Consider the following 214,542-nt stretch of genomic DNA (forward strand, 5'->3'; position numbering starts at 1 on the left):
CACTGTGTGCTTAGCTGATCCCCAAGTCAAAACAGAGCAGGTCAGTCGCCCAGTCGTGTCCGACTCTTTGCGACCCCATGAATCGCAGCACGCCAGGCCTCCCTGTCCATCACCAACTCCCGGAGTTCACTCAGACTCACGTCCATCGAGTCAGTGATGCCATCCAGCCATCTCATCCTCTGTCGTCCCCTCCTGCTCCTGCCCCCAATCCCTCCCAGCATCAGAGTCTTTTCCAATGAGTCAACTCTTCGCATGAGGTGGCCAAAGTACTGGAGTTTCAGCTTTAGCATCATTCCTTCCAAAGAAATCCCAGGGCTGATCTCCTTCAGAATGGACCGGTTGGATCTCCTTGCAGTCCAAGGGACTCTCAAGAGTCTTCTCCAACACCACAGTTCAAAAGCATCAATCCTACGGCGCTCAGCCTTCTTCACAGTCCAACTCTCACATCCATACATGACCACAGGAAAAACCATAGCCTTGACTAAATGAACCTTTGTTGGCAAAGTAATGTCTCTGCTTTTGAATATGCTATCTAGGTTGGTCATAACTTTTCTTCCAAGGAGGAAGCATCTTTTAATTTCATGGCTGCAGTCTCCATCTGTAGTGATTTAAAAACCTTGGAGAGATGCATAAGAGTAAGGAACAAAAGGTAAACTTTTCATTGATCATACCAAGTGTTACAGATAAATACTAAAATGTCAATGTTCTTACACAACTTGTGATATGCATGTATATATCATGTATATATGTATATATCAAATATACATGTGTATATAATATTTACCATGCACTTTGCACGTCACGATGGTATTATATATGGAAGATTTCTGGAGAATTTCTCCAGAAATTCTCTAGAAAGCAGTATTATGTAACCTTCCTTTTTTACAATTTACTATATCTAGAAGCTCTTTTCCTTTTTTCATCACCTACAACATGATTTTAATGACTTTATTATTGTAGTCTCTGATAAGGATATGTCATCATTCGTTATTAAGCCCCTACTTTGGACATCTAAATGATTTGCAAAGTCTGACTATTATATGCTGAAATGAACATCCTTGGATATAAGTCTTGTTGTAGGTCTCTGATGGTTGCCTTAAGATCAGTTCCTAACGGTAGAATTACTGGGCAGAAGTTCAATTATTCATTCGTTAAGTGTATATCAAACACCTTATTATGTGCCAGTGCTGTCCTAAGTCCTTGGGACAGACCAGTAAGCCATGTCTCTGTCACTAAGATGTGTATTGACTGGGAGGGGGAGGTGGTGAGGGGGCAATATATAGTAAATGAATACAGTGGTGCTGATAAAAGCTATCAAGAAAAGCATTTACCATGGCCCCCAGAAACATGCCACCAGCAGAATGGGGCCTGTGGCTTCACGTCCTCACTGACACTATGCAGTTTTGACATTTGCCACTTCAAGATGCAAAAAGTTGCATATTTATTGCATGGCCAGTGACATTGAACACATTACTGTGAGTTTATGTTTTTAGGTTGTCGGTTCAGATTCTTTATCTGTCTTCCTCTGATATTCTGCTTTAGGATATTCATCCTTTGTCTCTCATACATGTAACCAAACTTTCCCCAACTTACTACTTGCTTTTAATTTTGTTTTTGATGTTTCTTGGGGCCATGGAGCTTTTAAATTTTATGTAATCAAATCTGTAAATCCTTCCCTTTATATAATCTACGTTTTCTGTAATGCTGAAGGAAATCTTCCTAATCTAATACGTTAGGTCATCCATATTTTTGTCTATTTTTCTAAATTTTCTTTTGAAGTTTTCTTTCATTAAATTCATATGGAATTTGTTTTTCAGGAGGAATCTCAAGTACTTTTTTCTGAAGTTTTTTGGAAAATGATTGGGAAAGACCCTCTTAAGCGAGCTGAAGGGAGGCGTGGGGGTGGGGCTGTGGTTTGGGGCCACCCCTGAGCTGAGACTCTGGGGCAGCCCTGAGGCTGAAGTGTGGGAGCCCTTCCAGCCTCCAGTCATGCCAGAAGCTGCCTTGGAGAAGTAGAACCCACTGTGCTCTGCTGCCTAGGGGCTCCCCAGTCTTCACCTTGACTTTGCTGGTGTGGGCCCTGCCATATAGGGAAGGCAGACTCTCACAGGGTCATGGAGGAAGTGGGAGAGCTGTGGGCAGGGGTCGAGTTTACTGAGGAACACGTAGGTAGTGGTTGCTGACTGTCCCCGATGCCTAGGCCTCCCAAGGGATGCACTGGAAAGCCATCAGCTCCTTTGATGCAGAGCTCAGGGGAATAGCATCCAGGATCAGAAACTATTAGCCACATTGATTGGACCAATAAATGGCAACCACTTGAGCCTCCTCTGTGGATAGAAGGGGAGGGGAGTGATGGTCTGGTGGGATAAACAGAGCAGAATGTCCTGGTTGGTGCTCTAACTTTGCAACTAATTGCTGTGTATCCTTGACCAAGTTACAATACCTCTCTGGTTCAAGTTTTATCAGATCAGATGTTCGATTATACTATGTCTAGCAACATTAATTGGTTGGGAAGAATATCCACAGTAGACTTCTTGGTTTGGAGTGCTTGGTACAGTTGTACAGATAAGTTTGGGGAATGTGTACAGTACACTAGCTTGATGCTTTGGAAAGAGTGTGTGTGTGTGTATGTGAGTGAGAGAGAGAGATAATTAGAGGAAGAGAAGGGAGGTGGGAAAGAAGAACGAAAGTAAGAAGGAAATTGAAAATAAGTTGGCCCTGTGAAAAAATTGAGCCAAGGTTTGTTGTGAGTTGGAATTTCTGCCAATCATCCTAACCTGCATAAAGGTAAGTGGGAGGAGTAGGGATTACTCATAAAGGTGCAATAGCAAACTTTCAACCCACCAACTGCCTCAGAGGGGGAGAGTCCTGTTCGCCTTCAAAATTAACATTTAAAACCACCCTTGTCCAGAATTGTCACTCACAGCTACTTGCTGCCCTCTGCTGGTTAAAATAAATAATGTCTGCATTACAAAATAAGTTTTTTGTTTCTTGTTTTAGGTTTAAGAGAATAGTTGCTTTGCCAATGGCTCAGATGGTAAAGAATCCGCCTGCAATGCAGTAAACCCAGGTTCAATCCCTGGGTCAGGAGGATCCCCTGGAGAAGAGAATGGCTACCCACTCCAATACTCTTGCCTGGAGAATTGCATGGACAGAGGAGCCTGGTGGGCTATAGGCCATGGGGTCACAAAAAGTTAGGCACAACTAAGCAATTAACACTTTCACTTCATAGTTGCTTTACAAAGTTGTGTTAGTTTCTACTGTACAGCAAAGTGAATCAGCTATATATACATGCTAAGTCACTTTAGTCGTGTCCGATTCTGTGTTACCCCATAGACGGCAGCCCACCAGGCTCCCCGTCCCTGGGATTCTCCAGGCAAGAACACTGGAGTGGGTTTCCATTTCCTTCTCCAGTGCATGAAAGTGAAAAGTCAAAGTGAAGTCACTCAGTTGTGTCCGACTCTTTTCGACCCCATGGACTTCAGCCCACCAGGCTCCTCCATCCGTGGGATTTTCCAGGCAAGAGTACTGGAGTGGGGTGCCATTGCCTTCTCCGTATATATACATATATCCCTTCTTTTTGGATTTTCTTCCCATTTAGGTTACCACAAAGTATGAGTTGAGTTCCATGTGCTATACGGTAGGTTCTTATTAGTGATCTATTTTATACATGAAAGTGAAAGTGAAGTAGCTCAGTTGTGTCTGACTCTTTGCGACCCCGTGGATTGTAGCCTACCAGGCTCCTCCCTCCATGGGATTCTCCAGGCAAGAATACTGGAGTGGGTTGCCATTTCCTTTTCCAGGGGATCTTCCCAACTCAGGGATCGAACCTGGGTCTCCTGCATTGCAGGCAGACACTTTAACCTCTGAGCCACCAGGGAAGCCCTGCTATTTTATACATAGCAGTGTATATATGTCAATCCCAATCTCCCACTTCATCCCACCCTGTATTGCCCCCTTGGTATCCATGCGCTTCTTCCCTACATCTGTGTGTCTATTTCTGCTTTGCAAATAAATTCATCTATATCATTTTTCTAGATGCCACATATAACAATATATAATATTTATTTTTCTCTTTGAGTTTTTCACTCTCTCTGAGTCTCTAGGTCCATCCACGACTCTGTAAATGGCACTGTTTTATTCCTTTTTATGACTGAGTAGTATTCCATTGTATATATGTATTATACATCTTCTTTCTCCATTACTCTGTCACTGGACATTTAGGTTGCTTCCATGTCCTGGCTATTGTAAATAATGCTGGTGCTTCAGTGAACACTTGGGTACATGTATGTTTCTGAATTATGGTTTTCTCTGAATTTGTGCCCAGGAGTGAAATTGCTGGGTCATATGGTAGTTCTATTTTTGGTCTTTTAAGGAACCTCCATAATGTTCTCCATAGTGGCTGTCTCAATTTACACTCCCACCAACAGTGTAAGAAGCTTCCCTTTTCTCCACACCCTCTCCAGCATTTATTGTTTTTAGATTTCTTGATGATGGCCATTTAACTGATTGTAGTAATGATATTTATTCTCCCCGCCCCAAATATTTATGGAGCACCTAAGTACCAGCCACAGTTGATGTTCAGTCGCTAAGTTGTATCTAACTCTTTTGTGACCCCATGGACTGTAGCCTGCCAGGCTCCTCTGTCTGTGGGATTTCCCAGGCAAGCATGCTAAAGTGGGTTGCCTTTTCCTTCTCCAGGACATCTTCCCAACCCAGGGATTGAACCTGCATTTGCTTCATTGCAGGTGAATTCTTTACCAATGAGCCACCTGGGAAGCCTGTTCTAAAGCAGACCAGTGACCAAAATGTACAGGTATTCCTACCTTCGTGGAATTTAATTCAATAACAACAATGATAACATCTAACATTTATAGAGTTCTTGCTATGTATGTGAGAGGTAGTATTTTAATTCTTTGATATTTATCAATTCTTTTTAATCCTAAAATCAATCCTAAGAAATAAGTATGTATTTCAGTCATTTTAAAGCTGAATAAATTGATACGCAAGAGAGGTTAACGATTTCCCTGAGGTTAGACAGCTGAGACCCTGGAGAAGGGTATGGCAACCAACTTCAGTATTCTTGCCTAGAGAATCCCCTTGGACAGAGGAGCCTGGCAGGCTGCAGTCCATGGGGTCGCAAAGAGCCGAACATGACTGAGCAATTAAGTACAAACAGCTGGGAAATAACTGAATCAGGTTTAATTCCTTTTTTCTCTAGAGTCTGTTCTTAACCAAGTCCCTTCACTGCCTTTACTGTCATTTCTAGCAGATTCATTTCTCTCCCTGTCCCAAATACTGTGCAGACACTGACATGAAATGGAAAGGCAAACTCTGACCTACTTGTTTGGTTCAGCCACTCATCTATCTTAGCCTCTGTGTGGCCCTAAGCCAGTCTCTTATCCCACATAGTTATAGGCAGATTAATACATGGTGGGTGCATGCTCACAGCAGGCCATGACAAATGTTGTTCTTGTTCTCCTTCTCCTAAGCTGATCTTCAGATGAGAGGAAGCCACTGGAGGTGCGGAATCTCTGACCTGTTGCTCCAGGCTTCTGTCTCAAGGTCCTTGTGAGTCCTGCATCTCCAGTTCAGCACGAAGGGCAGGAGGCAACCTGGAGCTTAATGATGAAACTGAAAGTTCTTCCCTGCTCAGCCTGGATCTCTGGGGCACAGGGACAGCTTATAGCAAGAAGGCTTCAGATCAGCTCCAGGGAAGAGCTGGCATCTCTTGACTGGAAGGTGGAGAGCCTGCCAGGCTCCAGGGAAAGCAGCAGTCAGATGCTGGAGGGAGGGTGGAGAGCAGCGGGGCCCGGAACAAGTGAGGGAGTCTTCACATTTTATAAGCCCTAGATTTCTACTTGCTAATTTTCTTTTTATCATGTGTGCCCAACCTCATAAAATGTCAGCTTTATAGAGAAAGGACATATTGCTAAATTTCATTTTTTAAAAATATCTTCAGAAATTTGATGTTTTTAAAAGCAAATTTTAAAAGTATCTGATATTGTATACCCTAGAATCCCCTCTTATAACCATCTAGTTAACAGCATTATACTAGCTACTCTTTAGGAAGCACTTCTGTGCCAGCACCTCACAGCAGCCCCATGACACATCTTCATTCACATCACTTAGAGAGCAACATGCTGAAGCTCAGAGAAGTTAAGTCATTTGTCCTGGGTCACACAGCCAACTCTCACAGCTGTGCCTGGATGGCTCCATTACCACCACCCTATTCTGTGTCCCAAAGGGAGGAGAACATCATAAACTGACTGACTGACCTCTAGGTCCCAGTGTCATCCCAAAAAGCAAAGACAGTTCATCACTGGGTTTTGTCTGAACACAGAACAGAGGTTTCATCCTCATCTCTGGGCTTCTGTCACATGATCTGAAAGCAGCAGATCTGCATGTCCCTGAGAGAGGAGTGATGGGGCCAGCTCTCACATGATCCAGATCCACCAGCTTGGAGCAGCCAAAGGCTCAAGGGAGCCCCAGAAAGGACCTCATGAGAAGCAGTCAGTGAGTTGAAACAGGAGCTGCCAGGAACTGTCATACATACTTGGTGAGAAATTCTCAGTAGCTTTATGTGGGGGTGGGAGGGGAGGGTATCACTATTCTGAACACTAAAGAGAAGGGACTGAGGTCCAGGGGAAGAGGCCCGCCAGAGGCCAGGTGGTGGCTGGACGCCAGAGCCTTACAGAAGGAAGCTCAGTCCTACCTGTGGTCTACCCCCATGGCCCTGCCCTCCAGATCGGCCGCAGCAGCATCGACACTGCCTGGGGCATGACAGAAATGCAGAATCAGGCAAACCAGCATCCTCTCCCAGCCCCGGCCCACCGGTGAGGCTGCTGCAGCCTGCACCTGCCCGCTGAGGGCTAACTCACACCTGAAGGGGCACCCCCAAATTGCAGATAGGAGAGACATTTTCCCAAAGGACATGCAACTTTCTTGGTTGATACTATTCCAGTAGGAAGACCATAGCATGGTAACTGGAAGTTTTACTGAGGCACGAATTTGAGTCATGGCCACTGCCTGGCTGGTGGTCTGGGGAAGGAGCTCTGCTCTTGGGAGCTGACTGGGAGGATGGAGGGGACCCAAGGGCCACTTCATCCTCTAGCTGGTTTGTTCCTGTCACCTAGATCTCAGACAGTGCACCCAGCATAAAAGGGATTGAAGTGAGGAACCCAGCTCCATGCCACTGTTTCCTCACATGTAAAATGATCATACTGTATATCTCACTGTGTTGTAGGGAAAGGTGAGTTAGGTCAGGCTTGGCATGTCAGAAACGCTCCATAAATGTTAGCTGTGATAATCAACATCATGGATTCTTGACATCTGTGGGTATAATGCACCCCAGACCCTCTTCCAGTTTCCTAAATGACAAACAAAGAATGCATATGTTGGCTCCTGAGTTTCTCCAAACTACATGTTCCATGTTGAATGCAGTGTTTTCTGTGTACCTCATCACATTTCAAGTCAACCAACTATTCAGCTTCTCTCTCACCATGATGGTGAGTATGTGGTGGCCAGAATTCACTGAGATGCAGTATTTTTATTACCTCATGAGTTTGTCACTGACTCAGTCGTAAGCAGAGACCAACCCAACCACATGAATGAGCAGTCCCTGGGTCCCCTCCACCCCTGCAAAAGCCCCGCAGAGCTGAGACTTTTGCCCAGAGCCCCAGCAGTGGACATGATTCAAATTTGTGGCCCAGCAAAGCTGTCAATTATTATTCTCTGGGCTCATTCCATCTGGAACTGTTTAAACCAAGAGAGTTGGCACCATGACTGTCAAGAGAGCCATTATGATTTTTCCCAAGGTGCGTTTCAGAGGATGCTAGTTCCAGTGAATGTTTACAGGTGCTGAGTCTTCGCTGGGCTCTCAAGGAAGTTTGAGGAACCTTGGCATTTTAAGCAAGTTCCTTTTCCGAAGACATCTGCATTTTTCACATGCCAGCTTTGAGTTTGCAAGGGAGGATAAGGTAGGCTCTTCCTCATGCTTCTTTGACCACGTACTCTTGTCTGTGTGGGACATGTTCTACTGCAGTACTTTCCAGACCTTCCTCTGCACATGGTTCGCCTGGGAGCTTATGTGCTGTTTCTGACTCAGAAGATCTCGGAGCAGCCTGAAAGTCTACATTTCTATTAGGCTCCCGGGTCCTGTGGATGCTACTGGTTCCACGGACTTGGAACAGTTGGGGTTTGAGGAGATACTTCTGAAAGGTGTGTGCTGCGTTCACTACCCCAGAAGGCTTCCGTGACCTCCCTTTCATAGCTTTAACACTTGCTGAAGTGCTTGGAGTGTGTGAAAAGTGAGCCGAGCACTGGGCTGGAGAGGAAGCTCAGGAGAGCAAAGAGTTCCATCTGTTTTGTTCCCAGCAATATCTCCAGAACTGGGAGCTGAGCCTGGATCACACAGGGGCTCAGTCACACCTGTGGAATGATGTCATTACTAGGGAAACTCAGCCAAGATGCTGTTTTCCAGGCATCTTCTGAAACATGTACTGTGCTGAACTGTGATGGATTTGAGTTTTTCAGTGGGCTGAGATTGCTGCAGACTCACCAAAAATTTTGAAAAGCATCCAAAGCATCTCTTTCTTAAGCTTATAAGTCTGACTCAGCATCTAGGTGAGGCCCCCACCTGCGAGGCATGGCTGCTTTTCTTGTTATGGGAGCTTCAGCTCACATGGTCTTTGAGCATGAGCTCCATGGTCTTCATGGAGAGAGAGGGCATCCCGCTCTGGCACTCGGGGGTATGGGCTACAGGTGGCCCATTATCTCCAGAATGAAGCATTTTCTTTGAGATAGGACCAAAGTAGCCCAGGCAAAGTTCATGGGCAAATTATTAAACCAAGATCAAGGATTCGGCCTCAATCTTGTCCTGATGTTCTCATTACCAATCCGGGCAGGAAGCCAAATTCCTTGTTCTTCAAGTGTGTGTGTATTTGTTTGTTTGTTTTGATCCGAGAGAACAGGAGAAGCTATTTGTTACCATGGCAAGTACTCAGATTCTTATTTTTTTGTATAGAAGTATATTTGACTCATGATATTATATTAGTTTCAAGTATACAATAGTGATTTAGTATTTTTATGGATTATACTCCTCTTTAAAGTGAAAGTGAAGTTGCTCAGTCATGTCAGACTCTTTGCAACCCCATGGACGGTAGCCTACCAGGCTCCTCCCTCCATGGGATTCTCCAGGCAAGAATATTGGAGTGAGTTGCCATTTCCTTTTCCAGGGGATCTTCCCAACCCAGGGATTGAACCTGGGTCTCCCACATTGCAGGCAGATGATTAACCTCTGAGCCACCAGGGAAGCCCCATACTCCACTTTAAGTTATCATAAAATATTGGTTACATTTCCTGTGCTGTACAATATATCCTTGAAGCTTATTTTATACATAGTAGTCTGTGCTTCTTAATCCCCTACTCCCATCTCACTCCCTTCCTTCATCCCACTTCCTACTGGTGATCACTAGTTTGTTCTATCTGTGAGTCTATTTCTGTTTTGTTGTATTTGCTCATTTGTTTTATTATTATTTTTAGATTCCACATATAAGTGGAAATATGCAGCCTTTGTCTTTCCTTGTTTGCTTATTTCACAAAGAATAATACCTTCCAGCGAGGTTCTTAAATAGGGGAGCACGGGGGTTCTCAGATAGGGGTTTAGTGTCTTCAACAGCTTCTCACCTTTGAGAAACTTAATCTTCTTAGGAAGCCCCAGCTCTCAGTACATGAGCTGTGTAGCCAGCAACCAATGGGAAGTACACGAGGTGCTCCTCAGTGATTCCTGAGCTGAGGCCATCCCAGAGGGCCTCTCAGAGAAGTGGGAATGAGCTGAGTCTTCAAGTGGGTGGTTAATAGGGCAGGATAAAGGAAGAGTGTGTGAGTGTGATGATGAACTTCCACAAGCATTATTTGGAAAGCTGTGACTAGAGTAGCCTGCCTAGAAGATGGTCTGATATGCAGTGGATAGAAAAGCAGACTGGAAGCGGAGTGTAAAAAGCCTTAAATGTCAGGCCATGGGGGCTGGACACCTGGACCCATCTCTTTAGAACTGGAGTCTGGTTCCGGCAACCACTAGGCAGTCACAGAAAGGCTCCTCTTGAGTGAGGCCAAGGGTGGGTCACCAGATTTATAAGGAGCCACTGGGTTCAGCCACTAGGTACGGTTGTACAGCTTGTGCACTGCGCCAGAGTGCCCGACCAAGGGAACAGTTCCCACTCCCCATCAAGCTGCCTTCTCCTAGAGGGCCTCCTCCTTCCGGTGTTCACAAAGACACCCTCGTGAGCTGGCGGTGGTCAGATCCTCTCAAGTGACAGCCGTGGGTGTTGACATTTTCTCAGAGCAGCCGCTGTGTATGTTCCCAGGGTGTCCCGGGGAGGGCGCTGCTCAGCTTAGCACAGGCCGACAGAGCCCTGAACGCAGAGCTGTTCTAAGAATGCAGCCAGAACTGGAGCAAGCCGGTTTTCAGCCTCTGGGCTCACGGACCAGCGAGCAAGTGGTCCGTACCTGTCCTCGCAGCCGAATTCAACGAAATCTTAACTGCGAGGAGCACTCAATTTCTAGCACGAAAGAAGTGAGAACAGAGCGTCTGCAGCCCTAAAGCTCCTAAAGTTAGGACCCGCAGCCCTCGGTCCAGAGGGGTTTGGGCGGAGACTTGTCCCGCAGTTTCCGGGCCGGGCAGGAGCGGAGACACAAGCAAAGGGATACAGAGAGACGCGAGGGCTCCAAGGATGGGGCAGCAGGTGTGTCTCAGCAGGGCCACCGCTAGCCTTTGGGTTCTCCTGTCACTGTGACAACCAGAAACTTTCCCCCGCGTGTTTCAAAGCCCCCCTCAGAAGGGTTGAATCATTCCCAAATGACAACTGAGCCAGCATCCTGGCGTTAGAAGCAAGGGTCCCAGCCTCATTCAAAGGCTGCTGAGCACAGCGCCACGGTCTCCCGCCAGGTTCTTGGTTGGGCTCCTCTGAAGAGTGAGTGTAGGCTACTGACTGTGGCACAGCACCCCCACCCCGCCCAGCAAGGAGCGCCCAGGGTTCCCCCCGACCCCTATTATTGTCAGGGAGGTGAACCCAGCATCAGGTCCACCACTTAGCCTGAGAAGACCATGCGTGACTTGGGGTGTTTACTGCTCCTTTGCCTTATTTTCATATTTTATCACATTCTTACGAATATTTAAACAATGTATTGTTTCATCTTGCTCGTTTTGGAATGTTACGAAAAGATCATACCTTAGGTGAGTTACATTTTTAAAAATTAAAAGCTATGTTTGTGAGATTTATTTGAGTTGATGCAAATAGCTGTAGTTCATTCATTTTCACGTTCTCACACAAGTCTCCCAGTGCACGTGGGCAAATGTCTTGAGGTATAGGAATGAAGTGGATAGGTCATAGAGTCAGATTTTCAACTTCTATGCGGCACCAAATTGTTTTGCAAAGTGTTTGTATAAATTTCAGTGCTACTGGCAGTATGTGAAAGTTCCTATTAAACCACATTCTCATAAACACCAGCTATTATCTTAATTTTCTCAATCTAGTGTGTGTAATATAGTATCTTCTTGGTCTTGGTTTTCATTACCCTGATTACTAATGAGATTAAACATAATTTCATGTTTATTTGTCATTTGTGCTTCCTCTTCTGTGAAATGCTTATTTGTTCCTGTTCTGTTCCCACTTTCATTAGGTTGTCCTAATTTGTAGAATTAAAAAACATGCAATCTGAATATTAATTCCTTGTTAGTTATATCTCTTACAATTATTTTAGTATTTTCACTTTATGGTGTCTTTTGATAGTATTAATGTAGATGTATTATCAGTGTTTTCTTTTTTTTTTAATTTACTTCTTATATTTATTTGGTTATGCCAGGTCTTAGCTGTAGTATATGGGATCTAGTTCCCTGACCAGAAATCGAACCCAGGCCTCCTTCACTGGAAGCACAGAGTCTAACCACTAGACAACCAGGGAAGTCCAGTCAGTATTTTCATTTTTTGTTGGTAGTTTTTGTGTCTTTTTAAAGAAATCATTTTAATAAATTGCAAGGTTACAAAGGTATTTGAAATTTCTTCTAAAAACTTTTTGCATGTTTAAAATTTTAATCTGTTGGAAATTAACTTTTGTATATGAGAATTAGGATTACCTTTCAAGTTTTCTTTTATGGATAACCAGTCACCTCCGGGAGGAGCTACCCCACGTCCGATGTCAGGGGCGGCAGCAGAGAGGAGCTAACACAGCCTGAGGACAGGGGCGGCGGCTGGGAGGATCAACCCCACATCCAAGGAGCCGTGGCTGCGCAGGCGCAGGAGGGCCTAGAGAAGCTATCCCACGTTGAAGGTCAGGAAGGGCGGCGGTGAGGAGATACCTCTAGTCCAAGATAAGGAGCAGTGGCTGTGCTTTGCTGGAGCAGCCGTGAAGAGATACCCCACGCCCAAGGTAAGAGAAACCTAAGTAAGATGGTAGGTGTTGCAAGAGGGCATCAGAGAGCAGACACTACTGAAAGCATACTCACAGAAAACTAGTCAATCTAATCACACTAGGACCACAGCCTTGTCTAACTCAATGAAACTAAGCCATGCCCGTGGAGCAACCCAAGACGGGCAGGTCATGGTGGAGAGATCTGACAGAATGTGGTCCACTGGAGAAGGGAATGGCAAACCACTTCAGTATTCTTGCCTTGAGAACCCCATGAACAGTATGAAAAGGCAAAATGATAGGTTACTGAAAGAGAAACTCCCCAGGTCAGTAGGTGCCCAATATGCTACTGGAGATCAGTGGAGAAATAACTCCAGAAAGAATGAAGGGATGGAGCCAAAGCAAAAACAATACTCAGCTGTGGATGTGACTGGTGATAGAAACAAGGTCCGATGCTGTAAAGAGCAATATTGCATAGGAACCTGGAATGTCAGGTCCATGAATCAAGGCAAATTGGAAGCGGTCAAACAAGAGATGGCAAGAATGAATGTTGACATTCTAGGAATCAGCGACTGGAATGGACTGGAATGGGTGAATTTAACTCAGATGACCATTATATCTACTGCTGTGGGCAGGAATCCCTCAGAAGAAATGGAGTAGCCATCATGGTCAACAGAAGAGTCCGAAATGCAGTACTTGGATGCAATCTCAAAAACGACAGAATGATCTCTGTTCGTTTCCAAGACAAACCATTCAATATCACAGTAATCCAAGTCTATTCCCCAACCAGTAACGCTGAAGAAGCTGAAGTTGAATGGTTCTGTGAAGACCTACAAGACCTTTTAGAACTAACACCCAAAAAAGATGTCCTTTTCATTATTGGGGACTGGGATTTCTTTGCCAGTACTTTGGCCACCTCATGCGAAGAGTTGACTCATTGGAAAAGACTCTGATGCTGGGAGGGATTGGGGGCAGGAGGAGAAGGGGACGACAGAGGATGAGATGGCTGGATGGCATCACTGACTTGATGTACATGAGTCTGAGTGAACTCCGGGAGTTGGTGATGGACAGGGAGGCCTGGCGTGCTGCGATTCATGGGGTCACAAAGCGCTGGACACGACTGAGTGAGTGAACTGAACTGAACTGAACTGAAAACTCCTTTTAAAAGATGAGGAAACTGAGACTCTGACAGTAAGGTGAGTTAACCAAAGATGCACAACTGAGGTGGAAAAGCCACACACACGTACTCACAGTTTATAGAAGGATCCTTTCCCTCTTCCTACTGAATGTCTGTGCATTCCTCTGACTTCCTATGTGTACTGCTGATAGGTTTCCCATAGATGTAGCCTCGGAACCCAGTCCTGTTTTCCCACCCCTGCTTCCTAAATCAGACATATTGCAACTCCTTGCTCTTAAGTCTGAGGTTACCTACACCCTCCACATTCTAATAAGTATAATTTCCCAGTTTTACATTGTAGCTAGTTTCTTAGTAATTCTTGAACAGAATTCTGAGAGAAAACTAGGATTCTTTCTTATCTGGGATTTGGACTTCCTAGAGAGCCCAGGGCTCCTTTGACAGTGATATCTGCCATCATGCCATAGTCTGAAATTTGCAAAGGTGCCATTCATGACCAGTTACTTCTACCTGGGTTCTTTCTCTCCAGTGAGGCAAACCTTGTTTATGAATTTGTGGCACAGAAAACTAGATTTTCCATAGGACTGAATAAGAATTTAACATGTGTCCTTTTTTAACATGTGTCCTTTTTTACAGACCCAGAAGTTGTTAAAACAATTAGCAGCAGTACTAAATAATGTGAAAGGGCTATGCAAAATACAAAACACTCATGTTGGAAGTCTTTTTCCAAAATCCTAAACTATTATCTCTCACATGGGTAAGATAAATATCAGATAAAGTATGATGCTTCAGTAGATCAGAGAAGAAGCAGGACCCCTCAGCCTCTCCAACTTTTCGGTCAAGGAATTAGACTAGACACTGATAAAGGGCAGATTAGACATTTAATTTCATTAAACACACTGGTCTGGATAAATTAGAGCTGAGGAGAATAGGAACATGCTGATGAGATCAATTATCCACAGGCAGTGATCTCCTGGGAACTAGAAAACCAGGAGAGGTGCCAAAGAGCCAGGAGACTGTGATCCCTGTGATCCTGAATTTTAAAATGCTGAAGGTGAACTCATAAACTTGACAACAGGTGCAGACAAGGATCTAGAAGCCCTGGACATCCACGGTCCCAAGAGAGCTGGGGTGGGGGCCGCATAATGTTGCACCAACAAAGGAGATGCAGCTGGGGGGTTCTCAGTGACTGCAGACTCCAGCATGAGTCACCACTGGGATACAGCAGCCACGAGCTAATGTCACAGTCAGCCATGTTCACAGAACTATAGTGTTTCCAGAAGACAGCACGATGATCCATCCAGACTTAGTGACATGTGAAGCACTGAGTCATCCTCTGTTGATCCTGCTATTGTATAGAGAAGAGTTTCATGACATTTACGCTGGCAACAGGGTCTGTGCTTTGATTTTGGTTTTTTATCACGATGAGATAAACATCGCTAGGCCCTGGAGAGAGTGGCTGTTCGCTTTGTTCTTAATCAAGCACTGTATCAAGGAACATTCTGTTTTTGTCCCCGCTGCTGCTCCCCTCCATCTGAAGGTAGGAGTCCCCAGCTGTATGGATTCTCCTGGGCCCCAGCGCCAGTGTGGCTTGTTGGTGATGAGCATCTGTGACAGAGGAAGGATGCTTCTGAGCTTATAAACAAGCCTCTGGGAGCTTAGCCAGTCAACTGCATCAATCAGGGAGTGTGCCACCCATCCCGCACCCCTTTTTTGACTCAGTATAAGGCAGATTTCCTAACAATCAGGGCTGTTTAAAAACTGAACTGGCTGCCTTGGCAAGGAGTGAGTGCCTCATCAACTGGAAGTGTTCAAGAGCAAAGTGTGGGTGACTCTCTGAATACAGATGTGGATCAAGAAAAGGCTGGGCAGGGAGAATGCCAGGACCTCTTCCAAATCTTAACACCAGGGTCTTTCATTTAGACCACCCTGCTTTTGCTGAAGATAAAACTTTCCTAGTAGTTTGATTCTCTTTACTTGGAGTTAGCAGCCCCCTTTGAACGACAGTGTTAGGCCTCCGAATCCATTTTAAAGTAAGTCTTTGCAGATGTTCTCTTATCTCTCTCCATTGCTACCAGTGTTGCCCCCAGTCCCTCTGCTATGACCACCTGAATTCATAAGGAGGGAGAGACCCCTTCTTGGATTTTCTAGTTTTCTGAGTCCGCTGGAAGGACACCTGCTGGCCTCCTCTCTAATCTCTGTACCTTTTTCAGCAAAGAGGAGGAAAAAGCAGTATATAAGGAGTATGAACAGATTGCCATGGGAGCTCACCTGTGAGCATTCTCTCTTCCTCACCTGCTTCCTAGCTGGCTCAGTCCAAATGCATTTGAAGCAAGAGCACGAATTACTCTAATTTAGGGCAATTATAGGATTTACAAATTAAACATATTCCCAGTGGTTTCCCTAGCAACCATCTCTGAATCACACGATGAGATAAAACTATTGTTCAACTTAATAGATTCCGCTATTAAGAGAAGTCCAACTATAATTCACAGCAAGCACTCACCTGGTGTGGGCAGAAAGTGCACTGGATAGCAGGGCAGGAGACCTTCATGCAGGTTCCAATTCACAGGGGTCAGATCCAGAGCAGGGTCATACCCTGAGACCCTGGTGACAGTTTCACAGCAGTGCAAAGGGGTCTGAGCAGGGCCGAGAGAAGGAAGACTCCGGTGCTTCTGAGTGAGTGAAAACAATAAGCACAGAACAATTTCGTGAAGGATGCTGAGACATAGTGAGGTCCTATGCAGGATAGGCTCACCCAGCTGTGCAGGGCTAAGGCAGTGCTTCAGGTGGCAGGGCCAAGCCAGGGACTGAGCACACATCTTTATGCTGCCAGCCTCAGTGGAGTCTGGGAGGGCAAGCTGACAGGAGGACTTTCAGTTCTAGAGTTTTTTTACATGGACAATAGAGTCTTGAGCCATATCATTTTGAGGCTCCTTCCAGCTCTTTTGGGTAGGAGGACTTACCTGGTTATGGAACAATTTAAAAATAGTCATATTTATAGTCAATCAGCTGGTAAAGAATCCACCTGCAATGCAGGAGATCCCAGCTCAGTTCCTGAGTTGGGAAGTTCTCCTAGAGAAGGGATAGGCTACCCAATCCAGAATTCTTGGGCTTCTCTGGTGGCTCAGACAGTTAAAGAACCCTCCTGAAATGTGGAAGACCTGGGTTCGATCCTTGGGTTGGGAAGATCTGGAGAAAGGAACAGCTACCCACTCTATTATTCTTGCTTGGAGAATCCCCAATGGGCAGAGGAGCCTGATGGGCTACCTTCCATGGGGTCTCAAAGAGCTGGACACGACTGAGGGACTAAGCACAGCACAGAGATGAAAAGAGCAACTTTATTGGTACTCATGTTGGAGCACTTCAGCTGGACCTACAACCAAGTGACCTTCAAAATGACACGACTCTGACCGAGTCTGGACCTGCACGTGGGTAGAAATGGGAATATAGCTCAGACACACGAGAGTGGGGAACTTACCTTGAACCAATGAATTCTGGAGAAGGATGCATCCTCCTCAACTGTGGACTGGGATCCAACTGTTCTTCCTTCCTACAGGAAAGCAGAAGTAAAAAAAATAGTCTGCATCTAACATGCAGCCAGCCTAACAGTGAGTCCAGCCTCACCAAAAAGAGAGGTCCTCCCCCAGCCCCCTGCCCTGGGAAGAAGTGAAGGAGGGGGAGGAAGATGGGCGCAAGCTAACTCCTGTCGACTAAAAAAGATGCACAACGTGAGGGTTGCAAGGTAAATTTTATTGGGGCAAAATAAGGACTGCAGCCCGGGAGACAGCACCTCAGATAGCTCTGAGAGACTGCTCCAAAGAGTGGGGGAAGGTCAGTATATAGGATTTTGGTGAAGGGGGAGTTCAGTGCAATCAAGCACTTACTTCACAGGTTTTCTACTAGTCTCATGGAGCTGATGTCACCATGAAGGGATTTAGTGCTTTTCTAGATATGAACGAGAGAAGGCAATGGCACCCCACTCCAGTACTCTTGCCTGGAAAATCGCATAGATGGAGGAGCCTGGTAGGCTGCAGTCCATGGGGTCCTGAAGAGTCGGACATGACTGAGTGACTTAACTTCACTTTAGATGTGAAGAGATGTAAGGATTAGGATTATGAAATCAGTTCCTGAAAATATCTAACTATCTAAAGACCTGTTCCACCAGATTCCCTGGAGCACAGAGTGCTTCACTCCACCCTGAACTCCCTCAGGGGATGTTGAAGGTCAACAGCTGCAGGAGCACGGGGTTCAGTCTCTGCAGCGGCATATGGCAAAGGCCCTTGTTGTTCTGCTGCTGCTGCTGCTAAGTCACTTCAGTTGTGTCCGACTCTCCTCGACCCCATGGACTGCAGCCTACCAGGCTCCTCCGCCCATGGGATTTTCCAGGCAAGAGGACTGGAGTGGGGTGCCATTGCCTTCTCCTTGTTGTTGTTCAGTTACCAGCAGATGCTCTTGGCAAGTGCCAATTTGTAGTTGACACTTCCAATACCCCAAAGAGGGCAGAGATTCCTGTTTTGTGGAGTGGCAAGAATGCAGGAGGGGGGAAAAGGGTTCCCTAACACAGGCCAGGGGGTGTTGAATGACATATTAGAGGCACTGGCTGGCTCATGGTCGATGCCCCTCGTCTCGTCTTGCTTCTCAGACAATAGCCATCTGGCAACCCACAACCCTGTGTGTGTTCAGAGAGCCTGCAACTCTCAGCAGCTGCCACCCACACATATACAGGTCACAGTACCTTTGAAAATTAAAATCTGCAATTAGACAAGCCTTTTCTGTCCCAAGACAGGTTTGAGTAGAGTGGAGCTATTGAGTTATTGAATTTTTAAGGGTATAATTTTTTTTTTTTTTTTAGTTTTCCAATATTTCTTATTATGACTGAACTGTATAGACTTTTATAATGTTCCTTGTAAAAGGAGAATGTGTTTATAAGCATGCATCTTGCAAAGTCCTTTGCTGCCAGTCTTTCTGAACTATCACCAGTGGGGGATTTATGCTGTCTTTCTATATTTCTTGTTCAGTTTTTCAGAGTTTCTTATTCAGTAATCAGCACTCTAGCAATAGCAAACCCTGATGGGTATTACATTCTGGACAGTGAACAGATATTTGTCTAAGGGTCAGAGAGGGAAGAGAAAACGCTCAAGAACTCACTACAGTGAGTGACTGAGTTGGGTTCAATGCCACATCCAAGCTGCCTTGTGCTGCTTCTCATGGGCCTAGAGTGACAGTGACTGGCTTTCAAATCCTTTCTTTCCAAGATCCGCGCCCGTCTCCCCCACCCCACCCCCCCCATTCCCCTCCACTAGATAATTGGATTCGTGGAGGAGAAAGACACCAAAATAACATCTTTCTAGGGTAGAATAACACATGGCCTCCTGTTTTCGGAGAGTAAAGGAAAAATCTCTCTCTTTTGGTAGGTTGCTGATACCCGATCATGTTTATTGGCTTCTGACTCTGTGCCAGGCAGGGTGCTGGACACTTTCTGTTGTTTCATTTAGTCTTCACAGCAATCCCATGAGCAATGATTATCATCCTTGTGGTACAGATGAGGGAAAAAAAGAGGCATGGAGGCTCTTTAGCTTTCTGTGCAGTCTCACCAGAAAGTGGTGGAACTTTTCCAGCTCAGACAATTGCATTTTTTTTTTTTAATTTTTTTTATTATTATTTTTTATTCTTCCAATTTTATTTTATTTTTAAACTTTACATAATTGTATTAGTTTTGCCAAATATCAAAATGAATCCGCCACAGGTATACATGTGTTCCCCATCCCGAACCCTCCTCCCTCCTCCCTCCCCATACCATTTTAAATCCTTCCCAAAGCCTTTATCCTCTACCTAGCCATTCCTCCTCCTACCCAAAGTTAGAGATGTATTTAAAGGAAATCCATTTTGAATTTGCATGTTCCTTGAGTGTTTGAGTTTATGAATCACTTTCACTTGATTTCCTTCATTCTTTGCTTTCTGTACTTACAGAGAAACAGGTGTTTGGAAAGTAAGAAGACCGTTGGGGGAAGGCAGGATCTTGGAACCTGGAGACATGCTGGATGCAGAGACTGTAGGCCCATCCTTTGCATCTCCTCCCTAGGCCAGCTCTAGTCGTGGAGTGTTGGTAAGAACAGCAGACAGGAGCCAGTGACTTGGCTTAGCTATGCAAATTTGGCCACTAGATTTCCACTCTCTGGTTACAGTCTCCTGCACTGTAGTACAAGCAGGTTGGGGTTAATGAATGCTGAATTTCCCCTGAGCCTCTAACCTAGGTAACTCAATCCCACACCACTGAGAGACACTGCTAGGAAAAGCAGTGTTTTCTCTGAGCAACTGTTTCAGCCTGTCTGTTTGGCAAATACTCATATAATATATATGGCTAGCTACTGTATACTGTTTTAGGCGCTTTATAAACATCAGCTTTTCTAATCCTCCCAAATACCATGTGGTAGGTATTCTAGAATATTATTGTTATTATCCTGTTTATAGGCAAGAGGGCTGAAGCACACGGTGATTTACTCAAGGTCCCAAAGCCAGTAAGACCAGAGTCAAGGTGAATCTGAGAAGTCCAGCTCCAGAGCCCACGTTCTTACTTTGTTTTTATCTCACGGAGAATGGAATTGATTGTGTAACTGATCAAGTGTCTCTCTTTACATTAACAACCCAGCTTCCATGCTACCTCTCACATGTAGAAAGTGTGCAGACCTTGGAAGTGTGTGCTTTAGGTATTAGCTTCACCCCAAGCTTCACTCTGCCTGCTTGTTTTCATCTCACTCTTCACCACACCAGATTTTTACCCCCTGTTTATGAGCATACCTCTTTTTGTTGTTCAGTCACAAAGTCATGTCTGACTCTCTGTGACCCCATGAACTGCAGCATACCAGGCCTCCCTGTCCTTCATTATCTCCCTGAGTTTGCCCAAACTCATGTCCACTGAGTCAGTGATGCCATCCAACTATCTCATCCTCTCTCACCCCCTTCTTCTTTTGCCCTCAGTCTTTCGCAGCATCAGGGTCTTTTCCAGTAAGTTGGCTCTTCACATCGGGTGGTCACACCACTCGCCAAAACATCCTTTTGGGAAGATGGTAAGTAATTTTAAGAATAATAATAAAAATAAATGTACAGGTGATTCAATCATAAAATAAATATAAAGGTGGTGTAAGTTTAGAATCCTAAGAGGCTAACTGTATCCTTCAGGGTCTGTGTGGTGCTTCCACAGAGTTTGGGAGAGACAGTGGGCTAAGAGGCAGCTCTACCTGAGAGGAACAGACTGCAGGTTCTCAGAAAGGACGTGTGCTTCCTGCTGGAGGTGGGGGCTATTGGAAATGCTGTTGGATGTCGGGGGATTGATTACTGCAATAATTGGGGGGTGCTATTGAGATAAACTGGTCAAAGGGAGACAGTCCCACACAAATTACAAATGTCCCATTAGAACTATATGGATATAAAAATCTCTATGGTTACAAGAGCCTAGCACCTAACTCTATTTCACATACATTTAAAAGAAGGTTTTACAAGGTTTTGACATATACTGAATTTCCTAGGAATGCAACTCCCATATAAAGTAAGAGAAGATTGCACATCATTTGTTTCAGAACTTTACCAAGAATTGTCCCCCACTTTGGAATATTCTGGGCTTCTTTGGTGGTTCAGACAGTAAGGACTCTACAATACAAGAGACCTGGGTTTGATCCCCAGTGGGGGAAGATCCCCTGGAGAAGGGAATGGTTACCCATTGCAGTATTCTTGCATGGAGTAATCTATGACAGAGGAGCCTGGCAGGCTACAGTCTATAGGGTCGTAAAGAGTTGGACATGACTGAGCGACTAACACTTTCACTTTTTAGACTATTCCATTATGAACAACAGTACTTCTGGTATCTGAGCTAGCAATGTAATACACCTGTATCAGTCTGCATTTGCAGCTGTTGCATTCATATTGATGCTACTTATACACACACACACACACACACACACACACACACACGTATGCTCATTTAGTCTTAATCTCAAAATGTTAAATATACATAATAGTAATCATTATTTGAGTGTTGTCGTCTCACAGATACAGATTTGCTCATTATAACTAGGACCTAGCATCTGCCAACTTTATTGTGTTTCTAGTGTAGCCATGCCTGAGCATCTCTAGGTAAAAATGCATATGCTTTTATTATAAATTACTTTTCATTTGTTGATTTTCTATTCAAGGGGATATTGTATTATTTTCTAAAACTTTAGACTATTTGTGAATTTCTTTCAAGATAGCGAAGGGGGAGTTAACAAATGTGTACTTAAGATGATGGTGTTATGTCTGATAGGTTTGACATATCCTATGTCTTTTGAGGCCTTAGCCTCAAAGACAGGCTCCCTGCATGTACAAGGGTCTCCTTCAACTGTGTGCTTCCCAGCTTAACATGACAGTAAGTAGCAATCTCAAAAATGACAGAATGATCTCATTTGTTTCCAAGGCAAACCATTCAATATCACAGTAATCCAAGTCTATGCCCCGACCAGTAATGCTGAAGAAGTTGAAGATGAATGGTTCTGTGAAGACGTACAAGACCTTCTAGAACTAACACCCAAAAAAGATGTCCTTTTCATTACATGGGACTGGAATGCAAAAGTAGGAAGTCAAGAAACACCTGGAGTAACAGGCAAATTTGGCCTTGGAGTACAGAATGAAGCAGGGCAAAGGCTAATAGAGTTTTGCCAAGAAAACGCACTGGTCATAGCAAACACCCTCTTCCAACAACACAAGAGAAGACTCTACACATGGACATCACCAGATGGTCAACACCGAAATCAGACTGATTATATTCTTTGCAGCCAAAGATGGAGAAGCTCTATACAGTCAGCAAAAACAAGACTGAGAGCTGACTGTGGCTCAGATCATGAACTCCTTATTGCAAAATTCAGACTTAAATTGAAGAAAGTGTGGAAAACTACTAGATCATTCAAGTATGAGCTAAGTCAAATCCCTTATGATTATACAGTGGAAGTGAAAAATAGGTTCAAGGGATTAGATCTGATAGACAGAGTTCCTGAAGAACTATGGATGGAGGTTCATGACATTGTACAGGAGGCAGGGATCGAGGCCATCCCCAAGAAAAAGAAATGGAAAAAGGCAAAATAGTTGTCTGAGGAGGCCTTAAAAATAGCTGTGAAAAGAAGAGAATAGAAAGGCAAAGGAGAAAAGGAAAAATATACCCATTTGAATGCAGAGTTCCAAAGAATAGCAAGGAGAGATAAGAAAGTCTTCCTCAGCTATCAATGCAAAGAAACAGAGGAAAATAATAGAATGGGAAAGACTAGAGATCTTTTCAAGAAAATTAAGAGATACCAAGGGAACATTTCATGCAAAGATGGGCACAATGAAGGACAGAAATGGTATGGACCTAACAGAGGCAGAAGATATTAAGAAGAGGTGGCAAGAATACACAGAACTATACTAAAAAGATCTTCATGACCCAGATAACCATGATGGTTATCTCTCATCTAGAGCAAGACATCCTGAATTGTGAAGTCAAGTAGGCCTTAGGAAGCATCACTATGAACAAAGCTAGTGGAGGTGATGGAATTCCAGTTGAGCTGTTTCAAATCCTAAAAGATGATGCTGTGAAAGTGCTGTACTCAATATACCAGCAAATGTGGAAAACTCAGCAGTGGCCACAGGACTGGAAAAGGTCAGTTTTCATTCCAATCCCCCAAAAAAGGCAATGCCAAAGAATGCTCAAACTACTACACAATTGCACTTCTCTCACACACTAGCAAAGTAATGCTCAAAATTCTCCAAGCCAGGCTTCAATAGTACATGAACTATGAACTTCAGATGTTCAAGCTGGATTTAGAAAAGGCAAAGGAACCAGAGATCAAATTGCCAACATCTTTTGTATCATAGAAAAAGCAAGAGAGTTCCAGAAAAACATCTGCTTTATTGACTATGCCAAAACCTTTGACTGTGTGGATCACAGCAAACTGTGGAAGATTCTTCAAGAGACGGGAATACCAGACCACCTGATCTGCCTTCTGAGAAATCTGTATGCAGATCAAGAAGCAACATTTAGAACTGGACATGGAACAACAGACTGGTTCTAAATAAGGAAAGGAGTACATCAAGGCTGAATATTGTCATCCTGCTTATTTAACTTATATTCAGATTACATCATGTGAAGTACTGGGCTGGACAAAGCACAAGCTGGAATCAAGATTGCCAGGAGAAATATCAATAACCTCAGATATGCAGATGACACCACCCTTATGGCAGAAAGTGAAGAACTAAAGAGCCTCTTGATGAAAGTGAAAGAGGAGAGTGAAAAAGTTGGCTTAAAACTGAACATTCAGAAAACTAAGATCATGGCATCTGGTCCCATCACTTCATGGCAAAAAAATGGGGAAACAATGGAAACAGTGAAAGACTTTATTTTCTTGGGCTCCAAAATCACTGAGAATTGTGACTGTAGCCATGAAATGAAAAGATGCTTGCTCCTTGAAAGAAAGCTATGACCACCCTAGACAGCATATTAAAAACCAGAGACATTACTTTGCCAACAGAGGTCCATCTAGTCAAGGCTATGGTTTTTCCAGTGGTCATGTATGGATGTGAGAGTTGGACTATAAAGAAAGCTGGGCAGCGAAGAATTGATGCTTTTAAACTGTGGCATTGGAGAAGACTCTTGAGAGTCCCTTGGACTGCAAGGAGACCCAACCAGTCAATCCTAAAGGAAATCAGTCCTGAATATTTGTTGCAAGGACTGATGCTGAAGCTGAAACTCCAATACTTCGGCCACCTGATGTAAAGAACTGATTCCTTGGAAAAGACCCTGACACTGGGATGAATTGAAGGCAGGAGGAGAAGGGAACAACTGAGGATGAGATGGTTGGATGGCATCACTGACTCAATGGACATGAGTCTGAGTAAGCTCTGGGAGTTGGTGATGGATAGGGAAGCCTGGCATACTGCAGTCCATGTGATTGCAAAGAGTCGGACACTACTGAGCGACTGAACTGACTGAAGTAGCATTTGGTCAATGTGTCATTGTGTTTCTCCATCATTCCTCAAGTAATTTATTGAATGCTAACAGCTAATAGACACTGTGCTAGGTGCTACAAAGGCAGTTTGCTTAAACTCAACTAATGCTACAAAATTAACAAGAGGAAAATATAAACAATTTTCGCCAATCAGTTTGAAATTTTATGACATGTGGTGTTGGAGAAGACTCTCAAGAGTCCCTTGGACTGCAAGGAGATCCAACCTGTTCATTCTAAAGGAGATCAGTCCTAGGTGTTCTTTGGAAGGACTGATGCTAAAGCTGAAACTCCAATACTTTGGCCACCTCATGTGAAGAGTTGACTCATTGGAAAAGACTCTGATGCTGGGAGGAATTGGGGGCAGGAGGAGAAGGGGACTAGAGAGGATAAGATGGCTGGATGGCATCACCGACTCAATGGACGTGAGTTTGAGTGAACTCTGGAAGTTGGTGATGGACAGGGAGGCCTGGCGTGCCGCAGTTCGTGGGGTTGCAGAGTCAGACATGACTGAGCGACTAAACTGAACTGACAAATTCCTTAAAATCATTACTTACTGAAATTGACCCAAGAAGATATAGAATATATGAATTTTCCTATAGATATTTTTTAAAAATCTAATTCCACATGTCTTTCCCAGAAAGAACAGTTTGGCTTCACTAGTGAATTACACCAAACATGTAAGAAAGAATAATCCTAATTCCATGAAAACTATTACAGAGAGTAAAGAGGAAAAACTTCTCAATTTGTTTTATGAGATCATATAACCTTGATACCATAAACTTGATGTCAAAAATCATAGGCAAATATTACTCATGAACATAGGTGTGAGTATTCCAAAGAAAATATTAGCAAACTCAATCCAGCAATATATAAAAAGTACAATTCATCAAAATCAAGTTGCATATTTTGTAGAAATGCAAGAGTAGTTTAACATTTAAAAAAACAGGCAGTGTAATTCACTGTATTAAGAGTAAGAAAGCTATAAATCTTTTGGACATTTCAATAGATGAAATATTTAATTAAATTCAACATCTATTCATGAGAAAAAAACTTATAAACTAGAAATAGAAAAGAATTTCCTTAGTTTCATAAGGGTTAGTTAAAAAAAAAAAAAAACATATAGTGAAATGTTGAAAGCTTTCTCTTTGAGACTAGAGATAAGACTAGTGTGCCCAATATCACCACTTCTGTGAAGCATTTTACAGAAATCCTAGCAAGTGCAACAAGAACAGAAAATAAAAGATACAATGAATGTAGAGTAAGAAGTAAAACTGTTATTACTTACAAATATTGTTGTATGAAGTAAACATCAATTTACAATTAAATTACCAGAAATAATAAGTGAGTTTAGCATAGTTTGTGAATACAAAGTCAAGGTACAAAATCAATTACAGCAGTAAAAATTAGAAAATAAAATTTTTAAACACATACCATTACAGTAGCAACAAAAGCACCAAATACCTATGAATAAATCTTACAGAATACATGTAAGAACTCTGCTCAGACAATAATACAATATTGAGAGAAATTAATGAGGACCTAGATAAGTAGAGAAATAGCCAATGTTTATACATTGAAAAGGGAGAAGGCAGTGGCACCCCACTCCAGTACTTTGCCTGGAAAATCCCATGGATGGAGGAGCCTGGTAGGCTGCAGTCCATGGGGTCACTAAGAGTCAGACACGACTGAGCGACTTCACTTTCACTTTTCACTTTCATGCATTAGAGAAGGAAATGGAAACCCACTCCAGTGTTCTTGCCTGGAGAATCCTAGGGACGAGGGAGCCTGGTAGGCTGCCATCTCTGGGGTCACACAGAGTTGGACATGACTGAAGTGACTTAGCAGCAGCATACATTGAAAAACCCTATGAGACATTAACTCCATGATTTACAGTCCTGATCAAAATCACAGTAACATTTTTTATAAAAAACTCACGAGCTGCTCCTGAAATATATATGGAAATAAAAAGGGCTACTATGAAAGAATAAGGTGACAGAAGTTGCACTCTAGATGTCAATACTAAGTGTGATATGGGTGTAAATGTAGACAAATAGACTGAGTCCTGAAATAGATCCACACATACTTGGACATGTGATCTTACAAGTCTACACTAAAAAAGCAGTGGGGAGAGGATAGTTCAATCAGTGTTGTCTTTTGGATAACTGTGTGGGAAAAAGAAACTTTATTATTATGTCACAACATACATAAAAATCAATTTTCAATTGATGGTAGCTCTAAATGTGACATTTCTATAAGATAAAATTAAAAAAATCTTCATGATGTGAAGGTAGAGAAAAGTACTTATTAAATGAAATATACTCATCAACAATAAAGGGAATATTGATAAATTGGACTACATTCAAATTAAGAACTTTTGTTTATCAAATGACATCACTAAAAGAGTGAAAAAGTAAGCCACAGAGTAGAAGATACATGTGACATATTTTACAAAGGACTTGTATTCAGAATATGTGAAAAACTTTTTCCAAATCAGTAAGTAAAGTATATAATTCAGTATATCTTGTCTACGAAAGAAGATATCCAAATAGCTGATATACCTATCAAAGGTGCTCAACCTTATCAGTAATCAAGGAAATACACACTGAAACAGACACCTATCCTGTAACCAGCAGCTCTCCTCCTAGGCATGTACACAACAGAAGTGCAAGCATAGGTGTACAAAGCCATTTATGAGAGTGTTGAGTGCAGCATTATTTGAAACTGCCCCAAGTTGGAAGCAACCCAAAAGCCCATTCATAATAGAAATTATGGTATACTCATTCAGTGAAATCGTCTTCAGCAATTATGATGAAAAAAACCATGGAAACATACAACATGAACAAATCTCACAAACATTATTTTGAGCACAGAAATCCAATGCAAAAGAATATATATACTGCATGATTTCATTGATATAAGGTCAAAAACAAAACTATAGCTTTGGAAGTCTGTGTAGTAGTTAAATAGGGAGAAAGCAGTTTTGGAAAACAGGCCTGTGCTTGGCTTTGGGAGATGCTAAAAATGTCCTATTGATTATGGTGATAGATTATATAAAGTTAAAAGCACTGCAGATGGTGACTGCAGCATGAAATTAAAAGATGCTTACTCCTTGGAAGGAAAGTTATGACCAACCTAGATAGCATATTCAAAAGCAGAGACATTACTTTGCCAACAAAGGTCCGTCTAGTCAAGGCTATGGTTTTTCCTGTGGTCATGTATGGATGTGAGAGTTGGACTGTGAAGAAAGCTGAGCGCCGAAGAATTGATGCTTTTGAACTATGGTGTTGGAGAAGACTCTTGAGAGTCCCTTGGACTGCAAGGAGTTCCAACCAGTCCATTCTGAAGGAGATCAGCCCTGGGATTTCTTTGGAAGGAATGATGCTAAAGCTGAAACTCCAGTACTTTGGCCACCTCATGCGAAGTGTTGACTCATTGGAAAAGACTCTGATGCTGGGAGGGGTTGGGGGCAGGAGGAGAAGGGGACGACAGAGGATGAGATGGCTGGATGGCATCACTGACTCGATGGACGTGAGTCTGAGTGAACTCCGGGAGTTGGTGATGGACAGGGAGGCCTGGCGTGCTGCAATTCATGGGGTCGAAAAGAGTCAGACACAACTGAGCGACTGAACTGAACTGAACTGATGCTTATGATTTGTACATTTTTTTTAGTGAGATATATTTCAACTTAAAAAATCACCTGTGGAGGGAGGCGCCAAGACGGCGGAGGAGTAGGACGGGGAAAACACTTTCTCCCCCACAAATTCATCAAAAGAGCATTTAAACGTCAAGTAAATTCCACAAAACAACTTCTGAATGCCGGCAGGGGACATCAGGCACCCAGAAAAGCAACCCAACTCTTTGAAAGGAGGTAGGAAAAAATATTAAAGACAATAAAAGAGACAAAAGAGGAGTTCCATCCCGGGAAGGGAGTCTTAAAAAGAGAGAAGTTTCCAAACACCAGGAAACCTTCTCACTGCCGAATCCGTGCTGAGCTTTGGAAGCACAGAGGGTAACATAACAGGGAGAAAAAATAAATAAACAATTAAAACTCGCAGATTGCGAGCCCTACGGTAACTCCCCCAGCGGAGAAGCAGCGCAGACGCCTGCATCCGCCATTAGCAAGCGGGGGCTGGGCAGGGAGGCGCGGCGTGGGCTGCATCGCTGAGAGTGGGAGTCTGGCCTGAATACCCTGAGCACTATCTGAGCGAAATAATTTGGGCTAGCAAACCAGACTGTGGGATATCTACCATGCGAAAAGCCGGCCCTAACCTAGGACACCGCCAGCCCTCGCACGGAGCAAAGAACTGAACAGAGATAGCCGGCTGCGGACCTTCCCCCTCCGGTGACAGGCAGCCAGAGCCGGAGGGGGGCAATCGCAGCCCCAGAGAGACATTATCTATAAAACTGGCTTCTTTGCTAACTAAAATTTATTGGGGGTCTGGACGGTCAACATCTGCCTGAGAAGGTGCGCCGGTTTTACACCCAGATAACCGAGTGGCGGGGAGGCGATAAGTCGCAGCATTGGCGCTCGCCAAACACCTCATCACCTGAGCTGCTCGGACCTGGGAAGAACACAAAATGCAGGCCCAACTGAGTCTGCGCCTCTGAGGACTACCTGAGTGCCTGAACCTGAGCGGCTTGGACCTGGGAGGTGCATGCAACCCAGGGCCAGCCTCGGATTGTTCCCGGCGGAACAACCTAGAGCCCGAGCAGTGTGGGCAGGGAGGCTACACGCGCCGTGAGCGGGGGCAGACCCAGTGTGGCTGAGGCACTGCGGGCGCACGCCAGTGTCATTTGTTTGCAGCATCCCTCCCTCCCTCCCCACAGCGCGACTGAACAAAGAGAAGAAACACAGCTCCACCCACCAGAACACCAACACAAGCTTCCCTAACCAGGAAACCTTGACAAGCCACCTGTACAAACCCACACACAGCGAGGAAACGCCACAATAAACAGAACTCCACAAACTGCCAGAATACAGAAAGGACTCCCAAACTCAGCAATTTAAACAAGATGAAGAGACAGAGGAATACCCAGCAGATAAAGGAACAGGATAAATGCCCACCAAACCAAACAAAAGAGGAAGAGATAGGGAATCTACCTGATAAAGAATTCCAAATAATGATAGTGAAATTGATCCAAAATCTTGAAATTAAAATGGAATCACAGATAAATAGCCTGGAGACAAGGATTGAGAAGATGCAAGAAAGGTTTAACAAGGACCTAGAAGAAATAAAAGAGAGTCAATATATAATGAATAATGCAATAAATGAAATTAAAAACACTCTGGAGGCAACAAATAGTAGAATAACAGAGGTAGAAGATAGGATTAGTGAATTAGAAGATAGAATGGTAGAAATAAATGAATCAGAGAGGATAAAAGAAAAACGAATTAAAAGAAATGAGGACAATCTCAGAGACCTCCAGGACAATATTAAATGCTACAACATTCGAATCATAGGGGTTCCAGAAGAAGAAGACAAAAAGAAAGACCATGAGAAAATACTTGAGGAGATAATAGTTGAAAACTTCCCTAAAATGAGGAAGGAAATAATCACCCAAGTCCAAGAAACCCAGAGAGTCCCAAACAGGATAAACCCAAGGAGAAACACTCCAAGACACATATTAATCAAATTAACAAAGATCAAACACAAAGAACAAATATTAAAAGCAGCAAGGGAAAAACAACAAATAACACACAAGGGAATTCCCATAAGGATAACAGCTGATCTTTCAATAGAAACTCTTCAAGCCAGGAGGGAATGGCAAGACATACTTAAAATGATGAAAGAAAATAACCTACAGCCCAGATTATTGTACCCAGCAAGGATCTCATTTAAGTATGAAGGAGAAATCAAAAGCTTTTCAGACAAGCAAAAGCTGAGAGAATTCTGCACCACCAAACCAGCTCTCCAACAAATACTAAAGGATATTCTCTAGACAGGAAACACAAAAATGGTGTATAAACTCGAACCCAAAACAATAAAGTAAATGGCAGCGGGATCATACTTATCAGTAATTACCTTAAACGTAAATGGGTTGAATGTCCCAACCAAAAGACAAAGACTGGCTGAATGGATACAAAAACAAGACCCCTACATATGTTGTCTACAAGAGACCCACCTCAAAACAGGGGACACACACAGACTGAAAGTGAAGGGCTGGAAAAAGATTTTCCATGCAAATAGGGACCAAAAGAAAGCAGGAGTCACAATACTCGTATCAGATAAATTAGACTTTAAAACAAAGGCTGTGAAAAGAGACAAAGAAGGTCACTACATAATGATCAAAGGATCAATCCAAGAAGAAGATATAACAATTATAAATATATATGCACCCAACATGGGAGCACCACAGTATGTAAGACAAATGCTAACAAGTATGAAAGGAGAAATTAACAATAACACAATAATAGTGGGAGACTTTAATACCCCTCTCACACCTATGGATAGATCAACTAAACAGAAAATTAACAAGGAAACACAAACTTTAAATGATACAATAGACCAGTTAGACCTAATTGATATCTATAGGACATTTCATCCCAAAACAATGAATTTCACCTTTTTCTCAAGCGCACATGGAACCTTCTCCAGGATAGATCACATCCTGGGCCATAAATCTAGTCTTGGTAAATTCAAAAAAATAGAAATCATTCCAAGCATCTTTTCTAACCACAATGCAGTAAGATTAGATCTCAATTACAGGGAAAAAACTATTAAAAATTCCAACATATGGAGGCTGAACAACACGCTGCTGAATAACCAACAAATCACAGAAGAAATCAAAAAAGAAATCAAAATTTGCATAGAAACGAATGAAAATGAAAACACAACAACCCAAAACCTGTGGGACACGGTAAAAGCAGTCCTAAGGGGAAAGTTCATAGCAATACAGGCACACCTCAAGAAACAAGAAAAAAGTCAAATAAATAACCTAACCCTACAGCTAAAGCAACTAGAAAAGGAAGAAATGAAGAACCCCAGGGTTAGTAGAAGGAAAGAAATCTTAAAAATTAGAGCAGAAATAAATGCAAAAGAAACAAAAGAGACCATAGCAAAAATCAACACAACCAAAAGCTGGTTCTTTGAAAGGATAAATAAAATTGACAAACCATTAGCCAGACTCATCAAGAAACAAAGGGAGAAAAATAAAATAATCATAGTAATCATTGACTTTCTTTATGTACAATATATTATACATCTGAAACTTGAGTGACAATGATTAGATAAAGACCAGATTAAAAAAAAAAAAATCACCTGTGCCCTATCAGACTGATCTTATGGAATTGTTTGTTAATACTATCAATTAAAATAATAGTTACTGTGACAATTTATGCATAACACTGATGAAACAAAAGTGTGAAATTATCTATGACTAAGAATTGTTAGTAAAAGAATAAAGTTGAACTTATGGAAGAAAAGCTACACATAGAATGTAACCTTAAGATTTTGTGGAAGGAGGTTCAACAAAGATCAAACACTTTTTGGCTGTTTGCCTGACTCAAGACTTTGGGCCCTGTTGGTGTTCAAGCACACTCTTTGCTGGCCTCTGAGTCTCCGGCTGGTTTGTACCCAACCTACACCTCCTCTGGTGCCCGCAAGTCTTTTCTCTTAATCTTGGACCAAATGAAGGCAGAGTTCTTTGAGCACTGACTGGCTCATAGAACTGAAATGTCTCCAGCAACACAGAATGGCAAATTGCTGTGATTCATCCTGAGAGCGGGCAGCCCTCGGAGAGCTTTGTTGTAAGAGAAAGACACTTGCCAGAACCCGTCTGTATGGCCGCTGCCTCCTTCATCTACACATGCGATGAGGAGACCTGGGTTTTAAATTTTAATCTGAGAGCACAGATTAGTACCTGGGCTGGTTTCCTTTTGAGGTTTTAGTCTTTGCTGTTGCAACTGCTATTACTGTTGTAAGAGAAAGAGAAGGAGGGAGGGAGAAATCTCATATTCCCTTGCCTGAATTTCAAGACCCTTTTAATCATTCCCCAAGCTACCTTTTAAACATATCTCCCACTGATCCTCTGGGTGGTGCCTGTATTAACCGAACAAAAGTCACCACCACAAAATACTGTGTGCTTCATGCTCTTAAGCATTTGTCCGTACTTCAGCCATTCATTTCTACTTGGATGAACCAATTCCACCTTCAAGGCTGAATTCAATGCAACTTCTACCAGAAGGGTTTACTGACCATTTGCAGCCCCTGTGAGTGCTCTTTCCTGCTTACTCCTGTGACTATTTACTGACTATTTTCCACACCCTACATCAAAATGCATAGTCTTCAGGGGATTTATCTACCATCAATGAGTATGAACAGCCATCTGTGAGCTGTTTGAAGCTGGGAATAATAGAATTTCACATCAATAATTTTTTCCTCCTGTTAAAATACATATCATGTACCAGGCACTATATTAAATACTTCATCTACATTATTTCATTGACTCCTCATGATAATTCTGATAGGTAGATATTATTAAGAAGAAGAGAAGAAGGCAATGGCACCCCACTCTAGTACTCTTGCCTGGAAAATCCCATGGACGGAGGAGCCTGGTGGGCTGCAGTCCATGGGGTCACTAAGAGTCAGACACGACTGAGCGACTTCACTTTCACTTTTCACTTTCATGCATTGGAGAAGGAAATGGCAACCCACTCCAGTGTTCTTGCCTGGAGAATCCCAGGGACAGGGGAGCCTGGTGGGCTGCCATCTATGGGATCGCACAGAGTCGGACACGACTGAAGTGACTTGGCAGTAGCAGCAGATACTATTAAATACGTGATCAAGGTTATTCTGGAGACAACAAACTGCAGAGCCAGAACTCACAACCAACTCATGACTCTTCACGTCATGCTCCCTGCTCTGTCACAGAGCTGCTCACGGACAAGAGGTGTAGGTGAGCTAAGGCAGGTGGTATGGAGAGAAGTGAGAGATGAGGCTGGGCCTGACCACAGGGTTTCACCCGTGTCAAATCAGCACATGCTGATCTGGAACCCTGTCAAGCAGGCAGTGGAAATACACTATGTGTGAGAAAGGAGACCTCAATGAGCCTTCTGGAAATACAGATTGGTAGGTCCTACACCACCTTCAGAGTCAGCACAGTGACTGCAGGCATAGACTCGAGAGCCAGACTGCGTGGATTTGAATCCTGGCTACCTCACTTATCAGACATAATGCTTTAGGTAAGTTACTCACCTTCTCTGAAGTCATTTGTCCACTCTGTGCCTGCTTTTTTAATCTGCAAGATAGAGACGGTAGGATTTACCTCATACGCTGTTGTGAAATAAGTTAACACATGGGAAGACTTCTGCAGGGCACCAAGGACACCGTAGGTCCATGGGAGAGTGGGCTCTTCCTCTCCTTCTCTGATTGGGCCTCAATGTTCCATCTGTAAATGAGAGTGGGACCAGCTCTTCCATAGTGTAGATGCTATAACATACATTTCAGCTCTCCTCTTAGATTTTATGAGTTCCAGGCAAGTCAAGACCCTGCTTCTAATTTGCTACATCAGCTGACAAACCATTTAAATGGAGAAGCACTTATATGACCTTGAACTTTTTGTCTCCAGGCCTCAGTGTCTCCACCCATCCTTTCTGCTTCACTCTTCTAGGACCCCAAACAGAACAGTGCACACCTCTGAGATGAAAAGCATTTATGGAGCCCCCAGACCCAGAGTGGTAGGAGGAGGAGTGTATGGAGTGTTAGAAGTGGGACGATTTTCCTCTCTCAGGCCCTGGGCCCCAGATCCAGAACTGTGGCCTCCCAACTCATGGTCAAGTTGTCCTTGAAGGTAAGGTCCAGGTGAGGCATTTTTGAGGTTAGCTCTGTGAAGGGGAAGTGGGTGGGAAGCTAAGCGACTACATCCACAGGCATGTGGGCCACAGTGAATGCTTTCTCAGGTGCACGCTAGGCCCTCCTAATTCTGCCTCCTTCCCCATCCCATTCTTGGACAAAGACAACTGGCATTGTCAACATCTGATATGAAGGACTGTATGGATGTAGCTTAGGCCTTACTCCAACCTAGTTACTCCACTTTAACCCCTTAAATCAGGGGTTCAGAAGACACTGATGCATGCTGGTTGACCCCAATCCCTTTCACAGTGATTCAGGTGACAGTTTTATCAAATATTTTCCCCAGCAAAACAGGACTCGCCAGTCTGCTTGTCTCCAATATCTCTTTCTTCACACAGCCAATGTCACATGCTTTCGTTTTCTGTTATGGGAGCACCAACCTCAAAGTACCAATTTCCAGTATGGTTAGGGTAGCCTGAGCTATGCTGTGATTGCAGACAGGCCCAAGCATGTAATGGCTCAACAGGAAAACAGTGTACTTCTCCCTTGTCTCAAGGTCTAGCAGGCTGGAAGATCCCCTGGAAGCAGGGGTTCAGGAAACACAGCTCCATCTATCCTGTGGTTCTACAGCCTTCAGTGCATGGCGCCCAGAGTGAACTTGGGGGTTCTCTCCCTTCCAGTCCAGAAGAGAGAGACAGTGAGAAAGACCGGGAAGTGTCATCTCTGACTTTCATTCATGACGTTCTGCCTGGAACTCAGTCATGTAGTGCCAGCTAATATAATGGAGGCCAGGGAGTGGAGTCCAGCTGTGTGGACAGGAAGAAGAGGTCCTCTAGTCCCTGCTACTTGTTAGCTATGGTGTTGGTACAAATCCTATCTATTCTACCTTTAAAATTTTTCCTCTCTTCTCTATTTACAGTATCACCGTTTAAAATTTCTATCCTTTCATAAGCCTTTCAACTTCTTTTTTCTCTGTTTTTATCTTCCCAATTTTCTTTAAATAGTTGTCATGTCTAATATAATTTAGACGTGATCATATTACTCTCCTTACCCCAAAATATTCATATCCTCTACACCTGTGCTCATAGAATAAAGTGCAAACTCTTTAGCCTGGTACAGAAGTTCTGCCCACCATGTGCACAAATACAATTCACAGAATTCCCTGTTTCTTATGCCCTGTTCTTTCCTTTTCCATATAGTGCATCTGATGGTCCTTCTGCCTTCTCTGTCTCTTAAAACCATACTCAATCGTCCTACCCTCCATGAAACTGTCCTCAAGTTGCCTGGTTGAAATTCATTCTTTCAGTGTTCTCATGCATGCTGCATGTTCAGTCGCTTCAGTCATATCCAATTCTTTTGCAACCTTATGTTCTGTTCATGGGATTCTCCATGCAAGAATACTAGAGTGCATTGCTATGCCTTCCTCTAGGGGGCTTCCCAGCCCAGGGGTCGAACCTGCATCTCCTGTGTCTCCTGCATTGCAGGTGGATTCTTTACCCACTGAGCCACCTGGGAAGCCCAGAGTTCTTATAGCCCTTTGTTAATCTCTGCATTTGATTCTTATGTTATCGTTATGTTATGTAACAGTATTCTCACATTTTGTGGTCAAGGACATATGTGTATCAGCAAAAAGCAGAACCAATTGGAAATTTACAAATATTCACATGTCTCCATGTTATACAGCAAAACAAAAGTAGCATTCTTTGAGTCTTGTAAATTTAAAACTTTATCAAATCAGTTTCTTCTTGTGGTCTTTATGAGTCAGAAGGAAGCATCACTCTCACTGTTGGTACAAGTGAAGGGAAACCTCTTCTCACTCTTTTCTAAGAAGATTTGATTAATTGTAAAGACTTCATGTTTTAATACATGACTTAGTGACTGAACAACAATGACATGTTTTGAGGCCAGTCTCTGTAATTTCATTAATCTTAAAATGTAAAAGCAGGCTTGTAAGTATAGGATGGAAAGGGAGAAAGAGAAGAATAACTTGGTAGTGAAGAAAGCTGACAAACACCTGCACCAGGTGATCAAGGACAATATCCACAGTGGTGAGTCATGCTGATGGTGTGTCCCTTGATGTGGTATGATGAGAATGATTCTGTGCCTCTGTGGTCCTCCTCCCAAAACATTACCCAGTCTAATTAGGAGAAAAACATCAGACAAGCTCCACTTGAGAGACATTCTACAAAATATCTCACCAGTAATCTTCAAAACTGTCAAGGTCATCAGAAATAGGGAAATTCTGAGAAACTTGGTCACAACCAAGAGTAAACTAAGGAGACATGGTAACTAAATATAATGTGGTAAATGGAATAGGATCCTGAGATACAGAAAGGGCATTAGGAAAGAAAATGAGACCATCTTAATTAAAAAATGAACTTGAGTTAATAATCACATATCAATATCAGTTCTTTATTGTGACCCGTGTACCATGATAATGTAAGATGGTGATAATAGAGGCAACTGGCTGTGGAATATATGGGAACAGTTCACACTGTCTATGATGATTAATTTTATGTGTCAACCTGGCTAGACCATGGCACCCAGTTATTTGGTCAAACACAACTCTAGATGCTTCTATAAAGATTTTTTTTTAGATGTAATTAACACTAAATCAGTAGACTTTGAGTAAAGCATATTACTCTTCATCACGTGGGAAGGCCTTTCCAATCAGTTGAAGTTGTTAAAAGACTGAAGTCCTCTTAGTTGAAATCGGGATGAAGTATGGTCTTGAGTTCATAGTCATGTATTAACATTGGTTCATTAATTGTGACAAATGTACCATATAAATATGTTAATAACAGGGGAAACTGGCTGTGAGCTGTGTGAGAACTCTCTTTACTATCCTTGTGATAATTCTGTGAGCCTAAAACTGTTATAATATTTTAAAATCTTTAAAAAAAATCAGACTTGCAGAATTCAACTTAACTGGCAGAAGTATGATTTTCTTTTAAAACAGTGAAACAAGGAGCATATATCATTGTGTTCCGCAATAGCATTCTGAGTCCTGCCGAATTGACACAATGGGGTAAAAACTTATTTCTCTTTATTAACTTGTACAAAGAAATGCTTTTGTTCAGCCAATGAGTGTTTTACAGTTAAACAGTGTATGTGGAAAAAAATCAAAAGGGAATGCATTGCAAAACTAAACTCCTTTACTTAAAAGGGGCCTAAAATGTGTTTCTTGTTTTTAATGGGGATAATTATTTTCAGTCTTTAATAATCATTCCTCTTTCTAGGCAGCTCTTGCTGCCACTTTAATAGAACACAGTGGCACAGAGAGAACTGGGAACAGGGCAAGGGAGATATTGGACAGAAAGGTCTTTGCTCTGTCTGGCAGGTAATGCTCAGAACACTGGGGAAGTTGAAATGAAGCCATTCGTTCAGAAATATGTCTTGTTTGCCTACTATACACCAGAGTGTGAGGGCTTCTAAAATGAATCATTTACAGATGCTGGCCTCAGCACCTTATCACCTTATCATTGTTCAGGGTTGTAACATATACATGATTTATATAAGGATATAAAATTATATATCCTTATATAAATCACATCTGTATAATAGATATAAATTATGTGCATGTATATATGTGTATATATCTCCTGTATAGCTCACTGTCTTTCCTTGACTCCCATAGGCAGCTGTTGTAATGTGTTTAATATGTATCTTATATGCATGTATGTGTTCCTGCAAAAATGTATATTATTGTTTGGTGAGCATATATCTTTAATTATTGTAAGTAGTGAGGTGCCACATTATCTTATCCCATTTTATTACTTTTTATAGTAGGCACTATGTTTCTAACCACTATCTTTGTTGTTAGTGAATACATAATCTTTAACCTGTAATTGCTACATAATATTATAAGAAAGAAGAAAAGTCCTCGTTTGCTGGTCTCTGGAAGACCCTCTTCTCCCACCAACCCCCTCGTCAAGGAGCCTTCATTTGGTTGGTGCCTTCCCTTTGGTCTAGGGTATAAGTATTCGCTTATACAGACCTGATTGTCTGGGAAAGTTTCCAAAGAAGGATTATGGCTCATTTCATTAAGAAGACTATGCCGGCAGCTTATTCAAAGTTGTAATTAGTGAAATTGTACAGATACTCTCTCCCTCCTGAGAAAACATAATTTCTGATTCCTTTTTTTACCCTTGACCCAGAAGACTGTGTTAACTCCATCTCTGAAACCCCCATAGGGATTTGTTTTCCCGGATGTGCTCCTGTGGGAGAGTAAAAGGTGAGGGCCTGGAGACAGGGGCTAAGATCTTGTCCTGGCTGTGTCTGATTGGCTGAGCCACTTTGAGCAGGTCCTAACATCCTTCTGTAGTTTGAATAGGTGCTGAAGTCACTCTTCCTGGGTTTGAATCCCAGTTCTGCAACTTCTGAGCTACGGAACCTTGGGCAAATTATTCACCTAGGAAAGGAGGTAATTAAACCACGGATGATTTCTAGGGGGGATTTCAATTCAACTATTATTTCATCCATAGGTGATTTCTTGGCTCCGTGCCCTTTTGGCATCATTCTTCTGTCTGTCTTTTCCCAAGCAACCTCTTTTCCCTTCAAGGTTCTCTCCAGATGGCATGTTCTTTAAAGCTTTTCCTCAGATTTCAGATTTAAGTAAAGAATAAAAGAGCACTAGAGATTAAATAAATAAAGGTAAAATTAAATCTTTTATTTTTCTTATTAATTGATCTAATAGATAACTGTTCAAAGTGATAATAGTAACAATACATTAGGTGATTATAGCATATGGATGAGTGAAATGAATGACATAAATTTGTAAGGAATGAGAGGGATTAATTGGGAATACTATGTTATAAGGCACATGTGTTGCATCTGAAGTGTTACTTGAAAGTGGACTTAAATTTGTTATAAATGTATTTTGTAAATTGATAGACTAAGACTGGAGAGAAAATGGAATTATATGAATTGCTTGGTTAAAAACAGAGAAGGCAGAAAAAGGGAGAAAAAATAAAGAACAAGTACAAAATGTGAAACACCTGCAAACATGGTAGATAGTAAACCAAATACACTGATAATCACACCAAATATGATTGTCTAAATATATCAGTTAAAAGACAGAGGCTGTTAGAGTAGAAAAAGAAGTCATTCCAACTATATACATATATTTTTTCCACAATGAATCTATTTTAAATATAAAGACACAAATAGATTAAAAGTAAAGGGATAGAGAAAGATATTCTATAGTAACACTAATCAAAGAAAGCTGAAGTAGCTATATTAATTTCAGACAAATTAGACTGAAGAACAAGGGAAATTATCAGGGATAAAGAGGGTCATTACATAGTGATAACAGAGTCAATTCTCCAAGAAGACATAGAAGTCCTTAATGTGTATGTACTTAATGACAGAACATCAAAACACATGAGGCAAAACTAATAGAACTGAAAAGGAGAAATAGACAAATCCATTAATATGGATTTGGAGACTTGAATACCCCTTCAGTAATTAATAGATCCAGCAGGCAGAAAATGAGTAATAACATAGTTCAACTGACACAGCACAATTAATCAACTAGACCTAATTGACATTTATAAAATACTTCACCCAACAATAGCAGAATACACAGGAACCATGCTATGTTGATCACTGTAGCTTTAGAGTAAGTCTTGAAGTTGGGTAATTGCAGTCCTTCAACTTTGTTTTTCTTTGTATTGTGTTGGCTATTTTTTTTTTTTTTTTTTTTGCTTTCCATATAAACTTGCTAATATCCACAAAACAGCTGCTTAGATTTTGATTCAGATCATATTGCATCTACAAATCAAGTTTGGAAGAATTGACAACAATATTGAGTTTTCTAATCCATGAACATAGACTGTCTCTTTTTAGATGTTTCTTGACTTTTTTCATTAAACTTTATTTTTATGCATAGACCTTGTATATATTTGGAAAGTTTATAACTTAAATGTTTCAAGTTCTTTTGGTGCTATGGTTCTGTGTTAATAATTTCAAATTCCAATGTCCATTGTTGGTATGAAGAAAAGTAATTGATTTTGTACATTTACCTTGCATCTTGTAACCTTGCTGTAGTCATTTACTCATTTCAGGTGGGTTTTTTTATTTTGTCAGTCCTTTGGGATTTTGTACATAGACAATCATGCAACTTTCAAACAAAGACAGTTTTATTTCTTCCTTTCTAATCTGTATATCTTTTATTTTAAAAAAGTATTTAGCCCTATTGTTTACATAAGTAGGAATAGCTAACATTTACTGAGTGATTACTATCTCCAAGCAATGCCCCAAGCATTTGTTATTTGTTTACTCGTGAAATACTTGTTATTTAGTCACAGGAACTTTCTAGAGTAGGTACCACTATTATCCCAGTGTTACAGAGGAGGAGACTGAGGGTAGAGAAGAAGCAAATTGCTTAAAACTTTGAAACATTGTCAACATTTTGGTATTAAAATTTTCTCTCTTCCCTGGAAGAAGCATAAAAATCCATGCAAACCATGGTTTCCAGTTGTTGTTTCAGGAAATACAGTCATCAAATCTATCTAACCAGCCCCAAGCTTTCCCTGGAGCTTTATTCCTATAATCCAACTGAGTACTAGAATTGGTCTCCTGCCTGTCCCACAGGCACCTCCAACTCACTATACTCAAAATCATATTCACAATTTTCTTCTCCAGTCTTGCTTTTCCTCTTGTGTTTCTTTTTTTCTTATGATCTCTTCTTCCTTTTTATCTTTTATGCTATGCTATGCTAAGTCGCTTCAGTCGTGTCCGACTCTGTGTGACCCCATGGACTGCAGCCTACCAGGCTTCTCCGTCCAAGGGATTCTCCAGGCAAGAACACTGGAGTGGGTTGCCATTTCCTTCTCCAATGCATGAAAGTGGAAAGTGAAAGTGAAGTCGCTCAGTCGTGTCCGACTCTGTGGGACCGCATGGACTGGAGCCTACCAGGCTCCTCCGTAGGGATTTTCCAGGCAACAGTACTGGAGTGGGTGCCATTGACTTCTTCTTTATCTTTTAACCCCCACTTTATTCATTCTGTTAGTTTAGAGATAGGATGATTGATTAAGCAAGATTCTAAAGTGGTTTCAAGCTTTCTTCTGTATTAGAATCACCTGAGTCAGTTCAGTTCGGTCTCTCAGTTATGTCCGACTCTTTGCGACCCCATGAATCGCAGCACGCCAGGCCTCCCTGTCCATCACCAACTCCTGGAGTTCACTGAGACTCATGTCCATCGAGTCAGTGATGCCATCCAGCCATCTCATCCTATGTCCCCTTCTCCTCCTGCCCCCAAATCCCTCCCAGAATCAGTCTTTTCCAATGAGTCAACTCTTTGCATGAGGTGGCCAAAGTACTGGAGTTTCAGCTTTAGCATCATTCCTTCCAAAGAAATCCCAGGGCTGATCTCCTTCAGATTGGACTGGTTGGATCTCCTTGCAGTCCAAGGGACTCTCAAGAGTCTTCTCCGACATGACAGTTCAAAAGCATCAATTCTTTGGTGCTCAGCTTTCTTCACAGTCCAACTCTCACATCCGTACATGACCACAGGAAAAACCACAGCCTTGACTAGACGAACCTTTGTTGGCAAAGTAATGTCTCTGCTTTTGAATATGCTATCTAGATTGGTCATAACTTTCCTTCCAAGGAGTAAGCGTCTTTTAATTTCATGGCTGCAGTCACCATCTGCAGTGATTTGGGAGCCCCAAAAAATAAAGTCTGACACTGTTTCCACTGTTTCCCCATCTATTTCCCATGAAGTGATGGGACCAGATGCCATGATCTTAGTTTTCTGAATGTTGAGCTTTAAGCCAACTTTTTCACTCTCCACTTGCACTTTCTTCAAGAGGCTTTCTAGTTCCTCTTCACTTTCTGCCATAAGGGTGGTGTCATCTGCATATCTAAGGTTACTGATATTTCTCCCGGCAATCTTGATTCCAGCTTGTGCTTCTTCCAGCCCAGCATTTCTCATGATGTTCTCTGCATAAAGTTAAATAAGCAGGGTGACAATATACAGCCTTGATGTACTCCTTTTTCTATTTGGAACCAGTCTGTTGTTCCATGTCCAGTTCTAACTGTTGCTTCCTGACCTGCATACAGATTTCTCAAGAGGCAGGTCAGGTGGTCTGGGATTCCCATCTCTTTCAGAATTTTCCACAGTTTATTGTGATCCACACAGTCAAAGGCTTTGGCGTAGTCAATAAAGCAGAAATAGATGTTTTTCTGGAACTCTCTTGCTTTTTCCATGATCCAGAGGATGTTGGCAATTTGATCTCTGGTTCCTCTGCCTTTTCTAAAACCAACTTGAACATCAGGAAGTTCACGGTTCACATATTGCTGAAGCCTGGCTTGGAGAATTTTGAGCATTACTTTACTAGCATGTGAGATGAGTGCAATTGTGCGGTAGTTTGAGCATTCTTTGGAATTGCCTTTCTTTGGGATTGGAATGAAAACTGACCTTTTCCAGTCCTGTGGCCACTGCTGAGTTTTCCAAATTTGCTGGCATATTGAGTGCAGCACTTTCACAGCATCATCTTTCAGGATTTGGAATAGCTCAACTGGAATTACATCACCTCCACTAGCTTTGTTCATAGTGATACTTTCTAAGGCCCACTTGACTTCACATTCCAGGATGTCTGGCTCTAGGTCAGTGATCACACCATTGTGATTATCTGGGTCGTGAAGATCTTTTTTGTACAGTTCTTCTGTGTATTCTTGCCATCTCTTCTTAATATCTTCTGCTTCTGTTAGGTCCATACCATTTCTGTCCTTTATCAAGCTCATCTTTGCATGAAATATTCCTTTGGTATCTCTGATTTTCTTGAAGAGATCCCTAGTCTTCCCCATTCTGTTGTTTTCCTCTATTTCTTTGCATTGATCGCTGAGGAAGGCTTTCTTATCTCTTTTTGCTATTCTTTGGAACTCTGCATTCAGATGTTTATATCTTTCCTTTTCTCCTTTGCTTTTTGCTTCTCTTCTTTTCACAGCTATTTGTAGGGCCTCCCCAGACAGCCATTTTGCTTCTTTACATTTCTTTTCTATGGGAATGGTCTTGATCCCTGTCTCCTGTAAGAAGGATTCTTTTCACTGTACTCCTTTTCAAGAGTCTTTTAGCTATACTAGATACTATGCCTTCCCATATAAATTTTAGGATAAACTTATTTATGCTTATAAAATCTTGGCTGAGATTTTGACAAGAATTGCATTAAAACCATAGATCAACTTGGAGAGATCTTTACTAAGTTGAATGTCCTAATTCATGAACACATTATGTCTTTCCATCAACTTAAGTCTTCTTTGATTTCTTTTATGAGCATTTTGTAATTTTCAGCATTCAGACTATTTATGTGTTTTGTATATGTACAAAGTACTTTCTTTTTTGTAGTGACTGTAAATAATACTGTTTTTAATTTTGGTTTCTATGTATTCTTTTTTATTATAAAAAATATTCTTTTATTTTCAACCTACCTATGTCATTTAATATGAAGTGAATTTCTTCTTACTTCAAACATCATATAGTTGGCTTGTGTTTCTTTTTTGATTTGATTATTTTATCCACCCTGCCAATCTGCCTTTTTATGTGGTGTATTTACACCATTTACATTTAAGATGATTCTTGATATATATGAACTTAAGTACACAATTTTATTGTTTCCTGGTTTTCCTCTGCTTTGCTTTATCACCTTTATGTGGGTTACTGGAATGTTTTTTTAATAGGATTCTCTCTTGATTTATTTTTAGTGTGTTTGAGTATATCACTTTGTATAAAAAGTTATTCCTTTGGATATTACAATATGCATATATGACATTATAATCTATTATTGCATGAGTGAAGTATGGAAACCTTGCTTCTATTCAGGTCCCTTTGCCTTTCCCAACTTTTAGCACCGTTGCCTTGAGTATCAGATATTATAATTTTTCTTTCAATCATCATGATGATTGTAAAAGTTTATGAGAATGATAAGCAGGTAAGTGTAAGTAAGTGTTAGTTGCTCATGGACTGCAGCCTGTTAGGCTCCTCTGTCCATGGAGTTCTCTAGGCAAGAAGACTGGAGTGGGTAGCTGTCCCCTTCTCCAGGGGAATCTTCCCAACCCAGGTATCAAATCTGGGTCTCCTGCATTGCAGGCAGATTCCTTACCATCTGAGCCACCAGGGAAACCCATGAGAAGAATAGTCTATCATAATTACCCCTATTTTTAAAATCTATCTTGATATTATGCTTTCCCTATGAAGTTCCTAATTATCTTTTCCTTTCTGTTTATGAAACTTTCTTTGTTATTTGTTGTTCAGTTGTTCAGTCATGTACGACTGTGATCCCATGGACTGCAGCATGCCAGGCTTCCCTGTTCTTTACCATCTCCTGGAGCTTGCTCAAACTCATGTCCATGTTGGTGATGCCATCCAACCATCTCATCCTCTGTCACCCACTTCTCCTCCTGCCTTCGATCTCTCCCAGCATCAGGGTCTTTTCCAGTGAGTTGGCTCTTCGCATCAGGTGGCCAAAGCACTGGAGCTTCAGCTTCAGCATCAGTCCTTTCAATGAATATTCAGAGTTGATTTCCTTTAGGATTGACTGGTTGGATCTCCTTGCAGTCCAAAGGACTCTCAAGAGTCTTCTCCAACACCACAGTTAGAAAGCATCAATTCTTCGGTGCTCAGCCTTCTTTACAGTCCAACTCTCACATCCATCCATAACTACTGGTAAAACTATAGCTTTGACTATGTGGACCTTTGTTGGAAAAATAATGTCTCTGCTTTTTAATACTCTGGCTATGTTTGTCATAGCTTTTCTTCCAAGGAGCAAATGTCTTTTAATTTCATGGCTGCAGTCACCATACACAGTGATTTTGGAGCCCAAGAAAATAATGTCTTTCACTGTTTCCATTGTTTCTCCATCTATATGCCATGAGGTGACGGGACCAGATGCCATGATTGTAGTTTTCTGAATGTTGAGTTTTAAGCCAGCTTTTTTATTCTCCTCTTTCACCTTCATCAAGAGGCTCTTTTTCACTCTGCTCTTTCACTTTCATCAAGAAACTTCCTTCAGTCACTCTTTGAGGATAGGTTTGTTAGCAAAAAATCCTCTTTGCTTTTCTTCATCTGGACATGGTGTTTGTTCTTGAAGGTATATTTTGCTGGATATAGAATTTGCAGTTGACAGTTCTTTGAAAAGACTTTCAGCACTTGAAAAATGCCATGCCATTTCCTTTGGTATCTGTGGTTTCAAATGAGATATCTGCCATCATCTGAATTAATGTTCCTCTGACAGGTAATATATTCCTTCTTTCTATCTACTTTCAAGAATTTATCATTGTTTTCAGAATTCAGTTATGTGTCTTGGCATTTATTCCCTTGGAATTCTCCTGGTGGGGTTTGTTCAGCTTCTTGGAACTGTAAGTTTGTGTCTTTCAACAAATTTGGGAGATTCTCAGGCATAATTTCTTGCCATACTCATTTAGACTGTTTCTTCTCTCCTTCTGGGGCTCTGATACAAATGTTGGGATTTTGGTTATTGCACCACAGACCCTAGAGACTCTCCTCATTTTTTTTCCCAGTCTGTTTTATCTCTATTGTTTATATTGAGTAAATTTTATTTCTTTATCCTCAAGTTCACTGATTCTATCCAATGTCATCTCCATTATAATATTAAGCCCATTAAGAAAGTTTAAAAATTTTCTATTATTGTATTTTTCAGTTCCATAATTTCCATTTAAATCCTTTTTATATGTTTTATTTGCTGAACTTTTTTAAAAAATTATTTTATATCAGAATTCAGTTGATTAACAACCAATGTTGTGGTAGTTTTAGGTGTATAGCAAAGTGACTCAGTTCAGTTCAGTTCAGTTGCTCAGTCATGTCCGACTCTTTGCGACCTCATGAATCACTGCATGCCAGGCCTCCCTGTCCATCACCAACTCCCGGAGCTCACCCAAACTCATGTGCATTGAGTCGGTGATGCCATCAAGCCATCTCATTCTCTGTTGTCCCCTTCTGCCCCCAATCCCTCCCAGCATCAGGTTCTTTTCCAATGAGTCAACTCTTCACATGAGGTGGCCAAAGTATTAGAGTTTCAGCCTCAGCATCAGTCCTTCCAATGAACAGCCAAGACTGATCTGCTTTACGATAGACGGGTTGGATCTCTTTGCAGTCCAAGGGAATCACAAGAGTCTTCTCCAACACCACAGTTCAAAAGCATCAATTCTTCGGTACTCAGCTTTCTTCACCGTCCAACTCTCACATCCATACATGACCACAGGAAAAACCATAGCCTTGACTAGATGGACCTTTGTTGGCAAAGTAATATCTCTGCTTTTCAGTATGCTATCTAGGTTGGTCATAACTTTCCTTCCAAGGAGTAAGTGTCTTTTAATTTCATGGCTGCAATCATTATCTGAAGTTATTTTGGAACCCCCCAAAATAAGGTCTGACACTGTTTCCTCTGATTTCCCATCTATTTCCCCTGAAGTGATGGGACCAGATGCCATGATCTTCGTTTTCTGAATGTTGAGCTTTAAGCCAACTTTTTCACTCTCCACTTGCACTTTCATCAAGAGGCTTTTTAGTTCCTCTTCACTTTCTGCCATAAGGGTGGTATCATCTGCATATCTGAGGTTACTGATATTTCTCCCGGCAATCTTGATTCCAGCTTGTGCTTCTTCCAGCCCAGCGTTTCTCATGATGTCCTCTGCATAAAGTTAAATAAGCAGGGTGACAATATACAGCCTTGATGTACTCCTTTTCCTATTTGGAACCAGTCTGTTGTTCCATGTCCAGTTCTAACTGTTGCTTCCTGACCTGCATACAGGTTTCTCAAGAGGCAGGTCAGGTGGTCTGGGATTCCCATCTCTTTCAGAATTTTCCACAGTTTATTGTGATCCACACAGTCAAAGGCTTTGGCATAGTCAATAAAGCAGAAATAGATGTTTTTCTGGAACTCTCTTGCTTTTTCCATGATCCAGCAGATGTTGGCAATTTGATCTCTGGTTCCTCTGCCTTTTCTAAAACCAGCTTGAAAATCAGGAAGTTCATGTATCTGTTCTTTTTCAAATTCTTTTCCTATTTAGGTTATTACAGAGTGTTGAACAGAGTTCCCTGTGCTATACAGCAGGTCCTTGTTGGTTGTCTGTTTTAAATATATCAGTGTGTACATTGTCAATTCCAAACTCCCAATGTATCCTTCCCGCTTTCTCCCCTGCTAACCATAAGTTCATTCTCTAAGTCTTTGTGTCTGCTTCTCTTTTGTAAATAAGTTCATTTGTATCATTAAAAAAAAAGATTCTGAATATAAGCAATATTATATTGATATTTGTCTTTCTCTGCCTGACTACTTAACTTAGTATGATAATCCATGTTGCTACAAATGGCAGTATTTCATTCTTTTTTATGGTTTGGTAGTCAGTTGTATACATATACCACATCTTCTTTATCTGTTCATCTGTCAGTGGACATTTAGGTTGCTTCCATGTCTTGGCTATTATAAATAGCATTGCAATGAACACTGGGGTGCATGTATCCTTTCAAATTTTGTTTTTCTCCAGATATAATCCCAAGCGTGCTTCCCTGATAGCTCAGTTGGTGAAGAATCCACCTGCAATGTAGGAGACCCCAGTTAGATTCCTGGATCAGGAAGATCCACTGGAGAAGGGATAGGCTACCCACTCTAGTATTCTTGGGTTTCCCTTGTAGCTCAGCTGGTAAAGAATCTGCCTGCAATGCGGGAGACATGGGTTTGATCCCTGGGTTGGAAGGATGCCCTGGAGAAGGGAAAGGTTACCCACTCCAGTATGGAGAGTTCCATGGACTGTACAGTCCATAGGGTCTCAAAGAGTCAGACGTAACTGATTGACTTTCTATATTCTATAATCCCAAGAGTTGGATTGCTGTATTATATGGTAGCTCTATTTTTAGCTTCTTAAGGAGCCTCCATACTGTTTTCCATAGCTGCCGAACCAATTTACATTCCCACTGACAGTGCAAAAGGGTTCCCTTTTCTCCATACCCTCTCCAGCATTTGTTGTTTGTAGATTTTTTGATAATCTCAAATATGCAGATGACACCACCCTTATGGCAGAAAGTGAAGAGGAACTCAAAAGCCTCTTGATGAAAGTGAAAGTGGAGAGTGACAAAGTTGGCTTAAAGCTCAACATTCAGAAAACTAAGATCATGGCATCCAGTCCCATCACTTCATGGGAAATAGATGGGGAAACAGTGTCAGACTTTATTTTTGGGGGCTCCAAAATCACTGCAGATGGTGATTACAGCCATGAAATTAAAAGACACTTACTCCTTGGAAGGAAAGTTATGACCAACCTAGATAGCATAGTCAAAAGCAGAGACATTACTTTGCCAACAAAGGTCCGTCTAGTCAAGGCTATGGTTTTTCCTGTGGTCATGTACGGATGTGAGAGTTGGACTGTGAAGAAGGCTGAGTGTCGAAGAATTGATGCTTTTGAACTGTGGTGTTGGAGAAGACTCTTGCGAGTCCCTTGGACTGCAAGGAGATCCAACCAGTCCATTCTGAAGGAGATCAGCCCTGGGATTTCTTTGGAAGGAATGATGCTAAAGCTGAAACTCCAGTACTTTGGCCACCTCATGCAAAGAGTTGACTCATTGGAAAAGACCCTGATGCTGGGAGGGATTGGGGGCAGGAGGAGAAGGGGACAACAGAGGATGAGATGGCTGGATGGCATCACTGACTCGATGGACGTGAGTCTGAGTGAACTCCGGGAGTTGGTGATGGACAGGGAGGCCTGGCGTGCTGTGATTCATGGGGTCGCAAAGAGTCGGACACGACTGAGCAACTGAACTGAACTGAACTGATCCTGACTAGTGTGAGGTGTCATCTCATTATAGTTTTGATTTGCATTTCTCTATTAATTAGCAATGTTAAGCATCTTTTCATGTGCCTCAGCCATCTGTATGGATAACTAAAGAAAACTCCTGTTCATTTATAACTACTGTATAGTAGTATATAGTTTTATTTTTCAGGGAACCCATTCCTTTGACTCTCTGGCCTACTGCAATGCTGGATCCCTGGGCTAGGGCTCCTCTTAAAGTGAAATATTTTATATTGACTTTTGAAGTGCAAGACCTGGTTTGGATGGAGGAGCTATGGTTTTTTATTTTTATCATTTCTTCTGATTTCTATGTATAACCTCATAATTTGATTTCTCTGGCATTTAAAGGCTTTACTTTGGGATATATATTTCCACACCCTCTTGCTTTCCTCCTCCTTTCTCTTCTTCCTCCTCCTCTTCCTCCTCCTCCTTTGTCTTCTTCCTCCTCCTATTTTTCACTTCCCCTTCTTTTTTGTTGTTTCTTTGTTTTAAATGTTTTTCCTCCAAAGGCATCTCATTCATCTTCCATATATCAGGACCCCATTTTTTTGTGTATTTGAAACGTGTATTCTTAGTTTGTTTACTGTAAAGAAACAAATATGCGTTATAACAATGGGAAAAAAATAAAAAGCAGTGGAACAAAAGACATCCATACACCCCAAGGAACCGTTGTTTTCAAACAAAAGGCGAGGCTACAGGAGAGAAGAGTAAGCTTGGTCTTAGGTCAGAGCATGGCCCCTGAGGTTCAGTTTCCTCATCACCAAAATGAAGGGTTTGACTTGATGGTCCTCAGGCCACTTCCAGCATTATAAATGACTTAGTGATTAGACATAATTGTCTTCAAATAGCTGAAAGGCTGTAAGGGCATCCAAGGGAGCAGACTGATCAATGCATTTCCAGACTCCAGACGATGAAACCGGAATCAGTGGCTGGAGTGACAGGTAACTATGAAAACTTCACTAATAATCAGAACTACCCCCAAACAGAGAGGACAACCTGTCAAGTGCCAAGGTGTCTGCTCTGGGGTAAACTGATGCCCATCAGTTTCAGTTTCAGGACCCTCTTTTCTAGTCTTTCTCATTCCTAAAGACTTTTTGTTGTTGTTCAGTCACTAGGTCATGTCTGACTTTGCAACCCCAGAGACTACAGCACACCAGGCTTCCCTGTCCTTCGCTATCTCCCTGAGTTTGTTCCAACTCATGTCCATTGAGTCAGTGATGCCATCCAACCATCTCATCCTCTGTCACTCCCTTCTCCTCCTGCCCTCAATCTTTCCCTGCATCAGGGTCTTTTCCAGTGAATTGTCTCTTTGTATCAGGTGGCCAAAACATTGGAGCTTCAGCTTCAGCATCAGTCCTTTCAATGAATATTCAGGGTTGATTTCCTTTAGGATTGACTGGTTTGATCTCCTTGCCATGCACGGGACTCTAAAGAGTCTTCTTCAGCACCACAATCTGAAAGCATCGATTCTTAGGTGCTCAGCCTTCTTTATGGTCCAACTCTCATATCTGTACATGACTACTGGGAAAAACCATAGTTTGACTATGTGGACCTTTGTCAGCAAAGTGATGCCTCTGCTTTTTAATACACTATCTAGGTTTGTCATAGCTTTTCTTCCAAGGAGCAAGCGTCTTTTAATTTCGTAGCTGCATTACCATCTGCAGCTCAAGAAAATAAAATCTGTTACTGCTTCCACTGTTTCTCCTTCTATTTGCCATGAAGTGACATTTTAGGTGCCCTAGTTTCAATAGGCAGTGTTATTTGTGGTTTAGGAGGAATATGCAAAGATTTCGTTCTTGCTCAGAATTCTCACTGCTCTTCTTCCCTGCCCCAAGTTCTTCTGTCCTCAATTTATTTTCCCCAAGCCTGCTGTGTTTTCCTGGTGGAAATCTGCTCTTATTTGGTTTAAATAAAAAGGTCATTGGCACTTCCAAAAATGCTCAAAGACTACACGATTATGTGTATACAGATTTCTATATTATTATGTGAAGGCCAATAGCTGTCTTTTATGAATTACCTATTGTATTCTAAATGCCTTCTAACTAGTGCATCAGGGAGTAGCTCCTTGAATCCTCCCCACAATTCTTTCTTATAGGTATCAGTTCCCCTCTACAGAAAAGTAATTTCTCCAGGATCGCACAGCTCAAAGGCATATTATCATTTCAGTTGCTCAGTCATGTCTGACTCTTTGTGACCCTGTGGACTGCAGCATGCCAGGCCTCCCTGTCTATCACCAACTCCCAGAGTTTACCCAAACTCACGTCCATTGAATTGATGATGCCATCCAACCATCTCATCCTCTGTCGTCCCTTCTCCTCCCGTGTTCAATCTTTCCCAGCATCAGTCTTTTCAAATGAGTCAGCTCTTTGCATCAGGTGGCCAAAGTATTGGAGTTTCAGCTTCAACATCAGTCCTTCCAGTGAACACCCAGGACTGATCTCCTTTAGGATGGACTAGTTGGATCTCCTTGCAGTCCAAGGGACTCTCAAGAGTCTTCTCCAACATTACAGTTCAAAAGCATCAATTCTTCAGCTCTCAGCCCTCTTTCTAGTCCAATTCTCATATCCATACATGACTACTGGAAAAACAATAGCTTTGACTAGATGGACCTTTGTTGGCAAAGTAATGTCTCTGCTTTTGAATATGCTGTATAGGTTGGTCATAACTTTTCTTCCAGTATTAACATGTATTCCAAAGAAGGAAAAGGGAAAAAACCCATTAACATTCTAAAGCTAGTTTTCTGCCTCTAAAGCATGTGTTCTTGATCTCTGCCTAACATGCATGAGTCTTTGGGTAAGAAAGAAAAATTATAAAAATGTTTTCACTAATGAGTAAAATATACTGTATCAGCTTAATGACACAGGAGGATAAAATCAGAACAAGAACAAGAGTTGGAGTTAGGAGTACTGGGTTTGGGCCAGCTGCTGCTGCTGCTGCTGCTGCTGCTGCTGCTAAGTCGCTTCAGTCGTGTTCGACTCTTAGCGACCCCATGGTCTGCAGCCTACCAGGCTCCTCCGTCCATGGGATTTTCCAGGCAAGAGTACTGGAGTGGGGTGCCATTGCTTTCTCCAGGTTTGGGCCTACGTCCATCATTTATGAGCCCTTTAAACTTGAACAAGTAATTTTACCTGCTGAATTAGTTTTATTTTGCTGTGTAAAAAACTGCCACAGATGTTGTAGCTTAATAGGATACCCAACTGCAAAATCTAGAACTCTCTGAAATCAGAAGTCTGGATAAGCTCAACTGGATTCTCTGCTTAATAAGGCTAAAATCAAAGTGTTGATGGTCTGATCTTACGTGCAGTTTCTAGAGAAGAATCTGCTTTCAAGATCATTCAGGTTGTTGGAAAAATCCAGTTGTTAGCTCTGCGGCTCATGTTTTCTTACTGGCTGTCAGCCAGGGGTCGCTCTCTACTCCTAGGAGGCTGCCCACATTTCCAGTCTGGATTTTCCTACGAGGTTTTTGTGACGACGACTAAATGAGAAGTATTGTACACAGAGTGGTGATGGATATGATCACTGCTTAATGTTGTTGGGTGTAGAGGATACCCCTCAACCTCTAAACACAGAACATGTCTACACCACAGGAAATCCTACCAAGAAGCAGGTTCCAAAGTCTCTTATAACAGAAGTGTCCGTTGGTCTTCCTCAGCAAAGACAGAAACTGGGTTTTGTGCTGGACAAATGTTTATTGGAGTGAAGTGGATGAGATGCGGTGAGGTGTGTGTCACCAGTAATGAGAAGGGTGCTAACTGGCCTTCCTGCAGGGAAGAGAAGGTGGCGAGGGTTGGGAAAGGCTACCCCACAGGGGGCAAAAAGCGAAGAAGTGGTTTAGATCGCAGTAGGTGAGAAATGCCTGCATCTGCAGCCCCGTAAGCGGACCCCACTCAATGGGCGGGCACTTGTGAACACAGGGCCACCTCCCACCCCCGCCCCTGCCCGGGCTGTGGGTACCTGTGTGGGGGACGCCGGGGAGACTGCCGGGGGCGCGTCTGACTCGGTCAGCCCCTCACAACCCAATCCCCCCTCTGTGAGCAGTGCAAGTGGAGTCTCCCAGTCTGCGCCCCCTGGCTCTAGCTAACCAATCTCAGTCCCACTGTTGGTTGGAGCATTTCGCCCGGAGCCTCCGAGCGAACTGGTTGCCGGCTGCGGCTGGGAGCTTGGTTGCGCAATTCCTTGCCGCCACTGCGGCCGCGGCCAAAGCCACCTGGGCAAGGAGAGAATTTGCCGCGAGGTTCCCGCCTCGGAAAGAGGTAAAAGCTATCGTTCGCCTTTTTTCGGGCACTCAAATGCAAGGTGTAGCGAGTGAACCAGCCTGGATTATCGCGGGGCGAGGCGGGGGTGGGGGGGGGGGGAGCAATGGGCACGTTATCAGGGAAGCGGGTACTTGAGGACAGTTGCTGCAGGTTAGGGGTCTCTGTGAGCGTTACGAATCCTGGTCCCTGTGGGCTTCCTGGGCCCCCCCCCACTGCCCCCCGTGACCACACCCTGGATCGCGATGTCTGCGGCAACCTACCCTTGCCCGCAGTGATCGATCCTTGTCAGAGATACGCATAATTTTTAATATTGCAGGAGAGAAGACAGCAAGGGCTTATTTAGGGTGAAAATGTTTGCTAACATCGTTCGGATGTGCATGTTTTAAGGGTTGGCAAGCTGTCCATTATTGCAGCATTCTGTAGTGTGGCATGATAAAATAAAAACAGGTGCGTAGCCACCGCGAAAGTAACAAACAGGTATCATTGGAAGAAGAGGCTCGGGGCGCTCCTGCCCTCCTCCCCACCCGCATTGCCTTTGGTGGGTTCCTGGGGTGGGCAGAGAGACAGCTCACCGCAGAGAATGGAGGAGGGAGGAGGGAAGTGGGAGGAGGGAGGAGGGTGGGGTTAGCGTGCGGGACGAGACAGACACCACCCCCCGCCCCCCCCCCGCCCCCCCCCATCCCATGTCCCCAGGGAGCAGCGGGCCAGGCAGGCGCTGCGACAAGACATCATTCCGAGTTAGACTCCCACCCCTCACACATCCTCTCTTCTCTCCTCCGTAGGCATCCCTCACTGCTGGCCAAGTGCCAGAGAAGCGGTGCACGCACCTCTCAGCTAATACCTGACCATGGGCAACTCCTGCTTCGGCCTCAAGGAACGGCTGATGAAGCGGCTGCGGCCTCTGCCGACCGTGATCGTCATCCGCACCTGCCTGCCCCAGAGAAGGAGCAGAGATTTCCGCGTGGTGGTGCTCGGCTCGGCCGGCGTGGGCAAGAGCGCTCTGGTGCAAAGGTGGGTGCGCGGCAACTTCCGTGAGGCGTACCTGCCGACCATCGAAGATACCTACCGCCAGGCACTAGGCTGCAGCCACAAGGCGGGTGCGCTGCACATCACCGACACCACCGGTGGCCGCCGCTACCGGGGCCTGCAGCGCCTTGCCATTGCCAGGGGTCACGCCTTCATCCTGGTTTATTCTATCACCAGGAAGCAAACCCTGGAGGAGCTGAAGCCGCTCTATGAGCTGATCCGTCAACTCAAAGGTAACAACCCGCAAAAGTGCCCCGTCATCCTGGTGGGCAACAAGTGCGATGAGAGCCGTCGGGAGGTGAGTGAGAAGGAAGGTGCTGCCTATGCGTGCGAGTGGAATTGCGCCTTCTTGGAGACCTCGGCCAAGATGAATATCAACGTCCAGGAGCTGTTCCAGTTGCTGATAAATTTCGAGAAGAAGCCCGCCGCCGCCGCAGCCCCCGCCGGCGCCCAGCCTCCGCAGAAGAAATCCCAGATCCCCAAGACCGCCGAGAAGCTGCTGGGCAAGTGCATCGTCATGTGAATCCTGAGCCTTAAAGATCGCGACCCTCTTCTCCTTTAGTGTGCTGTGTCACCTGTACATGACTGACTTTTGTGCTGTGGTTTGGGTTGTAACAATTAGATGTCAATAAATGTCCCTTGTGAGTTAATAACTTTCCTTTTTCCCAGGCGAGAGAACTCGAATTGTTAAAATAATGGACATTGGAGGAGGAGAGGAAAAAAGGAACAGGATGCATTTCAAGGATGGGACTTGGACTGACTTTAGAGATTAATGTTTGAAAAAGAGACTGGAAATAGCAAAATGAATTGAAAGATACCACTGCCCTTCTTGTGATCCTATTATTGTGTATTATTCTTCAACATTTCAAGTCCTGTAAATGTCTAACCATATCTCCCCATTGTGTATTTAATTGTTAAAAAACACGTTTTTGCAGCAAAAGGTCTGACAGATGGCTGTGAGACAGAAATACTAAACATGATAAATAAATGAATGTCCTATAGTTGAGCATTGAGGGTGGGAGCAGAGAGAATTGTTAAAGTGGATCTTGCTTACTAAATATATGCCAGTTGTTTCATAGGTCATTTAAAATGTTTGAGTATTCTACATCCCTGTTTAAAAAAAATTATAATAGTTCTATGACTTAATAAAGCTTTTCCTGCATGCAGTCAGCTGTAATAATTTCTTTTTCACTAAACAACAACAAAAATTACCCATTGCCAGTCACAGCTGGTGAAGATTTCTAATAGGAGTTTTACATACAGAAGCCCATGCCCTCTTGAAATTAGCCAGTTGTGGGTGGGGGTGGTTTATGGGTCCCTGCAATGCAGAGCTAGTTTATATCCATCACCTTTCCTGGGCTGATTCAGGAAGAACTCCAGGCATCTTTGAAGAGGTTACTTGCTCATTTTGCTGCTGTCTTGGAGGTGGGTGGTGAAAAGCAAACTCTGCCTCAAGAACCACTGGATAGTGGATGAACCTAGAGTCTGTTATACACAGTGAAGTAAGTCAGAAAGAGAAAAACAAATATTGTATATTAAGGCATATATGTGAAATCTAGAAAAACGGTACTGATGAACCTATTTGCAGGGCAGGAATAGAGATGCAGACAGAGAGACCGGTCAGGTGGACATGGGGGTTGGGGAAGGGGATGGTGGGATGAATTGAAGATTGGGTTTGACATACATACACTACCATGTGTAAAATAGATAGCTAGTGGGAACCTGGTATATAGTGCAAGCAGCTCAGCTCGGTGATCTATGGTGACCTAGAGTAGGGGAATTGGGGAGGAGGGAGGTCTAAGAGGGAAGGGACATATGTATACATATGGCTGATTCACTTTTTTGTATAGCAGAACTAGCACACCATTGTAAAGCAGATATACCCCCAATTTAAGGGAAAAAGTACTGGAAATAAGAGTGGGGAGTGGGATGGAAGGTAAGGGCAGAAACAGGTGGGATTTGAAATCAGACATTTCTAAGGAAGCTTTTTTTAAAAGATTCATTTTATATTTGGACATAATTTTTTTTTTTTGAGTGAGGGAATATGTATCTATACACATCCTTGTTTTCAAGTGTTTTTCTTTTTTAGTTAAAGAGAAGCAGGGAGGCTCTAAGTCTGGTGATTTTTCTCCATAAAATATCTCTTATTGGATAAATATTTATTGAACAACTTAAATGTTTACAAAACGCCTTTTTATAACTTGATTTTTAGGGGAGAAGCACATCATTGAGAAGGAATGATAAACATCTATCACATAGTAGAGTCAAAATTTTGAGCTTAGAAAATTCATTCACTGGCTCCTTTTAGACAATTATTTAAAAATTTTCCTATTCACTTTCAAATCAATTCTCAACCACTAGAAAATACCTAAGTGGTTCTGCCATATTGCTTTTTATGTATTCTATTTTTAAAATAATATTTCTTAGGTAACATCCCTAATGGAGTAATTCCATTCCTAAAAGAAAATATCTTGGCTATTTTCCAGGTGAATCCTCCTTGAAAAAATGTGTTGCACTCATTGTTTTTCTTTGTAGAGGAGCAAAGGGATTACTAAGTGACAAATACTACACTTTAGAAAAGGAAAGGAGGAGATTTAATGTTGCAAGAAATGCTTAGTAAAAACATTTTTAAATTATAGTAAATATTTATATAGTCTATCTATATGCCATTGTTTCTATATCACATTAAAGCAAATATTTATATAATTTTTGTACATGTCAATGTTCTACATTATCCTATTTAATCCTCACGACAATCCAGTGAAGCAGATACTGTTGTGCCCATTTTGCAGGCTGATAAATGTTACAAAACCAGTAAGCAACAGAGCCAACATTTGAAGCCAGGCATTCTGCTGCATAGTTGGTGCTCTTAACCACCACAGTGTACATCCATTCTAAGACGACTAGTCCAAGGACAAGTGAGTTGACACCTCTGTTCTCTAGTTGTGCTATACAGATGTGGAAAAGGAAGCTTTCTCAGAGCCTCCCTAGAATACTGAAGGGAGAATACTGCAAAGAAGCAAAGTGACTATTACAAAACACACATGATGGTTTAGAAATAGAGAAGAAAGCATGAGGTGTTGGATAACTTTTCCCTGAAGAGTTTACATGGTTGGAAACTTTTATGCCTAGAGACTTAGTAGATCTCTCCCCCAAATAATTATAAGCTTCAAAGAAGCTTTACAGGGTTACCTTCGAGCAGGGAAGATGTAAACCAGTCTAACAGTTCTTCCAGCTAATAGTGTTATTCAAAGAAGCTGGAACCTATAGCTTCTAGTTTTTGCACCATCCAATATAGTGGCCTCTAGCTTTATGTAACTTCTGCATTTGAAATATGGCTAGTCCAAAGTGAGATGTATTGTAAATATACCATACATTATTATGAAAAGAATGGAAGTAGAATATCTCATAATTTTAATGTTTATTACATGTGGAGATAATATTTTAGATACAGTGGATGAAATGAAACCTACTAATTTTGTATTTCTTTTGGCTTTTTAAAGTGTGACTAGTGGAAAATTTTCAATCGTATTTGTGGCTTATATTTGGCTCACATTATATTCCTCTTGGGTAGTGCTGATATATAGTAAGAGTGGCTAGCAGAACTAATTTCTAATTTGAATCTTACTGCATATATTAGCTAGGATCAACAATCAAGTGTCCAAAAACGTTAGCATGTATTTAAAGTAATATCTGTTGTCAGATATCTACATAACTTCATGAAATTCAAGATTAACAGAAATGTAACAAAATCCACTGAGAGGTATGTTTGCATATAAATGAATGGGAATTGAACATCTATAAGCTACATCTATAAACCTGGACCCACAGGCCCAGAACTCAGAAAAATAAATATGTCAGCCAGTGAATTCAGGGAGTTGGTGAGGATTAAAATAAATGAAAACTGAAAATATGCCCACTGCACTGATATGATGTTTTTTCAGGCTACTGATATTGACGAACCTGCCATCCATTATGATGCTGGAAAGTGAAAAGTGGAGGAGAGAAACCTAGTATGGAGATGAATACAATTTTATAAACTGGGATTCAAAAAATTTAACTGACACCAGTATCATGGGTCTACATGGGTGCATTCGTAGATGCTCTGTCCTGTCCTTCGGGGTAATGTCCCTCAGGTAATCCCCTGTGTCTGCCTCCAAGTTTCCTTTCCAGTCTTCTCTGTGAGCATATCACACCATGTACCCTTTTCCCCAGACAGCCTGGGCAGTTTTATGTTTCCTCGAACATCCTACGTGGTTATTCCTTTGTTATTTCTTCATACAAAGAAGAAAAATTTTCTTCCATTTTCTGACCATCAAAATTTTATTCACCCTTTAAAACCCTACCCAAAAACCAACTATCATTACCTTTGAAGGCCTCCTTATTTTTTTAAATAATTATTCACACATGTTATTAAGCGTCAGGAATATCCTTCCTCAGTGCCAATCCCTGGGGTACAGCATCCCTACCTTTAAGAAGCTCATAATCTAACAAGGGAGACGGTGGGGGGCAGGGAAATGTACAGCAGAGTGTGACAGATGCCATAAGATGAGTCCATTCTCCACCCTGCTATCATATTGATCTTTCAAAAATGCAGTTTGATTACACTACTGCTGTTAAGAGCCATCATTTGCTAGCTATTCTGACAAATGCGCACAAAACTACGCAGACAAAGATGTGTTACAGCATTGTTCATTCTACCTCTGCTATTTATTGTGTGGCTGAGGGGCAAGTCCTCTGGGCATCATTGTCCTCAGATGTGAAATGGGGATGATGATAATAGCTTCTATTCAGGATGGTTATATTAAATGAGTTAATACATACAAAGTACTTAGAATAGTGCCTGGCACATTCCAAACAATCCATAAATATTAGCTATTACTATTATTAACAGAAGACTGGAAATTACCTAAATGACTATCAATATGGGCTTAGCTACATTAAAATAATAATGAGGTGATACGGGCTAACACACAATATCTCCAAGGCTTATTTTAAGTTCGCTTCCATTTGAGGGTTAGAGAGTGTGTGCGTGTGTGATTGTATATGCATAGTAGAAAACTCTTCTAGAAGGATATTCAAGTAAATGTTAATAGGCATTGCCTCCAAGAAAGGCAATGACTGTTTAATGGGGAAGAAGACCCACTTTTCATTTTATAACCTTTAATACATTTTGAATTATATTGCCATGTGTGATGTTTGTCTAATTATTGAAAAAAGCCAGATAATTTCCTTATGAGTCTTAGCAGGAAAGGACAGAGTAGGAACTAGAATCCAAATTTTCGAATACCAGCCCCAGTGCTTTTAAAATTGTATTCAATATTAGTAACCCCAGTGAGGAAACCACATAGTCTAACTGAAAGAAAAAAAAATAAAAAACTATTACTGTGTACCTAACACAGGGCATTTAACAGACGAGGACCAGATGAAGCTCAGAACCATTAAATAATTAACCTGAGGTCACACAACTGGGATCACTGGGGCTGGGATTCTCCCCCAGATCTACCTGATATCACCAAAATGAACCCAGAATCAAAAAATGTAGGTTTAATACTGTGTCTTTCCTTTCTTGCTTTTTTTCTTTTTTTTTCTGTTCACAACCTTGTGAGTTGTGCAAAGGAAATAAACAAAAACCTGTGAAAGCATCGTGCACAAACAACTAGGCACATAGTAAGTCCTCTGCCACTCAAAGGAATCGGACTGATGTTTTCTTCCCTCTTTAATGCTCCTGGATATTTACTCCATGACTGATGTGAATGTCATTCCACCCAACACCCACGGCCTCGGAGATTATGTTCACCTGATATTTGTAAGAGAAGCACATCTAAAAAATTCCATTTCTAAAAGCTCTATATTCAGGCGTGGGAGGTAACCAGCTCTCCACGTTAATGCATGTCCTCCTGTTTACTCCTTTGGCTCTGAAAGCTCATGTGGACTCTTTGTGAAGGCAATCATTAATCCAGAGTGGGAGAGAAAGAGAAGGATTCAGAGAAAAATTACTCGTAATTGCAGAGCTCTATTAGTGTGTTTTTCTCTGCAACCTGGAGCTGAACATTGTGCAATGTATTTGTTCCCAGTGTAATTTAAATGTGAATTAAGCAGTGCTATGAGGCCAAGCTGTTTGAGGACAAGGCAGTTCATCACATGTTTGGAATTATTGCTTGAAAATGTCCACCTGAGTGAAAAATGCCTCCTATCCTGCTGGTAGAAGCACTCCTTAAGATACTAACTATGATATCAGCTCTGCTGTTCTTAACCAGCTAGCCACCTCTGGAAACTTCCGTGGACTGCAGTTCATCTTTGAAACGAGAGGACCTCAAACTCAAGGTCCACAGAGGGCAAGTAGGCAGTCTAGATGATAATATGCGGGAAGTTCCATAGGCAACTGCCTCTGTCCAGTTCTACTGGGAGATATGGACCCCAGTGTTATAAATTTCTTTCCTGATTTTTGTGGTGAATCTCAAAATTTTTAAATATTGACAATTAATTAAAAATTGTTGGCACAAAACACACACATAGATCAATGAAATGGTATAGAGAGCCCAAAAATAAACTCACGCACTTATGGTCAATTAATCTATGACAAAGGAGGCAAAAATATACAAGGGAGAAAAGACAGTTTCTTTAATAAGTAGTACTGGGAAAACTGGACATCTACATGTAGGAGAATGAAATTAGAACATTTTTCTCATACCATAAACAAAAATAAACTCAAAATTGATTAAAGACCTAAATGTAAGACCAGAAACCATAACCTCCTAGAAGAAAAGATAAGCAGAACACTGTTTGACATAAATCTCAGCAATATTTTTTTTTTGGCTCTGTGTCCTCAGGCAAAGAAAACAAAAGCAAAAATAAACAAATGGGACCTAATTAAACTTAAAGGTTCTGCACAGCAAAGGAAACCATCAATAAGAAAAAGATAACCTACTGAATGGAGGAAAGTACTTACAAATGATAGGTCCAATAAGGGATTAACCTCCAAAATATATGAAGGTCCAAAACCAAGTTCACATGATGCTGTTCCCAATGCTAGAAAACATCAGGATTTCATGCAGAAGTTGGGGTAATTGTCTTGCCTCTGATTCTGTGTAGTTTGTCCCCAAAGTGGCCTGACATTCCAAGAATCTAACCAAACCTCTTATGAAAGCAGAATCTTCATCTCTAGTTCTAAACCATAGCTCAATAAAACCTCAAACTTTTTCCTCTTTGCTTGCAACCCACTCACCACATCTTTTCTTTGCCTGACTCAGTTTAACCCTTACTGCCTCAGTTAACCTTCTCTGACTGTCCTGGCTAGATTATATCCCCACTGTAGCTTCCCATCACACCATGTCCTTCCCCTTTGCATTGTTATTTGTTAAGTGGTTTTGCAACCAGAGAAAGTACAAGATTGTGAGCATGACGCCATGTGTGACTTTTGCTCACTGGCGGTACTTCTAAAGTCTAGCACAATGCTTGGAACTTAATAGGTGCTGAATAAATGCATATTAAGGGAGGAAGCAATATTTTATAAAGGAAACTGAGGCTCATAAAGGTTAAGTTATCTTCCCAGGGCACAGAGATAGTAAGGGGCAGAACCAGGATTCAAGCCTAGATTTGCCAGATTCCAAAATCTCCTAATTACTATAACCAAGAGCATAGCTCCATGTTCTATTCCTAAGTTCACTCTCTCAAGGGAGAGCACCAGTCAAACAAATCTGAAGGTAAGGTTTTGTTCTTAAGTCAAAGTCATCAACCATCTTTTCTGTACAGATTGAAAACAAGAGCTAAATATATGCTTTGAAGTGCAATTACCCCATTGTTGCTGGGAAACTTGTCAGTTTGAGGTTGGCTTCATCAGGTTTGAAGCTGAGAAACTTCTGGGATGTCAGGTTCTAGTAACAAACTGAAAAATTTCCTGGCAGAATAAGAAATAAAATTCTCAAGTAGACTTCTTGCCTCCCCAGAACACAGCGGGGAGGATGGTATCACCAAAAGGCCTTGGAACTGATGCATGATATTAGGCCAGGAGCTTGAGGAGGCCATGGCATGTGCCACAGATGAAAAATGGAAGCAGGCTCACGACACAAGCAGGTACAAGTTAGCCACCCAATGGGGCTCCTAATCCAAAGGGAAGTAATTGAAAAAATATGAAATGAATAATAACCAACATTTATTGAGCTCTCCACATGCCTATCTAACCATCCCTTCCTTTATCCAAGCATCAAATTTTATCTATCTATCCATCCATCCCTATACATCCACCTATTCATCCATCCATCAATCCACACCCATCAAATATTTACTGCGGGCCTGTTAGGTACTAAGGACTTTCTTGGTGCTGAGAATATAGAGATGAATGCAGCAGATTGAACCCTTGCCCTCATGAAACATACATTCTAGTGGGATGGAGAGTAGAGGGAGGAGACAATGAGCAAATACATAAATATTATATAATATAACCTCAGTGATAAGTGTTATGAAGAAAAAAAACCAGGATGAGGGGACTAAGACTGTCAGGGGAATTTTTAGATAGCATGGCCAGGACATTTTGCTAAGCATAGGACAAAACATAATTGTATGTAATTTTCCTCTGCAGTGTATATTAGAGGACACTGGATGGTAATAAATTAACTTGTTTCCAAGAGTTAGATTCAAATTCAAGCCCACGTAATGCCACAGTCTACGCCCTTGGCACTTCTGTTTTTCAGTCCCAGGGATCTGAACTGGTCAAAGCCGAGCCAGATAAATGCTGGTGTGTTGCTGTAATTTTTTTCTCTAGCACAAATATTTATGAAGTTCGTATGATGTATGACACACTGCACCAAACTCTGGGAAATAGACTGTCCCTGCTCTAAAAGAGCACATAGTCTGGTAGGAATGTGGACAATTTAGAATACAGCAGAGCAAACCCTGGGTCTTCTGTAAGGGTCGGTGCTGGGATAGGAGCTCTAGAGAAGGCTGGATCCCCTCAGCCTGACCGCCCCCGCCCACCTCTGTGCTCAGCCCTGCCTTCCTTGGATCTCACCTCCTTTCACTCACCTCTTGCCCCAGTGCTCCACCCAGCCTGCCCCGCTCATTGTTCCTCAAGTCCACCCTACTTGCCCTTGCCTCAGACTTTTCACTACCCACTGTGTCTGCATTGCTTTCCATTCCCTACCCAATTTTCTTCAAATAGTTATTTCCATCTTCATGTGCGGTGTATAATTTCTGCTCCTGTGTTTATGCACTGTCTCCTCCACTTGAATATCAACTCTTCAAGAGCAGAGATTTTTTTTTTAATTATTCAGTTTTATCTTCCTGGCAGCTTGAAACAGTGTCTGACACAATACAGGTCCTTAATGAAGGGAAGAATGTATAAATGACTCGCACTGGGCTTGATGATAGCTGGGGGACTCAAATGTAAAAATGCAAAAGCCTGGGCCCCACCCTGGGGAGTTAGTAATTTTGGAGTAAAGCCTGAGCATCTGAAATTGTCAAATGCTGAAAGTTAATTCTAAGGCACCAGAGCCAACTGTTAAATATTCAGGAATTTTGTGAGCTGGTTGCTAAATGCAGCCATTGTGAAAAATTAGATTATATAAAGCCACAATTATGTTTAATTATATTTAAAACAAATATACTCAAACTTGAAATACCCCAAATTCATCACTATAATTCCTAGGTATTTTACTACAGATTACTATTATCTGTGCTCGGGTTATGTTGACTGTATTTGTACAGCAGAAATACTCTACAGCATAAGCTACTGTGTGGCCCTTCCCAACACTATTTAGTGATGTCACGTTGATAGCTTGAAAATTGGTCACCACAGAAGTATTTTCCATGGATGGTAGCCTGCCAGACTCCTCTGTCCATGGAATTCTCCAGACAAGAATGTTGGAGTGGGTTGCCATTGCCTTCTTCAGCAGATCTTCCCAACCTAGGGATCGAACCCAGGTCTCCTGCATTGCAGGCAGGTTCTTTACCCTCTGAGCTATTGGGGAAGCCCATGGGAGTATTTACATCCTGGAAATTGCTAAATGCTACAGATTAGGTCTTGGTCTGTCTGAAGAATAAGTTGTTGAAGATTTACCAGCACACCACTGGGCACCCTCAAGTTCAAGAACCACTGACAGATGGAGAGAGAATGGATTCAAATCAATGGTGCCACTCGTTAGCTGACACTTTGGAATACTCTGGGTGGTTCCATTGGGCTAGTGCTGTGGTTCTCAAACTTTCAGGTGCTGGAAGCCCTTTATGGTGTTAAAAACTATTCAGGACCCTCAAAAGATTTTGTTTATGTGGGTCATATCTCTGGATATTTATTGTAAAATACTGAGTTAAAATGAAAAAAATTTTAATGTGCTTATTAATTGAAAATAATAGTTTTAGTTTAAATAAACATAAATAGTTTATCTTTTATGAATAATAAATGGATTTTCCAAAACAAAGAAAACTTTAATGAGAAGCTGACATAGTTACATTTTTGTAAACCCCTTGTCAAGCTTAACAGAAGACAGCTGGCTCCTTATACCTGCTTTTTCATTCAATCTGTTAGAATATGGCCCCTTATGAAGCTTTGGGAAAACATCACTGAATTCTCATGAGAGAGTGAAAGTGAATAAAGCAAATAATGTCTTAGCATTATTATGAAAATAGCTTTGACCTCAGGCCCCTTGAAAGGGCCTTACAGACCCCATGGGTCCTTGAATCATGTTTTGAGAACCTCTCATGTAGCATAAAAAGTCCAAAGTAAGCAGGGGAGGAACTGATGGATTGGAGATAAAGCATGAGAGAGAAGCAGGGGCCAGATGGCATCTGATGGAGTTCATGGAGAGCCGCTGAGGGCTTAAAAGCTGGAGAGTGACAAGGTCATTCTTTTATTTTGGAGAGATCATGGGTTATAGTGAGGAAACTAGACTAGAAAGACTGAGAGGGGTTTGGGGTGGGGGCCCAGCTGGGAGGTTATTACCATAAAGCAGATAAGACATGAAAGAGGCCTGAACTGAAGTCATGGCTGTAAATCTGGAGGGCAAGTGTAGCATGGTAGAGTTGAAATAATTTTGCAATCAATTATATGTGAGGGGAAAAGAAGGGAGGGAGGGTGTACCCAGATTTCTGTATTGGGCAGCTGAGTGGGTGGTGAATGGTCCAGGGTAGGAAATAATTAACTCCACTTTGCACTTGTAAGCAGAATTTTCTAGTAGGCAGTTGACAGGTAGGTCAGAGAATAGGAGAGGTATCCAGGCAGGGCAGAAGTGGCCTGGGGAAATCAGCCAAGGCTTAGAGGGACAAACTGATTTGACTATGATCACGCAGCTTCTAAGTGCCTAGAACATTTTTCAGCAGGATAATGCACAAAACTGTTATCACAGTGCCCAGTACACAGTGGTTATGTAAATAAATTGGTTATATTTTGCCTTCATTTATTTATTTTTCTCTAACTTGCAAATGGATTGTGTAGGTGGTCCCCCTGCAGTCCACTCCACAGTTCCTGAGGTTCATTTGTGATAGTATAACGTGTGGGCTAATGCAAGAGGCTTAATGCAATTTTCTTTAGGCTGTGGCCAGGAAAATTAGTAAGACTGAAAAATATTAGGTAGCTATTCTGCAACTTGCAATGGAAAAATCTGAACAGAGTAAAAACCTGGGAGCAGGGTATCAAGTATCAACCCCTCTGCCCCTAAATGCTTTAGGAGCAGAAGAAATCTGGTGCCGAGTTAAACAGCTACTGCACAGGCTCTGTGCATAATGAGCACTGATACTGACCACATGATTGATGCGGGACAATTTAGTCACAGGGTGCCCAGAAGGGTGAGGGGTATGGTCAGAAAAGGCTCATATAACTGTCATTCAGTCACACATTTACCCAACAAATATTCATTGAGTACCCAGCCAGAGACAAAGCAAGATGCTAAGTCCTGTGGGAGTTATAAAGTGGGATGAAATTAGGAATTTACAGCCTCTAATGTGAATAAGGAACATTTCTTGAACTCTTATATTATGCTAGACACTGTTCTAAGCCTTAGACATGTGTTAGGTCTTTTGATCTTGACAACCAGTAGTATAGGTTGCATGTTATTATTATCAATACATTTCTCATTATTCACATGGGAAAGCTAAAGCAAGGGGGAAATAAGGCACTTGCCTAAATCTCTAGAACACGTGCTACCAACGGGGAGACAAGTGAAAATCTCTGAGAGTGAGATCAAGGTAATCATCGGTCAGATCAACTAAACCTGTAACATGTCTTCACCAAGCAAGCTTGCTTTAACTGTTGCTACAAAAACCTTGCATGTTCTCCAAGCATCAGGTAGCTTAAACAAGTTGTTTGTCAAGAACTTGGAGCCAGCTGTGTCCAGTTTAAGTTCAAGCCAGTTAACTGGCTTAGGACCACCAGCCCTCTAATTGGGCTTGAACAAGTGTTTGCCCATGACCTTTTGACATCAGAGGGCCCAAAACTCCACCCTCAGAACATGCTAATGTCTCCATTTCTTGAATCTTCAGCCTATGAAGAAGCCTATAGCATAGTTTTGCCTGCGAGAACAATTATATCACTTTCTAATTTCCAATCACCTTTTCCCATGCTTCCCACGCCTCGGCTTTATCCCATAAATACCCCCAGCCCCTTATTTCAGGGGAGGCTGGTTTGAGAGTTCTCCATCTTTCTGTTTGGTCACCTTGTGGATGAGCCCTTTGGTGCAAAGTTTGGCATCTCAGCATTTGGTTTGCTGTATACGTCAGAAAGCAACCTGTTTAAGTAAGAAGAGGATGTTGGGCGTGCACCCAGTCTTCTGTAGTGGAGCAGGCCAAGGAGAAGAAACTTGCAAGGTAGGAGCATATGAGACTGCTCTGGGGCACAGGCAATATGTGGAGTGCAATGGGAGGTGAGGGGGAAAGCATGGCGCCAACCTGGCATTGCTAAGTCGTCTCAGTCGTGTCCGATTCTGTGCGACCCCATAGATGGCAGCCCACCAGACTCCCCCGTCCTTGGGATTCTCTAGGCAAGAACACTGGAGTGGGGTGCCATTGCCTTCTCCAACCTGGTATACCAACCTGGTATAAATATATATAAATATATATATTTACTGAATATATATATATATATATATTCAGTAAAGAGCTAGAGAATATTTTAAAGCACATGAGGTTATGTAATAAAAAGAATAGTTTAGAAAAAAATGACACAGCAGAAGAGTTGAAGGAGAGGGAGAATGAGGGCAGGGGAATAAAGGTAGGACCCCAATGATTCTTTGATCTTCCTTGAAAGAAGAGTTAGGGTTAGCTTGTTTCTGCAATGGATATTCTTTATAACTCTCTTTCACATTTAAACTCATTATGGGTTTCCCAGGTGGCACAGTGGTAAAGATTATGCCTGCCAGTGCAGGAAATGCAAGAGACTTGGGTTTGATTCCTGCCTCAGGAAGATCCCTGGAGTAGGACATGGCAACCACTCCAGTATTCTTGCCTAGAAAATTCCATGGATAGAAAAGCCTGGCGGGTTGCAGTCCCTGGGATCGCAAAGAGCAGCACTCAACTGCACATGCAGCAGACGTGTACATGGTCACTATAGAAAACTTAGAACATGCAGAAAAGTGTAAAGATGAAAAACATCCATGACACCCAATACTCCAAGGTAACTACCATTAATATATTTATTTACTGCCAGGCTTTTTTCTAGGCATTGTTCTCTAGGTGGGTTGAGAGATGACGTGTGGTGGATAAATAGAATTGATTGAACAAATTGGAATTATGTTGCTTAGAATCCTGCATTCCCCTCTCCTCCCCACCATGGTCACATTGGGAACGTTTTTCCCCTTCTATTAAACCTTTCTTTAAACAACCATGTATTTGGTTGATTGAAATATGGCATAATTTAAGTAATTTTCTATTGTTGGATATGTTCTTTGGTTCCTACTTGGCTTTTGTAGTTGCAAATAGTGCTGTAGGTAACAACCTTGTATGTTGATCTTACCCCTTATCTCTGAGTATTTCCTCAGGTTTAATTCCTATGACTGAAATTACTGGGTTAAAGGGGCTGAGCATTCTTAAGGTTCTTGATCTGTATTTCTAAATTGCTTTTTGGAAAGACTGCAACAATTTGCATATCCACCAGCCCTGGGCAAATGTTCTGCCAGTGGATTGTACATTCTGCATCAGCTTTTAAATATCTAGCCCTGAATTTTGTTGGTTATGCCAGACCACAGTTTCAAATTGGATTTCAAATTTTTTGACTTGGATCATGTGTCAGATCAGGACAGTTCTTTCTCGAAGCCAGGTTTGTGCAGTAGCCCGAGTGCTTGATAAGGAGCTGTTTCTGTCATCGGTGCAGAAATGAAATTGACGTCATCGACCATTGCTGGACAGAAAGGAATACAACTTGAAGAAAGCTCTTTATAAAGAAAGGGAAGGACTGGCTTTTCAGACACCTTATTTTTAAGTCTACTTCAGCATAGGCAATCCTGATGATTTGGGGCCTGATTACCACACATTTTTAGCCCTGTCTGTCTCTTTCTGATGAGATGGGATTTGACCAATTCATTTTTCATTAACCCCTGTGCCAGAAGACTGAAAGAAGGAACAAAAGAAAAAGAAAATCAGAGATGCCCAAGCTTTTTTGGTTTTCTTTTTTGATTGATGGATGAATAAACTCAGAATGTAAGTGAACACTCTAATAGTCCTTGCTCTTTGACACTCAAATCACAGAAAGTTGAGAGGTTGTCTTAGAAATGATTGGGAAGAATTTTTTTTTTCCAATCATAATGATGTCTGATTTTTCTAGCTTTGGATAGTACATGTCTAGTCTTTTTTAAACCTCTAACATACAGAAGTCCAAGGGACTCCCAGGGTTTTGTCCATTTCATCCTACTCATCCTCCTAGCATGTCCCAGTTTATCTGTGTGATGAAGAAGAGGGGGTGAATTAGGTTACTGTCCATTCTAACCCCAGTGAATCTTTAATCCTAACATCTTAATCCAGGACAAATGCCCTATGGGGAAGATTGAAGGGAGCAGGGAATCCTGGTGTTTTGACGTTTCCCATAGGCAAACTATAGTTCCTTCCCATTATAGCTACACTATGCTAAGTGCTCTGCAAATATTATCACATTCATTCCAAATGATGACAGGCACTATTAATAGTGCCGGGGTTTACAGGTGGGGGAACTGAGTCACATAGGCATTAAGTATTGGATTGACCAAAAAGTTCGTTTGGGTTTTTGGTGAAATGTTACAGGAAAAACCCAAAGGAACTTTTTGGCCAACCCAATTCCGTGAAGGTGTCACAGAGCTGGTGAGTTGTAGACATGTGTTTCAAACCAGGCCAGTCTGGGCCCAAAGTGAGGGCTCTCAACCACTGTACTATGCTGTCTCCACAATTACAGCTTTTTCTCAATTAGCCTCTGAGTGGTCCAAAGCCCGCTGACTCTGCTTCCCATGATTGGCTCTGTCAACAGATGCATATGTCTCGCCAGCCTCAAACCAGGGCTTCCCAGGTAGTGCTAGTGGTAAAGAACCTGTCTACAGTGCAGGAGACACAAGAGACACAAATTCAACCCCTGGGTTAGGACTTTCTCCCGGAGGAGGGCATGTCAACCCACTCCAGTATTCTTGCCTGGAGAATCCCATGGACAGAAGAGCCTGATAGGCTACAGTCCATGGGGTCTCAGAGTTGAACACAACTAGAGAGACGCAGCGTGCATGCCTGGCCTCAGACTGATGGTGGAAACACAAGCATATCTCATGGTGTTGGCTTGCAGCATGAATAAGATGTTGTTTGTAATGAATAACTCTCTTCATTTATTGGCATTTGTTAGCTGGGCAAGTTGACTCTCTGTGCCTCAGTTTACCTATCTGTCAAATGGATGTGATAGTATCCATTTCAGGGGATTGTTGTGAAAGTCAAATGAATTAATACATGTGAAGTACTCAGTATCTAGCACAGTGACACTACTCTTTAAATGTTGTTAATATCATTACATCACATTATAAGCTACAACTATTTACGAGGCACTGTGCAAAACACTGGAAAAACAAGGTTAAACAAGACAGGTGGGTCCCTCCCCTCAGGTCTAGTGGAGGAAATTTTTTTGAACTAATACTGACAAATGATAAACGTTAGGAGTGTTACAAAGAAGAACTATGGGTTGCTGTCAGAGCGACCAGTAAAAAGCTCTAACCTGATCCCTAACTGGAGATCAGCAAAGTCTTCCATAAGAAGGTAGCTTGGCATAGCAGACACTGAAATTTCTCCCCAGGTGTATTTCTCCTTACTTTCTGTATTCTCACCTGTTTTCTTCACCCCCAATATCCAATCCATGAACAAGATATACAGGCTCTTATTGTAAAATAAACCCCAGTTTTATTCAATTCCACCAGTATTACCCTTTCTTGAACCACCACATCCACCTTGCCTTCTGCAGGAGTCTCCAAAGGTTTTCCTTCCATGCTTTCTCTCTGTCATATCTGCTACCCATTCTCCATAGCATCAAGAGTAATCTTTTAAAAATGTGAACATAAATTAAAATGTCCCAGTGACTTACATTTAAACTGAAAATCTGGGGCCCTTACCCATGGTTTATAATGCCCTAGGTGATCTGCCCCACTACCTCTCTGACCAGTGGTATACCTGTCTGTCTCCATCACTGTGCCCTAGGAATAAGTCTTTTTCCTCTCGGCTTTACAAAGCTTGTCCTGCCTCAGGACCTTTGCACGTAGTGCTGCCTGTCTCTGGTGTATCCTTTTTATCAGTGTCACAGCTCCAGTAACTAAGAGGTGATCTAATCAACCTGTAGAGATCTCCCACCCAACCACTACTCTCCAGAGAGCCCCGAGTTCCCTACCCCATCTTTGTTTTTCCAACAATCACCAAAATTATCTTGTCCATTCATTGCTTACTTGTTTCCTCTTTCTCCCCAGTGCTGGAATATAAGATAAACAGGATCTAGGGCTCTGCCTTTTATTCACTACTGTCCCCATCATCTAAAACAGTGCCTGGGACTTCCCTTATGGTCCAGTGGTTAAGAATCCACCTTGCAATGCAGATGACACAGGTTCAATTCCTGGTCAGGGAACTAGGATCCCACATGCCGCAGACAAGCCCATGTGCTGCAACTAAAACCTGACCCAGACAAATAAATAAATATTAAAAAAAAAAAATCAGTGCCTGACACACAGTAGGTACTAAATAAATATTTGTGATCCAAATGACTGAAGTTCTTTTCATCTGAATCCTAGAAGGAGGATGAGAGTTAACCAAGTGAAGATGAGGAGCAAGAATCTTCCAGGCAGGGGAACAGTATGTTTAAAGACCTGGAACTTCAGGAAGAGTATGGTATTTTAAGGGAACTGAAAAGGAGTGCAACTGGAGTGCCAAGGACATGGAACAGGTTGAGGCTGGCAGACAAGTAGGGCCAGAGCATCCTGGGACCTGCAGCCATGCTGAAGATTGTGGACTTTTGTAAGGGCAATAGAAGGCTGTTTTAAAGCTTAAGCCACAGACTCAGGTTAGTGTTTCTAAAGGAACTCTCTGTAGTAAATGGATTGGCTTAGGGTAGATTTTAACACCAGGTCATAACTCCCTTTCCCTTGCCTCAATCTGAGCAAAACCTTGTAGGGTAGACAAGAAACACATGATTACTTCCAAACTGCAGGTGTAAAATTAAAAAAGCAAAGATTCCGAGAGCATAAACAAATTGCTGATGGTCAGCATGACTTGATTCTGACCTTCCCTGGCTTCAAGCAGCCATGAACAAAGGACACGGGAAGTGCGTATAGGGAGCACCCGGCTGAATGCCCTTGGTGTCTCTCCTCCTCTCTGTCCTAGGGAGGGGGGCATCAGGCACAACATACATTAGAACCCATGCTTGTAATAAATCTTCTGCTTCCCTGTGAAAAGACCATCATGAATCTTGTCTATTAAAGAGCTTCTCTGCTCTGTGAATTTTAACAACCTTCTTTAGTGTAGAAATTCGGCCTCTTGTTGTCCACGTTTGAAATTCAAATCTTGGGTGAGTAGATATATTACACCACTGAGGTACAGGAGCGGGAAGGCCATCCATCCATCCACCTCCATTTAGGTCATTCCTTTTCACCTGTAACGGATGAATCCTCTGCCCTGGTTTGCTTCTACATCCCTGTTCACCCGCCGCCCCCAACCCCTACCCCACGATGAGAGCCCAGAACACTGACTGCTGTGGTGGGAGGAAGAGAAGTAACTGCTACAGGTGAGGTGCAGTACGAGCCGGGTCCCATTTAATCCATCAGCAGCAATCCCTTCCTTGCTTTTGCTGACTGAGAGATCTAAATCGCATGTTTCAGGTAAAACGTACCAACACGTTGGAATTAAAGTCAATAGTCTCTATTCTGACTACCCCCACACCAAATCCACCCCCATCATCCCTTACATTGTCAGAACCACCTCCCCAGTGACTCAGCCTCAGATTTTTCTCCCAACTATCTCATGCTCCATTACCATCAGTCATCTGATGGAAACAAATCTGGTTAGGTTTCTGCCTGGCTCAGAAACATTCCCTGGCTCCCCACTGCCCACAGCTTACCATCTAATAAGGAACAAAACCAATCATGCTAGAAGAACAATAAGAGAAGAGGCCTGTTAGGGCAACGGGAGGTGTGGATGATTCATGATGCTTTTGCTGCAGGAGCAGCGGCTGAGGGGTGGGGGCTTGGGGGTGGGGAGCACGGAGACTCCACAGAAGGCGGCTGAGCTGGATTTGGTGATGGATAGAGGGGTCTCTTCTAAAAAGAAGGCGGCAACATGAGCAAAGGCACTGAAAGGCTGAGCCACGGCTTCGGCTGCCCCTGGGACACATAACCGGTTGTTATTGCGCCATGAAATCTTTCTCTCCGAGCTCTGAGGAGCAGCATAGCAACAAGCAATGATTTGTTACAGCTAGGTTGTCAGGCAGTTTATCTGATGTTAGCGTCCACGTGAACTGCATGATGATTTATGAAACTCAATTTCTTCACCAATACAGGCAAACAGATTCAGCTGTGCAGTTAGGAAGAGCTTGGGGAAAGGCAGCCTCTAGGGAGAGACTGAGGCTACCCTCCCCCTATGGCTCCAGCTCCAGCTCCACCTCCATGCCATGCTGGTTGGGATCAAGGCTCTGGAACACAGCTACAGGGCTTGGGCTGAGCTTGCAGGCTAGTAAGGAAAATGATTAAAAAATAAACCAAAAAACAATGCTGCAATTCAAATGCCATGGTGTTGCTGTGGTTTTTCCCTTTTTGCCTTCTGGATTTGGCTTTGGAACTCTCTCTTTTGGCTAAGGAAGGGGTATCTGTGTCCTGGGAAAGTCAAGTAGATACTGCAAGGGCACCAGTAGAGGGGTTCAGGGGAAGGGAGGCTTCCTCTGTCTCTGAGGCAGTCCCTAGCCTAGACTTAAAGCTAAAGGGGCAAAGAGTCCTGAATATTTTTCCAGTTCAGTTCATTGGGACCATAGGGCTCCACAGAGGCACTGGGTCTAAATCATAGCTAATAAGAAAGAGGATCCATTTGCCCAGGCTTGTTCTGTATGTTGCTTTCATCAAACTTGGCAGCTTAAGGTCAATGGTATTTGGAGATTGTCCTTGAGGCTAGATTGGTCCCAAAGTTTAGAATTGCCAGGCCCCAGGGTCACAAGGAAGACTGATTCATGCTCTGTGAATTTTGTGTCTGGGACTCTGGCAAGAACTCACAGTAAGAAACAAGGATATGATACAGTTAGTTCCAACTGCCTTCAGCCCAAAGCAGAATTGCTGCTGATAAAGGCACACTAACTTGTCCTAGGCTACCTGCCCCTTTGGCACTGCTTCTGCACAGCATTGCATGTCCTCTCTAGGCCTGTGTATATATTAGCCAAGTGACTATATGAGTCACCATATAACAGTCAAGTGATCTATAGACCTAATGCAGTTTCTATTAAAATCCTAGCACGGTTTGGTAGACATAGACAAGCTTATTCTAAAATTTAAGTGAAAAAGAAAATGTGCAAGAAAGGCCAAAATAATTTTCAAGAAGAAGAGTGAAGTGTGAATAAAGACTTTTCAATGTTAAGGCTTAATAGTTACAGTAATCAAGGCAGTGTGGTATTGGTAGAGAGAGAGGCACACAAATCAAGGGGGTAGAACAGAGAGCCCAGAAAGTGACCTGCAACATATGCCCAAGTGATTTTTGACAAAGGGGCACAAACAATTTAAGAATAACCTTTTTAACAAATGGTCCTGGAGTGATAGGATGTTATGAATGGTGTCTGCCCCATACTCCCACAAATTCATATGTTGAAACTCTAATCCCTAAGGTGACTATATTTGGAAGATAGGGCTTTGAGGAGGTATTTAAGGTTAAATGAGATTCTAAGGATAGAGTCCTAATGCATATTAGAAAAAGGAAGAGAGAGATCTACGTTCTCTCCCTTTCTCTCGCCCCTCCCTTCTCTATGTGAGCACACAGCAAGAAGGGAGCTCTCCGCAAGCCAGGGAGAGAGGCACCTTCACCAAGAACCCAACCCTGATCTCATGCTTCTAGAGTTCAGAATTATGAGAAAACAAATTTCTGTTGCTGAAACCTCCCAGCCTATGATAGTTTGCTATGGCAAGCTGAGCTGATTAACAGACATCTATAGACAAAAAAAGAGCCTAGACCCCACACCTTATAAAACCATATTAATGCAAAATGAATCATGGACTCAAATGGAAAGTGCAAAACTATAGAACTTTCAGAGAGAAACATAGAAAATCTTTGGAACCTAGGACCAGGTGAACAATTCTTAGACTTGAGAGTAAATGCATCATCTATAAAGGAACAATTCAAATATTTTCATCACCAAGAAAATTAAAATCATTTGCTTTGTGAACAACTCTTTTAAAAAGATGAAGAGATAAGTATGCAGACTGGAAGAAAGTATTTGTAAACCCCCTATGGGACAAAGTATTCCTATGAATAATATGTAAGGGATGCTAAAAACTCCACATGTAAAAAGTCCCAATTAGAAAATGAACAAAAGATACAAATAGATATTTATCAAAGAAGATATACAGATGGCAGATAATCACATGAAAAGATGTTCAGCATCATTAGCCAATGAGGAAATATAAAGCCATAATGAGATATCACACACTCCTATCAAAATTGCTAAAAATAAAAATGTGATAATATCAAATTTTGGGGAAGATGTGGAAAAACTAGCATACATTGCTGGTTTTTAAATGGTACAGCTACTCTAGAAAACAGTTTTTAAAAACGTTAAACATAAATTAATCATATAACCCAGCAATTCTACTTTCAGGTAAATATCCAAGAAACATGAAACACACACATACACTTGTTCATGAATATTCATAGAAGCTTTATAATAGCCAAAACGAAGAAGCAAGAAATAAACAAGATACCTGTTAGTGAATGGATAATCAAACTGTGGTTGTTGTTGCTATTGTTGTTCACTCAGTTGTGTTCGACTCTTTGTGACCCCTGGACTGCAGCACGCGAGGCTTTCCTGTCCTTCACTATCTCCCAGAACTTGCTCACACTCATGTCCATTGAGTTGGTGATGCCATGCAACCATCTCATCCTCTGTCATCCTTGTCTCCTGCCTTCTATCTTGCCCAGCATCAGGGTCTTTTCCAATGAGTCGGCTCTTTGCATCAGGTGGCCCAAGTATTGGAGCTTCAGCATCAATCCTTCCAATGAATATTCAGGGTTGATTTCCTTTAGGATTGACTGGTTTGATCTCCCTGCTGTCCAAGGGACTCTCAAGAGTCTTCTCCAACACCACAGTTTGAAAGCATCATTTCTTTGGCACTCAGTCTTCTTTATGGTCCAACTCTCATATCCATACATGACTACTGGAAAAACCATATCTTTGACTAGATGGACCTTTGTCAGCAAACTAATGTCACTGCTTTTTAATACACTGTCTAGGTTTGTCAAAGCTTTTCTTCAAACAGCAAGTGTCTTTTAATTTCATGGCTGCAGTCACCATCCATAGTGATTCTCAAGCCCAAGAAAATAGTCTCTCACTGTTTCCATTGTTTCCCCATGTATTTGCCACGAAGTGATGGGACTAGATTCCGTAATCTTAGGTTTTTGAATGTTGAGTTTTAAGCCAGCTCTTTCACTCTCTTCTTTCGCCTTCATCAAGAGGCTTTTTAGTTCCTCTTAATTTTCTGCCATTAGAGTGATGTCATCTGTATGTCTGAGATAATTGATATTTGTTTCTCCTGGCAATCTTGACTCCAGCTTGTGCTTCATCCAGCCAAGCATTTCACATGATGTACTATGCATATAAGTTAAATAATCCAGGTGACAGTATACAACCTTGACATACTCCTTTCTCAATTTTGAACCAGTCTGTTGTTTCATGTCTGGTTGTAACTGTTGCTTCTTGACATGCATACAGGTTTCTCAGGTGGCAGGTAAGGTGGTCTAGTATTTCCATCTCTTTGAGAATTTTCCATAATTTGTTGTGAGCACAACTAACACAGTAAAAGGCTTTAGTGTGGTCAGTGAAGCAGAAGGAATTCTGAAATTCCCTTGCTTTTCCTGTGATCAAACTGTGGTACATACATACAATGAAAATATAATGATACTTTTTATAACATGGATGAATCTTAAAAACATTATGCTGCTTGTCCCTGCTCCTTGCCTCTTAGAACATCCTTGATGTGCTCAGCTGAGTGTTCTGTGGGCCCAGAGTATTTACTGTTTAAAAAAAGTATTCAAAGCCATTCCAAGCCCCTTGAAGAGCACAGTTATGAATAAGGAAATAGGACCACCGTTTTGTTGGTCTTCAGAATTGAAGCTATGGTTTGAGGGATAGCTAGGGGATATTTGTATTGTGCTGCTAGAGGTGAAATTCATGAACAGACAGAAGAAATATATTTATCAAGAAATTTGAGTTTCATCCTTGATTAAGGTAGGGACAAAGCAATACAAAATTAGACTGTGATAATGTAATTCTCATGACTTTTAGGACAGCTTCTGAAAAACCAATCTTTGAGTTCTAGGGGCTGCATGGTTGCAAAGCTTAAACTTAAGGGAATTGAGGAAGGGAACCCCTAGAAGTGGTACCCTTCTAGTGGTATAACTTGACTCAACTGGGGGATCCTTGGCCAGTCTAGACAGAAAAGATACATACAGTGTACTGGCCATTCTAAGTTGGTAAAGCAATTTATTTGGTTAATTCTGATAAGGAAGGAGATTCTGGCATGCTAAGTAGTTACATGATCCTGAGCAGCCAGTGTCCCCCAGCTTCTTACAGGAACAATTTGTGTTCAGTCACTCCAGATGGAGTATTAACCAGTCTGTGATAACTTTGGATGGCCATGGATTCCTCAGCTATACTGACCAGCTCCAGGTATGCCTAACAGATGCCAGCAGATTTGGATAACTCATTGAACTCCATTCCCCTATCTGGAACTGCAGTTATTCCTCCTGAAGGGAGAGTTTCCAGTAAGTGCAGGTCATAAACTTGCATTAAGTCCCTGCCCGTCATCCATTCAGCCAGTCTCTTAACGACGGCACAGTGCAGTGAAACACTGGGATCAGCCCCTCTGCAAAGGCCACGACCCTGATGGAGCTCTGAGAAGATGGTTGAATTTAACTTTGTAAAAGAAGTCAAAGTCACCACAAGGCTTCCTTAAAAGAACATGGGAGTGTCAAGATCTGTTGTTTCTTTCTCTGTGCTGCTCAGAAGGATCTGAGGCTGTGGGGTGAGCTGATCACAGAATCAAGGTGTGCTGAAGTCCATCCTGTGCTTTGCCCCACTGGCTCCCTTGGGGAGTCCCAGAAGTGATCTGAGCCCAACTTTTAGTTGGACAGACTGACTTCCGAGGGAACACAAGAAGCCAGACATGGAAGACCATATATTGTGGAGTTCCATTTATATATCATATCCTGAAAAGGCAAATCTATGAGACAGAAAGTAGACTGGTGTTTGTTTAGGGCTGAAGTGAGAGCCAGGAGTGAAAGTGGGTAGGATGTATCTGTTAAAGGTTATGGAAATGTTCTAAATTTTCACTGTGGTTATGGGTGCAATTCAGTAAATTCACTCAAAATTATTAAATTTGTATAAGTGAATTTTATGTAGGTTGCACCTCAAGAAAGCTAATAATTTTTAAAAATTGATTTTTAGTTTGAAAATTTACAGAAAAACTAAGAAATGAATAGTATATTTAGTACACAGCTATAGCTTTAAGGTAATAGAAATTGGGAAGACCCTTTGTTCTATACCCTCAAGTTCCATTCCAGCCCCTAGATTCCTTGATACTAAGATACTGAGTTGAAATTAAAATTTAACATGTAGAATCACAAATACAGTGGGTCTGTCATTATCTCACGACATGTTGTATATTCAGATGTTCAGACCTTCCTTCACTAGAGCTATCATTATTAAAGAAATTACAGCTTTTTGGAGAAATCATTCCGCAGTAGAACTTCCATGTCCAACTTGAAACCACTTCAATAGTAAAAATCAAAATGATTCATCCCATACCCATGTTCTGATCTTGAAAGAAAAATTTTACCCAGTGCAAAATCGTAATTGTAGTTTTACAATTTTAACTTGTTCTCTGGCATCCTTAAATTCGTCTTCAGGCTTGAAAAGTGGTAGAAGTCATCACTTCTTGCAAAGAAGTTCAGCTATACTTAGAGAACAAAATAAGCCAAACTAGAGAGTTCTAGTGAGAGATCAACATGTGAGTTGCCATTATTTGTTTGCTAAAAATATGTTTACTATAGTAGAACATATTTTCAGACTGCCAAGATGTGGAATCCTCAACTCATTCTTTTAACTCTCCATCTGTTCAGTGCTCTGCCACTTTTATTTTTATAATGTGAGGATAACTTAGTCTCAGTAGAATAAGAAACTAAAATTACAATACGGTGTGTGTTTATCTATCTATATAGATATATTTAAACAAGGTATAAATATGAACACACACATATACATAGTCTAAGGAAAAATATATCATTTGTAGCTTCAGAGGTATTTTTAACAGCTAATTATTATTTTTTTTAATTCTAAGGAGGACACTCTACCTTCAGTGGTCATGGATGATATTATATTAAAATGTTTGAAAACCATTTTTGACTAAAAAGCAAGTTGATGTATAGGACCATTTGGATGAAGAAAAGAAGACTTGGGTTCTGGTCCCTCATGTGAGCCAGTTACTTGTATCTTTAGGCCCCCCTTTTCTCATGTTTGAAGGACTATTAAGAAATTTAGGGAAGATAATCTCTAAAGGGGCTTCCCTGGTGACTCAGCCGATAAAGAACCTGCCTGCAATGTGAGAGATCCAGGTTCAGTCCCTGGGTCAGGAAGATCCCCTGGAGAAGGGAGTGGCAACCCACTCCAGTATTCTTGCCTGGAGAACTACATGGTCAGAGGAGCCTATAGTCCATGGGGTTGCAAAGAGTCGCACAGGACTGAGGGACTAACACACTAATCTCTAAAATGCCTATAAACCTAAAATATGACCCAGAGACTTTTTTTTTTTAAATTTTAAATAGATCTGTTCAACAAACAATTGAACAACAGTTTTAAGATACTTTATAACATTGTAGAACTACAAAGTTTTGGAGTCAGAACTCTGTCTCTTCTACTTTCAAATTTCTTACCTTAGTCAAGTTATTTCATCATTCTGAGCCCTAATTCCATTACCATTAAACATGAGGTTAATAATGTATACTTCATAGTGATGCAGTATGGTTAAAGTAACACTAACCAATATAAAATATAAATTCCCAGGCCTTGATGGATTAAATGCTAGATATTTATTTCTTCCTCTTAAAAGATTTTAGTAGTGAAAAGGGACCGAAGCTGCTTCTATTAATACAATTTTCCAGGTATGTGTAGCAGAGAAAGGAAGAGTGAAGTAAGCATACAGACTTGCTAACCACATTCAGTTCAGTTCAGTTGCTCAGTCGTGCCCAACTCTTTGCAAAGCCATGGACTGCAGCATGCCAGGCCTCCCTGTCCATCACCAACTCCCAGAGTTTGCTCAAACTCATGTCCATTAAGTTGGTGATGCCATCCAACCATCTCATCCTCTGTCGTCCCCTTCTCCTGCCTTCTATCTTTCCCAGCATCAGGGTCTTTTCCAATGGCTTTTCTTTTGGCTCTTCACATTAAGAGGCCAAAGTATTGGAGTTTCAGCTTCAGTGTCAGTCCTTCCAATGAATATTCAGACTGATTTTCCTTTAGGATTGACTGATTTGATCTTGCAGTTCAAGAGTCTTCTCTAACACCACAGTTCAAAAGAATTGCAATTCTACGGGCATTCAGCTTTCTTTATGATCCAACTGTCACACCATACATGACAACTGGAAAAACCATAGCTTTGACTAGACGGACCTTTTTTGGCAAAGTGATATCTCTGCTTTTTAATATGCTGTCTAGCTTGGTCATAGCTTTTCTTCCAAGGAGCAAGTGTCTTTTAATTTTATGGCTGCAGTCACCATCCACAGTGATTTTGGAGCCCAAGAAAATAAAGTCTCTCACTGTTTCCACTGTTTCCCCATCTATTTGCCATGAAGTGATGGGACCGGATGCCATGATTTTTGTTTTTTGAATGTTGAATTTTAATCCTAACCACATTACCTCTGCTCAGATTTCACTAGCAAAATCTATCGTGGCCATACTAAGATGAATGAAATATTATAGGAAATATAGTCTCTTGTTGAACAACCAGTTTCTAGAAACAACTCTGCAAACATTTTGTACACAAATCTATCACTACAGCGTGTTGTTAGAAAAATTAAATGACTATTTGTAAAGTGCCTATTATAGTGCTAGTATACTATAAGCACTGGAAGAAGTTAAGATCTATTAGTATAGAGGAATTATTTTGGTATGGTGGTTTAGTCGCTAAGTCGTGTCCAACTCTTTTGCAGTTCCATGGACTGTAGCCTGCCAGGCTCCTCTGTCCATGGGCTTTCCCAAACAAGAATTACCTGGTAATATATACATATTTTTGTATACTTTACTCTCTGATACTACTATTTACCTTGTAATATATGTATATATGTGAATATTATGTATATTATGAGGTGAATAGTGATATCAGAGAGTACAGTTAAAATACAGTGGGACTTTACGTTGGTTTCCTATGGAGGCTATAACAAATACCAGAAACCTGAGAGCTTAAAGCCACACACATTTATTATTCTACAGTTCTAGAAGTCAGAAGCTAAAAGTGAGCCTACAGGGCTGAGATCAAGGTGTCAGCAGGACTGTGTCTCTTCTGGAGGCTCTAGGGCAGAATCCATTCCTTGACTTTCCCAGCCTCTAGAGGCTGCCCTTGTTCCTTGGCTCATGGTCTTATCTCTCCAACCTCTGCTTGCATAGTCATATCTTCTCTGACTGACCTTCCCTGCCTCCCTCCTATAAGGACCCTTGTGATTACATTAGGCATATCTGGATAACCCCAAAAATAATTTCCCCATTCCAAGATTCTTTCCTTGACCACATCTGCAAAATTTATTTTGCCTTGTAAGGGAATATATTCTCAGGTTCTGGAGATTGGGATGTGGACACTTTTGGCTGGGGGTAGGGAACTGAGAGGGCAGCATCATTTTGCCTATCATAAACATCTTAAAGTACATAGACAAGGGCTTCCCTGGTGGCTCAGACAGTAAAGAATCCACCTGCAATGCAGGAGACCTGAGTTCGATCCCTGGGTTGGATAGATACCCTGGAGGAGTCATGGCAACCCACTCCAGTATTCTTGCCTGGAGAATCCCCGTGGACAGTGGAGCCTGGTGGGCTACACTCCATGGGGTCTCAAAGAGTCTGACATAACAGGGACTAAGCACAGCAGCATAGCATAGACGTCTTAGGAAGAAGAGATAGTAGTTATTTTTTCACATATGGAGAGTGGCATGAACTTGAAAACTAGCTCTGTCTTTTGATAGAAAAATGACCTTGAAATGTGCCTCTTTTTCTTTTCTGTAAAATGGGGGTGGCAAAATTAACCATCTCACAGATGTAAGGATTTGTAAGAATTATGAGATAATGTATATAAGTTCTCTGGAACATAATAGATGCTCAAGATAGGAGATCCATCATTATTTTACCATTTCATGGTATGCAGTGGCCCATAACACCCCATTTATCATCTTACACTGTCTAAGATCACAGCTGAAGCAGGAAAGAGTAGAATGGTTTCTTTGTAGAGAGACTATCAATCATGTTCAGCATACTGACCTTCTCTTGGAAGAAAAGCAGGTTAATGCATCTTAGGGAATTTTGCATCAGTAGAGATTGAGCAATATGGTTCTTCTGCTAAGTCTGGTAACCCATATGTTCCAGAATATCATTATAGCCTGAGTTTTCAGAGCCTGTGGTTTTACTGTGATCACCCAAGAAATCATTGATGGGGACTAAGAGAGCTGAAGCATTTTCTTCCCTGCGATAGATGGTCACACAAATCAATCACAAAGATTTGGCCACAGTGAGCAGGAGCAGGAACTATTTCCTAAGATAAGAGCCCCAGCTCCATTCACCCTACTTCTAGGTGGCTTAGAAGCTTTCTCCTTAATTCTTGTCACAACTATATAATTTCCAGGCAGAGAAATTTCCCGGCTGGCAGCCCACCACACATCAAAATATTTGTAGGCTCAAGGAGGAGTTGGGGATGGATGGATTGGGAGCTTTGGATTAGCAGATGCAAAGTATTATAGGAAGAATAGATAAACCATAAGGTCCTATTGTATAGCACAGGCAACTATATTCAATATTCTATAATATGCCATAATGGGAAAGAATATTAAAAATATATATGTATAACTGAATCTTTGCATGAAATGTTCCTTTGGTATCTCTGATTTTCTTGAAGAGATCTCTAGTCTTTCCCATTCTGTTGTTTTCCTCTATTTCTTTGCATTGATCGCTGAAGAAGGCTTTCTTATCTCTTCTTGCTATTCTTTGGAACTCTGCATTCAGGATGCTTATATCTTTCCTTTTCTCCTTTGCTTTTTGATTCTCTTCTTTTCACAGCTATTTGTAAGGCCTCCCCAGACAGCCATTTTGCTTTTTTGCATTTCTTTTCCATGAGGATGGTCTTGATCCCTGTCTCCTGTACAATGTCACAAACCTCATTCCATAGTTCATCAAGCACTCTATCTATCAGATCTAAGCCCTTAAATCTATTTCTCACTTCCACTGTATAATCATAAGGGATTTGATTTAGGTCATACCTGAATGGTCTAGTGGTTTTCCCTACTTTCTTCAATTTAAGTCTGAATTTGGCAATAAGGAGTTCATGGTCTGAGCCAGTCAACTCCTGGTCTTGTTTTTGTTGACTGTATAGAGCTTCTCCATCTTTGGCTGCAAAGAATATAATCAATCTGATTTCGGTGTTGACCATCTGGTGATGTCCATGTATAGAGTCTTCTCTTGAGTTGTTGGAAGAGGGTGTTTGTTATGACCAGTGCATTTTCTTGGCAAAACTCTATTAGTCTTTGCCCTGCTTCATTCTGTATTCCAAGGCCAAATTTGCCTGTTACTCCAGGTATTTCTTGACTTCCTACTCTTGCATTCCAGTCCCCTATAATGAAAAGGACATCTTTTTTGGGTGTTAGTTCTAAAAGGTCTTGTAGGTCTTCACAGAACCATTCAACTTCAGCTTCTTCAGCATTACTTGTTGGGGCATAGACTTAGCTTACTGTGATATTGAATGATTTGCTTTGGAAACGAACAGAGATCATTCTGTAGTTTTTGAGATTGCATCTAAGTACTGCATTTCGGACTCTTCTGTTGACCATGATGGCTACTCCATTTCTTCTGAGGGATTACTGCCCACAGCAGTAGATATAATGGTCATCTGAGTTAAATTCACCCATTTCAGTCCATTCCAATTGCTGATTCCTAGAATGTCGATGTTCACTCTTGCCATCTTTTGTTTGACCGCTTCCAATTTGCCTTGATTCATGGACCTGACATTCCAGGTTCCTATGCAATATTGCTCTTTACAGCATCGGACCTTGCTTCTATCACCAGTCACATCCACAGCTGAGTATTGTTTTTGCTTTGGCTCCATCCCTTCATTCTTTCTGGAGTTATTTCTTCACTGATCTCCAGTAGCATATTGGGCACCTACTGACCTGGGGAGTTCCTCTTTCAGTATCCTATCATTTTGCCTTTTCATACTGTTCATGGGGTTCTCAAGGCAAGAATACTGAAGTGGTTTGCCATTCCCTTCTCCAGTGGACCACATTCTGTCAGATCTCTCCACCATGACCCGCCCATCTTGGGTTGCCCCACGGGCATTGCTTAGTTTCATTGAGTTAGACAAGTCTGTAGTCCTAGTGTGATTAGATTGACTAGTTTTCTGTGAGTATGGTTTCAGTGTGTTTGCCCTCTGATGCCCTCTTGCAACACCTACCGTCTTACTTGGGTTTCTCTTACCTTGGGCGTGGGGTATCTCTTCACGGCTGCTCCAGCAAAGCGCAGCCATTGCTCCTTACGTTAGAAGAGGGGTATCTCCTCACCGCCGCCCTTCCTGACCTTCAACGTGGGATAGCTCCTCCAGGCCCTCCTGCTCCCGCGCAGCCACGGCTCCTTGGACTTGGGGTTGGTCCTCCCAGCCACCGCCCCTGGTCTCTGGCGTGGGTTGCTCCCCCCGGCCGCGGCCTCTGGCCTTGGGCGTGGGGGCGTGGAGTAGCTCCTCCCGGCCATTCCTGCGCCGTCGCAGTCTGGTACTCTAGGCCGCTGCCCCTGACCTCGGACGTGGGGTAACTCCTCTTGGCCGCCACCCTTCAGGCATGGGGTCCTCCCGGCTTCTGCCCCTGACCTCGGACTTGGGGTGGCTCCTCTCGGCCGCACTTAGCGCACCTGTTGTCACAGCTGCCTGTGCTTAACCTTAATTTCTGAAACTCCCTATGTTATGAAAATACAAGCTAGATATCTCAGGAAGGCAATTCCTTGGACTTCACAATCGAAGGAAAAAAATAAAATCAGAACCAAAAACGTGGAGAAAGACAACTTAAAAGCCAACCACCACACCCTCAACTCCGTGAGACAACTTAAAAGCCAACCACCACACCCTCAACTCTGTGCTGCAACCCCCTTGCCGGGGGGCCTTTACCTTCATCTTCCGTCGAAACTGCACTTGGGTTGATGGCTACAAAGTCTTTAGTGTCAGCCACGGCCACACTGGGAAGAAGGAGAGGAGGAGAACAAGAGAAGCCCCCAGAATCCCAGGCCGTCACCCCCGCTCCTGGCCACGTGGCCCGTGGCTGCGCCCACCACCCCTAGCAGCAGCATCTGCAAGCTCGCGGGAGCGGCTTGCCAAGCGAGGACCTAACAGAAGCAGAAGATATTAAGAAGAGATGGCAAGAATACACAGAAGAACTGTACAAAAAAGATCTTCACGACCCAGATAATCATGATGGTGTGATCACTGACCTAGAGCCAGACATCCTGGAATGTGAAGTCAAGTGGGCCTTAGAAAGCATCACTACGAACAAAGCTAGTGGAGGTGATGGAATCCCAGTTGAACTATTCCAAATCCTGAAAGATGATGCTGTGAAAGTGCGGCATTCAATATGCCAGCAAATTTGGAAAACTCAGCAATGGCCACAGGACTGGAAAAGGTCAATTTTCATTCCAATCCCAAAGAAAGGAAATGCCAAAGAATGCTCAAACTACCACACAATTGCACTCATCTCACACGCTAGTAAAGTAATGCTCAAAATTCTCCAGGGCAGGCTTCAGCAATATGTGAACCGTGAACTTCCTGATGTTCAAGCTGGTTTTAGAAAAGGCAGAGGAACCAGAGATCAAATTGCCAACATCCGCTGGATCATGGGAAAAGCAAGAGAGTTCCAGAAAAACATCTATTTCTGCTTTATTGACTATGCCAAAGCCTTTGACTGTGTGGATCACAATAAACTGTGGGAAATTCTGAAAGAGATGGGAATCCCAGACCACCTGACCTGCCTCTTGAGAAATCTGTATGCAGGTCAGGAAGCAACAGTTAGAACTGGACATGGAACAAAAGACTGGTTCCAAATAGGAAAAGGAGTACGTCAAGGCTGTATATTGTCACCCTGTTTATTTAACTTATATGCAGAGTACATCATGAGAAACGCTGGGCTGGAAGAAACACAAGCTGGAATCAAGATTGCCGGGAGAAATATCAGTAACCTCAGATATGCAGATGACACCACCCTTATGGCAGAAAGTGAAGAGGAACTAAAAAGCCTCTTGATGAAAGTGAAAGTGGAGAGTGAAAAAGTGGGCTTAAAGCTCAACATTCAGAAAGCAAAGATCATGGCATTCGGTCCCATCACTTCATAGGAAATAGATGGGGAAACAGTGGAAACAGTGTCAGACTTTATTTTTCTGGGCTCCAAAATCACTGCAGATGGTGACTGCAGCCATGAAATTAAACGACACTTACTCCTTGGAAGGAAAGTTATGACCAACCTAGATAGCACATTCAAATGCAGAGACATTACTTTGCCAACAAAGGTCCATCTAGTCAAGACTATGGTTTTTCCGGTGGTCATGTATGGATGTGAGAATTGGACTGTGAAGAAGGCTGAGCACCGAAGAATTGATGCTTTTGAACTGTGGTGTTGGAGGAGACTCTTGAGAGTCCCTTGAACTGCAAGGAGATCCAACTAGTCCATTCTGAAGGTGATCAGCCCTGGTATTTCTTTGGAAGGAATGATGCTAAAGCTGAAACTCCAGTACTTTGGCCACCTCATGCTGAGAGGTGACTCATTGGAAAAGACTCTAATGCTGGAAGGGATTGGGGGCAAGAGGAGAAGGGGACGACAGAGGATGAGATGGGTGGATGGCGTCACTGACTCGATGGACGTGAGTCTCAGTGAACTCCGGGAGTTGGTGTTGGACTGCGAGGCCTGGCGTGCTGCGATTCATGGGGTCGCAAAGAGTCGAACACGACTAAGCGACTGATCTGATCTGATAACTGATACACTTTGCTGTACAGCAGGAACTAACACAATAAACTCTACTTCATTAAAATGAATTTAAAAAAAAGATTTGTAGGCTCTAGTTTATTGTACATAATCTGGCTTCAAAGACATAGGATCGTATTAGTGTTATTAACTCTTGGGTAGTGTCTAATCATGTAGAATGACTTCAAAGCTCCTCAGTTTGCTTATCAGCAAAATAATTGTAATAATATATGTCATAGCAACCCTATCATAAAATGAGAAAGCTCCCTTTCCAAGGTCAGCTTCAGATGTCAAAACCTAAAGAGTAGTTCTTTAATATAATCAAAGAAAGAAAGGGTTATGACTCACATAGCTAGGGAATTCCCAAGGTGATGAGCAAGGAGGAAGACTCTGATGGAATAGATCCAGAAGTGAGAGTGTAGAGAGTGTGTGAGCACTTTTTAAAAAACTTTTGTATTGGGGGGATAGCCAATTAACAAACAATGTCATTATAGTTTCAAGTGAGCAGCTCAAAGAGACTCAGCCATACATATACATGTATCCATTTTCCCCCAAACCTCCCTCCCATCCAGGCTGCCACTAACATTGAGCAGTTCCGTGTGCTATATAGTAGGTCCTTCTTGGTTATCTATTTTAAATATAGCAGTGTGTATGTGTCCATCCCCAACTCCCTAACTATCCCTTCTCCCCATCCTTCTTCCCAGTAAGCATTTTGTAGAGAGGAAAGTCCTGCCAGTGGGAGGAGAGCCAATCTACTGCCACAAAGTTTGAAAGAGGCACCAAGAGTACACACAAGCTTGAGGGATGGGAGTGGACCAGTGTGAACCTTACTGGACAAGAGTTGACAGACACAGACAGGAGATGAGACAGAGTTTACTGGCACTAAATCAAATGTCACTGGAGGACCAAGTTTCTTTTCCTATGTTCTTTGTAATTCACCTGAGATATTTGGGTTAATACAGCAACCTCCCAGTTTTCCTGTAAATAAATGTGTACTTGGAAGAAATTAAATTTACAAAGCTGATAAAAATAATAAGGCCAGCAATTGTTATGCTAGCTCTCTAAAGGATAGTGGGGAGTCAGCAAAAGGAGATAGCCAGCAGAAGAAATCAATGGCATCCAGGGAATCTCTTTGAGTATTTTAGTAGTAATATTGACTGTTTTGGTTTGCTGTTTTATTTGCTGAGCTCTTCTGGAGCTCTCTCCTGTGTTATTGACTCACGTGGAGTATGAGCATCCCTTCAAGGCACACACTCCTCCTTAAGATGCCAGCAGGTAGTCTAATGCCAATCTATTATCAGCTACCATAGCAACCAGAGAACTTTGTCCCTCATTAACAGCATTGAGAGCTGGGGCTGTTTGATGTATGTGGTCTTCCAGGAGTTGTGGTGTTTGTCTGTGTGACCTCTCTGAGTTGTGACTGATACAGAATAGAAAACACCTAAAATGTATGCCTGTTACACCAAAGATCGTGATGAGATCCAATATAATACCTAAAAAGTGGCCCTCTTTGAGGGAAATCTCCATGAGAGTAGTGAATTCTCTAGTTGGATAAAGAGTGACCTGGGTACCATATGCATACAGGACACAGGCCTGGTCACACAGGTGGAAAGGGGTGGGGTGGAGGAGCTGAGTGTAGGACCCCACGGAGGAGGAAAAGCGCTACAGGAGAACCAGTAGCCCATGGGTCTTGCAGGGTGGAGTTTCTGGTGGGTAAATCTGTATCAAAGCAGGAACTTGATGGCTAAGTAGTCCCAGCAGTGGATGGGGAGACACAGTGGTATGTAATACTGATTGACCGAGGAGGCAGAGAAAGACAAGGAGTCCGAGGAGGGAAAGTTAATATGGAAGCATCTGGTGGGCTGAAGGAGTGCTGGGCTGGAGGGTGACTGGAGAGGATGACAAGCAGCTGAGATGAATATGGCATATCTATAAAAGGGCAGAAAATTAGTTGCATGGTGGTTGTCTAGGCTGGGGCACCTAAAAGCAGGCCATATATTGATGAAGGGTTAGCTCCAGGTAACATGCTCTGTTGCTGTTATCTAGGTAGTGCCTCGGAGAAGGCAATGGCACCCCACTCCAGTACTCTTGCCTGGAAAATACCTTGGATGGAAGAGCCTGGTAGGCTGCAGTCCATGGGGTCGCTAAGAGTCAGACACGACTGAACGACTTCACTTTCACTTTTCACTTTCATTTTTCACTTTCATCCATTGGAGAAGGAAATGGCAACCCACTCCAGTATTCTTGCCTGGAGAATCCCAGGGATGGGGTAGTCTGGTGGGCTGCCACCAGAGTCGGCCACGACTGAAGCGACTTAGCAGCAGCAGCAGCTACTGTCTAGGTCTAGGAAAGTAGGGAGTGGAGATGATGACAGGGCAGTAGTAAAGATTTAAATGAGGGTAGTTGGATGAGAAGACATCAGAGCTTATATGTGGTTGTAGTTCCTATGTAACTATCATAGGAATAGTTACTGTAGCCAGGTCTGAACTAATGCCATGGTATAGAGTAGAGTTTTAGGCTTTTGTGTAGGGATAGCGGTGATGGGGATCCAAACTCAGGTGTTAAGTATCTAAAAGGAGAGATACATTGTAGGGCACCAGTGAGGTAGTCAGCTAATTTGTAGGATGTTAGCTTCCACCAAGAAGCAACCCCAGAAAGAGGGAAATGAATAGATCAAATGAAATTGAAATAACCTAGTGGGAGTTCCTTGATGCAAAAGGTTAGGTAATGTGCAAAGGTAGGTCCCTATGTTGCCATTCTAGGAAGGGAAAAGCCTGACAATAATTGTTAGCTTCTTGCAGGGTGTCCTTCCATTGCATAGGAGAGGATATGGAGTTGTAGAGATTTATTTAATTTGGGGGGATTGGATCTTTATGAAGTGGTCCACAATAGGCCTTGTGAGGTGGCATCAATTAGGTTGGGAACAGGATTAATTTAGGTAGGACTGCATAGATTGAAACTTGAGGAGTAAGTCAGAAGGCAAGAAAGAAGAAAAGGTAGTTGGGAAGTTATAGGGGTACAGGTGTGTGGCAGAGCCATGGTTAGGTATGGGAGAAGAGAGAGGATCAGGGAGAAAAGTCTTTATTTGGCAGGTTTCAGCATGGAATTGTGTTAGCAGGATACCTTGGAGTACTGGTGCTGAGGCTGGGATTGTTGGCTGTCCTGAGGTCACCATCTGGGATGCATTGTCTGCAGGGCTGAGACGGTCATTCCTGAGATGATTGTGCTGTTGACTGGAATTGACTTGTGGATAGTACCTGTAAGAACCCTAGTGTGGTTGAGGTTGGGGGCTCTTGATATAAGTCCTGGACTAACCCCAAAACCTTGAGGCAAAGTTTTGCACTTGAGAAATTATTACAAATATGATGGAGGAGCAGTATTCCTTTGCCTCTAGGAGTTACGGTGTAATTTCTTCTTAGGAAGCTGTGGGCTGATTGACCACCCCAAACAAGTAGGGGTGACGGCATGGGCAGAAAGGAGCATAAGGCATTTGGCACTGAACTGCAGTAATACAATCCCAGTCCCAGCATCTTGAATGTAAAGTCTGTTTTGAGCCTACTGACTAAACCAAAAAACAAGACCATTAACCACTGGCATAGGAATTGTTAAAAATACGAACAACGAACTTGTATTTATTGAGGGCATCTTCCAGTACCCAAAGCAATGAGCAGTTGATTCCAAAAGATCACAGACTAAAGGCCCATGGTAGCTCTGGACCAAAAAGGATCCAATAGGCCTCTAAGAGTTGTATTTCAAGAGGGGTATCTTTTGGCTGTTGAGGGGGACTATATGTTCCAGAAATCCATAGGAAGTCATGTGATATCATGTGTGGTCCAGAGACTCTAGAAGGTATAATAAAATTTATGGTTTGGTTGACTTCCTACATCTTCAAGTCCAGCAACACAGCACTGTTTTTTATCATCTTTTTCTGATTGCTATCTTCTGACTCCCTCTTCCATGTTTAAGGATCTCTGATTATATTGGCCTCACTGGAATAATTAAACTCCCTATTTTAAAGACAGCCAAATTGCTACCTTGATTACATCTGCAACAAGCAATTCCCCTTTGTCATATAACCTAATATATTCACAGGTTCTGGGGATTAGGATATGGACATCCTTGGGGACCATTATTCCACATGTCACAGACAACCTTTTAGATATCCTCAAGGGCCTATTCTTGGAGTGGCCCAATTTGAATAGAACTCATTTGCTAGTGACTGCATAAATAGGTTTTAATAAAATTTGTAGATGGGAAATACATTGTTACTAGAGGCCAACTAGGTCAAATAGGTGTTGGGTTTGAGAGTAATGAAGTAGAGAGCACCAAAAATTGTTGGGAAATATGCAGTAGACCTTCCAGGAACCTGGACTGTTAAATACATGAATCAAGGTAAATTGGATATGGTCAAGCAGGAAATGGCAAGAGTGAACATCAACATTTTAGGAATCAGTGAACTAAAATGGATGGGAATGGGTGAACTTAATTCCAATGACCATTATGTCTACTACTGTCGGCAAGAATCTCTTATTAAGAAATGAAGTAGCCCTCGCAGTCAACAAAAGAGTCTGAAATGCAATACTTGGGTGCAATCTCAAAAGTAACAGAATGATCTTGGTTTGTTTTCAAAGCAAACTATTCAGTATCACAGTAATCCAAGTTTATGACTCAACCACTAAATGCCAAAGAAGTTGAATAGTTCTATGAAGACCTACAAGACCTTTTAGAACTAACACCAAAAAAATGTCCTTTTCATCATAGGAAATTGGAATGCAATAGTAGGAAGTCAAGAGATACCTGGAGTAACAGGCAAGTTTTGGCCTTGGAGTACAAAATGAAGCAGGGCAAAGGCTAAAAGAGTTTTGCCAAGAGATCACACTAGTCATAGCAAACACCTGTCTTCCAACAACATGAGAAACAGTTCTTCACATGGACATCACCAGATGGTCAATACCAAAATCAGACTGATTATATTCTTTGCAGTCGAAGATAGAGAAGCTCTATACAGTCAGCAGAAACACGACTGGGAGCTGACTATGGCTCAGATAATGAACTCCTTATTGAAAAATTCAGACTTAAATTGAAGAAAGTAGGGAAAACCTCTAGACCCCATTCAGTATGACATAAATTCCTTATGATTATACAGTGGCAGTGACAAATAGATTCAAGGGATTAGATCTGATAGACAGAGTGCCTGAAGAACTATGGACAGAGGTTCATGACATTGTACAGGAGGCAGTGACCAAAATTATCCCCAAGAAAAAGAAATGCAAAAAGGCAAAATGGTTGTCTGAAGAGGCCTTACAAATAGCTGAGAGGAGACGTGAAAGGGAAAGATATACTAACTGAATGCAGTGTTTCAAAGAACAGCACAGAGAGACAAGAAAGCCTTCTTAAGTGAAGAGTGCAAAGAAATAGAGGAAAACAATAGAATGGAAAAGACTAGAGATCTCTTCAAGAGAATTGGAGACTCCAATGAAATATTTCATGCAATGATGGGCATAATAAAGGACAGAAGCGGCAAGGATCTAACAGAAGCAGAAGAGATTAAGAAGAGGTATCAAGAATACATAGAAGAACTATACAAAAAAAGTCTTAATGACCTGGATAACCACAGTGGTGTGATCACTCACCTAGAACCAGACATGCTGAAGTGTGAAGTCAAGTGGGCCTTAGGAAGCATTACTATGAACAAAGCTAGTGGAGGTGATGCAATTCCAGTTAAGTTATTTCAAAGCCTAAAAGATGATGCTATTAAGGTGCTGTACTCAATATGCCAGCAAATTTGGAAAACTCAGTAATGGCCACAGTACTGGAAAAGATCAGTTTTCATTTCAGTGCCAAAGAAAGGCAATGCCAAAGAATGCTCAAACTACACTACAATTGTGTTTATTTCACATGTTAGCAAAGTAATACTCAAAATCCTTCAAGCTAGGCTTCAACAGTAGGTGAACTATATGAAAGCCTTTGGCTGTGTGGATCACAACAAACTGGAAAATTCTTAAAGAGATAGGGATACCAAACCACCTTACCTGTCTCCTGAGAAACCTGTATACAGGTCAAGAAGCAACAGCTAGAACTGGACTTGGAACAACCCCGTGGACTGCAGCACGCCAGGCTTCCCTGTCCTTCACTATCTCCCTGAGTTTGCTGATTCATATCCATTGAGTCTGTGGTACCATTCAACCATCTCATCATCTGTCACCCCCTTATCCTCTTCCTGTCCTCCATCTTTCCCAGCATCAGAGTCTTTCCCAATGATCAGCTCTTTACCTTAGGTGGCCAAAGTATTGGAGCTTTAGCTTCAGCATCAATCCTTCCAGTGAATATTCAGGACTGATTTCCTTTAGGATGGACTGGTAGGATCCCCTTGCAGTCCAAGGGATTCTCAAGAGTTGTCTCCAATACCACAGTTCAAAAGCATCAGTTATTCAGTGCTCAGCTTTCTTTATGGTCCAACTCTCACATCCATACGTGACTACTGGAAAAAACATAGCTTTGACTAGATGGACCTTTATCAGCAAAGTGATGTCTCTGCTTTTTAATATGATGTCTAAGTTTGTCATAGCTTTTCTTCCAAAGAGCAAGTGTCTTAATTTTATGGCTGCAGTCACCATCTGCAGTGATTTTGGAGCCCAAGAAAATAAAGTCTCTCACTGTTTCCATTGTTTCCCCGTCTATTTGACATGAAGTGATGGGACTCAGTGCCATGATCTTCATTTTTTGAATGTTGAGTTTTAAGCCAGCTTTTTCACTCTCCTCTTTCACCCTCATCAAGAGGCTCTTTAATTCCTCTTCACTTGCTGCCATTAGAGTGGTATCATCTACATATCTGAGGTTATTGTTATTTCTCCTGGAAATCTTGATTCCAGCTTGTGCTTCATCCAACCTGGCATTTCATATGATGTATATAACCTAAATAGGCAAGATGATGATATACAGCTTTGAGATACTCCTTTCCCAGTTTTGAACCAGTCTGTTGTTCCATGTCCAGTTCTAACTGTTGATTCTTGATGTGCATACAGGTTTCTCAGGAGATGGGTAAGGTGGTCTGGTATTCCCATGTCTTTTAGAATTTTCCACAGTTTGTTGTGATCCTGTGGCTTTAGCATAGTCAATAAAGCAGAAATGGATGATTTTCTGGAATTCCCTTGCTTTTTGTATGATCCAGTGGATGTTGGCAATTTGATCTCTGGTTACTCTGCCTTTTCTTGTTACTTTTGATATTTTTTGCAATATAGCTCCTACCTGTTAGTCTCATATTCCTAATTTATCCTCCCCCTTTCTCATTTCCCTTTTGTAACCATAACCTTGTTTTCTATGTCTGTGAGTCTTTTAATTTTTTGTATATATATTGATTTGTATTATTTTTCACATTCCACATATAAGTGACAGCATAAAATATTTGTCTTCCTGTCTGACTGACTTTGGTAAGTATAATACTCTCTAGGTCCATCCATGCTGCTGCAAATGGCAGTATTTTATTTTTATGGCTGAGGGAGATCAGTCCTGGGTGTTCATTGGAAGGACTGATGCTGAAGCTCAAACTCCAATACTTTGGCCTCCTCATGCAAAGAGTTGACTCATTGGAAAAGACCCTGAGGCTGGAAGGATTGGGGGCAGGAGGAGAAGGGGACGACAGAGGATGAGATGGCTGGATGGCATCACTGACTCGATGGACATGAGTTTGGGTAAACTCCGGGAGTTGGTGATAGACGGGGAGGCCTGGCGTGCTGCGATTCATGGGGTTGCAAAGAGTTGGACATGACTGAGCGACTGAACTGAACTGAATGTTCCTGTGTGTGTGTGTGTGTGTACATATATATGTTTCTATGTCTTGGTTACTACAAATAGTGCTGCCATTAACATTGGGTTATCTTTTCAGATTAGAGTTTTCATCTATTCCACATTTACCCAGGAGGGGATTGTTGGATCATATGGTAGCTCCATTTTCAATTTTTTAAGGAACTTCCATGCTATTTTCCATAGTGGCTGCACCAATTTACATTCCCACCTGTGTGCAGGAAGGTTCCTTCTCATCCACATCCTCTCTACCATTTATTATTTGTGTACTTTTTGATGATAGCTTTTCTGACTGGTGTGAGATGGTATCTCATTGTGGTTTCAATTCACATCTCTCTAATGTTTAGCCATGTTGAGCATCTTTTCATGCATCTGTTGGCCATATGTATGTTTTCTTTGGAAAGTATTTATTATGGTCTTCTGCCCATTTTTTGATTGGTTTTGTTTGTTTGTTTGCTATTGAGTTGTATGAGCTCTTAAGGTATTTTGGATGTTAACCCCTTGTTGGTTGCATCATTTGCGAATATTTTCTCTCATTCTGTAAATTGTCTTTTTGTTTTGTTGATGGTTTCCTTTGCTGTGTAAAAGCTTTTAAGTTTGATTAGGATCCATTTGTTTATTTTTTGCTTTGGGAAACTGACCTGAGAAAATATTATTGTGATTTATGTCAGAGAATGTTTTGCCTATGTTCTATTCCAAGAGATTTATAGTGTCATATATTGTATATGTCTTTAAAATTTTGACTTTTTATTTAAATTTTGACTTTAAAATTTTGACTTTTAATTTTTTAGTAGAGAGTATTTTTTATTACTATATAGTTGATTTACAATGTTGTGTTAGTTTCAAGTGTATGACAAAGTGAGTCAGTTATATGTGTGTGTGTATACTTTTTTCAGATTCTTTTTCATTATAGGTTATTACCAGATATTGAATATAGTTCCCTGTGCTATACATTATAGTAGGTCCTTGTTGTTTATTTTATATATAGTAGTGTGTATCTGTTAATCCTGAACCTCTAATTTATCCCTCTCTGCCCCTTCCCTTTTGGCAACCATTAGTTTGTTTTCTGTATCTGTGAGTCTATTAATTTGTAAATTAATTTGTATCACTTTTTAGATTCCACATATAAGTGATATCATATGGCATTATTTTTCTCTGACTCATTTCATTTAGTATGATAATCTCTAGGTCCATTCATGTTGCTCCAAATGGCATTATTTCATGAGTTTGAGTGAACTCCAGGAATTGGTGATGGACAGAGAGGCCTGGTGTCCTGCGATTCATGGGGTCGCAAAGAGTCAGACACGACTGAGTGACTGAACTGAACTGAATATTGCATTTGATATGTAGATATATCTCACATCTTCCTAAGCCAGTCATGTGTCCATGGACATTTAGGTTGCTTCCACATTTTGACTCATAAATAGTGCTGCTGTGAACACTGGGGTGCATGTATCTTTCTGAATTACAATTTTTGTCTTTTCCATGTCCTAATACCTGCCTAGGAGTGGGATTGCTGGATCATATGGTAGCTCTAATCTGTAGTTTTTTAAAGTCCTCCATACAATTCTCCCTAACACTTGCACTAGTTTACATTTCCACCAACAGTGTAGGAGGATTCCCTTTTCTCCACACAGTGTCCAGCATTAATTATTTGTAGGCTTTCTGATGATTGCCATTCTGACTGATGTAAGGCCATATGTCATTGTGGGTTTGATTTGTATTTCTCTCGTAAGTAGTGATGTTGAGAATCTTTTCATATGCCTATTGGCCATTTATGTGTCTTCTTTGAGAAGGGTGTGTCTATAGATCTTCTGCCCATTTTTTTGATTGGATTGTTTTGTTCTTGTATTTTTCTGTTGAGTTGTATGAACTGTTTATATATTTTGGGAATTAATCCCTTGTCAGTTCCATCATTTGAAAACATTAGAAGTTTTACTTTAGGAGTTTTTAAAATTTAAGATTTTGTTTCATTTCTAGTAATGGGTCTGTTCAAATTATCTGTTTTTTCTTGACTCCGTTTTGGCAGCCTATATGTTTCTAGAAACTTGTCCATTTCTTCTAGGTTGTCGAATTTGTTAGCATGTTACCATTCATGGTATTCTATTATGATTTTTTGTTTATTTTTGTGGTATCAGTTGTTTTTCCTTTTCATTTCTTAATTTGTTAATTTGGGTTCTCTCTCTTTTCCTCTTGGTGAGCCTGGTTAGAGGTTTGTTGATTCTGTTTACCTTTTCAGAAAATAGCTCTTGGCTTTATTGATCTTTTCTAGTCTTTTTTCATCTTTATTTTCTTTTCAATATTTATTATTTCCTTACTTCAGCTGAATTTGACTTTCATTTGTTCTTTTTCTAATTCTTTCAGGTGGTAATTTAGGTTGTTTGATAATTTTCTTGTTTTTTGAGAAAGGCCTGTATCATTGTGAACTTCCCTCTTAGAACTACTTTGGCAGTTGCATAGATTTTGTCAGGTTGTGTTTTATATATTCATTTGTCTCAAAGTATTTTCTGATTTCTTCTTTGATTTTATTGTTGACCCATTGTTCTTTTAATTGCATTTTGCTGAATTTTCACATATTCATTCTTCACCCATTTTTCTTTCTGCAGCTAATTACTAGTTTCATACCACTGTGGTCATAAAATACTCTGGAAATAATTTCTGTCCTCCTAAACTTGTTGAGCCTTGTTTCATGACCTAGTATGTGGTCTCTCCTGGGCTTCCCTGGTGGCTCAGCAATAAAGAATCCACCTGCCAGTGCAGGAGATGTGGGTTCTTTCCCTGGGTTGGGAAGATTCCCTGGAAAAGGAAATGGCAACCCACTTCAATATTCTTATCTGGGAAATCCTATGGACAGAGGAATCTGGCAGGCTCTCTGGAGCCATGGAGTCACAAGAATCAGACATGATTTAGCAACTAAACAACAACAACAACAAAATGTGGTCTATCCTACAGAACGTTCCTTGCACACTCAGAAAGAATGTGTGTTTGTTTTTTTTTTTATTTAATATAGTGTTCTGTAGATATAGATATCAATTAAATTTGACTGGTTTATTGTATAATTTAGGACCTCTGTTGCCCTATTGATTTTTCTGGGTGATCTCAGGGGGGTGTTAAAGTCTCCTGCTATTATTGTGTTCCTGTTGATTTCTTCCTTTATATCTGTTAGTATTTGTTTTATATATTTAGGTGTTCCTGATTGGATGCATATATGTTAACAAGTGTGATATTCTTTTCTTGTACTGGTCTCTTTATCATTATATAATATCCATCTTTGTCTTTAGGAGCTTTAAGTCTATTTTGTCTGATATGAATATTGCTACTGTCATTTTCCTGTCAGTCCCATCTGTAGGAAATATCTTTTTTCATTCCCTCAATTTTAGTCTGTGTTTTTTGCTCTGAAGTGAGTCTCTTGGGGCAGCATATTATAGATTTTTTTTTAAATCTTATCTACCACTCTGTATCTTTTGATTGGAATGTGTTGTCCATTGACATTTAAAGTAATTATTAATAGTTACGTAATTTATTACTAAGATCATGGCATCTGGTCCCATCACTTCATGGGAAATAGATGGGGAAACAGTGGAAACAGTGTCAGACTTTATTTTTTTGGGCTCCAAAATCACTGCAGATGGTGATTGCAGCCATGAAATTAAAAGACGCTTACTCCTTGGAAGGAAAGTTATGACCAACCTAGATAGCATATTGAAAAGCAGAGATATTACTTTGCCAACAAAGGTCCGTCTAGTCAAGGCTATGGTTTTTTCAGTGGTCATGTATGGATGTGAGAGTTGGACTGTGAAGAAAGCTGAGCGCCAAAGAATTGATGCTTTTGAACTATGGTGTTGGAGAAGAGCCTTGAGAGTCCCTTGGACTGCAAGGAGATCCAACTAGTCCATTCTAAAGGAGATCAGTCCTGGGTGTTCTTTGGAAGGACTGATGCTGAAGCTGAAACTCCAATACTTTGGCCACCTGATGCGAAGAGTTGACTCATTGGAAAGACCCTGATGCTGGGAGGGATTGGGGGGCAGGAGGAGAAAGGGACAACAGAGGATGAGAGGGCTGGATGGCATCACTGACTCCATGGTCATGGGTTTGGATGAACTTCAGGAGTTGGTGATGGACAGGGAGGCCTGGTGTGCTGTGATTCATGGGGTCGCAAAGAATCAGACATGACTAAGCAACTGAAATGAACTGATGTAATTTATTGCCATTTTAAGCCTTTTTTCCAGTTGTTTCTGTAGTTCCTCTTTGTTAATTTCTTCTTTTTTAAAAATTTTTCATTTTGTGATTACCCTTCATTTCAAGTATATTGACCCATAACTACTTACTTGCTTTAAACTGTCATACAAGTTCAGACACATTCTAAAGTATCTACATATTTGTACTTCCCTCCTCTACATTTTGTGATTTTTCAAGTTCTGTTTACTTCTTGATGCATATCATTTTGCTATTAAATATAGTTATAATTGCTTTTGCAAAATGTTTTTCTCTCTTAATTTATGTACTGGCTTATTTAAGTGATCTTGAATCCTCTTAAATATTTGCTTTTCCTATTGTGATTTTTCCTTTCCTATAAATTCTTGCTTATCTATTTAGAGAAGATTTTGCATTTATTTCTTTTTTGGGTAGATTTAGTATAGGGTCTCCCCAGTGGCTCAGTGGTAAAGAATCCGCTTACAATACAGGAGACATGGGTTTAATCCCAGGGTCAGGAAGATCGCCTAATGGAGGACATGGCAACCCACTCCAGTATTCTTGCCAGGAAAATCCCATGGACCAAGGAGCTGGCTGCTGAATTCTTTTAGTTTTTGCTTGTCTTATAAATTCTTTATTTTTCCTATTCTAAATGATCTAGGAGATTACCTTATGTTGTAAGTTTTTTTCTTTCATAACTTTGAATATATCATGCCAACCATTCATTTTTATTTGGTTTATAGACAGACCAAATAGAGTTAGTAAAGGAAGAAATGGTAAGAGTGAGGACTCCTTCTGCAACCAAATTATGAACAATAGGTCTTAATTCCTTAATATGTTGTTTAATGTAAATATTGTAAGGTGTTTACAATTTTAATAGTATATAGTAGATCAGTTGGGATCCACTTAGTATAGCCAATTGTAAGGGCAATGGATTTAAGCCTAGACCAATGTGAATCTTTTTTATTTGGAGAATCTGTACCAATGGTAGGATTGGGTAATTTCACTCGTGTCATCATTCTGCCGAGTTTTCAAGTTTAATGGTGCCTGTGGTAAATGTGAGAGATATTTGAGCTGCATGGACTCAATGTCCAATGGCCCTGCTGATACTTACAGATTTCTGTCTTTAAAATTTGAAGGATTACTGAGAATTAAGATGACCTGCGATTCAGGATCAAAGAGGGCTATAAAAATTGAAAATTATGTGGAGGCCAATATAGTAAATGGGTTGTGTCCACAGAGAATGATCATAGTATCCATGGGCTGTCAGGTCCCTAATGGGGCAAAGGGCTTCCATTCATGGAGGTCAGGAAAGTGGTTTGATATAGATATGGAGTTCACTTGAAGATGAGAGAGAATGCTTTGAGTGAAGCTGTGATTGGCATGGTAGCTGGAAGAGCAGTAGCAATATTGGAAATGGCATTAGGAACAAATAATGATTTAATGATTTGGAGTAAGTCTTGCCACAGGTGGAATTTTCCCAAAATCAAAATGATTAGAGAATGCTAAATCCCTGAGTCTCCTGTACCAAACATTTGGAATAGGGTCCTAATGGGGGCTTGTTTGATAGACTTCTATTTTATTTTTATTATCATTGTAATAATTATAAATCTTAACAAGGCTACTATTTCCTTGAGTTGAGTACACTGTTATCCAGGAGAGATTTATGTGCAGTTTTTATTTCTAATTCACAGGTGGCTCAGAGGTAAAGAATCTGTCTGCCAATGCAGGAGATGAAGGAGACATACATTGGATCTTTGGGTTGGGAAGATCCCCTGGAGTAGGAAATAGCAATTCACTTCAGTATTCTTGCTGGGAAAGTCCCATGGACAGAGGAGCCTGGAGCGCTACAGTCTGTGGGGTAACAAAGAGTTGGACATGACTGAACGCGTGCATGCACACACACACACACACACACACAGACACACACAAAAAGTTCCAATATGTTTAGAGCCTGGTGGCCTGGCCTATTTAATGCAATAATGAGGCACAATGAATGCAAGAAGATCCTTATAAAAACAGCTGGAGGATGTCTAAACATAAAAGAACCTGTTGAGGAATGGTTAGAGCATCTCTTCCTTCAGGGTATTTGGCATAATAACAGATCTGTAATGAGACCAAATAGGACAATGTCTCTATTCCAAAATAATTGGCACCTCTCTTCTGAAATAGCCTGATTATTGAGGATATGTATACTAAGAACAGTGGCAGGTGGATGGGTTCTTTTCCAGATCATCAATATCCACTGGAGGAGGGAGGAGGTCAGGGTTATGTCTTCCTGCCAGGCATGGGAAGGTGTGGGCTAGCTACTTAAGGAGCTCAGTCAGAGATCTCAATAGATTTAACATAAGGATCTTGAGAAACACTGGACTTTTGTCTAATTATAAGGTGGCTGCATTCTAAATTTGTATTAAAAAGAGATAAATAGGCCTCCAGTTATAAGATAAATAAGTATTAGAATGTAATGTACAACATGATGACTATGGTTAATACTGCTGTATGATGTATATGGATAGATCGTGATGGCTCAGATCGTAAAGAAACTGCCTACAATGTAGGAGACCTGTGTTTACTCCCTGGGTCATGATGATCCTCCGGGGAAGAGAATGGCAACCCACGCCAATATTCTTGCCTGGAGAATTCCATGGACAGAGGAGCCTAGTGGGCTACAGTCCATGGGATTGCAAAGAGTCAGACACGACTGAGCGACTAACACTCACACACTCTTATGGTATATATGAAAGTTGTTAAAAGAGTAAATCTTAAAAGTTCTCATTATAAGGGAAAATTTTTTTCTCTTTCTTTTTTGTATCTATATGAGATGATAGATATTAACTTACTCTGCTAATCATTTCACAATAAATGTAAGTCAAATTTATTATGCTGCACACCTTAATCTTATATAGTACTTGCTGCATGTCAATTACATCTCAAAACTAGAAAAAATAAGACACAAGAAAACATTTAAAAAGAAAGTGATATTCCAATGCAAAATAGTCATATTATTGTATACCTTGCTTATTCAATTGAATATTCATTCATTGAACACCAATTACCAAATTATAACTATAAATACTAGTTTGTCCTGGCTGGTGTGAATGGTGAATGAATGATTCAAAAAAGGAAATTCTAGAAAATAGGAAGGTGATGCTAAAGGATACTATAGGATAAATAAGACACGGAAGACAGACATGCCTATAAGGTTAGAAGGAGAGGAGGGGGGAGGAGAGGAAAAAGAAGAGAGATTAATTCCACAAGATTGCCATGAGCAAAAGAAATAATGATTACAAAAGGGAGTGGGTGAGTCATACTGCTTCTCATAGGAGCAGAGAAGGAGCTAAAGATGGGAGGGAGTGGGCGCTTTTAACCTTTCCCATTGTACTTAACAGCTTCCTCTAATGCCTCTTGTTGAGTTTGTCACTTTTTCACATTAACATTTAGTCCTTTTTAAAATTCTTGAGATAATCACAGTAATTATTCTGAGGCTACAATTCACATAATTAATATATCACGACTGGCTGTATGAATTTTAAAGCAGAATCAAGGTTAAAAATTGAAGTTATACTTTCTTCTTCTTTCAAGCTGGAGGTAAATATCTCCCACCTCTGAACTCCCACAACATTTGTCTGTTATGCCTTGTATTCTGGCATTTGTGTGAAGTTGAATCACCTTTAAGAGACTGAATTCCTTGAGCAGAAGGAACATGCCTCTCATCTTTCATCCCTGCTGCCTAACACAATGCCTCGCACGTTGCAGGTGTCATTAAGTGTTGTGTTTTAGAATAATGATAGAAGGCTGAATTACTATTAGATAAATCATTCTAGCCTATGGCTATCTGTTCTGGACATACTTTAGTGAATGAGAATGTCTACCCGGAAGAAACTAGTAAACTGGAGAATATCAAGAAAGAATATTTGACCACATTTTGGAAGCAGGCAATTTCTGACACTGTGTGAAAAACAAACAATTTTAGTCACTAGTACTGGCAACTCACCTGCCAAGAATTCATAGAAGTTTGCAGATTGCTCAGACCTGAATGGCTTTTTAAGGCCATTCCAAGGGATTTATGGAAAGTTCATCAGTGTGACTGGGAAATGTATGAAGAGGGGAAGGGGCAAAATTTACACAAAGCAGATTCCTGTCTTAAGAGAATTTAAGTGTTGTTAGGAAAATAAGGCTTATACATTTTGAACAATAAGAGTAAACAGTAAGTCAGGATCCAAATTGAGGCCAAGAAGAGGGAGAGTCAAAATGGAAGGCCTGAGATTGGGCTTGGTTGGCATTAGTGAAAAAAGAATAAAAATCTCTGTCATAAGACCCTGAAGTCTCAGTTGATGTATGTAACTTGGATCTAAGCCTCACTTTTCTCACCTGTACAAAGGGGTTAATATACATACCCTGGTAACTTGCAAGGTAAACTCTTAAGTCAAATGAAGTCCTCTATGTAAATGCATTTTGGTAGATGTGAAAATGCTTTACATGTGGTTAATATGGATACACCTTGAAGGGTGGATTTTTCCATTAAGTGTCCCATAGGTATGAATAGCTTCATGATGACCTATGAAGTATATAGGTAAAAAGTGACATGGGAGAGTGAAAATCCTGGCCTAATTATAACATTCTATACAGTGAAAACTAAAAAAATGTATACTCATTTGATAAATCTGGCACCTCTACCCAGGCTCACTCATTTTTGCTGCCAAAGTTCAGCTCACATGTCAAGGATCAAATGACATTTTTTCCCAGAGTTTTCTATTTCTCTTGGCTAGGAGATCTTTCTCTTCACAAGATTGAGGTATTGGGGAGGAAGCTGTATCCTTTAGTGTTTAAGACCTTAGACTCTGAGGTCAGATGTCCAAGATTTATAGTGCATCTCTCTTGTTGACCATTTGTGTGATCTAGGATTTTAAGATATCTCTCTGGGCCCCAATTTCTTCTTCTATATTATGTAGGAAAAGTACTTATGCTATGGGATTGTTTTGAAGATGTGATAAACTCAGTAGTGCTTGGCATGTTTTCCTTCATAGTCTCTATCCATCCATCCACCACATTTCTGAGTACACACTATATGAAATGTACCCAATATACAGAAATGAAAAGACATGAACTTGATCCTCAAGGGACTTACAATCTAGGATTGCATAGAAGCTGATACGATTAAAATTAAAACCAAGTTCATCCAGTCTCATGTCTTTCTTGGCATCTTCTACTAAAAATCTTGTATTTCCTTCCAGCTACTCTTCTTCAACTTATATTGCACAATCTCCCTTACCACCTACATAGCCTATAGTCATATCAACCTCAACAAGTCCAAAGTGGAACCCTAGGCTTCTTTGTCCTTTGGTACCCTCATCTTTGTGAATTACACGACCCAATCACACAAACCACCTTTTCTTTTCCTTTTCCAAGTTCCCCCATACAATTAGGAACCAATTTGTATCTAGTTTTTCATGTTTTATATGATATATGGTAGGCAGAATTTAAGATGGCTCCAAGATTTCCTGCCATGCACACGTTGTGCATAATTTCTGTGCAAAATATGATGAGTTTTGCTCTTGCCATTAGGAATGGCAGTGATTAGTAATATGACACAGTTGACTAAGAAAATGAAGTTTTCTGAGTGGACCCAACCCAAACACATAAGTCCTTTGAAAACAGAATTTATCTAGGATGGTTATAGAACAGGAAGTCAGAGATGCAATCCAGATGACATGAAGAAAATAAACATCTGTGTTGTGAGCTGCATCTGGAGAATGAAGTCTTTGGGGAGCTAACAGCAGCTACTATCTCACAGCAAACAGTAAAACTAGAACCTCAGTTGTATAAATGTAAGGAAATAAATTCTGCCAACAACCCGAAGGAGGACCTTGGGCCCCAGACGAGAACTGCGGCCCTGGCTGACACTTGATTTCAGCCCCATATGACCATGTCCAGTGAATGCACCCACATCAGATCCAGACTTTTGACCTGCAGAATTGTGAGCTAATAAGGTACTTTTTTAGTAGGAAAAAGACTTAAACAGACGTTTCTCCAAAGAAGACATACAAATGGCTAACAAACGCATGAAAAGATGCTCAACATCGCTCATTACTAGAGAAAGGCAAATCCAAACTACAATGAGATATGATCTCACACCAATCAGAACTACCATCATCAAAAAATCTACAAACAATAATTTCTGGAGAGGGTGTGGAGAGAAGCGAACCCTCTTGCATTGCTGGTGAGAATGCAAATTGATACAGCCACTATGGAAGATGGTATGGAGATTCCTTAAAAAACTAGGAGTAATACAACCATCAGATCAGTTGCTAAGTCATGTCCGACTCTTTGCGACCCCATGAATCGCAGCACGCCAGGCCTCCCAGTCCAACACCAACTCCCGGAGTTCAATGAGACTCACATCCATCGAGTCAGTGATACCATCCAGCCATCTCATCCTCTGTCGTCCCCTTCTCCTCCTGCCCTCAATTCCTCCCAGCATCAGGGTCTTTTCCAATGAGTCAACACTTCGCATGAGGTGGCCAAAGTACTGGAGTTTCAGCTTTAGCATCATTCCTTCCAAAGAAATCCCAGGGCTGATCTCCTTCAGAATGGACTGGTTGGATCTCCTTGCAGTCCAAGGGACTCTCAAGAGTCTTCTCCAACACCACAGTTCAAAAGCATCAATTCTTCAGCGCTCAGCTTTCTTCACAGTCCAACTCTCACATCCATACATGACCACAGGAAAAACTATAGCCTTGACTAGACGGACCTTTGTTGGCAAAGTAATGTCTCTGCTTTTCAATATGCTATCTAGGTTGGTCATAACTTTCCTTCCAAGGAGTAAGTATCTTTTAATTTCATGGCTACAGTCACCATCTGCAGTGATTTTGGAGCCCAGAAAAATAAAGTCTGACACTGTTTCCACTGTTTCCCCATCTATTTCCTATGAAGTGGTGGGACTGGATGCCATGATCTTTGTTTTCTGAATGTTGAGCTTTAAGCCAACTTTTTCACTCTCCACTTTCACTTTCATCAAGAGGCTTTTGAGTTCCTCTTCACTTTCTGCCATAAGGGTGGTGTCATCTGCGTATCTGAGGTTATTGATATTTCTCCCGGCAATCTTGATTCCAGCTTGTGTTTCTTCCAGCCCAGCGTTTCTCATGATGTACTCTGCATATAAGTTAAATAAACAGGGTGACAATATACAGCCTTGACGAACTCCTTTTCCTATTTGGAACCAGTCTGTTTTTCCATGTCCAGTTCTAACTGTTGCTTCCTGACCTGCATACAAATTTCTCAAGAGGCAGATCAGGTGGTCTGGTATTCCCGAATTTTCCAGTTTATTGTGATCCACACAGTCAAAGGCTTTGGCATAGTCAATAAAGCAGAAATAGATGTTTTTCTGGAACTCTCTTGCTTTTTCCATGATTCAGCGGATGTTGGCAATTTGATCTCTGGTTCCTCTGCCTTTTCTAAAACCAGCTTGAACATCAGGAAGTTCACGGTTCACGTATTGCTGAAGCCTGGCTTGGAGAATTTTGAGCATTACTTTACTAGCGTGTGAGATGAGTGCAATTGTGCAGTAGCTTGAGCATTCCTTGGCATTGCCTTTCTTTGGGATTGGAATGAAAACTGACCTTTTCCAGTCCTGTGGCCATTGCTGAGTTTTCCACATTTGCTGGCATATTGAGTGCAGCACTTTCACAGCATCATCTTTCAGGATTTGGAATAGCTCAACTGGAATTCCATCACCTCCACTAGCTTTGTTCGTAGTGATGCTTTCTAAGGCCCACTTGACTTCACATTCCAGGATGTCTGGCTCTAGGTCAGTGATCACACCATCATGATTATCTGGGTCGTGAAGATCTTTTTGTACAGTTCTTCTGTGTATTCTTGCCATCTCTTCTTAATATCTTCTGCTTCTGACCCAGCAATCCCAGTCCTAGGTGTATACCCTGAGAAAACCAAAATTGAAAATGACACAGGTACCCCAGTGTTCATTGTAGCACTATTTACCATAGCTACAACATGAAAGCAACCTAGATGTCCATCGACAGATGAATGGATAAAGAAGTTGTGGTACATATATACAATGGAATACGGTACATATATACAATGGAATACTGCTGCTGCTGCTGCTAAGTCACTTCAGTCGTGTCTGACTCTGTGCGACGCCATAGATGGCAGCCCACCAGGCTCCCCCATCCCTGGGATTCTCCAGGCAAGAACACTGGAGTGAGTTGCCATTTCCTTCTCCAATGCATGGAAGTGAAAAGTGAAAGTGAAGTCGCTCAGTCATGTCTGACTCTTCGCTACCCTTTGGACTGCAGCTTACCAGGCTCCTCTGTCCATGGATTTTCCAGGCAAGAGTACTGGAGTGGGGTGCCATTGCCTTCTCTGACAATGGAATACTACTCAGCCATAGAAAGGAACACATTTGAGTCAGTTCTAATGAGGTGGATGAACCTAGAGCCTATTATACAGAGTGAAGTAAGTCAGAAAAGGAAATATAAATATTGTATACTAACATATGTATGGAATCTAGAAAGATGGTACTACTGAATATATTTTCAGGAGAGCAATGGAGGAACAGACATAGAGATCAGACCCTATGGACATGGGGGAAGGGGAGGAGGGAGAGGGTTAGATGTATGGAGAGAATAACATGGAAACTTACAATACCATATGTAGAATAGATAGCCAATGGGAATTTGCTGTATGACTCAGGGAACTCAAACAGGGGCTCTGTGACAATCTAGAAGGGTGGGATGGGGAAGGAGATGGGAGGGAGGCTCAGGAGGGAGGGGACATGGGTGTCCCTGTGGCTGATTAATGCTGATGTTTGACAGAAAACCACAAAATTCTGTAAAGCAGTTATCCTTCAATTAAAAAAAAGAAGGTGCTCTTTTTTTTTTTTTTTTTCCAGCTAAGGGCATGCTATTTGGTTCCACAGCAATAGAAAACAAATCTGCCATCTCACAGATACACCAATTTCTCCACCTTCCTGTGGTTGCTTTGACTTAGTTCTGTCCTGGACCACTGCAACTGTCTCCTGACTAGTCTCCTTGCCTCCTCTCTCAAAGCCTCTCAAATCATCCAGGTTTCACACAGATAATAGAATGAACTTTCCAAAATGTAAATCTGCCCACACCACTCCCACTGCTTTAAACCCTCCCACAGCGTTCACAACAGCGTAAATTCCAATTTATTTTTTAACATGGTTTAAAGTGCTTTTAATATTTTTCGTGTGCCTACCACCTCTGTGACCTAAATCTTGCCCCCTTCACACCAGCATTTTAGATCTGCAGCCCCTCCAGGTTGCATTAAACCCCTGTACCTCTGCTCTTGCTGTTCCCTCTGTGGGCATATTCTTCCATTTTCTGCTTTTCAATATGGAGCCAGGCTCAGTGATTCTATGCCTCTCTTGGGTATCCTTGCAAAATTAAATGTGTTCTCCCATATCCCCACAATAGCTAATTAAGATTTCGATCACAGTACCGAAATAATCCATTGCATGAGTTTTTGCTTCTAGATTACCCACCTGGAGATACAAGACTATGCCTAGATCATATACAGGTCCAGTCTAGTGTCTGGAATGCTGCATGCTGAATAAATATGTGATTGATAAATATTCATTTGGTGAATAAACAGCCGTTATTGTGTTGCTGTGATGTTCCCTGTTTCTTCTTTCAGGTTCTTTTCTTACAAGATAATAGATTTAGGTGCTTAGTCAGGATCCAATTGAATAGAACATTATCTGGGGTAAAAACAGCTGCTAATGAGAGTCTGGCATTAAATTAGATTGTTCGTGTTGCCTGAGAACGGTTGCTACCTCTGTTGTTATGTCCAGTATTTCACAATGTTCATGTCCTCAAGGATTAAATACTGAGTTTAAAGACTATGGGAAACTTGTTTCTCTGACTCTTTCTCTTGGTCCCTGCCTTTTAATGTTTCTTTCTACAGACTTAGGATAGGCAAGACCAAAGAGGAGATAAACTCTATCAGTTAATTTTTTTATTCATCAGTAGTCCCCCAGAATGTTGACACAGTAAACAAATTTAGAATGATTTGGTTCAAAGTCGTCACTTTACGGATGAGAAAATGTAGATCCAAAAAGATGATGTCTCTTGCAGGCCCTCCCCCGAGACCTGAGCCAGGCCCAGATTGATAGATTTTATTCATAATAATAGTAGCTTAAATATTTTTTAAAACACCATAATTAAAATTAGAATGATAAACAGGAAAAATATCTATTTTATGATAAATCACCATCAAATTCAATAAGTAGAAGATGACTATATAATAGAAAAAGATGTGAATGTAAATACATACCATATGTCATTATTCCTAGGATGCACATTTTCCATAGTTTTAACACCTCTAAAATCAGAAGAGCTATTTTAAATAACAAAAAATATTTGCAGTGTGGTTTAGCAGCAGAGGGTATATTTGAAAATTTTCCAGGTGGTCCCTAAAGTAATGGTATGTTTTATAATCAGTGGTGTCTCAGGGTTAGTAAGATGCCATTCTTTACAGCAGAATAAATGTACATTGTCAATAAGCATAGAAATATAATACCCTGACAATATGTAATTCAATCTGCAGGGAAGTGGAAATTGAAATTATGCACATACTTTTGGCCTATCAGATTGAGAAATATAATTTTCTTATGGTAGCACCAGTGTTGGCTCTAGTGCCAGAAAATGGGTCACCTTTTACACTGTTAGTGAGAAAACAGATTGGTACAAACTTTTTGAAGAAATAAAATTTGCAAATGTATCAAAAGTCTTTAAAATATACATTCTCTTTCACAGGGAAATAATCATATAAGAAATCAAACAGTAAAAGGCATCTTTATTTTATTTGCCACCACGAATCCTTTCCCCTTTCTTTTGTTTGTTGTTGTGTTTAGTATGTTAAATTCCTTTGAAGTCACTCTGTTTCCACGATCATTTCATAATTTAGATTGAGCTGATATCTCTCTAGCTCCAGGGCTAAGTCATTCAATGCTTTCTACACATCCAGTCACAGTCACAGATTTAGGGATGGACTCATGACTTGATACAGTCCTTATGAATCAGGTGTGTGTGTGCTCAGTCACTCAGTAGGCCCAGGATTTTTATCCAATTCTGAGAAAGAAACATTTCCCCTTTTCGCTGGACTTGAATACAGGAGGAATTGGCTTGAGGGCATTTTGTCACTGTGCAAAACCCGAGAGTAAGTCTAGGATGAAAGAGGGCAAGGTAGAGAAGTGAAAGGCTCTGTGTTCTTCTGGAAAGGATTCAGTGCCTGGATTAAGCAGCACCAGCTCTAGCTCTGGGCTTTGAAGTTACATAAAATACTGGAGAAACAGCTGCTTTGCACATTCGTGTTCGACTCTTTGCAACCCCCTGGACTGTAGCCCGTCAGGCTCTTCTGTCCATGGAATTCTCCAGGCAAGAATACTAGCGTGGGTTGCCATTTCCTACTTTAGGAGATCTTCCCTACCCAGATATTGAACCTACATCTCCTGCATTGACAGGCGAATTCTTTACCAGTGGGTCACCTAGAAAGCCATATGAGCTGATAGTTTTCTTTATTATATTATCTAACTGTCTGTTTATTATCTATGTTGCTTGAATTAGTTCAGGTTGGATTTGTTTTGTCATTTGCAGTCAAAACAGTCTTAATTGATACATATGCTGAGAATATGATTAAGGATGTACAAGAAAATTTTGATCTAAATAGAAATATTTCTGAATTATCATAGTGAAAAACTAAAAATCACTAAAATATACAACAACAGAAGAGCAGTTAATGTCTAACACATTCATGGAGATACTATATGCCAAGCACTGTGGTAGGAGCCCTATGTACACAATAACTCCTCTAATCCTCCCAAGAACCCTATAGCATCAGTACTAGTATTATCTCTACTTTGCAGATGAAGAAAGTGAGACCTAGGGAGGTAAACTAATGAGCTCACAGTCACCCACTTATAGTAGAAGAGGTAAGTATGAATATAGGCAGAATAACTCTAGAAACTATTCTTTTAACCATTAAGCTGTACCAGTTTTCAAGTAAATTTCAATCTATCCATATAATGAAATATGTATCAAACTGTTGAAAACATATTTACTGATACCAAATATATTAATATGTCATAAAGAAACAAATCAGGTTATGAAAGAACATGTAGGTTTCCAATTCAGTGTAAAAGGAGCTTAGAAATTGCCACTTCAACCCAGTGAGTAAAAGGCTAAAGAGATTGAAAAATCCACTCTTCTTGGATCCATCAGTCATGTGAGGTCACAGGGCAAACTGCTGCCCCCTAAACTGGAGAAACAGGCAGATACAGAGACTCATAATTTACTGGAGCAGAAACTTTGTGGAAAAGTCCTCTGTGGAAACCAGTACTGGGGTAGGAAAACCAAGACTATAATTGATGAATCTCTGGAGGTTTGGTGTAGACAAATCTGAGAGTGAGAACCCCCAGGGAAACCCAGTCATAGCAGGTCCCCAAACTTTGGTGAGTTTTACCTGCAGGATCTCAACCATGTTCTCACATTGAAGATCAAAGAAAAATCCCCTTGAGTTTCCAGCATGGGCAGAGGAAAAGAAATTATTTGGAAAAACACCAGAGAATTCTGTTCTTAATAAGGCTTGCCCTCGAGAGAAACTGTTTTATCAGAGCCTATTCAGTTTTTTTCAAAGCCAAACTGACCTGAAGAAAAGAAAATACCTGACTCTGGTTGGCACTAGCCATCCTGTCTCACCTACAGTTTGGGGCAGGGAGGGCTGAGAAGCAAATGCTAAGCTCACAGTCTAGAGACAGTCTCACTAGAAGACTGAGACCTTAGCATAGGACTATATAGCATTCCCCCTCCAACCACACTTGGCCATCATATTACTAAAGGCCTATTACAGCAGTTTGTTTTACCCAGTATATCATGTCCAGCTATCAAGAAAAAAAATTACAAGGCATACTAAGAGTCAGAAAGCTGAATTTGAAGAGACAAGCAAACATTGGAATCAGCTTTGGATATGGCAGGCATGTAGGAGTTATCAGACTGGGCATTTAAAACAACTATGATTTACATGGTAAGGTGTCTAATGGATAAAGTAGATAGCATATAAGAATAGATGTTTAATGTGAACAGAGATGAAAATTGTAAAATCAAAAACAGCATGTGTGGCTACATCAAGTACAGGTGCATTTTCTTTTTTCTTCAGAAAAGTATGTTTCTTATGTAATAGTATCTAAGTAGTTGTAAGAAATTATCCCTCTTCTTCTTTTGTAAGTTAGGTTGTTGATAATTGAATCTGTAACTATCTTAGATAAAACAGGTTAAAAGACTTAAATATCAGCAATTTCATATGGTTCAACATAGTAGCTAACCTTCTTTGCCCAGTGGAGACAAAGCATGGCCATCCAGTTTCTTTCATTAGGAGAAAGCTTCCTCATTCCTCAGCCTTCGCTTTCTACACTCTCACTTTATCTCCTGCTTCCAAGGATAATTTAAAACAACCACACAGTCACAAAGCTCATTTAAAAGTGTCGTATTGATTGCTTGTGTGCTTTATATTCCCATCTTGACTTACCCTGCTGTTAAGATTTAGGCTGCACATTTCTTACTGCATTGTGCCTTATAAATCCAGAGGTAAAAGAGTAGGCTAAATGCCTTCTGTTCCAAGAATTAATACACACACACACACACACACACACACACACAGAGCTAAAACTGTGTTACTGATTCAAGAATTATAACACAAAGATGATTTCAATGCAGCAAGATAGAGTAATAAAACTTTAATTTAGCCTTGAACATTGAATACATGTGTCTTCCAACCCCACAATACTATAGGAGACGATGGAATTTTATACGAGTCCCACAGATTCATCAGCCAAGAGAGCTCCCAATGAAATGAGGTAGTGCCCATGAATGCCAATTGCAGATAAAAGCAGGAGAGAAAGAAGAGGAAAGGAAAGGGTCCCATCATGGGTAAGTGACTAGCATGCCCGTTAGGAATCACTAGGAATAGAATGTCCCTAGCCTGGTAGGCTGCAGTCCATGGGGTCGCTAGAGTCGGACACGACTGAACGACTTCCCTTTCACTTTTCACTTTCATGCATTGGAGAAGGAAATGACAACCCACTCCAGTGTTCTTGTCTGGAGAATCCCAGGGATGGGGGAGCCTGGTGGGCTGCTGTCTATGGAGTCGCACAGAGTCGGACACGACTGAAGCGACTTAGCAGCAGCAGCAGGAATAGAATAAATGTTTTCAACATTAGTTGAAACAAATATAGGTTTTTTAAAAAATATAACAATGTGTTGAGTGGGTGACTACTAGTATGCATTCAGTAGCTCAGTGACATCATCATCACAATTGTTCTCATCTTTTTAGTCAGTCAGACATAGCCTGTTTGCTTTTTGTCTTCACACTTGTTCCATTGTGGGTACAGCATGGCATTTGTAGCTTCTCATGACAAAATGTCTGGCACACAGGAGGTCTCACAAGTGCTAGTGCATTTTTCATGCCCAATTTCTAGCCCTTAGTATAGAGCCTGAAAGAGTAAGAAAAGATTCACCTCCACTTTGCACACTCAGCAGGTATATTTCCAGTAAAGGAGACTTTGACGGACAGCTCTCAGGATGGCATGCTCCTGCTGGGCAGACACCCTGTCAGAACCCACAGAGGCTTTCCTGTACATGGTCACACATTGATCTGGCTCATTCATCCATGGATGAGGTATCAGGGTGAAGTTCACTGCAAGGACACTGCCTAGGCCATAGGAGTCCATACAGAGAAAGCCAAGCCTACTGGGCTTTTTCCTTTGGAGGTAGCTATTCACCTGCTGGGCTCCTAACAGCTGAGTTTGCAGAGGTTCCTCCTTCAAATCCTACCAGCAGGATGAGGCATATTCTTGGGAAAAGCATTTATGAGAAAGAAAAGAATAATTGTCTGAAGGAAGCTACCACTGTTTAGCACTACTATAGCAGATGTGAAGTTGTCCATTCTTCTGTTCATTTAACAGGTTTTACTCAAAACTGGATACACAACTTGTGAGGCCCAGTGCAAAATGAAAAATGGTGGACTGCTTATTCAAAAAGCAGAAGAAGACAGGCTGTTAAAAGTACTAAATTATACAACTTTCTCCTTTAAAAAGATTTGATTGTTTGTAAAATGTAACTCGAGTCAAGTTGCTATATGAGTAATAATATATATATTGAAAAAAGTACTTCTGGTGTCATAAGTTTATATAATATAATAAATAACTGTGGTGTTGGAGAAGACTCTTAAGAGTCCCTTGGACTGCAAGGAGATCCAACCAGTCCATTCTGAAAGATATCAGACCTGGGATTTCTTTGGAAGGAATGACACTAAAGCTGAAACTCCAGTACTTTGGCCACCTCATGCGAAGAGTTGACTCATTGGAAAAGACCCTGATGCTGGGAGGGATTGGGGGCAGGAGAAGAAGGGGACGACAGAGGATAAGATGGCTGGATGGCATCACAGACTCAATGGACGTGAGTCTGGGTGAACTCCGGGAGTCGGTGATGGACAGGGAGGCCTGGCATGCTGCGATTCATGGGGTCGCAAAGAGTCAGACACGACTGAGAGACTGAACTGAACCTTAATAGTTTGATCATAAGATTTATTCTGGATCAGTTTTCTTCAAATCAATTTATTAGGTCATCCAAATATATAATTTTAGCAACTTCATTTCAATGAATAAAATTAAAGAAGCATCAATCACTCCTGGCAAATGTAAGACTGCAAATAATGTTTGAAAAAGTTTAATTTTGCAAGGATCTTCCTACTTATGTACCTATTAATTAATAAGCTGTGATAAGTATTTCATAGGCTGTGACAAATTGTGATAAATATCTGGCAAATTATTTTAAAATATAAATTGTATTACATTTAGAGCTTATAATTGTGGGATAATTTTTCTAAAGAGATTTAACTCTTCATACAAGTGAGTTTCAGGTAAGTCTATACTTAATTTTAAATATGAATTTGCACAGTGGTATTTTAATGGTTCCTTTGACTTTCTTTAGTTTATGGATATTATTTAAGAAGCTGAAAGGGACTTCATGATTTGTATATAATTTTTAATGTCTGTTTCTGCATTATATCACTATCTTCAATTAGAAGGAAACATTCATTTAAAAATTATTTTCCTTGTTAGTAATTATCTGAAGCTTCGTAAGAATTTGGGATCCTTTTCTATTAAATGCAATGTCTTTACATTTAATCGCTATCACTAAGCTTGTGAATACTTACTTTTTAATACTGCAGCAGCTTTCACAAGTCAGGGATTCTAAACTCTGAAGAATTGTAATGACTCCCTGATATGCTTTATTGTGGTTTCAGTGTGTGTGCTCTTTGTAATTATCTGCTGACAAAGTTTACTGCCTGGCACAAGCAATTTCTGTCCAGTGTTTAGAATAAAAAGTTAATATTTGTGCAAAGCCTTAAGAACAGGCCTCAGGGATGGGATGGAAGGGCAAGCCAGCCTCCCACCAGGGATTCTGAGGGTGCTTCCTCTTGCATCTGTGCCTACTGCTGCTTTCGCCACTATTGTCACTTTGGCTATTGGTCATCTGAGCCTCATCCTGGCCCTAGACCCAAGACCCCAGATCACCCCGGGCAGTCCCACTGGTGTGTGCACATACCTCATATGGCCAGGCCAACTGTGTATGTGGGCATTGCTGCTGGACCACAACTGTGTGCGCACTGTTGTCCAGAATATCTCCTCTGCTCATTCTCTCCTCTGTGCCTACCCCATTGTAAAGTTAGACTATATATGCTACACACAAGTTCAAGGGTAAAATTGTGAAGACATTTAAGACAGCAGCAGCAGGGACCTAAACCAGGCACAGGGTCCTTCTAGGCATGGAGCCCTGTTTAACAGCACATGTCACATGCTCATGAAGCCAGCCCTGATCTAACATGTATAGTTCATGAAAATTTATCTTTAGCAGAAGACTGAAAAAGAACAGATAAACAGGGAAATACATGCTAAGATACCTGACGGTGAGAGTGAAGTATTAAAGAAAGAAAGCAGAGCAAGGGGACAGTGTTAGGAGATGTGATATATCTATTTAGTATAGTCAGGTCAGGCCTCTCTGATGAGATGACATTTGAGGAAAGACAAGAATCAAGAGAGTAAATCTCAGTAATGACTGGGGGCAGGGCATTCCCAGGAGAAGAAAGAGCGAGCACCTGATCCCTGGTAAGGGAACATGCTTTAAGAATTCAAGCAAAAGCAAGAGGGACCACCATGTACTAGGAAGCAAGAAAAGTAGTAGAAAGTAAGGTCAGGAGAGGTCAATGGGGGCTGATTAGGCTCTGGATTTATTGTTAGTGCATAGGATGCTTTGGAGAAGAGTTGAAAGCTGGCGGAGGGTAGGAATGTTGGAGTTCTTCCCTTCAACCTCACCAGTTCCTTTCTCCTTTCTCGTGACTTCATTCATTGGCACAGTCATAGCAGTTTTCTTCCAGTTCTTCAAAGACTTCTTTCCTACCCAGGGCCCTCATTCATGCTGTGCTTTCTGCCGAGATGTTCTCTGATCACTCTTCTGATGACGGACTCGCTTACCTTTCAGTCTACACTCGATACTTCACCTACTCCAGGAGCTGACACCCTGTCCCACATATCTCCCCCACAGATTCTGTCTTAGCTCTTTTTAAGTTTCCTTTGTGGCATTGATTTATATCCACATTATCAGTTTGTTTACTTACCTGACTGTAATTTACATTTTTAAAAATGTATTTACTTATTTTGGATCTTATCTCCTCAATCAAAATGTAGAATCTGTCAGGGCCAGGACTATGTCTTCTTTAAAAAAAAAATTACACAATTTTGAAAGGTTACTTTATGGTTATTACAAAATATTTACTATATTCCCTGTGGTGTACAAAACCAGGAGTTTGTTCTCTATATCCAAGTCCATCCATGTTGCACATGGCAAATTTTTCATACTTTTTATGGCTGAGTACTATTCTCTATGTGTTTGTGTATATGTGTGAGTATAAGTAATGTAAATGTATATATACATGTATATACATACACACATATAGACACCACATCTTCTTTATCCATTCATGTGTTGATGGGCACTTAGATTGCTTCCATATCTTGGCAATTGTAAATGGTGTGCTATCATCTTTGGGGAGTATGAATTTTTCCAGATTAGGATTATGTCTTTCTTGTTCCTCCTGGGAAGCAACCTTCTCACACTCCTGGTATAGAGAAATAATGAATAAACATTTGCCAAATGAAAGGATCTCTCCTCTGTACATATCGCCATAATTTCTATCTTGTGGCTTGGCAATTCTGCACCTTCTTCTGAATTACAAAATTTTATTCCCACACTTGTCATCTAGTAAGTTGTACTTATCCTTCAAGTCTAATATACATTCATACCTTCACTATGGGAAGGTTTGTATGTTGCAAACACACACATACCCATACACACTACTCTAAATCATCTATTGTTTCTTCTATTTGTTTCTAGCACCTTTATCCCTACCTTTCAAAGGACCTATCATATTGTATCATATTATATTAAAATTCTCTCTTTACATGTCTGCCCTCATGGGACTGATATCATTAAGGGGAGACAGAGGGCAAATAAATGGAGCTCAGTTTGGCAACCCTTGCTTCTAGCACTGCCCTGGCACACAGAGGTGATTCATATATGTATGGGAAAAGAATAATGCATCTTAAGAGCTTCTTTATACACAGGCTGCTTCAGTGATCAGATCAAATATTACTCAGACCCTGCAGTTAAATTGACATGCTTTTATTTATATAGTTCAATGATTTTTTCAAGAAAGACTTAAATGCAGAAATATAGACTCTCATGCGTTTAGAGTCAAATTTGAAATTTGAAATCCACCCTAAACCCAATTGTGAAGGAGCATGGTCTATTGGCAAAACCTCAGGCCCAAAGAGAGAATGCTGAGCCACAAAGGGACCATGTTGGCTCTGAAATGTCATTATTAACCAGCATTTACTTCTGGACAGAGCATACCTGTAGAGGGAACAGGAGAAGCCAGAGGTGGAATGAGACTCCTTTCCATGTCAGCTCTGAAACTAGACAACCTAGTGCTTTTCCCATTACAGGTCCACACAGTGAGCCCATCTCTCATGGGCTAGGCGATAATTATCCTTAGGCTGGCTGCCAAAACCTGGTGCTGACTCTGCCTAGCCTGGCAGATGCACCTGCTGTTGCTGGGTGGGCTTATTAGATTATTTAGAGATTAGGCTGCTGCTCAGAGTGGTCAGTTCAGAGCAGGTCTCGCAGCTTGCTTTAACCCCTCACACTCTGATTCTACTGTCACAGCACAATACTTGGTGACGCTCTGATAAAACCCTCCCCCCAGTTGCCTCTCTCTATCTCTTTTCACTTAAAAAATAATTATATATTTTATGCAAACCACTTTATAGGCATCTTTTCACTTAAACCTCAGGACAGCTCAGGGAGGCAGGCATTGCAATCCCTATCAGGCTACTGGGCCTCCATAGGTTAAATAGCTTATATAAGGAATGGGCTTAGCCAGGATCAAGCTCGTATCTGTTGATTTATGTGTGATGAGATGTATCAAAGCACTCAGAAGTGACTGAGAGTTAAAGTTTGTATCTGAATGTATATTATCTGAATATATATATATGTATGTGTATGTATGTGTGTGTGTGTGTGTGTGAAACAATTGGCAACCCACTCCAGTATTTTTGCCTGGGAAATCCCATGGACAAAGGAGCCCCATGGAGTTCATGGGGTTGCAAAGGAATCAGACATGACTTAGTGACTAAACAACAACAACAAAAAATATATATATATATGCCTTGACTTTGTAAATTAAATATTTTAGGTGTGAAATTAAAAACAGAATTGTAGATACAAAGACTTCTGGGTTTAGAAGGGTCCTTAATGATTATCTAGTTCATCAGCCTCACCCTTATTGGACAGAGAGGATGAAATGGTCGTAGATTAGTGGTCCATGTAGAATAGCCCAACATCCCCTGCTTCAGGCCTGTTGAGGCCTGATTGGGATTGTCCCCAGTGTACTACTACACTACTAGAAACCCCTTTCCCAGTTCTTAACTCTGATCATAGCCCAAGTCCTATCTGGTTGTAGTTTTTCTGTTTGTTCCCTTTCTCATTACATATCTCAGACCTGGTAGGATGACAATATACTTTCTCTTAGTCCTACCGCCTCCACCCCAACACAGATTGCTGAGAGCACTCTGCCATACCAGATTCTGAGCCAGACCTTCATGTTTGCAGGCTCCTTCCAGGTGAAAAAGTGCTGTGCCACCAAATGTGCTTGCCGCAGAAGCTTGTTTTCTGCCCCAGGGAGTCAAAGACCAGCATTCTGAAAGTTCCGTAGGAAACTAGGTCCTTATAATAAGTCCCCCAAAGCCAAGACAAACCCTTTCATTGTTTCAAGGCATATGAAAGGAGTTTGATGTACAACTACTCAGGATGAAAAAATAAGCTGCTGGCTGAAATAGAATATATTTTATGAGATCCCCAGGATTACCTCTTTGGCAGGTGGCCTGGATGCTGAGCTTCAGATTCTATGCCATCAGCCTGGCACACAGGCCCTAAATCCAGAGGCCCACTCCTAACCCCAAATGGAGAGGCCTGTGCATAACCATGAGCCGGGCTCAGGCTCCTCTCCTGGAGCACAATAGGGAGGAATCCTGGGGGGAAAAGCTCAAGTAAAAGCAGATGCCAGAACCCATTCCAGGAGTCTGTTTTCCAACAGGCAGAGAAGACTAAATGTGCTTACCAGTGTACGAGCGCAGTGATCGCCGATTCCTTCAGAATCAGCTCCTGAAGGAACTATGACTGATCAGTGGGAACACAGGATGGTGAAGAATGGGCCCGGTGGCTTCCCACAGGCAGTCAGTGTTTCCTAGCATGACCTTAATGGGATGGGACCTGGTGTCTGTCAATGTCAATTGGTTAAGCTTGTATATTTATGTTTTGTGTACCTTTCTACATATATTTGTTATGTTTAATCCCCCCAAAAAATGTCTGAAAGGAAATACAATCAGCTCAAATTCCACCTCCCCTATGGTGTATTCCCCAAACCCCTGAAGCAATATGCGTCTGCCTCCTCCACATGTCCCTCTAGGGCATTTTTTAAACATATGAGCCTATATGGTTTTATGGCTCTTTCCTTTTTTTTCCCCCATGTGTCTTTTATGACACAACTTGAATTAGTGACCAACGAGGTTCGGGAACCAGTTTTAACTCTCAGTCACTCCTAGGTGGTGTGGTATATATATCAGCATGCATCTGTTAGAAGATGAGAGCTTGAATCCTGGGTAAACCCTTTGCTTGTGAAACTCAATTAACCTAGTAGAGGCCAAATGGGGATTACAAGGCCTGCCTCCCTGAGCGGGGCTGATGTTTAAGTGGGATGATGCCTATAAAGTGATTGGCATGGGATTTGATACTCAGTAAGGTGCTCAATAAATGTTTTATTTCCACACCAGCCCCTCTCTTTATACAGGCATGTAATTCATACTTAGAGACTCTTGCAGCCAGAAGCATTTCAGAATTGAGGGTTTTCATATTCATAACCCCCCTGCTGGGTCTGAGGCAGTACCTTATAAATTAAACATTATTAATTACCTCCTGTGATATATCTGAATACATGGCATATGTTTAAATAATTGGAAAAAATGTCTATAAATGACTTCAGATCAGTCTCAACAGATCTGCTGTCAAACAAGTGTTGGAAACTTCTAAAAAATATTTGTTTTCAAAGTTCTTTGGACTTGAGAACGGTGACTAAGGGATTTTGAACCTGAGTCACGATTATTGTTAAAGACATTACATCCCCCCCAGGTATTAAAAACAGGTTTAGCTCTTGTTTTCCTTCGTGCCTGACTCATAGCAGAAATTCAATAATCCTTTCTGGTGACTAAGCAAATGAAGGAAACATGAGAGTAGCCCCTTCCCTCCATCGCTCCCAGATGGAATTAGTCTTTGTTCTTCCTCCGTATTTCACCCCCTGCACACATCCATCTCACTAAACACTGGGGAGTGGGGGTGGAGATACAAGATCAGAGTAGACAGTGCTCAAAGGCAAGGGTGCCTCTGACTTTTTCCGCATTATTGTTATGAAATTTATTCTTTCTGAGAAAGAAATATGGTTAGCTATTCTATACAAGATTTGACTTGAATAATTGTTCTGGCACCAGACAAGAAATCAGCAACTTTTAATTATGATAGAAATGATTGTAAAGATAAGTTTAAAATTTCCTTGCACCCAAAAAAGCTGCAGTATTTGTGATTCAAGTTTACTACAGTGCACTAGACATTATTCTCCTATCTATGATACCAACTAAACAAAAACCGTGATGAGAATGACACAGTGCATGTTTAATAAACACTGAGTACCTTCAAATGCTGGGAAGGTGAGGACAAGTCAAGAAATTGAAAGGTTGGGAGAGTATTAGAATGATCTCTGAAGGTGGTTCCTGAAGAAGCTGAATCCTGAGCACAATATGAGGGATGGATTGACCTTAATTAGGAAGAAGATATATTTTCCACAAATTTATGAATGAAAGAGTCTGGGATAGGTGGGAATATGGATGAGTTTACGGGTAGGGGGTGTCCAGAGAATGAGGACATGTCAACGTAGTGTTTATATTTCCTTAGTTAAATAGGGTCCAGGGTTATCTGCTGAGTATCCAGAGTAAGAGATGGAGCAGGGGACCATGAGCGTAGTGAAACTGGAGAGGGCCATGTGGGAAGTGGGACAGAAAACTCACTCCAGAAATACAAATGACTTGCTATTGAGAGTTCTGTGGACCATGGTGCCATGACTGTATTTATAACAATTCCCCAGGCTCTGTGGATTCTTCAGCAGTGTCCAGCACCTTGGGTCCAAGGGCGTAGAAAGCATACAGTTGATTGACTCAAGGGGTTGGGAGGGTGGGGGCTTGCCCTGTGAATACAGTGGAAGAAGTATCATAGGAAAAGGGACTTGCGTTTATCTTCAGGGGAGTGTTAAAGTCTTCAAGCATGTACTCTGATCTTAGAATTGAAGGTCGTGAAGATGAAGGAAGAGATTTGATCTTTCTCCCCAGGTCTGCTCTTCCAAAAGATAATATTGTGCAGTGGTTAAAACCACAGGCTCTGAAATTGGACTTTAAGCATCCAAAATCCACTTACTACTGACTGGGAGATCTTGGGCAAGTTATTTGACCTTTTTATATCTCCCCATTTTTATTGATTAAAAAAATGGATGTTACTACCACTTGCCTCACTGGGTTGTTGTGAGGATTGAATGAATTTATATACTTGGGATAAAATAGATATATAATAAGATCTGTTTTAAGTATTACCAATGATTATTCCTCTATAAGTCTCCATTTCAGTAAACTGTACCTCCATTGATCCTAAAGGTCATTATAGCAACTTGTTGAGGAAACTTTTTCTCCTATATCTTTCAAAAAAAGAATGCAGCCTGCCTACACCTAGATTTCAACCCCTTGAGACCCGTTTTGAATTTCTGAACTACATAACTGTAAAATAGTAAACCTGTGTATTTTTAAACCACCAAGTTTGTGGTAATTTGTTATAGTACCAATAAGAAATTAATACAGCTCCTTTTAAACTGTAGAACCTTAGCAATAGTCATACAAATTCTCTGAACAACAGGTTTTTCAGTATAGAATAATAAAAATAAAATAATAACAATACTTTGGCCACCTAAAGAAGAGCTGACTGATGGGAAAAGACCCTGTTGCTGGGAAAGGTTGAAGGCAGGAGGAGAAGGGGATGACAGAGGATGAGATGGTTGGATGGCATTACTGACTAGATGGACATGAGTTTGAGCAAATTCCAGGAGAAGATGAAGGACAGGGAAGTCTGGTGTGTTGCAGTCCAAGGTGTCGCAAAGCGTTGAACATGACTTAGTGACTGAACAACAACAACACATAACCCTTGGCTATTGTAAGGAATAAGTGAAGGAATAGGAATAAAGTTATTAGAGCAAGGTCTGGTATTATGGGAAGAATTATGCCCCTCCTTCCTAAAAATACATTGAAGTGAATAAGTTTCTGCCTCAGAATGTGACTATATTTGGAAATAGAGTCTTTAAAGAGGTGATTCAGATTAAACAAGTTCATACAGATTAAACAAGTTCATACAGCTGCAACTCTGATCCAATATGACTGGTGTCCTTATTAAGAGGAGGAAACAAACACATCAGGGTGAATCTACACAGAGGAAAGTTTACGTGAAGAAACAGCTAGAAGGCGGCACCTGCAAGGAAAGGAGAGAGTCTTCAAAAGAAACTGTTGATAACTGAACTTGTTGGTGCCTCAATTTTGGACTCCCAGCCTCCAGACCTCTGAGAAAATTTCTGTTGTTTAAGCCCCACAGGGCTCTGATGTTTCATTATGGCAGCCCCAACACACTTAACACATGGGATTCTACTATGTAGTCAAAAATGTTGATTCTTACTGTTACTTGTTCTTTATTAATATATTTGGATACTAGGACTGTTTGTGGAATTGCATTTAAGAAAAAGACGATGTCAGAAACCTGAATCTTTGGCAGCATCAGTTTGTCAAGAGCTACACATCCTTTGTGTTCTCCATCATTTTGTGTTGATGTTTTCTCTCACACATCTGACAGTGGTAGATTGAACACATGAGGGACCCCCTGATACCTCAGCCCCATTAAAAAATAATAAGGGGATTTTCTTTTAAAGGTATAAGAAAACAGGGAAGGAAAAAAGCAACAAAAACTTGAAGATGGAAAACAAAAGGATTGAGAAAAACTGAATGAGCCAGATGAACTCAGACATAGCCTGTCCATGGCAAGAGCGCAGAAGCAAGCTGACAGGTGTGCAGAGTTGCAAAGTGACTGGAGAATCAGCAGAACCAGGGATCAAGGAAAGTATGGGCGGTGTGTGTGTGTGTGTGTGAGAGAGAGAGAGAGAGAGAGAGAGAGAGAATGTGCATGTAGATGTGCTGAGGTGGGAAAGGAGTTGAAGAGTGGAGGGCAAGTGGTGACTGAAAACCAGAAGACTGGTTGAAAATCTCCTTAACCCAGTTAATCCTTTAGACCCCCTTTCTTACTTCTCTAAGCTGATAGCTGCCCCTGTTCTGGAAGTAGAAGACAGAAATTGACTCTCTGGAGAGACTGAACCAAAGGGACTCTGGATTGGGGGATATCTAGATGATGGGCAGGGATAACATACCAAAAACAGGATTTTGATGGAAATCCACATTTTGAATTCCAAGACCCCTGGCCTATTCCCCATTAGGTTCTCAGAAGCCTGGTAGTCAGGCTTGTATACTCCACACTAGAGTCTAGAAGAGCTTTCTTTGAGTTATCTGCCCACCCCATAGGAAAAGACATGGATATTGACATTGCTGCTTCTGACCCACCTACCATGAAGCCCATCCACCAGCCCTGTCCATGCCCCTTCAAGCTTCCATATAGTTTTCTTAATATTCCGCTCTTAAGTACTTGTTAACAGCTCCAAGTTGGCTGATGACACGTGAAGTAAGCCTCTAACATGAATATTGTAAATTCAAACTAACAAACACCAATAAAAACAGAATTTGTAGAAATGAAAAACTGTGTAGGGACAAGGAACTTAAAAGAGAAATAATTATCATGAACATCCTTATACAGAAGGAAGACTATTGCAGCCACAACATAAGAACAGGTTTTTATTATTACAAAGAATATGTGTAAAAGATCTGGACAATAAAAAAGGCTGAAGAATTGATGCCTTCAAACTGTGGTGCTGGAGAAGACTCTTGAGAGTCCCTTGGACAGCAAGGAGATCAAACCAGTCAATCCTAAAGGAAATAAACCCTGAATATTCATTGGAAGGACTGACTAATGTTGAAGCTGAAGCTCCAATACTTTGGCCACCTGATGTAAAGAGCTGACTTACTGGAAAAGACCCTGATTCTGGGAAAGACTGAAGTAGGAGGTGAAGGGGACAACAAAGGATGAGGTGGTTGGATGTCATCACTAACTCAATGGACATGAGTTTGAGCAAGCTCTGGAAGATGGTGGAGGACAGGGAAGCCTGATATGCTGCGGTCCATGGGGTCCCAAAGCGTCGGACGTGACTTGGCAACTGAAAACTGAATTCTCATATTTCATAGCAAGAAGTGAATATGCACAAGTGATAGGGGAAGCACACTGATTGAAACCGCCCACCCTGGCCAGGCACCATAGTAACCATTTGCATGAGTTGTTTTATGACAGGAGATCCTGATAAGGAATACAGAACTAATAAGCCACCACCAACTAGAAGAGTTCAGGAAAGGTCTAAAGGAGACACCGCGTGTCCGTCCACTTCCCAGGATCCCTCTCGCTAGCATCCATCTTGGCTGAGTGATGAGTGCGCCACCAGGAAAGACTCTGAATTAGAATGATTGGCCAAAGACCACCCGGAAACTAACCCCATCACCATAAAACCCGAGACTACGAACCACGTGGCAGAGCAGTTCTCCTGGGTTCCCTTACCCTACTGCTCTCCACCCGGGTGCCCTTTCCCAATAAAATCTCTTGCTTTGTCAGCACATGTGTCTCCTCAGACAATTCATTTCTGAGTGTTAGACAAGAACCTAGTTTCGGGCCCTGGAAGGGGTCCGCCTTCCTGCAACAGAAGTAGTCATGTAAGTGTGTTATTGAGAAATGCAGAGATAAATAAGCAAAATAAATCCTAAAAGGGTTCATAGCAGTTGTCTCTGAGTAGTGGAAACAATTTATTGGAGCATGATGAGTATGGGAGTTTTGCTGATTTACCTTTAATAAGCCTAATAGGAATAATTAACTTTGAAAATGATTTACATGTTTTTTATTTGAAATTAAATTGTAAAAATACTGAATAGACATAGCAGTTGGCACAGTGTCTGGCACATAGTAGATATTATATTTATCATCATCTGTTTTCTAATTTTATTATTTTATGATTCATTCTTATTATTTTGACTCATCAAATGTTGTTTATAATATTTCAGGGAGCATTCTTTTTTTCCAGAACTTTATTTTGTATAGTAATAAAGACACTTGTCAGGAAGTTTTTAATGATTGTTTTCCAGTGATAGTGGAGTAGCCATCCCACACCCATCCCTCTGCTGCTGAAATCAGGTTCAGGATATGTTCAGTTCCCTTTGCTTAGCCAATGTTTGAAATGAGCTGAGTCTGGGCAGAGATGGAGGAAAGCCACAGGTCTTATTCATATGTACCCAGTGCACCACCTGGAGCTTCTGAATTGATGGAGAAGAAGCAGAGGATGAGGATCTTAGCAACTCAGCTTTTGGTTGGGTAGAGTTGGCAATTCTGATGCTTTATGCACATATGCTTAATGTGCTTCCCTGGTCCTTCTAAGTGGCAGCTCATTAACACCTCAAGACTGATGGCTTACGTTTTACATTCTAATTGAATATACATTCGCATAATGGAATGTGTGTTGTGACTGCTTGCCTGGAAAAGCTACCCTATTTATTCAACCACCGTGGGGAAAGGAGAGAGATTTTTCTTGCAGAGGCAAGAAATAGCCACATGCTGCTATGAAACACCTTGGAGTTCTAACTTTTCAAATATTGTTTGTTTGTGCTACCTTCTAACATTATATGTTACATTAGTATGTCACATTAGGGAAAGGGAAAGTGAAGTCGCTCAGTCGTGTCCGACTCTGCGACCCCATGGACTGTAGCCTACTGGGCTCCTCCGTCCATGGGATTTTCTGGGCAAAGGTACTGGAGTGGGCTGCCATTTCCTTCTCCAGAGGATCTTCCTGACCCGGGGATTGAACCCAGGTCTACCTGCATTGCAGGCAAACGCTTTACCCTCTGAGCCACCAGGGAAGCTAGTATGTCACATTAGGTCAGAGCAAAAAGATAGATATTATTGTTCTTCTCATTTGGCAGATGAGAAAACTGAAGCATAGAGATGATTTGCCTATGGTCACATAGCTCAATAAAGATGAGTCACCAAGTCCCACCTTGATTTCAAATATGAGTCTTTCTACCACACCAGGTAATTCTATTTTATTTGCTTATTTCCATACCCATCTAACCCAGAGATCTGAGCCAGCACAGAGGAATATAAAGATAGTATGACATGTTAAGACCCCTTCTTTAAGAGACGACATTAAGGGTAAGGAAGAGGTGTGACCAATGACCTGAGATACTTAAAAAATGCCCTGGGGACTTGACTCTTGGGCAGGCTACATGTAAGAGCTGAGAGAAGGCTCTGCTCCAGTGAAATGCCCTGGAGTAGGAGCGGCATTGCAGAGGTGAGGTCTGTAGGAATAGTCACAAGCAGCAGAGTTCCTGTCATCACAGAGCAGAAATTGGGGGTGGCTGGGCAGAGGAAAAAATATAGGTTTCATTTCTCATGATAGCATTCATCACATGGTGGGAGCTGATAAGAATTCTGAGCCGGAGGCCAGGCTCAGCAGGAAGACTGCCATGATCAATTTGCAGTGTCGCCAAGGGCTCAGGAGGGTTTTGAAAGCTGTTGCTAAGTGTTTGTCATCCCTGAGCAGGAGCCTCTGTTAGACACTCCCTCCAGAATGATAGGGTTGTCCTTCAAGCCGTGTCACCAAGGGAATGACAGTCCAATCCATTAGAGAGTCAACAGGTGGCTACTGCACAGCCACTGTGGTGCTCAGTTTTGGCTAGCCACCAGATTCAGTAATGATCACTGCATGCATGCTCAGTCGTGTCTGACTCTTTGTGACCCCATGGACTGTAGCCCACCAGGCTCCTCTGTCCATGGGATTTCCCAGACAAGAATACTGGAGTGGATTGCCATTTCCTCCTCTGGGAGATCTTCCTGGCCCAGAGATCAAGGATTCAGTAATGGTGCTTTACAAAAAATGTACACCTTTGGGTCTCACCCCTATTATTCTCATTCCATGAAGTGGGACCCAGAGTCAATATTTTTTAAAACTCCACAGTATATTTTAATGCCCATTCAAGACTGAGAAAAATGTATAACCAATTTCGTGTAGGGCATGATCATACCTGCTTGGGGTATGTGTGTGTGTGTGTGTATGTGTGTATGTATGGGTGTTTTATAACCTCTTTTTCACCCCATTGGTGAAAGGGGGAATCTTTGCCTTGGGTCCAGGGGTATCCAAACATACAACAACTAACATTGAAAGCTGAGATCTTACGGAGTTTATTAGACACATAAACACAGGCCAGGGAAGGAGGATACTGTACCCGCTGCAGGATCGCACAGGGAGTTCAGAATTCACCCCTAGCAGAGCAGTGTGAACCAGCACGGAATGTCGGGGGGCAAGTCTGTAGTTAAAAAAACAGGGTGAGGTGACTCCTGGTTTCTGTGGGAGACTGTGATTGGATGGTTTGAACAATCCTGCAATCTTTCAGGAAACTGAAACCTATTAGGTTGAGGATGAGGTGAGGTGAAGCTGATTCTGCTGATAAAAGGTCTTCCCTAGTGGGTGAAAGATTTAGTGAAAGCAGTAGGACTCACAGATAGGCCTTTGGGGTACTATGAGGCTCAAAGATTTCAAGGCAGCATGCAACATTTTAGGCCTTCCAGTACAGTCGCAGGGGTGGGGCTGATGAGATGATAAAAGTGAGCCGGACAGGAATGGTCCCCAGGAGTCTAGTGAAAATAGATAAGGGTACACAGATCATTGCCTGTAGTGACAAATGCTAAGATACAGGAATCAGGGGTATGGGGGCACAAAAGTAGGGCAGCTAAGATAATGGCTTGGGTTTTATTTAGCCCTCCTTTAACCCTCACATTTAACCAGAAATGTGAAGGTTAAGATGAGCTATTAGTATCCAGGTCTTTCAGACCCCAAAGCTGACACCCTTCTCCCCACTGCCCCAGTGGCTTCTCCTTTCTCCTTCTAGATGTGTCACACTTACTAGTGCAATACTTTACACATAGTAGAGACGCAACATTTTTTTTTTTTTCATGAACAGATTCCTTAGAACAAGTTTTAAAGTATGTGGTAAGGCTCAATCAAAGATAAGTAATACTCATCTTTATTAGGTTGAGGAAATGAAGGCCTTTTTATTTTAAACTGGACACCTCTTGTGTTTTTGCAGTCATTCTGCTGGGCATTGGGGATGCAAAGAATAGATGTAGTCTGTCTCATTGAGGTTATATTTCACTGGGGACACACATCATAGAAAACAATGCCAAATGGTAACTAGTGATCCTCTAAAGGAAATGGACAAGGCAAGGAAAGAGACAAAGTAGGGGAGAGGAGACCTGCCATGTATTAAGTGGCTGGAGTTGGGCTAAGTTTGGTTGGGAACCATATAAGCAGAAATTTAAGGTATAAGAAAGAGCCCTGAATATGAAATGGACAAGCCTCTTTTACAGATAGAGTAACATGTGTTAGCATTCTGAAGTGATAGGAATTTAGATTTTCTGGGAAAATGAAAGGCAACTCATATATCAGGATTGCAGAGAGCAGGGAAAGGATAAGAAGTAGCAGAAAGGTTAGTAATGATGTACAGAACATGATAAGTTCAGATTATTTTATGAATGCAATGGAAAGGTTGAAGGATTTCCATCTTAAGAAGATCACTGGCTGACACTGTGATTGAATTATAGGCACAGAAAACAACAACAACAACAAAAATGTAGCAAGCAACCATTGAGTTGATTGTGAGTTACGGTAAAAGATAATGGTTAGTGGTCTCATCCAGGTGACAGTGGAGATGGGAGAACTTGGTTAACCTTGAGATATAATGTACCTCAGTGGTAGAATTAATTGGAATTGCTAGTGGAGTGGATGGAAATGTGAGAAAGGAATTCAAAATGGTACCTAGGTTTTTGGTTTGAGTGAAAAGGTTGATAGTAATGCCATTTTTGTATATGTAGAAGACTGTGGAAGAATGAGTTTTGACAAAGAGAAATCAAGGGCTCTTAGACCATCTAAAAATTAGTAATTTGCTTGAGGCCATAGAACTAGAGAGTGACAGAACTTGAATTAGAATCGATCCTGTGATTCCATTATACTTGTAAATAAATCATTACAAATTGCCATGGTTTAATCTTGGCAAAGAGGGAAATAAATTCATTATAATTTATAGGCAATTACATTAAGCTGCAATTAAGCCTTTGCTATTTTGGAAATAAACCTAAGAAAAATAAGGGAAAAAATAGGGAGAGGATTGCTAGAACAGTTTATCAATGTGTACTTATTGACCAATGTTTGTGTGTACAACGTTGCTAGGTTATGCCAAATATTTACAAGATATGGCTCCTGCCTTCAAAAAGCCCATAGTGTAATTCAGCAGTTTCCAAATAATTGTATAGTAAGAGATACTTGTGAGTGTGGTATGAGAATACGGTTCCATGGGCAATCAGTTAGGAGAGAGCCTTTTATAAATTAACATAATTTGTGAGAACTGAGAGGAAAGATATATGGTTATAGCACTTTCTAAATTTATTTGACCTAATAATCTTTATTTGGCAGATCTTTGTCTTGTAACAATGTAACATACTTGTTCTCCATAGAACACAGTTTGGGAAAACTATCTAGTTAGAAATATAGGAACATGAGGCTTCCATACATAAAGTTATCTCTCTAATAGATCACAAGCTCTCTGATAAGCATAAATTTACACCATGATAAAGAACTCTTTATATCAGTAGCTACAACGACAGTAGCTAACATTCACTCAGTTATCATTCTACAAGTATCAGTTGAGCCTCAGTCACCTGCCAGGCACTGTGACAAGAGCTAGGGACATAAGTGGGAAGAAGACAGACAAGGCTAGTATCTTCCAGATAACCTAGAGTCCAGTGAAAAGATGAGGTTAAAACTCGGTCTGAATAAGCACAACTAGCAGAGGCTGTGAGCAGGGCATGCACCAGCTCTCCCCAAACCTCTCCCCTATTCTTCTCCACATCCATGTTAGCTGCTACACTCTTCTGAAGGACTAGTCATGGTTGACTTGGATAAAGGCAGCAACCATTGCCGTAGGACAGCAGGCTCCCATTATTTAATTTGGGATCCTTTGACGTTTTCTTTCTTTGCTTAGTCAAGACTTAAAGAGAATTAAAGAGGTCTGGATCAAGATGGCAGAGTAGGATGATCCTAAGCTCACCTCTTCCCATGGGTACACCAAAATTAACGATTAATTACAGAGCAACTATCTCAGAGAATGACCTCAAGACTAGCAGAAAAGACTTTATACAATTAAAGATATAAAGAAAGAGACACAAAAAAATGGGTAGAAGGGATAGAGGTGCAGTCTGGTCAGGATGTACATCCCTGGCTTGGCGACCCATGGGTAGGAGGAAAATCACAGCCGCAGAAGTCCTCACCTCATGGGACTCCTCAGTCTGGGGTTCCTGCAGCAGGAAGAGGAGCCTCCAAAATGTCTAGCAAATACAAAATTAGCATAACAATTCTGTTTTTTCTATACATTAATAATGAACTCAGAGAAATAAAGAAAATAACCCCATTTACAATTGCATCAAAAAAGAATACCTAGGAATGAATTTAGCCAAGGAGATGAAACACCTGGACTCTGAAAAATATTAATATGTTGATAAAAGAAATAGAGCACAAACAAATGGAAAGATATACCATGTTTATGGATTGAAAGAGTCAATATTGTTCAAGTGTTGACACAACTAAGAGCAATCTGATTCAATGCAATACTTATTAAAACACCAATGGCATTTTTCATAGAACCAGAACAAATAATCCCCAAACTTGGCTCATGAAAGACCCCACAAAGCCAAAGCAGTCTTGAGAAAAACAAAGCTGGAGGTATCATGTTCTCTGATTTCAAAATATATTACAAAGATCTAATAATCAAAACAATATGGTACTGGCACAAAAACAGACATGATGTAGATCAACAGAACAGAATATAGAGTCCAGATATAAATCCACGCTTGTATGATCAATTTATTTATGGCAAGAGAGGCAAGAATATAAAGTGGGGCAAAGACTGCTTCTTTAATAAATGGTATTGGGAAAACTGAACAGCTACATGCAAATAAATGAAGCTAGACAATTTTCTTATACCATATGCAAAAATAAATTCCAAATGAATTAAAGACTTAAATGTAGACTGAAACCACAAAAACTAGAAAAAAATGTAGGCAGAAAACTCTGATATCAGTCTTAGCAATATCTTTTTGGATCTGTCTTCGTAGGAAAAGGCAACAAAAGCAAAAATAAGCAAATGGGACTACATCAAACTAAAAAGCTTTTGGACAGTGAAGGAAACTATAAACATAATGAAAAGGCAACCTACTAAGTGATATATTTCCAAATGATATATTCAATAAGGAGGTTAATATCCAAATATATGAAGAAGTCATACGAGTCAGTATTAAAAAAAAATATCTGATTTAAAAATAGGCAGGAAATGTAAGTAAACATTTTTCCAATTAAGACATACAGATAGCCAACAAATACATGGAAAAATGCTAAATTATCAGGGAAATGCAAATCAAAACCATTATGAGATGTCACCTCATACCTATCAAAATAGCTATTATCAAAAAACGAATAACAAATGTTGGTGAGGTTGTAGAGGAAAAGGTACCCTTGTACACTGTTAATAGGGATGTAAATTACTGCAGCCACTTTAAAACCATATGGAGTTTCCTAGAAAAATTAAAAATAGAGCTACCATACAATCCAGTGGCTTGCCAGGTGGCGCTAGGGGTAAAGAACCCTCCTGCCAATTCAGGAGACATAAGAGACATGGGTTCGATCCCTGGGTCGGGAAGATCCCTGGAGAAAGAAATGGCAACCCAATCCATATTCTTGCCTGGAGTATCCCACAGACAGAGGAGCCTGGTGGGCTACAGTCCATGGGGTTGCAAAGAGTCAGGCATGACTGAAGCAGAAGATTCACTTACCATACAATCCAGCAATTCCACTCCTGGGTATCTAACCAAGGAAAACTCTAACATTAATTCATAAAGATATATGCTGACCTATGTTTCATTAAAGCATTATTAACAATGGCCAATAGCCAAGGTACGGAAGCAACTGAAGTGTCCATCAATAAATAGATAAATGGATACAAAAGGTAAGCATTCCATTCCCAAAATGGAATATTACTCAAACAAAAAGAATGAACTCTTGTCATTTTCAATAACATGGATGGCTGTAGGTTATTCTAAGTAAAGTATGTCCGACAAATACCATGCTATTTCACTTATATGTGGAATCTAAAAATAATGTAAATCGACAATTACAACAAAACAGAAACAGAATTACAGGTGCAGAAAACAAACTGGTTACCCATTTACATGGGAAAAATATATAAAATAGATGAAGGGGATTAGGAGGTATAAACTTCTAGTTATATAATAGAGGTATACCCCATTTTGTTGTGCTTCATTTTATTGCACTTTGTAGATACTATGTTTTTATAAATTGAAGGTATGTGGTAACCCTGAGTTGTCATTTGATGGTTAGCATGTTTATCAATAAAATATTTTTAAATTAAGGTATGTATATTGGTTTCTGGACACAATGCTATTGTACACTTAATGAACTACAGCATAAAAATAACTTTTATATGCACTGGGAAAACCAGAAAGATTGTGATTTGCTTTATTGAAGTATTTGTTTTATTTTGTGGTGCTCTCTAACCAAACCTACAATGTCTTTGAGGTATGCTGGTAAATAAGTCAAGGGGATACAGTGTACATCACTGGGAATACAGTTCAGTTGCTAAGTCATGTCCAGCTCTTTGCGACCCCATGGACGGCAGCACACCAGGCCTCCCTGTCCATCACCAACTCCCAGAGTCTACTCAAACCCATGTCCATCACGTCAGTGATGCATTCCAACCATCTCTTCCTCTGTTGTCCCCTTCTCCTCCCGCCTTCAATCTTTCCCAGCATCAGAGTCTTTTCCAATAAGGTGGTTCTTCGCATGAGGTGGCCAAAGTATTGGAGCTTCAGCATCAGTCTTTCCAATGAATATTCAGGACTGATTTCCTTTAGGATGGACTGGTTGGATCTCCTTGCAATCCAAGGGATTCTCATCTTCTCCAACCCACGTTTCAAAAGCATCAGTTCTTCGGTGCTCAACTTTCTTTATAGTCCAACTCTCCCATCCATACACGACTACTGGAAAAGGCATAGCTTTGACTAGATGGACCTTTGTTGACAAAGTAATGTCTCTGCTTTTTAATATGCTTTCTAGTTTGGTTAAAGCATTTTTTCCAAGGAGCTGCTGCTGCTAAGTTGCTTCAGTCGTGTCCGACTCTGTGTGACCCCATAGACGGCAGCCCACTAGGCTCCCCTGTCCCTGGGATTCTCCAGGCAAGAACACTAAAGTAGGTTGCCATTTCCTTCTCCAATGCATGAAAGTGAAAAGTGAAAGTGAAGTTGCTCAGTTGTGTCCGACTGTTCACGACCCCATGGACTGCAGCCCACCAGGCTCCTCTGTCCATGGGATTTTCCAGGCAAGAGTACTAGAGTGGGTTGCCATTGCCTTCCTGTCAAGCGTCTTTTAATTTCATGGCTGCACTCACCATCTGCAGCCAAAAAAAAATAAAGTCTGTCCCTGTTTCCAGTGTTTTCCCATCTATTGCAGTAAAGTGATGGGACCAGATGCCATGATCTTAGTTTTCTGAATGTTGAGTTTTAAGCCAACTTTTTCACTTTCCTCTTTCACTTTCATCAAGATGCTCTTTAGTTCTTCTTCGCTTTCTGCTATAAGGGTGGTGTCTGAGGCGTATCTGAGGTTATTGATATTTGTCCCAGCAATCTTGATTCCAGTTTGTGCTTTGTCCAGCTTGGCATTTTGCATGATGTACTCTGCATATAAGTTAAATTAGCAGAGTGACAATATACAGCCTTGACGAACTCCTTTCCCAATTTGGAACCAGTCTGTTGTTACATGTCCGGTTCTAACTGTTGCTTCTTAACCTGCATACAGATTTCTCAGGAGGCAAGTCAGGTGGTCTGATATTCCCATCTCTTTAAGAATTTTCCACAGTTTGTTGTGACCCACACAGTCAAAGGCTTTCGCATAGTCAATAAAGCAAAAGTAAATGTCTTTCTTGAACTCTCTTGCTTTTTCGATGATCCAGCAGATGTTGGCAATTTGATCTCTGGTTCCTCTGCTTTTTCTAAATCTAGCTTGAATATCTGGAAGTTCATGGTTCACATACTGTTGAAGCCTGGCCTGGAGAATTTTGAGCGTTACTTTGCTAGCATGTGAAATGAGTGCAATTGTGCTGTAGTTTGAACCTTCTCTGGCATTGCCTTTCTTTGGGATTGGAATGAAAACTGACCTTTTTCAGTCCTGTGGCCACTGCTGAGTTTTCTAGATTTGCTGGCATATTGAGTGCAGCACTTTCACAGGGAATACAGTTAGCAGTATTGTAATAACTTTGTATGGTGATATATGGCTTATGAAGACCATTTCATAACATATATAATTGAACCACTATGTTGTACACCTGAAACCAACATTACATGTCAGCTATACTTCAATAATACTTAAAAATTAATTAAAGAGGATGGAGCCACAGGGGCCAGGAATGCTCTATCACCACACCTTTGATAAGCAACTTCCTGGACTAGCATGAATGATAAATCTAAAGCTAGAGCCATCTATTCTTCTAAAGCTTGAATTTATCATTTTTTAAGGATCTACATTCTTAGCAACTCTCTAATATACAATATAGAGATATTAGCCATAGTTACCATTTGGTACATTACATCCCAGGACTAATTTACTTTGTGTCTGAAAGTTTGTACTTTTAACAGTTTCACTCATTTTGCCCACCCCAGACTCCCTGCCCCTGGCAAACACCAGCCTGTTCTCTGTATCTATGAGTTTGTTTTGTTCTGTTTTCGTACATTCCACATAAAAGTGAAGTTATACAGTATGTCTTTGTCTGACTTATGTCATGTAGTATGATGTCATTGGGGTCCACCCAAGTTGTCACAAATGGTAGGATTTCTTTCTTTTTTGTGACTGAATAATAATATATATATATATATATATATATATCACATTTTATTTATTCATTCATCCACCACTGGATAATTAGGACATTTCCATGTCTTGACTATTATATATAATGCTGCAATGAATATAGAGGCTTATATATATATGTGTGTGTGTGTGTGTGTATATATATATATATATATACACACACACACACATATTCACATTAGTGTTTTTGTTTCCTTTAGATAGATACCCATAATTGAATTTGCTGGATTATTCATTAATTTTATTCTTAATATTTTGAGGGACCTTTATACTATTTTCCATAGTGGATACGCGAATTTACATTTCTTACCAACAGTGCACAAGGGTTTCCTTTTCTTCACATCCTCACCAACACTGGCTATTTATCTTTTTTTATAATAGCCATGGTGATATCCCATTGTGGCTTTGATTTCCATATCACTTATAATTAGTGATGCTGAACACTGAACCTTGCATTTGGCCAAAATGTTTAGAACCAAAAGAAGTTGAGGAACCACTCAAAGATGTCAGCCCTTGCAGGTACTAAGGAGCTGTTCTCTTAAGGAACCATGGACAGATTCACTAGGAAGACAGTGACCCTGGGTTGGGGCATTGCCTGCCCCACCAGGTGCTTCTCTCTCTTGTTTCCCTCCATTCAGCCAGTTTCTACTTTCTAGACGAAGAACTGAGGCATGGTAGGGCTTTTAACATTTCTAAAGTCACACAACTAGTAAAAGCTGGAGCCAGAATGCAAATCCAAGTCTGTGGAATTCAGCTCCTTCTCATCATTAATTTTGCCAAAATTAAGCATGTATGAAGGAACAGGCCAGCAAGGGGAGCAGGTAAATGGCAGGTCTCGCTATACTTTGGCTTAGTTATCCCCTTTCACAAGGCTTGTAGGATTCTGGCCAGGGTTGTTGGAGCAGGTACATCTGAGGATGCTCCAGACTCTCTGATGTAGAGATTTCAGGCAGCTTTCCAGGGAGGTCACCAGGACACAGAAGCCACCCCAATGCCATGCTGAATGATGATAGCAAATGTGCATAGTGGGCTTACTATGAGTGCTGGGCTCTGTACCTTTCCCAAGTTTGTCGAGGTGGTGAGTGGAGAACCACAGGTTTCAAACTGTGGCGAGCAGTCTCAGTACCCCTGCTCCCCTCGTTCTGCCTCTCCACTCTGAAGAGCTACATTGATGTATCAGGTTCAAATCCTGGCTGTGTTATGAAAACTTAATCGTGTTCTTTAAGTTCTCTGGACTTATTTCCTCAATTACAATAATGGGGATGAAAAAAGTGCTTCCTAGTGTTGTTGGGTAATTAAATGACTAAGGCATGTGAGTCACCTGGCAAGATGCTTAACATATAATAAATATGCAATAAATGTTGGAAGATTTTGCCATTGGATTGATATAAGCACCCAGTAACCCCCTTAACAGCTCTCCCTGGTGGCTCAAACAGTAAAGAATCTGCCTGTCACGTGGTAGACCCAGGTTTGATCCCTGGGTTGGGAAGATCCTCTGGAGAAGGAAATGGCAACCCACTCCAGGATTCTTGCCTGGAGAATTCCATGGACAGAGCAGCCTGGTGGCCTACAGTCTATGGGGTCGCAAAGAGTGGGACATGACTGAGTGACTAACACTTTCCTTTCATTTTCAACCCCCTTAACAGATGACTTCCTCCTATGGCATGTGGATAGATCTCAAGAGCCCATCTGTGACCTGGAGAGTGGCTAGGTGGGGGATGGGGTACAGGGGTGGGAAGGAGAAGCAAGCTTCCATGTGGGGCTCTGAGGCTTGGAGCTGGTGAGCTGCCAGAGGATGAAAGAGTCCAGTAGACCCCTCCTCTCAGCTTCTGCATAAACCAAAGAGAGGGTGCTGGATCTGGAAGAGAAGGAAGGAGAGAGTAACCAGACTGTCCTGCAGAGGGGCAAAGCCAGTTATCTCCACAACACCCATTGCTGTTGTTTCTCTGGGCACTCCTAGACTCTCTGTTCACTGACTGCTGATTCCTTGCAGAGCCTGGCACTACATGTCAGTGAAGCCACTTTCCACTCCCTTGAATACTGGTATCTGTAACCTCGTGAGCCTGGACTGGGCTGGCCTAAACCAGTTCCCTGTTGGAACTGTCAGTTTCCGGCTCTTGGAAACCTCTGTAGGCCCAGTCTTGCATCCTCCCCAGGTATTTCTGCCTCTGGAAGTCTCAGACACCCTGTGATTATCAAAGGGAACCCACAGGTGACTTGGGAGGAGGGGCAGGTCTGTGGTCTGTCCACACCTGCCCCCAGATATGAGCTTACTGAGAGAGAACATTTCCTGGAATGTTAGAGATCAAAAAAAAAAAAAAGAGCCAGACTTATGAAGTTGAGAACAAAACCCCAGTGAAAACCTGCAACTGTGTTAGATGAGTGCCAGATGCTGGACTAGACAGTCTATTAAAAAGCAGAGACATTACTTAGCCAACAAAGGTTTCTCTAGTCAAAGCTATGGTTTTTCCAGTAGTCATGTATGGATGTGAGAGTTGGACTATAAAGAAAGCCGAGTGCCTAAGAATTGATGCTTTTGAACTGTGGTGTTGGAGAAGACTCTTGAGAGTCTCTTGGACTGCAAGGAGATCCAACCAGTCCATCCTAAAGGAAATCAGTCCTGAATATTCATTGAAAGGACTGATGTTGAAGCTGAAACTCCAATACTTTGGCCACCTGATGCGAAGAACTGACTCATTGGAAAAGACCTTGATGCTGGGAAAGATTGAGGGCAGGAGGAGAAGGGGACAACAGAGGATGAGATGGTTGGATGGCATCACTGACTTGATGGATATGAGTCTGAGTAAGCTCTAGGAGTTGGTGATGGACAGGAAGCCTGGTGTGCTAGAGTCCATGAGGTCACAAAGAGTCAGACACAACTGAGTGACTAAACTGAACTGAGCTGCTGGACTCTATCTGAGGCATCTCCAATAAGGCACAGAATAACCCATGAAGCAGGTATGGTTAGAATGCCCATTTTGAGGACAGTGAAAAAAGCCAGAGAAGTGAAGTCTCTGACCCCAAGTCACACAAGGAGTTAGCTGCAGACCCAGGATGCAAATAAATTCATGTCCAACCAAGCCCAGAATCCTTGCTCTCAAGCCATGTCTCTCCACTAAATTCCCATCATCAGCTCCTCTGCTCTGCTCACATGTCCCAATCCTGCTGCAGCTATAAACCAAATATCAGAGCCTGCCACTTGAATGAACTCCCTATGATATTAATTGTCAGTGCTTTTTAAAATCAGAAGCAAACAGGAAAATAGTTTCTCCAAAGGTTAATTAATTCAACTCAACCTGACAAATACTTTTTGAGTATCAACTTGGTGACAGATGCAGGCTTAAATGGTACGGGTAATATGAGGGGAGGAAGGGGAATGGACAGAAAAGAGGAATAAAATGGGAAAACACTCTGTCCTTATTCTCAGAGAATTTTATGTCTGTAGGTGAAAACACCCAGTGATCAGAATGGGACCTACAAAAGTTTTTCTTGAACAACTTAGCCAGGGAAAAAATATAGATAAAAATATTGTCCAAAATGAACACAAACCAGGCTGACATTTCCCTGGGCTCAAGCGTCAGACATCGATACACACACCCCAGTCTCCCAGCTCTGCTCCGCCTCACCATGGTAACCGCCAGGGCCCTCATCTGCCAGATGGTTTTTTATTTATTTATTTATTTTAATGTGCTCTGGATGTAGCTGGAGAGGAGAAGATGGATGAATGGATGGCTCAAGTACCCTCAGTCCGTTTGCAGCCCAGCAACCCCAAATGTCTCTGAAAATCAGTCCCCTTTATAAACAGCACATCTTGAGAAATCTACTGTGTATCAGAAGATGGGTGTCTGAAACAAATGAAGATCAGAGCCCAGGTGTCCCATCCTGTGGGGCAGACCCAGGTGGTGTGTTAGTTTGCTTCGTGCTAAGTTGCTTAAGTCATGTCCAACTCTGTGATCCCATGGAGTGTAGCCCACCAGGCTCCTCTATCCATGAGATTTTCCAGGCAAGAATACCGGAGTGGGTTGCCATTTCCTTCTCCAGGGGATCGTCTGAACCCGGGGATCGAACCTGTGTCTCTTACTCGTCTTGCATTGGCAGGATGGTTCTTTACCACTAGCGCCACTTGGGCTGCCTTAACAAAGTACCTCAGACTGGTGGCTTAAACCGCCATTTATTTTCTCACAGTTCTGGAGGCTGGAAGCCTAAGGCCGAGGTAGCTGGCAGGTTTGGTCTCTCCTGACCTCTCTCCTTGGCTTTCAGATGTCATGTCCTCACACTGCCCTGCCCCTGTGTGTGCATCCCTGGTGTTTGTGTGTCCAAATTTCTCCTTCTTATAAGGATACCTTATACCTCATCAGATTGGATGAGGGCCCATCCCATTGGCCTTATTTTAACTTAATCACCTCTTTAAAGACTCTCCAAATACAGTCACATTCTGAGATAGGGAATTATGGCTCCAACATAGGAATTCAGAGATGGTGGGGGGAGGGGGGAGGGATACACAATTCTGCCTGTAACACCAGACTTTGCTCTAGTGACTTTATTTCTACTTCTTCACTTGTCACTCACAATAAGTGAAGGGTTAAGTACTATGATTATTAGGTACTGAAAAAACTTGTTCAGAGAATTTGACTAACTCTAAGGGCTTCCTTGGTGGCTCAGTGGTAAAGAACCTGCCTTCCAGTGCAGGAGATGCATGCTTGATCTCTGGGTCGGGAAGAACCCCTGGAGAAGCAAATGAAAACCCAGTCTGGTATTCTTGCCTGGAAAATTCCATGGACAGAGGAGCCTGGAGGGCTACAGTTCATGGGGTTGCAAAGAGTCAGACATTACTTGGCGACTAAACAACAACAATAACAAGGCTCTATAGCTAGCAAGGGGTTGTATTAATCTCCTACTGTTGCTATAACAAATTACCACAAACTCGGTAGCTTAAATCTACACAGGTTTATCATCTTGCAGTTGGGTAGTTTAGAAGTTAAAAATGGGTTTCATTGGGCTGAATCAACATGTCAGCAGGCTGCATTCTTTTCTGGAGGATCTAAGAAAGAATGTTTTTTCTTGTCTTTTTCAACGTTTAGAAGCTGCTTAAATTCCTTAGCCTTCAGACCCTTCCTCTATCTACAAAGCTGTAACCAGCAGGTCAAATTCTCTTCACTCAGCATCACTCTGACCTTTTCTTATTTTTCCACTATACCATGAGGACACTGCTGTTTTTTCACTTCCACATGATACCAGCACCTAGCTTATTGTACGAGCCCAATAAATTAATTAAATATTTATTAACTAGTTGATTATTAACAAGTATAAATATTAAAAGATGAATAAGCAAAGGTGGCAGAGACTGCAAAACTTGCATTATGCATGATTCTCCCACTATTCTACTGTGGGAGCTGGAGAAACTTATTTCTCTTTTCTGGAGTTCACCTTTCTCATCTGTATTATAATGAGCATTTGTTTCATCTTGAATGGCTAGGTCAGTTCTAAAATCTCATAATTCTCAGCCAAGGTACCAGCAGCTCCTGCTTTGCTTTTATTTTCTGTTTTCCTGTTTCATAAAGGTTCAAGTTTTCCACAACTCCAGGGAGCCTAATCCTTGTCACTTGTCAGTCATGTCAGTTGCCGCATTGCCTCCGATCCATTCCATACTCTCTCATCTTTCCCAGATTGCTTCCTGGCCTGTGCTCAAGCCATTAGCTCTACCTTCCTCAACAAGCCCTTTTCATCATCGCAGACTCAAAGCAATTTTCTTCCTCTGTGAAATGCTCCCAGACACTCCAGCCCCCAGAGCTCTCTTCTGTCTTGGCATCAATCACAACAGCGCTCAGAGAATAAAAGCTTCAGTATCACTGCATCAGGAGTAAAGGGACAAAGGGGTTATTCATTCATTCAACAAATATTTGTTGAGCATCTCCTCTTTTGCTGTTTTCCTCTATTCCACCAATTTGAGGGGGGAGACACAATAATGAGCAGAGCATTCATAATCTCTGCCCCGAGGGAATCCATGTATCTACATATGGGGGATAAGACAATTGCCAAATACAGGGCCATCTCAAACATCACATAGTTAGGGGATGGGAGAGTATGGGAGAGATGATTATGAAGGGGCAACAGGACCTCAGAGTGATGGTACATCAGCATCTTGGTAATGATGAAGATTTCAAGAGTGTGTACCTACATCAAAACATCAAACCATACACTCAAAATATGTGGTTTATTGCATATCAAATAATAAGTATATACCTCAATACAGTTCCTTAAAGTTAAGTGTTTCCATTAAAGAAAATGAGAAATTTGATTGCGCGTGTGCGTGTGCATGTGCGTGTGTGTGTGTGTGTGTGTGAGGGGTGAGAAGAAGGAAAGTGATAGGAGGCTTTTAAAAGAGATGGAAGGAGGGTAGATCTGTTAAATGTTTTACCATCTTAAATATCAGAGCTTAGAAATCACATAGATTCACTTTCAGTTTCCATCCTGGACCCTGAAGCCGAGAGTTGTGATGGTTTTCATAAGGTCCTGTAACTCTTTTCTGGTTATTAATACTGTGAATAACAACTACCATCATTTAGGCAACCACTAAGCACCATGCCCTGTAAGAGGTGCTTGAAGTCCATTATCTCACCGGTCCTCACAATTTCCCTTCTAAGTAGAGATCATTATTTCCTTTTATGAGGAATGAGAAAACAGGCTCAGCTAAACACCTTTCTGAAACCCACATGGCTAGAAAATTGAAGGGCCGTAATTTAAATCCAGGTCATTTTGAGTCCAAAGAGCGTTTTTCATTTTAATAAAACCTAGCATTACCTACATATAATTACCTACAAAGCATTTCAATTTCAAGTATAAGGTGAAATTATCATATAAATTTTATAAAACGCAGGGCCTTTGGGATGAAACTGTTTTGGAGCCAGATAGAGGTGACGGTTGCACAACATTGTGAATGGACTGAAAGCTACTGACTTGTAGACTTTAAAATGCTTAATTTTATGTTTTGTGAACTTGACCTTGATAAAAACAAAGAAATATTTAACTTCAGTTAAGGTAAAACACAAACCTTTTTTCATCATTAAATTCAGTAAAAGGGAGTTATTATTTCTAGCTTGATTTTATATTAATAGACATATTATTTTGAAAGCCTTCTAGAAATTTCTTGAGCTGAAGAATAATAATACAAGACAAATTAGAGTGTATTAGCAGTGCAGAGGGTATGACAGGAAAAGATCTCGGCTATAATCAGGGTGGCTGCATGGAGTTGGGTAGGTTGGGAGTTTATGCCCATACACTTTGGGTAATTTTTTTTTCTTTTTGAAATCTTGGTTTTCTTAAAATCAGGATGGTACAACCTGCTCTGCCTGCCTCAGAGTCTTATTATGAGGCTCAAATAAGATCCAATTGGAAGCTTTTTGTAAATCTAAAAAGCTAAACAAAATTGAGGCATTATCATTATCGTCCGAAACAGTGTAATTTAAGCAAAGAGCTTCTCTGTGGCATGATGGCTGATAAGGAGCAGAGATGATGTTCACAAAGCATCTAATGAGCTAGTCGTGAATCTGGACAGGCTCTGTGACTCATATGGCCGATATAATATGGCAAAAGTCATACTGGGCCAGCTCCTGGGCTTAATACCTATAAAACTAGCAACTTCTGATATCTGTTTCTTCCTAATGGGCTTGGAGAAGCTAGTCACTGTGTAAAAACTGACTTTCCTGAGTCCACCGTGCTTTATGGAAGCTCAAGCCAGCCACACCAAGAGGCTCAGGGGAAAGACAAGAGTTTGGAAAGACAAGCTATTCCAACTATCCGAATCCAGGTCCCAGATGAGGAGGGAAGAAACTATTTTGAACCTCAGTAGGTACATTCAGTTCAGTTCAGTTCAGTCGCTCAGTCGTGTCCGACTCTTTGCGACCCCATGAATCGCAGCACACCAGGCCTCCCTGTCCATCACCAACTCCTGGAGTTCACTCAAACTCACATCCATCGAGTTGGTGATGCCATCTAGCCATCTCATCCTCTGTCATCCCCTTTTCCTCCTGCCCCCAATCCCTCCCAGCATCAGAGTCTTTTCCAATGAATCAACTCTTCGCATGAGGTGGCCAAAGGACTGGAATTTCAGCTTTAGCATCATTCCTTCCAAAGAACACCCAGGACTGATCTCCTTTGGAATGGACTGGTTGGACCTCCTTGCAGTCCAAGGGACTCTCAAGAGTCTTCTCCAACACCACAGTTCAAAAGCATCAATTCTTCAGCACTCAGCTTTCTTCACAGTCCAACTCTCACATCCATACATGACCGTTGGAAAAACCATAGCCTTGACTAGACGGACCTTTGTTGGCAAAGTAATGTCTCTGCTTTTGAATATGCTGTCTAGGTTGGTCATAACTTTCCTTCCAAGGAGTAGATACATTAGGGATTAAAAAAAAAAAAAAAAGCAAGGAATCTAGTGGAAAGTCAGAATTGAGAGCTCAGATATATGGTCTCAGTAGAGCTACCTCCAGTTCTCTTGGGGCCACCTCACCTGACACCCCAGTCACTGTTGGACAGAAATGAGCCATTCCTATTGTGTCCAGACTAAATCCTCACCCAGAGAATAACAAACATGATAAAATGATTGCTGTTTCAATCCATTGACTTTTGGTTGTCTTGTTATGCTGCAATAGAAGACTAGAAGCCCAAGAGAGGAGAACCATCATGGATCATAGAATCAGGCCAGATTTGATACCTGGCTCTCCCACTTCCTTCTACCTTGTGTGACCTGGGCACCTTAATTAGCATCTCTGAGCCTCAGTTTCCTAATCTATCCAAAGGGAACAATCCCACCTACACTGCAGGGCTATTGTAAGAAATATACCAAATGTATGCAGACTTTCAGGCATGTAGTAGCACTCAATAAATGGCACCTATAATAGTCATCATTTTAAGTTCTTGCTGAGCTGTTAGTCCTCCTACACAGAAAAATGGAAACATTTTTGGAAGTGTTTCTGCAATTAATTTTTTAGTTTAATTCAGCTGAATCCAAATAGGCTGCCAGATTGTTTTCTTAATCAGAACCCCTTTCCCAGGACTGTGCCCTGTTGGGAACTGCTTTTGGCTGGGGGTGCCACCTCCCATACTGGTGCTGGCATCTTTTCCACTTCTCCATTTCCCATTTCCCTTTGAACCTGGGGCTCTGTGTTGGATATCTGGGGACTCCCCGCTACAAATGGTTTCCAGAGTTAGAACTATAGATCATGATGACTGTGTAGGGGTTTGGTCCTTTCGCCCTTTCTCACTAATTATACTCCTGGCTGAGAGTCTGGCATGAGGTTTTGATTCACAGCCAGCTGTAGACTGGGCACTCTGGGCAATCAGTGTCTGTGCTACAGCTGTTAGTCCTGGCCTGGGGGGTCTCTCCGGATCTTGGGTGGTGATGTGAATGCCAAACATCGCCCTCACTCTGCCTGCTCTGCTCCTTCATTTGCTTTCTCCTGCCATAGCCACTGTCTGGCATGGGGGCCGTGCGTGGGAGCACAGGCTGTCAGCCCCCCCTCCCAAGGCTCTTTAATTTCCTGTCCTCCCAAATCCAAGCAGCCTCTTAGGACCTGTTTAGAAAGACTGATTTATCAGCTCCAAATACCAACAGCGGGATTGTGGGGGATCATGAGCAGCCGGGCTAGATTGGAAACGTGGCTTCTTTATAAATGTTACAATTAACTAGACAGAATTCTCCTCACTCCTTTTCTCCCTCCCGCCTTTACAAGAGTCCCAGCATGGAAAAGATGCAGGGGCTGAGAGACCCCTGGGGCACCAGGCCTCGCTTGTCAGGACCACATGAGGAACTTGTGGGGCCCTGAGCCATGGGACCCGCCACCCTCTCAGATAAAAGGTGTTAGAGTTGGCTTTGACCCTGTGAAACAGCAGCCAGAGCACTGCAGTCTTGACATTTATTTCCTCATCTTCCTGTAAACACAGTAACCCCTTAATTAGTGCCCGCCGTCTCTGACGTCAGGCAGCAGGGCTCCTGTGGGCAGCAATCCATTTATCACCAGCTCAAACCGGTCTGCTTCCAGGAGCAGTCAGTGCCCCCAGACGATTTTCTCTGTCTGGAAAGAAAGAGCCAGAAGGGAGCCAAGGCAGTGAAAAGAGAAATGATCAGACCAGTGCTAATTTTCTCAGGAGCTGCTGGCTGTCCCCAGAACCCTGACAGTAGCTGAGAGAAGTGGGCAGGGTAGTGATGGGCACCTCTTCCCTCTGAATCTTCTGGAAGTGAGCTAACACCGATTGAAATAAAGGCTTTAGAGAACCCTATTGTATGTGTCTGCTTTTGTTCCCATTTTACAGAGGAAGAAACTGAGGCTCAAGGGAGTACTTAATGCACCCAGCTTGCCTTCATTTCAGTACAAAAATTACTGTATATTACTACAAACTGAGTAGCTGAAAACCACAGAAATTTGTTCATTCACAGTTTTGGAGGCAAAAGTCCAAAACCAAGGTGTCAGCAGGGCATGCTCTCTCCAGAGGTACTAGAGGTGAGTTCTTTCTCATCCCTTCTAGCAGTTGCAGGTGTTCCTTGGCACTCTTGGGTTTACAGCAGCAGAATTTCTATCTCCACCCCTGTTTTCACATGATGGGCTTTCCGCTCTGTGTCTGTGACCTTCTAAGCATACCAGTCATTGAATGAGGTAGGGCTCCTTCTAAACCAGTATGATCTCATTTCAATTTGAATACCTAAGCATAGATCCCAGGGCTTCCCTGGCGGCTCAGACAGTAAAGAATCTGCCTGCAATGCAGTAGATGCGGGTTCGATCCATGGGTTGGGAGATCCCCTGGAGAAAGGAATGGCAGCCCACTCCAGTATTCTTGCCTGGAGAATTCCATAGAGAGAGGAGCCTCCCAGGCTATAGTCCATGGGGGTCACAAAGTGTTAGACACAACTGAGCAACTAACACTTTCACTGTTTCACTTTTTTCAAGCATAGATCCTATTTCCAAATAAGGTGATATTCACAGGTTCAAGGTGATGATAAATTTTGGGGGGCGGGCACTGCTTTGCCTGGCACACCTGTAAGTAACCAGGTTCAGAGTCAAGATCTTTCTAAGGCTGGTGCTCTTTATGCTCAACAAACTGCCTCCAGGGCTGAATTCATGGTGCATGTATGTGTTGGTGAAAACCTAGATTTTTGTCCCTGGACAATGGTAACATTTCTCTTTTGCAGACTTGGAAGTATAAACGGACACAGTGCTTTGCCCTGTGCCCTAGCTGCTCTCTAACACTGAGCCCTTCCTCCCTGGGTTGCTCCTTCACTCTTATCTAGTTATCACCCAGACTTTCCTCCTTGGGCTCCCCAAGCACAATCTCAGAATCCTCATGCATCAAAGAGCCCTAAACAGAAAGAGACTCACAGATACAAAAAGCTAACAGATGGTTGACAGAGGGGAGATGGGTTGAGGTATGGGTGAAACAGGCGAAAGGGGTTAAGAAATTCAAGCTTCCAGGTATAAGATAAGTTATGGGATGCAATGTACAGCAAAAGAGTATAGTCAGTAATAGTGTAATCATTTTGTTTGGTGATAGATGGTTATTAGACTTATCATAGTGGTCATTTTATAATGTATTTGTCAAATCACTATATTGTACACCATAAACTTACATAATATTGTATATCAACTATACTTCAATTAAGAGAAAGACAAGAGGAAAAAAAAGAAAAAGCCCTTAAAGCTGATGTACAAACTTATAATCAGCTCACAAACACTGCCATCTTCTTCACAAACACAAACATCTTTGGCACTTCAGTGAAAGACAAAGTTTGCCTCCCAGCCCTAGCTTCTGCCCTCACACAGCCTGTAGGCTGTTCTTCTGTGGCTGTTCAGTTGGAGGTGGCATGAACTTAAAGCCCTTAACCCTACACCCCTACACAATTCCTACAGGTCTCTCATGCAGTCTCAGCTTAGTCCCAGCTGCCTAAGAGAGGAAGCAAAGGTAGTATTATAAAATAATCATGAGACTTAGAATGAGGCGAACTGGAGTTTGACCTTGAACATTGCCTTATTCTAGCTACACCACAAGTCACATATCTTTTCTGAGCCTCTGTTTCTTCATCTATGAGTAGAATAATACTGACCCAATCAGGTTGAAGTGAGGAAGAAGTAGGATGATTCATGCCAAGTACTTGGCACACTTAAAGTGCTCAGTTGGCTTCCCTTGTAGTTCAGGCAGGAAGGAATATGCCTGCCATGCAGGAGACCTGAGTTTGATCCCTGGGTTGGGAAGATCCCCTGGAGAAGGGAATGGCAACCCACTCCAGTATTCTTGCCTGTAGAATTCCACTCACAGAGAACCCTGGTGAACTACTGTCCATGGGATTGCAAAGAGTCAGACATGACTGAACGACTAACAACAAAGTGCTGGATAAATGCAAGCAGGGGCCACTGGTGTTCCCCATGAGACCTCATTGCCCCCAGTACTTCAGGGCATTTTAACCTGACCTCCCCCTGCAAGCACCTGGTCTTCTCCTATTGCTGGAGCCTTCATTGTCACCCAGGTGCCAGGAGATAGCTCCCTGGGAGTAGCCTTAGACAAATGGCTGTCAGGGGTTAGTGTTTAAATACTCTTGCTCCCTTTCCTCCAGAGTAGAGTGGCTTTGAGCTGCTGTCAGAGGTTCTCAACAGGATTAAGCACGAGTTATCCACAGTAGTGGCTGGATTGACAGAGTGCTGTTTCTTGATCATGTTGCCTCTCTGTCACACTTTTCTAGTCCTCTCCCTGTGATCCTTCTTTACCTTCCAGATAAACTACTGGCACCCAAATCCTTGTCTCAGAGTTGGCATCTGGATGACTTGAAACTAAGACAAAAATAAAGCTGTTAGTATTATAACCATACACATTTCATTGATAAGACTCTAGTGGTTAAAAGACTTCTTTATATTGAGCTGGAATCTGCCTCCTCATAAGTTTCGATCATTGGTGTCCATCTTGTCCCTAAACAGTATGAGTTGCTTCCTTTCCCTTTTCTACACCAGAGATCTCTCATCAGCCATCCATTACGCCTTTACCCCACCCTTAAGTCTTTTATTCTTCACTGCCTCACACTAGTTCTGTAAGAACCAGATCTATCTCCTCTTAGGACAACATGCTGCATTCTGTTCTCAGGAATTTCATTGGCTTTTTTTTATGGTTAAACCATTATCCAGATCTAGTTTTATGATGGTATTATGAGAGAAAGAGAGAGAAAAAGTAAGGGAGGAAGGAAGGAAGTGGAGGAGAAAGAGGAGGGGAGGAGGAGGAGAGAGAGAGGAAGGCAGAGAGAGAGGAAGAAAAGGAAGAAGGAGGAGAGAAAGGAAGGAGAAATCAATCAGGACAAGTGCTTCTGCTTTCTCTTAGAGGCTGCGTCCTAGTTCCTAAGATTTGTCCAACTCCCGGCGTTGGGTACCAGTTGAAAATCTGCATGTAACTTTACAGTCAGCCCTCCGTGTCAGCAGGTTCAGCCAACTATATCATGTAGCCCTGTATCATGTAGTACTGTTCAGTTCAGTTCAGTTCAGTCCCTCAGTCATGCCCAACTCTTTGCGACCCTATGAACTGCAGCACGCCAGGCCTCCCTGTCCATCAGCAACTCCCAGAGTCCACCCAAACTCATGTTCATTGAGTCAGGGGTGCCATGCAACCATCTCATCCTCTGCCATCCCCTTCTCCTCCTGCCCTCAATCTTTCCCAGCATCAGGGTCTTTTCCAGTGAGTCAGCTCTTCACATCAGGTGGCCAAAGTATTGGACTTTCAGCTTCAGCATCAGTCCTTCCAATGAACACCCAGGACTGGTCTCCTTTAGGATGGACTGGTTGGATCTCCTTGCAGTCCAAGGGACTCTCAGGAATCTTCTCCAACACCACAGTTCAAAAGCATCAATTCTTCGATGCTCAGCTTTCTTTATAGTCCAACTCTCACATCCATACATGACTGCTGGAAAAACCATAGCCTGGACTAGACAGACCTTTGTTGGCCAAGTAGTATCTCTGCTTTTGAATATGCTGTCTAGGTTGGTCATAACTTTCCTTCCAAGGAGTAAGTGTCTTTTAATTTCATGGCTGCATCTGCAGTGATTTTGGAGCCCAGAAAAGTGAAGTCTGACACTGTTTCCTCATCTATTTCCCATGAAGTGATGGGACTGGATGCCTTGATCTTAGTTCTCTGGATGTTGAGCTTTAAGCCAACTTTTCACTCTCCTCTTTCACTTTCATCAAGAGGCTTTTGAGTTCCTCTTCACTTTCTGCCATAAGGGTGGTGTCATCTGCATATCTGAGGTTGTTTATAGTTCTCCTGGCAATCTTGATTCCAGCTTGTGCTTCTTCCAGCCCAGCATTTCTCATGATGTATTCTGCATATAAGTTAAATAAGCAGGGTGACAATATACAGCCTTGATGTACTCCTTTTCCTATTTGGAACCAGTCTGTTGATCCATGTCCAGTTCTAACTGTTGCTTCCTGACCTGCATACAGATTTCTCAGGAGGCAGGTCAGGTGGTCTGGTATTCCCATCTCTTTCAGAATTTTCCACAGTTTGTTGTGATCCACACAGTCAAAGGCTTTGGCATAGTCAATAAAGCAGAAATAGATGTTTTTCTGGAACTCTCTTGCTTTTTCAATGATCCAGTGGATGTTGGCAATTTGATCTCTGGTTCCTCTGCCTTTTCTAAAACCAGCTTGAACATCTGGAAGTTCACGGTTCATGTATTGTTGAAGCCTGGCTTGGAGAATTTTAAGCATCACTTTACTGTAGTACTGTAGTATGTGTTTATTGAAAACAACCCCATAGATCAGTGGACGTGCATAGTTCAAACCAGTGTTGTTCAAAGATCAACTGTATACTTCTTCTTTTCTTTCTCACTTAAAAAAAGGACAAAGTTATATAAATAATTATATAACAATGTATTATTTGGTTTACAGCATTAATAGATATATATAGAAGTAATTCTACTAAAAGGGGGAAAAGGGAATAGATCTATATAGGAGTAACATTCAATATCTCACTAGAATTACTAGTGTAGAGCTGAGTCTGATAAGACATGAATGATAAGCTCTAGAATAACCAAACCACGAAGGAAATAAGTTTTAAAAGTACAGTAAATTATCATTAAAGAAATTTAAATGAGCTCCCCTGATGGCTCCTGCAATGCAGGAGATGCAAGTTCAGTCCCTGGGTTGGGAAGATCTCCTGGAGAAGGGCATGGCAACCCACTCCAGTGTTCTTGCTGGGAAAATCCCATGAACAGAGGAGCCTGGCTAGTTTTTAGGGTTGCAAAGAATCAGACATGACTGAAGCAACTTACCACATACTTGAGTACAAATGCTCTATTAGAAAATATTTGCTCAATTCTTTGCAAAGGAAGAAGAGAGATACAAAAGATATGAGACATATACAAACAAAAAGTGAAGTGGCATGCATAAATCTAACCATATCAATAATGACATTGTGTGAATGAACAAGCAATCCAATCAAAGGCAGAGATTGTCAGACTAGATTAAAAATAAACAATGCTCCAATTACATGCTGCCATAGGAAACACACTTTAAATTCAAAGATATACGCAACAATCCGGGTATAGAAGGTAATTTCTTCAGCCTGATAAAGAGCAGCTACAGAAACCTCACACCTAATAACATACTTAATAGTGAAAGACTGGATGCTTTCTCCCTAAGGTCAGGAATAAGACAAAGATGCCTGCTCTCATCACTTCTATTCAGCATTGTACTGGAGGGTCTAACCACATCCTAGACAAGGAAGAAAATGAAAGCATGCTTTTGAAAAGGAAAAAGTAAAACAATCTCTTTTTGCAGATGATGTGATTTTGTGTATAGAAAATTGTAAGGAATTTACTAAAACTGTTAGAACTAATTAGCAAGTTCACCAAGGGTACAGGATATAAGATAATATAAAAAAATTAGTTGTATTTCTATACATTTGCAATTATAATCTGAAAATTTTGCACTGTAACAATTGATTTTTCCTTTTCAGTGAGAATTAAGGTAGGATAGGAATTTCTCTCATTCTTTCTGCCTATTGAGATTTAAATTTTTATGGAAATTTCACCATTCATTGATTTAAAAATACTTTTTGAATGCCTGCTATGTTGCTAATCTGTATCTGTGTTTACAAACACTTGAGGGGATATAGATGGTTTATTCTTTTGAGAATTTTAGGTCATGTTCAGCACAGTAGCTCTTGTTTCTGTGTCATGCCTATGATCAATTCTTTGTAGGGAGCACATTAGGAAAAAAGTCTCATTCTCACCTTCTAAGATAAACTGTTTTCCAACATTTTCTAAGTTACTTCTTTGCAACTTAGAATGCATCTTTCCATTGTTTGTAGAGAAGCCAACAAATAGCATTAAACTCTGAATCTGGCTAGAATGCTGCCTTACTAAAAAAAAATATTAAATTTCACTTTGGGATGCCTTGTCCCAAGTAAGCACTATTGAGTGCTGCCATTATAAACTTATTAAGTCTCATAGGAGACACTGTATTTAAGTAGCTATTTGCTTTTCCTTGTGCCTTTCTCCAAAGAATGTAAGCTCAGCACGAACAGGCACTGTACCTGCCTTGTTTACCTGTGCTTTGCCAAAGTTTAACTGCTCAGCACTGTGTGTCTGGCACATAACAGGGACTCAGTAAATATTAACTGAATGAGTGGCTGGACTCTATTGGCTGCCAATGAAAGTAAAGTAGAATAAAACTTAAGCACTGGGAACTTTGATCCACACCTACACTAGATGAATAATTAATTATAGGTTACACAAAACAAATTATAAAAATTCTGAGATAAATATTTGTGACTTTGACTTAAGCAATTTTTAGATACACAATCAAGGTTAGGCAGATTTTTAGAGTTCTTCACTTTCCAGTGTTCTGCCATAAAAACTCTAAATAATTTTGCCTCACTATATCCTTATATCCACAAGGAGCTCGTCTCAGCAAGAACACTGGACTCTGCCTGCATTTACCTTTCCTGCACTGTAATCCCAAACTGGAAGGAGTGTACAAGTATCTATGTATGCACACTCACACACACACACACACACACACACACTACACACACAATGGGATACCGTTTAATAAAAAGGAATCAACTTTTGATACATACAACAATATGGATAAATCTCAAAATAATTTTGCTGAATGAAAGAAGCTAGACACAAAAAGTGAATGTATTGTATGATTCTATTTATATAAAATGTGAGAAATTGCAAATTAATCTATAGTGAGAGAAGGCAGATCAGTTTTTGCCTGACGATAGGGCTGGTGTAGGGAGAATCAGGTAGGAAGGAGTATGGAAGGATGCAAGGAAACCATTGTGGGTGGTGTTCAATATCTTGTTTGTGGTAATGTTTCACAGGTATATTCTTGTATAAAAAATGTATCAAGTTATACCCTTAAAAAAAAAAAAACCTAAGCACTGGGGTATGAGAATGTTGCAGGAAGGGGGACCCCTTCCAGGGCCTGAAACTGGGCTCTTGTCTATCACTCGGAAATGAATTGTCGGAGGAGACACATGTGCTGACAAAGCGAGAGATTTTATTGGGAAGGGCACCCGGGTGGAGAGCAGTAGGGTAAGGGAACCCAGGAGAACTGCTCTGTCACAGGGCTTGCAGTCTTGGGTTTTATGGTGATGGGATTAGTTTCTGGGTTGTCTTTAGCCAATCATTCTGACTCAGAGTCCTTCCTGGTGGTGCACACCTTGTTCAGCCAAGATGGATGCCAGAGAGAAGGATTCTGGGAGGTGGTTGGACAGGTGGTGTCTCCTTTTGACCTTTCCCAAACTCTTCTGGTTGTTGGTGGCTTATTAGTTCCCTGTTCCTTACCAGGACCTCCTGCCGTAAAACAACTAATGCAAATTGTTACTATGATGCCTGGCCAGGGTGGACGGTTTCAATCAGCGTGCTTCCCCTAACGAGAAAACAACACATCGTGCTAGAATGAGCACTCGGTGGAAAGGCAAAAGGCCCTGTTGAAATCTATCACTGTGTAGAGGAGGAAAAATAATTTTCTCTCTGTCCTTCTGAGTTCTTGGCTGAGACTTCTGTGATGAAAGATAGATTAGCAAGAGAAAACAAAAGAGAAGTTTATTGACATGTATTTTGTCTGTATCTCTCATGTCAATGCTTGCTCCTTGGAAGAAAAGCTGTGACAAACTCAGACTGCATGTTAAAAACCAGAGACATCACTTTGCTGACAAAGATCTGCTGTAGTCAAAGCTATGGTTTTTCCAGCAGTCATGTATGGATGTGAGAGTTGTACCATAAAGAAGGCTGAGCACTGAAGAATCGATGCTTTCAAACTATGGTGCTGGAGAAGACTCTTGAGAGTCCCATGGACAACAAGGAGATCAAACCAGCCAATCCTAAAGGAAATCAGTCCTGACTATTCACTGTAAAGACTGATGCTGAAGCTGAAGCTCCAATACTTTGGCTACCTGATGCAAAGAGCCAACTCATTGGAAAAGACCCTGATGCTGGGAAAGACTGAGGGCAGGAGGAGAGGAGGGTGACAGAGGATGAGGTTGGATGGCATCACTGACTCAATGGATGTGAGTTTGAGCAAACTCCAGGAAATAATGAAGGACAGGGGAATGTGGTGTGCTGCAGTTCATCAGGTTGCAAAGAGTTGGACATGACCGAGTGGCTGAACAACAATAGCTCATGTCTACCTGGGAGATACCCAGGGGGAAATGTTTAACTCTCTGACGTAGCTGAGAACCCCAACTTAAATAGCATCCTCCACTAAAGATGAAAGAAATGTGGAGTGCCAGTTATGGGAAGACCACCAGGAAAAAGCATGATTAAAAAAGAATAAGGTGTGTTATGTCGGTGCCTTCTCTCTTGTTAAGGATCTTAGGTCGGCTCTGGGAATTAACCTTTGTCCCTCTGAAAAAGAGGAAGAGGTATACCTTGTAAATTTACGTCTTGCTTTTAGGCAAATAAGGGGAGGGCAGAGAGCTTGTGTTTTATCTGCTCCTCTTCAGTTGCTTTTAGCTAGAAACAATCCTTATGCCAAGGTAGCATATTTTGGGGTGGTGTATTCCTGTTATCCTTCATCTGCAAGCCATGTGTTCTTCTCTAAGCAGCTTTTCTAAGTCTTAAATTCTTCAGTGTCAAATATCTCTAAAGTTCTTCCCAGAGATCAAACAGTATGGGGGAAATACTTGAATTTACTTATCTTGTACAACGCCACTTGAAGTGGGACAGGCATGATTAGAGAAAGATAGAGAGGTAGGCAGAAACTTTCTGGGAGATTCTGAAGGAGACTTCTGAGGACTTTGAAGGACTTTGCAAGTGATGGCCCCGTTATTATAATGTCCTCATTTTCCCAGAACACTATGGCTCTCTCTCTCCTAGCTATAAGTGCATCATTAGAGTATCCTTATGCCCATCATTTGTAATTAGGGCCATTTTCGCACTCATGACAAGTCTGGAGAGAGAGACATAATGAGATAAGAGACAGAAAAGGATTGGGTAAAGGAGACATATGTGTTTGCGTGAGAAGGAGCTGGCTGGTGATGAAGCAAACTGGTTTGTAAGTGGCAAATGACAGGAAAAAAAAAAAAAACACACAGAAATAGTGTTCCTCATTAGGAGGAAGAAAGGAAGTGGTGGGGAATAAATGGTAGATGAACCATTTCTCCGTGCTGTGTATTCAAAGGCAGTATCAACCCACAGCGATTAGGGGCAAGAAGGAAAGCGTGTACCTATGTGTGAGAGAGATCAGTTACTCTTTTGCAGATGCTGTTTTCTTTTTAATGTTTTGTTAACAGAGGACAGTCTCTTTTTACTCAATACCTCAATTATTTTGCAACTGGGCTTCAGTTTGATGTCTTAATCTATCATGGGTGACTCCCTCTGTATCCTGACACTGAAGCAGGTAGTTAAGGCTGTGCCAGCTGCCTCTGGGGAGGGGGTTATTCTGGCAGAATCAAAGGCAAGATAGCCCTCAAAATCTCTCCCCAGGATAGTCTATTCTTTATGGGGAGTCACAGAGGGAGAAGTCTCTTCTCCAGACCAGAAAGAGACATCCCAGGCTGAATAAAGGAGGAGGATGAAAGCAGAGATATCTATGGATCTTAGAATAAAGGGGACCCCAGAGAATGTGTTAGAGCCCCAGAGGAGAGGGCCACTGCCTGTGTTTCTTAGGATGTCACAGAGGTACAGAAGAGAGACCTAGAGACCTGAAAAATGACTGGTACCTCCTGGATCCTAGATTGTCCCAGAAAAATCCCTGTGTCCCAAGCATGGCATGGAAGACTGCTGAATCTGAAGGGAGTGATGACATTTCAGTGACTTTGGGGGGAACAAGACACCATTCCATACTCTCCAGGCCTCATTTGGCATGAATATCATGGCCCCATCATTATGGATTGAACTGTGTCCCCTACAAAGATACATTGAAGTCCTCATCTATAGGACCTGTGAATGTGATGTTATTAGGAAATAGCATCGTTGCAGAAGTGACCACAATAAAATCAGGTCATACTAGATTTCGGTGGGCTCTAATCCAATAATTCTGAAGTCATATAGGAGGGAAGGACATACAGACACAGAAGGAAGACGGTCATAGGAAGACGGAAGTGGAGATTAGATTATGTTGCCACAAGCCAAAGAAAGCCTGAGGCTACCCAGAGCTAGAAGAGGCCAGGAAGGATCCTCCCTCTAGAAACTTCAGAGGGCGTATGGCCCTGACAACACCTTAATTTTGGACTTCTAGCCTCCAAAGTAACCATGAGTAAATAGATTTTTATTGTTTTAAGCTACCCAGTTTGTGGGCACTTTGTTAAGACAGCCTTTAGAAACTACTAGAGCACCTTTAAAGATCTTGGAACTGTGATACAATCCAAGAGAAAAAACTCTGTTAGAGTAAACAGAAAATTAAGTACTTAAAAAAAAAAAAAATTCCCCTAACCAACATAAAAAGAAAACTTTCCCCTTTTCTCTCAATTTAACATTTTATTTAGAAAAATTGATACTGTAAATGCTTTTCCTGGTTCTTTGAGACATATGCAACTCTTTCTAAAAATTAAATAAGCCACTTGCCAGTTTTGTATCCCAAGAATGCCTTCCTTAGAGGCCTCAGAGCTATCTTTGAATGTTAAGGAGGGTGGTGCCTGTATCTGTGGGGGTTTAAGCCTACCACTTGGCTCTATGATGTAGTCTTTTGTTTCTCATAATGATAGAAGTTCTATATTTTTTTGTTTAGTAAAGATAATTAAACATGTGTGTAGTAAATTGTATCTGCCTGGCTATATAAAAGAGAGAGATTTCTTTCTCTTGGCAATTTCCTTAGCAGATTGCCTTGATATGCATCACAGTCTGGTTTAATGCTTAGGATTCACTGGGTTGGCATGAGATTTTATATTGAATTATTTCCCTTAACAACTCCAATACTGGAGTAGCATGCCAGATGCTCTGGGTTTGAATATGGTAAATCTACTCCACCTACAATTGCCTTATTTTTCTATGGCCCCTCAGCTTTCTTTTTCTTAGTGTTTGCATTATATACCTTTTTTTGGTCTTTTAAATGTTTTAGAAAAGCTAATCATAATATTTACATGCTTAGAAATTTCAATGGTTTCTCACCACCAACCTACTGTCTAAATCCCTCAACACTGTATAAATTTTTTTATTATCTGACTGCAGTCTTCCTAGCATCATCTACCATCAATGGTTTGTAGTAGGACATTTTGACACCCTTATATGATGAGGTCGGAGAAGGCAATGGCACCCCACTCCAAGACTCTTGCCTGGAAAATCCCATGGATGGAGGAGCCTGGTAGGCTGCAGTCCATGGGGTTGCTAAGAGTCAGACACGACTGAGTGACTTCACTTTCACTTTTCACTTTCATGCATTGGAGAAGGCAATGGCAACCACTCCAGTGTTCTTGCCTGGAGAATCCCAAGGATTGGGGAGCCTGGTGGGCTGCCATTTATGGGGTCGCACAGAGTCAGGCATGACTGAAGTGACTTAGCAGCATATGATGAGATAATAGAAGCAGAAAGCTAAGGAAAAACTAGAGCTAGGAAAAGCTTTCTGGTCCTAGTGAGGCCATGAACTGTTAGACAAAGATCCAAAAAATCCACTTCACTTATCTGGTCTTAGCTTTTTCATCATAAAGAGAAGATTGTAAGAAATTGTTTCAGAAGTACACATAGTGCATTACTGGTACACATCGACTGTGATGGTCTGTGATTCTAGGAGAATCAAGTTTAGTTTTTCAAGTCATGGACCAGCCTGATGCTTCAGTACCTTGGCTGGATGTTCAAAGATAAAAATCAATTTGTGCTTCTCTTTCTACCCCTCTGAACCTTGTAGGAACTATTACTCTAAAGAGATGAAATGTCATCCATGCACTGGTCATGAGCTTTGTTCCATGGAACCCATTGTGAGTATCTTCCTTGACTGAACTTCTTCATCTAAAAATTTAAGATTAACTTTAGGATTAGCCTGGAGAAGTGTGTATAGCTCATGTGTTTCTGCTGGGAGTCTGATTCCTGACTCAGACCGGAATCATAAGTAATGACTACTGTGATTGCTGGCTATCAACCACAGCCTGTATTCACCTAGTTTTGCCTCTTGGTTTCCCTGAAGAACAAATGTTGAGGGAGCCTGGTACCTAAAGTTAGACTATTCATTATCTGTTCATTCAGTTATCAAGTACCTACTGTATACCAGACACTGCCTTACATACTAGGGATGTGGTGTACAAATTCCCTGTACTCAAAATCACAGTCTTCCCAAGTGTTGAAATTCTTCAGGTTGTCTGTGTCACACAAATGCAGGGAGCATATTCACACTGTGACCATGTGAAGGGTGAGCCCCAGGAATGGTGCAACACAGTGGCCCCACTTGGAACGTTTCTCAGCTCTCACTAACCTTCCATTCAGTTTGAAAGAGTGCTTCAGGTAAGCCAAGCATAAGATTATCTTTAACTTGAAAAAAGCTAATTAACAGGAAACCTGTTAAAAAGGTCTTAGAAAAATTTAAGACTCTTGGATTTTAGCTTTAAATAAGTCAAAAGTCAAAGCTTCAAAAGTGATTCCCACGTGGGCACGTTCTTACTCTGTTTGGTTTTAGACCCATGTGAACATTTCTAATAGTTTAAGGGGCCTCTGGATTGACATTTCCCAAAGTATGTTCCTTGAAACACAAACAGAAAAGTTATTTGATGAAAAGGTTCTGAGGTTAAGTAAGTCTGGAAAACTCTAGGTCAAATAGGTTTCTTTATTGCCAAGTCCAGGAGAGATAGATGTGCTAATGAGGAGTGTGGGTCTCTAAGGGAAGGAATAAATATATTAAATCAACAGAACACTGTTTTCAGGAAGCACATCATAGGCCTGGACTTCTGCTAGAGCCATTTGGGGAAATCTTCCAGATGGTTCTTTGATCTTGGCCAGGATCACCTGTTAATATGTGTATACTAGTGGGTTATACAATACATGGCAGCAAGCAGAACTGGATGGGGGACAGCATAGTGTGTCCCTTAGGGAAAAAAGTAAGCTTGAATTTTATGACATCCTGTGACACTGTTTTTCACAGAATAGTAGTAAGAGCAGATATTCTCCCTGAGGGGGAGGGTCAGCTCTGTCTCCTCGATGCTTTGGGCAATACCTCACACAAGTTACTGTTCAAGACAAGCCTGTTGAAATAAATTTAATGCATGGGTTTGCAATATATTGTAGACTTCACATGGGTGTACATGGGTTTCTACGTGTGAACAACTGCATTCACTTAATTCGTCATAAACATTCTGCCCTAATGTATCTCTAGCACTGCCTGTATGAGGCAGTTTTTATCAGCAACAGAGAGAATAGAGGACTGCTTTGTTCTGATTTTTTCTGAAAACCAATAACACTGTGATCAGGACAACATCGGCCTCGCTGATGAAGCTGAGAACCATTCACAGGTGACCTTTTCAGCATGTAAATTGTTACCTCTTTGCCGCCCCTGCTCTGAAATTTCCCAGCACTGGTCCCACCACACAGAGTGGCAGCAAATGTCATCCTGGCTCATGGTGGCATAGCACAGAGATAAATCAGTATTACTCTTATCTATTCTTTTGGGAAGAAAAACAGCAGTCGTGACCTGCTGTGGGTCAAACTTTCCCCCAGATGAAATGATTTTTCTTCTGGATTTGAGATAATTTCCATATTCTAAGGAGGAAGGGAGGGAGCAGCTCCCAGAGAGAGACCCAGGCTGCAGCAGCCTGTTCCTGATTCTCTCTCCGTGTGAGCCAGCGGCAGGTCCAGCATACTAAGTACTTCTCGGTGCTATTTTTCTTTTCTAAAACGTCAATGCTGTTGTAATCTGCAAGAAGAAGCTGAGTCCCCAGGGGAGCATTTGGAGAGAGGCTTAGTCATAAGGACACACATATTGATTTTACCTGCCATGCCCTGAGCTCTGCAAGGACCCAGAACTTTCAAAGAAGCAACGCCTTTGTTTATTACCTTCATCTTTGGACTGAAATATCTCCAGTAGTGGGGCTGAGCTAGTAGGGATAGGGGTTGATTTTTGTTCCTGTTTTAATTTTCTCACTGTGAAAAAATTTTAATATACCTCAAAGTAAGGTAATTTAATAATTATCAAGGTTTTGCATGTAGTTTGATCTTTCTCCCACACCCTTCTCTGGCTGAAAGGATTTAAGGCAAACACCAGACATCATATCATTTCATGCCTACTTACTTGAATATAATCTCTGTTAAAAAAAAATAACCAAAATACCATTATATTACTCAAAGTGTGGCACCGTAACTCATAGATGGTTATCATATTTGAAGTATCAGGATATTTTCAAATTCCCTAATTGCTCTTTTCATGGTTGTTTTATTCAAACCATTTGCATGTATTTTTTTAAAGGCCACATGTATCTTTTGGTTGTATGTCTCTTAAGTTTCTTTTAATCTAGAGCTGAACCCTCTCTCCTTTTTTTTCATGCCATCAACATATTGAAAATAAGCTATGCTACCTTAAAGAAAAAATAGATCTCTAATATCATTTCCTTTCCCTTCCAGTATCTCCTCTCTACCCAGGAAAAGGGGAGCTTTAATATTCACGAAAAAGAACCCTGGTTACCGTTATTTCCCTCCTTCAAAGGAATGGAGTTTTAAGTTGGGCCCATGATTGTCCAATAGAAAGACCAGATATCCCAGTCACCTTCACAGTTAGATGTGGCCAAGTGTGCAAAAGTGGCTGTGAACTTTGTAAGTTCAAGATATCCTTTAAGGAGAGAAGCTCTCCACACCCTACTTCTTTTCCCCATTGCCTGAACTGCAGGCATGGTGTGAGCCATCTTGGACCATGCAAATGGCACAACATCCCCAAAACTGGCAGAGCCACCAAATCGAAGGTCGCCAGCACCTTCCTAATTTTGTGAGGCAGAACTGCCATTCCAGCTCAGGCTTACTTCAGAGATAAACATCTACCTTGGTTAAGCCACTGTTACTTTGGGACTTTGTCTAACGCAGCTACATATATTTGCTTACAAATTTAATATCCAGATTTCATATGTCTTCAACCTCATTTTCTGTTTTAATGCCTTTGGGAAGGTATTTCATCTTGCTAATTCTGAGTTTCCTCAAATATTAAAAGGAATGATATTAGTACCTCTCTCCTAGCATTGTTGCAAGAATTAATTCAGACATGCATTATTCAACAGATATATATTGAGTACCAGGTGTCAGTTAATATGCTGCGCACTGGCTGGGCATTTAGTGCTGAATAAGATTCTCTTCGGGCCCTGCAGGAGATGATGATCTATCAAGGGTGTCGATGAGTAAACAGATAATTAAAAAAACAATAGGAGGACTTAGGCACTGCGTATTATGGAAACACAAAAGAGGTAGCATCCAGCTCTTTCAGGGTGGGGCATTAGGAAGAGTTCCTGGTGGGGACTCTCCGAGACCTGAGGGAAGGACAGAATTAGATCAAAGGAGCCTGAATAGGGAACTGCTGGACTGTTTGTTGCCTTTCTTACTTGAAAACATATGTTGGTGTTGTACTTTGTACCAGGCACTGTGCTTAATGTTGCACACACAGATGACTAAAACACGATCTGTTTTGCCTGGGGGAAGTACACAGTCTAGTGAAGGAGACAGATGTTAGGAGATAAATTATAAAACACAGTGAGAAGTACTTCAATAGGACCCCGAACTCAGCAGTAGGAAGACAGAGCACAGACAAAAATAATAGCAATTAACATTTACGGAGCTCTCCCCATGAGCTTGGCACTATGCTAAGCACTCTATACACATAGCTGATTTTTAAATGATAATAACAGTAACACTTATGGGGTTTGAGCCAGGCACTCTTCAAAAGGCTTTGCATGCATTGTTGTTGTTCAGTAACTCAGTCATGTTTTGACTCTTTGCAACCCCATGGACTGCAACACACCAGGCTTCCCTATGCTTCACTATCTCCCAGAGTTTGTTCAAACTCATGTCCATTGAGTCGGTGATGCCATCCAACCATCTCAGCCTCTGTCGCCTCCTTCTTCTCTCCTCAATCTTTCCCAGCCTTAGGGTCTTTTCCAGTGAGTCAGCTCTTTGCATCAAGTGACCAAAGCATTGGAGCTTCAGCTTCAGCATCAGTCCTTCCAGTGAATATTCAGGGTTGATTTCCTTTAGGATTAACTGGCTTGATCTCCTTGCAGTCCAAGAGACCCTTGAGAGTCTTCTCCAGCACCACAATTCAAAACCATCAATTGTTTGGTGCTCAGCCTTCTTTATGGTCTAGCTCTCACATCCGTATATAACTCCTGAAAAAAATCGTAGCTTTGACTATAGGGAACTTTGTCAGCAAAGTGATGACTCTGTTTTTTAATGCGCTGTCTGGGTTTGTTATAGCTTTTCCTTCAAGGAACAAGCAGGAATTAATTTATCTGTATGTACAATGAAAACCCTAAAATCTAAGCAATATTATTATCTCCACTTCTAAGATGAGAAGACTCAGGCCTAGAGAGGTTAAACACCTTGTTCAAGGGCTTCCTTGGTAGCTTAGCTGGTAAATAATCCGCTTGCAATGTGGGAGACCTGGGTTTGATCCCCAGGTTGGGAAGCTACCCTGGATGAGGACATGGCAACCCACTTCAGTGTTCTTGCCTGGCGAATCCCTTTGGACAGAGGAGTCTAGCAGGTTACAGTCCATGGGGTTGCGAAGAGTTGGACACAACTGAACAACTAAACACAACAAGGTCGTGTGGCTGGTAAATGGCCCAACCAGGACATAAACTTGGCTTCCAACTCTGTATTCTCAGTCACTCTGGTGGGGCTTCCTCCACAGAGCATCTGACCACATGTGGGAAAAGAGGAGGCTTTAAGGGAGATGAAATGATATGGACCTCAGCTAAAGGAGAACAACAGGGCTAGAGAGGGGACTGTAGTCATCTGAGGGAGACCTGACAGAATTTGTTGCTTATTAGGTAATGGTGAGAGGTGGAGGAGAGGCAGATGGAGCCAGGGAGCTGAAGAAGGGACCATGGGAGGCTCTAGAATAAGAGAATGGGAGGATGGCGATGCTGTTAATCAAAAATATGAGAAAACAGACATAGTATAGAAAAGACAAAGAACACTATTTGATCGTGTTCCCTTTAAAAGTCCTGGTGGAAATCCAATTGCAGTTGAGGAGCTAGAGCTCAGGAATGAGGATAAAGCCAGAAATAGAGATTGCTCAGTCATCATGTGGAAGATCATAGAAGACATGGGATGAGATCATACATGGAGTGGATATGTGTGGCAAGAATAGAAGAGAACTACGAATGGAACCAGAAGAAACCCTAACATTTAACGGTAGACTGAGCTGGTAAGACAATAAAAGAGATGGTGTCAGGTAAAAGATTTCCCTTTCTTTTTCCATGAACCTGGAAATAAATTCTGGATCATCAGCAGCCATCTTACAACCTTGAGGTAACAAGAGGAGGGAAAGATCAAGAGAATCACAGATACATTAACCTAACAGTTAGGTTACCAAATCACATGAGTATTTAGCTTTCTACAGACTTTTCTTTTTCTTTTTTGATATTTTGTTGACATACAATATATATTAGTTTCAGGTATACAACATAGTGATTTTGCATTTACATACGTTATAAATTGATCGCCATGATAAGTCTAATAATCACCTATCACCATATAAAGTTATTACAGTGCTATTGACTAGATGCCCTGTGCTGTTTATTACATTCTCATGATTAATTTATCATATAACTGAAGATCTGAACCTCTTAATCCCCTTCACATATTTCCTCCATACTCACACTCCCTCCCTTTTGGCAACTACCTGTTTGTTCTCTGCATCTATGAGTCTGTCTGTGTTTTATTTGTTTCATTTGTTAGATTCCACATGTAGGTGAAGTCATCAGTCCTTGTCTTTCTCTGACTTATTTCACTTAGCATAATATCTTTTAGGTTCATCAATGTTGTCACAAAGCAAGATTTCATTCTTTTTAATGGCTGAATACTATTCAATTGTTTATGTATGTGTATAAAACACATCTTCTTTATCCATTCATCTACCAAAGGACAGTTAGGTTGCTTCTATTTACTTAAATAATGTTGCAATGGATATCAATTCAGTTCAGTTCAGTCACTCAGTCATATCCAACTTATTTCAACCCCATGGATGGCAACACGTCAGGCCTCCATGTCCATCATCAACTCCTGGAGTTTACCCAAACTCACGTCCATTGAGTCAGTGATGCCATCCAACCATCTCATCCTCTGTCATCCCCTTCTCCTCGTGCCCTCAATGTTTCCCAGCATCAGGGTCTTTTCCAATGAGTCAGCTCTTTGCGTCAGGGGGCCAAAGTATTGGAGTTTCAGCTTCAACATCAGTCCTTCCAATGAACACTCAGGACTGATCTCCTTTAGGATGGACTGGTTGGATCTCCTTGCAGTCCAAGGGACTCTCAAGAGTCTTCTCCAACACCACACTTCAAAAGCATCAATTCTTCAGCACTCAGCTTTCTTTGTAGTCCAAATCTCACATCCATATATGACTACTGGAAAAACCATAGCTTTGACTAGATGAACCTTTGTGGGCAAAATAATGCCTCTGCTTTTTAATATGCTGTCTAGGTTGGTCATAACTTTCATTCCAAGGAGTAAGCATCTTTTAATTTCATGGCTGCAATCACCACCTGCAGTGATTTTCACGTCCAAGAATATAAAATCTGCCATTGTTTCCCCATCTATTTTCCATGAAGTGATGGGACTGGATGCCATGATGTTAGTTTTCTGAATGTTGAGCTTTAAGCCAACTTTTTCACTCTCCTCTTTCACTTTCATCAAGAGACTCTTTAGTTCTTCTTCACTTTCTGCCATAGAGGGGATGTCATTTGCATATCTGAGGTTGTTGATATTTCTCCCAGCAATCTTGATTCCAGCTTGTGCTTCATCCAGCCCAGCGTTTCTCATGGTATACTCTGCATATAAGTTAAATTAGCAGGGTGACATTATACAGCTTTGACATACTCCTTTTCCTATTTGGAACCAGTCTGTTATTCCACGTCCAATTCTAACTGTTGCTTCCTGACCTGCATATAGGTCTCTCAAGATGCAGGTCAGGTGGTCTGGTATTCCCGCCTCTTTCAGAATTTTCCACAGTTTATTGTGATCCACACCATCAAAGGCTTTAGCATAGTCAATAAAGCAGAAATAGATGTTTTTCTGGAACTCTCTTGCTTTTTTGATGATCCAGCATATGTTGGCAATTTGATCTCTGGTTCCTCTGCCTTTTCTAAAACAAGCTTGAACATCTGGAAGTTCACAGTTCACATATTGCTGAAGCCTGGCTTGGAGAATTTTGAGCATTACTTTACTAGCATGTGAGATGAGTACAATTGTGCAGTAGTTTAAGCAGTCTTTGGCATTGCCTTTCTTTGGGATTGGAATGAAAACTGACCTTTTCCAGTCCTGTGGCCACTGCTGAGTTTTCCAAATTTGCTGGCATATTGAGTGCAGCGCTTTCACAGCATCACCTTTCAGGATTTGAAACAGCTTAACTGGAATTCCATCATCTCCACTAGCTTTGTTTGTAGTGATGCTTTGTAAGGCCCACTTGACTTCACATTCAGGATGTCTGGCTCTAGGTGAGTGATCACACCATTGTAATTAACTGGGTCGTGAAGCTCTTTTTTGTACAGTTCTTCTGTGTATTCTTGCCACCTCTTCTTAATATCTTCTGCTTCTGTTAGGTCCCTACCATTTCTGTCCTTTATTGAGCCCATATTTGCATGAAATGTTCCCTTGGTATCTCTAATTTTCTTGAAGAGATCTCTGGTCTTTCCCATTCTATTATTTTCCTCTATTTCTTTGCATTGATCACTGAGGATGGCTTTCTTATCTCTTATTGCTATTCTTTGGAACTCTGCATTCAAATGGGTATATCTTTCCTTTTCTCCTTTGCTTTGGCTTCTCTTCTCTTCACAGCTGTTTGTAAGGCCTCCTCAGATAGCCATTTTGCTTTTTTGCATTTCTATTTCTTGGGAATGGTCTTGATCCCTGTCTCCTGTACAGTGTCATGAACCTCCATCCATATTTCATCAGGCATTCAATCAAATCCAGTCCCTTAAATCTATGTGTCACTTCCACTGTATAATCATAAGGGATTTGATTTAGGTCATACCCGAACGGTCTAGTGGTTTTCCCCACTTTCTTCATTTAGGCCTGAATTTAGCAATAAGAAGTTCATGATCTGAGCCACAGTCAGCTCCTGGTCTTGTTTTTGCTGACTGTATAGAGCTTCTCCATCTTTGGCTGCAAAGAATATAATCAGTCTGATTTCGGTGTTGACCATCTGGTGATGTCCATGTGTAGAGTCTTCTCTTGTGTTGTTGGAAGAGGGTGTTTGCTATGACCAATGCACTCTCTTGGCAAAACTGTACTAGCCTTTGCCCTGATTCATTCTGTACTCCAAGACCAAATTTGCCTGTTACTCCAGGTATCTCTTGACTTTCTACTTTTGCATTCCAGTCCCCTATAATGAAAAGGACATCTTTTGGGGGTGTTAATTCTAAAAGGTCTTATAGGTCTTCATAGAACCATTCAACTTCAGCTTCTTTTGTGTTACTGGTCAGGGCATAGACTTGGATTACTGTGATATTGAATGTTTTGCCTTGGAAATGAACAGAGATCATTCTGTCGTTTTTGAGACTGCATCCAAGTACTGCATTTCAGACTCTCTTGTTGACTATGATGGCTACTCCATTTCTTCTAAGGGATTCTTGCCCGCAGTAGTAGATATAATGGTCATCTGAATTAAATTCACCCATTCCAGTCCATTTTAGTTCACTGATTCCTAGAATGTTGACGTTCACTCTTGCCATCTCCTGTTTGACCACTTCCGATTTGCCTTGATTCATGGACCTGACATTCCATGTTCCTGTGCAATATTGCTCTTTACAGCATCAAACCTTGCTTCCATCACCAGTCACATTCATGACTGGGTGTTGTTTTTGCTTTGGCTCTGTCCCTTCATTCTTTCTGGAGTTATTTCTCCACTGATCTCCAGTAGCATATTGGGCACCTACCCACACGGAGAGTTCATCTTTCAGTGTCCTGTTTACCTTTTCATACTGTTCATAGGGTTCTCAAGGCAAGAATACTGAGATGGTTTGCCATTCCCTTGTCCAGCAGACCACATTTTGTCAGAACTCTCCGCAATGGATATAGGGGTGCACATGTCTTTTCAAAATAGTATTTTTGTTTTTTTCAGGCAAATACTCAGAGATGAAACTGATGGACCATACGATGCTTCTATTTTTAATTTTTTGAGGAGCTGCTATACCATTTTCCATAGTTGACTGCACCAATTTGCATTCCACTAACAGTGCACAAGTGTTCCCTTTCCTCCACAGCCTTGCCAACAGGTATTATCCATTGTCTTTTTGACAGTTGCCATTGTAACAGTCATGAGATGATAGCTCATTGTGGTTTTCATCTGCATTTCCTCAATGATTAGTGATGTTGAGCATTTTTCATGTATCTGTTAGCCATCTGTATGTCTCCTTTGGAAATATGTCAATTCAGTTCCTCTGCTCATTTTAAAATCAGACTGTATTTTTGGTGTTGAATTATGTGAGATCTTTATATATTTTGTATATTAACCCCTTACTGGATATTGGATATATCATCTGCAAATATCTTCTCCCACTTGGTAGGTTGCCTTTTTGTTTTGTTTATTATTTTCTTCACTGTGCAAAAACTTTTTAGTTTGATGTATTCCTATTTTTTTCTTTTTCTTTTGTTTCCCTTGCCAAAGAAGACCTGTTCAAAAATATATTTCTAAGGTTGAAGTCAAAGAGCTTACTTCCTATTTTATCTTCTTTATGGTTTCAGGTCTTACACTTAAATCTTTAATCCATTTTGAGTCTATTTTTATATATGGTGTAAGAAAGTGGTCCAATTTTTTTACACAGAACAAGAAAGTGGTTCACTTTCATTCTTTTTCATGTAGCTATCTAGTTTTTCTAACATTATTCATTGAAGAAACTGTCTTTTCCCATATATTCTTGGCTCCTTTGTTGTAAATTAGTTGGCTATATATGCATTGGTTTACTTCTCCATTCTATTCCATTGACTTATATGTCTGTCTTTATGCCAGTACCATGATGTTTTGATTACTATAGCATAGTTTGAAATCAGGGAGCCTAATAACTACATATTTCCTCTTTTTTTCTTAAGATTGCTTTGGCTATTTGGGGTCTTTTGTGAATTGGTACAAATTTTAGGTTTATTTGTTTCTGTTCTATGGACTTTTTAGTAGGTAGTTATAAAACAGAGATTATTCTCAGCTACAAAGTGAAAATAGCTGTCATAAAGGATGGTTGTCCTTTCACAACTGTCATTTGTGACAGCTAAGCCTAGAAAAGTATACTCCATAAACAGATGTGGCATCAAGATACATGGTAGTATGATTTCCTTAAGTACTATCTGACAATCTGAGAACAGTATCAAAGAAAACAAATGATTGGCTATCTCTTAAATTGGGGACCAATTGCATGGGGGTAAAGAGAATGCATTATACACAATAAATGGTAAAAACACAAGTTTTTCATGACCTTTGGGTCCTAACTAGGTAAGGAAGATGAATCCAAGTGGAGGCTGACATCTTGGACTTCCCTATCTTATTATAGAGAGGTTGAGTTCTCTATGAGGACAAACTGTAATCCTAATAGTTAAAGGGTAATAAAGGGCTAAATCTTATGCCAACAGAAAGAGATTCCCATAATTTAAGATTTCATGACAAGAAAATGGAATTGCGATAACAGAGAAAATAAACAGAGAAACAAAAGCCATAAAAAAAGATAAAGAAAGACACCAGATAAAAGAATCAATACAAGAAGAGGATATGACTCTTGTCAACATATATGCACCTAATACAGGAGCACTTAAATACATAAAACAAATACTGACAGACATAAAAGGACAAATTGACCAGAAGACAATAATAATAGACTTTAAAACCCCACTCACATTAATGAGTAAACTTTCTAGGGAGAAAATCAATAAGACAACAGAGATCCTAAATGATACCACATTCTAGGGCACAAAACAAGCCTCAACAAATTTAAAAGGATAAAAATTATTTCAGAAATCTTTTCTGACTACAATAGCATGAAACTAGAGGCAATGGCACCCCAATCCAGTACTCTTGCCTGGAAAATCCCATGGACAGGGGAGCCTGGAAGGCTGCAGTCCATGGGGTTGCTGAGGGTCAGACACGACTGAGCGACTTCACTTTCACTTTTCACTTTCATGCATTGGAGAAGGACATGGCAACCCACTCCAGTGTTCTTACCTGGAGAACCCAGGGATGGGGGAGCCTGGTGGGCTGCCATCTATGGGGTTGCACAGAGTCGGACACGACTGAAGTGACTTAGCAGCAGCAGCAGAAATCAACCAGAGGAAAATATGATTACATGGAGACTAAACAACATGCTAATAAAAAACCAATGCATTAATAATGAAATTAAGTAAGAAATAAAAACACACCTTGAGACATTGACATACAGCTATACAAAATCTATGGGATGCAGAAAAAGCAGTTCTTATGGGGAAATTCATAGTGATACATGCCTTCATCAAAAAGGAAAAAAAAAAAAATCAAACAGTCTAACCTACCACCTAAAAGAATTAGAAAAAGGAGAACCAACAAAATCTAAGACAGAGGAAGAGAGGAAATAATAAAGATTCAAGGGGGAATAAATAAAATAGAGGTTAAAAAACAATAGAAGAAATCAACAAATCAAGAGCTGATTCTTTGAAATGGTAAACAAAACTGACAAACCTCTGATCAGACTGACCAAGCAAAAAATTGGGGGAGAATCCAGATCAACAAAATAAGAAGTGAAAAAGGAGAAATAGCAACCAATATTGTATGAATACAAAAAAAAAATGTTATGAACACTTATATGCCAACAAATTTGACAATCTAGAAGAAATGGACAAGTTTCTAGAAGCATACTGTTCTCCAAAACTGAATCAAGAAATAGATCATTTGAACACATCATTCCATAGAATGATGAACAACATCTGAAAAAAGAAAAAACCCAAACTCTCTACAAACAAAAGTCCAGTACCAGATGACTTCAACAGTAAATTCTACCAAACATATGAAGAATGTAAATTGATTCTTCTTAAATTCTTCCAAAATATTGAAGAAGAGGGAATATTCCCAAAGAAATTCTATAAAATCACCATCACCATGATAGCAAAATCAAAGATACCATCAAAAAAGAAAATTCAATTCAGTCACTCAGTCGTGTCTGACTCTTTGCTACCCCATGAACTGCAGCATGCCAGGCCTCCCTGTCAATCACCAACTCCCGGAGTTCACTCAAACTCATGTCCATCGAGTCAGTGATGCCATCCAGCCATCTCATCCTCTGTCGTCCCCTTCTCCTCCTGCCCTCAATCTTTCCCAGCATCAGGGTCTTTTCCAATGAGTCAGCTCTTTGCATCAGGTGGCCAAAGTATTGGAGTTTCAGCTTCAACATCAGTCCTTCCAATAAACACCCACGACTGATCTCCTTTAGGACAGACTGGTTGGATCTCCTTGCAGTCCAAGGGACTCTCAAGAGTCTTCTCCAACACCACACTTCAAAAGCATCAATTCTTCAGTGCTCAGTTTTCTTTATAGTCACACCCATACATGACCACTGGAAAATCCACAGCCTTGACTAGACTGACCTTTATTGGCAAAGTAATGTCTCTGCTTTTTAATATGCTGTCTAGGTTGGTCATAACTTTCCTTCCAAGGAGTAAGTATCTTTTAATTTCATGGCTGCAATCACCATCTGCAGTGAATTTGGAGCCCAGAAAAATAAAGTCAGCCACTGTTTCCACTACAGGCCAGTATCTCTGATGAATACGGTTGCAATAATAATATAAGCAAACAAAATCCAACAACACAAAGAAAAGATCATACACCATGATTAAATTGAATTCATCCCAGAATCACAAGGATGGTTCAACATACACAAATCAGTTACTGTGATATACCACATCAACAGAAAAGACAAAAACCACATGATCATCTCAGTAAATACAGAAAAAAAAAAGCATTTGATAAAATTCAACATCTATTTGTGATTAAAAACCCTTAGCAAAGTGTCTATAGAGGGAGCATATCTCAACATGATAAAAGCTACGACAAACCCACAGCCAATATAATACTCAGCCGTGAAAAGCTGAAAGCCTTCCTGTTAAAATTTGGAAGAATACATGGATGTATACTCTCACCACTTCTGTTCAACACATTGTTGAACATCCTAGCCACAGCAATCAGACAAGAAAAGGAAATAAGAGGTATCCAGATTGGAAGGGAAAGGTAAAATTGTTATTATATGTATATGACATAAAACTACATGTGGAAAACTCTAAAGACACCATACAAAAGCTATTAAAACTGATAAATGAATTCAGCAAGGTAGCAGCATAAAAGAAATATAGAAATCATTTGCATTTCTTTATATTAACAATGAAATATCAGAAAGGGAATGAAAACAAGCAATCCCTTTTTAAATCACATCAAGAACTCCTAAGAACAGAGGTTCTATTGAATCTAGAAAGTCTGGAAGTCTAGAGAAGCTAGCTATGACAGTCAAAAGTAACCTCATCGAAAAATGAGACTCCTCCCCCTTTTAGGAGAGAGCTGCAGATTCTTTACAGTTGGACTTGCTCTCTTATCCTCATAGTGCACCCACTATGGAGGCATAATTCACCACTATACTGGCTGCCTGTACAAAGACTTTTCTCCTGGGAAAAACTATAAATCATTGTAAGCTGGTGGCCATAACTCTCAGGTGCTTACATAAGACTGTGCAAAAGGACAGTAATTTGAAACTAATTACACTGTTACTAGTCCATGAAATAAATAATTTTTTAAAAACCACAGAAAAATAGAAATAAACCTCACCAAGGAGGTAAAAAACTTATACACTAAGAATTACAAAACATTGATAAAAGAAAATTGAAGGTGATTCAAAGAAATGGAACAATATCTCCTGCTCTTGGATTGGAAGAATGAATATTGTTAAAATGGTAGTACTATTCAAAACAATCTATAAGTTTAATGTGATTCCTAACAAATTATCCATGATGTTTTATCATAGAACTAGAACTAATAATTCTAAAATTTATGTGGCACCATAAAGACCCAGAATTGCCAAAACAACCCTGAAGACAAATAACAAAGTAAGAGGCATAATCCTTCAAGACTTCAGACAATATTAAGAAACTACAGTAATTAAAACGGTGTCAGTTCAGTTCAGTTCAGGTGCTCAGTCGTGTCCAACTCTTTGCGACTTCATGAATCGCAGGATGCCAGGCCTCCCTGTCCATCACCAACTCCTGGAGTTCACTCAAACTCATGTCCATTGAGTTGGTGATGCCATCCAGCCATCTCATCCTCTGTCGTCCCCTTCTCCTCCTGCCCCCAGTCCCTCCCAGCATCAGAGTCTTTTCCAATGAGTCAACTCTTCGCATCAGGTGGCCAAAGTACTGGAGTTTCAGCTTTAGCATCATTCCTTCCAAAGAACACCCAGGACTGATCTCCTTTAGAATGGACTGGTTGGACCTCCTTGCAGTTCAAGGGACTCTCAAGAGTCTTCTCCAACACCACAGTTCAAAAGCATCAATTCTTCAGAGTTCAGCTTTCTTCACAGTCCAACTCTCACATCCATACATGACCACTGGAAAAACCATAGCCTTGACTAGATGGACCCTTTGTTGGCAAAGTAATGTCTCTGCTTTTGAATATGCTGTCTAGGTTGGTCATAACTTTCCTTCCAAGGAGTAAGTGTCTTTTCATTTCATGGCTGCAGTCACCATCTGCAGTGATTTTGGAGCCCCCAAAAATAAAGTCTGACACTGTTTCCACTGTTTCCCCATCTATTTCCCATGAAGTAGTGTGACACAAAAACAAATGTATGGATCAAAGAAATAGAATGGAGAGTCCAGAAATAAACCCACACAGCATCTGCAGTCACTTAATCTTTGACAAAGGAGACAAGAATATAAAAATGAGAAAAAGAGTCTCTTCAGCAAGAGGTATTGGGTAATTTGGACAGTTGCATGTAAATAATTTAGAAAATACCCTCACACCATGCACAAGAATAAACATAAAATGGCTTAAAGACTTAAACATAAGACATGACACCATAGAATTCCTAGAAAAGAACATTGCAAAAGTTCTCTGACTTAAATCATACCAATGTTTTATTAGATCAACCTCCCAAGTCAATAGAAATAAAAGCAAATATAAACAGATGTTGCTGCTGCTGCTAAGTTGCTTCAGTCGTGTCCGACTCTGTGTGACCCCATAGACGGCAGCCCACCAGGCTCCCTCGTCCTGGGATTCTCCAGGCAAGAACACTGGAGTGGGCTGCCATTTCCTTCTCCAATGCATGAAAGTGAAAAGTGAAAGTGAAGTCGCTCAGTCATGTCCGACTCCTAGTGACCCCATGGACTGCAGCCTACCAGGCTCCTCCATCCATGGGATTTTCCAGACAAGAGTACTGGAGTGGGGTGCCAGTGCCTTCTCCGGTAAACAGATGGGACCTAATCAAACTTACAAGCTTTTTGCATAGCAAAGAAGATCATAAGCAAAATGAAAAGAGAACCTTTAGAATGGAAAAGAAATTTGCAAACAATGCAACTGACAAGGGCTTAATTTCTGAAATATACGAACAATTCATGCAACTCAACAAAAACAAACAACCAAATTTAAAATGGGCAGAAGAACTAAACAGGCATTTCTCCAAAGAAGACATGCAGATGGCCAACATGCATATGAAAAGATGCTTCAGTGTTGCTAATTATTAGAGAAATGCAAATCAAAGCTACAATTAGGTATAACCTCACATTGGTCAGAATGGCCATCATTAAAAAGTCTACAAATAACAAATACTGGAGAGGATGCAGATAAAACAGAAACCTCCTACACTGTTGGTGGGAATGTACATTGGTATAGCCACTATAGCATATAGTAAGGAAGTTCCTCAAAAAACTAAAAATAGAGCTATCATATGATCTAACAATCCCATACCTGCGCATATACATGGATAAAACTATAATTCAAAAAAATACATGCACCTCTATGTTAATAGCCAACACATGGATAGAACCATATTCACATAGCCAGGATGTGGAAACAACCTAAATGCCCAATGACAGATGAATAGATAAAGAAGATGTGGTGCAGCTATGTGACTCCATGGACTGTAGCCCACCAGGCTCCTCTGTCCATGGACTTTTCCAGGCAAGAATACTGGAGTGGGTTGCCATTCCCTTCTCCAGGGGATCTTCCTGACCCAGGGATCAAACCCAGGTCTCCTTCATTGCTGGCAGATTCTTTACCCTCTGATCCACTAGGGAAGCCCCAAACAATGAAATACCAAACCGTAAAAAAAAAAAAAAAAGGAAATAATGCCATTTGTAGCAACATGGATGGACCTAAAGATTATCACCCTAAGTGAAGTAAGTCAGAAAAAGAAAGACAAATACCGTATGATATCATTTATATGTGGAATCTAAAATATGACACAAATGACCATATCTACAAAATAGAAACAGATGCACAGGCCCAGAAAACAGACTTGTGCTTGCTAAGGGGAAGAAAGGTGGGGGAGGAATGCAGTGTGAGTTTGGGAGTAGCAGATGCAAACTATTACATATAGAATGGATAAGCTACAGTGTCCTACTGTACAATAAAGCAAACTGTGTACAATATCTTGTGATAAACCATAATGGAAAAGAATATAAAAAAGAATGTATGTATGTGTTTAACTGAATCACTTTGTTGTATAGCAGAAATTAACACAACATTGAAATACTTCAATAAAAAAATAAGATATCAGAGGTAAAATGTTTTCAAATAGTGACAAGTTCAAAAGTGAATGGTTGTAATGGAGTAGAAGTGAAGTCTACCATCAAAATAGTTAAAATTAATAATCAGCATTTTACTGCAGTTGAGAAATGGAGTATTTCCTGCCATATCAGTAAACAAGGATGTTGCAGTCACCAGCAATTGTAGCCACTACAGATGGTGAACTCCTAGAAAACTCAAGAAGGAAAAGAAAACCTGCCAACTAGCACCATCAGACTGCAGCCACTCCCGACGGTGAGCCCTGAGGAAACTCAGAATGTTGTGAAAACACAGGACACTGGCCTCAGATAGGTGAGGTGCATATCAAAGGAATGATTTCTGTGAGCCAGGACTCTTGGATCTTCCCGTACATAGAAAACTGATAAATTCCTTAGCCTAGAATATCTGGTTTTCTGTAATTAACAGTAATCTTTTGGTATTTAGACTTGCTGTTTAGTCGGTAAGTTGCATCTGACTCTTTGTCACCCCATGGACTGCCCTCCAGGCTCCTTTGTCCATGGGATTTCCCAGGCAAGAATACTGGCATCAGTTGCCATTGCCCTCTTCAGGGCAGCTTCCCAGCCCAGAGTCTGAACTTGCATCTCATGTTTGGCAGGCAGATTCCTTATCACTGAGCTACCTCAGAAGCCCATCGTTTAGACTACCTGCCCTTTGTTGCAAAATTTCTGTATAACCTAACTCTTCCTCTTGCCTCCTCAGAGCAATTCTCTCAGGGTTACTTGAAATGCTCTCTTCCAGGCTTGAAATCCTAAAAATTCCCACCAAATAAAACATAACTCTCAACTTACAGGTTGGGAGTATTTTTTAAGTCAACACAGCGCTTGTGTACCAAATTCCAAGTGTATTAAGAAATATTGTTAAGGCTGCCATAACAAAGTACCACAAACTGGGTGGCTTAAACAACAGAAATTTATTTTACAGTTCTAGAGGCTAGAAGTCCAATATTATTGTATCTGCAGATTCAGTCTCTTCTAAAGCCTCTCTCCTTGATTTATAGGTAGTTACCTTCTCCCTGTGTCTTTATATGGCCTTCCTTCTGTACCTCTCTGTCCCAATCTCCTCTTTTAATAAGCATACAAAATTTATTGGGTTAGGTCCCACCCTGATGATCTTATTTTACTTTAGTTACTTCTTTAATACCCTATCTCCAAACACAGTCACATTTTGAGAGGGTGAGTGTTAGCCCTTTAACATGTTAAAAAGGCATGAGTTAGAGGGTAGGATACAATTTTGCCTGTATCCCCAGGCAACTTGCTGTTTATTTCCTATATATGAGTGCTAATTTATTGTATGTAGCATTCAGTTCTAACACAGTCTTTTGAGAGCAGAAGTATTATTTTCAATTTTACATATTAAAAAAAGTAATATGTATTCAGATTAACTTGCCCAATGTCTTATTCGGGCTGCTGTAACAAAAATACTGTAGACTGGTGGCTTAAAAAATAATTTATTTCTCACAGTTCTAGAGGCCTGGAAAAGCCAAGATCCAGGTGCCTGGTGATTCAGTGTCGGTGAGAGCTTCCTTCCTGCTTTGCAGATGGCCTTCTTCTTGCTTTGTCCTCACATGGCAGAGAGAGAGAGAGAGATCTCATAAGGATATTTATACTGCCGAGAGGACTCCACCTAATGACTTTAATCTAACTAAATTACCTCCCAATGGCACCACCTTCAAATACCATCACAAAGGGGATTAGGGCTTCAACATGAGTTTGGGAGGAACACATTCAGTCCACAGCACCTGAGTATACATGGCTGTTGCCTGGTAGTGCTTGTAATCGACCTCGGGTCTGATTCTCAAGCCCGTGTGATTTTTTTTTTTTTTTTACCACGTTTCTTCTTCTAATTTATTTATTTATTTGGCTGTGTCGGGTCTTAGTTGTGGCATGTGGGCTCTAGGACATGTGGGCTGTTACTCCATGGCATGTGAAATCTTAGTTCCCCAACCAGGGATCGAACCCATGTCCCCCATGTTGGAAGGTGAATTCTTAACCACTGGACCACCGGGGCAGTCTCATCTTCCTTTGGTTTAAATTTTACACCCTCTTCAAAATGGATTAGAGGAAGCATCCTACTGTTATTTCTAATGTGATGTTAAAGTACTTTTTATCCTCAAGTTCTGTGTTTTAATAGGTAATGAGGTATATAGAGGAGAGTTCATCAACCATAAAAGGGAACCAATAAGAAAGTTTTAAAGGAGACCAGTGTGTAGAAATAAAAGATCTCCAAAGAGAACTAAGAAATAAGCATAACTCCAGGATGCTGCATTTCTGTTTGCTACACTATTAGTTTCCTATTGCTGCTATATCAAATGATCAGAAACTTAGCAGCTAAAAAGACTACAAATTACTGACAGTTCTGGAGGTCTGAAGTCTGAAATGTCTTATGGATCTAAATCAAGATGGTAGCAGGACTATATTCTTTTGGAAGCTCCAGGGGAGAGTCAATTTCTTTGACTTTTCCATCTTTGAAAGGCTGCCTATATTCCTTGGCTCCTAACCCCTTCCTCCATCTTTAAAATGCATCGCCCCAACCTCTGTTTCTATCATTATATCTCCTTTTTCTCATGGTGGCCCTCCTGCCCCTCTCTTACAAGGACCATTATGTTTACATTGGACCTACCTAGATAATCCAGAATAATCTCCCCAAATTAAGGTACTTAATTACATCTGAAAAATCCCTTTTTCATAGGTTGTTGGGTTTTAGAGCATGGACATCTTTGTGGGGGACATTATTCAGTCTGTTGTACCTACTAATGGCTGCCCTTTATGAATAATTGAACTAGGAGGGACAGTACCATGGATATTATTAAAGCAGGCTACAATTCTCAGTATTTAGAAATTTAAAAGCAGAAATTGGGAAGAGTGCAGCACCAATAAACCAGTTAAATAATGTTCCTTTATATATTGTAGTTTGTATGGTGTAGCCAATTGTAGTTGACGATGACTCTGAACAATGAGCATCCCCAGGCATAAGATGTATGACTCTTATTATGTTAATGTTTGGGAGCTTAAAAGCAGAGCATGAATTGCATTCATGATTCACTCTTCTATGTGAGATGTGAAAGGGACAATAAAACATTGCTATTGTCAAGCACACATCTTGATTTCTTTAACTCATAGCAAAAGCTGTTTTAGGCAAGCAAGATGTACTTTTTCATCTAGAGAAGTGAAATAATAATAACTTCTTTGTAGGTAGGGTTGCTTGGAGTTTAAACAGATGTGGGGGAGGTGGTATGTGAGAACACATTGTAGTGTTGGCTTTCATTGGACTACCTATGGCCATGGCACCATTTACAGGTATTTGGGACCCAATTCTTCCAAACCCACAGGAAAATAGCTCTTTTTGAAATTATAAGGAGTCATATAAGTTGCTTTAGTCAACAAAGATGATTGAAGACTCTCAGGCTACATTTCCTCTGCATCAGTGATTGTGAGAGCAAGTCTTGACACCATCATATACAAAAAATACCTGATTCTGAGCCTACACATCAAGGAGATTGCACTGAAAAGCATCCCAGACCCAAAGCAGGGTAGATATGAACAAGAAATAGACTCTTGCTTGAAGCCACTAAAGTTCCGGGAGAAGGGGTTGATTTTGTATAGTTAAACCAGCTTTATTTGGCTAACATACTTTTACAGACATAAACCTTTGAAGGTGAGAGAAGCTGCTTCAATGAGATTTTGATGCTAAACTGCTTCAGAGCTTTGAGACTTTCAAATTACTATATAGTAGTAATATTAATAATATAATTGTTACTGATGTTGATGACACTGAAAGCACCTTAGACTCATGGTAAACATCTATACTGCTCATGGTGGTATCTATAGTGCCAGTTCAGTTCAGTTCAGTTCAGTTGCTCAGTCCTGTCCAACCCTTTGCGACCCCATGAACCACAGCACGCCAGGACTCCCTGTCCATCACCAACTCCCAGAGTTTACCCAAACTAATGTCCATTGAGTTGGTGATGCCATCCAACCATCTTATCTCTGTCATCCCCTTCTCCTCCTGCCCTCAATCTTCCCCAGAACAGTGCAAAAACACACAATGGGCACTTATTAAATATTTGCTGAATTAGTAAATTTCAGTTTTCATTTAGGAAGGGATTTTAGAATTAAGTAAAAGAAAGCTACAGTTTGATTGAGCTGTAACTAATAGACAATAATCTTGATCATGGCCCCATCACTTGATCTGGTCCCATCACTTCATGGGAAATAGATGGGGAAACAGTGGAAACAGTGCCAGACTTTATTTTGGGGGGCTCCAAAATCACTGCAGATGGTGATTGCAGCCATGAAATTAAAAGACACTTACTTCTTGGAAGGAAAGTTATGACCAACCTAAATAGCATATTCAAAAGCAGAGACATTACTTTGCCAACAAACGTCTGTCTAGTCAAGGCTATGGTTTTTCCAGTAGTCATGTATGGATGTGAGAGTTGGACTGTGAAGAAAGCTGAGCACCAGAGAATTGATGCTTTTGAACTGTGGTATTAGAGAAGACTCTTGAGAGTCCCTTGGACTGCAAGGAGATCCAACCAGTCCATTCTAAAGGAGATCAGTCCTGCGTGTTATTTGGAAGGACTGATGCTAAAGCTGAAACTCCAATACTTTGGCCACCTCATGCGAAGAGTTGACTCACTGGAAAATACTCTGATGTTGGGAGGGATTGAGGGCAGGAGGAGAAGGGGACGACAGAGGATGAGATGGCTGGATGGCATCACTGACTCGATGGACATGAGTTTGAGTGAACTCTGGGAGTTGGTGATGGACAGGGAAGCCTGGCGTGCTGCAGTTCATGGGGTCGCAAAGAGTCGGATACTACTGAGCGACTGAACCGAACTGAATGTTAAAAGAGTACGGTAATTCACTGTATATTGGCATTCATTTGCTTTTCAAACTTTACTCTTTACTACTGTCTTCATCAACCAGTGTATTGAATGTTTGCCAAGTTTATATCTACTTCAATCATTAATGGTTTTCCTAGGTGTTTTAAGACTGTTAGAGTCTTCTCTATAACAGAGTTATAAAGAGCCTTCTGTCTTTCCCAGCATCAGGGTCTTTATAAATAAGTCAATTCTTCACATCAGATGGCCAAAGTATTGGAGCTTCAGCTTCAGCATCAGTCCTTCCAGTGAATATGCAGGACTGATTTCCTTTAGGATTGACTGGTTTGATCTTCTTGCTGTCCAAGGGACTCTCAAGAACTTCTCCAGTACCACAGTTTGAAAGCATCAATTCTTTGGTGCTCATCTTTATTTATGGTCCAACTCTCACCCCACAGATTACTGGAAAAACCATAGCTTTAACTAGATGGACCTTTGTTGGTAAAGTAATATCTCTGCTTTTTAATATGCTGTTTTGGTTTGTCATAGCTTTTCTTCCAAGGAGTGAGCATCTTTTAATTGCATGGCTGCAGTCACCATCAGCAGTGATATTGGAGCCCAAGAAAATAGTCTGTCACTGTTTCCAATGTTTCCCCATCTATTTGCCATGAAGTAGTGAGACGGGATGCCATGATCTTAGTATTTTGAAAATTGAGTTTTAAGCCTGGTTTTTTTTTTCTCCTCTTTCACTTTCATCAAGAGGTCCTTTAGTTCCTCTTTGCTTTCTGCCTTAAGAGTGGTGTTATTTGCATATCTGAGGTTCTTGATATTTCTCCCTGTAATCTTGATTCTAGCTTGTGCTTCATCCAGGCCAGCATTTCACATGATGTACTCTGCAAATAAGTTAAATAAGCAGGGTGACAATATACAGCATTGACATACTCCTTTCCCCATTTGGAACCAGTCTGCTGTTCCATGTCTAGTTCTAACTATTGCTTCTTGTTCAGTTCAGTCACTCAGTTGTGTCCGACTCTTTGAGACCCCATGGACCGCAGCATGCCAGGCCTCCCTGTCCATTAGCAACTCCTGGAGTTTACACAAACTCACGTCCATTGAGTCGGTGATGCCATCCAGCCATCTTATTCTCTGTTGTCCCTTTTCCTACTGCCTTCAGTCTTTCCCAGCATCAGAGTCTTTTCAAATGAGTCAGCTCTTCACATCAGGTGGCCAAAGTATTGGAGTTTCAGCTTCAACATCAGTCCTTCCAATGAACACCCAGGATTGATCTCCTTTAGGATGGACTGGCTGGACCTCCTTGCAGTTCAAGGGACTCTCAAGAGTCTTCTCCAACACCACAGTTCAAAAGCATCAATTCTTCAGTGCTCAGCTTTCTTTATAGTCCAACTCTCATATCCATACATGACTACTGGAAAAACCATAGCCTTGACTAGACAGACCATTGTTGGCAAAGTAATGTCTCTGCTTTTTAATATCCTGTCTAGGTTGGTCATAACTTTCCTTCCAAGGAGTAAGTATCTTTTAATTTCACGGCTGCAAGTACCATCTGCAGTGATTTGGGAGCCCCCAAAAATAAAGTCAGCCACTGTTTATTGACCTGCATACAGATTTCTCAGAAGACAGGTAATATGATCTGGTATTCCCATCTCTTGAAGAATTTTCCAGTTTCTTGTGATCCACACAGTCAAAGGCTTTAGCATAGTCAATGAAACAGAATTAGATGTTTTTCTGAAATTCTCTTGCTTTTTCTATGACCCAACAGATGTTGGCAATTTGATCTCTGATTCCTTTGCCTTTTTTAAATCCTGCTTGAACATCTGGAAGTTTTTAGTCATGTACTATTGAAGCCTTGCTTGGAGAATTTTGATCATTACTTTGCTAGCGTGTGAGATTAGTGCAGTTGTGCAGTAGTTTAAGCATTCTTTGGCATTGCCTTTCTTTGGGATTGAAATGAAACTGATCTTTTCCAGTCCCGTGACCACTGCTGAGCTTTCCAGATTTGCTGGGATATTGAGTGCAGCACTTTAACAGCATCATCTTTTGGGATTTGAAATAACTGAACTGGAATTCCATCACCTCCACTAAGTTTGTTCATAGTGATGCTTCCTAAGGCCCACTTGACTTCACACTCCGGAATGTCTGGCTCTAGGTGAGTGATTGCACCATCATGATTATCTGGTCATGAAGATCTTTTTTTGTATAGTTCTTCTGTGTATTCTTGCCACCTCTTTGTAATATCTTCTGCTTCTGTTAGATCCATACCATTTCTGTCGTTTATTGTACCTATCTTTGCATGAAATGTTCCCTTGGTGTGTCTAATTTTCTTGAAGAGATCGCTAGTCTTTCCCATTCTATTGATTTCTTATATTTCTTTGCATTGTTCACTTAGGAAGTCTTTCTTATCTCTCCTTGCTATTCCTTGGAACTCTGCATTCAGATGGATATCTTTCCTTTTCTCCCTTGCCTTTTGCTTCTCTTCCTTTTTCAACTATTTGTAAAACCTCCTCAAACAACCATTTTGCCTTTTTGCAATTCTTCTTGGGGATAGTTTTGATCACTGAAGGAAAGTTACATGGCTCAAAATAGCCTGGAGTTAAACTACACTCCGGGTCCTCCCGACCATTCTATGCAAAACAAAGAACTCTCTCACCCAAAGAAAAAAATGGACATTAAGTTTGATTACACCCAGCTTCCAGCCAGTCCAGTCTCTGGCTGATCTCCAGAATTCCTTGCCCCAGCCATTTAAGAGATAACTACTCCGAACAACCTTAGAGAAGAACAGGCCCCCCTAAGACAGTAGATTTCCACATATATGCCTATACATACTTGTTCTTTTCTTGGGTTAGTGAAGCAGCTCACTAATCTGACTGCTGCCCCTTCTTGCCTCATTAAAGGTGATATGTTCCTGTAAAGTGCCAGTCTCATTCTTTTTCTGAACCTTGCCTTGTCTAACTCCATACCCTACAATCACCACCTCCTATACAGTGTCACAAACTGCCATCCATAGTTCTTCAGGCACTATATCAGCTCTAATCCCTTGAATCTATTTGTCACTTCCACTGTATAACCATAAGCAATTTGATTTAGGTCTTACCTGAATGGTCTAATATTTTCCCTACTTTCTTCATTTTAAGTCTGAATTTTGTTCAGAATCTTGTTTATTAATATTATGATATCTATCCTACATCTCCATGGAAAAGAAATGCAAAAAAGCAAAATTGCTGTCTGGGGAGGCCTTACAAATAGCTGTGAAAAGAAGAGAAGTGAAAAGCAAAGGCGAAAAGGAAAGATATAAACATCTGAATGCAGAGTTCCAAAGAATAGCAAGAAGAGATAAGAAAGCCTTCCTCAGCAATCAATGCAAAGAAATAGAGGAAAACAACAGAATGGGAAAGACTAGGGATCTCTTCAAGAAAATTAGAGATACCAAAGGAACATTTCATGCAAAGATGGGCTCAATAAAGGACAGAAATGGTATGGACCTAACAGAAGCAGAAGATATTAAGAAGAGATGGCAAGAATACACAGAAGAACTGTACAAAAAAGATCTTCACAACCCAGATAATCACGATGGTGTGATCACTGACCTACAGCCAGACATCCTGGAATGTGAAGTCAAGTGGGCCTTAGAAAGCATCACTACGAACAAAGCTAGTGGAGGTGATGGAATTCCAGTTGAGCTCTTTCAAATCCTGAAAGATGATGCTGTGAAAGTGCTGCACTCAATATGCCATCAAATGTGGAAAACTCAGCAGTGGCCACAGGACTGGAAAAGGTCAGTTTTCATTCCAACCCCAAAGAAAGGCAATGCCAAAGAATGCTCAAACTACCACACAATTGCACTCATCTCACACGCTAGTAAAGTAATGCTCAAAATTCTCCAAGCCAGGCTTCAGCAGTATGTGAACCGTGAACTTCCTGATGTTCAAGCTGGTTTTAGAAAAGGCAGAGGAACCAGAGATCAAATTGCCAACATCTGCTGGATCATAGAAAAAGCAAGAGAGTTCCAGAAAAGCATCTATTTCTGCTTTATTGACTATGCCAAAGCCTTTGACTGTGTGGATCACAATAAACTGTGGAAAATTCTTCAAGAGATGGGAATACCAGACCACCTGATCTGCCTCTTGAGAAATTTGTATGCAGGTCAGGAAGCAACAGTTAGAACTGGACATGGAACAACAGACTGGTTCCAAATAGGAAAAGGAGTATGTCAAGGCTGTATATTGTCACCCTGTTTATTTAACTTATATGCAGAGTACATCATGAGAAATGCTGGACTGGAAGAAGCACAAGCTGGAATCAAGATTGCTGGGAGAAATATCAATAACCTCAGATATGCAGATGACACCACCCTTATGGCAGAAAGTGAAGAGGAACTAAAAAGCCTCTTGATGAAAGTGAAAGTGGAGAGTGAAAAAGTTGGCTTAAAGCTCAATATTCAGAAAACGAAGATCATGGCATCCGGTCCCATCACTTCATGGGAAATAGATGGGGAAACAGTGGAAACAGTGCCAGACTTTATTTTTCTGGGCTCCAAAATCACTGCAGATGGTGATTGCAGCCATGAAATTAAAAGACGCTTACTCCTTGGAAGGAAAGTTATGACCAACCTAGATAGCATATTCAAAAGCAGAGACATTACTTTGCCAACAAAGGTTTGTCTAGTCAAGGCTATGGTTTTTCCAGTGGTCATGTATGGATGTGAGATTTGGACTGTGAAGAAGCCTGAGCACCGAAGAATTGATGCTTTTGAACTGTGGTGTTGGAGAAGACTCTTGAGAGTCCCTTGGTCTACAAGGAGATCCAACCAGTCCATTCTGAAGGAGATCAGCCCTGGGATTTCTTTGGAAGGAATGATGCTAAAGCTGAAACTCCAGTACTTTGGCCACCTGATGCGAAGAGTTGACTCATTGGAAAAGACTCTGATGCTGGGAGGGATTGGGGGCAGGAGGAGAAGGGGACGACAGAGGATGAGATGGCTGGATGGCATCACTGACTCAATGGACATGAGTCTCAGTGAACTCCAGGAGTTGGTGATGGACAGGGAGGCCTGGCGTGCTGCAATTCATGGGGTCGCAAAGAGTCAGACACAACTGAGCGACTGATCTGATCTGATCTGATCCTACATTAAAAAGAATATACACATATATTTGTCTAGTTTAATAAGAAAACACATATTTCACATACCCTCCCAGAGTTTCAGAGAAATTCCAGTACTTCTGAAATCTTCTGTCTGCCCCATCCTGATGTATTTTTCCTTCTCCATGCAGAGATGGTCACCGTCATGAATTTTGTGTTAATCATCCTCCTTTTCTCTTGTATTTTCAGTGTGTAAACAGTATCCCTAAAAACATATATTTTTGGATATCTTAAACTTTATATTATACTGTATGCATTCTGCTTAGTCATTTTGTTATAATTAACAATATGTTTTGGAGATTCAGTACTGGCGTGTAGTTATCATTTAATCACTTTCATTACTATAGCGTATATTTTATTACTTTACAGAAAAAATTATTCATTCAATTTTAGTGGATTTAAGCATTAACTTGATTATTTTGACAATGAGCAATTATACTATGGATATTTTTGTACATGTGAAAGATTTTTTTATAGTAATTGTTTCAGTTAGGCTTGGTTTCAGCCATGAGTGATAGAAATGCAAAATAGCAATGGGCTAAACTAGACCACCAAGGCCAAATTTGCCTGTTACTCCAGGTTGTTCTTGACTTCCTACTTTTGCATTCCAGTCCCCTATCATGAAAAGGACATCTTTTGGGGGCATTAACTCTAGAAGGTCTTGTAGGTCTTCATAGAACTGTTCAACTTCAGCTTCTTCAGCATTACCGGTCAGGGCATAGACTTGGATTACTGTAATATTGAATGGTTTGCCTTGGAAACGAATAGAGATCATTCTGTCATTTTTGAGACTGCGACTCCTGTTGACTATGATGGCTACTCCATTTCTTCTAAGGGATTCTTGCCCACAGTAGTAGATATAATGGTCATCTGAGTTAAATTCACCCATTCCAGTCCATTTTAGTTCACTGATTCCTAAAATGTCAATGTTCACTCTTGCCATCTCCGGTTTGATCACTTCCAATTTGCCTTGATTGGTGGACCTAACATTCCAGGTTCCTATGCAACATTGCTCTTTACAGCATCAAATCTTGCTTCCATTACCAGTCACATTAACAACTGGGTGTTGTTTTTGCTTTGGCTCCGTCCCTTCATTCTTTCTGGAGTTATTTTTCCACTGATCTCCAGTAGCATAATGGGCACCTACCCACCTGGAGAGTTCATCTTTCAGTGTCCTGTCTTCTTTCCTTTTCATACTGTTCATGGAGCTCTCAAGGTATGAATACTGAAGTGGTTTGCCGTTCCCTTCTCCAGTGGACCACGTGTAGGGCCTTGGGTGGCCCTACAAGGCATGGCTCATAGTTTCATTGAGTTAGACAAGGCTGTGGTCCATGTGATTAGACTGTTTAGTTTTCTGTGATTGTGGTTTTCAGTCTGCTGCCCTCTGAAGAAGAATAAGAAGTTTATGAAAGCTTCCTGATGGGATAGACTTGACTAAGGAGGATACTGAGGGGTCTTGTTCTGATGGGTGGGGCCATGCTCAGTAAATCTTTAATCCAATTTTATGGTGATGGGTGGAGCTGTGTTCCCTCCCTGCTATTTACCTGGGGCCAAACTATGGTGGACATGGAACAACAGACTGGTTCCAAATAGGAAAAGGAGTATGTCAAGGCTGTATATTGTCACCCAGGTTATTTGACTTATATGCAGAGTACATCATGAGAAACACTGGGCTGGAAGAAACACAAGCTGGAATCAAGATTGCCAGGAGAAATATCAATAACCTCAGGTATGCAGATGATACCACCTTTATGGCAGAAAGTGAAGAGGAACTCAAAAGCCTCTTGATGAAAGTGAAAGTGGAGAGTGAAAAAGTTGGCTTAAAGCTCAACATTCAGAAAATGAAGATCATGGCATCTGGTGTTATCACTTCATGAGAAATAGATGAGGAAACAATGGAAACAGTGGCAGACTTTATTTTCTTGGGCTCCAAAATCATTGTAGATGGTGATTGCAGCCATGAAATAAAAAGACACTTACTCCTTGGAAGGAAAGTTATGACCAATCTAGACAGCATATTCAAAAGCAGAGACATTACTTTGCCAACAAAGGTCCATCTAGTCAAGGCCATTGTTTTTCCAGTGGTCATGTATGGATGTGAGAGTTGAACTGTGAAGAAGCCTGAGCGCCAAAGAATTGATGCTTTTGAACTGTGGTGTTGGAGAAGACTCTTGAGAGTCCCTTGGACTGCAAGGAGATCCAACCAGTCCATTCTGAAGATCAACCCTGGGTGTTCTTTGGAAGGAATGATGCTAAAGCTGAAACTCCAGTACTTTGGCCACCTCATGTGAAGAGTTGACTCATTGGAAAAGACTCTGATGCTGGTAGGGATTGAGGGCAGGAGGAGAAGGGGACGACAGAGGATGAGATGGCTGGATGGCATCACTGACTTGATGGACATGAGTTTGAGTGAACTCCGGGAGTTAGTGATGGACAGGGAGGCCTAGCATGCTGCAATTCATGAGGTCACAAAGAGTTGGACATGACTGAGTGACTGAACTGACTGGACTGAATTGAAACTATGGTGGATCTTTTCTGGTGGCTCAGATAGCAAAACGTCTGCCTACACTGCCTACCATGTGGGAGATCTGGGTTCAATTCCTGGGTCGGGAAGATATCCTGGAGAAGGAAATGGCAACCCACTTCAGTATTCTTGCCTGGAAAATCCTATGGATGGTGGAGACTGGTAGGCTACAGTCCATGGGGTCACAAAGAGTCGGACACGACTGAGCGACTTCACTTTCACTAAACTATGGTGGAGGTAATGAAGACACTGGTAACTTCCCTCAAAGATCCCAGGCATGTACTGCTACAGTCCATGCCCCCAACCCTGCAGCAGGCCACCACCAACCCACACCTTTGCCGGAGACTCCTGGACACTCACAGGCAAGTCTCCTGTGGAATTACTGTTCCTTTCTCCTGGGTCCTGGTGCACAAGGTTCTATTGTGCCCTCTAAGAGTCTATTTCCCAGTCCTGTGTAAGTTCTGGCAGCTCTATGGTGGGGTTAATGGTGACCTCCTCCATGAGGACTTATGCCATACCCACACCCAGAACTCTGTCCCTGCAGCAGACCACTGCCGACCCGTACAGGAGATGCTCAAACAGTTCTGTCTCAGTCTCTGTGGGGTCCCTGGGTCCTAGTGCATGCAAGGTTTGTTTGAGCCCTCTGAGCATCTCTGGTGGGAATGGGGTTTGATTCTAAATGTGAATTCGCCCCTTCTACCGTCTTGTTGGGGCTTCTCCTGTGCCCTTGGACGTGGGGTATCTATTCACGGCTGCTCCAGCGAAGTGCAGGCACCACTCCTGACCTTGGACGTGGGGAGTCTCCTCTCAGAAGTTTGCTGCTCCAGCGTCACACAACTGCAGGAAGACTCGCTGTAGAGAAGACTCTATACATGGACATCAGCAGATGGTCAACATTGTAATCAGATTGATTATATTCTTTGCAGGCAAAGGTGGAGAACCTCCATACAGTCAGTGAAAAAAAAAAAAAAAAAGACCATGAGCTGATTGTGGCTCAGATCATGAACTCCTTATTGCCAATTTCAGACTTAAATTGAAGAAAGTAGGGAAAACCACTAGACTGTTCAGGTATGACCTAAATCAAATCCCTAACGATTATACAGTGGAAGTGATAAATAGATTTAAGGGACTAGATCTGATAGACAGAGTGCCTGATGAACTACGGACGGAGGTTCATGACATTGTACAAGAGACAGGGTGTAAGACCATCCACAAAAAAAGAAATGCAAAAAAGCAAACTGTGGGAAATGCTGAAAGAAATGGTAATACCAGACCACCTGACCTGCCTCTTGAGAAATCTGTATACAGGTCAGGAAGCAACAGTTAGAACTGGACATGGAACAACAGACTGGTTCCAAATCAGGATTGGAGTTCATCAAGGCTGTATACTGTCACTGTGCTTATTTAACTTATATGCAGAGTACATCATGAGAAACACTGGGCTGGATGAAGCACAAGCTGGAATCAAGATTGCTGGGAGAAATATCAATAACTTCAGATATGCAGATGACACCACCCTTATGGCAGAAAGTGAAGAACTAAAAAGCCTCTTGATGAAAGTGAAAGAGGAGAGTGAAAAAGTTGGCCTAAATTTCAACATTCAGAAAACAAAGATCATGGCATCCGATCCCATCGCTTCATGGCAAATAGATGGGGAAACAGTGGAAATGGTGGCAGACTTTATTTTGGGAGGCTCCAAAATCACTGCAGATGGTGATTGCAGCCATGAAATAAAAAGACACTTACTTCTTGGAAGGAAAGTTATGACCAACCTAGATAGCACATTAAAAAGCAGAGACACTACAAAAGTCCATCTAGTCAAAACTATGGTTTTTCCAGTGATCATGTATGGGTGTGAGAGTTGGACTATAAAGAAAACTGAGCACCAAAGAATTGATTCTTTCAATCAGAAGACTCTTGAGAGTCCCTTGGACTGCAAGGAGATCCAACCAGTCCATCCTAAAGGAAATCAGTCCTAAATGTTCACTGGAAGGACTGATGTTGAAGCTGAAACTCCAATACTTTGGCCATCTGCTGCGAAGAACTGACTCATTTGAAAAGACCCTGATGCTGGGAAAGATTGAAGGTGAGAGGAGAAGGAGACGACAGAGAATGAGATGGTTGGATGGTGTCACTGACTCAGTGGACATGAGTTTGAGTAAACTCCAGGAGTTGGTGATGGACAGGGAGGCCTGATGTGCTGCAGTCCGTGGGGTCTCAAAGAGTTAGACACAACTGAGTGACTGAACTGAACTGAACTGAAACTAGACCACCTGGCTCCTCTATTCATGGGATTCTCCAGGCAAGAATACTGGAGCGGGTTGCCATTTCCTCCTCCGAAGATCTTCCTGACCCAGGGATGGAACCCACATCTTTTGCACCTCCTGCATCGCAGGCAAATTCTTTACTGGGGAGCCATAGGGGAAGCAAACTAGATAGAAATGTATTTCTTATTTAAGTGAAGTCTTGGTGGATGTGGTGCATGGCTTGTATAGCTGTTCTGTTCTCGTAAGTCCCCAGAGACCCAGGTAACTTCTAGCTCATGGTGCTGACATTTCTAGAGTGTGGCTCTCATTCTCACAGTTCAAGATGATGGCATTCTGTAATTCAGCCAGTGAGATGAAGGAAGAATGAAAAGACAGGTACAAAGCATACACATATAACTTGTCTGTTAAGGAAGTTTCCTGAAAGCTGCCACAAATATTTCTACTTATATCCTTCTGGCCATGAATTATGTGGCCATGCCTAGCTTCAATGGAGAGTGAGACATGAAGTCTTTTTTCTTGGACAGAATATGACCCATTAGAAATTCTGCTTTCATGGTAGAAGAAGAGAATAAATATTGGGAAAGAGCTAGAAGGCTTTACCATACATAGGTACATACCTACAAGTAAGATTGTTGGTTGACAAGCTATGTTCATTTATACAAGGCAATGTGCATGTGTTCATTTGTACAAGGCAATGCCAAATCATTCTCCCAAGTGTTTGATTCAGAGGGTGAAACCTGAGTATATTCATTCATTAAATAAGTATCTATTGAACATTTACTATGCATCAACATTATTCTTAGAGCTGGGCTCTAACAGTGGGCTTACATTCCATTGCTGCGTCGCTTCAGTTGTGTCCGACCCTGTGCGACCCCATGGACTGCAGCCTACCAGGCTCCACCGTCCCTGGGATTCTCCAGGCAAGAACACTGGAGTGGGTTGCCATTTCCTTCTCCAATGCATGAAAGTGGAAAGTGAAAGTGAAGTCGCTCAGTCGTGTCCGACTCTTAGCGACCCCATGGACTGCAGCCTACCAGGCTCCTCCATCCATGGGATTTTTCCAGGCAAGAGTACTGGAGTGGGGTGCCATTGCCTTCTCCATGGGAACAATCAATAAACAGGTAAATAAATAAGCATTATAATTTGGCTAGTAAAGTGAGTAGCAGTGAAGTAGAGTAGCAGATAGAGATTTGGGGAGTACTAGATTTTGGAGAGTGGGTCTTGGAGATGGGTCTCCACAGGGCCTAGAAAAATAGAGCTGAAAGAGTGCAAGTGGACTAAATTCAGATCCTTCTGTGTCTGTCCTTGGCGCCTAAGAGCAAACTTGCCTTTCCTAACAAGTGACCTATTTGTTTAGCACATCGAAACAATTGAGCATGATGTTACTGATGCTAATGTATTCAAATAATAATTATTCTGGTGAGGATCTCTTACCTGGAATACAATAGAGCTATCAAGTTCAGAGTCCAGCCCTTTCATTTTCCATTTATTCATCAAGTACATCGCATGTGCAACGCATGATAGGGACCAAAGGGACATTAAAAATACACAGAACAAGAATGCAGATGCTAGCTTTCAGGCACAAAAACAATGCAATTACGCTGCCATTAAAGTGGGCGCAGGAGGATAGGTAACCTGCCTGGAAATGTGCAGGCCTGGGGTGCACACACCAGGGAGCAAGTCCCAGGTGCAGGTGCTTAAACTTAATTTTCCCAAAAGATGCTTAGAGGCTTTTTCAAATCAGCAGCCAAGCCGAACGTTTTTTCTTTCCTACTGTAGTTATAATTCTACTACAGCTAATCCAGCTCCCATTGCCTAGGAACATTATATAAGAATCAACACAATTTGAATATTATATAGACACATTCTCTCTCTCTTGTTTTAAAATCAAATGTGTGTGAGCTATGTGGTATTATAAAAACACATGAAACAGCATAGAAAATTCTATTTATGCACTCACAGCATATTTCACACTTGACTATCCAGTCCTGAACTGTAAAACTTTTCTTGGTATAACTCAACATCTCCACCCACCTTTCCCTCTCATGTGATTTGATCACTGATTGCTGACTAAACATTTTCCTAAAGGGTTAAGGAAGAGCAAGTTGCCCATCTATCCAAACCTGGCTTGAACTCATAGCCTCAACTGCCTGTTTATAGCTTCAGACAGCTGAATTAACCAATCTTGAACAGCTAGGAACCCAAAGCAAAAAAAAATCAGCTACCATTCAATAAATAGACACAAAGGGAATGTAAAAAGTATTCGTTTTGTGAACACTGTTGTCCTAAAACAAAGAGAATACTAGACATTGCTTTAGCAAAGACAGGTTGACTTAGGACCAGCAGAGAAATACAGTTCAGAGTCTGTAACCATGGTAGCCACGTACAAGCCCCTGAGGCAAAGGAAGGAGAACATTCTCATAGAACGGAAAAGGAAATTGGGAGGGTGATAGTAAACAAGGAGACCATTGCTTTTCATTGGCTGAGTTGTTTCCAGGAAAGAAAAGGGTCTTTGATCTTCTTATTGGGCTCTGCTATCATTCCAGGGCCTGAGAGCTTCCCCTTTTATTTTATTTTATTTTTTTTACATTTACCCCTTTTGATCAAGATCTTTCTCTGAAAGAATCACTGATCAAGAGTTAGGCTTTCTAGTTTGAGAATCTTTTGTCCCCAGGGGCAGAAGGGACATTTTCTTGGTGTGATGTCTCACTTTGGAGGAAAAGTTGACAGATTAGAAACCTATTGAGTTCACATTTGTGTAAGAAAAGGAGTAGGAGAGAAAACTTTCAGAAACTTTTATCTTTTTTACTTTAAAAGATTATTTAATTGTACGAGTAGATAACTCAAAACCAAGCAAATGTTAAGAACAGAAAATTTCTAGTAATTTTTTTCATGATGAACATTCTTTCTTTTTAATTATTTTAATTAGTGAATTATAATTGCTCTACAATGTTGTGTTAGCTTTTGCTATACAACAAAGTGAATTAGCCATATGTATACATATATCCCCTCCCTCTTGATACAATGCCCCAGAATCTTAGTAATAGATAAAGGAGCAAGTAAGAGTATTGTATCCAATAATTGCTGAATATAGGGGCCATTTTAAATTTTATTTCCACTGAAAGTAAGGAATCCACGTTGCTTCCACAACATTTCAACATTATGAGCTACTTCAAAGGCATATCTACCATGAGTGAAATATTGGCAGTTTTGTCCTTGGCTAAAGTATAAGATTATGTAAAAGTATACAGTTCACCCTGCTGAACTGAAGTAGCCTTAGGTAAAGATGTTGCCACAATAACATCGAAAGGAGTCACAATAGCAAACTCAGCACAATATTTGCCATTGGCATCTTTTAAATAAAAACCATCAATGAACCACGAGAATTCATTGTTACATGGAGGAATTCCTTATAGATCATCACAAAGAGTCAGAGGTGATCCATCAGCATTAAGCAGTCATGAAGGACTTCATCAGTGGTAGAAGGGAAAATAGCATGGTTTATCTTACTATAACATAAAGAGTTATGTGCAGAGCAGTTAACAAAAGGACTTCATAGCAGGTGAGGCAGCTGACTAAGAGATGTTGAGTGTGATGAGAATTCAGGAAAGCTTCTATTGCATGAGGGATAAAAATGGTTAAAGGGGATTCTATGGTTTTTCCAGTGGTCATGTATGGGTGTGAGAGTTGGACTGTGAAGAAAGCTGAGCACCAAAGAATTGATGCTTTTGAACTATGGTGTTGGAGAAGACTCTTGCGAGTCCCTTGGACTGCAAGGAGATCCAACCAGTCCATTCTGAAGGAGATCAGCCCTGGGATTTCTTTGGAAGGAATGATGCTAAAGCTGAAACTCCAGTACTTTGGCCACCTCATGCGAAGAGTTGACTCATTGGAAAAGACTCTGATGCTGGGAGGGACTGGGGGCAGGAGGAGAAGGGGACGACAGAGGATGAGATGGCTGGATGGCATCATTGACTTGATGGACATGAGTTTGAGTGAACTCCAGGTGTTCGTGATGGATAGGGAGGCCTGGTGTGCTGTGATTCATGGGGTCGCAAAGAGTCAGACACTACTGAGTGACTGAATAAAAGTGAAAGGGGAGAGTGAAAAATTGGTTTAAAACTCAACATTTAGAAAACTAAGATCATGGCATCTGGTCCCATCACTTCATGGCAAATAGATGGGGAAACAGTGACAGACTTAATTTAGGGGGGCTCAAAAGCCACTGCAGATGGTGACTGCAGCCATGTAATTAAAAGACACTTGCTCCTTGGAAGAAAAGTTATGACCAACCTAGACAGCATATTAAAAAGCAGAGACATTACTTTGCCAACAAAGGTCTATCTAATCAAAGCTATGGTTTTTCCATTAGTCACCTATGGATGTGAGAGTTGGAGTATAAAGAAAGCTGAGAGCCGAAGAATTTATGCTTTTGAACTATGGTGTTGGAGAAGACTCTTGAGAGTACCCTGGCCTGCAAGGAGATCTAACCAGTCCATCCTAAAGGAAATCAGTCCTGAAAATTCATTGGAAGGACTGATGTTGAAGCTGAAACTCCAATACTTTGGCCACCGGATTCGAAGAGCTGACTCATTTGAAAAAACTCTGATGCTGGGAAAGATTGAAGAGGGAGGAGAAGGGGACAACAGAGGATGAGATGGTTGGATGGCATCACCAACTCAATAGTCATGAGCTTGAGTAAACTCCAGGAGTTGGTGATGGACAGGGAGGCCTTGTGTGCTGCAGTCCATGGGGTTGCAAAGAGTCAGACACGACTGAGCAACTGAACAGATCTGAACTTAACTGAATGGCCTTAACCTAAAGGACAGTGGCTCTAAGGCAATGGTGGCGGCGGGGCGGGCATCTCTATACCCCAGTTTCTCACTATAATACCCTATGTGTTGGTGATGGCTCCATACTTTGGGGTGAGAGAGTGAGTACTCCAAGATAATTTTCTTCCTTTTTATATAGAAAAAGTAAAAAGGGAATATGGCTGACTCATGTTGATATATGGCAGAAACCAACACAGTATTGTAAAGCAATTATTCTCCAATTAAAAATAAATAAAAGTGAAAATGAAAGTTGCTCAGTCATATCCGACTCTTTGCAAGCCCGAGGACTGTAGTCTGTCAGGCTCCTCTGTCCATGGAATTCTCCAGGCAAGAATACTGGAGTGGGTAGCCATTCCCTTCTTCAGGGGATCTTCCCAACCCAGGGATCGAACCCAGGTCTCCTACATTGCAGATGGATTCTTTACCATCTGAGTTACCAGAATAAAAATATTAAAAGACTAGGTAGGTTCATCAAACTGTCCTTTTAAGCCTTAAAAACTATTTTCTTCCTTTAAATTGTGTCAGGGTTATTATTGTTTGGTAAGATATACAGAGGTTGGCAATCAGAGAAAATTTTGGATCTGATTTTGGTAGTAACCAACTAGCTGTAGAAAACTTGGCAGTTGGCATTTAGTGTTGGGTTTTAGGAAACTTAGAATACCATGAAGACTATCTGGATCTTAGTATAGCTCTTGTTCTGATATCAGATACCCTAAATAGTAAACCCGGGTTTGGGTAAACTACAATTTTTCTTTGACAATCTTACATCTCTTTAAAGCTAAGAGCTTTAGCAAATGTATGTTGTCTTCCTGTGAAGAAACTTGAGGAGAGTAAAGAAGCAAATAATTCATATATTGCAAAAAAGTAGAACCTTTAGGGAACTTTATATTGTCTAGATCAGCCTTCAGGATTTGCAAGAAATAAGAAGGATTCCCAGTAAAATCCTGAGGAATTACTGTCCAGGTAGATGGTTTTTCTTCCCAAGAGAAGGCATGAAGGTATTGACCTACTTCATCAATTGAAACTAAAGGATGCCCTGCATAAATCAGTTACAGTAAAAAAAATTGCTTCTAGTGGGAATGGATGTTAGTAATATATATGGGTTTGAAACAACAGGGTGTTAAGGGATGACAATGTGTTTATTGCTCAGGGGTCCTGGACAAACCTCCACTCTCAGCCTTTATGTTTTCTCACCAGTAAAATCGGAGTGTTACAGGGGCTAATAAAGGAAATAATGAGACCTTGAGCCTTGTAATTTTCTCTTGTAGGCTTTATGCCTTGAAGGGTTTCTTTACTTATAGGGTATTCATTAATTCTGGGAAGAGATTTTGAGAGATCTGTTTGAATTTTTATGGGAAGTGCACTGTGAGTTTTGCCCATCTCATTTGGAGATTTTGCCTATAAGGAAGATGGTACCTGATTTAATAGGGGCAAATGATCAGTGCCTCCAGAATCATCTTTTATACTGTCATAGACAGAACAAATAAAAGATGTCAGTGGGTCATTTAATTTACCTGGTTGGTTACTCTGATGACTACTGTAATGTTCAAGAATTATTGCCCCCTCTTGGGAAAAGAAGCTCTGACACAATACTTCACTAACAACTGGGTAAAAGTAGAGGAACTAGAGTGAAATGAGTGTGTATCTTTTCCTAAAGATGTATTTATTTTTACTTTTTGTCTGTGGTGAGTCTTCATTGCTGCACATGGGCTTTCTCTAGTTGCGGAGTGTAAGGGCTACTCTCTGCTTGCAGCTGCGGACTTCTCATTATGGGGGCTTCTCTTGTTGCAGAGCGCAGGCTCTGGGCACATGGGCTTCAGTGGTAGCAGCATGCGGGCTTAGTAGTTGTGGTTCGTGGGCTCTAGAGCTTTGGCTCAGTAGTTGTGCATCACAGGCTTAGCTGCTCTGTAGCATGTGGGATCTTCCCAAACCAGAGACAAAACTGATGTCTCTTGCATTGCAAGGCAATTCTTAACCACTGGACCACCAGGGAAGCCCCAGGAGTATGTATCTTTAAAAGGGCCTAAACAAAATGAAATATATTCAGAGACAGGAACCTCTTATGGTTCATTGGAGATCCCCACTATTTAAGTCATTTTCTTACTCCAAGGCAAGAGCTGACTGCTTTACAGTAGTAGGGTTGAGCACCAAGAGTGTGGCTTCAGTATTAATTAGGACTGGAATAGATTCATACCCAATCTGGAGAAATGTTTCTCCAAGCTGATTAAGGGGGAGGGTTGGGAAGAGCCCCTGAAGTTTCTTGGAGCTTCATCATCAAGAATTGGGAGGACAATGAGAAGATTGGTCTAACAGGGCATTCAAATCTCACAAAACTAATGTTATAATGCACAATGTGGGATGAAGTAAGTGCTATGCAACCTGGTGGTGTATTCTCTTCTTTTAGAGCTCCATAATGATGCTACTGAAAGCCCCAGTTTGGTAGTTTTGGAAGGTGGCTGGGACCATCCATTACATTGAACCAGACAAAGCTCTTTTCCATTCCCCATTCCACAGTCCATCTTGGAAGCAATCTTGGCACACAGTTTTATTACAAAATGTTAAAATCCTAAAATAATCTAAAACATTTTCAGGAAACAGATTAAGACATTTGGCAAGCCCTCTCCCTAAACTGCCAAATTTCTGATCTTTGTAGTGCCTTTGACTTCACCTATAAGACACAGGCCTGGAGTTGAATCCCCAGTATTCAGCCAGCAAACCATCATGCTGTCAGGCAACACATTCTCAATTGAGTGTGTTATTAGAACCCACAGGTCCAGACTATCTGTGGACTTCAGTGAAAGGAAATAGAGACCTTCTTAGCCAGTTATCTTCTGCCTGCTGCATTTGTCCTTCATCTATCTATCCAGAATATCCTTCTCCACCCCACAAAAAGGGAGGATCATGTCCTAACTCTTCTGAAGGCCTTTGTGAAGGCCTACAGATCTTAATTTCCTGCCCAACTCACCCCCATAAAACTCCTGTATGAATATACCCAACAGTTGATGTATCCTATAAAATCAGGCTTTTAACAATTACACATTAATTTGAAGTGGCATACTTTGGTTTTGTTTAAAGCCCTATCGCAGCTACAGGAATATAGAAGAATAATTTAGTAATTCCTACTGGGGGACTGAGAAAGGTCTCAAGAGAAGGGGGTAGTTGAACCATATCCAGTCTTCTTAGGCAAAAAGGGACATCAAGGCATCCAGGTTGATGGAATAAAGCATGAGTAAGAGGGTCGTGTTCAGGAAACACTGAGAAATTTGGTGACAGCACAGGTTGTATGAGATTGATGGGGGAAAAAATTGGAAGAATAGGCTAGAGCTTGGTCGTGGAGATCTAAATGCCAGGTTAAGAATTTGGATTTGATTCAGTAAACAATTGGAAGCCATCAAAAACTCTTGTGGAAAGAGCTTTACCTGTTCTTTAGAAAGTCAGAGACACAAACGTGGAGGACACTTAGAGGTTACTGCAGCACTCCAGGTGAAAGATAATGATGCAAGTTTATCACGAAATGGTTGGATAACATCACCGACTCAGTGAACATGAGTTTGAGCAAACTCTGGAAGATGGTGAAGGACAGGGAAGCCTGGTGTGCTGCAGTCCATGCGGTTGCAAAGAGTTGGACATGACTGGGTGACTGAACAACAACAAATCATAGAAAATAATAGATCTAAGTGGAGGGGACCAGATTAGCAAGTCACTGGGGAAGCTAAGAGTTGGCTGCTGTTTCCCTAATTACTAAATGGGGATGGATTGTTTAACCTAAAGGATAGTTTAACCTAAACTAGAAAAGTCATGAGTCTGCTCATATTTTTATCCAAAGGCAGGGAAAGAACTAGGACTAGTGAATACATGTAGACTGACATTGGGAGACATAAATAAAATGGATTTGTAGTTAAATTCCTTGAGTCATGCACTGTCAGCATACTGGTTACTTTAGGGTCTTATACATTCGTCAGGAAACAAAGTGTTATCCTGAAGGCAGCTGAGTTTCCTTAGTAAATGGGAACAGCTTAATTTATTCAGCCATCAAATATTTATTGATCACTTACTATTGCTAAGTGCTCTGTACATAACAAACAAGACACAGCCCTTGCCCTTGAGTTGTTTCTTGACTGAGGTGATGCCTTACATAAATGAGGCAATTCCAATGTATGGAAGGGGTAGCAGTTAAGATAGAGGCAAGTACAGGGCACCCACAGAACACCAAGGAGGCAGCTAACTCTAGCCTGAAGGAATAAAGAAGCATCAGTCAGAAAAGCAGGGGGTCAGTAAGGGGAAAGATACTTCCATTAAGGAGAATAATCTGAATAAAAGCCCCAAGGTGAGAGACAGCTTAGTGGGTGTGAAGGAAAGAGGTCACTTGAGTGGTACAAGATAAGAAGAGAAGGCACAAGCCTGTGTCCAGACTGGCAGCCTCCCAAACTGTCCCAGGGCCTTGGGACTATATCCCAAGGCCCTGGGAGTCACTGAAACTTTTAAGCCACCCAATGACAGCCTTGTGCTTTAGAAAGCTCACCCTGGCTGCTGGGAGGAGCATGGATCAGAGAGGAGTGAGGCTGCAGCTTGGGTTCCTGCCATTCATCACGTGGCTGTCCCTGCCCAGTGCCCACTTCCGCCTATAGAAATCCACCCCATCCATCAGGACTCAGCTCCTGGGACACCATCTCTGTGCCTGCCAATCAATCATAGTTAATTGCTTCTTCTTCAGCATTTCCATCATCCAGTTGCATATGCTTCTGTGTCCCTTAATAAGCCCAGATCCATAACACCTCCTGGGATATTGAAATCCTGTGAATGCCCTTTGTAAATTATAAAGTGTTGTACAAATGTTTGCAGTATGATGACAGTAGCAGTGAGGTTGTTTGTCTTCCCAGCTAGACTGAAAGACCTCTGAGAACAGTGATTGTGCACTAAATCTCCCAAGTCCGAATGTCTCAGCTGGAACAAGTCCTTATTTCAGAATCTTTCATGCTGAAGAGGCACTGAGATATATTAGAGACCACTTTGATGCCAGACAGACCTGAGTTTGAATCCCAGCTCCTGATTGGAGGTGTAGACTTAAGTGCATTTTACCTCTCTGAGCTTCAATTTCTATGTTTGTAAGCAGAAAGAAAAATGCCTAGCCCATGAGGTTGTTGTAAGGATCGAGTCCATATAGAAAGTGCAAAGCGTGGTAGCTGGCACTGCACACTAGTGGCTATTCTTATGTTTTCTCCCTTTGTGTACACATCCTGGAGAAACCAAGTCCCGGTTTAGGAAGTGACACTCTGAAGAAACTAACAGATGAGCAAGAAAAGCTACAATGAGGGGAGATGAATTAAGAATTTTGGACTAACATATACACACTGCTATTTCCCTGGTGTCTCAGTTGATAAAGAATCTACCAGCAATGCCGGAGACCTGGGTTCAATTCCTGGGTTGGGAGGTTCCCCTGGAGAAAGGAATGGCAACCCACTCCACTATTCTTGCCTGGGAAATCCCATGGACAGAGGAGCCTGGTGGGTGACACCCAATGGGGTCACAAAGAGTTGGACACAACTGAGGGACATTCACATGTATAAAACGGGTAAGCAACAGGATCTACTGTACAGCACAGGGAACTATATTCAGTGTCTTGTAATAACTTATAATGTAAAATAATCTGAAAAAGAATATATATATATATAGAGAGAGAGAGAGAGAAAGAGAGAGAGGATATATACATATAACTGAATCACTTTGTTCTATACCTGAAGCTAACACGACATTGTAAATTAACTATACTTTTTTTTTAAGTTATTGAAACAAAAAAACTAAAATGAAAAATCTTTTTTTTTGATAAAAATCCAATAAACATGTCCCAGAAAGACAAGTCCTCATAGTAACAGTATATTCAAGTAGAATTTTCTGTGATAACAGAAATGTTCTAAGTCTGTACTGGCCAACATATAGCCACTAGCCACCTGTGGTGCCTAAGCACTTGGAATGTGAAGAGTATGGATTTTTAACTTTCTTTAATTAATTTCCATTTAAATAGTGGCCCTGGCCTGTGGGTACCATGTTGAACAGTGCAGGTGGATGCTATGCCCTCTAAGCCTGTGTTGCGGAGAGGAGCTTGGGTAGGGACAGGAAGGGTGGACGGGAGATTGATTTTTAAAGCTGTCCAGGAGAGTGAGTCTGCATACAACTCTTGTAAGAAGTTTAAGAAGGAAGAGCCAAGTGGCCAGGCAGCAAGATAATAGGGGATAAAGAGGGCAGATGCACACCCCAGCATAAGAATGGAGATGATCACCACTGTGTGCAGGGAAGAGAAAGCCATTCCTAACCTGGTCTTCCCTGGTAGCTCAGCTGGTAAAGAATCCGCTTGCAATGCAGGAGACCCCAGTTCAATTCCTGGGTCAGGAAGATCCCCTGGAGATGGAAGAGGCTACCCACTCCAGTATTCTTGGGCTTCCCTGGTGGCTCAGACAGTAAAGAATTGCCTGCAATGCGGGAGACCTGGGTTCAATCCCTGGGCTGGGACGATCCCCTGGAGGAGGGCATGGCAATCCACTCCAGTATTCTTGCCTGGAGAATCCCCAAGGACTGAGGAGCCTGGCGGGTTACAGTCCATGGGGTCACAAAGAGTTGGAAATGACTGAGTGATTAAGCACAGAGACTGTGCTAAGTGCAGGCCCTGTCTAGGTTATCTAGTATAACATCCTTATGGTGTCCTAGCAAATGAATTACATCAGCAGGATGGATGGTTTGATATGTAAGAGTTTTATGATCCTGCTTTATGGCCTTTGGCTGAACCTTAGATTTTCCCCCAAAGACAGTGTAGTTCTGGGGAGCAGTGAGCAACTGTCAGATTGCAGAGGAAAGATGAAGTGCTAGAGTAGCATCTTGAACTCCAGAGGAGGAAACCCCTGCTCTGGGTTATATCCTTATGTAAATTTCACTAGAGAGCAAGAGGGAAAAGGGGGCCAGAAAACCTGCTTCACTCTCCCATTCCTTCACATGCCTGCAGCTGGACCAATGCCTGTGACATCCCAGGTCACCATGGAGACAGTCCCAGGGAGGTTGACCTTCCTTCCTTCCTCTTTCTTTGTGGGCGCATCAAATAAACCAGAGGGGAAAGGAGGCTGACCCCACTGCCATCTGATCATGTAGATGAGGCAGCAGCAAGCCCAAGATTGAGAGGGAAGGGGAGAAAGAGAGGGACAGCACAGGGGCCCTGAGTAGCAGGGATTTCAGCTTGGTGGGACCTGAAATATCTAAAAATACCAGGGATCTAAAAAAGAGTGGATATATGTATATGTTTAACTGATTCACTTTACTATACAGCAGAAACTAACACCATTGTAAATCAACTGTATGCCAACAAAAATTAATTAAAATAAATAAATAAAAATAAACTTTAAAAAATTAAAACTTTTAGGGAATCAAGAAAACATAATTCTATGGAATATCAAGTTTTCTTCCTTGGTGATATAACCAAATATTCAGCTTGCACATAAAAGTTTAGCTCAATTCAACAAATGTTTATTGAACATCAGTTGAACCAGGCCCCAAGGGGATGCATCCAAATTAGGCAAAATCTCAGTCTTCCAGGAAGGAGCCAGGAGGAGTGTAACAGTTGTTAGAGAAAAGCAAACAAAATGCACCAGGAGCGAAGAGGGAGGAGGCCAGATAGGTATTCAGGGAAGTACACAGAGGAGAAAAATGCAGGAGTTGTTCCTAGAAGGCTAAGAAGAATTCTAATTAGCTTTAAAAAAATAAATCAAAAACATTCTTATAAGAGAGATAAAATGAATAAAGGCCCAGAGTCATGGAGGTGCCATGGGTAACAAGGAACAGAGTAATGTAGGGTGACTATACTGTAGGCTAAGACAGAATATGAGAGGAAAATATACCCAATATTCATCACTATCCCCAGGGAAGACCACCAGTCATTACACTGATGTCCCAATAGCTCTGCATCTAAATGGATGTGCGCATGCGTGCATACACATGCATACATGTGTAACGTGCAATGTGCTACACAAATACACCCAAGTTGCTACTTGTCTTCTCTAACTAACCATTCAAATTGCTATTAGCTAGGGGAAGTCGTTCTGTATTTCCTATGTGTCTACATAAGGTGATGTGTTGAGAAAGAAAGGACCAGCTCAGGATTACGAACAGTATGGTATGTCATTCATCCAAGGGAAGCTTTAAGTTTGCCAAATTTACCCACTGAAGGTTGACAAAAAGAGAGCACAAGCAAATCAAGACAACATTAAAAATAGTGAAAACAATTTTTTTTCAACTTAGTATTCCATGGTTCCAAAAAAATATCTGGATACTATCAAGGAAGTAAAAAGATGGCCCAAAGAAAGGGAGAAAATATTTGCAAACCATGTAGCTTATAAGAATCTAGTATCAGGAATATATAAAGAACTCTGATAACTTAGTGATATAATGACAGTCCAGATTTTAAAACGAGCAAAGAATTTGATAGGCATTTCTCCAAAGGAGATACATAAATCGACAATAGGCATACAAAAACAGTGTCATTAGTCATGAGGTAGATGCTCATCAAAATCACAATGGAATACCATTTTATACTCATTGTAACAGCTGTAATCAAAAACATGGACAATAATGAGTGTTAGTAAGCATGTAAATAAATCAGAACCCTCATATCGTGCTGGGGCAGGGGGAATATAAAATCATGCAGCCACTTTTAGAAGGCAGTTTGGCGGTGCATTAAAAAGCTAAACGTAGTTACCACGAGGCCCAGCAATGCTACTCCTAGGTATATACCAAGAAAAGTGGTGTGTAATATGTTCACACAAAAACTTGTACATGAGTGTTTACAGCAGTATTATTTATACCAGACAAAAGGTAGAAACAACCCAAATGTTTATCAGCCAATAAATGGATAAACAAAATATGGTGTATCCATTCAGTGGAATATTATTCAGCTACACACACACACACATATAGTCTAGTCAAGGCTATGGTTTTTCCTGTGGTCATGTATGGATGTGAGAGTTGGACTGTGAAGAAAGCTGAGCGCTGAAGAATTGATGCTTTTAAACTGTGGTGTTGGAGAAGACTCTTGAGAGTCCCTTGGACTGCAAGGAGATCCAACCAGTCCATTCTGAAGGAGATCAGCCCTGGGTGTTCATTGGAAGGAATGATGCTAAAGCTGAAACTCCAGTACTTTGGCCATCGCATGCGAAGAGTTGACTCATTGGAAAAGACTCTGATGCTGGGAGGGACTGGGGGCAGGAGGAGAAGGGGACAACAGGGGATGAGATGGCTGGATGGCATCACTGACTCGATGGGCATGAGTTTGAGTGAACTCCGGGAGTTGGTGATGGACAGGGAGGCCTGCGTGCTGCAATTCATGGGGTCACAAAGAGTCGGACACGACTGAGCGACTGAACTGAACACACACACACATCGAAAAATGCAGTACTGATACATGCTGCAACACAGATGAACCCTGAGAACATGATGTTAAATGAAAGAAGCCAGACACACAAGGCCACGTATCTTATGATGCCATTTGTATGAAATATCAAAAAAATATCCATAGAGAAAGAAATTAGGTTACTGGCTGCCAAGACTGAAGGAAGTGGAAAAGAGAGTTAACATCTAACAGGTGTAAGATTTCTTTGCAGGGTGATGAAAATGTTCTGAAATGATACTGCTAATGATTGTACAACTCTATCGTGATACTTAAAGTCACTGAATTGTACACTTTAAAAGAGTGAATTTTATGGTGTGTGAAATATATCTCAATTTTCAAAAGTCATTTGACTCCTTGGTCTAGTATTTAATACTTCAGATTTTTTTTTTTTTTTGAGGATAGTGTATCTTTCTGACTTGTTGCTTTTAATATACACTATGATATACCTCTATTTCTTTGCATTGATCGCTGAAGAAGGCTTTCTTATCTCTTCTTGCTATTCTTTGGAACTCTGCATTCAGATGCTTATATCTTTCCTTTTCTCCTTTGCTTTTTGCTTCTCTTCTTTTCACAGCTATTTGTAAGGCCTCCCCAGACAGCCATTTTGCTTTTTTGCATTTCTTTTCCATGGGGATGGTTTTGATCCCTGTCTTCTGTACAATGTCACGAACCTCATTCCGTAGTTCATCAGGCACTCTATCTATCAGATCTAGGCCCTTAAATCTATTTCTCACTTCCACTGTATAATCATAAGGGATTTGATTTAGGTCATACCTGAATGGTCTAGTGGTTTTCCCTACTTTCTTCAATTTAAGTCTGAATTTGGCAATAAGGAGTTCATGATCTGAGCCACAGTCAGCTCCTGGTCTTGTTTTTGCTGACTGTATAGAGCTTCTCCATCTTTGGCTACAAAGAGTATAATCAATCTGATTTTGGTATTGACCATCTGGTGATGTCCATGTATAGAGTCTTCTCTTGTGTTCTTTGAAGAGGGTGTTTGTTATGACCAGTGCATTTTCTTGGCAAAACTCTATTAGTCTTTGCCCTGCTTCATTCCGTATTCCAAGGCCAAATTTGCCTGTTACTCCAGGTGTTTCTTGACTTCCTACTTTTGCATTCCAGTCCCCTATAATGAAAAGGACATCTTTTTTGGGAGTTAGTTCTAAAAGGTCTTGTAGGTCTTCATAGAACCGTTCAACTTCAGCTTCTTCAGCGTTACTGGTTGGGGCATAGACTTGGATTACTGTGATATTGAATGTTTTGCCTTGGAAACAAGCAGAGATCATTCTGTCGTTTTTGAGATTGCATCCAAGTACTGCATTTCAGACTCTTTTGTTGACCATGATGGCTACTCCATTTCTTCTGAGGGATTCCTGCCCGCAGTAGTAGATATAATGGTCATCTGAGTTAAAGTCACCCATTCCAGTCCATTTTAGTTTGTTGATTCCTAGAATGTCAACATTCACTCTTGCCATCTCTTGTTTGACCACTTCCAATTTGCTTTGATTCATGGACCTGACATTCCAGGTTCCTATGCAATATTGCTCTTTACAGCATCAAACCTTGCTTCTATCACCAGTCACATCCATAGCTGGGTATTCTTTTTGCTTTGGCTCCATCCCTTCATTCTTTCTGGAGTTATTTCTCCACTGATCTCCAGTAGCATATTGGGCACCTACTGACCTGGGGAGTTTCTCTTTCAGCATCCTATCATTTTGCCTTTTCATACTGTTCATGGGGTTCTCAAGGAAAGAATACTGAAGTGGTTTGCCATTCCCTTCTCCAGTAGACCACACTCTGTCAGATCTCTCCACCATGACCCGCCCATCTTGGGTTGCCCCACTGGCATGGCTTAGTTTCATTGAGTTAGACAAGGCTGTGGTCCTAGTGTGATTAGATTGACTAGTTTTCTGTGAGTATGGTTTCAGTGTGTCTGCCCTCTGATGCCCTCTTGCAACACCTACCGTCTTACTTGGGTTTCTCTTACCTTGGGCGTGGGGTATCTCTTCACGGCTGCTCCAGCAAAGTGCAGCCGCTGCCGCTGCTCCTTACCTTGGACGAGGGGTATCTTCTCACCACTGCCCTTCCTGATCTTCAAAGTGGGATAGCTCCTCTAGGCCCTCCTGCACCCTCACAGCCAGGGCTCCTGGGACATGGGGTTGGTTCTCCCGGCCACCGCCCCTGGCCTCGGGCATGGGGGTGTGGGGTAACTCCTCTCGTCGCCGCCCCTGACCTCGGACATGGGGTAACTTCTTTTGGCCACCACCCTTCTCACAGAGTTCCAAAGAATGCAGAGTTCCAAAGAATAGCAAGAAGAGATAAGAAAGCCTTCCTCAGAGATCAATGCAAAGAAATAGAGGAAAACAATAGAATGGGAAAGACTAGAGATCTCTTCAAGAAAATTAGAGATACCAAGGGAACATTTCATGTAAAGATGGGCTTGATAAAGGACAGAAATGGTAGTATGGATCTAACAGAAGCAGAAGATATTAAGAAGAGATGGTAAGAATACACAGAAGAACTGTACAAAAAAGATCTTCATGACCCAGATAATGTGATGGTGTGATCACTGACCTAGAGCCAGATATCCTGGAATGTGAAGTCAAGTGGGCCTTAGAAAGCATCACTATGAACAAAGCTAGTGGAGGTGATGGAATTCCAGTTGAGCTATTTCAAATCCTGAAAGAGGATGCTGTGAAAGTGATGCATTCAATATGCCAGCAAATTTGGAAAACTCAGCAGTGGCCACAGGACTGGAAAAGTCAGTTTTCATTCCAACCCCAAAGAAAGGCAATGCCAAAGAATCCTGAAACTACCGCACAATTGCACTCATCTCACACGCTAGTAAAGTAATGCTCAAAATTCTCCAAGCCAGGCTTCAGCAATTTGTGAACCGTGAACTTCCTGATGTTCAAGCTGGTTTTAGAAAAGGCAGAGGAACCAGAGATCAAATTGCCAACATCTGCTGGATCATAGAAAAAGCAAAAGAGTTCCAGAAAAGCTATTTCTGCTTTATTGACTATGCCAAAGCCTTTGACTGTGTGGATCACAATAAACTGTGGAAAATTCTTCAAGAGATGGGAATACCAGACCACCTGATCTGCCTCTTGAGAAATTTGTATGTAGGTCAGGAAGCAACAGTTAGAACTGGACATGGAACAACAGACTGCTTCCAAATAGGAAAAGGAGTACATCAAGGCTGTATATTGTCACCCTGTTTATTTAACTTATATGCAGAGGACATCATGAGAAATGCTGGACTGGAAGAAACACAAGCTGGAGTCAAGATTGCCGGGAGAAATATCAATAACCTCAGATATGCAGATGACACCACCCTTATGGCAGAAAGTGAAGAGGAACTAGAAAGCCTTTTGATGAAAGTGAAAGTGGAGAGTGAAAAAGTTGGCTTAAAGCTCAACATTCAGAAAACGAAGATCATGGCATCTGGTCCCATCACTTCACAGGAAATAGATGGGGAAACAGTGGAAACAGTGTCAGACTTTATTTTCTGGGCTCCAAAATCACTACAGATGGTGACTGCAGCCATGAAATTAAAAGACGCTTGCTCCTTGGAAGCACAGTTATGACCAACCTAGATAGCATATTCAAAAGCAGAGACATTACTTTGCCAACAAAAGTCCATCTAGTCAAGGCTATGGTTTTTCCAGTGGTCATGTATGGATGTGAGAGTTGGACTGTGAAGAAAGCTAAGTGCCAAAGAATTGATGCTTTTGAACTGTGGTGTTGGAGAAGACTCTTGAGAGTCCCTTGGACTGCAAAGAGATCCAACCAGTCCATTCTAAAGGAGATCAGCCCTGGGATTTCTTTGGAAGGAATGATGCTAAAGCTGAAACTCCAGTACTTTGGCCACCTCATGTGAAGAGTTGACTCATTAGAAAAGACTCTGACGCTGGGAGGGATTGGGGGCAGGAGGCAAAGGGGATGACAGAGGATGAGATGGCTGGATGGCATCACCGACTTGACGGACATGAGTTTGAGTGAACTCCAGGAGATGGTGATGGACAGGGAGGCCTAGTGTGCTGCAATTCATGGGGACACAACTGAGCGACTGAACTGAACTGAACTGAACTCCTACTCTACTCATCAGTTTGGGCTTTTTCTCCATTTTCCATCATCCTGTAAAATTGTGAAAGGGAAAATCAAGATCATTAGTTAAGTGTATGTCCTCAGGGTAAAGATCACTTCACACCTGAAGTTTCAGTTTGAGTTCCAGGTATCACTTTGTTTTTTGTTAATAATTTTTTTGTTTTTTACAGCCTTATTGCCGCATATCTGAAGTACAATAAACTGCACATATTTGATTAATTTTAGCAGTTTACACTCATGAAGCCATCCCTGTAATCAAGATAAAATAGACCACTGATGGCAATATACTCTATAGCACAGAGAACACTACTTAATGCACCGTGGTGACCTGAATGGGAAGGAAGTCCCAAAGGGAGGGGATATGTATATATGTGTGACTGATTCATTTTGCAGTAGAAACTAATACAACATTATAAAACAAGTATACTCCAAGAAAAATTAATTAATAAAAATAAAGAGAGATGAAAGGAACTTCATCTCTCTTCATGAGAAAGGATAATGGACATCTCCATCCCCCCAAGCTCTCCTCCTGCCCCTTTGTAGCACATCCCTCCATCTACACTCATCCCCAGGCAGCCGTCTATCAGTGCACTGTCACCTATAGTGATATAGGCTTACTTTCTATCACCATAGATTCATTTGAAGTTCCTAGACTTTTACAGAAATGAAGTCATGCTGTATGAACTCTTTTTGACCTGGCTTCTTTCACTGAGCATAATGGTGCTGAGATTAATTGATTTTGCATCTATCAATGGTTTGCTCCTTTTTATTCTCTTTGGTCTTGGACTCCAAGTATTCTCTATTCACTTCCTTTTTTAAAACCTTTTTTTCAGACTTGTCAATTACATTTGGTAGGAGGGTCAGCCAGAGCATCTAGTTTGCCGTACTTCCAGACCCAGAAATTCCATCTTAATGTCCTGAGGAAAGAAATATCTTCTAAGACCTCTTGATGGCCATTGTGGGGGAAATGAATGAGGCATGCATAACAGAGTCACTCCAGGATTCCTATCTCCCTAAGTATTTCATTTCTTTTGCTAAGTTATACCAATGCATTTCTGGCATCTCAGTTTTATTTAGGAGGCATAGGACTTTACTTAGAGAGCTACAGATAGTTTGACACAGTCTTTATCTTCCTCCCAAATCTCCACTAGCCCTTTACACTTTGCCGTAACAATTGGTATTTTTTTCAATGTAATATAAAGTTCCCTCAGAGAAGGGAATGGCACCCCACTCCAGTACTCTTGCCTGGAAAATCCCATGGACGGAGGAGCCTGGTGGGCTGCAGTCCATGGGGTCTCTAAGAGTCGGACACAGCTGAGCAACTTCACTTTCACTTTTCACTTTCATGCATTGGAGAAGGCAATGGCAACCCACTCCAGTGTTCTTGCCTGGAGAATCCCAGGGACGGGGGAGCCTGGTGGGCTGCCATCTCTGGGGTCGCACAGGGTCAGACACAACTGAAGTGACTTAGCATAGCATTTAGCAATGTAAAGTTCCAGGCAAATGCAGCTTGCCATGTATCCTTTCTCTTCCAGTTTGATTACACCTCATAATTCCTTCCCACATCAACACTCTAAATTACAGTAGTCTGTAGGGGAGAGTTATGGAACCATCTTTTCTCAATTAGTGTACATTGTGCCAACAGGCAGGATCCAAGACACTAAACAAGCTAAGGACATCCCATCTCAGAAATGCCAGAAGGCAGTGAGTATCTCTAAGGCAACAGTATGGCTTTAAACAAGAGCATTCCTATGGGAGGGCAGACCTGGAATTCATCCCATACACTATTCTTCCACCAACACCAAAAAGGTTTAAGCAGATAAAATAAGGTTAAGATGAAGCATTAAGGCACCCCAGATGTGGGAAAAGAAGTCAGAAGTCATCCTGTGTCAACTTTCTTCTACTACTTCTGTGTTCACAGAGCCAGCATTTACTGTTCCTGGAAGACAGTGAATGCTTAAGGAAAAATCAACTTGAATGACTTATTTAGGGATAAATATCAATAGTTCAAGCACTGGCGAGAGCCTCCTTCTTTATGGTTGAGGTATAGACTGTTTGCAGATGTTTACAAATGTTTGCCACATTCAATCCAAACTCAAATAATTTCATTGTTTAGTATGGGCCAGGGTAGAAGAAATTGTCGATATGGGTATTATGGAAAGAATGGACATGGTGTCAGAAACCTGGGCTTAAATCAAGCTCTGTCACTTATTAACAGTGTAGACAAGTCACTTTGGAGGGAGGGAAGAAGTGTTTCAGTTTCTTCAACTTTAAATGGAAAAAAAAGTCTGCCCTGATGACCTTATTACTTTGCCAATTTTTATATTCAGCAAATGAGAAAATAGAATCATTTTGAAAAGTATATGGTGGTAAATCAGTATGAGGAAAAATAATTGTTTTCTCTGCTGATAATAATACTAAGAACTCAACATAATCTCTCATTTGAATGGGCGGTTTAGCATAGGAAACCAGGCAGGAAAATCTATTTGTTGCTTTTGCCAGAACCTACTCATTGATATGGTATGTCTGAGTCATGGCCTTGCCTCTTTCTTGCCAACTTTATGACAAATTGGAAAAGACCTCAAATTGGATAAGACAAAAAAAAATCATTAAATGTCAACCTTGTGGGCCAGATACTTTGAAGGGAAGTTTGCATGGATTGGAGCATGAAGGACATGGTTCCCCTGGTGCCAAGAGTTATTTTAAACCACTTTAAGATGGAGGGTCACAGCTATTTAGAGCCAGAAATCTCCAAACATAGGCAACTATCTCATCCTGACTCACAAAGATAATTTCGCACTCAACAGTTATTCTCCCATTCTCCTGGCATATAGAGGTTACATTTTATTCCTTGCATGACTCAGAAGGAAAATCCTAATTATCTTAAGTCAGTCCTGACTCCATGTCCCTCTCAACATGTATTTATTGAGCATCTCTTATTAGGCTGGTACAAAAGTAATTGCAGTTTCAGATTGTGAATTTTAGATCATTATAACTAGTCTCTAACATATCTTTATTAATCAAAATTATAATCAACATATTTTTGCTAATGAAAAATAAGTTTGTTTACTCCTGTAGCATAAAAATCTGTGCTTCAGGATTTGACGAACTCTTGGAAAGCATTTTGTGCATCCTGCTGATCGTGGAAGCATTTTCACTGCAAAAGGTTTGTTGAGATGCTTTGAAGAAGTAGTAGTTGGTTGGCAAGAGGTCAGATGAATATGATGGATGAGGCAAAACTTTGTAGCCCTGGTTGTGTGCTGTATGGTCAGGCATTGTTGTGGAGACCTGGACCCTTTCTGTTGACCAGTACTGGCTCCAGGCATTGCAGTTTTCAGTGAATTTCATCAATTTGCTGAGGATACTTCTCAGGTGTAATGGTTTCACCAGGATTCAAAAAGCTATAGTAGATCAGATGAGCAGTAGACCACCAAACAGTGACCATGACCTTTTTTCGGTACAAGTTTGGTTTTAGGAAGTGCTTTGGAGCTTCTTCTTGGTCCAACCACTGAACTGGTCATTGCCAATTGTCATAGAAAATCTACTTTTCATAGCATATTATAATCCAATTGGGAAATGATTCATTGTTGTTGCATAGAGTGAGAGAAGACCACACTTCAAGATGAGGAATTTTTGATTTTCAGTTAGCTCAAGAAACACTCCCTTATCAAGCTTTTTCACCTTTCCAATTTGCTTCAAATGACAAATGACTATAGAATGGTCAACCTTGAGTTCTTTGGCAATTTCTCATGTGGTTATAAGATCAGCTTCAATGATCCTCTCATTTGGTCATTGTCAACTTCCAATGGCAAGCCACTGCACTCCTCATCTTCAAGACTATCATCTCCTTTGCAAAACCTCTTGAGCCCCCACTGCACTGTATGTTCATTAGCAGTTCTTGGGCCAAATGCATTGTTCATATTGAGAGTTGTCTTTGCTGCTTTACGACCCATTTTGAACTCAAATAAGAAAATTGTTCAAGTTTGCTTTTTGTCTAACAGCATTTCCATAGTTTTAATAAACAGCAAATAATGTCATTAGCAAAATAAATAAATAAATAAAGTGAGAAATGCATATTACAATTATGTATAGTATAATCACATTTATTTAGAATGTATTCCAATATCAAACAGCATCCAATTTCAACAATGCAAAAGACTCAATTACTTTTACACCAACCTAATATTTTTGGGGCTCCAAAATCACTGCAGATGGTGACTGCAGCCATGAAATTAAAAGACGCTTACTCCTTGGAACGGAAGTTATGACCAACCTAGATAGCATATTAAAAAGCAGAGACATTACTTTGCCAACAAAGGTCCATCTAGTCAAGGCTGTGGTTTTTCCAGTGGTCATGTACAGATGTGAGAGTTGGACTGTGAAGAAAGCTGAGCACCGAAGAATTGATGCGTTTAAACTGCGGTGTTGGAGAAGACTCTTGAGACTCCCTTGGACTGCAAGGAGATCCAACCAGTCCATCCTAAAGGAGATCAGTCTTGGGTGTTCATTGGAAGGACTGATGCTGAAGCTGAAACCCCAATACTTTGGCCACCTCATGCGAAGAGTTGACTCATTAGAAAAGACCCTGATGCTGGTAGGGATTGGGGGCAGGAGAAAGAAGGGGATGACAGAGGATGAGATGGCTGGATGGACATGAGTTTGGGTAAGCTCTGGGAGTTGGTGATGGACAGGGAGGCCTGGTGTGCTGCTATTCATGGGGTCATAAAGAGTCGGACACGACTGAGTGACTGAACTGAACTGAACCTATGTCAGACACTGCTTGAGGTTCTGGGGAATCAGCAGTGAACAAAACATAGCCCCTCCCCTCAGACCATAGGGTAGGTAGATAGTAAACAAATAAAAATATATAATGTTGTATCATATGGAAAGAAGTTCTTTAAATAAAATTGAAGGAGAATAAGGGTTCAAAGAAAGTCATAGATGGTAAGGTTTTAAAGTAGAGTAGGGTTTCTTGAGAAGATAACACTTTAGCAGAGACTTAAATAAAGACAGTTTACAAAATAGTTATAAAGGAGATTAAAAAACAAGGGGAAAAAACCATACAAATGGTAAAAGCAAAATAACACACACACACACATTAAACAAAAACAGAACCAAAGAAAACAAACCAAAAAAAAAAAACAAAAGAACCAAACAAAAGAACCCCAAAATGAAATCAAACAATTAAAAACAAAGCTACCAAAAACACAAAAGCAAGGCAGAATGCCAACTGAAGAGTAAAGTAAACAAAACAGACAAAAATGATTTTTGAAAAATGGAATAAAGATAAAAATTATAAATGCACCTTGGTACAGCAGTACCTAAAGCCCTTTTGATGTGCTTTCTATTTACACTTTTTATTAATACTAGTCTTCCAGTATTCAGAGTTTATTTCAATTTTTTTTTTCAAGTAAAGGAAGAACATATAAGGGTGGTCTTCACAGATATTACTTCTGAGTCATGGGTGAGGTGAATCCACCATCTCATCTTTGCCAAAACTGTGATTTCATGATTTGCTTGACAAACCCCCAATGTTTGTTACAAGCAGCCATGTGACATTGTTCTGCCCAGTGAGATATGAGCCAAAGTCTGCAGAAGGTACCCAGTCATGTTTTTCTTGCTCTTGAAAACAGATACATATTTGAAAAGTTTGCATACTGTACAAGATTCCAATCATGACATTCTGGAAAAGGCGAGATTATGGAGATAGTAAAAAAGTTGTTATCAAAGAT

General features: G+C 41.3%; 1 protein-coding gene and 1 pseudogene across 2 annotated transcripts; one reads left to right on the forward strand and one right to left on the reverse strand.

Annotated features, from left to right (window-relative positions):
• Positions 1–32,067: 32,067 nt before the first annotated feature.
• DIRAS3 (DIRAS family GTPase 3) lies at positions 32,068–55,596 on the forward strand. Of its 2 annotated transcripts, none has more exons than XM_061411640.1 (2): positions 32,068–34,344; positions 54,187–55,596. In XM_061411640.1, the coding sequence occupies exon 2, from the start codon at positions 54,252–54,254 to the stop codon at positions 54,951–54,953; it is 702 nt and encodes a 233-aa protein (XP_061267624.1). In that variant the 5' UTR covers positions 32,068–34,344; positions 54,187–54,251; the 3' UTR covers positions 54,954–55,596. The 2 variants fall into 2 exon arrangements, with proteins under 2 accessions (XP_061267624.1, XP_061267623.1); XM_061411639.1 differs by lacking the exon at positions 32,068–34,344 and adding an exon at positions 53,121–53,401.
• A 17,410-nt stretch (positions 55,597–73,006) lies between these two features.
• Positions 73,007–206,382, reverse strand: LOC133245207 (craniofacial development protein 2-like; annotated as a pseudogene).
• Positions 206,383–214,542: the final 8,160 nt, after the last annotated feature.

Source organism: Bos javanicus, chromosome 3 (genome assembly GCF_032452875.1).
Source record: "Bos javanicus breed banteng chromosome 3, ARS-OSU_banteng_1.0, whole genome shotgun sequence".
In the NCBI taxonomy this organism is placed as follows: Eukaryota; Metazoa; Chordata; class Mammalia; order Artiodactyla; family Bovidae; genus Bos; species Bos javanicus.

Bases quoted from the DNA above. Each gene is read 5' to 3' on its own strand.
- DIRAS3 (XM_061411640.1), top strand. From the start codon at position 54,252: ATGGGCAACTCCTGCTTCGGCCTCAAGGAACGGCTGATGAAGCGGCTG.